This window comes from Pleurodeles waltl, chromosome 2_2 (genome assembly GCF_031143425.1).
Source record: "Pleurodeles waltl isolate 20211129_DDA chromosome 2_2, aPleWal1.hap1.20221129, whole genome shotgun sequence".
Taxonomy (NCBI): Eukaryota; Metazoa; Chordata; class Amphibia; order Caudata; family Salamandridae; genus Pleurodeles; species Pleurodeles waltl.
Window position 1 is genome coordinate 49,440,515 of NC_090439.1, and position 288,358 is coordinate 49,728,872.

Below are 288,358 nucleotides of genomic sequence, written 5' to 3' on the forward strand. Positions count from 1 at the left end.
GTTCCCCCAAGTCTCTCGATAAAAATGATACCTCACTTGTGTGGGTAGGCCTAGCGCCCATGACAGGAAACGCCCCAAAACACAACATGGACACATCCCATTTTTTCACAGAAAACAGAGGTGTTTTTTGCAAAGTGCCTAATTGTAGATTTTGGCCTCTAGCTCAGCCGGCACCTAAGGAAACCTACCAAACCTGTGCATTTTTTAAAACTAGAGACCTTGGGGAATCCAAGATGGGGTGACTTGTGGGGCTCTGACCATGTTCTGTTACCCAGAATCCTTTGCAAACCTCACAATTTGGCTAAAAAAACACATACTCCTCACATTTCGGTGACAGAAAGTTCTGGAATCTGAGAGGAGGCACGAATTTCCTTCCACCCAGCGTTCCCCCATGTCTCCCGATACAAATTTTACCTCACTTGTGTGGGTAGGCCTAGCGGCCGCGACACATAATGGCCCAAAACACAACGTGGACACATCACATTTTTTCATAGAAAACAGTGCCTACCTGTGGATTTTGGCCTCTAGCTCAGTCGGCACCAAGGGAAACCTACCAAGCCTGTGCATTTTTGAAAACTAGAGACATAGGGGAATCCAAGATGGGGTGACTTGTGGGGCTCTGACCAGGTTCTGTTGCCCAGAATCCTTTGCAAACTTCAAAATTTGGCTAAAAAGCACATTTTACTCACATTATGGTGACAGAAAGTTCTGGAATCTGAGAGGAGCCACAAATTTCCTTCCACCCAGCGTTCCCCCAAGTCTCCTGATAAAAATGGTACCTCACTTGTGTGGGTAGGCCTAGCGCCCGCAACAGGAAATGGCCCAAAACACAACGTGGACATATCACATTTTTTCATAGAAAACAGTGCCTACCTGTGGATTTTGGCCTATAGCTCAGCCGGCACCTAGGGAAACCTACCAAACCTGTGCATTTTTGAAAACTAGAGACCTTGGGGAATCCAAGATGGGGTGACTAGTGGGGCTCTGACCATGTTCTGTTTCCCAGAATCCTTTGTAAACCTCAAAATTTTCTAAAAAAAAACATGTTCCTCACATTTCGGTGACAGAAAGTTCTGGAATCTGAGAGGAGGCACGAATTTCCTTCCACGCAGCATTCCCCCAAGTCTCTCGATAAAAATGATACCTCACTTGTGTGGGTAGGCCTAGCGCCCGTGACAGGAAACGCCCCAAAACACAACATGGACACATCCTAATTTTTCATAGAAAACAGAGGTGTTTTTTGCAAAGTGCCTACCTGTAGATTTTGGCCTCTAGCTCAGCCGGCACCTAGGGAAACCTACCAAACCTGTGCATTTTTTAAAACTAGAGACACTGGGGAATCCAAGATGGGGTGACTTGTGGGGCTCTGACCATGTTCTGTTACCCAGAATCCTTTGCAAACCTCAAAATTTGGCTAAAAAAACACATGCTCCTCACATTTCGGTGACAGAAAGTTCTGGAATCTGAGAGGAGGCACGAATTTCCTTCCACCCAGCGTTCCCCCATGTCTCCCGATGAAAATTATACCTCACTTGTGTGGGTAGGCCTAGCGGCCGCAACACAATATGCCAGAAAACACTACGTGGACACATCCCATTTTTGGACAGAAAACTGAGCTGTTTTCTGCAAAGTGCCTACCTGTAGATTTTGGCCTCTAGCTCAGCCGGCACCTAGGGAAACCTACCAAACCTGTGCATTTTTTAAAACTAGAGACACTGGGGAATCCAAGATGGGGTGACTTGTGGGGCTCTGACCATGTTCTGTTACCCAGAATCCTTTGCAAACCTCAAAATTTGTCTAAAAAAACACATGCCCCTCACATTTCGGTGACAGAAAGTTCTGGAATCTGAGAGGAGGCACAAATTTCCTTCCACCCAGCGTTCCCCCATGTCTCCCGATAAAAATGGTACCTCACTTGTGTGGGTAGGCCTAGCGGCCGCGTCAGAGTATACCCCAAAGCACAATGTGGACACATCCCATTTTTGGACAGAAAACTGAGCTGTTTTCTGCAAAGTGCCTACCTGTAGATTTTGACCTCTAGCTCAGCCGGCACCTAGGGAAACCTATCAAACCTGTGCATTTTTGAAAACTAGAGACCTAGGGGAATCCAAGATGGGGTGACTTGTGGGGCTCTGACCAGGTTCTGTTACCCAGAATCCTTTGCAAACCTCAAACTTTGGCTAAAAAAAAAAATGTTCCTCAAATTTTGGTGACAGAAAGTCCTGGAATCAGAGAGGAGCCACGAATTTCCTTCCACCCAGCGTTCCCCCAAATCTCTCGATAAAAATGGCACCTCACTTGTGTGGGTAGGCCTAGCGCCCGCAACAGGAAATGGACCAAAACACAACGTGGACACATCACATTTTTTCATAGAAAACAGTGCCTACCTGTGGATTTTGGCCTCTAGCTCAGCCGGCACCTAGGGAAACCTACCAAACCTGTGCATTTTTGAAAACTAGGGACCTTGGGGAATCCAAGATGGGGTGACTAGTGGGGCTCTGACCATGTTCTGTTTCCCAGAATCCTTTGCAAACCTCAAAATTTGGCTAAAAAAACACATGTTCCTCACATTTCGGTGACAGAAAGTTCTGGAATCTGAGAGGAGGCACGAATTTCATTCCACCCAGCGTTCCCCCATGTCTCCCGATAAAAATGATACCTCACTTGTGTGGGTAGGCCTAGTGGCCGCGACAGGATATGCCCCAAAACACAACGTGGACACATCCCATTTTAGGACAGAAAACTGAGCTGTTTTCTGCAAAGTGCCTACCTGTAGATTTTGGCCTCTAGCTCAGCCGGCACTTAGGGAAGCCTACCGAACCTGTGCATTGTTGAAAACTAGAGACCTAGGGGAATCCAAGATGGGGTGACTTGTGGGGCTCTGACCAGGTTCTGCTACCCAGAATCCTTTGCAAACCTCAAACTTTGGCTAAAAAAACACATTTTCCTCAAATTTTGGTGACAGAAAGTCGTGGAATCAGAGAGGAGCCACGAATTTCCTTCCACCCAGCGTTCCCCCAAGTCTCTCGATAAAAATTATACCTCACTTGTGTGGGTAGGCCTAGCGCCCGTGACAGGAAACGCCCCAAAACACAACATGGACACATCCTAATTTTTCACAGAAAACAGAGGTGTTTTTTGCAAAGTGCCTACCTGTAGATTTTGGCTTCTAGCTCAGCCGGCACCTAGGGAAACCTACCAAACCTGTGCATTTTTTAAAACTAGAGACCTTGGGGAATCCAAGATGGGGTGACTTGTGGGGCTCTGACCAGGTTATGTTACCCAGAATCCTTTGCAAACCTCAACCTTTGGTTAAAAAAAGAAATTTTCCTCAAATTTTGGTGACAGAAAGTCCTGGAATCAGAGAGGAGCCACGAATTTCCTTCCACCCAGCGTTCCCCCAAGTCTCTCGATAAAAATGATAACTCACTTGTGTGGGTACGCCTAGCGCCCGTGATAGGAAACGCCCCAAAACACAACATGGACACATCCCATTTTTTCACAGAAAACAGAGGTGTTTTATGCAAAGTGCCTAATTGTAGATTTTGGCCTCTAGCTCAGCCGGCACCTAAAGAAACCTACCAAACCTGTGCATTTTTTTAAACTAGAGACCTTGGTGAATCCAAGATGGGGTGACTTGTGGGGCTCTGACCATGTTCTGTTACCCAGAATCCTTTGCAAACCTCAAAATCTGGCTAAAAAAACACATGCTCCTCACATTTCGGTGACAGAAAGTTCTGGAATCGGAGAGGAGGCATGAATTTCCTTCCACCCAGCGTTCCCCCAAGTCTCCCGATAAAAATGGTACCTCACTTGTGTGGGTAGGCCTAGCGTCCGCAAAAGGAAATGGCCCAAAACAAAACGTGGACACTTCCTAATTTTTCAAAGAAAGCAGAGGTGTTTTTTGCAAAGTGCCTACCTGTAGATTTTGGCCTCTAGCTCAGCCGGCACCTAGGGAAACCTACCAAACCTGTGCATTTTTTAAAACTAGAGACCTTGGAGAATCCAAGATGGGGTGACTTGTGGGTCTCTGACCATGTTCTGTTACCCAGAATCCTTTGCAAACCTCAAAATTTGGCTAAAAAAACACATGCTCCTCACATTTCGGTGACAGAAAGTTCTGGAATCTGAGAGGTGGCATCAATTTCCTTCCACCCAGCGTTCCCCCAAGTCTCCCGATAAAAATGGTACCTCACTTGTGTGGGTAGGCCTAGCGTCCGCAAAAGGAAATGGCCCAAAACACAACGTGGACACATCCTAATTTTTCACAGAAAACAGAGGTGTTTTTTGCAAAGTGCCTACCTGTAGATTTTGGCCTCTAGCTCAGCCGGCACCTAGGGAAACCTACCAAACCTGTGCATTTTTTAAAACTAGAGACACTGGGGAATCCAAGATGGGGTGACTTGTGGGGCTCTGACCATGTTCTGTTACCCAGAATCCTTTGCAATCCTCAAAATCTGGCTAAAAAAACACATGCTCCTCACATTGCAGTGACAGAAAGTTCTGGAATCTGAGAGGAGGCATGAATTTCCTTCCACCCAGCGTTCCCCCAAGTCTCCCGATAAAAATGGTACCTCACTTGTGTGGGTAGGCCTAGCGTCCGCAAAAGGAAATGGCCCAAAACACAACGTGGACACATCCTAATTTTTCACAGAAAACAGAGGTGTTTTTTGCAAAGTGCCTACCTGTAGATTTTGGCCTCAAGCTCAGCCGGCACCTAGGGAAACCTACCAAACCTGTGCATTTTTTAAAACTAGAGACACTGGGGAATCCAAGATGGGGTGACTTGTGGGGCTCTGACCATGTTCTGTTACCCAGAATCCTTTGCAAACCTCAAAATTTGGCTAAAAAAACACATGCTCCTCACATTTCGGTGACAGAAAGTTCTGGAATCTGAGAGGAGGCACGAATTTCCTTCCACCCAGCGTTCCCCCATGTCTCCCGATGAAAATTATACCTCACTTGTGTGGGTAGGCCTAGCGGCCGCAACACAATATACCAGAAAACACTACGTGGACACATCCCATTTTTGGACAGAAAACTGAGCTGTTTTCTGCAAAGTGCCTACCTGTAGATTTTGGCCTCTAGCTCAGCCGGCACCTAGGGAAACCTACCAAACCTGTGCATTTTTGAAAACTAGAGACCTAGGGGAATCCAAGATGGGGTGACTTGTGGGGCTCTGACCAGACTCTGTTACCCAGAATCCTTTGCAAACCTCAAACTTTGGCTAAAAAAACACATTTTCCTCACATTATGATGACAGAAAGTTCTGGAATCTGAGAGGAGCCACAAATTTCCTTCCACCCAGCATTCCCCCAAGTCTCCCGATAAAAATGGTACCTCACTTGTGTGGGTAGGCCTAGCGCCCGCAAAAGGAAATGGCCCAAAACACAACGTGGACACATCACATTTTTTCATAGAAAACAGTGCCTACCTGTGGATTTTGGCCCCTAGCTCAGCCGGCACCTAGGGAAACCTACCAAACCTGTGCATTTTTGAAAACTAGAGACCTTGGGGAATCCAAGATGGGGTGACTAGTGGGGCTCTGGCCATGTTCTGTCACCCAGAATCCTTTGCAAACCTCAAAATTTGGCTAAAAAAACACATGTTCCTCACATTTCGGTGACAGAAAGTTCTGGAATCTGAGAGGAGGCACGAATTTCCTTCCACCCAACGTTCCCCCATGTCTCCCGATAAAAATGATACCTCACTTGTGTGGGTAGGCCTAGCGGCCGCGACAGAATATACCCCAAAACACAACGTGGACACATCCCATTTTTGGACAGAAAACTGAGCTGTTTTCTGCAAAGTGCCTACCTGTAGATTTTGGCCTCTAGCTCAGCCGGCACCTAGGGAAACCTACCAAACCTGTGCATTTTTGAAAACTAGAGATCTAGGGGAATCCAAGATGGGGTGACTTGTGGGGCTCTGACCAGGTTTTGTTACCCAGAATCCTTTGCAAACCTCAACCTTTGGCTAAAAAAACAAATTTTCCTCAAATTTTGGTGACAGAAAGTCCTGGAATCAGAGAGGAGCCACGAATTTCCTTCCACCCAGCGTTCCCCCAAGTCTCTCGATATAAATGATAACTCACTTGTGTGGGTAGGCCTAGCGCCCGTGATAGGAAACGCCCCAAAACACAACATGGACACATCCCATTTTTTCACAGAAAACAGAGGTGTTTTTTGCAAAGTGCCTACCTGTAGATTTTGGCCTCTAGCTCAGCCGCCACCTAAGGAAACCTACCAAACCTGTGCATTTTTTAAAACTAGAGACCTAGGTGAAGCCAAGATGGGGTGACTAGTGGGGCTCTGACCAGGTTCTGTTACCCAGAATCCTTTGCAAACCTCAAAATTTGGCTAAAAAAACACATGCTCCTCACATTTCGGTGACAGAAAGTTCTGGAATCTGAGAGGTGGCATCAATTTCCTTCCACCCAGCGTTCCCCCAAGTCTCCCGATAAAAATGGTACCTCACTTGTGTGGGTAGGCCTAGCGGCCACGACAAAGTATGCCCCAAAACAAAACGTGGACACATCCCATTTTTGGACAGAAAACTGAGCTGTTTTCTGCAAAGTGCCTACCTGTAGATTTTGACCTCTAGATCATCCGGCACCTAGGGAAACCTACCAAACCTGTGCATTTTTTAAAACTAGAGACCAAGGTGAAGCCAAGATGGGGTGACTTGTGGGGCTCTGACCAGGTTCTGCTACCAAGAATCCTTTGCAAACCTCAAACTTTGGCTAAAAAAACACATTTTCCTCATATTTTGGTGACAGAAAGTCCTGGAATCAGAGAGGAGCCACGAATTTCCTTCCACCCAGCATTCCCCCAAGTCTCTCGATATAAATGATAACTCACTTGTGTGGGTAGGCCTAGCGCCCGTGATAGGAAACGCCCCAAAACACAACATGGACACATCCCATTTTTTCACAGAAAGCAGAGGTGTTTTTTGCAAAGTGCCTACCTGTAGATTTTGGCCTCTAGCTCAGCCGGCACCTAAGGAAACCTACCAAACCTGTGCATTTTTTAAAACTAGAGACCTAGGTGAAGCCAAGATGGGGTGACTAGTGGGGCTCTGACCATGTTCTGTTACCCAGAATCCTTTGCAAACCTCCAAATTTGGCTAAAAAAACACATGCTCCTCACATTTCGGTGACAGAAAGTTCTGGAATCTGAGAGGTGGCATCAATTTCCTTCCACCCAGCGTTCCCCCAAGTCTCCCGATAAAAATGGTACCTCACTTGTGTGGGTAGGCCTAGCGTCCGCAAAAGGAAATGGCCCAAAACACAACGTGGACACTTCCTAATTTTTCAAAGAAAGCAGAGGTGTTTTTTGCAAAGTGCCTACCTGTAGATTTTGGCCTCTAGCTCAGCCGGCACCTAGGGAAACCTACCAAACCTGTGCATTTTTTAAAACTAGAGACCTTGGAGAATCCAAGATGGGGTGACTTGTGGGGCTCTGACCATGTTCTGTTACCCAGAATCCTTTGCAAACCTCAAAATTTGGCTAAAAAAACACATGCTCCTCACATTTCGGTGACAGAAAGTGCTGGAATCTGAGAGGAGGCACGAATTTCCTTCCACCCAGCGTTCCCCCATGTCTCCCGATAAAAATGATACCTCACTTGTGTGGGTAGGCCTAGCGGCCGCGACAGAGTATGCCCCACAACAAAACGTGGACACATCCCATTTTTGGACAGAAAACTGAGCTGTTTTCTGCAAAGTGCCTACCTGTAGATTTTGACCTCTAGCTCAGCCGGCACCTAGGGAAACCTACCAAACCTGTACATTTTTGAAAACTAGAGACCTAGGTGAAGCCAAGATGGGGTGACTTGTGGGGCTCTGACCAGGTTCTGTTACCCAGAATCCTTTGCAAATCTCAAACTTTGCTAAAAAAACACATTTTCCTCAAATTTTGGTGACAGAAAGTCCTGGAATCAGAGAGGAGCCACGAATTTCCTTCCACCCAGCGTTCCCCCAAGTCTCTCGATAAAAATGATACCTCACTTGTGTGGGTAGGCCTAGCGCCCATGACAGGAAACGCCCCAAAACACAACATGGACACATCCCATTTTTTCACAGAAAACAGAGGTGTTTTTTGCAAAGTGCCTAATTGTAGATTTTGGCCTCTAGCTCAGCCGGCACCTAAGGAAACCTACCAAACCTGTGCATTTTTTAAAACTAGAGACCTTGGGGAATCCAAGATGGGGTGACTTGTGGGGCTCTGACCATGTTCTGTTACCCAGAATCCTTTGCAAACCTCACAATTTGGCTAAAAAAACACATACTCCTCACATTTCGGTGACAGAAAGTTCTGGAATCTGAGAGGAGGCACGAATTTCCTTCCACCCAGCGTTCCCCCATGTCTCCCGATACAAATTTTACCTCACTTGTGTGGGTAGGCCTAGCGGCCGCGACACATAATGGCCCAAAACACAACGTGGACACATCACATTTTTTCATAGAAAACAGTGCCTACCTGTGGATTTTGGCCTCTAGCTCAGTCGGCACCAAGGGAAACCTACCAAGCCTGTGCATTTTTGAAAACTAGAGACATAGGGGAATCCAAGATGGGGTGACTTGTGGGGCTCTGACCAGGTTCTGTTGCCCAGAATCCTTTGCAAACTTCAAAATTTGGCTAAAAAGCACATTTTACTCACATTATGGTGACAGAAAGTTCTGGAATCTGAGAGGAGCCACAAATTTCCTTCCACCCAGCGTTCCCCCAAGTCTCCTGATAAAAATGGTACCTCACTTGTGTGGGTAGGCCTAGCGCCCGCAACAGGAAATGGCCCAAAACACAACGTGGACATATCACATTTTTTCATAGAAAACAGTGCCTACCTGTGGATTTTGGCCTATAGCTCAGCCGGCACCTAGGGAAACCTACCAAACCTGTGCATTTTTGAAAACTAGAGACCTTGGGGAATCCAAGATGGGGTGACTAGTGGGGCTCTGACCATGTTCTGTTTCCCAGAATCCTTTGTAAACCTCAAAATTTTCTAAAAAAAAACATGTTCCTCACATTTCGGTGACAGAAAGTTCTGGAATCTGAGAGGAGGCACGAATTTCCTTCCACGCAGCATTCCCCCAAGTCTCTCGATAAAAATGATACCTCACTTGTGTGGGTAGGCCTAGCGCCCGTGACAGGAAACGCCCCAAAACACAACATGGACACATCCTAATTTTTCATAGAAAACAGAGGTGTTTTTTGCAAAGTGCCTACCTGTAGATTTTGGCCTCTAGCTCAGCCGGCACCTAGGGAAACCTACCAAACCTGTGCATTTTTTAAAACTAGAGACACTGGGGAATCCAAGATGGGGTGACTTGTGGGGCTCTGACCATGTTCTGTTACCCAGAATCCTTTGCAAACCTCAAAATTTGGCTAAAAAAACACATGCTCCTCACATTTCGGTGACAGAAAGTTCTGGAATCTGAGAGGAGGCACGAATTTCCTTCCACCCAGCGTTCCCCCATGTCTCCCGATGAAAATTATACCTCACTTGTGTGGGTAGGCCTAGCGGCCGCAACACAGTATGCCAGAAAACACTACGTGGACACATCCCATTTTTGGACAGAAAACTGAGCTGTTTTCTGCAAAGTGCCTACCTGTAGATTTTGGCCTCTAGCTCAGCCGGCACCTAGGGAAACCTACCAAACCTGTGCATTTTTTAAAACTAGAGACACTGGGGAATCCAAGATGGGGTGACTTGTGGGGCTCTGACCATGTTCTGTTACCCAGAATCCTTTGCAAACCTCAAAATTTGTCTAAAAAAACACATGCCCCTCACATTTCGGTGACAGAAAGTTCTGGAATCTGAGAGGAGGCACAAATTTCCTTCCACCCAGCGTTCCCCCATGTCTCCCGATAAAAATGGTACCTCACTTGTGTGGGTAGGCCTAGCGGCCGCGTCAGAGTATACCCCAAAGCACAATGTGGACACATCCCATTTTTGGACAGAAAACTGAGCTGTTTTCTGCAAAGTGCCTACCTGTAGATTTTGACCTCTAGCTCAGCCGGCACCTAGGGAAACCTATCAAACCTGTGCATTTTTGAAAACTAGAGACCTAGGGGAATCCAAGATGGGGTGACTTGTGGGGCTCTGACCAGGTTCTGTTACCCAGAATCCTTTGCAAACCTCAAACTTTGGCTAAAAAAAAAAATGTTCCTCAAATTTTGGTGACAGAAAGTCCTGGAATCAGAGAGGAGCCACGAATTTCCTTCCACCCAGCGTTCCCCCAAGTCTCTCGATAAAAATGGCACCTCACTTGTGTGGGTAGGCCTAGCGCCCGCAACAGGAAATGGACCAAAACACAACGTGGACACATCACATTTTTTCATAGAAAACAGTGCCTACCTGTGGATTTTGGCCTCTAGCTCAGCCGGCACCTAGGGAAACCTACCAAACCTGTGCATTTTTGAAAACTAGGGACCTTGGGGAATCCAAGATGGGGTGACTAGTGGGGCTTTGACCATGTTCTGTTTCCCAGAATCCTTTGCAAACCTCAAAATTTGGCTAAAAAAACACATGTTCCTCACATTTCGGTGACAGAAAGTTCTGGAATCTGAGAGGAGGCACGAATTTCATTCCACCCAGCGTTCCCCCATGTCTCCCGATAAAAATGATACCTCACTTGTGTGGGTAGGCCTAGTGGCCGCGACAGGATATGCCCCAAAACACAACGTGGACACATCCCATTTTAGGACAGAAAACTGAGCTGTTTTCTGCAAAGTGCCTACCTGTAGATTTTGGCCTCTAGCTCAGCCGGCACTTAGGGAAGCCTACCGAACCTGTGCATTGTTGAAAACTAGAGACCTAGGGGAATCCAAGATGGGGTGACTTGTGGGGCTCTGACCAGGTTCTGCTACCCAGAATCCTTTGCAAACCTCAAACTTTGGCTAAAAAAACACATTTTCCTCAAATTTTGGTGACAGAAAGTCGTGGAATCAGAGAGGAGCCACGAATTTCCTTCCACCCAGCGTTCCCCCAAGTCTCTCGATAAAAATTATACCTCACTTGTGTGGGTAGGCCTAGCGCCCGTGACAGGAAACGCCCCAAAACACAACATGGACACATCCTAATTTTTCACAGAAAACAGAGGTGTTTTTTGCAAAGTGCCTACCTGTAGATTTTGGCTTCTAGCTCAGCCGGCACCTAGGGAAACCTACCAAACCTGTGCATTTTTTAAAACTAGAGACCTTGGGGAATCCAAGATGGGGTGACTTGTGGGGCTCTGACCAGGTTATGTTACCCAGAATCCTTTGCAAACCTCAACCTTTGGTTAAAAAAAGAAATTTTCCTCAAATTTTGGTGACAGAAAGTCCTGGAATCAGAGAGGAGCCACGAATTTCCTTCCACCCAGCGTTCCCCCAAGTCTCTCGATAAAAATGATAACTCACTTGTGTGGGTACGCCTAGCGCCCGTGATAGGAAACGCCCCAAAACACAACATGGACACATCCCATTTTTTCACAGAAAACAGAGGTGTTTTATGCAAAGTGCCTAATTGTAGATTTTGGCCTCTAGCTCAGCCGGCACCTAAAGAAACCTACCAAACCTGTGCATTTTTTTAAACTAGAGACCATGGTGAATCCAAGATGGGGTGACTTGTGGGGCTCTGACCATGTTCTGTTACCCAGAATCCTTTGCAAACCTCAAAATCTGGCTAAAAAAACACATGCTCCTCACATTTCGGTGACAGAAAGTTCTGGAATCGGAGAGGAGGCATGAATTTCCTTCCACCCAGCGTTCCCCCAAGTCTCCCGATAAAAATGGTACCTCACTTGTGTGGGTAGGCCTAGCGTCCGCAAAAGGAAATGGCCCAAAACAAAACGTGGACACTTCCTAATTTTTCAAAGAAAGCAGAGGTGTTTTTTGCAAAGTGCCTACCTGTAGATTTTGGCCTCTAGCTCAGCCGGCACCTAGGGAAACCTACCAAACCTGTGCATTTTTTAAAACTAGAGACCTTGGAGAATCCAAGATGGGGTGACTTGTGGGTCTCTGACCATGTTCTGTTACCCAGAATCCTTTGCAAACCTCAAAATTTGGCTAAAAAAACACATGCTCCTCACATTTCGGTGACAGAAAGTTCTGGAATCTGAGAGGTGGCATCAATTTCCTTCCACCCAGCGTTCCCCCAAGTCTCCCGATAAAAATGGTACCTCACTTGTGTGGGTAGGCCTAGCGTCCGCAAAAGGAAATGGCCCAAAACACAACGTGGACACATCCTAATTTTTCACAGAAAACAGAGGTGTTTTTTGCAAAGTGCCTACCTGTAGATTTTGGCCTCTAGCTCAGCCGGCACCTAGGGAAACCTACCAAACCTGTGCATTTTTTAAAACTAGAGACACTGGGGAATCCAAGATGGGGTGACTTGTGGGGCTCTGACCATGTTCTGTTACCCAGAATCCTTTGCAATCCTCAAAATCTGGCTAAAAAAACACATGCTCCTCACATTGCAGTGACAGAAAGTTCTGGAATCTGAGAGGAGGCATGAATTTCCTTCCACCCAGCGTTCCCCCAAGTCTCCCGATAAAAATGGTACCTCACTTGTGTGGGTAGGCCTAGCGTCCGCAAAAGGAAATGGCCCAAAACACAACGTGGACACATCCTAATTTTTCACAGAAAACAGAGGTGTTTTTTGCAAAGTGCCTACCTGTAGATTTTGGCCTCAAGCTCAGCCGGCACCTAGGGAAACCTACCAAACCTGTGCATTTTTTAAAACTAGAGACACTGGGGAATCCAAGATGGGGTGACTTGTGGGGCTCTGACCATGTTCTGTTACCCAGAATCCTTTGCAAACCTCAAAATTTGGCTAAAAAAACACATGCTCCTCACATTTCGGTGACAGAAAGTTCTGGAATCTGAGAGGAGGCACGAATTTCCTTCCACCCAGCGTTCCCCCATGTCTCCCGATGAAAATTATACCTCACTTGTGTGGGTAGGCCTAGCGGCCGCAACACAATATACCAGAAAACACTACGTGGACACATCCCATTTTTGGACAGAAAACTGAGCTGTTTTCTGCAAAGTGCCTACCTGTAGATTTTGGCCTCTAGCTCAGCCGGCACCTAGGGAAACCTACCAAACCTGTGCATTTTTGAAAACTAGAGACCTAGGGGAATCCAAGATGGGGTGACTTGTGGGGCTCTGACCAGACTCTGTTACCCAGAATCCTTTGCAAACCTCAAACTTTGGCTAAAAAAACACATTTTCCTCACATTATGATGACAGAAAGTTCTGGAATCTGAGAGGAGCCACAAATTTCCTTCCACCCAGCATTCCCCCAAGTCTCCCGATAAAAATGGTACCTCACTTGTGTGGGTAGGCCTAGCGCCCGCAAAAGGAAATGGCCCAAAACACAACGTGGACACATCACATTTTTTCATAGAAAACAGTGCCTACCTGTGGATTTTGGCCCCTAGCTCAGCCGGCACCTAGGGAAACCTACCAAACCTGTGCATTTTTGAAAACTAGAGACCTTGGGGAATCCAAGATGGGGTGACTAGTGGGGCTCTGGCCATGTTCTGTCACCCAGAATCCTTTGCAAACCTCAAAATTTGGCTAAAAAAACACATGTTCCTCACATTTCGGTGACAGAAAGTTCTGGAATCTGAGAGGAGGCACGAATTTCCTTCCACCCAACGTTCCCCCATGTCTCCCGATAAAAATGATACCTCACTTGTGTGGGTAGGCCTAGCGGCCGCGACAGAGTATACCCCAAAACACAACGTGGACACATCCCATTTTTGGACAGAAAACTGAGCTGTTTTCTGCAAAGTGCCTACCTGTAGATTTTGGCCTCTAGCTCAGCCGGCACCTAGGGAAACCTACCAAACCTGTGCATTTTTGAAAACTAGAGATCTAGGGGAATCCAAGATGGGGTGACTTGTGGGGCTCTGACCAGGTTTTGTTACCCAGAATCCTTTGCAAACCTCAACCTTTGGCTAAAAAAACAAATTTTCCTCAAATTTTGGTGACAGAAAGTCCTGGAATCAGAGAGGAGCCACGAATTTCCTTCCACCCAGCGTTCCCCCAAGTCTCTCGATATAAATGATAACTCACTTGTGTGGGTAGGCCTAGCGCCCGTGATAGGAAACGCCCCAAAACACAACATGGACACATCCCATTTTTTCACAGAAAACAGAGGTGTTTTTTGCAAAGTGCCTACCTGTAGATTTTGGCCTCTAGCTCAGCCGCCACCTAAGGAAACCTACCAAACCTGTGCATTTTTTAAAACTAGAGACCTAGGTGAAGCCAAGATGGGGTGACTAGTGGGGCTCTGACCAGGTTCTGTTACCCAGAATCCTTTGCAAACCTCAAAATTTGGCTAAAAAAACACATGCTCCTCACATTTCGGTGACAGAAAGTTCTGGAATCTGAGAGGTGGCATCAATTTCCTTCCACCCAGCGTTCCCCCAAGTCTCCCGATAAAAATGGTACCTCACTTGTGTGGGTAGGCCTAGCGGCCACGACAAAGTATGCCCCAAAACAAAACGTGGACACATCCCATTTTTGGACAGAAAACTGAGCTGTTTTCTGCAAAGTGCCTACCTGTAGATTTTGACCTCTAGATCATCCGGCACCTAGGGAAACCTACCAAACCTGTGCATTTTTTAAAACTAGAGACCAAGGTGAAGCCAAGATGGGGTGACTTGTGGGGCTCTGACCAGGTTCTGCTACCAAGAATCCTTTGCAAACCTCAAACTTTGGCTAAAAAAACACATTTTCCTCATATTTTGGTGACAGAAAGTCCTGGAATCAGAGAGGAGCCACGAATTTCCTTCCACCCAGCATTCCCCCAAGTCTCTCGATATAAATGATAACTCACTTGTGTGGGTAGGCCTAGCGCCCGTGATAGGAAACGCCCCAAAACACAACATGGACACATCCCATTTTTTCACAGAAAGCAGAGGTGTTTTTTGCAAAGTGCCTACCTGTAGATTTTGGCCTCTAGCTCAGCCGGCACCTAAGGAAACCTACCAAACCTGTGCATTTTTTAAAACTAGAGACCTAGGTGAAGCCAAGATGGGGTGACTAGTGGGGCTCTGACCATGTTCTGTTACCCAGAATCCTTTGCAAACCTCCAAATTTGGCTAAAAAAACACATGCTCCTCACATTTCGGTGACAGAAAGTTCTGGAATCTGAGAGGTGGCATCAATTTCCTTCCACCCAGCGTTCCCCCAAGTCTCCCGATAAAAATGGTACCTCACTTGTGTGGGTAGGCCTAGCGTCCGCAAAAGGAAATGGCCCAAAACACAACGTGGACACTTCCTAATTTTTCAAAGAAAGCAGAGGTGTTTTTTGCAAAGTGCCTACCTGTAGATTTTGGCCTCTAGCTCAGCCGGCACCTAGGGAAACCTACCAAACCTGTGCATTTTTTAAAACTAGAGACCTTGGAGAATCCAAGATGGGGTGACTTGTGGGTCTCTGACCATGTTCTGTTACCCAGAATCCTTTGCAAACCTCAAAATTTGGCTAAAAAAACACATGCTCCTCACATTTCGGTGACAGAAAGTTCTGGAATCTGAGAGGTGGCATCAATTTCCTTCCACCCAGCGTTCCCCCAAGTCTCCCGATAAAAATGGTACCTCACTTGTGTGGGTAGGCCTAGCGTCCGCAAAAGGAAATGGCCCAAAACACAACGTGGACACATACTAATTTTTCACAGAAAACAGAGGTGTTTTTTGCAAAGTGCCTACCTGTAGATTTTGGCCTCTAGCTCAGCCGGCACCTAGGGAAACCTACCAAACCTGTGCATTTTTTAAAACTAGAGACACTGGGGAATCCAAGATGGGGTGACTTGTGGGGCTCTGACCATGTTCTGTTACCCAGAATCCTTTGCAATCCTCAAAATCTGGCTAAAAAAACACATGCTCCTCACATTGCAGTGACAGAAAGTTCTGGAATCTGAGAGGAGGCATGAATTTCCTTCCACCCAGCGTTCCCCCAAGTCTCCCGATAAAAATGGTACCTCACTTGTGTGGGTAGGCCTAGCGTCCGCAAAAGGAAATGGCCCAAAACACAACGTGGACACATCCTAATTTTTCACAGAAAACAGAGGTGTTTTTTGCAAAGTGCCTACCTGTAGATTTTGGCCTCTAGCTCAGCCGGCACCTAGGGAAACCTACCAAACCTGTGCATTTTTTAAAACTAGAGACTCTGGGGAATCCAAGATGGGGTGACTTGTGGGGCTCTGACCATGTTCTGTTACCCAGAATCCTTTGCAAACCTCAAAATTTGGCTAAAAAAACACATGCTCCTCACATTTCGGTGACAGAAAGTTCTGGAATCTGAGAGGAGGCACGAATTTCCTTCCACCCAGCGTTCCCCCATGTCTCCCGATGAAAATTATACCTCACTTGTGTGGGTAGGCCTAGCGGCCGCAACACAATATACCAGAAAACACTACGTGGACACATCCCATTTTTGGACAGAAAACTGAGCTGTTTTCTGCAAAGTGCCTACCTGTAGATTTTGGCCTCTAGCTCAGCCGGCACCTAGGGAAACCTACCAAACCTGTGCATTTTTGAAAACTAGAGACCTAGGGGAATCCAAGATGGGGTGACTTGTGGGGCTCTGACCAGACTCTGTTACCCAGAATCCTTTGCAAACCTCAAACTTTGGCTAAAAAAACACATTTTCCTCACATTATGATGACAGAAAGTTCTGGAATCTGAGAGGAGCCACAAATTTCCTTCCACCCAGCATTCCCCCAAGTCTCCCGATAAAAATGGTACCTCACTTGTGTGGGTAGGCCTAGCGCCCGCAAAAGGAAATGGCCCAAAACACAACGTGGACACATCACATTTTTTCATAGAAAACAGTGCCTACCTGTGGATTTTGGCCCCTAGCTCAGCCGGCACCTAGGGAAACCTACCAAACCTGTGCATTTTTGAAAACTAGAGACCTTGGGGAATCCAAGATGGGGTGACTAGTGGGGCTCTGGCCATGTTCTGTCACCCAGAATCCTTTGCAAACCTCAAAATTTGGCTAAAAAAACACATGTTCCTCACATTTCGGTGACAGAAAGTTCTGGAATCTGAGAGGAGGCACGAATTTCCTTCCACCCAGCGTTCCCCCATGTCTCCCGATAAAAATGATACCTCACTTGTGTGGGTAGGCCTAGCGGCCGCGACAGAATATACCCCAAAACACAACGTGGACACATCCCATTTTTGGACAGAAAACTGAGCTGTTTTCTGCAAAGTGCCTACCTGTAGATTTTGGCCTCTAGCTCAGCCGGCACCTAGGGAAACCTACCAAACCTGTGCATTTTTGAAAACTAGAGACCTAGGGGAATCCAAGATGGGGTGACTTGTGGGGCTCTGACCAGGTTTTGTTACCCAGAATCCTTTGCAAACCTCAACCTTTGGCTAAAAAAACAAATTTTCCTCAAATTTTGGTGACAGAAAGTCCTGGAATCAGAGAGGAGCCACGAATTTCCTTCCACCCAGCGTTCCCCCAAGTCTCTCGATATAAATGATAACTCACTTGTGTGGGTAGGCCTAGCGCCCGTGATAGGAAACGCCCCAAAACACAACATGGACACATCCCATTTTTTCACAGAAAACAGAGGTGTTTTTTGCAAAGTGCCTACCTGTAGATTTTGGCCTCTAGCTCAGCCGCCACCTAAGGAAACCTACCAAACCTGTGCATTTTTTAAAACTAGAGACCTAGGTGAAGCCAAGATGGGGTGACTAGTGGGGCTCTGACCAGGTTCTGTTACCCAGAATCCTTTGCAAACCTCAAAATTTGGCTAAAAAAACACATGCTCCTCACATTTCGGTGACAGAAAGTTCTGGAATCTGAGAGGTGGCATCAATTTCCTTCCACCCAGCGTTCCCCCAAGTCTCCCGATAAAAATGGTACCTCACTTGTGTGGGTAGGCCTAGCGGCCACGACAAAGTATGCCCCAAAACAAAACGTGGACACATCCCATTTTTGGACAGAAAACTGAGCTGTTTTCTGCAAAGTGCCTACCTGTAGATTTTGACCTCTAGATCATCCGGCACCTAGGGAAACCTACCAAACCTGTGCATTTTTTAAAACTAGAGACCAAGGTGAAGCCAAGATGGGGTGACTTGTGGGGCTCTGACCAGGTTCTGCTACCAAGAATCCTTTGCAAACCTCAAACTTTGGCTAAAAAAACACATTTTCCTCATATTTTGGTGACAGAAAGTCCTGGAATCAGAGAGGAGCCACGAATTTCCTTCCACCCAGCGTTCCCCCAAGTCTCTCGATATAAATGATAACTCACTTGTGTGGGTAGGCCTAGCGCCCGTGATAGGAAACGCCCCAAAACACAACATGGACACATCCCATTTTTTCACAGAAAGCAGAGGTGTTTTTTGCAAAGTGCCTACCTGTAGATTTTGGCCTCTAGCTCAGCCGGCACCTAAGGAAACCTACCAAACCTGTGCATTTTTTAAAACTAGAGACCTAGGTGAAGCCAAGATGGGGTGACTAGTGGGGCTCTGACCATGTTCTGTTACCCAGAATCCTTTGCAAACCTCCAAATTTGGCTAAAAAAACACATGCTCCTCACATTTCGGTGACAGAAAGTTCTGGAATCTGAGAGGAGGCACGAATTTCCTTCCACCCAGCGTTCCCCCATGTCTCCCGATAAAAATGATACCTCACTTGTGTGGGTAGGCCTAGCGGCCGCGACAGGATGTGTCCCAAAACACAACGTGGATACATCCCATTTTTGGACAGAAAACTGAGCTGTTTTCTGTAAAGTGCCTACCTGTAGATTTTGACCTCTAGCTCAGCCGGCACCTAGGGAAACCTACCAAACCTGTGCATTTTTTAAAACTAGAGACCTAGGGGAATCCAAGATGGGGTGACTTGTGGGGCTCTGACCAGGTTCTGTTACCCAGAATCCTTTGCAAACCTCAACCTTTGGCTAAAAAAAAAAATGTTCCTCAAATTTTGGTGACAGAAAGTCCTGGAATCAGAGAGGAGCCACGAATTTCCTTCCACCCAGCGTTCCCACAAGTCTCTCGATAAAAATGATAACTCACTTGTGTGGGTAGGCCTAGCGCCCGTGATAGGAAACGCCCCAAAACACAACATCGACACATCCCATTTTTTCACAGAAAACAGGTGTTTTTTGCAAAGTGCCTACCTGTAGATTTTGGCCTCTAGCTCAGCTGGCACCAAGGGAAACCTACCAAACCTGTGCATTTTTTTAAACTAGAGAGCTTGGTGAATCCAAGATGGGGTGACTTGTGGGGCTCTGACCATGTTCTGTTACCCAGAATCCTTTGCAAACCTCAAAATCTGGCTAAAAAAACACATGCTCCTCACATTTCGGTGACAGAAAGTTCTGGAATCTGAGAGGAGGCATGAATTTCCTTCCACCCAGCGTTCCCCCAAGTCTCCCGATAAAAATGGTACCTCACTTGTGTGGGTAGGCCTAGCGCCCGCAAAAGGAAATGGCCCAAAACACAACGTGGACACATCACATTTTTTCATAGAAAACAGTGCCTACCTGTGGATTTTGGCCCCTAGCTCAGCCGGCACCTAGGGAAACCTACCAAACCTGTGCATTTTTGAAAACTAGAGACCTTGGGGAATCCAAGATGGGGTGACTAGTGGGGCTCTGGCCATGTTCTGTCACCCAGAATCCTTTGCAAACCTCAAAATTTGGCTAAAAAAACACATGTTCCTCACATTTCGGTGACAGAAAGTTCTGGAATCTGAGAGGAGGCACGAATTTCCTTCCACCCAGCGTTCCCCCATGTCTCCCGATAAAAATGATACCTCACTTGTGTGGGTAGGCCTAGCGGCCGCGACAGAATATACCCCAAAACACAACGTGGACACATCCCATTTTTGGACAGAAAACTGAGCTGTTTTCTGCAAAGTGCCTACCTGTAGATTTTGGCCTCTAGCTCAGCCGGCACCTAGGGAAACCTACCAAACCTGTGCATTTTTGAAAACTAGAGACCTAGGGGAATCCAAGATGGGGTGACTTGTGGGGCTCTGACCAGGTTTTGTTACCCAGAATCCTTTGCAAACCTCAACCTTTGGCTAAAAAAACAAATTTTCCTCAAATTTTGGTGACAGAAAGTCCTGGAATCAGAGAGGAGCCACGAATTTCCTTCCACCCAGCGTTCCCCCAAGTCTCTCGATATAAATGATAACTCACTTGTGTGGGTAGGCCTAGCGCCCGTGATAGGAAACGCCCCAAAACACAACATGGACACATCCCATTTTTTCACAGAAAACAGAGGTGTTTTTTGCAAAGTGCCTACCTGTAGATTTTGGCCTCTAGCTCAGCCGCCACCTAAGGAAACCTACCAAACCTGTGCATTTTTTAAAACTAGAGACCTAGGTGAAGCCAAGATGGGGTGACTAGTGGGGCTCTGACCAGGTTCTGTTACCCAGAATCCTTTGCAAACCTCAAAATTTGGCTAAAAAAACACATGCTCCTCACATTTCGGTGACAGAAAGTTCTGGAATCTGAGAGGTGGCATCAATTTCCTTCCACCCAGCGTTCCCCCAAGTCTCCCGATAAAAATGGTACCTCACTTGTGTGGGTAGGCCTAGCGGCCACGACAAAGTATGCCCCAAAACAAAACGTGGACACATCCCATTTTTGGACAGAAAACTGAGCTGTTTTCTGCAAAGTGCCTACCTGTAGATTTTGACCTCTAGATCATCCGGCACCTAGGGAAACCTACCAAACCTGTGCATTTTTTAAAACTAGAGACCAAGGTGAAGCCAAGATGGGGTGACTTGTGGGGCTCTGACCAGGTTCTGCTACCAAGAATCCTTTGCAAACCTCAAACTTTGGCTAAAAAAACACATTTTCCTCATATTTTGGTGACAGAAAGTCCTGGAATCAGAGAGGAGCCACGAATTTCCTTCCACCCAGCGTTCCCCCAAGTCTCTCGATATAAATGATAACTCACTTGTGTGGGTAGGCCTAGCGCCCGTGATAGGAAACGCCCCAAAACACAACATGGACACATCCCATTTTTTCACAGAAAGCAGAGGTGTTTTTTGCAAAGTGCCTACCTGTAGATTTTGGCCTCTAGCTCAGCCGGCACCTAAGGAAACCTACCAAACCTGTGCATTTTTTAAAACTAGAGACCTAGGTGAAGCCAAGATGGGGTGACTAGTGGGGCTCTGACCATGTTCTGTTACCCAGAATCCTTTGCAAACCTCCAAATTTGGCTAAAAAAACACATGCTCCTCACATTTCGGTGACAGAAAGTTCTGGAATCTGAGAGGAGGCACGAATTTCCTTCCACCCAGCGTTCCCCCATGTCTCCCGATAAAAATGATACCTCACTTGTGTGGGTAGGCCTAGCGGCCGCGACAGGATGTGTCCCAAAACACAACGTGGATACATCCCATTTTTGGACAGAAAACTGAGCTGTTTTCTGTAAAGTGCCTACCTGTAGATTTTGACCTCTAGCTCAGCCGGCACCTAGGGAAACCTACCAAACCTGTGCATTTTTTAAAACTAGAGACCTAGGGGAATCCAAGATGGGGTGACTTGTGGGGCTCTGACCAGGTTCTGTTACCCAGAATCCTTTGCAAACCTCAACCTTTGGCTAAAAAAAAAAATGTTCCTCAAATTTTGGTGACAGAAAGTCCTGGAATCAGAGAGGAGCCACGAATTTCCTTCCACCCAGCGTTCCCACAAGTCTCTCGATAAAAATGATAACTCACTTGTGTGGGTAGGCCTAGCGCCCGTGATAGGAAACGCCCCAAAACACAACATCGACACATCCCATTTTTTCACAGAAAACAGGTGTTTTTTGCAAAGTGCCTACCTGTAGATTTTGGCCTCTAGCTCAGCTGGCACCAAGGGAAACCTACCAAACCTGTGCATTTTTTTAAACTAGAGAGCTTGGTGAATCCAAGATGGGGTGACTTGTGGGGCTCTGACCATGTTCTGTTACCCAGAATCCTTTGCAAACCTCAAAATCTGGCTAAAAAAACACATGCTCCTCACATTTCGGTGACAGAAAGTTCTGGAATCTGAGAGGAGGCATGAATTTCCTTCCACCCAGCGTTCCCCCAAGTCTCCCGATAAAAATGGTACCTCACTTGTGTGGGTAGGCCTAGCGTCCGCAAAAGGAAATGGCCCAAAACACAACGTGGACACATCCTAATTTTTCACAGAAAACAGAGGTGTTTTTTGCAAAGTGCCTACCTGTAGATTTTGGCCTCTAGCTCAGCCGGCACCTATGCAAACCTACCAAACCTGTGCATTTTTTAAAACTAGAGACCTTGGGGAATCCAAGATGGGGTGACTTGTGGGGCTCTGACCATGTTCTGTTACCCAGAATCCTTTGCAAACCTCAAAATTTGGCTAAAAAAACACATGCTCCTCACATTTCGGTGACAGAAAGTTCTGGAATCTGAGAGGAGGCACGAATTTCCTTCCACCCAGCGTTCCCCCATGTCTCCCAATGAAAATTATACCTCACTTGTGTGGGTAGGCCTAGCGGCCGCAACACATTATACCAGAAAACACTACGTGGACACATCCCATTTTTTGACAGAAAACTGAGCTGTTTTCTGCAAAGTGCCTACCTGTAGATTTTGGCCTCTAGCTCAGCCGGCACCTAGGGAAACCTACCAAACCTGTGCATTTTTGAAAACTAGAGACCTAGGGGAATCCAAGATGGGGTGACTTGTGGGGCTCTGACCAGATTCTGTTACCCAGAATCCTTTGCAAACCTCAAACTTTAGCTAAAAAAATACATTTTCCTCACATTATGGTGACAGAAAGTTCTGGAATCTGAGAGGAGCCACAAATTTCCTTCCACCCAGCGTTCCCCCAAGTCTCCCGATAAAAATGGTACCTCACTTGTGTGGGTAGACCTAGCGCCCGCAAAAGGAAATGGCCCAAAACACAACGTGGACACCTCACATTTTTTCATAGAAAACAGTGCCTACCTGTGGATTTTGGCCTCTAGCTCAGCCGGCACCTAGGGAAACCTACCAAACCTGTGCATTTTTTAAAACTAGAGACCAAGGGGAATCCAAGATGGGGTGACTTGTGGGGCTCTGACCAGATTCTGTTACCCAGAATCCTTTGCAAACCTCAAACTTTGGCTAAAAAAACACATTTTCCTCAAATTTTGGTGACAGAAAGTCCTGGAATCAGAGAGGAGCCACAAATTTCCTTCCACCCAGCGTTCCCCCAAGTCTCTCGATAAAAATGATACCTCACTTGTGTGGGTAGGCCTAGCGCCCGTGACAGGAAACGCACCAAAACACAACATGGACACATCCTAATTTTTCACAGAAACAGAGGTGTTTTTTGCAAAGTGCCTACCTGTAGATTTTGGCCTCTAGCTCAGCAGGCACCTAGGGAAACCTACCAAACCTGTGCATTTTTTTAAACTAGTGACCTTGGGGAATCCAAGATGGGGTGACTTGTGGGGCTCTGACCATGTTCTGTTACCCAGAATCCTTTGCAAACCTCAAAATTTGGCTAAGAAAACACATGCTCCTCACATTTCGGTGACAGAACGTTCTGGAATCTGAGAGGAGGCACGAATTTCCTTCCACCCAGCGTTCCCCCATGTCTCCCGATAAAAATGATATCTCACTTGTGTGGGTAGGCCTAGCGGCCGCGACACTATCTGTCCCGAAACACAAAGTGGACACATCCCATTTTTGGACAGAAAACTGAGCTGTTTTCTGCAAAAGGCCTACCTGTAGATTTTGACCTCTAGCTCAGCCGGCACCTAGGGAAACCTACCAAACCTGTGCATTTTTTAAAACTAGAGACCTAGGGGAATCCAAGATGGGGTGACTTGTGGGGCTCTGACCAGGTTCTGTTACCCAGAATCCTTTGCAAACCACAAACTTTGCCTAAAAAAACACATTTTCCTCAAATTTTGGTGACATAAATGCCAGGAATCAGAGAGGCGCCACGAATTTCCTTCCACCCAGCGTTCCCCCAAGTCTCTCGATAAAAATGTTAACTCACTTGTGTGGGTAGGCCTAGCGCCCGTGATAGGAACCGCCCCAAAACACAACATCGACACATCCCATTTTTTCACAGAAAACAGAGGTGTTTTTTGCAAAATGCCTACCTGTAGATTTTGGCCTCTAGCTCAGCCGGCACAAAGGGAAACCTACCAAACCTGTGCATTTTTTTAAACTAGAGACCTTGGTGAATCCAAGATGGGGTGACTTGTGGGGCTCTGACCATGTTCTGTTACCCAGAATCCTTTGCAATCCTCAAAATCTGGCTAAAAAAACACATGCTCCTCACATTTCGGTGACAGAAAGTTCTGGAATCTGAGAGGAGGCATAAATTTCCTTCCACCCAGCGTTCCCCCAAGTCTCCCGATAAAAATGGTACCTCACTTGTGTGGGTAGGCCTAGCGTCCGCAAAAAGAAATGTCCCAAAACACAACGTGGACACATCCTAATTTTTCACAGAAAACAGAGGTGTTTTTTGCAAAGTGCCTACCTGTAGATTTTGGCCTCTAGCTCAGCCGGCACCTAGGGAAACCTACCAAATCTGTGCATTTTTTAAAACTAGAGACACTGGGGAATCCAAGATGGGGTGACTTGTGGGGCTCTGACCATGTTCTGTTACCCAGAATCCTTTGCAAACCTCAAAATTTGGCTAAAAAAACACATGCTCCTCACATTTCGGTGACAGAAAGTTCTGGAATCTGAGAGGAGGCACGAATTTCCTTCCACCCAGCGTTCCCCCATGTCTCCCGATGAAAATTATACCTCACTTGTGTGGGTAGGCCTAGCGGCCGCGACAGAGTATACCAGAAAACACTACGTGGACACATCCCATTTTTGGACAGAAAACTGAGCTGTTTTCTGCAAAGTGCCTACCTGTAGATTTTGGCCTCTAGCTCAGCCGGCACCTAGGGAAACCTACCAAACCTGTGCATTTTTGAAAACTAGAGACCTAGGGGAATCCAAGATGGGGTGACTTGTGGGGCTCTGACCAGACTCTGTTACCCAGAATCCTTTGCAAACCTCAAACTTTGGCTAAAAAAACACATTTTCCTCACATTATGATGACAGAAAGTTCTGGAATCTGAGAGGAGCCACAAATTTCCTTCCACCCAGCATTCCCCCAAGTCTCCCGATAAAAATGGTACCTCACTTGTGTGGGTAGGCCTAGCGCCCGCAAAAGGAAATGGCCCAAAACACAACGTGGACACATCACATTTTTTCATAGAAAACAGTGCCTACCTGTGGATTTTGGCCTCTAGCTCAGCCGGCACCTAGGGAAACCTACCAAACCTGTGCATTTTTGAAAACTAGAGACCTTGGGGAATCCAAGATGGGGTGACTAGTGGGGCTCTGGCCATGTTCTGTCACCCAGAATCCTTTGCAAACCTCAAAATTTGGCTAAAAAAACACATGTTCCTCACATTTCGGTAACAGAAAGTTCTGGAATCTGAGAGGAGGCACGAATTTCCTTCCACCCAGCGTTCCCCCATGTCTCCCGATAAAAATGATACCTCACTTGTGTGGGTAGGCCTAGCGGCCGCGACAGAATATACCCCAAAACACAACGTGGACACATCCCATTTTTGGACAGAAAACTGAGCTGTTTTCTGCAAAGTGCCTACCTGTAGATTTTGGCCTTTAGCTCAGCCGGCACCTAGGGAAACCTACCAAACCTGTGCATTTTTGAAAACTAGAGACCTAGGGGAATCCAAGATGGGGTGACTTGTGGGGCTCTGACCAGGTTTTGTTACCCAGAATCCTTTGCAAACCTCAACCTTTGGCTAAAAAAACAAATTTTCCTCAAATTTTGGTGACAGAAAGTCCTGGAATCAGAGAGGAGCCACGAATTTCCTTCCACCCAGCGTTCCCCCAAGTCTCTCGATATAAATGATAACTCACTTGTGTGGGTAGGCCTAGCGCCCGTGATAGGAAACGCCCCAAAACACAACATGGACACATCCCATTTTTTCACAGAAAACAGAGGTGTTTTTTGCAAAGTGCCTACCTGTAGATTTTGGCCTCTAGCTCAGCCGGCACCTAAGGAAACCTACCAAACCTGTGCATTTTTTAAAACTAGAGACCTAGGTGAAGCCAAGATGGGGTGACTAGTGGGGCTCTGACCAGGTTCTGTTACCCAGAATCCTTTGCAAACCTCAAAATTTGGCTACAAAAACACATGCTCCTCACATTTCGGTGACAGAAAGTTCTGGAATCTGAGAGGTGGCATCAATTTCCTTCCACCCAGCGTTCCCCCAAGTCTCCCGATAAAAATGGTACCTCACTTGTGTGGGTAGGCCTAGCGGCCACGACAAACTATACCCCAAAACAAAACGTGGACACATCCCATTTTTGGACAGAAAACTGAGCTGTTTTCTGCAAAGTGCCTACCTGTAGATTTTGACCTCTAGATCATCCGGCACCTAGGGAAACCTACCAAACCTGTGCATTTTTTAAAACTAGAGACCAAGGTGAAGCCAAGATGGGGTGACTTGTGGGGCTCTGACCAGGTTCTGCTACCAAGAATCCTTTGCAAACCTCAAACTTTGGCTAAAAAAACACATTTTCCTCATATTTTGGTGACAGAAAGTCCTGGAATCAGAGAGGAGCCACGAATTTCCTTCCACCCAGCGTTCCCCCAAGTCTCTCGATATAAATGATAACTCACTTGTGTGGGTAGGCCTAGCGCCCGTGATAGGAAACGCCCCAAAACACAACATGGACACATCCCATTTTTTCACAGAAAGCAGAGGTGTTTTTTGCAAAGTGCCTACCTGTAGATTTTGGCCTCTAGCTCAGCCGGCACCTAAGGAAACCTACCAAACCTGTGCATTTTTTAAAACTAGAGACCTAGGTGAAGCCAAGATGGGTTGACTAGTGGGGCTCTGACCATGTTCTGTTACCCAGAATCCTTTGCAAACCTCCAAATTTGGCTAAAAAAACACATGCTCCTCACATTTCGGTGACAGAAAGTTCTGGAATCTGAGAGGAGGCACAAATTTCCTTCCACCCAGCGTTCCCCCATGTCTCCCGATAAAAATGATACCTCACTTGTGTGGGTAGGCCTAGCGGCCGCGACAGGATGTGTCCCAAAACACAACGTGGATACATCCCATTTTTGGACAGAAAACTGAGCTGTTTTCTGTAAAGTGCCTACCTGTAGATGTTGACCTCTAGCTCAGCCGGCACCTAGGGAAACCTACCAAACCTGTGCATTTTTTAAAACTAGAGACCTAGGGGAATCCAAGATGGGGTGACTTGTGGGGCTCTGACCAGGTTCTGTTACCCAGAATCCTTTGCAAACCTCAACCTTTGGCTAAAAAAAAAAATGTTCCTCAAATTTTGGTGACAGAAAGTCCTGGAATCAGAGAGGAGCCACGAATTTCCTTCCACCCAGCGTTCCCACAAGTCTCTCGATAAAAATGATAACTCACTTGTGTGGGTAGGCCTAGCGCCCGTGATAGGAAACGCCCCAAAACACAACATCGACACATCCCATTTTTTCACAGAAAACAGGTGTTTTTTGCAAAGTCCCTACCTGTAGATTTTGGCCTCTAGCTCAGCTGGCACCAAGGGAAACCTACCAAACCTGTGCATTTTTTTAAACTAGAGAGCTTGGTGAATCCAAGATGGGGTGACTTGTGGGGCTCTGACCATGTTCTGTTACCCAGAATCCTTTGCAAACCTCAAAATCTGGCTAAAAAAACACATGTTCCTCACATTTCGGTGACAGAAAGTTCTGGAATCTGAGAGGAGGCATGAATTTCCTTCCACCCAGCGTTCCCCCAAGTCTCCCGATAAAAATGGTACCTCACTTGTGTGGGTAGGCCTAGCGTCCGCAAAAGGAAATGGCCCAAAACACAACGTGGACACATCCTAATTTTTCACAGAAAACAGAGGTGTTTTTTGCAAAGTGCCTACCTGTAGATTTTGGCCTCTAGCTCAGCCGGCACCTATGCAAACCTACCAAACCTGTGCATTTTTTAAAACTAGAGACCTTGGGGAATCCAAGATGGGGTGACTTGTGGGGCTCTGACCATGTTCTGTTACCCAGAATCCTTTGCAAACCTCAAAATGTGGCTAAAAAAACACATGCTCCTCACATTTCGGTGACAGAAAGTTCTGGAATCTGAGAGGAGGCACGAATTTCCTTCCACCCAGCGTTCCCCCATGTCTCCCAATGAAAATTATACCTCACTTGTGTGGGTAGGCCTAGCGGCCGCAACACATTATACCAGAAAACACTACGTGGACACATCCCATTTTTTGACAGAAAACTGAGCTGTTTTCTGCAAAGTGCCTACCTGTAGATTTTGGCCTCTAGCTCAGCCGGCACCAAGGAAACCTACCAAACCTGTGCATTTTTGAAAACTAGAGACCTAGGGGAATCCAAGATGGGGTGACTTGTGGGGCTCTGACCAGATTCTGTTACCCAGAATCCTTTGCAAACCTCAAACTTTAGCTAAAAAAATACATTTTCCTCACATTATGGTGACAGAAAGTTCTGGAATCTGAGAGGAGCCACAAATTTCCTTCCACCCAGCGTTCCCCCAAGTCTCCCGATAAAAATGGTACCTCACTTGTGTGGGTAGGCCTAGCGCCCGCAAAAGGAAATGGCCCAAAACACAACGTGGACACCTCACATTTTTTCATAGAAAACAGTGCCTACCTGTGGATTTTGGCCTCTAGCTCAGCCGGCACCTAGGGAAACCTACCAAACCTGTGCATTTTTTAAAACTAGAGACCAAGGGGAATCCAAGATGGGGTGACTTGTGGGGCTCTGACCAGATTCTGTTACCCAGAATCCTTTGCAAACCTCAAACTTTGGCTAAAAAAACACATTTTCCTCATATTTTGGTGACAGAAAGTCCTGGAATCAGAGAGGAGCCACGAATTTCCTTCCACCCAGCGTTCCCCCAAGTCTCTCGATAAAAATGATACCTCACTTGTGTGGGTAGGCCTAGCGCCCGTGACAGGAAACGCCCCAAAACACAACATGGACACATCCCATTTTTTCACAGAAACAGAGGTGTTTTTTGCAAAGTGCCTACCTGTAGATTTTGGCGTCTAGCTCAGCAGGCACCTAGGGAAACCTACCAAACCTGTGCATTTTTTTAAACTAGAGACCTTGGGGAATCCAAGATGGGGTGACTTGTGGGGCTCTGACCATGTTCTGTTACCCAGAATCCTTTGCAAACCTCAAAATTTGGCTAAGAAAACACATGCTCCTCACATTTCGGTGACAGAACGTTCTGGAATCTGAGAGGAGGCACGAATTTCCTTCCACCCAGCGTTCCCCCATGTCTCCCGATAAAAATGATATCTCACTTGTGTGGGTAGGCCTAGCGGCCGCGACACTATGTATCCCAAAACACTAAGTGGACACATCCCATTTTTGGACAGAAAACTGAGCTGTTTTCTGCAAAAGGCCTACCTGTAGATTTTGACCTCTAGCTCAGCCGGCACCTAGGGAAACCTACCAAACCTGTGCATTTTTTAAAACTAGAGATCTAGGGGAATCCAAGATGGGGTGACTTGTGGGGCTCTGACCAGGTTCTGTTACCCAGAATCCTTTGCAAACCACAAACTTTGCCTAAAAAAACACATTTTCCTCAAATTTTGGTGACATAAATGCCAGGAATCAGAGAGGCGCCACGAATTTCCTTCCACCCAGCGTTCCCCCAAGTCTCTCGATAAAAATGTTAACTCACTTGTGTGGGTAGGCCTAGCGCCCGTGATAGGAACCGCCCCAAAACACAACATCGACACATCCCATTTTTTCACAGAAAACAGGTGTTTTTTGCAAAGTGCCTACCTGTAGATTTTGGCCTCTAGCTCAGCTGGCACCAAGGGAAACCTACCAAACCTGTGCATTTTTTTAAACTAGAGAGCTTGGTGAATCCAAGATGGGGTGACTTGTGGGGCTCTGACCATGTTCTGTTACCCAGAATCCTTTGCAAACCTCAAAATCTGGCTAAAAAAACACATGCTCCTCACATTTCGGTGACAGAAAGTTCTGGAATCTGAGAGGAGGCATGAATTTCCTTCCACCCAGCGTTCCCCCAAGTCTCCCGATAAAAATGGTACCTCACTTGTGTGGGTAGGCCTAGCGTCCGCAAAAGGAAATGGCCCAAAACACAACGTGGACACATCCTAATTTTTCACAGAAAACAGAGGTGTTTTTTGCAAAGTGCCTACCTGTAGATTTTGGCCTCTAGCTCAGCCGGCACCTATGCAAACCTACCAAACCTGTGCATTTTTTAAAACTAGAGACCTTGGGGAATCCAAGATGGGGTGACTTGTGGGGCTCTGACCATGTTCTGTTACCCAGAATCCTTTGCAAACCTCAAAATTTGGCTAAAAAAACACATGCTCCTCACATTTCGGTGACAGAAAGTTCTGGAATCTGAGAAGAGGCACGAATTTCCTTCCACCCAGCGTTCCCCCATGTCTCCCAATGAAAATTATACCTCACTTGTGTGGGTAGGCCTAGCGGCCGCAACACATTATACCAGAAAACACTACGTGGACACATCCCATTTTTTGACAGAAAACTGAGCTGTTTTCTGCAAAGTGCCTACCTGTAGATTTTGGCCTCTAGCTCAGCCGGCACCTAGGGAAACCTACCAAACCTGTGCATTTTTGAAAACTAGAGACCTAGGGGAATCCAAGATGGGGTGACTTGTGGGGCTCTGACCAGATTCTGTTACCCAGAATCCTTTGCAAACCTCAAACTTTAGCTAAAAAAATACATTTTCCTCACATTATGGTGACAGAAAGTTCTGGAATCTGAGAGGAGTCACAAATTTCCTTCCACCCAGCGTTCCCCCAAGTCTCCCGATAAAAATGGTACCTCACTTGTGTGGGTAGGCCTAGCGCCCGCAAAAGGAAATGGCCCAAAACACAACGTGGACACCTCACATTTTTTCATAGAAAACAGTGCCTACCTGTGGATTTTGGCCTCTAGCTCAGTGGGCACCTAGGGAAACCTACCAAACCTGTGCATTTTTTAAAACTAGAGACCAAGGGGAATCCAAGATGGGGTGACTTGTGGGGCTCTGACCAGATTCTGTTACCCAGAATCCTTTGCAAACCTCAAACTTTGGCTAAAAAAACACATTTTCCTCAAATTTTGGTGACAGAAAGTCCTGGAATCAGAGAGGAGCCACAAATTTCCTTCCACCCAGCGTTCCCCCAAGTCTCTCGATAAAAATGATACCTCACTTGTGTGGGTAGGCCTAGCGCCCGTGACAGGAAACGCCCCAAAACACAACATGGACACATCCTAATTTTTCACAGAAACAGAGGTGTTTTTTGCAAAGTGCCTACCTGTAGATTTTGGCCTCTACCTCAGCAGGCACCTAGGGAAACCTACCAAACCTGTGCATTTTTGTAAACTAGAGACCTTGGGGAATCCAAGATGGGGTGACTTGTGGGGCTCTGACCATGTTCTGTTACCCAGAATCCTTTGCAAACCTCAAAATTTGGTTAAAAAAACACATGCTCCTCACATTTCGGTGACAGAACGTTCTGGAATCTGAGAGGAGGCACGAATTTCCTTCCACCCAGCGTTCCCCCATGTCTCCCGATAAAAATGATATCTCACTTGTGTGGGTAGGCCTAGCGGCCGCGACACTATGTGTCCCAAAACACAAAGTGGACACATCCCATTTTTGGACAGAAAACTGAGCTGTTTTCTGCAAAAGGCCTACCTGTGGATTTTGACCTCTAGCTCAGCCGGCACCTAGGGAAACCTACCAAACCTGTGCATTTTTTAAAACTAGAGACCTAGGGGAATCCAAGATGGGGTGACTTGTGGGGCTCTGACCAGGTTCTGTTACCCAGAATCCTTTGCAAACCACAAACTTTGCCTAAAAAAACACATTTTCCTCAAATTTTGGTGACATAAATGCCAGGAATCAGAGAGGCGCCACGAATTTCCTTCCACCCAGCGTTCCCCCAAGTCTCTCGATAAAAATGTTAACTCACTTGTGTGGGTAGGCCTAGCGCCCGTGATAGGAACCGCCCCAAAACACAACATCGACACATCCCATTTTTTCACAGAAAACAGAGGTGTTTTTTGCAAAATGGCTACCTGTAGATTTTGGCCTCTAGCTCAGCCGGCACAAAGGGAAACCTACCAAACCTGTGCATTTTTTTAAACTAGAGACCTTGGTGAATCCAAGATGGGGTGACTTGTGGGGCTCTGACCATGTTCTGTTACCCAGAATCCTTTGCAATCCTCAAAATCTGGCTAAAAAAACACATGCTCCTCACATTTCGGTGACAGAAAGTTCTGGAATCTGAGAGGAGGCATAAATTTCCTTCCACCCAGCGTTCCCCCAAGTCTCCCGATAAAAATGGTACCTCACTTGTGTGGGTAGGTCTAGCGTCCGCAAAAAGAAATGTCCCAAAACACAACGTGGACACATCCTAATTTTTCACAGAAAACAGAGGTGTTTTTTGCAAAGTGCCTACCTGTAGATTTTGGCCTCTAGCTCAGCCGGCACCTAGGGAAACCTACCAAACCTGTGCATTTTTTAAAACTAGAGACACTGGGGAATCCAAGATGGGGTGACTTGTGGGGCTCTGACCATGTTCTGTAACCCAGAATCCTTTGCAAACCTCAAAATTTGGCTAAAAAAACACATGCTCCTCACATTTCGGTGACAGAAAGTTCTGGAATCTGAGAGGAGGCACGAATTTCCTTCCACCCAGCGTTCCCCCATGTCTCCCGATGAAAATTATACCTCACTTGTGTGGGTAGGCCTAGCGGCCGCGACAGACTATACCAGAAAACACTACGTGGACACATCCCATTTTTGGACAGAAAACTGAGCTGTTTTCTGCAAAGTGCCTACCTGTAGATTTTGGCCTCTAGCTCAGCCGGCACCTAGGGAAACCTACCAATCCTGTGCATTTTTTAAAACTAGAGACCTAGGGGAATCCAAGATGGGGTGACTTGTGGGGCTCTGACCAGACTCTGTTACCCAGAATCCTTTGCAAACCTCAAACTTTGGCTAAAAAAACACATTTTCCTCACATTATGATGAAAGAAAGTTCTGGAATCTGAGAGGAGCCACAAATTTCCTTCCACCCAGCATTCCCCCAAGTCTCCCGATAAAAATGGTACCTCACTTGTGTGGGTAGGCCTAGCGCCCGCAAAAGGAAATGGCCCAAAACACAACGTGGACACATCACATTTTTTCATAGAAAACAGTGCCTACCTGTGGATTTTGGCCTCTAGCTCAGCCGGCACCTAGGGAAACCTACCAAACCTGTGCATTTTTGAAAACTAGAGACCTTGGGGAATCCAAGATGGGGTGACTAGTGGGGCTCTGGCCATGTTCTGTCACCCAGAATCTTTTGCAAACCTCAAAATTTGGCTAAAAAAACACATGTTCCTCACATTTCGGTGACAGAAAGTTCTGGAATCTGAGAGGAGGCACGAATTTCCTTCCACCCAGCGTTCCCCCATGTCTCCCGATAAAAATGATACCTCACTTGTGTGGGTAGGCCTAGCGGCCGCGACAGTATGTGCCCCAAAACACAACGTGGACACATCCCATTTTTGGACAGAACTCTGAGCTGTTTTCTGCAAAGTGCCTACCTGTAGATTTTGGCCTCTAGCACAGCCGGCACCTAGGGAAACCTACCAAGCCTGTGCATTTTTGAAAACTAAAGACCTATGGGAATCCAAGATTTGGTGACTTGTGGGGCTCTGACCAGGTTCTGTTACCCAGAATCCTTTGCAAACCTCAAACTTTGGCTAAAAAAACACATTTTCCTCAAATTTTGGTGACAGAAAGTCCTGGAATCAGAGAGTAGCCACGAATTTCCTTCCATCCAGCGTTTTCCCAAGTCTCTCGATAAAAATGATAACTCACTTGTGTAGGTAGGCCTAGCGCCCGTGATAGGAAACGCCCCAAAACACAACATGGACACATCCCATTTTTTCACAGAAAACAGAGGTGTTTTTTGCAAAGTGCCTACCTGTAGATTTTGGACTCTTGCTCAGCCGGCACCTAAGGAAACCTACCAAACCTGTGCATTTTTTAAAACTAGAGACCTAGGTGAAGCCAAGATGGGGTGACTTCTGGGGCTCTGACCAGGTTCTGTTACCCAGAATCCTTTGCAAACCTCAAACTTTGGCTAAAAAAAACACATGTTCCTCACATTTCGGTGACAGAAAGTTCTGGAATCTGAGAGGAGGCATGAATTTCCTTCCACCTAGCGTTCCCCCAAGTCTCCCGATAAAAATGGTACCTCACTTGTGTGGGTAGGCCTAGCGTCCGCAAAAGGAAATGGCCCAAAACACAACGTGGACACATCCCAATTTTTCACAGAAAACAGAGGTGTTTTTTTCAAAGTGCCTACCTGTAGATTTTGGCCTCTAGCTCAGCCGGCACCTAGGGAAACCTACCAAACCTGTGCATTTTTTAAAACTAGAGACCTTGGTGAATCCAAGATCGGGTGACTTGTGGGGCTCTGACCATGTTCTGTTACCCAGAATCCTTTGCAAACCTCAAAATTTGGCTAAAAAAACACATGTTCCTCACATTTCGGTGACAGAAAGTTCTGGAATCTGAGAGGAGGCAAGAATTTCCTTCCACCCAGCGTTCCCCCATGTCTCCCGATGAAAATTATACCTCACTTGTGTGGGTAGGCCTAGCGGCCGCGACAGAGTATACCAGAAAGCACTACGTGGACACATCCCATTTTTGGACAGAAAACTGAGCTGTTTTCTGCAAAGTGCCTACCTGTAGATTTTGGCCTCTAGCTCAGCCGGCACCTAGGGAAACCTACCAAACCTGTGCATTTTTGAAAACTAGAGACCTAGGGGAATCCAAGATGGGGTGACTTGTGGGGCTCTGACCAGACTCTGTTACCCAGAATGCTTTGCAAACCTCAAACTTTGGCTAAAAAAACACATTTTACTCACATTATGGTGACAGAAAGTTCTGGAATCTGAGAGGAGCCACAAATTTCCTTCCACCCAGCATTCCCCCAAGTCTCCCGATAAAAATGGTACCTCACTTGTGTGGGTAGGCCTAGCGCCCGCAAAAGGAAATGGCCCAAAACACAACATGGACACATCACATTTTTTCATAGAAAACAGTGCCTACCTGTGGATTTTGGCCTCTAGCTCAGCCGGCACCTAGGGAAACCTACCAAACCTGTGCATTTTTGAAAACTAGAGACCTTGGGGAATCGAAGATGGGGTGACTAGTGGGGCTCTGGCCATCTTCTGTCACCCAGAATCCTTTGCAAACCTCAAAATTTGGCTAAAAAAACACATGTTCCTCACATTTCGGTGACAGAAAGTTCTGGAATCTGAGAGGAGGCACGAATTTCCTTCCACCCAGCATTCCCCCATGTCTCCCGATAAAAATGATACCTCACTTGTGTGGGGAGGCCTAGCGGCCGCGACAGGATGTGCCCCAAAACACTACGTGGACACATCCCATTTTTGGACAGAAAACTGAGCTGTTTTCTGCAAAGTGCCTACCTGTAGATTTTGGCCTCTAGCACAGCCGGCACCTAGGGAAACCTACCAAACCTGTGCATTTTTGAAAACTAGAGACCTAGGGGAATCCAAGATGGGGTGACTTGTGGGGCTCTGACCATGTTCTGTTACCCAGAATCCTTTGCAAACCTCAAACTTTGGCTAAAAAAACAAATTTTCCTCAAATTTTGGTGACAGAAAGTCCTGGAATCAGAGAGTAGCCACAAATTTCATTCCACCCAGCGTTCCCCCAAGTCTCTCGATAAAAATGATAACTCACTTGTGTGGGTAGGCCTAGCGCCCATGATAGGAAACGCCCCAAAACACAACATGGACACATCCCATTTTTTCACAGAAAACAGAAGTGTTTTTTACAAAGTGCCTACCTGTAGATTTTGGACTCTAGCTCAGCCGGCACCTAAGGAAACCTACCAAACCTGTGCATTTTTTAAAACTAGAGACCTAGGTGAAGCCAAGATGGGGTGACTTGTGGGGCTCTGACCAGGTTCTGTTACCCAGAATCCTTTGCAAACCTCAAACTTTGGCTAAAAAAACACATGCTCCTCACATTTCGGTGACAGAAAGTTCTGGAATCTGAGAGGAGGCATGAATTTCCTTCCACCTAGCCTTCCCCCAAGTCTCCCGATAAAAATGGTACCTCACTTGTGTCGGTAGGCCTAGTGTCCGCAAAATGAAATGGCCCAAAACACAACATGGACACATCCTAATTTTTCACAGAAAACAGAGTTGTTTTTTGCAAAGTGCCTACCTGTAGATTTTGGCCTCTAGCTCAGCCGGCACCTAGGGAAACCTACCAAACCTGTGCATTTTTTAAAACTAGAGACCTTGGGGAATCCAAGATGGGGTGACTTGTGGGGCTCTGACCATGTTCTATTACCCAGAATCCTTTGCAAACCTCAAAATTTGGCTAAAAAAACACATGCTCCTCACATTTCGGTGACAGAAAGTTCTGGAATCTGAGAGGAGGCACGAATTTCCTTCCACCCAGCGTTCTCCCATGTCTCCCGATGAAAATTATACCTCACTTGTGTGGGTAGGCCTAGCGGCCGCGACAGAATATTCCAGAAAACACAACGTGGACACATCCCATTTTTGGACAGAAAACTAAGCTGTTTTCTGCAAAGTGCCTACCTGTAGATTTTGGCCTCTAGCTCAGCCGGCACCTAGGGAAACCTACCAAACCTGTGCATTTTTGAAAACTAGAGACCTAGGGGAATCCAAGATGGGGTGACTTGTGGGGCTCTGACCAGGTTCTGTTACCGAGAATCCTTTGCAAACTTTTGGCTACAAAACACATTTTCCTCAATTTATGGTGACAGAAAGTTCTGGAATCTGAGAGGAGCCACAAATTTCCTTCCACCCAGCGTTCCCCCAAGTCTCCCGATAAAAATGGTACCTCACTTGTGTGGGTAGGCCTAGCGCCCGCAACATGAAATGGCCCAAAACACCCAGAATCCTTTGTAAACCTCAAAATTTGGCTAAAAAAACACATGTTCCTCAAATTTCGGTGACAGAAAGTTCTGGAATCTGAGAGGAGGCACGAATTTCCTTCCACTCAGCGTTCCCCCATGTCTCCCGATAAAAATGATACCTCACTTGTGTGGGTAGGCCTAGCGCCCGCAACAGGAAATGGCCCAAAACACAACGTGGACACATCACATTTTTTCATAGAAAACAGTGCCTACCTGTGGATTTTGGCCTCTAGCTCAGCCGGCACCTAGGGAAACCTACCAAACCTGTGCATTGTTGAAAACTAGAGACCTTGGGGAATCCAAGATGGGGTGACTTGTGGGTCTCTGACCAGATTCTGTTACCCAGAATCCTTTGCAAACTTCAAAATTTGGCTAAAAAACACATTTTACTCACATTATGGTGACAGAAAGTTCTGGAATCTGAGAGGAGCCACAAATTTCCTTCCACCCATCGTTCCCCCAAGTCTCCCGATAAAAATGGTACCTCACTTGTGTGGGTAGGCCTAGCGCCCGCAACAGGAAATGGCCCAAAACACAACGTAGACACATCAAATTTTTTCATAGAAAACAGTGACTACCTGTGGATTTTGGCCTCTAGCTCAGCCGGCACCTAGGGAAACCTACCAAACCTGTGCATTTTTGAAAACTAGAGACCTTGGGGAATCCAAAATGGGGTGACTAGTGGGGCTCTGACCATGTTCTGTTACCCAGAATCCTTTGCAAACCTCAACATTTGGCTAAAAAAACACATGTTCCTCACATTTCGGTGACAGAAAGTTCTGGAATCTGAGAGGTGGCACGAATTTCCTTCCACCCAGCGTTCCCCCATATCTCCCAATAAAAATGATACCTCACTTGTGTGGGTAGGCCTAGCGGCCGTGACAGAATATGCCCCAAAACAAAACGTGGACACATCCCATTTCTGGACAGAAAACTGAGCTGTTTTCTGCAAAGTGCCTACCTGTAGATTTTGACCTTTAGCTCATCCGGCACCAAGGGAAACCTACCAAACCTGTGCATTTTTTTAAAACTAGAGACCAAGGTGAAGCCAAGATGGGGTGACTTGTGGGGCTCTGACCAGGTTCTGTTACCCAGAATCCTTTGCAAACCTCAAACTTTGGCTAAAAAAACACATTTTCCTCAAATTTTGGTGACAGAAAGTCCTGGAACCAGAGAGGAGCCACGAATTTCCTTCCACCCAGCGTTACCCCAAGTCTCTCGATAAAAATGATACCTCACTTGTGTGGGTAGGCCTAGCGCCCGTCACAGGAAACTCCCCAAAACACAACATGAACACATCCCATTTTTTCAGAGAAAACAGAGGTGTTTTTTGCAAAGTGCCTACCTGTAGATTTTGGCCGCTAGCTCAGCCGGCACCTAGGGAAACCTACCAAACCTGTGCATTTTTTAAAACTAGAGACCTTGGGGAATCCAAGATGGGGTGACTTGTGGGGCTCTGACCATGTTCTGTTACCCAGAATCCTTTGCAAACCTCAAAATTTGGTTAAATAAACACATGCTGTTCATATTTCGGTGACAGAAAGTTTTGGAATCTGAGAGGAGGCACGAATTTCCTTCCACCCAGCGTTCCCCCATGTCTCCCGATAAAAATTATCCCTCACTTGTGTGGGTAGGCCTAGCGGCCGCGACAGGTAGTACCCCAAAACACAACGTGGACACATCACATTTTTTCATAGAAAACAGTTCCTACCTGTGGATTTTGGCCTCTAGCTCAGCCGGCACCTAGGGAAACCTACCAAACCTGTGCATTTTTGAAAACTAGAGACCTTGGGGAATCCAAATTGGGGTGACTAGTGGCGCTCTAACCATGTTCTGTTACCCAGAATCCTTTGCAAACCTCAAAATATGGCTAAAAAAACACATGTTCCTCACATTTCGGTGACAGAAAGTTCTGGAATCTGAGAGGTGGCACGAATTTCCTTCCACCCAGCGTTCCCCCATGTCTCCCAATAAAAATTATACCTCACTTGTGTGGGTAGGCCTAGCGGCCGCAACACAATTTACCCCAAAACAAAACGTGGAGACATCCCATTTTTGGACAGAAAACTGAGCTGTTTTCTGCAAAGTGCCTACCTGTAGATTTTGACCTCTAGCTCATCCGGCACCTAGGGAAACCTACCAAGCCTGTGCATTTTTTAAAACTAGAGACCAAGGTGAAGCCAAGATGGGGTGACTTGTGGGGCTCTGACCAGGTTCTGTTACCCAGAATCCTTTGCAAACCTCAAACTTTGGCTAAAAAAACAAATTTTCCTCAAATTTTGGTGACAGAAAGTCCTGGAACCAGAGAGGAGCCATGAATTTCCTTAAACCCAGCGTTACCCCAAGTCTCTCGATAAAAATGATACCTCACTTGTGTGGGTAGGCCTAGCGCCCGTGACAGGAAACGCCCCAAAACACAACATGGACACATCCCATTTTTTCAGAGAAAACAGAGGTGTTTTTTGCAAAGTGCCTACCTGTAGATTTTGGCCTCTAGCTCAGCCGGCACCTAGGGAAACCTACCAAATCTGTGCATTTTTTAAAACTAGAGACCTTGGGGAATCCAAGATGGGGTGACTTGTGGGGCTCTGACCATGTTCTGTTACCCAGAATCCTTTGCAAACCTCAACATTTGGCTAAAAAAACACATGCTGCTCATATTTCGGTGACAGAAAGTTCTGGAATCTGAGAGGAGGCACGAATTTCCTTCCACCCAGCGTTCCCCCATGTCTCCCGATAACAATTATACCTCACTTGTGTGGGTAGGCCTAGCGGCCGCAACAGGTAGTGGCCCAAAACACAACGTGGACACATCACATTTTTTCATAGAAAACAGTGCCTACCTGTGGATTTTGGCCTCTAGCTCAGCCGGCACCTAGGGAAACCTACCAAACCTGTGCATTTTTGAAAACTAGAGACATAGGGGAATCCAAGATGGGGTGACTTGTGGGGCTCTGACCAGGTTCTGTTACCCAGAATCCTTTGCAAACTTCAGAATTTGGCTACAAAACACATTTTCCTCACATTATGGTGACAGAAAGTTCTGGAATCTGAGAGGAGCCACAAATTTCCTTCCACCCAGCTTTCCCCCAAGTCTCCCGATACAAATGGTACCTCACTTGTGTGGGAAGGCCTAGCGCCCGCAACATGAAATGGCCCAAAACACAACGTGAACACATCACATTTTTTCATAGAAAACAGTGCCTACCTGTGGATTTTGGCCTCTAGCTCAGCCGGCACCTAGGGAAACCTACCAAACCTGTGCATTTTTTAAAACTAGAGACCTTGGAGAATCCAAAATGGGACGACTAGTGGGGCTCTGACCATGTTCTGTTACCCAGAATCCTTTGCAAACCTCAAAATTTGGCTAAAAAAACACATGTTCCTCACATTTCGGTGAAAGAAAGTTCTGGAATCTGAGAGGTGGCACGAATTTCCTTCCACCCAGCGTTCCCCCATGTCTCCCAATAAAAATGATACCTCACTTGTGTGGGTAGGCCTAGCGGCCGCGACAGAGTGTACCCCAAAACAAAACGTGGACACATCCCATTTTTGGACAGAAAACTGAGCTGTTTTCAGCAAAGTGCCTACCTGTAGATTTTGACCTCTAGCTCAGCCGGCACCTAGGGAAACCTACCAAACCTGTGCATTTTTTAAACTAGAGACCTAGGGGAATCCAAGATGGGGTGACTTGTGGGGCTCTGACCAGGTTCTGTTACCCAGAATCCTTTGCAAACCTCAACCTTTGGCTAAAAAAACAAATTTTCCTCAAATTTTGGTGACAGAATGTCCTGGAATCAGAGAGGAGCCACGAATTTCCTTCCACCCAGCGTTCCCCCAAGTCTCTCGATAAAAATGATAACTCACTTGTGTGGGTAGGCCTAGCCCCCGTGATAGGAAACGCCCCAAAACACAACATGGACACCATCCCATTTTTTCACAGAAAACAGAGGTGTTTTTTGCAAAGTGCCTACCTGTAGATTTTGGCCTCTAGCTCAGCCGGCACCTAAGGAAACCTAGCAAACCTGTGCATTTTTTTAAACTAGAGACCTTGGTGAATCCAAGATGAGGTGACTTGTGGGGCTCTGACCATGTTCTGTTACCCAGAATCCTTTGCAAACCTCAAAATCTGGCTAAAAAAACACATGCTCCTCACATTTCGGTGACAGAAAGTTCTGGAATCTGAGAGGAGGCATGAATTTCCTTCCACCCAGCGTTCCCCCAAGTCTCCCGATAAAAATGGTACGTCACTTGTGTGGGTAGGCCTAGCGTCCGCAATAGGAAATGGCCCAAAACACAACGTGGACACATCCTAATTTTTCACAGAAAACAGAGGTGTTTTTTGCAAAGTGCCTACCTGTAGATTTTGGCCTCTAGCTCAGCCGGCACCGAGGGAAACCTACCAAACCTGTGCATTTTTTAAAACTAGAGACCTTGGGGAATCCAAGATGGGGTGACTTGTGGGGCTCTGACCATGTTCTGTTACCCAGAATCCTTTGCAAACCTCAAAATTTGGCTAAAAAAACACATGCTCCTCACATTTCGGTGACAGAAAGTTCTGGAATCTAAGAGGAGGCACGAATTTCCTTCCACCCAGCGTTCCCCCATGTCTCCCGATGAAAATTATACCTCACTTGTGTGGGTAGGCCTAGCGGCCGCGACAAAATATACCAGAAAACACAACGTGGACACATCCCATTTTTGGACAGAAAACTGAGCTGTTTTCTGCAAAGTGCCTAAATGTAGATTTTGGCCTCTAGCTCAGCCGGCACCTAGGGAAACCTACCAAACCTGTGCATTTTTGAAAACTAGAGACATAGGGGAATCCAAGATGGGGTGACTTGTGGGGCTCTGACCAGGTTCTGTTACCCAGAATCCTTAGCAAACTTCAAAATTTGGCTACAAAACACATTTTCCTCACATTATGGTGATAGAAAGTTCTGGAATTGAGAGGAGCCACAAATTTCCTTCCACCCAGCGTTCCCCCAAGTCTCCCAATAAAAATGGTACCTCACTTGTGTGGGTAGGCCTAGTGCCCGCAACATGAAATAGCCCAAAACACAACGTGGACACATCACATTTTTTCATAGAAAACAGTGCCTACCTGTGGATTTTGGCCTCTAGCTCAGCCGGCACCTAGGGAAACCTACCAAACCTGTGTATTTTTTCAAACTAGAGACCTTGGGGAATCCAAAATGGGGTGACTAGTGGGGCTCTGACCATGTTCTGTTACCCAGAATCCTTTGCAAACCTCAAAATTTGGCTAAAAAAACACACGTTCCTCACATTTCGGTGACAGAAAGTTCTGGAATCTGAGAGGTGGCACGAATTTCCTTCCACCTAGCGTTCCCCCATGTCTTCCAATAAAAATGATACCTCACTTGTGTGGGTGGGCCTAGCGGCCGCGACAGGTAGTGCCCCAAAACACAACGTGGACACATCACATTTTTTCATAGAAAACAGTGCCTACCTGTGGATTTTGGCCTCTAGCTCAGCCGGCACCTAGGGAAACCTACCAAACCTGTGCATTTTTGAAAACTAGAGACCTTGGGGAATCGAAGATGGGGTGACTATTGGGGCTCTGGCCATCTTCTGTCACCCAGAATCCTTTGCAAACCTCAAAATGTGGCTAAAAAAACACATGTTCCTCACATTTCGGTGACAGAAAGTTCTGGAATCTGAGAGGAGGCACGAATTTCCTTCCACCCAGCGTTCCCCCATGTCTCCCGATGAAAATTATACCTCACTTGTGTGGGTAGGCCTAGCGGCCGCGACAGGATAATCCAGAAAACACAACGTGGACACATCCCATTTTTGGACAGAAAACTGAGCTGTTTTCTGCAAAGTGCCTACCTGTAGATTTTGGCCTCTAGCTCAGCCGGCACCTAGGGAAACCTACCAAACCTGTGCATTTTTGAAAACTAGAGACCTAGGGGAATCCAAGATGGGGTGACTTGTGGGGCTCTGACCAGGTTCTGTTACCCAGAATCCTTTGCAAACTTTTGGCTACAAAACACATTTTCCTCAATTTATGGTGACAGAAAGTTCTGGAATCTGAGAGGAGCCACAAATTTCCTTCCACCCAGCGTTCCCCCAAGTCTCCCGATAAAAATGGTACCTCACTTGTGTGGGTAGGCCTAGCGCCCGCAACATGAAATGGCCCAAAACACCAAGAATCCTTTGTAAACCTCAAAATTTGGCTAAAAAAACACATGTTCCTCAAATTTCGGTGACAGAAAGTTCTGGAATCTGAGAGGAGGCACGAATTTCCTTCCACTCAGCGTTCCCCCATGTCTCCCGATAAAAATGATACCTCACTTGAGTGGGTAGGCCTAGCGCCCGCAACAGGAAATGGCCCAAAACACAACGTGGACACATCACATTTTTTCATAGAAAACAGTGCCTACCTGTGGATTTTGGCCTCTAGCTCAGCCGGCACCTAGGGAAACCTACCAAACCTGTGCATTGTTGAAAACTAGAGACCTTGGGGAATCCAAGATGGGGTGACTTGTGGGTCTCTGACCAGGTTCTGTTACCCAGAATCCTTTGCAAACTTCAAAATTTGGCTAAAAAACACATTTTCCTCACATTATGGTGACAGAAAGTTCTGGAATCTGAGAGGAGCCACAAATTTCCTTCCACCCAGCGTTCCCCCAAGTCTCCCGATAAAAATGGTACCTCACTTGTGTGGGTAGGCCTAGCGCCCGCAACAGGAAATGGCCCAAAACACAACGTAGACACATCACATTTTTTCATAGAAAACAGTGACTACCTGTGGATTTTGGCCTCTAGCTCAGCCGGCACCTAGGGAAACCTACCAAACCTGTGCATTTTTGAAAACTAGAGACCTTGGGGAATCCAAAATGGGGTGACTAGTGGGGCTCTGACCATGTTCTGTTACCCAGAATCCTTTGCAAACCTCAACATTTGGCTAAAAAAACACATGTTCCTCACATTTCGGTGACAGAAAGTTCTGGAATCTGAGAGGTGGCACGAATTTCCTTCCACCCAGCGTTCCCCCATGTCTCCCAATAAAAATGATACCTCACTTGTGTGGGTAGGCCTAGCGGCCGCGACAGAATATGCCCCAAAACAAAACGTGGACACATCCCATTTCTGGACAGAAAACTGAGCTGTTTTCTGCAAAGTGCCTACCTGTAGATTTTGACCTCTAGCTCATCCGGCACCAAGGGAAACCTACCAAACCTGTGCATTTTTTTAAAACTAGAGACCAAGGTGAAGCCAAGATGGGGTGACTTGTGGGGCTCTGACCAGGTTCTGTTACCCAGAATCCTTTGCAAACCTCAAACTTTGGCTAAAAAAACACATTTTCCTCAAATTTTGGTGACAGAAAGTCCTGGAACCAGAGAGGAGCCACGAATTTCCTTCCACCCAGCGTTACCCCAAGTCTCTCGATAAAAATGATACCTCACTTGTGTGGGTAGGCCTAGCGCCCGTCACAGGAAACTCCCCAAAACACAACATGAACACATCCCATTTTTTCAGAGAAAACAGAGGTGCTTTTTGCAAAGTGCCTACCTGTAGATTTTGGCCTCTAGCTCAGCCGGCACCAAGGAAACCTTCCAAACCTGTGCATTTTTAAAAACTAGAGACCTTGGGGAATCCAAGATGGGGTGACTTGTGGGGCTCTGACCATGTTCTGTTACCCAGAATCCTTTGCAAACCTCAAAATTTGGTTAAAAAAACACATGCTGCTCATATTTCGGTGACAGAAAGTTCTGGAATCTGAGAGGAGGCACGAATTTCCTTCCACCCAGCGTTCCCCCATGTCTCCCGATAAAAATTATCCCTCACTTGTGTGGGTAGGCCTAGCGGCCGCGACAGGTAGTACCCCAAAACACAACGTGGACACATCACATTTTTTCATAGAAAACAGTGCCTACCTGTGGATTTTGGCCTCTAGCTCAGCCGGCACCTAGGGAAACCTACCAAACCTGTGCATTTTTTAAACTAGAGACCTTGGGGAATCCAAATTGGGGTGACTAGTGGGGCTCTAACCATGTTCTGTTACCCAGAATCCTTTGCAAACCTCAAAATTTGGCTAAAAAAACACATGTTCCTCACATTTCGGTGACAGAAAGTTCTGGAATCTGAGACGTGGCACGAATTTCCTTCCACCCAGCGTTCCCCCATGTCTCCCAATAAAAATTATACCTCACTTGTGTGGGTAGGCCTAGCGGCCGCGACACAGTATGCCCCAAAACAAAACGTGGAGACATCCCATTTTTGGACAGAAAACTGAGCTGTTTTCTGCAAAGTGCCTACCTGTAGATTTTGACCTCTAGCTCATCCGGCACCTAGGGAAACCTACCAAGCCTGTGCATTTTTTAAAACTAGAGACCAAGGTGAAGCCAAGATGGGGTGACTTGTGGGGCTCTGACCATGTTCTGTTACCCAGAATCCTTTGCAAACCTCAAACTTTGGCTAAAAAAACAAATTTTCCTCAAATTTTGGTGACAGAAAGTCCTTGAACCAGAGAGGAGCCACGAATTTCCTTCCACCCAGCGTTACCCCAAGTCTCTCGATAAAAATTATACCTCACTTGTGTGGGTAGGCCTAGCGCCCGTGACAGGAAACGCCCCAAAACACAACATGGACACATCCCATTTTTTCAGAGAAAACAGAGGTGTTTTTTGCAAAGTGCCTACCTGTAGATTTTGGCCTCTAGCTCAGCCGGCACCTAGGGAAACCTACCAAATCTGTGCATTTTTTAAAACTAGAGACCTTGGGGAATCCAAGATGGGGTGACTTGTGGGGCTCTGACCATGTTCTGTTACCCAGAATCCTTTGCAAACCTCAACATTTGGCTAAAAAAACACATGCTGCTCATATTTCGGTGACAGAAAGTTCTGGAATCTGAGAGGAGGCACGAATTTCCTTCCACCCAGCGTTCCCCCATGTCTCCCGATAACAATTATACCTCACTTGTGTGGGTAGGCCTAGCGGCTGCAACAGGTAGTAGCCCAAAACACAACGTGGACACATCACATTTTTTCATAGAAAACAGTGCCTACCTGTGGATTTTGGCCTCTAGCTCAGCCGGCACCTAGGGAAACCTACCAAACCTGTGAATTTTTGAAAACTAGAGACATAGGGGAATCCAAGATGGGGTGACTTGTGGGGCTCTGACCAGGTTCTGTTACCCAGAATCCTTTGCAAACTTCAAAATTTGGCTACAAAACACATTTTCCTCACATTATGGTGACAGAAAGTTCTGGAATCTGAGAGGAACCACAAATTTCCTTCCACCCAGCGTTCCCCCAAGTCTCCCGATAAAAATGGTACCTCACTTGTGTGGGTAGGCCTAGCGCCCGCAACATGAAATGGCCCAAAACACAACGTGAACACATCACATTTTTTCATAGAAAACAGTGCCTACCTGTGGATTTTGGCCTCTAGCTCAGCCGGCACCTAGGGAAACCTACCAAACCTGTGCATTTTTGAAAACTAGAGACCTTGGAGAATCCAAAATGGGGTGACTAGTGGGGCTCTGACCATGTTCTGTTACCCAGAATCCTTTGCAAACCTCAAAATTTGGCTAAAAAAACACATGTTCCTCACATTTCGGTGAAAGAAAGTTCTGGAATCTGAGAGGTGGCACGAATTTCCTTCCACCCAGCGTTCCCCCATGTCTCCCAATAAAAATGATACCTCACTTGTGTGGGTAGGCCTAGCGGCCGCGACAGAGTATACCCCAAAACAAAACGTGGACACATCCCATTTTTGGACAGAAAACTGAGCTGTTTTCTGCAAAGTGCCTACCTGTAGATTTTGACCTCTAGCTCATCCGGCACCTAGGGAAACCTACCAAACCTGTGCATTTTTTAAAACTAGAGACCAAGGTGAAGCCAAGATGGGGTGACCTGTGGGGCTCTGACCAGGTTCTGCTACCCAGAATCCTTTGCAAACCTCAAACTTTGGCTAAAAAAACACATTTTCCTCAAATTTTGGTGACAGAAAGTCCTGGAACCAGAGAGGAGCCACGAATTTCCTTCCACCCAGCGTTCCCCCAAGTCTCTCGATAAAAATGATACCTCACTTGTGTGGGTAGGCCTAGCGCCCGTGACAGGAAACGCCCCAAAACACAACATGGACACATCCTAATTTTTCACAGAAAACAGAGGTGTTTTTTGCAAAGTGCCTACCTGTAGATTTTGGCCTCTAGCTCAGCCGGCACCTAGGGAAACCTACCAAACCTGTGCATTTTTTAAAACTAGAGACCTTGGGGAATCCAAGATGGGGTGACTTGTTGGGCTCTGACCATGTTCTGTTACCCAGAATCCTTTGCAAACCTCAAAATTTGGCTAAAAAAACACATGCTCCTCACATTTCGGTGACAGAAAGTTCTGGAATCTGAGAGGAGGCACGAATTTCCCTCCACCCAGCGTTCCCCCATGTCTCCCGATAAAAATGATACCTCACTTGTGTGGGTAGGCCTAGCGGCCACGACAAAGTATGCCCCAAAACAAAACGTGGACACATCCCATTTTTGGACAGAAAACTGAGCTGTTTTCTGCAAAGTGCCTACCTGCAGATTTTGACCTCTAGCTCATCCGGCACCAAGGGAAACCTACCAAACCTGTGCATTTTTTAAAACTAGAGACCAAGGTGAAGCCAAGATGGGGTGACTTGTGGGGCTCTGACCAGGTTCTGCTACCCAGAATCCTTTGCAAACCTCAAACTTTGGCTAAAAAAACACATTTTCCTCAAATTTAGGTGACAGAAAGTCCTGGAATCAGAGAGGAGCCACGAATTTCCTTCCACCCAGCGTTCCCCCAAGTCTCTCGATAATAATGATACCTCACTTGTGTGGGTAGGCCTAGCGCCCGTGACAGGAACCGTCCCAAAACACAACATGGACACATCCTAATTTTTCACAGAAAACAGAGGTGTTTTTTGCAAAGTGCCTACCTGTAGATTTTGGCCTCTAGCTCAGCCGGCACCTAGGGAAACCTACCAAACCTGTGCATTTTTTAAAACTAGAGACCTTGGGGAATCCAAGATGGGGTGACTTGTTGGGCTCTGACCATGTTCTGTTACCCAGAATCCTTTGCAAACCTCAAAATTTGGGTAAAAAAACACATGCTCCTCACATTTCGGTGACAGAAAGTTCTGGAATCTGAGAGGAGGCACGAATTTCCTTCCACCCAGCGTTCACCCATGTCTCCCGATAAAAATGATACCTCACTTGTGTGGGTAGGCCTAGCGGCAGCGACAATATATGCCCCAAAACAAAACGTGGACACATCCCATTTTTGGACAGAAAACTGAGCTGTTTTCAGCAAAGTGCCTACCTGTAGATTTTGACCTCTAGCTCAGCCGGCACCTAGGGAAACCTACCAAACCTGTGCATTTTTTAAAACTAGAGACCTAGGGGAATCCAAGATGGGGTGACTTGTGGGGCTCTGACCAGTTTCTGTTACCCAGAATCCTTTGCAAACCTCAAACTTTGGCTAAAAAAACTAATTTTCCTCAAATTTTGGTGACAGAAAGTCCTGGAATCAGAGAGGAGCCACGAATTTCCTTCCACCCAGCGTTCCCCCATGTTTCCCAATGAAAATTATACCTCACTTGTGTGGGTAGGCCTAGCAGCCGCGACAGAATATGCCCCAAAACAAAACGTGGACACATCCCATTTTTGAACAGAAAACTGATCTGTTTTCTGCAAAGTGCCTACCTGTAGATTTTGACCTCTAGCTCATCCGGCACCTAGGGAAACCTACCAAACCTGTGCATTTTTTAAAACTAGAGACCAAGGTGAAGCCAAGATGGGGTGACTTGTGGGGCTCTGACCAGGTTCTGTTACCCAGAATCCTTTGCAAACCTCAAACTTTGGCTAAAAAAACAAATTTTCCTCAAATTTTGGTGACAGAAAGTCCTGGAACCAGAGAGGAGCCACGAATTTCCTTCCACCCAGCGTTACCCCAAGTCTCTCGATAAAAATGATACCTCACTTGTGTGGGTAGGCCTAGCGCCCGTGACAGGAAACGCCCCAAAACACAACATGGACACATCCCATTTTTTCAGAGAAAACAGAGGTGTTTTTTGCAAAGTGCCTACCTGTAGAGTTTGGCCTCTAGCTCAGCCGGCACCTAGGGAAACCTACCAAATCTGTGCATTTTTTAAAACTAGAGACCTTGGGGAATCCAAGATAGGGTGACTTGTGGGGCTCTGACCATGTTCTGTTACCCAGAATCCTTTGCAAACCTCAAAATTTGGCTAAAAAAACTCATGCTGCTCATATTTCGGTGACAGAAAGTTCTGGAATCTAAGAGGAGGCACGAATTTCCTTCCACCCAGCGTTCCCCCATGTCTCCCGATAAAAATGATACCTCACTTGTGTGGGAAGGCCTAGCGGCCGCGACAGATAGTAGCCCAAAACACAACGTGTACACATCACATTTTTTCATAGAAAACAGTGCCTACCTGTGGATTTTGGCCTCTAGCTCAGCCGGCACCTAGGGAAACCTACCAAACCTGTGCATTTTTGAAAACTAGAGACATAGGGGAATCCAAGATGGGGTGACTTGTGGGGCTCTGACCAGGTTCTGTTACTCAGAATCCTTTGCAAACTTCAAAATTTGGATACAAAACACATTTTCCTCACATTATGGTGACAGAAAGTTCTGGAATCTGAGAGGAGCCACAAATTTCCTTCCACCCAGCGTTCCCCCAAGTCTCCCGATAAAAATGGTACCTCACTTGTGTGGGTAGGCCTAGCGCCCGCAACATGAATTGGCCCAAAACACATCGTGAACACATCACATTTTTTCATAGAAAACAGTGCCTACCTGTGGATTTTGGCCTCTAGCTCAGCCGGCACCTAGGGAAACCTACCAAACCTGTTCATTTTTTAAAACTAGAGACCTTGGGGAATCCAAAATGGTGTGACTAGTGGGGCTCTGACCATGTTCTGTTACCCAGAATCCTTTGCAAACCTCAAAATTTGGCTAAAAAAACACATGTTCCTCACATTTCGGTGACAGAAAGTTCTGGAATCTGAGAGGTGGCACGAATTTCCTTCCACCCAGCGTTCCCCCATGTCTCCCAATAAAAATGATACCTCACTTGTGTGGGAAGGCCTAGCGGCCGCGACAGAATATGCCCCAAAACAAAACGTGGACACATCCCATTTTTGGACAGAAAACTGAGCTGTTTTCTGCAAAGTGCCTACCTGTAGATTTTGACCTCTAGCTAATCCGGCACCTAGGGAAACCTACCAAAGCTGTGCATTTTTTAAAACTAGAGACCAAGGTGAAGCCAAGATGGGGTGACTTGTGGGGCTCTGACCAGGTTCTGCTACCCAGAATCCTTTGCAAACCTCAAACTTTGGCTAAAAAAACACATTTTCATCAAATTTTGGTGTCAGAAAGTCCTGGAACCAGAGAGGAGCCACAAATTTCCTTCCACCCAGCATTACCCCAAGTCTCTCGATAAAAATGATACCTCACTTGTGTGGGTAGGCCTAGCGCCCGTGACAGGTAACGCCCCAAAACACAACATGGACACATCCCATTTTTTCAGAGAAAACAGAGGTGTTTTTTGCAAAGTGCCTACCTGTAGAGTTTGGCCTCTAGCTCAGCCGGCACCTAGGGAAACCTACCAAACCTGTGCATTTTTTTAAACTAGAGACCAAGGTGAAGCCAAGATGGGGTGACTTGTGGGGCTCTGACGAGGTTCTGCTACCCAGAATCCTTTGCAAACCTCAAACTTTGGCTTATAAAACACATTTTCCTCAAAATTTGGTGACAGAAAGTCCTGGAATCAGAGAGGAGCCACGAATTTCCTTCCACCCAGCGTTCCCCCAAGTCTCTCGATAATAATGATACCTCACTTGTGTGGGTAGGCCTAGCGCCCGTGACAGGAAACGCCCCAAAACACAACATGGACACATCCTAATTTTTCACAGAAAACAGAGGTGTTTTTTGCAAAGTGCCTACCTGTAGATTTTGGCCTCTAGCTCAGCCGGCACCTAGGGAAACCTACCAAACCTGTGCATTTTTTAAAACTAGAGACCTTGGGGAATCCAAGATGGGGTGACTTGTTGGGCTCTGACCATGTTCTGTTACCCAGAATCCTTTGCAAACCTCAAAATTTGGCTAAAAAAACACATGCTTCTCACATTTCGGTGACAGAAAGTTCTGGAATCTGAGAGGAGGCACGAATTTCCTTCCACCCAGCGTTCACCCATGTCTCCCGATAAAAATGATACCTCACTTGTGTGGGTAGGCCTAGCGGCCGCGACAATATATTCCCCAAAACAAAACGTGGACACATCCCATTTTTGGACAGAAAACTGAGCTGTTTTCTGCAAAGTGCCTACCTGTAGATTTTGACCTCTAGCTCAGCCGGCACCTAGGGAAACCTACCAAACCTGTGCATTTTTTAAAACTAGAGACCTAGGGGAATCCAAGATGGGGTGGCTTGTGGAGCTCTGACCAGGTTCTGTTACCCAGAATCCTTTGCAAACCTCAACCTTTGGCTAAAAAAACAAATTTTCCTCACATTATGGTGACAGAAAGTTCTGGAATCTGAGAGGAGGCACGAATTTCCTTCCACCCAGCGTTCCCCCATGTCTCCCGATGAAAATTATACCTCACTTGTGTGGGTAGGCCTAGCGGCCGCGACAGGATATACCAGAAAACACTACGTGGACACATCCCATTTTTGGACAGAAAACTGAGCTGTTTTCTGCAAAGTGCCTACCTGTAGATTTTGGCCTCTAGCTCAGCCGGCACCTAGGGAAACCTACCAAACCTGTGCATTTTTGAAAACTAGAGACCTAGGGGAATCCAAGATGGGGTGACTTGTGGGGCTCTGACCAGATTCTGTTACCCAGAATCCTTTGCAAACCTCAAACTTTGGCTAAAAAAACACATTTTCCTCACATTATGGTGACAGAAAGTTCTGGAATCTGAGAGGAGCCACAAATTTCCTTCCACCCAGCGTTCCCCCAAGTCTTCCGATAAAAATGGTACCTCACTTGTGTGGGTAGGCCTAGCGCCCGCAAAAGGAAATGGCCCAAAACACAACGTGGATACATCACATTTTTTCATAGAAAACAGTGCCTACCTGTGGATTTTGGCCTCTAGCTCAGCCTGCACCTAGGGAAACCTACCAAACCTGTGCATTTTTGAAAATTAGAGACCTTGGGTAATCCAAGATGGGGTGACTAGTGGGGCTCTGGCCATGTTCTGTTACCCAGAATCCTTTGCAAACCTCAAACTTTGGCTAAAAAACACATTTTCCTCACATTATGCTGACAGAAAGTTCTGGAATCTGAGAGGAGCCACAAATGTCCTTCCACCCAGCGTTCCCCCAAGTCTTCCGATAAAAATGGTACCTCACTTGTGTGGGTAGGCCTAGCGCCCGCAAAAGGAAATGGCCCAAAACACAACGTGGACACATCACATTTTTTCATAGAAAACAGTGCCTACCTGTGGATTTTGGCCTCTAGCTCAGCCGGCACCTAGGGAAACCTACCAAACCTGTGCATTTTTGAAAACTAGAGACATAGGGGAATCCAAGATGGGGTGACTTGTGGGGCTCTGACCAGGTTCTGTTACCCAGAATCCTTTGCAAACTTCAAAATTTGGATACAAAACACATTTTCCTCACATTATGGTGACAGAAAGTTCTGGAATCTGAGAGGAGCCACAAATTTCCTTCCACCCAGCGTTCCCCCAAGTCTCCCGATAAAAATGGTACCTCACTTGTGTGGGTAGGCCTAGCGCCCGCAACATGAAATGGCCCAAAACACATCGTGAACACATCACATTTTTTCATAGAAAACAGTGCCTACCTGTGGATTTTGGCCTCTAGCTCAGCCGGCACCTAGGGAAACCTACCAAACCTGTGCATTTTTGAAAACTAGAGACCTTGGGGAATCCAAAATGGAGTGACTAGTGGGGCTCTGATCATGTTCTGTTACCCAGAATCCTTTGCAAACCTCAAAATTTGGCTAAAGAAACACATGTTCCTCACATTTCGGTGACAGAAAGTTCTGGAATCTGAGAGGTGGCACGAATTTCCTTCCACCCAGCGTTCCCCCATGTCTCCCAATAAAAATGATACCTCACTTGTGTGGGAAGGCCTAGCGGCCGCGACAGAATATACCCCAAAACAAAACGTGGACACATCCCATTTTTGGACAGAAAACTGAGCTGTTTTCTGCAAAGTGCCTACCTGTAGATTTTGACCTCTAGCTCATCCGGCACCTAGGGAAAACCTACCAAAGCTGTGCATTTTTTAAAACTAGAGACCAAGGTGAAGCCAAGATGGGGTGACTTGTGGGGCTCTGACCAGGTTCTGCTACCCAGAATCCTTTGCAAACCTCAAACTTTGGCTAAAAAAACAAATTTTCCTCAAATTTTGGTGTCAGAAAGTCCTGGAACCAGAGAGGAGCCACGAATTTCCTTCCACCCAGCATTACCCCAAGTCTCTCGATAAAAATGATACCTCACTTGTGTGGGTAGGCCTAGCGCCCGTGACAGGAAACGCCCCAAAACACAACATGGACACATCCCATTTTTTCAGAGAAAACAGAGGTGTTTTTTGCAAAGTGCCTACCTGTAGAGTTTGGCTTCTAGCTCAGCCGGCACCTAGGGAAACCTACCAAATCTGTGCATTTTTTAAAACTAGAGACCTTGGGGAATCCAAGATAGGGTGACTTGTGGGGCTCTGACCATGTTCTGTTACCCAGAATCCTTTGCAAACCTCAAAATTTGGCTAAAAAAACACATGCTGCTCATATTTCGGTGATAGAAAGTTCTGGAATCTGAGAGGAGGCACGAATTTCCTTCCACCCAGCGTTCCCCCATGTCTCCCGATAAAAATTATACCTCACTTGTGTGGGTAGGCCTAGCGGCCGCGACAGGTAGTGGCCCAAAACACAACGTGGACACATCACATTTTTTCATAGAAAACAGTGCCTACCTGTGGATTTTGGCCTCTAGCTCAGCCGGCACCTAGGGAAACCTACCAAACCTGTGCATTTTTGAAAACTAGAGACATAGGGGAATCCAAGATGGGGTGACTTGTGGGGCTCTGACCAGGTTCTGTTACCCAGAATCCTTTGCAAACTTCAAAATTTGGATACAAAACACATTTTCCTCACATTATGGTGACAGAAAGTTCTGGAATCTGAGAGGAGCCACAAATTTCCTTCCACCCAGCGTTCCCCCAAGTCTCCCGATAAAAATGGTACCTCACTTGTGTGGGTAGGCCTAGCGCCCGCAACATGAAATGGCCCAAAACACATCGTGAACACATCACATTTTTTCATAGAAAACAGTGCCTACCTGTGGATTTTGGCCTCTAGCTCAGCCGGCACCTAGGGAAACCTACCAAACCTGTGCATTTTTGAAAACTAGAGACCTTGGGGAATCCAAAATGGGGTGACTAGTGGGGCTCTGACCATGTTCTGTTACCCAGAATCCTTTGCAAACCTCAAAATTTGGCTAAAAAAACACATGTTCCTCACATTTCGGTGACAGAAAGTTCTGGAATCTGAGAGGTGGCATGAATTTCCTTCCACCCAGCGTTCCCCCATGTCTCCCAATAAAAATGATACCTCACTTGTGTGGGAAGGCCTAGCCGCCAGCGACAGAATATGCCCCAAAACAAAACGTGGACACATCCCATTTTTGGACAGAAAACTGAGCTGTTTTCTGCAAAGTGCCTATCTGTAGATTTTGACCTCTAGCTCATCCGGCACCTAGGGAAACCTACCAGACCTGTGCATTTTTTTAAACTAGAGACCAAGGTGAAGCCAAGATGGGGTGACTTGTGGGGCTCTGACGAGGTTCTGCTACCCAGAATCCTTTGCAAACCTCAAACTTTGGCTAAAAAAACACAATTTCCTCAAAATTTGGTGACAGAAAGTCCTGGAATCAGAGAGGAGCCACGAATTTCCTTCCACCCAGCGTTCCCCAAAGTCTCTCGATAAAAATGATACCTCACTTGTGTGGGTAGGCCTAGCGCCCGTGACAGGAAACGCCCCAAAACACAACATGGACACATCCTAATTTTTGACAGAAAACAGAGGTGTTTTTTGCAAAGTGCCTACCTGTAGATTTTGGCCTCTAGCTCAGCCGGCACCTAGGGAAACCTACCAAACCTGTGCATTTTTTAAAACTAGAGACCTTGGGGAATCCAAGATGGGGTGACTTGTTGGGCTCTGACCATGTTCTGTTACCCAGAATCCTTTGCAAACCTCAAAATTTGGCTAAAAAAACACATGCTCCTCCCATTTCGGTGACAGAAAGTTCTGGAATCTGAGAGGAGGCACGAATTTCCTTCCACCCAGCGTTCACCCATGTCTCCCGATAAAAATGATACCTCACTTGTGTGGGTAGGCCTAGCGGCCGCGACAATATATGCCCCAAAACAAAACGTGGACACATCCCATTTTTGGACAGAAAACTGAGCTGTTTTCTGCAAAGTGCGTACCTGTAGATTTTGACCTCTAGCTCAGCCGGCACCTAGGGAAACCTACCAAACCTGTGCATTTTTTAAAACTAGACACCTAGGGGAATCCAAGATGGGGTGGCTTTTGGAGCTCTGACCAGGTTCTGTTACCCAGAATCCTTTGCAAACCTCAACCTTTGGCTAAAAAAACAAATTTTCCTCAAATTTTGGTGACAGAAAGTCCTGGAATCAGAGAGGAGCTACGAATTTCCTTCCACCCAGCGTTCCCCCAAGTCTCTCGATAAAAATGATAACTCACTTGTGTGGGTAGGCCTAGCGCCCGTGATAGGAAACGCCCCAAAACACAACATGGACACATCCCATTTTTTCACAGAAAACAGAGGTGTTTTTTGCAAAGTGCCTACCTGTAGATTTTGGCCTCTAACTCAGCCGGCACCTAAGGAAACCTACCAAACCTGTGCATTTTTTTAAACTAGAGACCTTGGTGAATCCAAGATGGGGTGACTTGTGGGGCTCTGACCATGTTCTGTTACACAGAATCCTTTGCAAACCTCAAAATCTGGCTAAAAAAACACATGCTCCTCACATTTCGGTGACAGAAACTTCTGGAATCTGAGAGGAGGCATGAATTTCCTTCCACCCAGCGTTCCCCCAAGTCTCCCGATAAAAATGGTACCTCACTTGTGTGGGTAGGCCTAGCGTCCGCAATAGGAAATGGCCCAAAACACAACGTGGACACATCCTAATTTTTCACAGAAAACAGAGATGTTTTTTGCAAAGGGCCTACCTGTAGATTTTGGCCTCTAGCTCAGCCGGCACCCAGGGAAACCTACCAAACCTGTGCATTTTTTAAAACTAGAGACCAAGGTGAAGCCAAGATGGGGTGACTTGCGGGGCTCTGACCAGGTTCTGTTACCCAGAATCCTTTGCAAACCTCAAACTTTGGCTAAAAAAACAAATTTTCCTCAAATTTTGGTGACAGAAAGTCCTGGAACCAGAGAGGAGCCACGAACTTCCTTCCACCCAGCGTTACCCCAAGTCTCTCGATAAAAATGATACCTCACTTGTGTGGGTAGGCCTAGCGCCCGTGACAGGAAACGCCCCAAAACACAACATGGACACATCCCATTTTTTCAGAGAAAACAGAGGTGTTTTTTGCAAAGTGCCTACCTGTAGATTTTGGCCTCTAGCTCAGCCGGCACCTAGGGAAACCTACCAAATCTGTGCATTTTTTTAAACTAGAGACCTTGGGGAATCCAAGATAGGGTGATTTGTGGGGCTCTGACCATGTTCTGTTACCCAGAATCCTTTGCAAACCTCAAAATTTGGCTAAAAAAACACATGCTGCTCATATTTCGGTGACAGAAAGTTCTGGAATCTGAGAGGAGGCACGAATTTCCTTCCACCCAGCGTTCCCCCATGTCTCCCGATAAAAATTATACCTCACTTGTGTGGGTAGGCCTAGCGGCCGCAACAGATAATAGCCCAAAACACAACGTGGACACATCACATTTTTTCATAGAAAACAGTGCCTACCTGTGGATTTTGGCCTCTAGCTCAGCCGGCACCTAGGGAAACCTACCAAACCCGTGCATTTTTGAAAACTAGAGACCTTGGGGAATCCAAAATGGGGTGACTAGTGGGGCTCTGACCATGTTCTGTTACCCAGAATCCTTTGCAAACCTCAAAATTTGGCTAAAAAAACACATGTTCCTCACATTTCGGTGACAGAAAGTTCTGGAATCTGAGAGGTGGCACGAATTTCCTTCCACCCAGCGTTCCCCCATGTCTCCCAATAAAAATGATACCTCACTTGTGTGGGAAGGCCTAGCCGCCGCAACAGAATATGCCCCAAAACAAAACGTGAACACATCCCATTTTTGGACAGAAAACTGAGCTTTTTTCTGCAAAGTGCCTACCTGTAGATTTTGACCTCTAGCTCATCCGGCACCTAGGGAAACCTACCAAACCTATGCATTTTTTAAAACTAGAGACCAAGGTGAAGCGAAGATGGGGTGACTTGTGGGGCTCTGACGAGGTTCTGCTACCCAGAATCCTTTGCAAACCTCAAACTTTGGCTAAAAAAACACATTTTCCTCAAAATTTGGTGACAGAAAGTCCTGGAATCAGAGAGGAGCCACGAATTTCCTTCCACCCAGCGTTCCCCCAAGTCTCTCGATAAAAATGATACCTCACTTGTGTGGGTAGGCCTAGCGCCCAGGACAGGAAACGCCCCAAAACACAACATGGACACATCCTAATTTTTCACAGAAAACAGAGGTGTTTTTTGCAAAGTGCCTACCTGTAGATTTTGGCCTCTAGCTCAGCCGGCACCTAGGGAAACCTACCAAACCTGTGCATTTTTTAAAACTAGAGACCTTGGGGAATCCAAGATGGGGTGACTTGTTGGCCTCTGACCATGTTCTGTTACCCAGAATCCTTTGCAAACCTCAAAATTTGGCTAAAAAAACACATGCTCCTCACATTTCGGTGACAGAAAGTTCTGGAATCTGAGAGGAGGCACGAATTTCCTTCCACCCAGCGTTCACCCATGTCTCCCGATAAAAATGATACCTCACTTGTGTGGGTAGGCCTAGCGGCCGCGACAATATATGCCCTAAAACAAAACGTGGACACATCCCATTTTTGGACAGAAAACTGAGCTGTTTTCTGCAAAGTGCCTACCTGTAGATTTTGACCTCTAGCTCCGCCTGCACCTAGGGAAACCTACCAAACCTGTGCATTTTCGAAAACTAGAGACTTAGGGGAATCCAAGATGGGGTGACTTGTTGGGCTCTGACCAGGTTCTGTTACCCAGAATCCTTTGCAAACTTCAAAATTTGGCTACAAAACACATTTTCCTCACATTATGGTGACAGAAAGTTCTGGAATCTGAGAGGAGCCACAAATTTCCTTCCACCCAGCGTTCCCCCAAGTCTCCCAATAAAAATGGTACCTCACTTGTGTGGGTAGGCCTAGCGCTCGCAAAAGGAAATGGCCCAAAACACAACGTGGATACATCACATTTTTTCATAGAAAACAGTGCCTACCTGTGGATTTAGGCCTCTAGCTCAGCCGGCACCTAGGGAAACCTACCAAACCTGTGCATTTTTGAAAACTAGAGACCTTGGGTAATCCAAGATGGGGTGACTAGTGGGGCTCTGGCCATGTTCTGTCACCCAGAATCCTTTGCAAACCTCAAAATTTGGCTAAAAAAACACATGTTCCTCACATTTCGGTGACAGAAAGTTCTGGAATCTGAGAGGAGGCACGAATTTCCTTCCACCCAGCGTTTCCCCATGTCTCCCGATAAAAATGATACCTCACTTGTGTGGGTAGGCCTAGCGGCCGCGACAGGATATGCCGCAAAACACAACGTGGACACATCCTATTTTTGGACAGAAAACAGAGGTGTTTTTTGCAAAGTGCCTACCTGTAGATTTTGGCCTCTAGCTCAGCCGGCACCTAGGGAAACCTACCAAACCTGTGCATTTTTGAAAACTAGAGACCTTGGGTAATCCAAGATGGGGTGACTAGTGGGGCTCTGGCCATTTTCTGTCACCCAGAATCCTTTGCAAACCTCAAAATTTGGCTTAAAAAACACATGTTCCTCACATTTCGGTGACAGAAAGTTCTGGAATCTGAGAGGAGGCACGAATTTCCTTCCACCCAGCGTTCCCCCATGTCTCCCGATAAAAATGATACCTCACTTGTGTGGGTAGGCCTAGCGGCCGCGACAGGATATGCCGCAAAACACAACGTGGACACATCCTATTTTGGACAGAAAACTGAGCTGTTTTCTGCAAAGTGCCTACCTGTAGATTTTGGCCTCTAGCTCAGCCGGCACCTAGGGAAACCTACCAAACCTGTGCATTTTTTAAAACTAGAGACCTAGGGGAATCCAAGATGGGGTGACTTGTGGGGCTCTGACCAGATTCTGTTACCCAGAATCCTTTGCAAACCTCAAACTTTGGCTAAAAAAACACATTTTCCTCACATTATGGTGACAGAAAGTTCTGGAATCTGAGAGGAGCCACAAATTTCCTTCCACCCAGCGTTCCCCCAAGTCTTCCGATAAAAATGGTACCTCACTTGTGTGGGTAGGCCTAGCGCCCGCAAAAGGAAATGGCCCAAAACACAACGTGGACACATCACATTTTTAAATAGAAAACAGTGCCTACCTGTGAATTTTGGCCTCTAGCTCAGCCGGCACCTAGGGAAACCTACCAAACCTGTGCATTTTTGAAAACTAGAGACCTTGGGTAATCCAAGATGGTGTGACTAGTGGGGCTCTGGCCATTTTCTGTCACCCAGAATCCTTTGCAAACCTCAAAATTTGGCAAAAAAAACACATGCTCCTCACATTTCGGTGACAGAAAGTTCTGGAATCTGAGAGGAGGCGCGAATTTCCTTCCACCCAGCGTTCCCCCATGTCTCCCGATAAAAATGATACCTCACTTGTGTGGGTAGGCCTAGCGGCCGCGACAGGATATGCCGCAAAACACAACGTGGACACATCCTATTTTTGGACAGAAAACTGAGCTGTTTTCTGCAAAGTGCCTACCTGTAGATTTTGGCCTCTAGCTCAGCCGGCACCTAGGGAAACCTACCAAACCTGTGCATTTTTGAAAACTAGAGACCTAGGGGAATCCAAGATGGGGTGACTTGTGGGGCTCTGACCAGGTTCTGTTACCCAGAATCCTTTGCAAACCTCAAACTTTGGCTAAAATAACTAATTTTCCTCAAATTTTGGTGACAGAAAGTCCTGGAATCAGAGAGGAGCCACGAATTTCCTTCCACCCAGCGTTCCCCCATGTCTCCCAATGAAAATTATACCTCACTTGTGTGGGTAGGCCTAGCAGCCGCGACAGAATATGCCCCAAAACAAAACGTGGACACATCCCATTTTTGAACAGAAAACTGACCTGTTTTCTGCAAAGTGCCTACCTGTAGATTTTGACCTCTAGCTCATCCGGCACCTAGGGAAACCTACCAAACCTGTGCATTTTTTAAAACTAGAGACCAAGGTGAAGCCACGATGGGGTGACTTGTGGGGCTCTGACCAGGTTCTGTTACCCAGAATCCTTTGCAAACCTCAAACTTTGGCTAAAAAAACAAATTTTCCTCAAATTTTGGTGACAGAAAGTCCTGGAACCAGAGAGGAGCCACGAATTTCCTTCCACCCAGCGTTACCCCAAGTCTCTCGATAAAAATGATACCTCACTTGTGTGGGTAGGCCTAGCGCCCGTGACAGGAAACGCCCCAAAACACAACATGGACACATCCCATTTTTTCAGAGAAAACAGAGGTGTTTTTTGCAAAGTGCCTACCTGTAGAGTTTGGCCTCTAGTTCAGCCGGCACCTAGGGAAACCTACCAAATCTGTGCATTTTTTAAAACTAGAGACCTTGGGGAATCCAAGATAGGGTGACTTGTGGGGCTCTGACCATGTTCTGTTACCCAGAATCCTTTGCAAACCTCAAAATTTGGCTAAAAAAACTCATGCTGCTCATATTTCGGTGACAGAAAGTTCTGGAATCTGAGAGGAGGCACGAATTTCCTTCCACCCAGCGTTCCCCCATGTCTCCCGATAAAAATTATACCTCACTTGTGTGGGTAGGCCTAGCGGCCGCGACAGGTACTAGCCCAAAACACAACGTGGACACATCACATTTTTTCATAGAAAACAGTGCCTACCTGTGGATTTTGGCCTCTAGCTCAGCCGGCACCTAGGGAAACCTACCAAACCTGTGCATTTTTGAAAACTAGAGACATAGGGGAATCCAAGATGGGGTGACTTGTGGGGCTCTGACCAGGTTCTGTTACCCAGAATCCTTTGCAAACTTCAAAATTTGGATACAAAACACATTTTCCTCACATTATGGTGACAGAAAGTTCTGGAATCTGAGAGGAGCCACAAATTTCCTTCCACCCAGCGTTCCCCCAAGTCTCCCGATAAAAATGGTACCTCACTTGTGTGGGTAGGCCTAGCGCCCGCAACATGAAATGGCCCAAAACACATCGTGAACACATCACATTTTTTCATAGAAAACAGTGCCTACCTGTGGATTTTGGCCTCTAGCTCAGCCGGCACCTAGGGAAACCTACCAAACCTGTGCATTTTTGAAAACTAGAGACCTTGGGGAATCCAAAATGGAGTGACTAGTGGGGCTCTGATCATGTTCTGTTACCCAGAATCCTTTGCAAACCTCAAAATTTGGCTAAAGAAACACATGTTCCTCACATTTCGGTGACAGAAAGTTCTGGAATCTGAGAGGTGGCACGAATTTCCTTCCACCCAGCGTTCCCCCATGTCTCCCAATAAAAATGATACCTCACTTGTGTGGGAAGGCCTAGCGGCCGCGACAGAATATGCCCCAAAACAAAACGTGGACACATCCCATTTTTGGACAGAAAACTGAGCTGTTTTCTGCAAAGTGCCTACCTGTAGATTTTGACCTCTAGCTCATCCGGCACCTAGGGACAACCTACCAAAGCTGTGCATTTTTTAAAACTAGAGACCAAGGTGAAGCCAAGATGGGGTGACTTGTGGGGCTCTGACCAGGTTCTGCTACCCAGAATCCTTTGCAAACCTCAAACTTTGGCTAAAAAAACAAATTTTCCTCAAATTTTGGTGTCAGAAAGTCCTGGAACCAGAGAGGAGCCACGAATTTCCTTCCACCCAGCATTACCCCAAGTCTCTCGATAAAAATGATACCTCACTTGTGTGGGTAGGCCTAGCGCCCGTGACAGGAAACGCCCCAAAACACAACATGGACACATCCCATTTTTTCAGAGAAAACAGAGGTGTTTTTTGCAAAGTGCCTACCTGTAGAGTTTGGCTTCTAGCTCAGCCGGCACCTAGGGAAACCTACCAAATCTGTGCATTTTTTAAAACTAGAGACCTTGGGGAATCCAAGATAGGGTGACTTGTGGGGCTCTGACCATGTTCTGTTACCCAGAATCCTTTGCAAACCTCAAAATTTGGCTAAAAAAACACATGCTGCTCATATTTCGGTGATAGAAAGTTCTGGAATCTGAGAGGAGGCACGAATTTCCTTCCACCCAGCGTTCCCCCATGTCTCCCGATAAAAATTATACCTCACTTGTGTGGGTAGGCCTAGCGGCCGCGACAGGTAGTGGCCCAAAACACAACGTGGACACATCACATTTTTTCATAGAAAACAGTGCCTACCTGTGGATTTTGGCCTCTAGCTCAGCCGGCACCTAGGGAAACCTACCAAACCTGTGCATTTTTGAAAACTAGAGACATAGGGGAATCCAAGATGGGGTGACTTGTGGGGCTCTGACCAGGTTCTGTTACCCAGAATCCTTTGCAAACTTCAAAATTTGGATACAAAACACATTTTCCTCACATTATGGTGACAGAAAGTTCTGGAATCTGAGAGGAGCCACAAATTTCCTTCCACCCAGCGTTCCCCCAAGTCTCCCGATAAAAATGGTACCTCACTTGTGTGGGTAGGCCTAGCGCCCGCAACATGAAATGGCCCAAAACACATCGTGAACACATCACATTTTTTCATAGAAAACAGTGCCTACCTGTGGATTTTGGCCTCTAGCTCAGCCGGCACCTAGGGAAACCTACCAAACCTGTGCATTTTTTAAAACTAGAGACCTTGGGGAATCCAAAATGGGGTGACTAGTGGGGCTCTGACCATGTTCTGTTACCCAGAATCCTTTGCAAACCTCAAAATTTGGCTAAAAAAACACATGTTCCTCACATTTCGGTGACAGAAAGTTCTGGAATCTGTGAGGTGGCATGAATTTCCTTCCACCCAGCGTTCCCCCATGTCTCCCAATAAAAATGATACCTCACTTGTGTGGGAAGGCCTAGCCGCCAGCGACAGAATATGCCCCAAAACAAAACGTGGACACATCCCATTTTTGGACAGAAAACTGAGCTGTTTTCTGCAAAGTGCCTACCTGTAGATTTTGACCTCTAGCTCATCCGGCACCTAGGGAAACCTACCAGACCTGTGCATTTTTTTAAACTAGAGACCAAGGTGAAGCCAAGATGGGGTGACTTGTGGGGCTCTGACGAGGTTCTGCTACCCAGAATCCTTTGCAAACCTCAAACTTTGGCTAAAAAAACACAATTTCCTCAAAATTTGGTGACAGAAAGTCCTGGAATCAGAGAGGAGCCACGAATTTCCTTCCACCCAGCGTTCCCCAAAGTCTCTCGATAAAAATGATACCTCACTTGTGTGGGTAGGCCTAGCGCCCGTGACAGGAAACGCCCCAAAACACAACATGGACACATCCTAATTTTTGACAGAAAACAGAGGTGTTTTTTGCAAAGTGCCTACCTGTAGATTTTGGCCTCTAGCTCAGCCGGCACCTAGGGAAACCTACCAAACCTGTGCATTTTTTAAAACTAGAGACCTTGGGGAATCCAAGATGGGGTGACTTGTTGGGCTCTGACCATGTTCTGTTACCCAGAATCCTTTGCAAACCTCAAAATTTGGCTAAAAAAACACATGCTCCTCCCATTTCGGTGACAGAAAGTTCTGGAATCTGAGAGGAGGCACGAATTTCCTTCCACCCAGCGTTCACCCATGTCTCCCGATAAAAATGATACCTCACTTGTGTGGGTAGGCCTAGCGGCCGCGACAATATATGCCCCAAAACAAAACGTGGACACATCCCATTTTTGGACAGAAAACTGAGCTGTTTTCTGCAAAGTGCGTACCTGTAGATTTTGACCTCTAGCTCAGCCGGCACCTAGGGAAACCTACCAAACCTGTGCATTTTTTAAAACTAGACACCTAGGGGAATCCAAGATGGGGTGGCTTTTGGAGCTCTGACCAGGTTCTGTTACCCAGAATCCTTTGCAAACCTCAACCTTTGGCTAAAAAAACAAATTTTCCTCAAATTTTGGTGACAGAAAGTCCTGGAATCAGAGAGGAGCTACGAATTTCCTTCCACCCAGCGTTCCCCCAAGTCTCTCGATAAAAATGATAACTCACTTGTGTGGGTAGGCCTAGCGCCCGTGATAGGAAACGCCCCAAAACACAACATGGACACATCCCATTTTTTCACAGAAAACAGAGGTGTTTTTTGCAAAGTGCCTACCTGTAGATTTTGGCCTCTAACTCAGCCGGCACCTAAGGAAACCTACCAAACCTGTGCATTTTTTTAAACTAGAGACCTTGGTGAATCCAAGATGGGGTGACTTGTGGGGCTCTGACCATGTTCTGTTACACAGAATCCTTTGCAAACCTCAAAATCTGGCTAAAAAAACACATGCTCCTCACATTTCGGTGACAGAAACTTCTGGAATCTGAGAGGAGGCATGAATTTCCTTCCACCCAGCGTTCCCCCAAGTCTCCCGATAAAAATGGTACCTCACTTGTGTGGGTAGGCCTAGCGTCCGCAATAGGAAATGGCCCAAAACACAACGTGGACACATCCTAATTTTTCACAGAAAACAGAGATGTTTTTTGCAAAGGGCCTACCTGTAGATTTTGGCCTCTAGCTCAGCCGGCACCCAGGGAAACCTACCAAACCTGTGCATTTTTTAAAACTAGAGACCTTGGGGAATCCAAGGTGGGGTGACTTGTGGGGCTCTGACCATGTTCTGTTACCCAGAATCCTTTGCAAACCTCAAAATTTGGCTAAAAAAACACATGCTCCTCACATTTCGGTGACAGAAAGTTCTGGAATCTGAGAGGAGGCACGAATTTCCTTCCACCCAGCGTTCCCCCAAGTCTCCCGATGAAAATTATACCTCACTTGTGTGGGTAGGCCTAGTGGCCGCGACAGAATATACCAGAAAACACTACGTGGACACATCCCATTTTTGGACAGAAAACTGAGCTGTTTTCTGCAAAGTGCCTACCTGTACATTTTGGCCTCTAGCTCAGCCGGCACCTAGGGAAATCTACCAAACCTGTGCATTTTTGAAAACTAGAGACCTAGGGGAATCCAAGATGGGGTGACTTGTGGGGCTCTGACCAGATTCTGTTACCCAGAATCCTTTGCAAACCTCAAACTTTGGCTAAAAAAACACATTTTCCTCACATTATGGTGACAGAAAGTTCTGGAATCTGAGAGGAGCCACAAATTTCCTTCCACCCAGCGTTCCCCCAAGTCTTCCGATAAAAATGGTACCTCACTTGTGTGGGTAGGCCTAGCGCCCGCAAAAGGAAATGGCCCAAAACACAACGTGGATACATCACATTTTTTCATAGAAAACAGTGCCTACCTGTGGATTTTGGCCTCTAGCTCAGCCTGCACCTAGGGAAACCTACCAAACCTGTGCATTTTTGAAAACTAGAGACCTTGGGTAATCCAAGATGGGGTGACTAGTGGGGCTCTGGCCATGTTCTGTCACCCAGAATCCTTTGCAAATCTCAAAATTTGGCTAAAAAAACACATGTTCCTCACATTTCGGTGACAGAAAGTTCTGGAATCTGAGAGGAGGCACGAATTTCCTTCCACCCAGCGTTCCCCCATGTCTCCCGATAAAAATGATACCTCACTTGTGTGGGTAGGCCTAGCGGCCGCGACAGGATATGCCGCAAAACACAACGTGGACACATCCTATTTTTGGACAGAAAACTGAGCTGCTTTCGGCAAACCTGTAGATTTTTGCCTCTAGCTCAGCCGGCACCTAGGGAAACCTACCAAACCTGTGCATTTTTGAAAACTAGAGACCTAGGGGAATCCAAGATGGGGTGACTTGTGGGGCTCTGACCAGGTTCTGTTACCCAGAATCCTTTGCAAACCTCAAACTTTGGCTAAAAAAACAAATTTTCCTCAAATTTTGGTGACAGAAAGTCCTGGAATCAGAGAGGAGCCACGAATTTCCTTCCACCCAGCGTTCCCCCATGTCTCCCAATAAAAATGATACCTCACTTGTGTGGGTAGGCCTAGCGGCCGTGACAGAATATACCCCAAAACAAAACGTGGACACATCCCATTTTTGAACAGAAAACTGAGCTGCTTTCTGCAAAGTGCCTACCTGTAGATTTTGACCTCTAGCTCATCCGGCACCTAGGGAAACCTACCAAACCTGTGCATTTTTTAAAACTAGAAACCAAGGTGAAGCCAAGATGGGGTGACTTGTGGGGCTCTGACCAGGTTCTGTTACCCAGAATCCTTTGCAAACCTCAAACTTTGGCTAAAAAAACAAATTTTCCTCAAATTTTGGTGACAGAAAGTCCTGGAACTAGAGAGGAGCCACGAATTTCCTTCCACCCAGCGTTACCCCAAGTCTCTCGATAAAAATGATACCTCACTTGTGTGGGTAGGCCTAGCGCCCGTGACAGGAAACGCCCCAAAACACAACATGGACACATCCCATTTTTTCAGAGAAAACAGAGGTGTTTTTTGCAAAGTGCCTACCTGTAGATTTTGGCCTCTAGCTCAGCCGGCACCTAGGGAAACCTACCAAATCTGTGCATTTTTTAAAACTAGAGACCTTGGGGAATCCAAGATAGGGTGACTTGTGGGGCTCTGACCATGTTCTGTTACCCAGAATCCTTTGCAAACCTCAACATTTGGCTAAAAAAACACATGCTGCTCATATTTCGGTGACAGAAAGTTCTGGAATCTGAGAGGAGGCACGAATTTCCTTCCACCCAGCGTTCCCCCATGTCTCCCGATAAAAATTATACCTCACTTGTGTGGGTAGGCCTAGCGGCCGCGACAGGTGGTAGCCCAAAACACAACGTGGACACATCACATTTTTTCATAGAAAACAGTGCCTACCTGTGGATTTTGGCCTCTAGCTCAGCCGGCACCTAGGGAAACCTACCAAACCTGTGCATTTTTTAAAACTAGAGACCTAGGGGAATCCAAGATGGGGTGACTTGTGGGGCTCTGACCAGGTTCTGTTACCCAGAATCCTTTGCAAACTTCAAAATTTGGCTACAAAACACATTTTCCTCACATTATGGTGACAGAAAGTACTGGAATCTGAGAGGAGCCACAAATTTCCTTCCACCCAGCGTTCCCCCAAGTCTCCCGATAAAAATGGTACCTCACTTGTGTGGGTAGGCCTAGCGCCCGCAAAAGGAAATGGCCCAAAACACAACTTGGATACATCACATTTTTTCATAGAAAACAGTGCCTACCTGTGGATTTTGGCCTCTAGCTCAGCCGGCACCTAGGGAAACCTACCAAACCTGTGCATTTTTGAAAACTAGAGACCTTGGGTAATCCAAGATGGGGTGACTAGTGGGGCTCTGGCCATGTTCTCTCACCCAGAATCCTTTGCAAACCTCAAAATTTGGCTAAAAAAACACATGTTCCTCACATTTCGGTGACAGAAAGTTCTGGAATCTGAGAGGAGGCACGAATTTCCTTCCACCCAGCGTTCCCCCATGTCTCCCGATAAAAATGATACCTCACTTGTGTGGGTAGGCCTAGCGGCCGTGACAGGATATGCCGTAAAACACAACGTGGACACATCCTATTTTTGGACAGAAAACTGAGCTGTTTTCTGCAAAGTGCCTACCTGTAGATTTTGGCCTCTAGCTCAGCCGGCACCTAGGGAAACCTACCAAACCTGTGCATTTCTGATAACTAGAGACCTAGGGGAATCCAAGATGGGGTGACTTGTGGGGCTCTGACCAGGTTCTGTTACCCAGAATCCTTTGCAAACCTCAAACTTTGGCTAAAAAAACAAATTTTCCTCAAATTTTGGTGACAGAAAGTCCTGGAATCAGAGAGGAGCCACGAATTTCCTTCCACCCAGCGTTCCCCCATGTCTCCCAATAAAAATTATACCTCACTTGTGTGGGTAGGCCTAGCGGCCGTGACAGAATATGCCCCAAAACAAAACGTGGACACATCCCATTTTTGAACAGAAAACTGAGCTGTTTTCTGCAAAGTGCCTACCTGTACATTTTGACCTCTAGCTCATCCGGCACCTAGGGAAACCTACCAAACCTGTGCATTTTTTAAAACTAGAGACCAAGGTGAAGCCAAGATGGGGTGACTTGCGGGGCTCTGACCAGGTTCTGTTACCCAGAATCCTTTGCAAACCTCAAACTTTGGCTAAAAAAACAAATTTTCCTCAAATTTTGGTGACAGAAAGTCCTGGAACCAGAGAGGAGCCACGAACTTCCTTCCACCCAGCGTTACCCCAAGTCTCTCGATAAAAATGATACCTCACTTGTGTGGGTAGGCCTAGCGCCCGTGACAGGAAACGCCCCAAAACACAACATGGACACATCCCATTTTTTCAGAGAAAACAGAGGTGTTTTTTGCAAAGTGCCTACCTGTAGATTTTGGCCTCTAGCTCAGCCGGCACCTAGGGAAACCTACCAAATCTGTGCATTTTTTTAAACTAGAGACCTTGGGGAATCCAAGATAGGGTGATTTGTGGGGCTCTGACCATGTTCTGTTACCCAGAATCCTTTGCAAACCTCAAAATTTGGCTAAAAAAACACATGCTGCTCATATTTCGGTGACAGAAAGTTCTGGAATCTGAGAGGAGGCACGAATTTCCTTCCACCCAGCGTTCCCCCATGTCTCCCGATAAAAATTATACCTCACTTGTGTGGGTAGGCCTAGCGGCCGCAACAGATAATAGCCCAAAACACAACGTGGACACATCACATTTTTTCATAGAAAACAGTGCCTACCTGTGGATTTTGGCCTCTAGCTCAGCCGGCACCTAGGGAAACCTACCAAACCCGTGCATTTTTGAAAACTAGAGACCTTGGGGAATCCAAAATGGGGTGACTAGTGGGGCTCTGACCATGTTCTGTTACCCAGAATCCTTTGCAAACCTCAAAATTTGGCTAAAAAAACACATGTTCCTCACATTTCGGTGACAGAAAGTTCTGGAATCTGAGAGGTGGCACGAATTTCCTTCCACCCAGCGTTCCCCCATGTCTCCCAATAAAAATGATACCTCACTTGTGTGGGAAGGCCTAGCCGCCGCAACAGAATATGCCCCAAAACAAAACGTGAACACATCCCATTTTTGGACAGAAAACTGAGCTTTTTTCTGCAAAGTGCCTACCTGTAGATTTTGACCTCTAGCTCATCCGGCACCTAGGGAAACCTACCAAACCTATGCATTTTTTAAAACTAGAGACCAAGGTGAAGCGAAGATGGGGTGACTTGTGGGGCTCTGACGAGGTTCTGCTACCCAGAATCCTTTGCAAACCTCAAACTTTGGCTAAAAAAACACATTTTCCTCAAAATTTGGTGACAGAAAGTCCTGGAATCAGAGAGGAGCCACGAATTTCCTTCCACCCAGCGTTCCCCCAAGTCTCTCGATAAAAATGATACCTCACTTGTGTGGGTAGGCCTAGCGCCCAGGACAGGAAACGCCCCAAAACACAACATGGACACATCCTAATTTTTCACAGAAAACAGAGGTGTTTTTTGCAAAGTGCCTACCTGTAGATTTTGGCCTCTAGCTCAGCCGGCACCTAGGGAAACCTACCAAACCTGTGCATTTTTTAAAACTAGAGACCTTGGGGAATCCAAGATGGGGTGACTTGTTGGCCTCTGACCATGTTCTGTTACCCAGAATCCTTTGCAAACCTCAAAATTTGGCTAAAAAAACACATGCTCCTCACATTTCGGTGACAGAAAGTTCTGGAATCTGAGAGGAGGCACGAATTTCCTTCCACCCAGCGTTCACCCATGTCTCCCGATAAAAATGATACCTCACTTGTGTGGGTAGGCCTAGCGGCCGCGACAATATATGCCCTAAAACAAAACGTGGACACATCCCATTTTTGGACAGAAAACTGAGCTGTTTTCTGCAAAGTGCCTACCTGTAGATTTTGACCTCTAGCTCCGCCTGCACCTAGGGAAACCTACCAAACCTGTGCATTTTCGAAAACTAGAGACTTAGGGGAATCCAAGATGGGGTGACTTGTTGGGCTCTGACCAGGTTCTGTTACCCAGAATCCTTTGCAAACTTCAAAATTTGGCTACAAAACACATTTTCCTCACATTATGGTGACAGAAAGTTCTGGAATCTGAGAGGAGCCACAAATTTCCTTCCACCCAGCGTTCCCCCAAGTCTCCCAATAAAAATGGTACCTCACTTGTGTGGGTAGGCCTAGCGCTCGCAAAAGGAAATGGCCCAAAACACAACGTGGATACATCACATTTTTTCATAGAAAACAGTGCCTACCTGTGGATTTAGGCCTCTAGCTCAGCCGGCACCTAGGGAAACCTACCAAACCTGTGCATTTTTGAAAACTAGAGACCTTGGGTAATCCAAGATGGGGTGACTAGTGGGGCTCTGGCCATGTTCTGTCACCCAGAATCCTTTGCAAACCTCAAAATTTGGCTAAAAAAACACATGTTCCTCACATTTCGGTGACAGAAAGTTCTGGAATCTGAGAGGAGGCACGAATTTCCTTCCACCCAGCGTTTCCCCATGTCTCCCGATAAAAATGATACCTCACTTGTGTGGGTAGGCCTAGCGGCCGCGACAGGATATGCCGCAAAACACAACGTGGACACATCCTATTTTTGGACAGAAAACAGAGGTGTTTTTTGCAAAGTGCCTACCTGTAGATTTTGGCCTCTAGCTCAGCCGGCACCTAGGGAAACCTACCAAACCTGTGCATTTTTGAAAACTAGAGACCTTGGGTAATCCAAGATGGGGTGACTAGTGGGGCTCTGGCCATTTTCTGTCACCCAGAATCCTTTGCAAACCTCAAAATTTGGCTTAAAAAACACATGTTCCTCACATTTCGGTGACAGAAAGTTCTGGAATCTGAGAGGAGGCACGAATTTCCTTCCACCCAGCGTTCCCCCATGTCTCCCGATAAAAATGATACCTCACTTGTGTGGGTAGGCCTAGCGGCCGCGACAGGATATGCCGCAAAACACAACGTGGACACATCCTATTTTGGACAGAAAACTGAGCTGTTTTCTGCAAAGTGCCTACCTGTAGATTTTGGCCTCTAGCTCAGCCGGCACCTAGGGAAACCTACCAAACCTGTGCATTTTTGAAAACTAGAGACCTAGGGGAATCCAAGATGGGGTGACTTGTGGGGCTCTGACCAGATTCTGTTACCCAGAATCCTTTGCAAACCTCAAACTTTGGCTAAAAAAACACATTTTCCTCACATTATGGTGACAGAAAGTTCTGGAATCTGAGAGGAGCCACAAATTTCCTTCCACCCAGCGTTCCCCCAAGTCTTCCGATAAAAATGGTACCTCACTTGTGTGGGTAGGCCTAGCGCCCGCAAAAGGAAATGGCCCAAAACACAACGTGGACACATCACATTTTTAAATAGAAAACAGTGCCTACCTGTGGATTTTGGCCTCTAGCTCAGCCGGCACCTAGGGAAACCTACCAAACCTGTGCATTTTTGAAAACTAGAGACCTTGGGTAATCCAAGATGGTGTGACTAGTGGGGCTCTGGCCATTTTCTGTCACCCAGAATCCTTTGCAAACCTCAAAATTTGGCAAAAAAAACACATGCTCCTCACATTTCGGTGACAGAAAGTTCTGGAATCTGAGAGGAGGCGCGAATTTCCTTCCACCCAGCGTTCCCCCATGTCTCCCGATAAAAATGATACCTCACTTGTGTGGGTAGGCCTAGCGGCCGCGACAGGATATGCCGCAAAACACAACGTGGACACATCCTATTTTTGGACAGAAAACTGAGCTGTTTTCTGCCAAGTGCCTACCTGTAGATTTTGGCCTCTAGCTCAGCCGGCACCTAGGGAAACCTACCAAACCTGTGCATTTTTGAAAACTAGAGACCTAGGGGAATCCAAGATGGGGTGACTTGTGGGGCTCTGACCAGGTTCTGTTACCCAGAATCCTTTGCAAACCTCAAACTTTGGCTAAAAAAACAAATTTTCCTCAAATTTTGGTGACAGAAAGTCCTGGAATCAGAGAGGAGCCACGAATTTCCTTCCACCCAGCGTTCCCCCATGTCTCCCAATGAAAATTATACCTCACTTGTGTGGGTAGGCCTAGCAGCCGCGACAGAATATGCCCCAAAACAAAACGTGGACACATCCCATTTTTGAACAGAAAACTGATCTGTTTTCTGCAAAGTGCCTACCTGTAGATTTTGACCTCTAGCTCATCCGGCACCTAGGGAAACCTACCAAACCTGTGCATTTTTTAAAACTAGAGACCAAGGTGAAGCCAAGATGGGGTGACTTGTGGGGCTCTGACCAGGTTCTGTTACCCAGAATCCTTTGCAAACCTCAAACTTTGGCTAAAAAAACAAATTTTCCTCAAATTTTGGTGACAGAAAGTCCTGGAACCAGAGAGGAGCCACGAATTTCCTTCCACCCAGCGTTACCCCAAGTCTCTCGATAAAAATGATACCTCACTTGTGTGGGTAGGCCTAGCGCCCGTGACAGGAAACGCCCCAAAACACAACATGGACACATCCCATTTTTTCAGAGAAAACAGAGGTGTTTTTTGCAAAGTGCCTACCTGTAGAGTTTGGCCTCTAGCTCAGCCGGCACCTAGGGAAACCTACCAAATCTGTGCATTTTTTAAAACTAGAGACCTTGGGGAATCCAAGATAGGGTGACTTGTGGGGCTCTGACCATGTTCTGTTACCCAGAATCCTTTGCAAACCTCAAAATTTGGCTAAAAAAACTCATGCTGCTCATATTTCGGTGACAGAAAGTTCTGGAATCTGAGAAGAGGCACGAATTTCCTTCCACCCAGCGTTCCCCCATGTCTCCCGATAAAAATTATACCTCACTTGTGTGGGTAGACCTAGCGGCCGCGACAGATACTGGCCCAAAACACAACGTGGACACATCACATTTTTTCATAGAAAACAGTGCCTACCTGTGGATTTTGGCCTCTAGCTCAGCCGGCACCTAGGGAAACCTACCAAACCTGTGCTTTTTTGAAAACTAGAGACATAGGGGAATCCAAGATGGGGTGACTTGTGGGGCTCTGACCAGGTTCTGTTACCCAGAATCCTTTGCAAACTTCAAAATTTGGCTACAAAACACATTTTCCTCACATTATGGTGACAGAAAGTTCTGGAATCTGAGAGGAGCCACAAATTTCCTTCCACCCAGCGTTCCCCCAAGTCTCCCGATAAAAATGGTACCTCACTTGTGTGGGTAGGCCTAGCGCCCGCAACATGAAATGGCCCAAAACACATCGTGTACACATCACATTTTTTCATAGAAAACAGTACCTACCTGTGGATTTTGGCCTCTAGCTCAGCCGGCACCTAGGGAAACCTACCAAACCTGTGCATTTTTTAAAACTAGACACCTTGGTGAATCCAAAATGGGGTGACTAGTGGGGCTCTGACCATGTTCTGTTACCCAGAATCCTTTGCAAACCTCAAAATTTGGCTAAAAAAACACATGTTCCTCACATTTCGGTGACAGAAAGTTCTGGAATCTGAGAGGTGGCACGAATTTCCTTCCACCCAGCGTTCCCCCATGTCTCCCAATAAAAATGATACCTCACTTGTGTGGGAAGGCCTAGCCGCCAGCGACAGAATATGCCCCAAAACAAAACGTGGACACATCCCATTTTTGGACAGAAAACTGAGCTGTTTTCTGCAAAGTGCCTACCTGTAGATTTTGACCTCTAGCTCATCCGGCACCTAGGGAAACCTACCAAACCTGTGCATTTTTTTAAACTAGAGACCAAGGTGAAGCCAAGATGGGGTGACTTGTGGGGCTCTGACGAGGTTCTGCTACCCAGAATCCTTTGCAAACCTCAAACTTTGGCTAAAAAAACACAATTTCCTCAAAATTTGGTGACAGAAAGTCCTGGAATCAGAGGGGAGCCACGAATTTCCTTCCACCCAGCGTTCCCCCAAGTCTCTCGATAAAAATGATACCTCACTTGTGTGGGTAGGCCTAGCGCCCGTGACAGGAAACGCCCCAAAACACAACATGGACACATCCTAATTTTTCACAGAAAACAGAGGTGTTTTTTGCAAAGTGCCTACCTGTAGATTTTGGCCTCTAGCTCAGCCGGCACCTAGGGAAACCTACCAAACCTGTGCATTTTTTAAAACTAGAGACCTTGGGGAATCCAAGATGGGGTGACTTGTTGGGCTCTGACCATGTTCTGTTACCCAGAATCCTTTGCAAACCTCAAAATTTGGCTAAAAAAACACATGCTCCTCACATTTCGGTGACAGAAAGTTCTGGAATCTGAGAGGAGGCACGAATTTCCTTCCACCCAGCGTTCACCCATGTCTCCCGATAAAAATGATACCTCACTTGTGTGGGTAGGCCTAGCGGCCGCGACAATATATGCCCCAAAACAAAACGTGGACACATCCCATTTTTGGACAGAAAACTGAACTGTTTTCTGCAAAGTGCCTACCTGTAGATTTTGACCTCTAGCTCAGCCGGCAACTAGGGAAACCTACCAAACCTGTGAATTTTTTAAAACTAGAGACCTAGGGGAATCCAAGATGGGGTGGCTTGTGGAGCTCTGACCAGGTTCTGTTACCCAGAATCCTTTGCAAACCTCAACCTTTGGCTAAAAAAACAAATTTTCCTCAAATTTTGGTGACAGAAAGTCCTGGAATCTGAGAGGAGCCACGAATTTCCTTCCACCCAGCGTTCCCCCAAGTCTCTCGATAAAAATGATAACTCACTTGTGTGGGTAGGCCTAGCGCCCGTGATAGGAAACGCCCCAAAACACAACATGGACACATCCCATTTTTTCACAGAAAACAGAGGTGTTTTTTGCAAAGTGCCTACCTGTAGATTTTGGCCTCTAGCTCAGCCGGCACCTAAGGAAACCTACCAAACCTGTGCATTTTTTTAAACTAGAGACCTTGGTGAATCCAAGATGGGGTGACTTGTGGGGCTCTGACCATGTTCTGTTACACAGAATCCTTTGCAAACCTCAAAATCTGGCTAAAAAAACACATGCTCCTCACATTTCGGTGACAGAAACTTCTGGAATCTGAGAGGAGGCATGAATTTCCTTCCACCCAGCGTTCCCCCAAGTCTCCCGATAAAAATGGTACCTCACTTGTGTGGGTAGGCCTAGCGTCCGCAATAGGAAATGGCCCAAAACACAACGTGGACACATCCTAATTTTTCACAGAAAACAGAGGTGTTTTTTGCAAAGTGCCTACCTGTAGATTTTGGCCTCTAGCTCAGCCGGCACCTAGGGAAACCTACCAAACCTGTGCATTTTTTAAAACTAGAGACCTTGGGTAATCCAAGATGGGGTGACTAGTGGGGCTCTGGCCATGTTCTGTCACCCAGAATCCTTTGCAAACCTCAAAATTTGGCTAAAAAAACACATGTTCCTCACATTTCGGTGACAGAAAGTTCTGGAATCTGAGAGGAGGCACGAATTTCCTTCCACCCAGCGTTCCCCCATGTCTCCCGATAAAAATGATACCTCACTTGTGTGGGTAGGCCTAGCGGCCGCGACAGGCTATGCCGCAAAACACAACGTGGACACATCCTATTTTTGGACAGAAAACTGAGCTGCTTTCTGCAAAGGGCCTACCTGTAGATTTTGGCCTCTAGCTCAGCCGGCACCTAGGGAAACCTACCAAACCTGTGCATTTTTTAAAACTAGAGACCTAGGGGAATCCAAGATGGGGTGACTTGTGGGGCTCTGACCAGGTTCTGTTACCCAGAATCCTTTGCAAACCTCAAACTTTGGCTAAAAAAACAAATTTTCCTCAAATTTTGGTGACAGAAAGTCCTGGAATCAGAGAGGAGCTACGAATTTCCTTCCACCCAGCGTTCCCCCAAGTCTCCCAATAAAAATTATACCTCACTTGTGTGGGTAGGCCTAGCGGCCGTGACAGAATATACCCCAAAACAAAACGTGGACACATCCCATTTTTGAACAGAAAACTGAGCTGCTTTCTGCAAAGTGCCTACCTGTAAATTTTGACCTCTAGCTCATCCGGCACCTAGGGAAACCTACCAAACCTGTGCATTTTTTAAACTAGAGACCAAGGTGAAGCCAAGATGGGGTGACTTGTGGGGCTCTGACCAGGTTCTGTTACCCAGAATCCTTTGCAAACCTCAAACTTTGGATAAAAAAACAAGTTTTCCTCAAATTTTGGTGACAGAAAGTCCTGGAACCAGAGAGAAGCCACGAATTTCCTTCCACCCAGTGTTACCCCAACTCTCTCGATAAAAATGATACCTCACTTGTGTGGGTAGGCCTAGCGCCCGTGACAGGAAACGCCCCAAAACACAACATGGACACATCCCATTTTTTCAGAGAAAACAGAGGTGTTTTTTGCAAAGTGCCTACCTGAGGATTTTGGCCTCTAGCTCAGCCGGCACCTAGGGAAACCTACCAAATCTGTGCATTTTTTAAAACTAGAGACCTTGGGGAATCCAAGATAGGGAGACTTGTGGGGCTCTGACCATGTTCTGTTACCCAGAATCCTTTGCAAACCTCAACATTTGGCTAAAAAAACACATGCTGCTCATATTTCGGTGACAGAAAGTTCTGGAATCTGAGAGGAGGCACGAATTTCCTTCCGCCCAGCGTTCCCCCATGTCTCCCGATAAAAATTATACCTCACTTGTGTGGGTAGGCCTAGCGGCCGCGACACGTAGTAGCCCAAAACACAACGTGGACACATCACATTTTTTCATAGAAAACAGTGCCTACCTGTGGATTTTGGCCTCTAGCTCAGCCGGCACCTAGGGAAACCTACCAAACCTGTGCATTTTTTAAAACTAGAGACCTAGGGGAATCCAAGATGGGGTGACTTGTGGGGCTCTGACCAGGTTCTGTTACCCAGAATCCTTTGCAAACCTCAAAATTTGGCTACAAAACACATTTTCCTCACAATATGGTGACAGAAAGTTCTGGAATCTGAGAGGAGCCACAAATTTCCTTCCACCCAGCGTTCCCCCAAGTCTGCCGATAAAAATGGTACCTCACTTGTGTGGGTAGGCCTAGCGCCCGCAAAAGGAAATGGCCCAAAACACAACTTGGATACATCACATTTTTTCATAGAAAACAGTGCCTACCTGTGGATTTTGGCCTCTAGCTCAGCCGGCACCTAGGGAAACCTACCAAACCTGTGCATTTTTGAAAACTAGAGACCTTGGGTAATCCAAGATGGGGTGACTAGTGGGGCTCTGGCCATGTTCTCTCACCCAGAATCCTTTGCAAACCTCAAAATTTGGCTAAAAAAACACATGTTCCTCACATTTCGGTGACAGAAAGTTCTGGAATCTGAGAGGAGGCACGAATTTCCTTCCACCCAGCGTTCCCCCATGTCTCCCGATAAAAATGATACCTCACTTGTGTGGGTAGGCCTAGCGGCCGTGACAGGATATGCCGTAAAACACAACGTGGACACATCCTATTTTTGGACAGAAAACTGAGCTGTTTTCTGCAAAGTGCCTACCTGTAGATTTTGGCCTCTAGCTCAGCCGGCACCTAGGGAAACCTACCAAACCTGTGCATTTCTGAAAACTAGAGACCTAGGGGAATCCAAGATGGGGTGACTTGTGGGGCTCTGACCAGGTTCTGTTACCCAGAATCCTTTGCAAACCTCAAACTTTGGCTAAAAAAACAAATTTTCCTCAAATTTTGGTGACAGAAAGTCCTGGAATCAGAGAGGAGCCACGAATTTCCTTCCACCCAGCGTTCCCCCATGTCTCCCAATAAAAATTATACCTCACTTGTGTGGGTAGGCCTAGCGGCCGTGACAGAATATTCCCCAAAACAAAACGTGGACACATCCCATTTTTGAACAGAAAACTGAGCTGTTTTCTGCAAAGTGCCTACCTGTACATTTTGACCTCTAGCTCATCCGGCACCTAGGGAAACCTACCAAACCTGTGCATTTTTTAAAACTAGAGACCAAGGTGAAGCCAAGATGGGGTGACTTGTGGGGCTCTGACCAGATTCTGTTACCCAGAATCCTTTGCAAACCTCAAACTTTGGCTAAAAAAACAAATTTTCCTCAAATTTTGGTGACAGAAAGTCCTGGAACCAGAGAGGAGCCACGAATTTCCTTCCACCCAGCGTTACCCCAAGTCTCTCGATAAAAATGATACCTCACTTGTGTGGGTAGGCCTAGCGCCCGTGACAGGAAACGCCCCAAAACACAACATGGACACATCCCATTTTTTCAGAGAAAACAGAGGTGTTTTTTGCAAAGTGCCTACCTGTAGATTTTGGCCTCTAGCTCAGCCGGCACCTAGGGAAACCTACCAAATCTGTGCATTTTTTTAAACTAGAGACCTTGGGGAATCCAAGATAGGGTGATTTGTGGGGCTCTGACCATGTTCTGTTACCCAGAATCCTTTGCAAACCTCAAAATTTGGCTAAAAAAACACATGCTGCTCATATTTCGGTGACAGAAAGTTCTGGAATCTGAGAGGAGGCACGAATTTCCTTCCACCCAGCGTTCCCCCATGTCTCCCGATAAAAATTATACCTCACTTGTGTGGGTAGGCCTAGCGGCCGCGACAAATAATGGCCCAAAACACAACGTGGACACATCACATTTTTTCATAGAAAACAGTGCCTACCTGTGGATTTTGGCCTCTAGCTCAGCCGGCACCTAGGGAAACCTACGAAACCTGTGCATTTTTGAAAACTAGAGACCTTGGGGAATCCAAAATGGGGTGACTAGTGGGGCTCTGACCATGTTCTGTTACCCAGAATCCTTTGCAAACCTCAAAAGTTGGCTAAAAAAACACATGTTCCTCACATTTCGGTGACAGAAAGTTCTGGAATCTGAGAGGTGGCACGAATTTCCTTCCACCCAGCGTTCCCCCATGTCTCCCAATAAAAATGATACCTCACTTGTGTGGGAAGGCCTAGCCGCCGCAACAGAATATGCCCCAAAACAAAACGTGGACACATCCCATTTTTGGACAGAAAACTGAGCTTTTTTCTGCAAAGTGCCTACCTGTAGATTTTGACCTCTAGCTCATCCGGCACCTAGGGAAACCTACCAAACCTATGCATTTTTTAAAACTAGAGACCAAGGTGAAGCCAAGATGGGGTGACTTGTGGGGCTCTGACGAGGTTCTGCTACCCAGAATCCTTTGCAAACCTCAAACTTTGGCTAAATAAACACATTTTCCTCAAAATTTGGTGACAGAAAGTCCTGGAATCAGAGAGGAGCCACGAATTTCCTTCCACCCAGCGTTCCCCCAAGTCTCTCGATAAAAATGATACCTCACTTGTGTGGGTAGGCCTAGCGCCCAGGACAGGAAACGCCCCAAAACACAACATGGACACATCCTAATTTTTCACAGAAAACAGAGGTGTTTTTTGCAAAGTGCCTACCTGTAGATTTTGGCCTCTAGCTCAGCCGGCACCTAGGGAAACCTACCAAACCTGTGCATTTTTTAAAACTAGAGACCTTGGGGAATCCAAGATGGGGTGACTTGTTGGCCTCTGACCATGTTCTGTTACCCAGAATCCTTTGCAAACCTCAAAATTTGGCTAAAAAAACACATGCTCCTCACATTTCGGTGACAGAAAGTTCTGGAATCTGAGAGGAGGCACGAATTTCCTTCCACCCAGCGTTCACCCATGTCTCCCGATAAAAATGATACCTCACTTGTGTGGGTAGGCCTAGCGGCCGCGACAATATATGCCCCAAAACAAAATGTGGACACATCCCATTTTTGGACAGAAAACTGAGCTGTTTTCTGCAAAGTGCCTACCTGTAGATTTTGACCTCTAGCTCAGCCGGCACCTAGGGAAACCTACCAAACCTGTGCATTTTTTAAAACTAGAGACCTAGGGGAATCCAAGATGGGGTGACTTGTGGGGCTCTGACCAGGTTCTGTTACCCAGAATCCTTTGCAAACTTCAAAATTTGGCTACAAAACACATTTTCCTCACATTATGGTGACAGAAAGTTCTGGAATCTGAGAGGAGCCACAAATTTCCTTCCACCCAGCGTTCCCCCAAGTCTCCCGATAAAAATTGTACCTCACTTGTGTGGGTAGGCCTAGCGCCCGCAAAAGGAAATGGCCCAAAACACAACGTGGATACATCACATTTTTTCATAGAAAACAGTGCCTACCTGTGGATTTTGGCCTCTAGCTCAGCCGGCACCTAGGGAAACCTACCAAACCTGTGCATTTTTGAAAACTAGAGACCTTGGGTAATCCAAGATGGGGTGACTAGTGGGGCTCTGGCCATGTTCTGTCACCCAGAATCCTTTGCAAACCTCAAAATTTGGCTAAAAAAACACATGTTCCTCACATTTCGGTGACAGAAAGTTCTGGAATCTGAGAGGAGGCACGAATTTCCTTCCACCCAGCGTTTCCCCATGTCTCCCGATAAAAATGATACCTCACTTGTGTGGGTAGGCCTAGCGGCCGCGACAGGATATGCCGCAAAACACAACGTGGACACATCCTATTTTTGGACAGAAAACAGAGGTGTTTTTTGCAAAGTGCCTACCTGTAGATTTTGGCCTCTAGCTCAGCCGGCACCTAGGGAAACCTACCAAACCTGTGCATTTTTGAAAACTAGAGACCTTGGGTAATCCAAGATGGGGTGACTAGTGGGGCTCTGGCCATTTTCTGTCACCCAGAATCCTTTGCAAACCTCAAAATTTGGCTAAAAAAACACATGTTCCTCACATTTCGGTGACAGAAAGTTCTGGAATCTGAGAGGAGGCACGAATTTCCTTCCACCCAGCGTTCCCCCATGTCTCCCGATAAAAATGATACCTCACTTGTGTGGGTAGGCCTAGCGGCCGCGACAGGGTATGCCGCAAAACACAACGTGGACACAACCTATTTTGGACAGAAAACTGAGCTGTTTTCTGCAAAGTGCCTACCTGTAGATTTTGGCCTCTAGCTCAGCCGGCACCTAGGGAAACCTACCAAACCTGTGCATTTTTTAAAACTAGAGACCTAGGGGAATCCAAGATGGGGTGACTTGTGGGGCTCTGACCAGATTCTGTTACCCAGAATCCTTTGCAAACCTCAAACTTTGGCTAAAAAAACACATTTTCCTCACATTATGGTGACAGAAAGTTCTGGAATCTGAGAGGAGCCACAAATTTCCTTCCACCCAGCGTTCCCCCAAGTCTTCCGATAAAAATGGTACCTCACTTGTGTGGGTAGGCCTAGCGCCCGCAAAAGGAAATGGCCCAAAACACAACGTGGACACATCACATTTTTTCATAGAAAACAGTGCCTACCTGTGGATTTTGGCCTCTAGCTTAGCCGGCACCTAGGGAAACCTACCAAACCTGTGCATTTTTGAAAACTAGAGACCTTGGGTAATCCAAGATGGTGTGACTAGTGGGGCTCTGGCCATTTTCTGTCACCCAGAATCCTTTGCAAACCTCAAAATTTGGCAAAAAAAAAACATGCTCCTCACATTTCGGTGACAGAAAGTTCTGGAATCTGAGAGGAGGCACGAATTTCCTTCCACCCAGCGTTCCCCCATGTCTCCCGATAAAAATGATACCTCACTTGTGTGGGTAGGCCTAGCGGCCGCGACACAATATGCCGCAAAACACAACGTGGACACATCCTATTTTTGGACAGAAAACTGAGCTGTTTTCTGCCAAGTGCCTACCTGTAGATTTTGGCCTCTAGCTCAGCCGGCACCTAGGGAAACCTACCAAACCTGTGCATTTTTGAAAACTAGAGACCTAGGGGAATCCAAGATGGGGTGACTTGTGGGGCTCTGACCAGGTTCTGTTACCCAGAATCCTTTGCAAACCTCAAACTTTGGCTAAAAAAACAAATTTTCCTCAAATTTTGGTGACAGAAAGTCCTGGAATCAGAGAGGAGCCACGAATTTCCTTCCACCCAGCGTTCCCCCATGTCTCCCAATGAAAATTATACCTCACTTGTGTGGGTAGGCCTAGCAGCCGCGACAGAATATGCCCCAAAACAAAACGTGGACACATCCCATTTTTGAACAGAAAACTGATCTGTTTTCTGCAAAGTGCCTACCTGTAGATTTTGACCTCTAGCTCAGCCGGCACCTAGGGAAACCTACCAAACCTGTGAATTTTTTAAAACTAGAGACCTAGGGGAATCCAAGATGGGGTGACTTGTGGGGCTCTGACGAGGTTCTGCTACCCAGAATCCTTTGCAAACCTCAAACTTTGGCTAAAAAAACACAATTTCCTCAAAATTTGGTGACAGAAAGTCCTGGAATCAGAGAGGAGCCACGAATTTCCTTCCACCCAGCGTTCCCCCAAGTCTCTCGATAAAAATGATACCTCACTTGTGTGGGTAGGCCTTGCGCCCGTGACAGGAAACGCCCCAAAACACAACATGGACACATCCTAATTTTTCACAGAAAACAGAGGTGTTTTTTGCAAACTGCCTACCTGTAGATTTTGGCCTCTAGCTCAGCCGGCACCTAGGGAAACCTACCAAACCTGTGCATTTTTTAAAACTAGAGACCTTGGGGAATCCAAGATGGGGTGACTTGTTGGGCTCTGACCATGTTCTGTTACCCAGAATCCTTTGCAAACCTCAAAATTTGGCTAAAAAAACACATGCTCCTCACATTTCGGTGACAGAAAGTTCTGGAATCTGAGAGGAGGCACGAATTTCCTTCCACCCAGCGTTCACCCATGTCTCCCGATAAAAATGATACCTCACTTGTGTGGGTAGGCCTAGCGGCCGCGACAATATATGCCCCAAAACAAAACGTGGACACATCCCATTTTTGGACAGAAAACTGAACTGTTTTCTGCAAAGTGCCTACCTGTAGATTTTGACCTCTAGCTCAGCCGGCACCTAGGGAAACCTACCAAACCTGTGAATTTTTTAAAACTAGAGACCTAGGGGAATCCAAGATGGGGTGGCTTGTGGAGCTCTGACCAGGTTCTGTTACCCAGAATCCTTTGCAAACCTCAACCTTTGGCTAAAAAAACAAATTTTCCTCAAATTTTGGTGACAGAAAGTCCTGGAATCAGAGAGGAGCCACGAATTTCCTTCCACCCAGGCTTCCCCCAAGTCTCTCGATAAAAATGATAACTCACTTGTGTGGGTAGGCCTAGCGCCCGTGATAGGAAACGCCCCAAAACACAACATGGACACATCCCATTTTTTCACAGAAAACAGAGGTGTTTTTTGCAAAGTGCCTACCTGTAGATTTTGGCCTCTAGCTCAGCCGGCACCTAAGGAAACCTACCAAACCTGTGCATTTTTTTAAACTAGAGACCTTGGTGAATCCAAGATGGGGTGACTTGTGGGGCTCTGACCATGTTCTGTTACACAGAATCCTTTGCAAACCTCAAAATCTGGCTAAAAAAACACATGCTCCTCACATTTCGGTGACAGAAACTTCTGGAATCTGAGAGGAGGCATGAATTTCCTTCCACCCAGCGTTCCCCCAAGTCTCCCGATAAAAATGGTACCTCACTTGTGTTGGTAGGCCTAGCGTCCGCAATAGGAAATGGCCCAAAACACAACGTGGACACATCCTAATTTTTCACAGAAAACAGAGGTGTTTTTTGCAAAGTGCCTACCTGTAGATTTTGGCCTCTAGCTCAGCCGGCTCCTAGGGAAACCTACCAAACCTGTGCATTTTTTAAAACTAGAGACCTTGGGGAATCCAAGATGGGGTGACTTGTGGGGCTCTGACCATGTTCTGTTACCCAGAATCCTTTGCAAACCTCAAAATTTGGCTAAAAAAACACATGCTCCTCACATTTCGGTGACAGAAAGTTCTGGAATCTGAGAGGAGGCACGAATTTCCTTCCACCCAGCGTTCCCCCAAGTCTCCCGATGAAAATTATACCTCACTTGTGTGGGTAGGCCTAGCGGCAGCGACAGAGTATACCAGAAAACACTACGTGGACACATCCCATTTTTGGACAGAAAACTGAGCTGTTTTCTGAAAAGTGCCTACCTGTAGATTTTGGCCTCTAGCTCAGCCGGCACCTAGGGAAACCTACCAAACCTGTGCATTTTTGAAAACTAGAGACCTAGGGGAATCCAAGATGGGGTGACTTGTGGGGCTCTGACCAGATTCTGTTACCCAGAATCCTTTGCAAACCTCAAACTTTGGCTAAAAAAACACATTTTCCTCACATTATGGTGACAGAAAGTTCTGGAATCTGAGAGGAGCCGCAAATTTCCTTCCACCCAGCGTTCCCCCAAGTCTTCCGATAAAAATGGTACCTCACTTGTGTGGGTTGGACTAGCGCCCGCAAAAGGAAATGGCCCAAAACACAACGTGGATACATCACATTTTTTCATAGAAAACAGTGCCTACCTGTGGATTTTGGCCTCTAGCTCAGCCTGCAGTTAGGGAAACCTACCAAACCTGTGCATTTTTGAAAACTAGAGACCTTGGGTAATCCAAGATGGGGTGACTAGTGGGGCTCTGGCCATGTTCTGTCACCCAGAATCCTTTGCAAACCTCAAAATTTGGCTAAAAAAACACATGTTCCTCACATTTCGGTGACAGAAAGTTCTGGAATCTGAGAGGAGGCACGAATTTCCTTCCACCCAGCGTTTCCCCATGTCTCCCGATAAAAATGATACCTCACTTGTGTGGGTAGGCCTAGCGGCCGCGACAGGATATGCCGCAAAACACAACGTGGACACATCCTATTTTTGGACAGAAAACTGAGCTGCTTTCTGCAAAGGGCCTACCTGTAGATTTTGGCCTCTAGCTCAGCCGGCACCTAGGGAAACCTACCAAACCTGTGCATTTTTGAAAACTAGAGACCTAGGGGAATCCAAGATGGGGTGACTTGTGGGGCTCTGACCAGGTTCTGTTACCCAGAATCCTTTGCAAACCTCAAACTTTGGCTAAAAAAACAAATTTTCCTCAAATTTTGGTGACAGAAAGTCCTGGAATCAGAGAGGAGCTACGAATTTCCTTCCACCCAGCGTTCCCCCAAGTCTCCCAATAAAAATTATACCTCACTTGTGTGGGTAGGCCTAGCGGCCGTGACAGAATATACCCCAAAACAAAACGTGGACACATCCCATTTTTTAACAGAAAACTGAGCTGCTTTCTCCAAAGTGCCTACCTGTAGATTTTGACCTCTAGCTCATCCGGCACCTAGGGAAACCTACCAAACCTGTGCATTTTTTAAAACTAGAGACCAAGGTGAAGCCAAGATGGGGTGACTTGTGGGGCTCTGACCAGGTTCTGTTACCCAGAATCCTTTGCAAACCTCAAACTTTGGCTAAAAAAACAAATTTTCCTCAAATTTTGGTGACAGAAAGTCCTGGAACCAGAGAGGAGCCACGAATTTCCTTCCACCCAGCGTTACCCCAACTCTCTCGATAAAAATGATACCTCACTTGTGTGGGTAGGCCTAGCGCCCGTGACAGGAAACGCCCCAAAACACAACATGGACACATCCCATTTTTTCAGAGAAAACAGAGGTGTTTTTTGCAAAGTGCCTACCTGTAGATTTTGGCCTCTAGCTCAGCCGGCACCTAGGGAAACCTACCAAATCTGTGCATTTTTTTAAACTAGAGACCTTGGGGAATCCAAGATAGGGTGATTTGTGGGGCTCTGACCATGTTCTGTTACCCAGAATCCTTTGCAAACCTCAAAATTTGGCTAAAAAAACACATGCTGCTCATATTTCGGTGACAGAAAGTTCTGGAATCTGAGAGGAGGCACGAATTTCCTTCCACCCAGCGTTCCCCCATGTCTCCCGATAAAAATTATACCTCACTTGTGTGGGTAGGCCTAGCGGCCGCGACAAATAATGGCCCAAAACACAACGTGGACACATCACATTTTTTCATAGAAAACAGTGCCTACCTGTGGATTTTGGCCTCTAGCTCAGCCGGCACCTAGGGAAACCTACGAAACCTGTGCATTTTTGAAAACTAGAGACCTTGGGGAATCCAAAATGGGGTGACTAGTGGGGCTCTGACCATGTTCTGTTACCCAGAATCCTTTGCAAACCTCAAAAGTTGGCTAAAAAAACACATGTTCCTCACATTTCGGTGACAGAAAGTTCTGGAATCTGAGAGGTGGCACGAATTTCCTTCCACCCAGCGTTCCCCCATGTCTCCCAATAAAAATGATACCTCACTTGTGTGGGAAGGCCTAGCCGCCGCAACAGAATATGCCCCAAAACAAAACGTGGACACATCCCATTTTTGGACAGAAAACTGAGCTTTTTTCTGCAAAGTGCCTACCTGTAGATTTTGACCTCTAGCTCATCCGGCACCTAGGGAAACCTACCAAACCTATGCATTTTTTAAAACTAGAGACCAAGGTGAAGCCAAGATGGGGTGACTTGTGGGGCTCTGACGAGGTTCTGCTACCCAGAATCCTTTGCAAACCTCAAACTTTGGCTAAATAAACACATTTTCCTCAAAATTTGGTGACAGAAAGTCCTGGAATCAGAGAGGAGCCACGAATTTCCTTCCACCCAGCGTTCCCCCAAGTCTCTCGATAAAAATGATACCTCACTTGTGTGGGTAGGCCTAGCGCCCAGGACAGGAAACGCCCCAAAACACAACATGGACACATCCTAATTTTTCACAGAAAACAGAGGTGTTTTTTGCAAAGTGCCTACCTGTAGATTTTGGCCTCTAGCTCAGCCGGCACCTAGGGAAACCTACCAAACCTGTGCATTTTTTAAAACTAGAGACCTTGGGGAATCCAAGATGGGGTGACTTGTTGGCCTCTGACCATGTTCTGTTACCCAGAATCCTTTGCAAACCTCAAAATTTGGCTAAAAAAACACATGCTCCTCACATTTCGGTGACAGAAAGTTCTGGAATCTGAGAGGAGGCACGAATTTCCTTCCACCCAGCGTTCACCCATGTCTCCCGATAAAAATGATACCTCACTTGTGTGGGTAGGCCTAGCGGCCGCGACAATATATGCCCCAAAACAAAATGTGGACACATCCCATTTTTGGACAGAAAACTGAGCTGTTTTCTGCAAAGTGCCTACCTGTAGATTTTGACCTCTAGCTCAGCCGGCACCTAGGGAAACCTACCAAACCTGTGCATTTTTTAAAACTAGAGACCTAGGGGAATCCAAGATGGGGTGACTTGTGGGGCTCTGACCAGGTTCTGTTACCCAGAATCCTTTGCAAACTTCAAAATTTGGCTACAAAACACATTTTCCTCACATTATGGTGACAGAAAGTTCTGGAATCTGAGAGGAGCCACAAATTTCCTTCCACCCAGCGTTCCCCCAAGTCTCCCGATAAAAATTGTACCTCACTTGTGTGGGTAGGCCTAGCGCCCGCAAAAGGAAATGGCCCAAAACACAACGTGGATACATCACATTTTTTCATAGAAAACAGTGCCTACCTGTGGATTTTGGCCTCTAGCTCAGCCGGCACCTAGGGAAACCTACCAAACCTGTGCATTTTTGAAAACTAGAGACCTTGGGTAATCCAAGATGGGGTGACTAGTGGGGCTCTGGCCATGTTCTGTCACCCAGAATCCTTTGCAAACCTCAAAATTTGGCTAAAAAAACACATGTTCCTCACATTTCGGTGACAGAAAGTTCTGGAATCTGAGAGGAGGCACGAATTTCCTTCCACCCAGCGTTTCCCCATGTCTCCCGATAAAAATGATACCTCACTTGTGTGGGTAGGCCTAGCGGCCGCGACAGGATATGCCGCAAAACACAACGTGGACACATCCTATTTTTGGACAGAAAACAGAGGTGTTTTTTGCAAAGTGCCTACCTGTAGATTTTGGCCTCTAGCTCAGCCGGCACCTAGGGAAACCTACCAAACCTGTGCATTTCTGAAAACTAGAGACCTAGGGGAATCCAAGATGGGGTGACTTGTGGGGCTCTGACCAGGTTCTGTTACCCAGAATCCTTTGCAAACCTCAAACTTTGGCTAAAAAAACAAATTTTCCTCAAATTTTGGTGACAGAAAGTCCTGGAATCAGAGAGGAGCCACGAATTTCCTTCCACCCAGCGTTCCCCCATGTCTCCCAATAAAAATTATACCTCACTTGTGTGGGTAGGCCTAGCGGCCGTGACAGAATATTCCCCAAAACAAAACGTGGACACATCCCATTTTTGAACAGAAAACTGAGCTGTTTTCTGCAAAGTGCCTACCTGTACATTTTGACCTCTAGCTCATCCGGCACCTAGGGAAACCTACCAAACCTGTGCATTTTTTAAAACTAGAGACCAAGGTGAAGCCAAGATGGGGTGACTTGTGGGGCTCTGACCAGATTCTGTTACCCAGAATCCTTTGCAAACCTCAAACTTTGGCTAAAAAAACAAATTTTCCTCAAATTTTGGTGACAGAAAGTCCTGGAACCAGAGAGGAGCCACGAATTTCCTTCCACCCAGCGTTACCCCAAGTCTCTCGATAAAAAGATACCTCACTTGTGTGGGTAGGCCTAGCGCCCGTGACAGGAAACGCCCCAAAACACAACATGGACACATCCCATTTTTTCAGAGAAAACAGAGGTGTTTTTTGCAAAGTGCCTACCTGTAGATTTTGGCCTCTAGCTCAGCCGGCACCTAGGGAAACCTACCAAATCTGTGCATTTTTTTAAACTAGAGACCTTGGGGAATCCAAGATAGGGTGATTTGTGGGGCTCTGACCATGTTCTGTTACCCAGAATCCTTTGCAAACCTCAAAATTTGGCTAAAAAAACACATGCTGCTCATATTTCGGTGACAGAAAGTTCTGGAATCTGAGAGGAGGCACGAATTTCCTTCCACCCAGCGTTCCCCCATGTCTCCCGATAAAAATTATACCTCACTTGTGTGGGTAGGCCTAGCGGCCGCGACAAATAATGGCCCAAAACACAACGTGGACACATCACATTTTTTCATAGAAAACAGTGCCTACCTGTGGATTTTGGCCTCTAGCTCAGCCGGCACCTAGGGAAACCTACGAAACCTGTGCATTTTTGAAAACTAGAGACCTTGGGGAATCCAAAATGGGGTGACTAGTGGGGCTCTGACCATGTTCTGTTACCCAGAATCCTTTGCAAACCTCAAAAGTTGGCTAAAAAAACACATGTTCCTCACATTTCGGTGACAGAAAGTTCTGGAATCTGAGAGGTGGCACGAATTTCCTTCCACCCAGCGTTCCCCCATGTCTCCCAATAAAAATGATACCTCACTTGTGTGGGAAGGCCTAGCCGCCGCAACAGAATATGCCCCAAAACAAAACGTGGACACATCCCATTTTTGGACAGAAAACTGAGCTTTTTTCTGCAAAGTGCCTACCTGTAGATTTTGACCTCTAGCTCATCCGGCACCTAGGGAAACCTACCAAACCTATGCATTTTTTAAAACTAGAGACCAAGGTGAAGCCAAGATGGGGTGACTTGTGGGGCTCTGACGAGGTTCTGCTACCCAGAATCCTTTGCAAACCTCAAACTTTGGCTAAATAAACACATTTTCCTCAAAATTTGGTGACAGAAAGTCCTGGAATCAGAGAGGAGCCACGAATTTCCTTCCACCCAGCGTTCCCCCAAGTCTCTCGATAAAAATGATACCTCACTTGTGTGGGTAGGCCTAGCGCCCAGGACAGGAAACGCCCCAAAACACAACATGGACACATCCTAATTTTTCACAGAAAACAGAGGTGTTTTTTGCAAAGTGCCTACCTGTAGATTTTGGCCTCTAGCTCAGCCGGCACCTAGGGAAACCTACCAAACCTGTGCATTTTTTAAAACTAGAGACCTTGGGGAATCCAAGATGGGGTGACTTGTTGGCCTCTGACCATGTTCTGTTACCCAGAATCCTTTGCAAACCTCAAAATTTGGCTAAAAAAACACATGCTCCTCACATTTCGGTGACAGAAAGTTCTGGAATCTGAGAGGAGGCACGAATTTCCTTCCACCCAGCGTTCACCCATGTCTCCCGATAAAAATGATACCTCACTTGTGTGGGTAGGCCTAGCGGCCGCGACAATATATGCCCCAAAACAAAATGTGGACACATCCCATTTTTGGACAGAAAACTGAGCTGTTTTCTGCAAAGTGCCTACCTGTAGATTTTGACCTCTAGCTCAGCCGGCACCTAGGGAAACCTACCAAACCTGTGCATTTTTTAAAACTAGAGACCTAGGGGAATCCAAGATGGGGTGACTTGTGGGGCTCTGACCAGGTTCTGTTACCCAGAATCCTTTGCAAACTTCAAAATTTGGCTACAAAACACATTTTCCTCACATTATGGTGACAGAAAGTTCTGGAATCTGAGAGGAGCCACAAATTTCCTTCCACCCAGCGTTCCCCCAAGTCTCCCGATAAAAATTGTACCTCACTTGTGTGGGTAGGCCTAGCGCCCGCAAAAGGAAATGGCCCAAAACACAACGTGGATACATCACATTTTTTCATAGAAAACAGTGCCTACCTGTGGATTTTGGCCTCTAGCTCAGCCGGCACCTAGGGAAACCTACCAAACCTGTGCATTTTTGAAAACTAGAGACCTTGGGTAATCCAAGATGGGGTGACTAGTGGGGCTCTGGCCATGTTCTGTCACCCAGAATCCTTTGCAAACCTCAAAATTTGGCTAAAAAAACACATGTTCCTCACATTTCGGTGACAGAAAGTTCTGGAATCTGAGAGGAGGCACGAATTTCCTTCCACCCAGCGTTTCCCCATGTCTCCCGATAAAAATGATACCTCACTTGTGTGGGTAGGCCTAGCGGCCGCGACAGGATATGCCGCAAAACACAACGTGGACACATCCTATTTTTGGACAGAAAACAGAGGTGTTTTTTGCAAAGTGCCTACCTGTAGATTTTGGCCTCTAGCTCAGCCGGCACCTAGGGAAACCTACCAAACCTGTGCATTTTTGAAAACTAGAGACCTTGGGTAATCCAAGATGGGGTGACTAGTGGGGCTCTGGCCATTTTCTGTCACCCAGAATCCTTTGCAAACCTCAAAATTTGGCTAAAAAAACACATGTTCCTCACATTTCGGTGACAGAAAGTTCTGGAATCTGAGAGGAGCCACGAATTTCCTTCCACCCAGCGTTACCCCAACTCTCTCGATAAAAATGATACCTCACTTGTGTGGGTAGGCCTAGCGCCCGTGACAGGAAACGCCCCAAAACACAACATGGACACATCCCATTTTTTCAGAGAAAACAGAGGTGTTTTTTGCAAAGTGCCTACCTGTAGATTTTGGCCTCTAGCTCAGCCGGCACCTAGGGAAACCTACCAAATCTGTGCATTTTTTAAAACTAGAGACCTTGGGGAATCCAAGATAGGGAGACTTGTGGGGCTCTGACCATGTTCTGTTACCCAGAATCCTTTGCAAACCTCAACATTTGGCTAAAAAAACACATGCTGCTCATATTTCGGTGACAGAAAGTTCTGGAATCTGAGAGGAGGCACGAATTTCCTTCCACCCAGCGTTCCCCCATGTCTCCCGATAAAAATTATACCTCACTTGTGTGGGTAGGCCTAGCGGCCGCGACAGGTAGTAGCCCAAAACACAACGTGGACACATCACATTTTTTCATAGAAAACAGTGCCTACCTGTGGATTTTGGCCTCTAGCTCAGCCGGCACCTAGGGAAACCTACCAAACCTGTGCATTTTTTAAAACTAGAGACCTAGGGGAATCCAAGATGGGGTGACTTGTGGGGCTCTGACCAGGTTCTGTTACCCAGAATCCTTTGCAAACTTCAAAATTTGGCTACAAAACACATTTTCCTCACATTATGGTGACAGAAAGTTCTGGAATCTGAGAGGAGCCACAAATTTCCTTCCACCCAGCGTTCCCCCAAGTCTCCCGATAAAAATGGTACCTCACTTGTGTGGGTAGGCCTAGCGCCCGCAAAAGGAAATGGCCCAAAACACAACTTGGATACATCACATTTTTTCATAGAAAACAGTGCCTACCTGTGGATTTTGGCCTCTAGCTCAGCCGGCACCTAGGGAAACCTACCAAACCTGTGCATTTTTGAAAACTAGAGACCTTGGGTAATCCAAGATGGGGTGACTAGTGGGGCTCTGGCCATGTTCTCTCACCCAGAATCCTTTGCAAACCTCAAAATTTGGCTAAAAAAACACATGTTCCTCACATTTCGGTGACAGAAAGTTCTGGAATCTGAGAGGAGGCACGAATTTCCTTCCACCCAGCGTTCCCCCATGTCTCCCTATAAAAATGATACCTCACTTGTGTGGGTAGGCCTAGCGGCCGCGACAGGATATGCCGTAAAACACAACGTGGACACATCCTATTTTTGGACAGAAAACTGAGCTGTTTTCTGCAAAGTGCCTACTTGTAGATTTTGGCCTCTAGCTCAGCCGTCACCTAGGGAAACCTACCAAACCTGTGCATTTCTGAAAACTAGAGACCTAGGGGAATCCAAGATGGGATGACTTGTGGGGCTCTGACCAGGTTCTGTTACCCAGAATCCTTTGCAAACCTCAAATTTTGCTAAAAAAACAAATTTTCCTCAAATTTTGGTGACAGAAAGTCCTGGAATCAGAGAGGAGCCACGAATTTCCTTCCACCCAGCGTTCCCCCATGTCTCCCAATAAAAATTATACCTCACTTGTGTGGGTAGGCCTAGCGGCCGTGACAGAATATGCCCCAAAACAAAACGTGGACACATCCCATTTTTGAACAGAAAACTGAGCTGTTTTCTGCAAAGTGCCTACCTGTACATTTTGACCTCTAGCTCATCCGGCACCTAGGGAAACCTACCGAACCTGTGCATTTTTTAAAACTAGAGACCAAGGTGAAGCCAAGATGGGTGACTTGTGGGGCTCTGACCAGGTTCTGTTACCCAGAATCCTTTGCAAACCTCAAACTTTGGCTAAAAAAACAAATTTTCTTCAAATTTTGGTGACAGAAAGTCCTGGAACCAGAGAGGAGCCACGAATTTCCTTCCACCCAGCGTTACCCCAAGTCTCTCGATAAAAATGATACCTCACTTGTGTGGGTAGGCCTAGCGCCCATGACAGGAAACGCCCCAAAACACAACATGGACACATCCCATTTTTTCAGAGAAAACAGAGGTGTTTTTTGCAAAGTGCCTACCTGTAGATTTTGGCCTCTAGCTCAGCCGGCACCTAGGGAAACCTACCAAATCTGTGCATTTTTTTAAACTAGAGACCTTGGGGAATCCAAGATAGGGTGATTTGTGGGGCTCTGACCATGTTCTGTTACCCAGAATCCTTTGCAAACCTCAAAATTTGGCTAAAAAAACACATGCTGCTCATATTTCGGTGACAGAAAGTTCTGGAATCTGAGAGGAGGCACGAATTTTCTTCCACCCAGCGTTCCCCCATGTCTCCCGATAAAAATTATACCTCACTTGTGTGGGTAGGCCTAGCGGCCGCGACAGATAATGGCCCAAAACACAACGTGGACACATCACATTTTTTCATAGAAAACAGTGCCTACCTGTGGATTTTGGCCTCTAGCTCAGCCGGCACCTAGGGAAACCTACGAAACCTGTGCATTTTTGAAAACTAGAGACCTTGGGGAATCCAAAATGGGGTGACTAGTGGGGCTCTGACCATGTTCTGTTACCCAGAATCCTTTGCAAACCTCAAAATTTGGCTAAAAAAACACATGTTCCTCACATTTCGGTGACAGAAAGTTCTGGAATCTGAGAGGTGGCACGAATTTCCTTCCACCCAGCGTTTCCCCATGTCTCCCAATAAAAATGATACCTCACTTGTGTGGGAAGGCCTAGCCGCCGCAACAGAATATGCCCCAAAACAAAACGTGGACACATCCCATTTTTGGACAGAAAACTGAGCTTTTTTCTGCAAAGTGCCTACCTGTAGATTTTGACCTCTAGCTCATCCGGCACCTAGGGAAACCTACCAAACCTCTGCATTTTTTAAAACTAGAGACCAAGGTGAAGCCAAGATGGGGTGACTTGTGGGGCTCTGACGAGGTTCTGCTACCCAGAATCCTTTGCAAACCTCAAACTTTGGCTAAAAAAACACATTTTCCTCAAAATTTGGTGACAGAAAGTCCTGGAATCAGAGAGGAGCCACGAATTTCCTTCCACCCAGCGTTCCCCCAAGTCTCTCGATAAAAATGATACCTCACTTGTGTGGGTAGGCCTAGCGCCCAGGACAGGAAACGCCCCAAAACACAACATGGACACATCCTAATTTTTCACAGAAAACAGGGGTGTTTTTTGCAAAGTGCCTACCTGTAGATTTTGGCCTCTAGCTCAGCCGGCACCTAGGGAAACCTACCAAACCTGTGCATTTTTTAAAACTAGAGACCTTGGGGAATCCAAGATGGGGTGACTTGTTGGGCTCTGACCATGTTCTGTTACCCAGAATCCTTTGCAAACCTCAAAATTTGGCTAAAAAAACACATGCTCCTCACATTTCGGTGACAGAAAGTTCTGGAATCTGAGAGGAGGCACGAATTTCCTTCCACCCAGCGTTCACCCATGTCTCCCGATAAAAATGATACCTCACTTGTGTGGGTAGGCCTAGCGGCCGCGACAATATATGCCCCAAAACAAAACGTGGACACATCCCATTTTTGGACAGAAAACTGAGCTGTTTTCTGCAAAGTGCCTACCTGTAGATTTTGACCTCTATCTCAGCCGGCACCTAGGGAAACCTACCAAACCTGTGCATTTTTGAAAACTAGAGACCTAGGGGAATCCAAGATGGGGTGACTTGTGGGGCTCTGACCAGGTTCTGTTACCCAGAATCCTTTGCAAACTTCAAAATTTGGCTACAAAACACATTTTCCTCACATTATGGTGACAGAAAGTTCTGGAATCTGAGAGGAGCCACAAATTTCCTTCCACCCAGCGTTCCCCCAAGTCTCCCGATAAAAATGGTACCTCACTTGTGTGGGTAGGCCTAGCGCCCGCAAAAGGAAATGGCCCAAAACACAACGTGGATACATCACATTTTTTCATAGAAAACAGTGCCTACCTGTGGATTTTGGCCTCTAGCTCAGCCGGCACCTAGGGAAACCTACCAAACCTGTGCATTTTTGAAAACTAGAGACCTTGGGTAATCCAAGATGGGGTGACTAGTGGGGCTCTGGCCATGTTCTGTCACCCAGAATCTTTTGCAAACCTCAAAATTTGGCTAAAAAAACACATGTTCCTCACATTTCGGTGACAGAAAGTTCTGGAATCTGAGAGGAGGCACGAATTTCCTTCCACCCAGCGTTCCCAAATGTCTCCCAATAAAAATGATACCTCACTTGTGTGGGAAGGCCTAGCCGCCAGCGACAGAATATGCCCCAACACAAAACGTGGACACATCCCATTTTTGAACAGAAAACTGAGCTGCTTTCTGCAAAGTGCCTACCTGTAGATTTTTACCTCTAGCTCATCCGGCACCTAGGGAAACCTACCAAACCTGTGCATTTTTGAAAACTAGAGACCTTGGGTAATCCAAGATGGGGTGACTAGTGGGGCTCTGGCCATGTTCTGTCACCCAGAATCCTTTGCAAACCTCAAAATTTGGCTAAAAAAACACATGTTCCTCACATTTCGGTGACAGAAAGTTCTGGAATCTGAGAGGAGGCACGAATTTCCTTCCACCCAGCGTTCCCCCAAGTCTCCCAATAAAAATTATACCTCACTTGTGTGGGTAGGCCTAGCGGCCGTGACAGAATATACCCCAAAACAAAACGTGGACACATCCCATTTTTGAACAGAAAACTGAGCTGCTTTCTGCAAAGTGCCTACCTGTAGATTTTGACCTCTAGCTCATCCGGCACCTAGGGAAACCTACCAAACCTGTGCATTTTTTAAAACTAGAGACCAAGGTGAAGCCAAGATGGGGTGACTTGTGGGGCTCTGACCAGGTTCTGTTACCCAGAATCCTTTGCAAACCTCAAACTTTGGCTAAAAAAACAAATTTTCCTCAAATTTTGGTGACAGAAAGTCCTGGAACCAGAGAGGAGCCACGAATTTCCTTCCACCCAGCGTTACCCCAAGTCTCTCGATAAAAATGATACCTCACTTGTGTGGGTAGGCCTAGCGCCCGTGACAGGAAACGCCCCAAAACACAACATGGACACATCCCATTTTTTCAGAGAAAACAGAGGTGTTTTTTGCAAAGTGCCTACCTGTAGATTTTGGCCTCTAGCTCAGCCGGCACCTAGGGAAACCTACCAAATCTGTGCATTTTTTAAAACTAGAGACCTTGGGGAATCCAAGATAGGGTGACTTGTGGGGCTCTGACCATGTTCTGTTACCCAGAATCCTTTGCAAACCTCAACATTTTGCTAAAAAAACACATGCTGCTCATATTTCGGTGACAGAAAGTTCTGGAATCTGAGAGGAGGCACGAATTTCCTTCCACCCAGCGTTCCCCCATGTCTCCTGATAAAAATTATACCTCACTTGTGTGGGTAGGCCTAGCGGCCGCGACAGGTAGTAGCCCAAAACACAACGTGGACACATCACATTTTTTCATAGAAAACAGTGCCTACCTTTGGATTTTGGCCTCTAGCTCAGCCGGCACCTAGGGAAACCTACCAAACCTGTGCATTTTTTAAAACTAGAGACCTAGGGGAATCCAAGATGGGGTGACTTGTGGGGCTCTGACCAGGTTCTGTTACCCAGAATCCTTTGCAAACTTCAAAATTTGGCTACAAAACACATTTTCCTCACATTATGGTGACAGAAAGTTCTGGAATCTGAGAGGAGCCACAAATTTCCTTCCACCCAGCGTTCCCCCAAGTCTCCCGATAAAAATGGTACCTCACTTGTGTGGGTAGGCCTAGCGCCCGCAAAAGGAAATGGCCCAAAACACAACTTGGATACATCACATTTTTTCATAGAAAACAGTGCCTACCTGTGGATTTTGGCCTCTAGCTCAGCCGGCACCTAGGGAAACCTACCAAACCTGTGCATTTTTGAAAACTAGAGACCTTGGGTAATCCAAGATGGGGTGACTAGTGGGGCTCTGGCCATGTTCTCTCACCCAGAATCCTTTGCAAACCTCAAAATTTGGCTAAAAAAACACATGTTCCTCACATTTCGGTGACAGAAAGTTCTGGAATCTGAGAGGAGGCACGAATTTCCTTCCACCCAGCGTTCCCCCATGTCTCCCGATAAAAATGATACCTCACTTGTGTGGGTAGGCCTAGCGGCCGTGACAGGATATGCCTTAAAACACAACGTGGACACATCCTATTTTTGGACAGAAAACTGAGCTGTTTTCTGCAAAGTGCCTACCTGTAGATTTTGGCCTCTAGCTCAGCCGGCACCTAGGGAAACCTACCAAACCTGTGCATTTCTGAAAACTAGAGACCTAGGGGAATCCAAGATGGGGTGACTTGTGGGGCTCTGACCAGGTTCTGTTACCCAGAATCCTTTGCAAACCTCAAACTTTGGCTAAAAAAACAAATTTTCCTCAAATTTTGGTGACAGAAAGTCCTGGAATCAGAGAGGAGCCACGAATTTCCTTCCACCCAGCATTCCCCCATGTCTCCCAATAAAAATTATACCTCACTTGTGTGGGTAGGCCTAGCGGCCGTGACAGAATATTCCCCAAAACAAAACGTGGACACATCCCATTTTTGAACAGAAAACTGAGCTGTTTTCTGCAAAGTGCCTACCTGTACATTTTGACCTCTAGCTCATCCGGCACCTAGGGAAACCTACCAAACCTGTGCATTTTTTTAAACTAGAGACCAAGGTGAAGCCAAGATGGGGTGACTTGTGGGGCTCTGACCAGATTCTGTTACCCAGAATCCTTTGCAAACCTCAAACTTTGGCTAAAAAAACAAATTTTCCTCAAATTTTGGTGACAGAAAGTCCTGGAACCAGAGAGGAGCCACGAATTTCCTTCCACCCAGCGTTACCCCAAGTCTCTCGATAAAAATGATACCTCACTTGTGTGGGTAGGCCTAGCGCCCGTGACAGGAAACGCCCCAAAACACAACATGGACACATCCCATTTTTTCAGAGAAAACAGAGGTGTTTTTTGCAAAGTGCCTACCTGTAGATTTTGGCCTCTAGCTCAGCCGGCACCTAGGGAAACCTACCAAATCTGTGCATTTTTTTAAACTAGAGACCTTGGGGAATCCAAGATAGGGTGATTTGTGGGGCTCTGACCATGTTCTGTTACCCAGAATCCTTTGCAAACCTCAAAATTTGGCTAAAAAAACACATGCTGCTCATATTTCGGTGACAGAAAGTTCTGGAATCTGAGAGGAGGCACGAATTTCCTTCCACCCAGCGTTCCCCCATGTCTCCCGATAAAAATTATACCTCACTTGTGTGGGTAGGCCTAGCGGCCGCGACAGATAATGGCCCAAAACACAACGTGGACACATCACATTTTTTCATACAAAACAGTGCCTACCTGTGGATTTTGGCCTCTAGCTCAGCCGGCACCTAGGGAAACCTACGAAACCTGTGCATTTTTGAAAACTAGAGACCTTGGGGAATCCAAAATGGGGTGACTAGTGGGGCTCTGACCATGTTCTGTTACCCAGAATCCTTTGCAAACCTCAAAATTTGGCTAAAAAAACACATGTTCCTCACATTTCGGTGACAGAAAGTTCTGGAATCTGAGAGGTGGCACGAATTTCCTTCCACCCAGCGTTCCCCCATGTCTCCCAATAAAAATGATACCTCACTTGTGTGGGAAGGCCTAGCCGCCGCAACAGAATATGCCCCAAAACAAAACGTGGACACATCCCATTTTTGGACAGAAAACTGAGCTTTTTTCTGCAAAGTGCCTACCTGTAGATTTTGACCTCTAGCTCATCCGGCACCTAGGGAAACCTACCAAACCTATGCATTTTTTAAAACTAGAGACCAAGGTGAAGCCAAGATGGGGTGACTTGTGGGGCTCTGACGAGGTTCTGCTACCCAGAATCCTTTGCAAATCTCAAACTTTGGCTAAAAAAACACATTTTCCTCAAAATTTGGTGACAGAAAGTCCTGGAATCAGAGAGGAGCCACGAATTTCCTTCCACCCAGCGTTCCCCCAAGTCTCTCGATAAAAATGATACCTCACTTGTGTGGGTAGGCCTAGCGCCCAGGACAGGAAACGCCCCAAAACACAACATGGACACATCCTAATTTTTCACAGAAAACAGAGGTGTTTTTTGCAAAGTGCCTACCTGTAGATTTTGGCCTCTAGCTCAGCCGGCACCTAGGGAAACCTACCAAACCTGTGCATTTTTTAAAACTAGAGACCTTGGGGAATCCAAGATGGGGTGACTTGTTGGGCTCTGACCATGTTCTGTTACCCAGAATCCTTTGCAAACCTCAAAATTTGGCTAAAAAAACACATGCTCCTCACATTTCGGTGACAGAAAGTTCTGGAATCAGAGAGGAGGCACGAATTTCCTTCCACCCAGCGTTCACCCATGTCTCCCGATAAAAATGATACCTCACTTGTGTGGGTAGGCCTAGCGGCCGCGACAATATATGCCCCAAAACAAAACGTGGACACATCCCATTTTTGGACAGAAAACTGAGCTGTTTTCTGCAAAATGCCTACCTGTAGATTTTGACCTCTAGCTCAGCCGGCACCTAGGGAAACCTACCAAACCTGTGCATTTTTGAAAACTAGAGACCTAGGGGAATCCAAGATGGGGTGACTTGTGGGGCTCTGACCAGGTTCTGTTACCCAGAATCCTTTGCAAACCTCAAAATTTGGCTAAAAAAACACATGCTCCTCACATTTCGGTGACAGAAAGTTCTGGAATCTGAGAGGAGGCACGAATTTTCTTCCACCCAGCGTTCACCCATGTCTCCCGATAAAAATGATACTTCACTTGTGTGGGTAGGCCTAGCGGCCGCGACAATATATGCCCCAAAACAAAACGTGGACACATCCCATTTTTGGACAGAAAACTGAGCTGTTTTCTGCAAAGTGCCTACCTGTAGATTTTGACCTCTAGCTCAGCCGGCACCTAGGGAAACCTACCAAACCTGTGCATTTTTGAAAACTAGAGACCTAGGGGAATCCAAGATGGGGTGACTTGTGGGGCTCTGACCAGGTTCTGTTACCCAGAATCCTTTGCAAACTTCAAAATTTGGCTACAAAACACATTTTCCTCACATTATGGTGACAGAAAGTTCTGGAATCTGAGAGGAGCCACAAATTTCCTTCCACCCAGCGTTCCCCCAAGTCTCCCGATAAAAATGGTACCTCACTTGTGTGGGTAGGCCTAGCGCCCGCAAAAGGAAATGGCCGAAAACACAACGTGGATACATCACATTTTTTCATAGAAAACAGTGCCTACCTGTGGATTTTGGCCTCTAGCTCAGCCGGCACCTAGGGAAACCTACCAAACCTGTGCATTTTTGAAAACTAGAGACCTTGGGTAATCCAAGATGGGGTGACTACTGGGGCTCTGGCCATGTTCTGTCACCCAGAATCCTTTGCAAACCTCAAAATTTGGCTAAAAAAACACATGTTCCTCACATTTCGGTGACAGAAAGTTCTGGAATCTGAGAGGAGGCACGAATTTCCTTCCACCCAGCGTTCCCCCATGTCTCCCGATAAAAATGATACCTCACTTGTGTGGGAAGGCCTAGCCGCCGCAACAGAATATGCCCCAAAACAAAACGTGGACACATCCCATTTTTGGACAGAAAACTGAGCTTTTTTCTGCAAAGTGCCTACCTGTAGATTTTGACCTCTAGCTCATCCGGCACCTAGGGAAACCTACCAAACCTATGCATTTTTTAAAACTAGAGACCAAGGTGAAGCCAAGATGGGGTGACTTGTGGGGCTCTGACGAGGTTCTGCTACCCAGAATCCTTTGCAAACCTCAAACTTTGGCTAAAAAAACACATTTTCCTCAAAATTTGGTGACAGAAAGTCCTGGAATCAGAGAGGAGCCACGAATTTCCTTCCACCCAGCGTTCCCCCAAGTCTCTCGATAAAAATGATACCTCACTTGTGTGGGTAGGCCTAGCGCCCAGGACAGGAAACGCCCCAAAACACAACATGGACACATCCTAATTTTTCACAGAAAACAGAGGTGTTTTTTGCAAAGTGCCTACCTGTAGATTTTGGCCTCTAGCTCAGCCGGCACCTAGGGAAACCTACCAAACCTGTGCATTTTTTAAAACTAGAGACCTTGGGGAATCCAAGATGGGGTGACTTGTTGGGCTCTGACCATGTTCTGTTACCCAGAATCCTTTGCAAACCTCAAAATTTGGCTAAAAAAACACATGCTCCTCACATTTCGGTGACAGAAAGTTCTGGAATCTGAGAGGAGGCACGAATTTCCTTCCACCCAGCGTTCACCCATGTCTCCCGATAAAAATGATACCTCACTTGTGTGGGTAGGCCTAGCGGCCGCGACAAAATATGCCCCAAAACAAAACGTGGACACATCCCATTTTTGGACAGAAAACTGAGCTGTTTTCTGCAAAGTGCCTACCTGTAGATTTTGACCTCTAGCTCAGCCGGCACCTAGGGAAACCTACCAAACCTGTGCATTTTTGAAAACTAGAGACCTAGGGGAATCCAAGATGGGGTGACTTGTGGGGCTCTGACCAGGTTCTGTTACCCAGAATCCTTTGCAAACTTCAAAATTTGGCTACAAAACACATTTTCCTCACATTATGGTGACAGAAAGTTCTGGAATCTGAGAGGAGCCACAAATTTCCTTCCACCCAGCGTTCCCCCAAGTCTCCCGATAAAAATGGTACCTCACTTGTGTGGGTAGGCCTAGCGCCCGCAAAAGGAAATGGCCCAAAACACAACGTGGATACATCACATTTTTTCATAGAAAACAGTGCCTACCTGTGGATTTTGGCCTCTAGCTCAGCCGGCACCTAGGGAAACCTACCAAACCTGTGCATTTTTGAAAACTAGAGACCTTGGGTAATCCAAGATGGGGTGACTAGTGGGGCTCTGGCCATGTTCTGTCACCCAGAATCTTTTGCAAACCTCAAAATTTGGCTAAAAAAACACATGTTCCTCACATTTCGGTGACAGAAAGTTCTGGAATCTGAGAGGAGGCACGAATTTCCTTCCACCCAGCGTTCCCCCATGTCTCCCAATAAAAATGATACCTCACTTGTGTGGGAAGGCCTAGCCGCCAGCGACAGAATATGCCCCAAAACAAAACGTGGACACATCCCATTTTTTAACAGAAAACTGAGCTGCTTTCTGCAAAGTGCCTACCTGTAGATTTTGACCTCTAGCTCATCCGGCACCTAGGGAAACCTACCAAACCTGTGCATTTTTTAAAACTAGAGACCTTGGGTAATCCAAGATGGGGTGACTAGTGGGGCTCTGGCCATGTTCTGTCACCCAGAATCCTTTGCAAACCTCAAAATTTGGCTAAAAAAACACATGTTCCTCACATTTCGGTGACAGAAAGTTCTGGAATCTGAGAGGAGGCACGAATTTCCTTCCACCCAGCGTTCCCCCAAGTCTCCCAATAAAAATTATACCTCACTTGTGTGGGTAGGCCTAGCGGCCGTGACAGAATATACCCCAAAACAAAACGTGGACACATCCCATTTTTGAACAGAAAACTGAGCTGCTTTCTGCAAAGTGCCTACCTGTAGATTTTGACCTCTAGCTCATCCGGCACCTAGGGAAACCTACCAAACCTGTGCATTTTTTAAAACTAGAGACCAAGGTGAAGCCAAGATGGGGTGACTTGTGGGGCTCTGACCAGGTTCTGTTACCCAGAATCCTTTGCAAACCTCAAACTTTGGCTAAAAAAACAAATTTTCCTCAAATTTTGGTGACAGAAAGTCCTGGAACCAGAGAGGAGCCACGAATTTCCTTCCACCCAGCGTTACCCCAAGTCTCTCGATAAAAATGATACCTCACTTGTGTGGGTAGGCCTAGCGCCCGTGACAGGAAACGCCCCAAAACACAACATGGACACATCCCATTTTTTCAGAGAAAACAGAGGTGTTTTTTACAAAGTGCCTACCTGTAGATTTTGGCCTCTAGCTCAGCCGGCACCTAGGGAAACCTACCAAATCTGTGCATTTTTTAAAACTAGAGACCTTGGGGAATCCAAGATAGGGTGACTTGTGAGGCTCTGACCATGTTCTGTTACCCAGAATCCTTTGCAAACCTCAACATTTGGCTAAAAAAACACATGCTGCTCATATTTCGGTGACAGAAAGTTCTGGAATCTGAGAGGAGGCACGAATTTCCTTCCACCCAGCGTTCCCCCATGTCTCCTGATAAAAATTATACCTCACTTGTGTGGGTAGGCCTAGCGGCCGCGACAGGTACTAGCCCAAAACACAACGTGGACACATCACATTTTTTCATAGAAAACAGTGCCTACCTGTGGATTTTGGCCTCTAGCTCAGCCGGCACCTAGGGAAACCTACCAAACCTGTGCATTTTTTAAAACTAGAGACCTAGGGGAATCCAAGATGGGGTGACTTGTGGGGCTCTGACCAGGTTCTGTTACCCAGAATCCTTTGCAAACTTCAAAATTTGGCTACAAAACACATTTTCCTCACATTATGGTGACAGAAAGTTCTGGAATCTGAGAGGAGCCACAAATTTCCTTCCACCCAGCGTTCCCCCAAGTCTCCCGATAAAAATGGTACCTCACTTGTGTGGGTATGCCTAGCGCCCGCAAAAGGAAATGGCCCAAAACACAACTTGGATACATCACATTTTTTCATAGAAAACAGTGCCTACCTGTGGATTTTGGCCTCTAGCTCAGCCGGCACCTAGGGAAACCTACCAAACCTGTGCATTTTTGAAAACTAGAGACCTTGGGTAATCCAAGATGGGGTGACTAGTGGGGCTCTGGCCATGTTCTCTCACCCAGAATCCTTTGCAAACCTCAAAATTTGGCTAAAAAAACACATGTTCCTCACATTTCGGTGACAGAAAGTTCTGGAATCTGAGAGGAGGCACGAATTTCCTTCCACCCAGCGTTCCCCCATGTCTCCCGATAAAAATGATACCTCACTTGTGTGGGTAGGCCTAGCGGCCGTGACAGGATATGCCGTAAAACACAACGTGGACACATCCTATTTTTGGACAGAAAACTGAGCTGTTTTCTGCAAAGTGCCTACCTGTAGATTTTGGCCTCTAGCTCAGCCGGCACCTAGGGAAACCTACCAAACCTGTGCATTTCTGAAAACTAGAGACCTAGGGGAATCCAAGATGGGGTGACTTGTGGGGCTCTGACCAGGTTCTGTTACCCAGAATCCTTTGCAAACCTCAAACTTTGGCTAAAAAAACAAATTTTCCTCAAATTTTGGTGACAGAAAGTCCTGGAATCAGAGAGGAGCCACGAATTTCCTTCCACCCAGCGTTCCCCCATGTCTCCCAATAAAAATTATACCTCACTTGTGTGGGTAGGCCTAGCGGCCGTGACAGAATATTCCCCAAAACAAAACGTGGACACATCCCATTTTTGAACAGAAAACTGAGCTGTTTTCTGCAAAGTGCCTACCTGTACATTTTGACCTCTAGCTCATCCGGCACCTAGGGAAACCTACCAAACCTGTGCATTTTTTAAAACTAGAGACCAAGGTGAAGCCAAGATGGGGTGACTTGTGGGGCTCTGACCAGATTCTGTTACCCAGAATCCTTTGCAAACCTCAAACTTTGGCTAAAAAAACAAATTTTCCTCAAATTTTGGTGACAGAAAGTCCTGGAACCAGAGAGGAGCCACGAATTTCCTTCCACCCAGCGTTACCCCAAGTCTCTCGATAAAAATGATACCTCACTTGTGTGGGTAGGCCTAGCGCCCGTGACAGGAAACGCCCCAAAACACAACATGGACACATCCCATTTTTTCAGAGAAAACAGAGGTGTTTTTTGCAAAGTGCCTACCTGTAGATTTTGGCCTCTAGCTCAGCCGGCACCTAGGGAAACCTACCAAATCTGTGCATTTTTTAAACTAGAGACCTTGGGGAATCCAAGATAGGGTGATTTGTGGGGCTCTGACCATGTTCTGTTACCCAGAATCCTTTGCAAACCTCAAAATTTGGCTAAAAAAACACATGCTGCTCATATTTCGGTGACAGAAAGTTCTGGAATCTGAGAGGAGGCACGAATTTCCTTCCACCCAGCGTTCCCCCATGTCTCCCGATAAAAATTATACCTCACTTGTGTGGGTAGGCCTAGCGGCCGCGACAGATAATGGCCCAAAACACAACGTGGACACATCACATTTTTTCATAGAAAACAGTGCCTACCTGTGGATTTTGGCCTCTAGCTCAGCCGGCACCTAGGGAAACCTATGAAACCTGTGCATTTTTGAAAACTAGAGACCTTGGGGAATCCAAAATGGGGTGACTAGTGGGGCTCTGACCATGTTCTGTTACCCAGAATCCTTTGCAAACCTCAAAATTTGGCTAAAAAAACACATGTTCCTCACATTTCGGTGACAGAAAGTTCTGAATCTGAGAGGTGGCACGAATTTCCTTCCACCCAGCGTTCCCCCATGTCTCCCAATAAAAATGATACCTCACTTGTGTGGGAAGGCCTAGCCGCCGCAACAGAATATGCCCCAAAACAAAACGTGGACACATCCCATTTTTGGACAGAAAACTGAGCTTTTTTCTGCAAAGTGCCTACCTGTAGATTTTGACCTCTAGCTCATCCGGCACCTAGGGAAACCTACCAAACCTATGCATTTTTTAAAACTAGAGACCAAGGTGAAGCCAAGATGGGGTGACTTGTGGGGCTCTGATGAGGTTCTGCTACCCAGAATCCTTTGCAAACCTCAAACTTTGGCTAAAAAAACACATTTTCCTCAAAATTTGGTGACAGAAAGTCCTGGAATCAGAGAGGAGCCACGAATTTCCTTCCACCCAGCGTTCCCCCAAGTCTCTCGATAAAAATGATACCTCACTTGTGTGGGTAGGCCTAGCGCCCAGGACAGGAAACGCCCCAAAACACAACATGGACACATCCTAATTTTTCACAGAAAACAGAGGTGTTTTTTGCAAAGTGCCTACCTGTAGATTTTGGCCTCTAGCTCAGCCGGCACCTAGGGAAACCTACCAAACCTGTGCATTTTTTAAAACTAGAGACCTTGGGGAATCCAAGATGGGGTGACTTGTTGGGCTCTGACCATGTTCTGTTACCCAGAATCCTTTGCAAACCTCAAAATTTGGCTAAAAAAACACATGCTCCTCACATTTCGGTGACAGAAAGTTCTGGAATCTGAGAGGAGGCACGAATTTCCTTCCACCCAGCGTTCACCCATGTCTCCCGATAAAAATGATACCTCACTTGTGTGGGTAGGCCTAGCGGCCGCGACAATATATGCCCCAAAACAAAACGTGGACACATCCCATTTTTGGACAGAAAACTGAGCTGTTTTCTGCAAAGTGCCTACCTGTAGATTTTGACCTCTAGCTCAGCCGGCACCTAGGGAAACCTACCAAACCTGTGCATTTTTGAAAACTAGAGACCTAGGGGAATCCAAGATGGGGTGACTTGTGGGGCTCTGACAAGGTTCTGTTACCCAGAATCCTTTGCAAACTTCAAAATTTGGCTACAAAACACATTTTCCTCACATTATGGTGACAGAAAGTTCTGGAATCTGAGAGGAGCCACAAATTTCCTTCCACCCAGCGTTCCCCCAAGTCTCCCGATAAAAATGGTACCTCACTTGTGTGGGTAGGCCTAGCGCCCGCAAAAGGAAATGGCCGAAAACACAACGTGGATACATCACATTTTTTCATAGAAAACAGTGCCTACCTGTGGATTTTGGCCTCTAGCTCAGCCGGCACCTAGGGAAACCTACCAAACCTGTGCATTTTTGAAAACTAGAGACCTTGGGTAATCCAAGATGGGGTGACTAGTGGGGCTCTGGCCATGTTCTGTCACCCAGAATCCTTTGCAAACCTCAAAATTTGGCTAAAAAAACACATGTTCCTCACATTTCGGTGACAGAAAGTTCTGGAATCTGAGAGGAGGCACGAATTTCCTTCCACCCAGCGTTCCCCCATGTCTCCCGATAAAAATGATACCTCACTTGTGTGGGTAGGCCTAGCGGCCGCGACAGAATATGCCGCAAAACACAACGTGGACACATCCTATTTTTGGACAGAAAACTGAGCTGTTTTCTGCAAAGTGCGTACCTGTAGATTTTGGCCTCTAGCTCAGCCGGCACCTAGGGAAACCTATCTAACCTGTGCATTTCTGAAAACTAGAGACCTAGGGGAATCCAAGATGGGGTGACTTGTGGGGCTCTGACCAGGTTCTGTTACCCAGAATCCTTTGCAAACCTCAAACTTTGGCTAAAAAAACAAATTTTCCTCAAATTTTGGTGACAGAAAGTCCTGGAATCAGAGAGGAGCCACGAATTTCCTTCCACCCAGCGTTCCCCCATGTCTCCCAATAAAAATTATACCTCACTTGTGTGGGTAGGCCTAGCGGCCGTGACAGAATATGCCCCAAAACAAAACGTGGACACATCCCATTTTTGAACAGAAAACTGAGCTGTTTTCTGCAAAGTGCCTACCTGTACATTTTGACCTCTAGCTCATCCGGCACCTAGGGAAACCTACCAAACCTGTGCATTTTTTAAAACTAGAGACCAAGGTGAAGCCAAGATGGGGTGACTTGTGGGGCTCTGACCAGGTTCTGTTACCCAGAATCCTTTGCAAACCTCAAACTTTGGCTAAAAAAACAAATTTTCCTCAAATTTTGGTGACAGAAAGTCCTGGAACCAGAGAGGAGCCACGAATTTCCTTCCACCCAGCGTTACCCCAAGTCTCTCGATAAAAATAATACCTCACTTGTGTGGGTAGGCCTAGCGCCCGTGACAGGAAACGCCCCAAAACACAACATGGACACATCCCATTTTTTCAGAGAAAACAGAGGTGTTTTTTGCAAAGTGCCTACCTGTAGATTTTGGCCTCTAGCTCAGCCGGCACCTACGGAAACCTACCAAATCTGTGCATTTTTTTAAACTAGAGACCTTGGGGAATCCAAGATAGGGTGATTTGTGGGGCTCTGACCATGTTCTGTTACCCAGAATCCTTTGCAAACCTCAAAATTTGGCTAAAAAAACACATGCTGCTCATATTTCGGTGACAGAAAGTTCTGGAATCTGAGAGGAGGCACGAATTTCCTTCCACCCAGCGTTCCCCCATGTCTCCCGATAAAAATTATACCTCACTTGTGTGGGTAGGCCTAGCGGCCGCGAAGGGTAATGGCCCAAAACACAACGTAGACACATCACATTTTTTCATAGAAAACAGTGCCTACCTGTGGATTTTGGCCTCTAGCTCAGCCGGCACCTAGGGAAACCTACCAAACCTGTGCATTTTTGAAAACTAGAGACCTTGGGGAATCCAAAATGGGGTGACTAGTGGGGCTCTGACCATGTTCTGTTACCCAGAATCCTTTGCAAACCTCAAAATTTGGCTAAAAAAACACGTTCCTCACATTTCGGTGACAGAAAGTTCTGGAATCTGAGAGGTGGCACGAATTTCCTTCCACCAGGCGTTCCCCCATGTCTCCCAATAAAAATGATACCTCACTTGTGTGGGAAGGCCTAGCCGCCGCAACAGAATATGCCACAAAACAAAACGTGGACACATCCCATTTTTGGACAGAAAACTGAGCTGTTTTCTGCAAAGTGCCTACCTGTAGATTTTGACCTCTAGCTCATCCGGCACCTAGGGAAACCTACCAAACCTATGCATTTTTTAAAACTAGAGACCAAGGTGAAGCCAAGATGGGGTGACTTGTGGGGCTCTGACGAGGTTCTGCTACCCAGAATCCTTTGCAAACCTCAAACTTTGGCTAAAAAAACACATTTTCCTCAAAATTTGGTGACAGAAAGTCCTGGAATCAGAGAGGAGCCACGAATTTCCTTCCACCCAGCGTTCCCCCAAGTCTCTCGATAAAAATGATACCTCACTTGTGTGGGTAGGCCTAGCGCCCAGGACAGGAAACGCCCCAAAACACAACATGGACACATCCTAATTTTTCACAGAAAACAGAGGTGTTTTTTGCAAAGTGCCTACCTGTAGATTTTGGCCTCTAGCTCAGCCGGCACCTAGGGAAACCCACCAAACCTGTGCATTTTTTTAAACTAGAGACCTAGGGGAATCCAAGATGGGGTGACTTGTTGGGCTCTGACCATGTTCTGTTACCCAGAATCCTTTGCAAACCTCAAAATTTGGCTAAAAAAACACATGCTCCTCACATTTCGGTGACAGAAAGTTCTGGAATCTGAGAGGAGGCACGAATTTCCTTCCACCCAGCGTTCACCCATGTCTCCTGATAAGAATGATACCTCACTTGTGTGGGTAGGCCTAGCGGCCGCGACAATATATGCCCCAAAACAAAACGTGGACACATCCCATTTTTGGACAGAAAACTGAGCTGTTTTCTGCAAAGTGCCTACCTGTAGATTTTGACCTCTAGCTCAGCCGGCACCTAGGGAAACCTACCAAACCTGTGCATTTTTTAAAACTAGAGACCAGGGGAATCCAAGATGGGGTGACTTGTGGGGCTCTGACCAGGTTCTGTTACCCAGAATCCTTTGCAAACCTCAACCTTTGGCTAAAAAAACAAATTTTCCTCAAATTTTGGTGACAGAAAGTCCTGGAATCAGAGAGGAGCCACGAATTTCCTTCCACCCAGCATTCCCCCAAGTCTCTCGATAAAAATGATAACTCACTTGTGTGGGTAGGCCTAGCGCCCGTGATAGGAAACGCCCCAAAACACAACATGGACACATCCCATTTTTTCACAGAAAACCGAGGTGGTTTTTGCAAAGTGCCTACCTGTAGATTTTGGCCTCTAGCTCAGCCGGCACCTAAGGAAACCTACCAAACCTGTGCATTTTTTTAAACTAGAGACCTTGGTGAATCCAAGATGGGGTGACTTGTGGGGTTCTGACCATGTTCTGTTACCCAGAATCCTTAGCAAACCTCAAAATTTGGCTAAAAAAACACGTTCCTCACATTTCGGTGACAGAAAGTTCTGGAATCTGAGAGGTGGCACGAATTTCCTTCCACCAGGCGTTCCCCCATGTCTCCCAATAAAAATGATACCTCACTTGTGTGGGAAGGCCTAGCCGCCGCAACAGAATATGCCACAAAACAAAACGTGGACACATCCCATTTTTGGACAGAAAACTGAGCTGTTTTCTGCAAAGTGCCTACCTGTAGATTTTGACCTCTAGCTCATCCGGCACCTAGGGAAACCTACCAAACCTATGCATTTTTTAAAACTAGAGACCAAGGTGAAGCCAAGATGGGGTGACTTGTGGGGCTCTGACGAGGTTCTGCTACCCAGAATCCTTTGCAAACCTCAAACTTTGGCTAAAAAAACACATTTTCCTCAAAATTTGGTGACAGAAAGTCCTGGAATCAGAGAGGAGCCACGAATTTCCTTCCACCCAGCGTTCCCCCAAGTCTCTCGATAAAAATGATACCTCACTTGTGTGGGTAGGCCTAGCGCCCAGGACAGGAAACGCCCCAAAACACAACATGGACACATCCTAATTTTTCACAGAAAACAGAGGTGTTTTTTGCAAAGTGCCTACCTGTAGATTTTGGCCTCTAGCTCAGCCGGCACCTAGGGAAACCCACCAAACCTGTGCATTTTTTTAAACTAGAGACCTAGGGGAATCCAAGATGGGGTGACTTGTTGGGCTCTGACCATGTTCTGTTACCCAGAATCCTTTGCAAACCTCAAAATTTGGCTAAAAAAACACATGCTCCTCACATTTCGGTGACAGAAAGTTCTGGAATCTGAGAGGAGGCACGAATTTCCTTCCACCCAGCGTTCACCCATGTCTCCTGATAAGAATGATACCTCACTTGTGTGGGTAGGCCTAGCGGCCGCGACAATATATGCCCCAAAACAAAACGTGGACACATCCCATTTTTGGACAGAAAACTGAGCTGTTTTCTGCAAAGTGCCTACCTGTAGATTTTGACCTCTAGCTCAGCCGGCACCTAGGGAAACCTACCAAACCTGTGCATTTTTTAAAACTAGAGACCAGGGGAATCCAAGATGGGGTGACTTGTGGGGCTCTGACCAGGTTCTGTTACCCAGAATCCTTTGCAAACCTCAACCTTTGGCTAAAAAAACAAATTTTCCTCAAATTTTGGTGACAGAAAGTCCTGGAATCAGAGAGGAGCCACGAATTTCCTTCCACCCAGCATTCCCCCAAGTCTCTCGATAAAAATGATAACTCACTTGTGTGGGTAGGCCTAGCGCCCGTGATAGGAAACGCCCCAAAACACAACATGGACACATCCCATTTTTTCACAGAAAACCGAGGTGGTTTTTGCAAAGTGCCTACCTGTAGATTTTGGCCTCTAGCTCAGCCGGCACCTAAGGAAACCTACCAAACCTGTGCATTTTTTTAAACTAGAGACCTTGGTGAATCCAAGATGGGGTGACTTGTGGGGTTCTGACCATGTTCTGTTACCCAGAATCCTTAGCAAACCTCAAAATCTGGCTAAAAAAACACATGCTCCTCACATTTCAGTGAAAGAAAGTTCTGGAATCTGAGAGGAGGCATGAATTTCCTTCCACCCAGCGTTCCCCCAAGTCTCCCGATAAAAATGGTACCTCACTTGTGTGGGTAGGCCTAGCGTCCGCAATAGGAAATGGCCCAAAACACAACGTGGACACATCCTAATTTTTCACAGAAAACAGAGGTGTTTTTTGCAAAGTGCCTACCTGTAGATTTTGGCCTCTAGCTCAGCCGGCACCTAGGGAAACCTACCAAACCTGTGCATTTTTTAAAACTAGAGACCTTGGGGAATCCAAGATGGGGTGACTTGTGGGGCTGTGACCATGTTCTGTTACCCAGAATCCTTTGCAAACCTCAAAATTTGGCTAAAAAAACACATGCTCCTCACATTTCGGTGACAGAAAGTTCTGGAATCTGAGAGGAGGCACGAATTTCCTTCCACCCAGCGTTCCCCCATGTCTCCCGATGAAAATTATACCTCACTTGTGTGGGTAGGCCTAGCGGCCGCGACAGTATATACCAGAAAACACTACGTGGACACATCCCATTTTTGGACAGAAAACTGAGCTGTTTTCTGCAAAGTGCCTACCTGTAGATTTTGACCTCTAGCTCAGCCGGCACCTAGGGAAACCTACCAAACCTGTGCATTTTTTAAAACTAGAGACCAGGGGAATCCAAGATGGGGTGACTTGTGGGGCTCTGACCAGGTTCTGTTACCCAGAATCCTTTGCAAACCTCAACCTTTGGCTAAAAAAACAAATTTTCCTCAAATTTTGGTGACAGAAAGTCCTGGAATCAGAGAGTAGCCACGAATTTCCTTCCACCCAGCGTTCCCCCAAGTCTCTCGATAAAAATGATAACTCACTTGTGTGGGTAGGCCTAGCACCCGTGATAGGAAACGCCCCAAAACACAACATGGACACATCCCATTTTTTCACAGAAAACAGAGGTGGTTTTTGCAAAGTGCCTACCTGTAGATTTTGGCCTCTAGCTCAGCCGGCACCTAAGGAAACCTACCAAACCTGTGCATTTTTTTAAACTAGAGACCTTGGTGAATCCAAGATGGGGTGACTTGTGGGGTTCTGACCATGTTCTGTTACCCAGAATCCTTAGCAAACCTCAAAATCTGGCTAAAAAAACACATGCTCCTCACATTTCAGTGAAAGAAAGTTCTGGAATCTGAGAGGAGGCATGAATTTCCTTCCACCCAGCGTTCCCCCAAGTCTCCCGATAAAAATGGTACCTCACTTGTGTGGGTAGGCCTAGCGTCCGCAATAGGAAATGGCCCAAAACACAACGTGGACACATCCTAATTTTTCACAGAAAACAGAGGTGTTTTTTGCAAAGTGCCTACCTGTAGATTTTGGCCTCTAGCTCAGCCGGCACCTAGGGAAACCTACCAAACCTGTGCATTTTTTAAAACTAGAGACCTTGGGGAATCCAAGATGGGGTGACTTGTGGGGCTCTGACCATGTTCTGTTACCCAGAATCCTTTGCAAACCTCAAAATTTGGCTAAAAAAACACATGCTCCTCACATTTCGGTGACAGAAAGTTCTGGAATCTGAGAGGAGGCACGAATTTCCTTCCACCCAGCGTTCCCCCATGTCTCCCGATGAAAATTATACCTCACTTGTGTGGGTAGGCCTAGCGGCCGCGACAGTATATACCAGAAAACACTACGTGGACACATCCCATTTTTGGACAGAAAACTGAGCTGTTTTCTGCAAAGTGCCTACCTGTAGATTTTGGCCTCTAGCTCAGCCGGCACCTAGGGAAACCTACCGAACCTGTGCATTTTTGAAAACTAGAGACCTAGGGGAATCCAAGATGGGGTGACTTGTGGGGCTCTGACCAGATTCTGTTATCCAGAATCCTTTGCAAACCTCAAACTTTGGCTAAAAAAACAAATTTTCCTCACATTTTGGTGACAGAAAGTCCTGGAATCAGAGAGGAGCCACGAATTTCCTTCCACCCAGCGTTCCCCCATGTCTCCCAATAAAAATTATACCTCACTTGTGTGGGTAGGCCTAGCGGCCGCGACAGAATATGCCCCAAAACAAAACGTGGACACATCCCATTTTTGAACAGAAAACTGAGCTGTTTTCTGCAAAGTGCCTACCTGTAGATTTTGACCTCTAGCTCATCCGGCACCTAGGGAAACCTACCAAACCTGTGCATTTTTTAAAACTAGAGACCAAGGTGAAGCCAAGATGGGGTGACTTGTGGGGCTCTGACCAGGTTCTGTTACCCAGAATCCTTTGCAAACCTCAAACTTTGGCTAAAAAAACACATTTTCCTCAAATTTTGGTGACAGAAAGTCCTGGAACCAGAGAGGAGGCACGAATTTCCTTCCACCCAGCGTTACCCCAAGTCTCTCGATAAAAATGATACCTCACTTGTGTGGGTAGGCCTAGAGCCCGTGACAGGAAACGCCCCAAAACACAACATGGACACATCCCATTTTTTCAGAGAAAACAGAGGTGTTTTTTGCAAAGTGCCTACCTGTAGATTTTGGCCTCTAGCTCAGCCGGCACCTAGGGAAACCTACCAAATCTGTGCATTTTTTAAAACTAGAGACCTTGGGGAATCCAAGATGGGGTGACTTGTGGGACTCTGACCATGTTCTGTTACCCAGAATCCTTTGCAAACCTCAAAATTTGGCTAAAAAAACACATGCTGCTCATATTTCGGTGACAGAAAGTTCTGGAATCTGAGAGGAGGCACGAATTTCCTTCCACCCAGCGTTCCCCCATGTCTCCCGATAAAAATTATACCTCACTTGTGTGGGTAGGCCTAGCGGCCGCGACAGGTATTGGCCCAAAACACAACGTGGACACATCACATTTTTTCATAGAAAACAGTGCCTACCTGTGGATTTTGGCCTCTAGCTCAGCCGGCACCTAGGGAAAGCTACCAAACCTGTGCATTTTTGAAAACTAGAGACATAGGGGAATCCAAGATGGGGTGACTTGTGGGGCTCTGACCAGGTTCTGTTACCCAGAATCCTTTGCAAACTTCAAAATTTGGCTACAAAACACATTTTCCTCACATTATGGTGACAGAAAGTTCTGGAATCTGAGAGGAGCCACAAATTTCCTTCCACCCAGCGTTCCCCCAAGTCTCCCGATAAAAATGGTACCTCACTTGTGTGGGTAGGCCTAGCGCCCGCAACATGAAATGGCCCAAAACACATCGTGAACACATCACATTTTTTCATAGAAAACAGTGCCTACCTGTGGATTTTGGCCTCTAGCTCAGCCGGAACCTAGGGAAACCTACCAAACCTGTGCATTTTTGAAAACTAGAGACCTTGGGGAATCCGAAATGGGGTGACTAGTGGGGCTCTGACCATGTTCTGTTACCCAAAATCCTTTGCAAACCTCAAAATTTGGCTAAAAAAACACATGTTCCTCACATTTCGGTGACAGAAAGTTCTGGAATCTGAGAGGTGGCACGAATTTCCTTCCACCCAGCGTTCCCCGATGTCTCCCAATAAAAATGATACCTCACTTGTGTGGGTAGGCCTAGCGGCCGCGACAGAATATGCCCCAAAACAAAACGTGGACACATCCCATTTTTGAACAGAAAACTGAGCTGTTTTCTGCAAAGTGCCTACCTGTAGATTTTGACCTCTAGCTCATCCGGCACCTAGGGAAACCTACCAAACCTGTGCATTTTTTAAAACTAGAGACCAAGGTGAAGCCAAGATGGGGTGACTTGTGGGGCTCTGACCAGGTTCTGTTACCCAGAATCCTTTGCAAACCTCAAACTTTGGCTAAAAAAACACATTTTCCTCAAATTTTGGTGACAGAAAGTCCTGGAACCAGAGAGGAGGCACGAATTTCCTTCCACCCAGCGTTACCCCAAGTCTCTCGATAAAAATGATACCTCACTTGTGTGGGTAGGCCTAGAGCCCGTGACAGGAAACGCCCCAAAACACAACATGGACACATCCCATTTTTTCAGAGAAAACAGAGGTGTTTTTTGCAAAGTGCCTACCTGTAGATTTTGGCCTCTAGCTCAGCCGGCACCTAGGGAAACCTACCAAATCTGTGCATTTTTTAAAACTAGAGACCTTGGGGAATCCAAGATGGGGTGACTTGTGGGACTCTGACCATGTTCTGTTACCCAGAATCCTTTGCAAACCTCAAAATTTGGCTAAAAAAACACATGCTGCTCATATTTCGGTGACAGAAAGTTCTGGAATCTGAGAGGAGGCACGAATTTCCTTCCACCCAGCGTTCCCCCATGTCTCCCGATAAAAATTATACCTCACTTGTGTGGGTAGGCCTAGCGGCCGCGACAGGTATTGGCCCAAAACACAACGTGGACACATCACATTTTTTCATAGAAAACAGTGCCTACCTGTGGATTTTGGCCTCTAGCTCAGCCGGCACCTAGGGAAAGCTACCAAACCTGTGCATTTTTGAAAACTAGAGACATAGGGGAATCCAAGATGGGGTGACTTGTGGGGCTCTGACCAGGTTCTGTTACCCAGAATCCTTTGCAAACTTCAAAATTTGGCTACAAAACACATTTTCCTCACATTATGGTGACAGAAAGTTCTGGAATCTGAGAGGAGCCACAAATTTCCTTCCACCCAGCGTTCCCCCAAGTCTCCCGATAAAAATGGTACCTCACTTGTGTGGGTAGGCCTAGCGCCCGCAACATGAAATGGCCCAAAACACATCGTGAACACATCACATTTTTTCATAGAAAACAGTGCCTACCTGTGGATTTTGGCCTCTAGCTCAGCCGGAACCTAGGGAAACCTACCAAACCTGTGCATTTTTGAAAACTAGAGACCTTGGGGAATCCGAAATGGGGTGACTAGTGGGGCTCTGACCATGTTCTGTTACCCAAAATCCTTTGCAAACCTCAAAATTTGGCTAAAAAAACACATGTTCCTCACATTTCGGTGACAGAAAGTTCTGGAATCTGAGAGGTGGCACGAATTTCCTTCCACCCAGCGTTCCCCCATGTCTCCCAATAAAAATGATACCTCACTTGTGTGGGTAGGCCTAGCGGCCGCGACAGAATATGCCCCAAAACAAAACGTGGACACATCCTATTTTTGGACAGAAAACTGAGCTGTTTTCTGCAAAGTGCCTACCTGTAGATTTTTACCTCTAGCTTATCCGGCACCTAGGGAAACCTACCAAACCTGTGCATTTTTTAAAACTAGAGACCAAGGTGAAGCCAAGATGGGGTGACTTGTGGGGCTCTGACGAGGTTCTGCTACCCAGAATCCTTTGCAAACCTCAAACTTTGGCTAAAAAAACACATTTTCCTCAAAATTTGGTGACAGAAAGTCCTGGAATGAGAGAGAAGCCACGAATTTCCTTCCACCCAGCGTTCCCCCAAGTCTCTCGATAAAAATGATAGCTCACTTGTGTGGGTAGGCCTAGCGCCCGTGACAGGAAACGCCCCAAAACACAACATGGACACATCCCATTTTTTCAGAGAAAACAGAGGTGTTTTTTGCAAAATGCCTACCTGTAGATTTTGGCCTCTAGCTCAGCCGGCACCTAGGGAAACCTACCAAATCTGTGCATTTTTTAAAACTAGAGACCTTGGGGAATCCAAGATGGGGTGACTTGTTGGGCTCTGACCATGTTCTGTTACCCAGAATCCTTTGCAAACCTCAAAATTTGGCTAAAAAAACACATGCTCCTCACATTTCGGTGACAGAAAGTTCTGGAAACTGAGAGGAGGCACGAATTTCCTTCCACCCAGCGTTCACCCAAGTCTCTCGATAAAAATGATACCTCACTTGTGTGGGTAGGCCTAGCGCCCGTGACAGGAAACGCCCCAAAACACAACATGGACACATCCCATTTTTTCAGAGAAAACAGAGGTGTTTTTTGCAAAGTGCCTACCTGTAGATTTTGGCCTCTAGCTCAGCCGGCACCTAGGGAAACCTACCAAACCTGTGCATTTTATTAAACTAGAGACCTTGGGGAATCCAAGATGGGGTGATTTGTGGGGTTCTGACCATGTTCTGTTACCCAGAATCCTTTGCAAACCTCAAAATTTGGCTAAAAAAACACATGCTGCTCATATTTCGGTGACAGAAAGTTCTGGAATCTGAGAGGAGGCACGAATTTCCTTCCACCCAGCGTTCTCTCATGTCTCCCGATAAAAATTATACCTCACTTGTGTGGGTAGGCCTAGCGGCCGTGACAGGTAGTGGCCCAAAACACAACGTGGACACATCACATTTTTTCATAGAAAACAGTGCCTACCTGTGGATTTTGGCCTCTAGCTCAGCCGGCACCTAGGGAAACCTACCAAACCTGTTCATTTTTGAAAACTAGAGACCTTGGGGAATCCAAGATGGGGTGACTAGTGGGGCTCTGACCATGTTCTGTTACCTAGAATCCTTTGCAAACCTCAAAATTTGGCTAAAAAAACACATGTTCCTCACATTTCGGTGACAGAAAGTTCTGGAATCTGAGAGGTGGCACGAATTTCCTTCCACCCAGCGTTCCCCCATGTCTCTAAATAAAAATGATACCTCACTTGTGTGGGTAGGCCTAGCGGCCGCGACATAATATGCCCCAAAACAAAACGTGGACACATCCCATTTTTGGACAGAAAACTGAGCTGTTTGCTGCAAAGTGCCTACCTGTAGATTTTGACCTCTAGCTCATCCGGCACCTAGGGAAACCTACCAAACCTGTTCATTTTTTAAAACTAGAGACCAAGGTGAAGCCAAGATGGGGTGACTTGTGGGGCTATGACCAGGTTCTGTTACCCAGAATCCTTTGCAAACCTCAAACTTTGGCTAACAAAACACATTTTCCTCAAATTATGGTGACAGAAAGTCCTGGAACCAGAGAGGAGCCACGAATTTCCTTCCACCCAGTGTTACCCCAAGTCTCACGATAAAAATGATACCTCACTTGTGTGGGTAGGCCTAGCGCCCGTGACAGGAAACGCCCCAAAACACAACATGGACACATCCCATTTTTTCAGAGAAAACAGAGGTGTTTTTTGCAAAGTGCCTACCTGTAGATTTTGGCCTCTAGCTCAGCCGGCACCTAGTGAAACCTACCAAACCTGTGCATTTTTTAAAACTAGAGACCTTGGGGAATCCAAGATGGGGTGACTTGTGGGCTTCTGACCATGATCTGTTACCCAGAATCCTTTGCAAACCTCAAAATTTGGCTAAAAAAACACATGCTGCTCATATTTCGGTGACAGAAAGTTCTGGAATCTGAGAGGAGGCACGAATTTCCTTCCACCCAGCGTTCCCTCATGTCTCCCGATAAAAATTATACCTCACTTGTGTGGGTAGGCCTATCAGCCGCGACAGGTAGTGGCCCAAAACACAACGTGGACACATCACATTTTTTCATAGAAAACAGTGCCTACCTGTGGATTTTGGCCTCTAGCTCAGCCGGCACCTAGGGAAACCTACCAAACCTGTGCATTTTTGAAAACTAGAGACCTTGGGGAATCCAAGATGTGGTGACTAGTGGGGCTCTGGCCATGTTCTGTCACCTAGAATCCTTTGCATACCTCAAAATGTGGCTAAAAAAACACATGTTCCTCACATTTCGGTGACAGAAAGTTCTGGAATCTGAGAGGAGGCACGAATTTCCTTGCACTCAGCGTTCCCCCATGTCTCCCGATAAAAATGATACCTCACTTGTGTGGGTAGGCCTAGTGTCCGTGACAGGATATGCCCCAAAACACAACGTGGACACATCCCATTTTTGGACAGAAAACTGAGCTGTTTTCGGCAAAGTGCCTACCTATAGATTTTGGCCTCTAGCTCAGCCGGCACCTAGGGAAACCTACCGAACCTGTGCATTTTTGAAAACTAGAGACCTAGGGGAATCCAAGATGGGGTCACTTGTGGGGCTCTGACCAGGTTCTGTTACCCAGAATCCTTTGCAAACTTCAAAATTAGGCTAAAAAACACATTTTCCTCACATTATGGTGACAGAAAGTTCTGGAATCTGAGAGGCGCCACAAATTTCCTTCCACCCAGCGTTCCCCCAAGTCTCCCGATAAAAATGGTACCTCACGTGTGTGGGTAGGCCTAGCGCCCGCAACAGGAAATGGCCCAAAACACAACGTGGACACATCACATTTTTTCATAGAAAACAGTGCCTACCTGTGGATTTTGGCCTCTAGCTCAGCCGGCACCTAGGGAAACCTACCAAACCTGTGCATTTTTAAAAACTAGAGACCTTGGGGAATCCAAAATTGGGTGACTACTGGGGCTCTGACCATGTTCTGTTACCCAGAATCCTTTGCAAACCTCAAAATCTGGCTAAAAAACCCACATGTTCCTCACATTTCGGTGACAGAAAGTTCTGGAATCTGAGAGGTGGCACTAATTTCCTTCCACCCAGCCTTCCCCCATGTCTCCCAATAAAAATGATACCTCACTTGAGTGGGTAGGCCTAGCGACCGCGACACAATATACCCCAAAACAAAACGTGGACACATCCCATTTTTGGACAGAAAACTGAGCTGTTTTCTGCAAAGTGCCTACCTGTAGATTTTGACCTCTAGCTCATCCGGCACCTAGGGAAACCTACCAAACCTGTGCATTTTTTAAAACTAGAGACCAAGGTGAAGCCAAGATGGGGTGACTTGTGGGGCTCTGACCAGGTTCTGTTACCCAGAATCCTTTGCAAACCTCAAACTTTGGCTAAAAAAACACATTTTCCTCAAATTTTGGTGACAGAAAGTCCTGGAACCAGAGAGGAGCCACGAATTTCCTTCCACCCAGCGTTACCCCAAGTCTCTCGATAAAAATGATACCTCACTTGTGTGGGTAGGCCTAGCGCCCGTGACAGGAAACGCCCCAAAACACAAAATGGACACATCCCATTTTTTCAGAGAAAACAGAGGTGTTTTTTGCAAAGTGCCTACCTGTAGATTTTGGCCTCTAGCTCAGCCGGCACCTAGGGAAACCTACCAAACCTGTGCATTTTTTAAAACTAGAGACCTTGGGGAATCCAAGATGGGGTGACTTGTGGGGCTCTGACCATGTTCTGTTACCCAGAATCCTTTGCAAACCTCAAAATTTGGCTAAAAAAACACATGCTGCTCATATTTCGGTGACAGAAAGTTCTGGAATCTGAGAGGAGGCACGAATTTCCTTCCACCCAGCGTTCCCTCATGTCTCCCGATAAAAATTATACCTCACTTGTGTGGGTAGGCCTAGCGGCCGCGACACGTAATAGCCCAAAACACAACTTTGACACATCACATTTTTTCATAGAAAACAGTGCCTACCTGTGGATTTTGGCCTCTAGCTCAGCCGGCACCTAGGGAAACCGACCAAACCTGTGCATTTTTTAAAACTAGAGACCAAGGTGAAGCCAAGATGGGGTGACTTGTGGGGCTCTGACGAGGTTCTGCTACCCAGAATCCTTTGCAAACCTCAAACTTTGGCTAAAAAAACACATTTTCCTCAAAATTTGGTGACAGAAAGTCCTGGAATCAGAGAGGAGCCACGAATTTCCTTCCAGCCAGCGTTCCCCCAAGTCTCTCAATAAAAATGATACCTCACTTGTGTGGGTAGGCCTAGCGCCTGTGACAGGAAACGCCCCAAAACACAACATGGACACATCCCATTTTTTCAGAGAAAACAGAGATGTTTTTTGCAAATTGCCTACCTGTAGATTTTGGCCTCAAGCTCAGCCGGCACCTAGGGAAACCTACCAAACCTGTGCATTTTTTAAAACTAGAGACCTTGGGGAATCCAAGATGGGGTGACTTGTGGGGTTCTGACCATGTTCTGTTACCCAGAATCCTTTGCAAACCTCAAAATGTGGCTAAAAAAACACATGCTGCTCATATTTCGGTGACAGAAAGTTCTAGAATCTGAGAAGAGGCACGAATTTCCTTCCACCCAGCGTTCCCTCATGTCTCCCGATAAAAATTATACCTCACTTGTGTGGTTAGGCCTAGCGGCCGCGACAGGTAGTGGCCCAAAACACAACGTGGACACATCACATTTTTTCATAAAACAGTGCCTACCTGTGGATTTTGGCCTCTAGCTTAGCCGGCACCTAGGGAAACCTACCAAACCTGTGCATTTTTGAAAACTAGAGACCTTGGGGAATCCAAGATGGGGTGACTAGTGGGGCTCTGACCATGTTCTGTTACCCAGAATCCTTTGCAAACCTCAAAATTTGGCTAAAAAAACACATATTCCTCACATTTCGGTGACAGAAAGTTCTGGAATCTGAGAGGTGGCACGAATTTCCTTCCACCCAGCGTTCCCCCATGTCTCCCAATAAAAATGATACCTCACTTGTGTGGGTAGGCCTAGCGGCCGCGACAGAATATGCCCCAAAACAAAACGTGGACACATCCCATTTTTGGACAGAAAACTGAGCTGTTTGCTGCAAAGTGCCTACCTGTAGATTTTGACCTCTAGCTCATCCGGCACCTAGGGAAACCTACCAAACCTGTTCATTTTTTAAAACTAGAGACCAAGGTGAAGGCAAGATGGGGTGACTTGTGGGGCTATGACCAGGTTCTGTTACCCAGAATCCTTTGCAAACCTCAAACTTTGGCTAACAAAACACATTTTCCTCAAATTTTGGTGACAGAAAGTCCTGGAACCAGAGACGAGCCACAAATTTCCTTCCACCCAGCGTTACCCCAAGTCTCTCGATAAAAATGATACCTCACTTTTGTGGGTAGGCCTAGCGCCCGTGACAGGAAACGCCCCAAAACACAACATGGACACATACCATTTTTTCAGAGAAAACAGAGGTGTTTTTTGCAAAGTGCCTACCTGTAGATTTTGGCCTCTAGCTCAGCCGGCACCTAAGGAAACCTACCAAACCTGTGCATTTTTTAAAACTAGAGACCTTGGGGAATCCAAGATGGGGTGACTTGTGGGGTTCTGACCATGTTCTGTTACCCAGAATCCTTTGCAAACCTCAAAATTTGGCTAAAAAAACACATGCTGCTCATATTTCGGTGACAGAAAGTTCTGGAATCTAAGAGGAGGCACGAATTTCCTTCCACCCAGCGTTCCCTCATGTCTCCCGATAAAAATGATACCTCACTTGTGTGGGTAGGCCTAGCGGCCGCGACAGGTGGTGACCCAAAACACAACGTGGACACATCACATTTTTTCATAGAAAACAGTGCCTACCTGTGGATTTTGGCCTCTAGCTCAGCCGGCACCTAGGGAAACCTACCAAACCTGTGCATTTTTGAAAAATAGAGACCTTGGGGAATCCAAGATGGGGTGACTAGTGGGGCTCTGGCCATGTTCTGTCACCCAGAATCCTTTGCATACCTCAAAATTTGGCTAAAAAAAACACATGTTCCTCACATTTCGGTGACAGAAAGTTCTGGAATCTGAGAGGAGGCACGAATTTCCTTCCACTCAGCGTTCCCCCATGTCTCCCGATAAAAATGATACCTCACTTGTGTGGGTAGGCCTAGTGTCCGTGACAGGATATGCCCCAAAACACAACGTGGACACATCCCATTTTTGGACAGAAAACTGAGCTGTTTTCTGCAAAGTGCCTACCTGTAGATTTTGGCCTCTAATTCAGCCGGCACCTAGGGAAACCTACCGAACCTGTGCATTTTTTAAAACTAGAGACCTAGGGGAATCCAAGATGGGGTGACTTGTGGGGCTCTGACCAGGTTCTGTTACCCAGAATCCATTGCAAACTTCAAAATTAGGCTAAAAAACACATTTTCCTCACATTATGGTGACAGAAAGTTCTGGAATCTGAGAGGAGCCACAAATTTCCTTCCACCCAGCGTTCCCCCAAATCTCCCGATAAAAATGGAACCTCACGTGTGTGGGTAGGCCTAGCGCCCGCAACAGGAAATGGCCCAAAACACAACGTGGACACATCACATTTTTTCATAGAAAACAGTGCCTACCTGTGGATTTTGGCCTCTAGCTCAGCCGGCACCTAGGGAAACCTACCAAACCTGTGCATTTTTAAAAACTAGAGACCTTGGGGAATCCAAAATTGGGTGACTACTGGGGCTCTGACCATGTTCTGTTACCCAGAATCCTTTGCAAACCTCAAAATTTGGCTAAAAAAACACATGTTCCTCACATTTCGGTGACAGAAAGTTCTGGAATCTGAGAGGTGGCACGAATTTCCTTCCACCCAGCGTTCCCCCATGTCTCCCAATAAAAATGATACCTCACTTGAGTGGGTAGGCCTAGCGACCGCGACACAATATACCCCAAAACAAAACGTGGACACATCCCATTTTTGGACAGAAAACTGGGCTGTTTTCTGCAAAGTGCCTACCTGTAGATTTTGACCACTAGCTCATCCGGCACCTAGGGAAACGTACCAAACCTGTGCATTTTTTAAAACTAGAGACCAAGGTGAAGCCAAGATGGGGTGACTTGTGGGGCTCTGACCAGGTTCTGTTACCCAGAATCTTTTGCAAACCTCAAACTTTGGCTAAAAAAACACATTTTCCTCAAATTTTGGTGACAGAAAGTCCTGGAACCAGAGAGGAGCCACGAATTTCCTTCCACCCAGCGTTACCCCAAGTCTCTCGATAAAAATGATACCTCACTTGTGTGGGTAGGCCTAGCGCCCGTGACAGGAAACGCCCCAAAACACAAAATGGACACATCCCATTTTTTCAGAGAAAACAGAGGTGTTTTTTGCAAAGTGCCTACCTGTAGATTTTGGCCTCTAGCTCAGCCGGCACCTAGGGAAACCTACCAAACCTGTGCATTTTTTAAAACTAGAGACCTTGGGGAATCCAAGATGGTGTGACTTGTGGGGCTCTGACCATGTTCTGTTACCCAGAATCCTTTGCAAACCTCAAAATTTGGCTAAAAAAACACATGCTGCTCATATTTCGGTGACAGAAAGTTCTGGAATCTGAGAGGAGGCACGAATTTCCTTCCAGCCAGCGTTCCCTCATGTCTCCCGATAAAAATTATACCTCACTTGTGTGGGTAGGCCAAGCGGCCGCGACAGGTAGTGGCCCAAAACACAACGTGGACACATCACATTTTTTCATAGAAAACAGTGCCTACCTGTGGATTTTGGCCTCTAGCTCAGCCGGCACCTAGGGAAACCTACCAAACCTGTGCATTTTTGAAAACTAGAGACCTTGGGGAAACCAAGATGGGTTGACTAGTGGGGCTCTGGCCATGTTCTGTCACCCAGAATCCTTTGCATACCTCAAAATTTGGCTAAAAAAACACATGTTCCTCACATTTCGGTGACAGAAAGTTCTGGAATCTGAGAGGAGGCACGAATTTCCTTCCACTCAGCGTTCCCCCATGTCTCCCGATAAAAATGATACCTCACTTGTGTGGGTAGGCCTAGTGTCCGTGACAGGATATGCCCCAAAACACAACGTGGACACATCCCATTTTTGGACAGAAAACTGAGCTGTTTTCTGCAAAGTGCCTACCTGTAGATTTTGGCCTCTAGCTCAGCCGCCACCTAGGGAAACCTACCGAACCTGTGCATTTTTGAAAACTAGAGACCTTGGGGAATCCAAGATGGGGTGACTTGTGGGGCTCTGACCATGTTCTGTTACCCAGAATCCTTTGCAAACTTCAAAATTAGGCTAAAAAACACATTTTCCTCACATTATGGTGACAGAAAGTTCTGGAATCTGCGAGGAGCCACAAATTTCCTTCCACCCAGCGTTCCCCCAAGTCTCCTGATAAAAATGGTACCTCACGTGTGTGGGTAGGCCTAGCGCCCGCAACAGAAAATGGCCCAAAACACAACGTGGACACATCACATTTTTTCATAGAAAACAGTGCCTACCTGTGGATTTTGGCCTCTAGCTCAGCCGGCACCCAGGGAAACCTACCAAACCTGTGCATTTTTAAAAACTAGAGACCTTGGGGAATCCAAAATTGGGTGACTACTGGGGCTCTGACCATGTTCTGTTACCCAGAATCCTTTGCAAACCTCAAAATTTGGCTAAAAAAACACATGTTCCTCACATTTCGGTGACAGAAAGTTCTGGAATCTGAGAGGTGGCACGAATTTCCTTCCACCCAGCGTTCCCCCATGTCTCCCAATAAAAATGATACCTCACTTGTGTGGGTAGGCCTAGCGACCGCGACACAATATACCCCAAAACAAAACGTGGAAACATCCCATTTTTGGACAGAAAACTGAGCTGTTTTCTGCAAAGTGCCTACCTGTAGATTTTGACCTCTAGCTCATCCGGCACCTAGGGAAACCTACCAAACTTGGGCATTTTTTAAAACTAGAGACCAAGGTGAAGCCAAGATGGGGTGACTTGTGGGGCTCTGACCAGGTTCTGTAACCCAGAATCCTTTGCAAACCTCAAACTTTGGCTAAAAAAACACATTTTCCTCAAATTTTGGTGACAGAAAGTCCTGGAACCAGAGAGGAGCCACGAATTTCCTTCCACCCAGCGTTACCCCAAGTCTCTCGATAAAAATGATACCTCACTTGTGTGGGTAGGCCTAGCGCCCGTGACAGGAAACGCCCCAAAACACAAAATGGACACATCCCATTTTTTCAGAGAAAACAGAGGTGTTTTTTGCAAAGTGCCTACCTGTAGATTTGGGCCTCTAGCTCAGCCGGCACCTAGGGAAACCTACCAAACCTGTGCATTTTTTAAAACTAGAGACCTTGGGGAATCCAAGATGGGGTGACTTGTGGGGCTCTGCCATGTTCTGTTACCCAGAATCCTTTGCAAACCTCAAAATTTGGCTAAAAAAACACATGCTGCTCATATTTCGGTGACAGAAAGTTCTGGAATCTGAGAGGAGGCATGAATTTCCTTCCACACCGCGTTCCCCCATGTCTCCCGATAAAAATTATACCTCACTTCTGTGGGTAGGCCTAGCAGCCGCGACACATAATGACCCAAAACACAACGTGGACACATCAATTTTTTTCATAGAAAACAGTGCCTACCTGTGGATTTTGGCCTCTAGCTCAACCGGCACCTAGGGAAACCTACCAAACCTGTGCATTTTTGAAAACTAGAGACATAGGGGAATCCAAGATGGGGTGACTTGTGGGGCTCTGACCAGGTTCTGTTACCCAGAATCCTTTGCAAACTTCAAAATTTGGCTAAAAAACACATTTTCCTCACATTATGGTTACAAAAAGTCCTGGAATCTGAGAGGAGCCACAAATTTCCTGCCACCCAGCGTTCCGCCAAGTCTCCCGATAAAAATGGTACCTCACTTGTGTGGGTAGGCCTATCGCCCGCAACAGGAAATGGCCCAAAACACAACGTGGACACATCACATTTTTTCATAGAAAACAGTGCCTACCTGTGGATTTTGGCCTCTAGCTCAGCCGGCACCTAGGGAAACCTACCAAACCTGTGCATTTTTTAAACCTAGAGACCTTAGGGAATCCAAAATTGGGTGACTACTGGGGCTCTGACCATGTTCTGTTACCCAGAATCCTTTGCAAACCTCAAAATTTGGCTAAAAAAACACGTTCCTCAAATTTCGGTGACAGAAAGTTCTGGAATCTGAGAGGTGGCACGAATTTCCTTCCACCCAGCGTTCCCCCATGTCTCCCAATAAAAATGATACCTCACTTATGTGGGTAGGCCTAGCGGCCGCGACACAATATACCCCAAAACAAAACGTGGACACATCCCATTTTTGGACAGAAAACTGAGCTGTTTTCTGCAAAGTGCCTACCTGTAGACTTTGACCTCTAGCTCATCCGGCACCTAGGGAAACCTACCAAAACTGTGCATTTTTTAACACTAGAGACCAAGGTGAAGCCAAGATGGGGTGACTTGTGGGGCTCTGACCAGGTTCTGTTACCCAGAATCCTTTGCAAACCTCAAACTTTGACTAAAAAAACACATGCTGCTCATATTTCGGTGACAGAAAGTTCTGGAATCTGAGAGGAGGCACGAATTTCCTTCCACCCAGTGTTCCCCCATGTCTCCCGATAAAAATTATACCTCACTTCTGTGGGTAGGCCTAGTGGCCGCGACAGATAGTGCCTCAAAACACAATGTGGACACATCACATTTTTTCATAGAAAACAGTGCCTACCTGTGGATTTTGGCCTCTAGCTCAGCCGGCACCTAGGGAAACCTACCAAACCTGTGCATTCTTGAAAACTAGAGACATAGGGGAATCCAAGATGGGGTGACTTGTGGGGCTCTGACCAGGTTCTGTTACCCCGAATCCTTTGCAAACTTCAAAATTTGGCTAAAAAACACATTTTCCTCACATTATGGTGACAAAAAGTTCTGGAATCTGAGAGGAGGCACGAATTTCCTTCCACCCAGCGTTCCTCCAAGTCTCCCGATAAGAATGGTACCTCACTTTTGTGGGTAGGCCTAGCGCCCGCATCAGGAAATGGCCCAAAACACAACGTGGACACATCAAATTTTTTCATAGAAAACAGTGCCTACCTGTGGATTTTGGCCTCTAACTCAGCCGGCACCTAGGGAAACCTACCAAACCTGTGCTTTTTTTAAAACTAGAGTCCTAGGGGAATCCAAGATGGGGTGACTTGTGGGGCTCTGACCAGGTTCTGTTACCAAGAATCCTTTGCAAACCTCAAACTTTGGCTAAAAAAACACATTTTCCTCAAATTTTGGTGACAGAAAGTCCTGGAATCAGAGAGGAGCCACGAATTTCCTTCCACCCAGCATTCCCCCAAGTCTCTTGATAAAAATGATACCTCACTTGTGTGGGTAGGCCTAGCGCCCGTGACAGGAAACGCCCAAAACACAACATGGACACATCCCATTTTTTCACAGAAAAAAGAGGTGTTTTTTGCAAAGTGCCTACCTGTAGATTTTGGCCTCTAGCTCAGCCGGCACCTAGGGAAACCTACCAAACCTGTGCATTTTTCAAAACTAGAGACCTTGGGGAATCCAAGATGGGGTGACTTGTGGGGGTCTGACCATGTTCTGTTACCCAGAATCCTTTGCAAACCTCAAAATTTGGCTAAAAAAACACATGCTCCTGACATTTCGGTGACAGAAAGTTCTGGAATCTGAGAGGAGGCACGAATTTCCTTCCACCCAGCGTTCCCCCAAGTCTCCCGATAAAAATGATACCTCACTTGTGTGTGTAGGCCTAGCGGCCTTAACAGAATACGCCCCAAAACACAACGTGGACACATCAAATTTTTTCATAGAAAACTGTGCCTACCTGTGGATTTTGGCCTCTAGCTCAGCCGGCACCTAGGGAAACCTACCAAACCTGTGCATTTTTTAAAACTAGAGACCTAGGGGAATCCAAGATGGGGTGACTTGTGGGGCTCTGACCATGTTCTGTTACCCAGAATCCTTTGCAAACCTCAAACTTTGGCTAAAAAAACACATTTTCCTCAAATTTTGGTGACAGAAAGTCCTGGAATCTGAGAGGAGCCACGAACTTCCTTCCACCCAGCATTCTCCCAAGTCTCTCGATAAAAATGATACCTCACTTGTGTGGGTAGGCCTAGCGCCCGTGACAGGAAACGCCCAAAACACAACATGGACACATCCCATTTTTGCACAGAAAACAGAGGTGTTTTTTGCAAAGTGCCTACCTGTAGATTTTGGCCTCTAGCTCAGCCGGCACCTAGAGAAACCTACCAAACCTGTGCATTTTTCAAAACTAGAGACCTTGGGGAATCCAAGATGGGGTGACTTGTGGGGGTCTGACCATGTTCTGTTACCCAGAATCCTTTGCCGACCTCAAAATTTGGCTAAAAAAACACATGCTCCTCACATTTCGGTGACAGAAAGTTCTGGAATCTGAGAGGAGGCACGAATTTCCTTCCACCCAGCGTTACCCCAAGTCTCTCGATAAAAATGATACCTCACTTGTGTGGGTAGGCCTAGCGCCCGTGACAAGAAACGCCCCAAAACACAACATGGACACATCCTATTTTTTCACAGAAAACAGAGGTGTTTTTTGCAAAGTGCCTACCTGTAGATTTTGGCCTCTAGCTCAGCCGGCACCTAGGGAAACCTACCAAACCTGTGCATTTTTTAAAACTAGAGCTCTTGGGGAATCCAAGATCGGGTGACTTGTGGGGCTCTGACCATGTTCTGTTACCCAGAATCCTTTGAAAACCTCAAAATTTGGCTAAAAAAACACATGCACCTCATATTTCGGTGACAGAAAGTTCTGGAATCTGAGAGGAGGCACGAATTTCCTTCCACCCAGCGTTCCCTCATGTCTCCCGATGAGAATTATACCTCACTTGTGTGGGTAGGCCTAGCGGCAGCGACAGCGTATGCCAGAAAACACAACGTGGACACATCCCATTTTTGGACAGAAAACTGAGCTGTTTTCTGCAAAGTGCCTACCTGTAGATTTTGGCCTCTAGCTCAGCCAGCACCTAGGGAAACCTACCAAACCTGTGAATTTTTGAAAGCTAGAGACCTAGTGGAATCGAAGATGGGGTGACTTGTGGGGCTCTGACCAGGTTCTGTTACCCAGAATCCTTTGCAAACTTCAAAATTTGGCTAAAAAACACATTTTCCTCACATTATGGTGAAAGAAAGTTCTGGAATCTGAGAGGAGCCACAAATTTCCTTCCACCCAGCGTTCCCCCAAGTCTCCCGATAAAAATGGTACCTCACTTGTGTGGTTAGGCCTAGTGCCAGCAACAGGAAATGGCCCAAAACACAACTTGGACACATCACATTTTTTCATAGAAAACAGTGCCTACCTGTGGATTTTGGCCTCTAGCTCAGCCGGCACCTAGGGAAACCTACCAAACCTTTGCATTTTTCAAAACTAGAGACCTTGGGGAATCCAAGATGGGGTGACTTGTGGGGGTCTGACCACGTTCTGTTACCCAGAATCCTTTGCAAACCTCAAAATATGGCTAAAAAAACACATGCTCCTCACATTTCGGTGACAGAAAGTTCTGGAATCTGAGAGGAGGCACGAATTTCCTTCCACCCAGCATTCCCCCATGTCTCGCGATAAAAATTATACCTCACTTTTGTGGGTAGGCCTAGCGGCCGCAACAGGGCACACCCCAAAACACAACGTGGACACATCAAATTTTTTCATAGAAAACAGTGCCTACCTGTGGATTTTGGCCTCTAGCTCAGCCGGCACCTAGGGAAACCTACCAAACCTGTGCATTTTTGAAGACTAGAGACCTTGGGGAATCCAAGATAGGGTGACTAGTGGGGCTCTGACCATGATCTGTTACCCAGAATCCTTTGCAAACCTCAAAATTTGGCTAAAAAAACACATGTTCCTCACATTTCGGTGACAGAAAGTTCTGGAATCTGAGAGGTGGCACGAATTTCCTTCCACCCAGCGTTCCCCCATGTCTCCCAATAAAAATGATACCTCACTTGTGTGGGTAGGCCTAGCGGCCGCGACAGAATATGCCCCAAAACAAAACGTGGACACATCCCATTTTTTGACAGAAAACAGAGGTGTTTTTTGCAAAGTGCCTACCTGTACATTTTGGCCCCTAGCTCAGCCGGCACCTAGGGAAACCTACCAAACCTGTGCATTTTTGAAAGCTAGAGACCTAGTGGAATCGAAGATAGGGTGACTTGTGGGGCTCTGACCAGGTTCTGTTACCCAGAATCCTTTGCAAACTTCAAAATTTGGCTAAAAAAACAAATTTTCCTCACATTATGGTGAAAGAAAGTTCTGGAATCTGAGAGGAGGCACGAATTTCCTTCTACCCAGCGTTCCCCCATGTCTCCCGATGAAAATTATACCTCACTTGTGTGGTTAGGCCTAGCGCCAGCAACAGGAAATAGCCCAAAACACAACGTGGACACATCACATTTTTTCATGGAAAACAGTGCCTACCTGTGGATTTTGGCCTCTAGCTCAGCCGGCACCTAGGGAAACCTACCAATCCTGTGCATTTTTGAAAACTAGAGACCTAGGGGAATCCAAGATGGGGTGACTTGTGGGGCGCTGACCAGGTTCTGTTACCCAGAATCCTTTGCAAACTTCAAAATGTGGCTAAAGAAACACGTTTCCTCAAATTTCGGTGACAGAAATTTCTGGAATCTGAGAGGAGCCACAAATTTCCTTCCACCCAGCGTTCCCCCAAGTCTCCCGGTAAAAATGATATCTCACTTGTGTGGGTGGGCCAGGTGCCTGCAACAGAATAAGGCCCAAAACTTGTAGAGATAGAGGGGATAGCACAGCGAGTTTATAAGGACACTGGGGGTCATTCTGAACCCGGCGGGCGGCGGTTGCCGCCCGCCTGGAGGGAACCGCCATTTGGCCACCCCGCGGTCAAAAGACCGCTGGGGCCATTCCAACTTTCCCGCTGAGCCGGCGGGCGCTACCTAAGGTAGCACCCACCGGCCCAGCGGGAAAGGGGCCTGCAACACTGAAGCCGGCTCCGAATGGAGCCGGTGGTGTTGAAGGTTTGCGACGGGTGCAGTTGCACCCGTCGCGCTTTTCACTGTCTGCTAGGCAGACAGTGAAAAGCATGCTGGGGCCCTGTTAGGGGGCCCCTGCACTGCCCATGCCATTGGCATGGGCAGTGCAGGGGCCCCCAGGACACCCGTTCCCGCCATCCTGTTCCTGGCGGTAAAGACCACCAGAAACAGGGTTGCGGGAAGGGGGTCAGAATCCCCATGGCGGCGCTGCTTGCAGCGCCGCCATGGCGGATTTGGGCAACCGGGGGAAATCTGGCGGGAAACCGCCGGACCCGGTTTTCTGACCGCGGCTTTCCCGCCGCGGTCAGAATGGCCCAGGAAGCACCGCCAGCCTGTTGCCAGTGCTTCCGTCATCCGCGACCCTGGCGGTTTTGTACCGCCAGGGTCGGAATGACCCCTATAGTCTTTTATACATCTTTAGACTGACTCTGCTTTGGGGACCCACATAAGTGAGGTGTCATTTTACTTGGGAGACTGAGGGGAACACTGGGGAGCAGGAATTTTGTGCTGGAGCGGTGATCCTACGAAGAAAAGTCAGGAAAATATGCTTTTTTATGCAAATTTTGAGGTTTACAGAGAAGTCTGGGTAAGAAAATGTTGGGGGATCCACGCAAGCCACACCTCCCTGGACTCCTTGGGGTGTCTAGTTTTAAAAAATGTCTGGGTTTGGTAGGTTTCCCTAGATGAAGGCCGCACCCAGGACCAAAAACATAGGTGCCCCCTCCCCCCCAAACACAGGTAGTTTTGTAATATATCATTTTGATGTGTCCAAATACGTCCGTGATGTGCCAAACACTAAAATTGTGAAAAGAAACACTCATAGGTTATGTGAAAAAGACCCCTCACCCACCAACCAAGTTGGTGGCATGCTTCATCATCGGGGTCCCACCTGAGGCACCTAGCGTGTCACAGGTGTGCTGCCACGCCTGATTACAGCAGAGCAGGTTTTGTCATTTTTACCACACATACTGGTTGGATTTGGCACGAGGGTGAGTGATGGTTCAGTGGATCAAATGTTATTAACAAGAGAGTTCACAAAAATGAAATGCACTGTTAATAACTGAAAGGCAAAAAACTGAACCAATGACTCACAGCTCGTGAGCTGTAAAGCCGCGACAAGGCACCAACCGCTTTACAGTCCATTCACACAACTTTCATACATGACACGCACAAGACCATTAACACCGCCAGCCACAGGCCCAGCACATTACAACACTCACATCGACAGACAGCGCTACTCAAGGGCCCATCACTTACATACGCCCACATGCCTGATACAACAATCACACAAGCTGATGGGAGTGTGTGGACTGGTGTTTGGCTGGCAGTGTGTTGCAGTAGCCAACAGCAAGTCAATATGTACACTCTCAGCCAAGCCCCACTCCACACACAATGGCATCATTTTTTTAAATTTTTAAACAGAGGAAACCCTAACTAAGTAGAAAGAATTACAAAACTACAAACACAAAAGCTCTAACTAAGTACATGACAGAAATGATAACCATGAAACTGAACACATGAAAATACAAAACAGACATGAGTTTACACTCATGGTTGTTCCCAGAAATTCTTCTGGGTGTGGTAATTCTTAAAACAACCACCCACACACAGCCCAGGCTTTGAAGGACAATCTGGGCAGTACATTCGAGTCTCCCTCCGGATACCTCTTCGAAAACACACTCTACATTTCTTAGCTGGAAAGTATTTTTTGGGTGTGGGAGGAATGTGCTCAGCAAAGTGGCGATCTTTCAATCTAGCCACATCCTCCACCACTGCTTCTCTAGGAACTCTGGCCTGTTCCACCACAATAAGGCTCCCTATCACTGACTCCTGAAATTTCACAAATGTCATCTTTGACTCTGGAGACCTATCCCTAAACACAATAAAAGCATTGAAGGTTGCTAAGTGGAAGAGGTGAATTGCTAACTTCTTATACCAAACTTAAGACTTACGAATAGCAGTATAAGGTTCCAATCTCTGATCAACTCTATCTACACCTCCCATGTGCTTATTATAATCTAAAATGCACACAGGTTTGCGCACTTCAGCAACCTGGTCCCAAACAGTCACGGGGGAAGTACTCTCATCATGGATGGTACTTAGCATGTAAACATCACTCTTGCCTGAAAATTTCAAAGCTAGCAGCTCATCATTCCGCAAGGCACAGCACTGTCCCCTCTCAAGTTTTTTACAAACAAGCTCCCTTGGATAGCCTTTCCGGTTACAACAAATTGTGCCACAAGCAACAGTGTCCACTTTAAACAATTCCTTGAACAACTGCACTCCAGTGTAGAAGTTATCTACATACAAATGGTGACCTTTGTTGAACAGTCGTCTACCAAGATCCCACACAATTTTCTCAGTAACTCCAAAAGTGGGAGGACAACCAGGGGGGTCAATATTGGAATCCCTACCAGTGTAGACACGGAAACTATACACATATCCTGTACTACTTTCAGACAGCATATACAATTTACTTCCATATCGTGCCCTTTTGCTAGGAATGTACTGCCTAAAAACCAAACGACCCTTGAAGAGGACCAAAGACTTGTCCACACTTATCTCTTTGCCTGCAACATAGACCTCCGAAAACGGATCTACAAAAGGATCAAGGACAGGCCTAATCCTAAAAAGACGGTCAGAATCTGGGTGATCTCGTGGCAAGGCTAATGCATTGTCAACAAAATGCAGGATCCTAAGAAGAAGCAAATACCGATTACGACTCATGGTCGCAGGAAATATAGCTGTTGCCATCAAGGGACTAGTAGACCAATAAGAAGCCAGTGACGGCTTCCTTATCAACCCCATCAAAAAAGTCAAACCCAAAACCTTTTTTATCTCCTCCAAATTTGTGGGAATCCATTGGCAGCTCTAGAGTGTGGCCTAAGTCTAGCAGCGTTGTCCCTCAAATGCTGCTCCACATACAAATTAGTCTGCTCAACAATCTCTTCCAAAAACACCTCATCCATGAATAACTCAAAGAAATTGATAGGCAAAAAGTTCTCTGTATTGGCGTTACACCCCGAGAGACCAGTAAAGGCAGGCAACTCTGGCTGCTCCATGTTTGGGGCAACCCAGACATCAGGTCTTATAACGGGAAACCTTTCAGCCCCAGTTTGCTGCACTAATGGCACATCAATGTCCTCCTCTAAAACAGGCCCTTCATCTGCACTGAGTGTGGCTTCATCATCAGTAGATTCCCCTCCAACAGAAACATCACTGCCAGAATCTCTCGCTTCCTCCTCTGCCTCAGATGCAGAGTCCGTCTCATAATCATGATCAGACAATGACTCAAAAAGCATACCAACCACCTGCTGAGCGGTCATCCTGCGGCTAGCCATGATCTTTCCTACTAAAATTAACTGGACAAATTCACCACCAACAACCAGCACTGTGTAAGACAAGTAACAAAGTGTAGGTTTGTTAGTAAGAGTTATAAACTCAAAAACTATACCGCTCACTTGCCTGAAAAAGCTTGATTCACCAGCAACTAATCTGCACAGACACAGCAATCACCAATGATATCCCACTAAAAAGAAAGAAAGGCAAATTAGAAATAAGACAAAACAAATATCATTGTGCACACATTTAAGGACAATTTCACACACAATCCTGCATTTAGTACACCCCCTACAAATATGTCATTCATGCATGGCAACAATACTCCTTTGGAGTAAATTGTTTTTAGTTACCTAAAACATGCAACGGTGCAAACTGCAGGTCAACCACCGCCAAAACCGCAAGGAGCCACAGCAAATAAAGCAAAAGCTTTGAACTAGAACAAAAAGGAGGAAAACATATTTTATCACAAATGCAAATACTTCATCAGTTGACAAACACCCCACCATCAAACATTTAGAAATTGTTGCCTAAGTGGATTCTGCCATAGGGGCAGATGGGCCTACTAAAAAAATAGGCCTATCTGCCCCAAGGAAGGCAGAAAATACCTTCAGTAGTGTGTCCCCATGGGGAGCGACCCTTGCCCAAGGGGACAGCCCCCAAACAAAAAAAACAAAAAAACACACACAACACTATCCCTGGTGCCTAAGTGGCTTCTGCCCCCCTTGGGCAGATGGGCCTAAAAATAATAGGCCGATCTGTCCCCAAGGGGTTCAGAAATGGCCTTGGTACATGTGCCCCCAAAGGGGGGGGTGACCCTTGCCCAAGGGCCCCCCCATCCACTAACACACACACACACACACTATCCCTGGTGTCTAAGTGGCTTCTGCCCCCCTTGGGGGGCAGATGGGCCTAAATAAATAGGCCCATCTGCCCCCAGGGGGGGCAGTAATGGCCAGCAGGTCAATGCCCCCCTTGGGGGGGCACCCCGTGCCCAAGGGGACGCCCCCCCCCACAAAAATAAACTAATTGTAAAAAATCTCTGGCATTCTAGTGGTTTCTGCCCCCCTTGGGGGCAGATCAGCCTAAAAATAATAGGCTGATCTGTCTCCAAGGGGTGCAGAAATGGCCTCGGTACATGTGCCCCCAAAGTGGGGGGCGACCCTTGCCCAAGGCCCCCATCCCATCCACTAACACACACACACACACACACTATCCCTGGTGTCTAAGTGGCTTCTGCCCCCCTTGGGGGCAGATGGGCCTAAAAAAATAGGCCCATCTGCCCCCGGGGGGCCAGAAATGGCCAACAAGTCAATGACCCCCTTGGGGGGGCGCCCAGTGCCCAAGGGGACGCCCCCCCACAAAAATAAACAAATAAAAAAAAATCCCTGGCATTCTAGTGGTTTCTGCCCCCCTTGGGGGCAGATCGACCTAAAAATAATAGGCCGATCTGTCTCCAAGGGGTGCAGAAATGTCCTCGGTACATGTGCCCCCAAAGTGGGGGATGACCCTTGCCCAAGGCCCCCCCCATCCACTAACACACACACACACAACACTATCCCTGGTGCCTAAGTGGCTTCTGCCCCCCTTGGGGCAGATGGGCCTAAAAATAATAGGCCGATCTGTCCCCAAGGGGTTCAGAAATGGCCTTGGTACATGTGCCCCCAAAGGGGGGGGGTGACCCTTGCCCAAGGCCCCCCCCCCATCCACTAACACACACACACACACACTATCCCTGGTGTCTAAGTGGCTTCTGTCCCCCTTGGGGGGCAAATGGGCCTAAATAAATAGGCCCATCTGCCCCCAGGTGGGGCAGAAATGGCCAACAGGTCAATGCCCCGCTTGGGGGGGCACCCCGTGCCCAAGGGGACGCCCCCCCCACAAAAATAAACTAATTTAAAAAAATCCCTGGCGTTCTAGTGGTTTCTGCCCCCCTTGGGGGCAGATCAGCCTAAAAATAATAGGCTGATCTGTCTCCAAGGGGTGCAGTAATGGCCTTGGTACATGTGCCCCCAAAGTGGGGGGCGACCCTTGCCCAAGGCCCCCCCATCCACTAACACACACACACACTATCCCTGGTGTCTAAGTGGCTTCTGCCCCCCTTGGGGGCAGATGGGCCTAAAAAAATAGGCCCATCTGCCCCCAAGGGGGGCAGAAATGGCCAACAGGTCAATGCCCCCCTTGGGGGGCGCCCCGTGCCCAAGGGGATGCCCCCCCACAAAAATAAACAAATAAAAAAAAATCCCTGGCGTTCTAGTGGTTTCTGCCCCCCTTGGGGTCAGATCAACCTAAAAATAATAGGCCGATCTGTCTCCAAAGGGTGCAGAAATGGCCTCGGTACATGTGCCCCAAAGTGGGGGGCGCTTGCCCAATGGCCCCCCCTCCCCATCCAGTAACACACACACACACACTATCCCTGGTGTCTAAGTGGCTTCTTCCCCCCTTGGGGGCAGATGGGCCTAAAAAATAGACCCGTCTGCCCCCAAGGGGGCAGAAATGGCCAACAGGTCAATGTCCCCTTTGAAGGAGCGCCCCGTGACCAAGGGGACGCCCCCCACAAAAATAAACAAATAACAAAAAATCCCAGGCGTTCTAGTGGTTTCTGCCCCCCTTGAGGCAAATCAGCCTAAAAATAATAGGCTGATCTGCCCCCAAGGGGCAGAAATGGCCAACAGGTCAATGCCCCCCTTGGGGGGTGCCCCGTGCCCAAGGGGATGCCCCCCCACAAAAATAAACAAATAAAAAAAAATCCCTGGCGTTCTAGTGGTTTCTGCCCCCCTTGGGGTCAGATCAACCTAAAAATAATAGGCCGATCTGTCTCCAAAGGGTGCAGAAATGGCCTCGGTACATGTGCCCCAACGTGGGGGGCGCTTGCCCAAGGGCCCCCCCTCCCCATCCAGTAACACACACACTATCCCTGGTGTCTAAGTGGCTTCTGCCCCCCTTGGGGGCAGATGGGCCTAAAAAAATAGGCCCATCTGCCCCGGGGGGGCAGAAATGGCCAACAAGTCAATGACCCCCTTGGGGGGGCGCCCAGTGCCCAAGGGGACGCCCCCCCACAAAAATAAACAAATTTAAAAAAATCCCTGGCGTTCTAGTGGTTTCTGCCCCCCTTGGGGGCAGATCGACCTAAAAATAATAGGCCGATCTGTCTCCAAGGGGTGCAGAAATGTCCTCGGTACATGTGCCCCCAAAGTGGGGGACGACCCTTGCCCAAGGCCCCCCCCATCCACTAACACACACACACACAACACTATCCCTGGTGCCTAAGTGGCTTCTGCCCCCCTTGGGGCAGATGGGCCTAAAAATAATAGGCCGATCTGTCCCCAAGGGGTTCAGAAATGGCCTTGGTACATGTGCCCCCAAAGGGGGGATGACCCTTGCCCAAGGCCCCCCCCATCCACTAACACACACACACACACACACTATCCCTGGTGTCTAAGTGGCTTCTGCCCCCCTTTGGGGGCAGATGGGCCTAAATAAATAGGCCCATCTGCCCCCAGGGGGGGCAGAAATGGCCAACAGGTCAATGCCCCCCTTGGGGGGCACCCCGTGCCCAAGGGGACGCCCCCCCCCCCACAAAAATAAACTAATTTTAAAAAATCCCTGGCGTTCTAGTGGTTTCTGCCCCCCTTGGGGGCAGATCAGCCTAAAAATAATAGGCTGATCTGTCTCCAAGGGGTGCAGAAATGGCCTCGGTACATGTGCCCCCAAAGTGGGGGGCGACCCTTGCCCAAGGCGCCCCCCATCCACTAACACACACACACACACACACTATCCCTGGTGTCTAAGTGGCTTCTGCCCCCCTTGGCGGCAGATGGGCCTAAAAAAATAGGCCCATCTGCCCCCAAGGGGGGCAGAAATGGCCAACAGGTCAATGCCCCCCTTAGGGGGCGCCCCGTGCCCAAGGGGATGCCCCCCCACAAAAATAAACAAATAAAAAACAATCCCTGGCGTTCTAGTGGTTTCTGCCCCCCTTGGGGTCAGATCAACCTAAAAATAATAGGCCGATCTGTCTCCAAAGGGTGCAGAAATGGCCTCGGTACATGTGCCCCAAAGTGGGGGGCGCTTGCCCAAGGGCCCCCCCTCCCCATCCAGTAACACACACACACACACACTATCCCTGGTGTCTAAGTGGCTTCTTCCCCCCTTGGGGGCAGATGGGCCTAAAAAATAGACCTAAAATAGACCCGTCTGCCCCCAAGGGGGCAGAAATGGCCAACAGGTCAATGTCCCCTTTGGGGGAGCACCCCGTGACCAAGGGGACGCCCCCCCCACAAAAATAAACAAATAACAAAAAATCCCAGGCGTTCTAGTGGTTTCTGCCCCCCTTGGGGCAAATCAGCCTAAAAATAATAGGCTGATCTGCCCCCAAGGGGCAGAAATGGCCAACAGGTCAATGCCCCCTTTGAGGGAGAGCGCCCTGTGACCAAGGGGACGCCCCCCCACAAAAATAAACAAATAACAAAAAATCCCTGGCGTTCTGGTGGTTTCTGCCCGCCAAGGGGGGCAGAAATGGCCCTAAAAGACATGCCCCCCAAAGGGGAGCGACCCTTGCCCAAGGGGCCGCCCCCCATCCACTATACACACAATCCCTGGTGCCTAAGTGGCTTCTGCCCCCCTTGGGGGAAGATGGACCTAAACAGTTCTATGCCCCCTTGTGGGGGGCGCCCCTTGCCCAAGGGGGAACCCCCCTCACATAAATAAACAAATAAAACAACATCCCTGGCGTTCCAGTGGTTTCTGCCCCCCTTGGGGGCAGATCCGCCTAAATTAGTAGGCCAATCTGCCCCAAAGGGGAGGCAGAAATGGCCGTAATTAGTTGCCCCCAAAAGGGGAGTGACCCTTGCCCAAGGGGCCGCTCCCCGACAGCACAATCACCGTAATAAAGAAAACAAAAAAATCCCTGGCATCTAGTGGGCATTCCTGCTGCCCGATCGCAATGCGATCGGGCAGCAGGAATGCTCAAAGAGACACCGGGGGAAAGGAAAACCCTTTCCTTTCCCCCGGTGCCTCTTTCTGCAAAGCCCCCCACCCACTGGGAAGAGAATCTTACCTCCTCCAACGTCGCCGCACAGGAAGCAAATGTCTTCCTGTGCGACGAGAACCCGATAATGAAGTCAGCGTGCGACCGCGCGCTGATGTCATTATGGGGGGGTCAGGGTGGAAGGGAAAGGGCTTCCCCTTCCATCCCTGCCTTTGGGGGGTGGGGGGAAGCACAGAGAGGGAGCGAGAGCGCTCCCTCTGGGCTGTGTGCCGAGGACGTAGTGGTTACATCCTCGGCACAGCAGCACTGTGCCGAAGGACGTAACCACTGCGTCCTCGGCACAGAAGGGGTTAATAGCAGTGAGCCTGAGTCTGGGAAGGCCCTCAGTGTAGGGCTGGTTGTCTGGAATGCACAGATGCTCTAATGGGCTACCCAGAATTTTCACAAGGCAGATAAGTATGAATAAGGTGAGGAGATCGAAGTGGAAGAACACGGCTCGCCTGTTCATGATACCAGACACCTCAGTGATATCTGCACAGAACATGAAAGCCATATGAGGCTTGTCAACAGCCAACAACAATGCTCTCCCACTAGGGGACAGGACTGGACTTGAACAACTATGGAAAATCCTGTGTTACTGAGAACTGGAGGAGAGAAAGCGGAATACTCCAATGCATTGTGAGAATCTTCCATAGCGGTGGTGCCTGCAGAGATGATTGCTGCCCGAAGCCCAGAGATGTAGAAACTATACAGCTATGATACTATCCAGCCTACCACCCAAAACGACACCGCAGACAGCAAACTTCTCATCATCAGCTGCTGAGAGGAATAAGAGGTTTTAATTCTGAGGATCAGTTTCTGCCAGGGGAGCAGCTGAGAGCCAGCTTATAAAGTCTAAGTATTAAATGACCATAACAATTAAAATCATTTGTTATTTGTCATAAGCACACAGGTACTCTGGCACACAGAGAGTTGAAAGCCTTCAAGGAATATTCAATAATAAAGTAATTTTTCAACCTCTTCTTCATATCGGCAAAGCTGGAAGATTTTGCTACATCAGGAGTCCATTTCTTCTGCTACCAAGCTCCAGCCACCTTCAGTAATTTAAAACTCCAATGCTTGCTGTGACAAACGTTGCAAAATTCAGAAGCACCTTTAAGTGACTCAGTGAGGGTCATATTTAATAAATATTCTTGAAATGCAATGCAGCAAGCCACCTTGCTGCAATGCGTGACTAGAATATGGGGATACTTTTCCTCATCAAAAATGACAGTTGCCACACCCCGGAAGTGATGTCACTTCCGTTACTAGGATTTCCGGTCCCCTGAGAGTCCACCCCAGAACTGACGTAGGTGTGGGTGGGTCAGGTGGGTTGTGACATCATGTGTTAGTCATGTGCCAGGGGTCTACCAAGTGATCAGGGTTATGTGTCAACCCTCAGTGAATCAGAGCCACCTTGTAGAGCAAGGTGTCTGTGATGTGCTGTAGAGGAGTATGCCCTTTTTGAAAAGTAGAATGCATATAAGGAGCCTCCTGAGCAGCCTATGCCAAACCCGGTGCCCCATCCGGAAAGCGATTGCTCGGTCATTACGAGATATACAAGCCACTCATCAAAAAGGCGACTTTCACAGGTGGACTGACCACTATCGATAGATTGTGGATACCAACACTGTTGGTATTGAGTGAGAACATGCAGCTGAACTCCCCTAAAGACAGTGGTTCAGATGTTAAAGGTTTGCAAGAGGACCTCTGCCATCGGCTTAAAAAGCACAGCCTCGAGGTTTTATTGCAGCTGATTTTCTTCAATAAGGCTGATGGCAGCGACATCTCGAGCGGCGAATCTAATGTTGGAAACAACTTCATCGACACAGAAGATAATGAAGAATCCATAGCACCTCCTAACTCACAGGTCTATGAAGATATGGGGTTTCAGGAAGAAACTGCTCCTGAGGCTGCACGGATGGACCTATCCAACTCTCAAGATTTCAGAGCCGTCACCACTGAGTGCCACAAGGTTAGTAAAAAAAAAAAAACTTTATAGACACAATGCATATGTGACAATATTTTACTTTTAACTAATAGTTTGTCTTTCTTTCTTTTTGTTTGATCTGCATGAGAGCAACAGTAGAGTGGCCATTGTCAAAGGTTAACAAAGTAAATGTTTACTGCTTATGCTGTTCAAAACAGTCTGAAAGTTCTAGAAGCCAAAATAAAGAGGCGCGTATGAAATGTATTTGTACCTATATTGGCACAGATTTTGAAAAGGAAACTCAGGGCGTCCTCTACGATGCCATTTGACCTGTTAAAAGTTTTGCTGCGATTGTTGTGAACACCTGTGTTAAACGTGACCATTATAACCTTTGTTACAGGCATAAAATTATTGATCCGCAGCAGGAAGCTCACAAATGTCTATACAAGTTGTATACATCAAGAACAATCCACCATATATGTAGCAGGCTGGACCCATATAAGGTATATAGGTTATTATGGGTGGTGTATGGGCTGTCCGACGAAAAGAAATATGTCTACACCAATATGATTAAGGTCTCGTCAACAGCCTTCAAAGAGATCTGATATGCGAGTGAGCCATATTCAAAACTCGAGGGTATGCAAGGGATGTGTATGTATTTTGATAGAAGGATGATGGAAAAGGTCATAGAAGGACGTATGTGTGATATTTTTTATAAAAATAGAAGAATCAGCTCTTTAGCCCCACAAAGACTGTTTAAAAAAATTCTGAGTCTGAGGCTAGCGTTGTCATCACTGTGGTATTTAACTTTACATACGCACTCACTTCGAGGATGAGCATCAGAATGTCTCAGCACAAGATGCCTATGAGTTACAACCAGGATACATATGTATTGCCAGAATGGTTTATGTTCTGCTTAAAGAAAGAATAGCTGAAATACACCTTATAACTGTGTTATCTGAAGCTTTCTGAACCATCCATAGCGATTCTGTGCAACAGTCCTGAGAGTATCATAATATGGGGAATGAACACGTGGCTACCTACAGTGAGTGAATACTGGAGCACATGCAAAGGTGGTACCCTGGAGTTAAGACTGACACGGATGACTGGGTTACGCAGCGCATAGGAGCTTCTGACTGAAAATAAAGGTTTTTTGTTGTCCGGCCTAGAACTGTCTGAACCTTTGAAAGCTGTCAGCATCCTGAGGGTACAAACTTATAGGAGGGGTGAGCAGGAAGTTGTGTCCTGAGCCTTTGAGTGTATATCTGTAAAAATACCAAAGCTTGTGATGCTGAAGGCAATTAGTGGCCAGGCCCCTAGTAATGTATGTAGCATTTGTCATACTATGTATATATAGTGAAAGGATAGCAAACAGCCCAACAATGACAATAAGATGTGTACCATCAAACTGTAAAGTATGTCATATATATGTTTTGCTAACATTCTTTATGTTTAATTAAATGTCCTACACGAAACAAGTGTTTTTCATTGCTTGGGTTGTAGCGGCTGATAACATGTCAGTGGATGGGTTAAGGAAGCTTTATTACGATACAAGAGGGGTTAGTAGCTTTAGAAGTGCGCATCTGAAACACTGTTTAGAAGGGCTCTAGTTAAAAATGAGCCAGTAAACAGAGCGCTGGTGAAGATCTGGTTATATGGGGTAGAGGCGTATTCACTCCACAAACCAGCCAGGTAGCATTTTAAGAGGAGACCTATCACCATTAATGCACAAACATTATCAATGGCAGGCAGACATAATCAGTCTTCAAGATTCAGCAAAACATAATAATGGTGCTTGATATATAATAACGCTCATCAGTGGGGATGCAGAACCATATAAACTTGTCATACTGTCCCTTAGCTTGTTTGTAAAGATAGTGATAGTGTCACCAAATGTCAGATTGGCTCACGACAATGCTTTATTACTATTGAACACTAAGGGGGTCATTCTAACCCTGGCGGTCGGTGATAAAGCGGCGGCCAACCCGCCAACAGGCAGGCGGTCCAAAAAATGGAATTCTGACCCTGGCGGGAACCGCCAACACAGCCCGCCACATTAACACTCCGACCGCCACGGCGGGACTGACAAACAGCGCGGCGGTCACCGCCAACAGGCAGGCGGCAGACAATGTACTGCCCACCCTATCACAACTCACCAATCCGCCACCTTTTCTGGGGCGGGAGCCCCGCCGATAAAACCACGGCGGAAACAGACTACGAACGGGAAAACGCTCACCTAGACACACTCCACGAGGAAGGAGGACAGCATGGAGCCCGAATTACACATCCTACCGGCTATTGTCTACCTGCTCATCTACCAGGAGTACGAACACCGGCGCAGACGACAACGGTGAGTACTGCACCTACGACACAGGGGAGGGGGGAGGAGGAAAGCTTACGGGCACACACATACGCGATACACCCACCCCCCCAACCCACCCCCCCAATACCTACACACCAATGCAGAGCAACAAGTCAGAGTGACACCCCCAAACCCCCCGGAAGAATGCAAAGACATAATTTAAATGAAGTTTAAAATTTATGTATAAAATAGGTTCATTTAAGTCATGGTAAATATGCCATATGAAATATACAAAAGTAATAATGAACATAGTGCAAAGTATAAACATAGTCAACAAGTCCTGCACAGTCCGTTCAATATCCATAGTCCGTGGGCCAATGTGTACAAACACATGGGCCAAGCCCACACAGGAGACTGGAAACCATTGGAGAGAACACTGCTGGGGCATCAGATGAGAAAACAACAGGCACCTCAGGGGGAAGGGAAAGGGGGGCACCTCAGCCACAGGAGTCCACGACGCCAGATCCACGAGGGGCCTCCATGCCCACTGTACCATCCTGGGGAGTGCAAAGCCACAGTCCATCAGATGGATAACCGACTCCACTGGTATTGGAGGAGGCATGGTGCCCAGAGTGCTTCGTGAACACCTGCTCGACACAGAACCGGCACTGTCAATGGACCAGCGGTGCTTGAGACGGCGGTGCCCAGCGGAGCGGTGCTTGAGATGAAGGGCCCAGCGGAGCGGTGCTTGACAGGAATGGCCCAGAGGAGCGGTGCTTGACAGGAAGGGCCCAGCGGAGCGGTGCTTGACAGGAAGGGCCCAGCAGAGCGGAGCTTGAGACGGCGGTGCCCAGCGGAGCGGTGCTTGAGAGGAAGGGCCCAGCGGAGCGTGGCTTGAGATGAAGGCCTCAGCAGAGCGGTGCTTGAGATGAAGGCCCCAGCGGAGCGGTGCTTGAGATGAAGGGCCCAGCGGAGCGGTGCTTGACAGGAAGGGCCCAGCGGAGCGGTGCTTGAGATGAAGGCCCCAGCGGAGCGGTGCTTGACAGGAAGGGCCCAGCGGAGCGGTGCTTGACAGGAAGGGCCCAGCGGAGCGGTGCTTGAGACGGCGGTGCCCAGCGGAGCGGTGCTTGAGAGGAAGGGCCCAGCGGAGCGGTGCTTGAGATGAACGCCCCAGCGGAGCGGTGCTTGAGATGAAGGCCCCAGCGGAGCGGTGCTTGAGATGAAGGGCCCAGCGGAGCGGTGCTTGACAGGAAGGGCCCAGCGGAGCGGTGCTTGAGATGAAGGCCCCAACGGAGCGGTGCTTGACAGGAAGGGCCCAGCGGAGCAGTGCTTGACAGGAAGGGCCCAGCGGAGCGGTGCTTGAGACGGCGGTGCCCAGCGGAGCGGTGCTTCAGAGGAAGGGCCCAGCGGAGCGGTGCTTGAGATGAATGCCCCAGCGGAGCGGTGCTTGAGATGAAGGCCCCAGCGGAGCGGTGCTTGAGATGAAGGGCCCAGCGGAGCGGTGCTTGACAGGAAGGGCCCAGCGGAGCGGTGCTTGAGATGAAGGCCCCAGCGTAGCGGTGCTTGAGATGAAGGCCCCAGCGGAGCGGTGCTTGACAGGAAGGGCCCAGCGGAGCGGTGCTTGAGACTGCGGTGCCCAGCGGAGCGGTGCTTGAGAGGAAGGGCCCAGCGGAGCGGTGCTTGACAGGAAGGGCCCAGCGGAGCGGTGCTTGAGACGGCGGTGCCCAGCGGAGCGGTGCTTGAGAGGAAGGGCCCAGCGGAGCGGTGCTTGAGATGAAGGCCCCAGCGGAGCGGTGCTTGAGATGAAGGGCCCAGCGGAGCGGTGCTTGAGAGGAAGGGCCCAGCGGAGCGGTGCTTGAGATGAAGGCCCCAGCGGAGCGGTGCTTGAGATGAAGGGCCCAGCGGAGCGGTGCTTGACAGGAAGGGCCCAGCGGAGCGGTGCTTGACAGGAAGGGCCCAGCGGAGCGGTGCTTGAGATGAAGGCCGCAGCGGAGCGGTGCTTGAGATGAAGGGCCCAGCGGAGCGGTGCTTGAGATGAAGGCCCCAGCGGAGCGGTGCTTGAGAGGAAGGGCCCAGCGGAGCGGTGCTTGAGATGAAGGCCCCAGCGGAGCGGTGCTTGAGACGGCGGTGCCCTGTTCAGCGGTGCTCTTCACGGTGGGGCCCTGTTCAGCGGGGCCTGTCTTGGCGGGGCCCTCTTCAGCTGTGCTCTTCACGGCGGGGCCCTGTTCAGCGGTGCCTGTCTTGGCGGGGCCCTCTTCCGCTGTGCTCCTCACGGCGGGGCCCTGTTCAGCGGTGCCTGTCTTTGCGGGGCCCTGTTCAGCGGTGCTCCTCACGGCGGGTCCCTGTTCAGCGGTGCTCCTCACGGCGGGGCCCTGTTCAGTGGTGCCTGTCTTGGCGGGGCCCTCTTCAGCGTTGCTCTTCACGGTGGGGCCCTGTTCAGCGGTGCTCTTCACGGCGGGGCCCTGTTCAGCGTGCCTGTCTTGGCGGGGCCCTGTTCAGCGGTGCTCCTCACGACAGGGCCCTGTTCAGCGGTGCTCCTCACGGCGGGGCCCTGTTCAGCGGTGCCTGTCTTGGCGGGGCCCTGTTCAGCGGTGCCTGTCTTGGCGGGGCCCTGTTCAGCCGTGCTCTTCACGGCGGGGCCCTCTTCTGCGTTGCTCTTCACGGCGGGGCCCTGTTCAGCGGTGCCTGTCTTGGCGGTGCCCTCTTCAGCGGTGCTTGTCCTGTCTTTCAAGGGAGCCAGACCTGGCAAAGACTCCCCGCTTAGTCGCCCTCTGACCTTGCGGTAGCGGGGCCCTCCTGTGATGGAGTCTTGTGCCCGTGGGTGTCGTCCATCACACCCGGTATGGGGCTGGTGGGGCCCTCCTGGTGCGCTCGGCTGCTGCATGTCTTTTCCGCCCTGCTGCCCTTGCCCTCCTTCGCTGCAGCTCTCGGGCCCTTGCCTCCCTTAGTTGATGTGGCAAGTGACGTGGCAAGGCCACTCTCCGTGGTGGCAGCCGTCTCAGGCTTTTCGCGCCGGCCCTTAGGTTTTCTTGTCCTCTTCCCAGGGGGTGGGCTGGCTGTCCCCTTGCTGCTGGGCGATGTTCCTTCCCTAGGAGCTGGTGGACTCCAATAGCCCTGCACTATGGTGATACTAGATGCAGGGCTGGTGGTGGCTGAGGTGCTCTTTGGACTCTTACCAGATGGAGGGGGTGGGTCAGGTGATGCAAAGAGGTTAATTTTGGAGAGGAAAAGTTTTTTAGGAGCAATGGGAACGGTAGGTGCAGTGGGTATGGGAGTGGAGAAAGAGGATGTGGTTGTAGGAGAGTCAAGTGTGCTGTCTTTGGGTGCAGGTGCTTGAGGTGGATGGCTGTTGGGTGGGTGGCTGCCTGCGTTTGTGTGGTTTGGAAGAGGGGTGACAGACACAGTGGGAGAGGATACAGGGGACGTGTAAATGGCAGTGGGGGTGGCGACTGCACGTGTGCTGACTGTAATGGAGGGTGTGCTGGTGATGGAAGTACTGGCTGATGGTGGTGTGCATGCAGGTGTGAGTGGAGACGTCACAGGGAGGGAGGAGGGAGACGAGGAGGAGGGGGACACAGAGGTGGTAGTGACTGTTGGCATGTCTGCATCTGGATGTTGTTTGTGTGAATGCTTGTGGGATCTGTGGTGCTTATGTCTGGATGAACTTGCCTTGGGTGTTGAGGTGTGTGCAGGCTGGTCTGATGGTGTGGATGGGATAGGCTGAGGAACAGGAGACTGGGACTGGGTGGAGGGAGTTAGAAGAGGGAGGCTGGAAACAGGGACAATGGCTGCCGTCAGTGCTGAGGCCAGAGCGTTGAACGATTGCTGATGGGCAGCCTGAACCGAATGAATGCTCTCCAGGTATGCATTGCTCAGATGCACCTCCCTTTCCACCCCCTGGATGGCATTCAAAAGGGTAGACTGCCCAACAAAGAGCGTCCGGAGGAGGTCAATGACCTCCTCACTGAGGCAGCAGGGGTAACTGGGGCAGGGCCTGAGGTGCCTGGGGCGAAGGAGATGCCCGCCTTGGTGTGCGAGCGGGCACGGGGCGAACGCTGGGGGGCTGCTTGGAGGGCGGAGCTGGTGCGCTTGGTGGCGGCTGTACCTGTAGTTGCGGTGGGCACGGATGTTGCGCCACCGCAAGGGAGCTCCCTTCCGAGGACGTGTCGGTGTCGCTGACGTCTCCACGGGTCCCCGTTGTGGAGCTCCCCTCACCCTCCGTCTCACTGCTGAACTCGGAGTCCGTTGCATGGCCCTCGGGGCCATGTGAGATGCAGCTCCCTCGTGCGCCGATGCCACTTCTCCTCCGCCTGATGATGCTAATGCACACGTGCACAGGAAGAAAAAGAAAATGGGTGGGGGGGAAAAATGAAGACAGGTTGAGTGCATGCATTGGCAACACCGTTGGCGGAGAGGACAGACACAGAAGCCCCCTGAACTACGCTGCGCAATCGGGGTACAGTACTCAGTTCTTGTGACTAGGCCTACAGGTATATGGATGACAAATGCACACATGGGTGATGCAGGACCATGGATAGCTGTACTTGGCACCCTTCAGAGGTGGGGGGCGGGGGCACAGGGACATGGCTAACGGAGGGGACTAGCCTACAGAAAGCGCCCTGGCCTTGAGTTACCCACAGCCCTCCTCCCCCACCCAGACACCTCCACTGCGTGCAAAGATAGCAGAATGTGCTGATACTCACCCCCTTGTGTCTGCTGTGATGTCCTCACGCGCCCATCCAAATCGGGGTAGGCCACCGCCAGGATCCGGGACATCAGGTGGGTCAATTGGTGGCTGGCCCCCCTCCTACGTTGGGAGGCCATCCCCAGCAGAGACTCGGCGGTCTTCCTGGTCCCGCGGCGGATGTCCTCCCACCTCTTTCGGCAGTGGGTGCCCCGTCTGTTGTGGACCCCCAGGGCCCAGACGTCCTTGGCGATGGCACGCCAAATGTCGACCTTCTGATGGGCGCTGACCTATTTGACATGTACAGGGTGGGATAGGAAATATCATCACTTTTCTGCATGGTAGATGTGAGTGGCCCCCCCTCCCCAACCTTGCCATGTGGCACATGTTCCCATCTGTCGTGCGTTGCACTCCTCATTCGCTCCCCTCCCCACCATCTTACATACACCCCACTCAACACAGGCATAGCCCATTCAGCGTGCACCCTGTGTACTATCCTGTTGGTCTGGAGGACCGTAGAGTAGCGCATACTGGGGGAGGACCCCATCAAAAAGTTTCTCCAATTCTTCGGAAGTGACGGCAGGGGCCCTTTCCCCAGTCGCACCAGCCATTGTATCTCCCAGACCGAGGTCACAGCAGCACTTGCAGTATAGGTTCTCTCCTGTGGATGATCAGGTCTCGAGTGATTAATCAGATAGAAAATCGCAGTCACGCACGCGGCGGTGCGTACCGCAGCGGGGCGTACCGCGACCGCCGGCGCACATCGTCATTGGCTCCTGAGACCCATAGGGTTCAATGTTAACCAATGCTGCTTTGCGCCGCGCTCTTCGACCGCCTACCGCCACGGTGTGACACGCCAGCGCAGTGACCTCACAACCCACTGTCACACTTCACAGGTCAGGCAGCCGCCATTTCAAGGGCCCACATGGCATGATTTCTACTGTGTCACACAGGCCTAGGCCTTGCATTGCCACTCATACAAGCCGTTCCATGCATAGCGATTTGTGTACTGTGCAAGCTGTGTGAACGAACCTGTGGGTTGGTTGACTCTGTGCTCCAAGTTGTCCTTCCTAGGCACCGTCCGCTGGGACTTGCGAGGAGAAGGATGAATCCTCGCGTGTACCGACCGCTGGTGGACCTGTCGACAATGGAAGAACGACATATCATACTTACATACCGGCTTGACAGAGCAACTATACATGAACTATGTGCCCAGCTGGAGCCAGACCTGATGTCCCCCATCCGCCAACCCACAGGGATTCCCCTTCTGGTGCAGGTTCTGTCAGTACTCCATTTTTTGGCAAGTGGGTCGTTTCAGACAACAGTGGCCATATCATCTGGGATGTCTCAGCCTATGTTTTCAAAGTTTTTGTCCAGAGTGTTGTCTGCCCTGATGAAATACATGCGGAGCTACATTATTTTCCCTGAGGTGGGCGAATTGGCTACAGTGAAGGGTGATTTCTATGCCCTTGGATATATCCCCAACATCATTGGGGCCATTGATGGGACCCATGTGGCTTTGGTTCCCCCCAAAGACAGTGAGCAGGTGTACCGAAACAGAAAAAGTTATCATTCGATGAATGTCCAGGTGGTCTGTTTGGCTGACCAGTACATCTCCCATGTAAATGCCAAGTTCCCTGGGTCAGTGCATGACGCGTATGTCATGCGAAATAGCAGCATCCCTTATGTGATGGAACAGCTACAGAGATACCGTGCGTGGCTAATTGGTGACTCTGGTTACCCCAACCTGTCGTGGCTACTGACCCCAGTGAGGAATCCCAGGACAAGGGCAGAGGAACGCTACAATGAGGCCCATGGGCGAACCAGGAGGATCATAGAAAGGACCTTCGGGGTCCTGAAGGCCAGGTTTAGGTGCCTGCATATGACAGGGGGATCCCTAATGTACTCACCAAAGAAGGTGTGCCAGATCATCGTGGCCTGCTGTATGCTTCACAATCTTGCATTGCGACGCCAGGTGCCTTTTCTGCAGGAGGATGGTCCAGATGGTGGTGTTGTTGCAGCTGTGGAGCCTGTGGAGAGTGAAGAAGAGGAAGACGACAGGGACGACATGGACAACAGGGATACAGTCATACAACAATACTTTCAGTAGCACACAGGTAAGAAACAGCCACCCCAATTTACATTTACTTGAGGCCTCATGCGTCTCCACTGTCTGTGTTTCCCCCCAGTTCCTGTTAACTGATTTGTGACTTTCCCTTCCCTTTTCAGAACTGTATGACCCACTGCCTGACTTCAGCTTTGTTTGCCCATGGACTAAAGCTTATTGAAATTGGTATGTTGTCATCACAAAGTAACTGGACAATATTGAACTGTTATGCGTAATACATTTGTTAAGAATACAAGCAGACTCCTGTTTATTTAAGTGGAATAAGTGATTTATTTAAAGTGCTAGATATAGGTAAATGATTGGGAAGCGGGGATGGGTGGGGGTGGAGTAATGTCCATGGCAGAGTCCAGTTCTCAGTCGCACAGGTGCATTGTCCATATGCCTGTGGAAGGATGGAGCAGAGGCAGTTCAAGGTTGGACAGGGTGACAATGTGGGACAGTGGGATGACATCAGGGGGTATCTTAGGCTGGCGGGGGTCTTGCAATCCTACTCTGTCTTCTTGTGAGATCTCAGGGTCCGCTTGCGGGGTGGTTCTTCTTCTGCAGGAGGTGGGGTTCTGGGGGCCTGTCGTTGTGTGGGGGCCTCCTGTCCACTGGCGCCGGTGGAGGTGGTAGGCTGTTCCTGGCCTGGGCTAGTGACAGGGGCCCTTTGGGGTGCCACATGGTCCCGCAATGTGGTGACGATCTGGGTAAGGGCCAGGACGATGGTCCCCATTGCGGAACCGATGTTCCTCAGTTCCTCCCTGAACCCCATGTACCGTTCCTCCTGCAGTTCCTGGATCTCCTGGAACCGGGCCAGTACCGTCGCCATCGTCTCCTGGGAGCTGTGGTATGCTCCCATGATGGTGGAGAGGGCCTCTTGGAGAGTCGGTTCCCCGGGCCTGTCCCACCCCTGTCGCACAGCAGCCTTCCCAGTTCCCCTGCGTTCCTGGGTTTTCGGCGGTTTGGCAGTTGCGGGTCAGAATGACCGTGGCGGTTTGCCGCGGCGGTGTTATGGCGGTCTTCTGACCGGCGGTAAGCGCCTTTTACCGCCGAGGTCAGAATGACCCCCTAAGTATGCCATTCAAAGAGTAGCTCTGAAGATATTTAGCATTCCAGGAGGTACCCGATTAACCCAACAGAAAGATTTATTTCTGAGGTAGCTACTAAAATTTATTATCATAGGTTTTGTGGTCAGTACAGCTTTTAGAGGCCTGTATACCTCAAATCCTTTTCATTTTCAAGCACTAAGACATCAACTACGCGGCACTGGTCCACGAGGGGGCTGTGATTCCTGCAAAGCCATACACAATGAGTTTTGGAACAGCTAATTTTATCAGGGAATATATCGGGGTGGTGTGGATAACCGGGAAAAATCTGAGGCCCTCAGGAGTCGTTGTAACAAGAGAAGAATATGGGGCTGGCTACATACTGTTTACTTTCGATCTGACGTCTGACATGGGAGATGGCAACAACTATAGCCTGATCAAAAACAGTAACTTAAAAGCTAAAATATTTTGTAGTCAACCCTTGGCTACCAATGTGAACATGATTATTCAACAGTGTCATTCAGGTCAACCACACCCGCCAGATTTTCTTTGACTAGCTTTTAAATATTGTAAAATATACATTGTTCGGATACACCAGTTCATAAGCTATCATAAATACGCTAAGAAATACTTTTTAGGTGTTTTTCCAATCTTCAGACTCCCAAGGAAATAGGGGTAGATAGACTGTGAATGCTTGTTTTTAACACAGATCCGCATTATAAGAGTGGAACCCACTGGGTGGCCCTGTTTTTGGATGTCAACAAGGTTACAGTGTTTGACAGTTCAGCAGCGTTCCCTGAACATAGCATCTATACAAAACCTGTAATCAAGTATATAAAAAAAGCTGCTGCTATAACAAGATGTGGGTACAGGATTCTCTACCCATCACATGTGGGCATTGAATATATTTTACTAGTAATATGTCTGAGGGTATGATGTTTACAAACTTTCTAAATCTATATTCGAGGGATCTAGTAAACAACAACTGTATTGGTGTGAAATATGTAAAACAAAATGCCAGGTCTTCATCAAGCTCTGTTAAAACAGAATAACGTGTTTGTCAAAAGTGTAAGGCTGTGTAATGCATATGTGCGTGTAACAATGAATGTCTACAATAAAATAATTTAAACTTGAAATCAGATTATACATTTTCATTCTGCTAACAAGACACACTTTTTTTTAAAAGCTTTTAAAAGATGACAGAGGTCTGTTGAAAACATTGAAAAAGTGTTTATAACAAATATTTTTAGGTCAAGCATTAAGCCGCCAAACATACTAAAGAAAATAAATGAAGAAAAAATCAATCAATACATTATCTGATGTAAAATTATACACACGATGTAACACATAGGATGAAAAGTCAGAAGAGGTGTCACGTATTTAACCATGTGTTCTTTTAGGGCAATGTCTTTTTTCTTAGGTTCCAAAGGCAGAGTCAAGGTGTTCCATGGGGGGTATAGTCAGGGAATAAATGGGGTCACTGGCATTCCAGGATTGGGTTTAAAAACAACAGGTGCTGGAGTACTTGGGGGCTGTAAGTCGGATCTTTCAAACGTTCAAGCAGACGCCTATGTTCAGCATTAGCAACAATCATAGAAGGAATGTTGAGTTCTGCAGCAGCCTGTAGGAACTGGTCCCAGCCTCTAGGCATTTTCTGAAGTGATAATGTTTTGGGGTGTGTGAGAGACCTTTGATTAGGATGTACATGTGGTACCCTACAACTGACTGGCCTTTGTAGAGCTTGTTTTTGTCAGAATACCATTGTTTGTAATATTGTAAAAAGTTTTGAAGAGCTCTGGAGTAAAGATCTGTTTTGCTGTGAGGTTTTGAATCAGTATGGTTCAAAATGTCTTTAATCTCAGCATCTAGACATAGCGTTTCGTTTTTCCGTATATCGCAGGTGTATCCCGTAGATGGGCCTAACTATTCCAGCTGCTGGCCTGGTACCAAGTGCATATTTTGGTTGTAATCCATCAGTTCCGTTCTAGGCAGCCTGGAATTAAAGGTATCACTATGCCCAGTAGTAAACCTATATAACAAACCAATTGCTTTAGCAGTTTCTTCTTAGAAATGAGGGAAACCTATTTATTAGTAAGCTTTTTGACAAGGTGATGCTTCTTCTTCAACACGCAAAACTGGGTCTCTAATATAGGGACATTTGTTTTTAGGGTGTTTAGGGTGATTTCTGAAATGGCAGCCAGTAAGTCGCTTTGAGTAGCTGTGACTAGCATTTTTAGGAGGCCTAATTATGGCAGACATGCGCAGACATGGTCAACACCTTCTACTATAATGTTTAGAGTGTAAATGTTACAAAAGTCTTTTAATGCTTCTTTTTATAGACTCTGGGTCTGGTTTTAGGTGGGTGAGTTACAGAGAGATCTGGTGGTAAAATATCAGCACATTGGTGGTCATTATGACATTGGTAGTGTATCGAACTGGCGGTGATACCTCCAACAGCCTGGTGGTATTTACCGCCAAATTATGACCATGAAGGTGAGACCTTCCATATACAGCCAAAGTACCACACCAACCGCCAGGCCATTAACACCACCGACCACGGCGATAGCCACCAAAGCCAGCTAGAAGTCAAGGTAGCGCCCACCATATTATGACATAGCAAACCACCAGGATTTCCGGGACAATAGCAAAGCCATCAAAACCTTGCGGAAACACATCACAGAAAATGAAAGACTCACCTTCAGGGACACAGAAGTCTCTGCGGCTGCCATGGAACCGGAACTCCAAGTCTTCCCGATGCTCTACCACGCCATGGCCGCCCTGGATTACCAACGCCAATGAAGACAATGACGGTGAGTACAGCCGACTGGCACACAAGGGAGGGGCGGAGGAAATGAAGAATGTGACGCACAACACACATCATACACACACATAACCAGCTGCAGAGTAAATCGACTGTTACCTGCAGAGGAAACACAGACAGGAGAACACCATTAAACATACAATCCAGCCTGCCACACATATAGCCCACAAAAACCATTTCCTTTCATCAGGCACACATCAACTGGAGCCCTGCATGTACACTACCACCAGCCATAACCCCCACCCAAGAGACACACTGCCAGCACACGCACATCTCCATGCAGCCTTGTCGCATGCAATGTCCCCATGGTGTACTCACCTGTTGGTCTGGAGGCCCATACAGCTGTCCATACAGGGGTAGGACCCCATCCACCAGGCGCTCCAACTCCTCCGAAGTGAAGGCAGGGGCCCTTTCCCCTGTCACACCGGCCATGGCAGGTTCCAGCCACAGGTCACAGCATCACACGCAGTGGAAGTGTTGTCCTGTGCAAAGTCAAGAATCAAGTGACGTTTTCGTCAGAAAATGGTGGTCACGTCCGCAGCAGTGTACATTGTTACCGCCGCCGGTGATCCTCATTGGATACTGTACTCCATAGAGTCCCATTTTTGCCAATGAGGAATTACACAGTGGTGCAAGACCGCCTTCCGCCATGACGCCCAACGCCGGCAGAGTTAAAACCCTTCCACCTGTCCCTACATACAGTGCAGGAGTTCGCTATGTTATCGTGCTGGTACACTATCTTAAATTGAAAACTGTGTCATTGCTGTCAATTGTACATACATTGCCATTTACATAGTCCAGTTATATACATGATCCATGAACACTGAACTAGTTGTTCCATTGTTCAGTTAGTCATTCCCTTCTCATTCTATTGTCCCTTAGGTACCTACCAATGTGGAGGAGAAGGAGGAGGAGGCAAGCCCCCATATACAGACCCCTGGAGGACAGGAACATAATACTCACCTTTAGACTGGACAGGGCCACAATCACAGAGCTGTGTGCTCAATTGGAGCCTGATCTGATATCTGATATCCGTCATCCCCTGGGATTCCTCCACTTGTGCAGGTCCTATCAGTCCTCCATTTCCTGGGAACTGGCTCTTTCCAAGTGACAGTGCGCTTGGCTGCAGGAATGTCACAGCCAATGTCCTCAATAGTGCTGGCAAGGATTTTCTCTGCCTTTTTCAAACACATGTGCAGCTTCATCTCTTTCCCCTAAGTGGAAGATTTGGCCACAGTGAAGGCTGGATTCTGTGCAGTGGGACAGACATATTCCAAATATTATTGGGGTCATTGATGGAACACACAGAGCATTTGTCCTCCTCTCCCCCTGGGCCAATGAACAGGTGTTCAGGAATAAGAATAGTTTCCAGTCACTCAAGGTCCAAATGGTGTGCCTGGATGACCATTACATCTCCCTCATCTCTGTGAAGTATCCTGTGTCGGTGCATGACGCCATCGTCTAGAGGAATAGCCGCATCCCACATGTAATAGCACAACTATAGAGGCACTGGGTGTGGCTTATAGGTGATCCTGAGTCCCCACTAATGCATGTCAGTGTATGCCTTCATGAGTCATCCCCCATGCAATTGAGCAAGGCAAAGGTTTGTGCCTAACTTCTTGCAGGTGACTCTGGCTACCCAAACCTGTCCTGGCTCTTGACTTCTGTAAGTAATCCGGGGACAGGGGCTGAGACTAGGTATAATGATGCTCATGGGCATACCAGGAGAATTATTGAAAGGACCTTTGGTCTCCTGAAGGCCAGGTTCAGATGCCTCCATCTGACAGGTGAATCCCTCGGCTACTCCCCTGAAAGGTCTGCCAGATAGTTGTTGTATGCTGAATTTTGCACAACCTGTCCATCAGACGACCTATGCCCTATCTGAAGGAGGAGGAGGGTGAAAATGCTCCTGTGGCAGCAGTGGAAACTTAGGGCAGTGAGGATGAGTAGAAATGAGGATGAAGATGTGGACAACAGGACATCAGTTATACGGCAGTTCTTCCAATGACACACAGGTCAAACAGTGAAACTGACCATTCCTCTAATAAATTATTTTTCTGTGTAGCTGTAGCACGATGGCAGTCACTTCCTTAGTATCCCAAATGACTGTCAACGATGTTTGCAGATGTTGGTGTGGTTACAACTGTGTCATGATGTGATTGCCACAAACTGCTACAGGCCATTTTTTGGATGGAATCACAAAGTTCTGGACAATTGCACAGGATAATATAATTCAAAACATTATACATTTCTGTCAGATAAAGCACTATTACTCAAGTTGTTTCAAGGGTGTTTAGTGAAGTGAACATTTTGAAGGAATAGTGCAATGGAATTGGGTAATGGTAGAGGAAAGTCCAGTGTAGCGGTCCAGTCTGTTTGTAGCACAGGTCCAATTTCCGAGGGGGCAAAGGAAGGGGACTAATGGCAGTTCAAAGTGGACAAGATGACAGAGTGGCACACAAGTGGGGCATTCAAGAGTGTCTCATTTTCTGGTGGTGGTCTTGGCAAGAGTCTCTGGTGCCTGTCTGGTTCACAGGGAACGTTTCTGGGGTGGTTCACCTTCTGCAGGGGGAGGGGTGTTGGTGGCCTGTGGGTCCTGAGGCAGGGCCTCCTGTCCCCTAGCTGCAGCAGATGTGGAGGGCTGTTCAGTTTACTGGCTAGTGGAAGGGGCCTGCTAGTGTGCTGTGTAGTCCCTTATGATGTTACCCATATCACCCATTGTAGGAAGGTAGCCTCTTTCTAGCCTTGTTACCCCCACTTTTGGCCTGTTTGTGAGTATATGTCAGGGTGTTTTTACTGTCTCACTGGGATCCTGCTAGCCAGGGCCCATTACTCATAGTGAAAACCCTATGTTGCCAGTGTGTTTGATATGTGTCACTGGGATCCTGCTAGCCAGGACCCCAGTGCTCATATGTTTGTGGCCTGTATGGGTTCCCTGTGTTATGCCTAACTGTATCACTGAGGCTCTGCTAACCAGAACCTCAGTGTTTATGCTCTCTCTGCTTTTAAAATTGTCACTGAAGGCTAGTGACTAATTTTACCAATTCTCATTGGCACACTGGAACACCCTTATAATTCCCTTGTATATGGTACCTAGGTACCCAGGGTATTGGGGTTCCAGGAGATCCCTATGGGCTGCAGCATTTCTTTTGCCACCCATGGGGAGCTCAGACAATTCTTACACAGGACTGCCACTGCAGCCTGAGTGAAATAACATCCACGTTATTTTACAGCCATTTTACACTGCACTTAAGTAACTTATAAGTCACCTATATGTCTAACCCTCACTTGGTGAAGGTTAGGTGCAAGGTTACTTAGGCCCGTATTTATACTTTTTTTGCGCCGCATTTGCGTCGTTTTTTGACCCAAAAACGGCGCAAACTTGCAAAATACCATTGTATTTTGTAGGTTTGCGCCGTTTTGCGTCAAAAATCGGCGCAAATGCGGCACTAAAAAGTATAAATACGGGCCTTAGTGTGTGGGCACCCTGGCACTAGCCAAGGTGCCCACACATTGTTCAGGGCAAATTCCCCGGACTTTAGGAGTGCGGGGACACAATTACACGCATGCACTACATATAGGTTAATACCTATATGTAGCGTCAGCATGGTAACTCCGAACATGGCCATGTAACATGTCTAGGATCATGGAATTGTCCTCCCAATACCATTCTGGTATTGGGGGGACGATTCCATCCATCCCCGGGTCTCCAGCACAGAGCCCGTGTACTGCCAAACTAACTTTCCGGGGTCTCCACTGCAGCTACTGCTGCTGCCAACCCCTCAGACAGGTTTCTGCCCCCCTGGGGCCTGGGCAGCCTGGTCCCAGGAAGGCAGAACAAATAATTTTCTCTGAGAGAGGGTGTTACACCCCTCCCTTTGGAAATAGGTGTGAAGGGCTGGGGAGAAGTAGCCTCCCCCAGCCTCTAGAAATGCTTTGATAGGCACAGATGGTGCCTTCTCTGCATAAGCCAGTCTACACCAGTTCAGGGATCCCCCAGCCCTGCTCAGTCGTGAATCTGGACAAAGGAAAGGGGAGTGACCACCCCCCTGACCAGCACCTCCCAGGGGAGGTGCCCAGAGCTCCTCCAGTGTGTCCCAGACCTCTGCCATCTTGGATACAGAGGTGTTGGGGCACAATGGACAGCTCTGAGTGGCCAGTGTCAGCAGGTGACGTCAGAGACCCCTCCTGATAGGTGCTTACCTTTCTCAGTAGACAATCCTCCTCTGAGGGCTATTTAGGGTCACTCCTCTGGGCTATTCCTCTGATAACGAATGCAAGAGCTCACCAGAGTTCCTCTGCATCTCCCTCTTTGACTTCTGCCAAGGATCGACCGCTGACTGCTCCAGGACGCCTGCAAAACTGCAACAAAGTAGCAAGATGACTACCAGCAACATTGTAGTGCCTCATCCTGCTGGCTTTCTTGACTGTTTTCTGGTGGTGCATGCTCTGAGGGCTGTCTGCCTTCACCCTGCACTGGAAGCCAAGAAGAAATCTTCAGTGGGTCGACGGAATCTTCCCCCTGCCAACGCAGGCACCAAACTTCTGCATCACTGGTCCACTGGGTCCCCTCCCATCCTGACGAGCAAGGTCCCTGGAAGACAGGACCTGGGTCCAAGTGTCTCCCATAGTCCAGTGGCCCTTCTGTCCAAATTTGGTGGAGGTAAGTCCTTGCCTCCCCACACCAGACAGCAAACCTGTGTACTGCGTGATTTGCAGCTGCTCCGGCTTCTGTGCACTTTTCCAGGATTTCCTTTGTGCACAGCCTAGCCTTGGTCCCCAGCACTCCACCCTGTATTGCCCAACTTGCTGAGTTGGACGCCGACATCGTGGGACCCTCTTTTGTGACTCTGAGTTGACTGCTGTCCTCAGATCTTCTAAGTGCCTTTTCCAGTACTTCTGCAGGTGCTGCCTGCTTCTGCAGTAGCTCTCTGAGTTTCTGAGCGCCCCTCTGTCTCCTCCTCCAAGGGGCTGACATCCTGGTCCTTCCTGGTCCCCAGCAGCACCCAAAATCCTCAACTGCAACTCTTGAAGATAGCAAGGCTTGTTTGTGGTATTTATGTGTGGAAACACTTCTGCATCCTCCAGCACGCCGTGGGACATCTTCTGACCAAAAGAGAAGTTCCTGGCACCTTCCGTTGTTGCAAAATCTTTGGCGTCTTCCACCCAGAGGCAGCCCTTTTTCACCTTCATCCGGGGTTTAGTGGGCTCCTGCCCCCCTGGACACTTTCATGACTCTTGGACTTGGTCCCCTTCTTTTACAGGCCCTCAGGTCCAGGAATCCATCTTCAGTGCTTTGATAGCAGTTGTGTTTTTTTGCAGAATCCCCTATCACAACTATACTGTCTTTCTGGGGTAGTAGGGTAACTTTACTCATACTTTTCAGGGTCTTGGGGTGGGGTATTTTCGACACCCTTACTGTTTTCTCACAGTCCCAGTGACCCTTTACAACCTCCCATAGGCCTGGGGTCCATTCGTGATTCACATTCCACTTTTGGAGTACATGGTTTGTGTTGCCGTTAGGCCGCTGTCTACCTATTGCATCCTATTGTGATTCTACATTGTTTGCACTAGTTTTCTTACTGTTACTTATCTGTTTTGGGTTTGTGTACATATCATTTGTGTACATTACTTACCTCCTAAGTGAGGGTATCCTCTGAGATACTTTTGGCATATTGTCACCAAAATAAACACCTTTATTTTTAGTAACTCTGAGTATTGTGTTTTCTTATGATATTGTGCTATATGATATAAGTGGTATGGTAAGAGCTTTGCATGTCTCCTAGTTCAGCCTAAGCTGCTTTGCTATAGCTACCTCTAATAGCCTAAGCTGCTAGAAACACCTCTATTCTACTAATAAGGGATAACTGGACCTGGCACAAGGTGTAAGTACCACAAGGTACCCACTATAAGCCAGGCCCCCTGCTATGGAGACCATGGTGGTGTTGAGGGCCTGCAATTCTTTCCTGATCTCCTGGTGGTGTTCCTCCTGCAGCCGCTGGTTCTCCTGCATGATGTCTATCACCTGACTCATCTTGTCCTGGGATTGTTAGTAAGCTCTCAGGACGTTAGTGAGTGCCTCCTGGACAATCGGTTCCCTGGGCCTGTTCTCCCCCTTGTACACAGCTGTCCTCAGTGTGTCCCTAACCCCCTGTGCCTGTGTCCCCTGAACGGTGTGCCCACTGTCACTGACCACAGGACCCTGATTGTCTTGGTTGTGATGTGTGGACTGGGGTCCCTGTACAGGTGGGCACACTGCTGATTGAAGTGTCCTGGGGCCAGAGGTGTGGAGATGTTGGGTAGCTACTGTGGTGTTGGATACTGAGGGGGGAAGCTCTGTGGTGGTCTGGGTGTGGGCTGGTGTATCTGACTGACCAGTGGTCCCTGATGGGCCAGGGAGTTCATCCAGATCCAGAAGTCAGGAGTTGCTGTCATCAGTGGGGGCATCTTCTGGTGGGGGCCTGGATAGCTGTGACACCTCCTCACCACTGAGATTGGCGGGGGCACCTTTGGGTCTGTAAGTGCTATATTATGCTATGTGTGTGACATTTTCTGCATCCCTAGCTTCCACTATATTGTTGCTGTTGTTCTACCACCTTTGTTTGTGCATGGTGATGTATTGTGGGGTTGTTAGTTCTTCATGCTGTCCATTCATTGGTGGTGGGTGTACATGCAGGGCTGGGAGGGTTGTGCATGCAGTGGGTATGGCATGCAGGGCTTGACATTCAGGTTAATTAATTGTGATGGTGCACTGTGTGGGATGGAGTTTCCTCAGGATGCAGTATTGCCAAGACTTGCTCCTCCCATGCTGTCAGCTGTGGGGGAGGAGGTGGGGGCCACCACCAGTTTTCTGGAGAGTGAACTGGTGCCTTGCTGCTATGGAACTTACCTTCCACCTTTTCCTGGTGTCATCCCATGTTCGTGGTTGCTGTGCCACGGTGTTCACCCGCTCCACGATTCTCTACCATAGCTCCATCTTCCTGGCAATGGAGATTTACTGTACCTGTGCACCAAACAGCTGTGGCTACACCTTGACTATTTCCTCCACCATGACCTGCATCTGCTCACAAGTGAAACAGGGGTGCCTTTGTGAGGACAAGGGTGTTGTGTGGTGTGTGTTGTGCAATGGGTGTTGAGTTATGTGGCGGGTTGCGTGACAGAAGAATGCGTGTTTGTGGTGTGTGTGTGTAGTTGTGTTTATGATTTGCGTGGCTATATCTTGTTTTTTTTGTGTTAACAAAGGGTTATGGGTAATGTGGGTTTGTGTTTTATAGTGTTGTTGGTGGGTTGGTGTGGTGTTCGTATCAGTGTCTGGTGTGTGTTTTTGGTATTGGCCAATGTTGTTTTGTTTTGTATTTGGATGGCCATTCTGACCGCTCTGGTGTATACTGCCAATGGTTTTCCACCGTTGAATGTCGTGGGTATATAATGTAGAGGGCATTTGTTTGTTGGCGTAACAGTATGGGTTTTCGTACCGACAGTTTAAAACTAACCTTTGGTCCGGCGGATATGTGTGAGTGGCAGTATTCTGTTGGTGTGGTGTGTGTTTGTCATAATATGGCGAATGGATGTTCACCTCCGCGACATTATGTTGGCAGCGGTCACTGCGCAGTAAGCGGGATTTACCGCAAATGTAATAATGAGGGCCATAGTCTGTAGTCTTCTTGAGTATTGGATTTTAAGTCTACCAGTAGGTAGCCATGAGGCTTAATGGTAGCGCGTTGAAGGCTTCTAAATAAAACTGGGTGTTTTCGGGCTATATCTGCTTAACAATGATAGATATTTGCTGTTTGTCACAATGGTTTTTAAATAAATCAAGGTATGAGGTGTTGAGAGCTATAGAGAGACTGCTCCTATCCCTGTGAAAAAAGTTCTGCACAATTAGTGTATGCTTAGATTGTGGTGGTGTGAATATTGGGTAAAAGCTCTTTCCATTTCAGGGTAATCCCCACCCTTGCACAGAAGATAATCCACAATCACCATGTTTACAAAGTGTGTGGGTAACAATGTGTTGTTGTGAAGATTACTAGGTGTGCCTTCTGTAAATTTGATATGGGGGTACCTTGGGGATAGTACAGTATGAAGATCTTGCCAGCATGAATAAAGCCCTACAATATTGTTTGCGGTATGAGATAAAACCCCGGGCGCATTTTCTAACAGCTTCTTCATAAAATGACTTTTACTGCAATTTGAAGGGCCTGCTAAAAAGCAGGAGAACGTATGTTGCATCCTGGTGCCCATAGTCACAGGGATTCAAGACTCTAATTTAACTTTAATAACAGAATGGTAGGAATTGTAGTCCTCAGTCAGGGCCCTTTTATCAAACACTACACATAAAGTTTTATGCAGTGGTTGATTTGTAATTTCCCAGAGTTTTTTGGCCTGTACTATGGAAGCCTGTTGTACAATTGTTTTATTATTTTCATGACTGCTCGATATAGCGTATTCGTTCACCAGATCCTTTAGACTGTTGATTTAGATCTTGATGGTATTGGTAACATTTAAGGTGATGCCTTTGAATTTTATTCACATTACTTTGATGTTTTGTAAGAATAGGTTTTGGGTTCTGATAAGGTGAACTCCACTATTTACTCACCCTTTTGTAGTTTGCTGATCAAATCTTCTAGATAATCATGTTAGTGAAGGGTCTCCATCCCCTACTTTACACACAAAAATAACAAAGTTGGTATTATGATACAAACACCTGTCCTGAAGTTTATCCAACACCCTGTAAAGCTCTAAACATGCATGAGCCATTGTGAACCAGGCTATGAAGATGTTTATATTGTTACAGGTTGTGGGGTACTCTTTTGCGTATTTCAAACACAGTGCTGCTGTCTCATCATTATTAAACTCACACTGGACACATCATAACAAGGGGCAAAAAGATACTTAACCCCTGAGGATCTGTTATGATTGCGTTTACCAATTTTGTATGCTGTGCAAATTTTCCCCATAGTAAGTTTAGGCAGAGCTTAGCTAACTGCCGTCTGGCTGGGTTGACCTCGATGAACTCAGGTCTCAATCTCATACCCTCATGAGCATAGTAATCATCAATGTCCATTTGCTTAGAAGTCTCAGTAATACACCATTCGGGAAACCCTAAAGCCTCCTAATTGTATCTCATAAATAAGTTGATAAAGTAAGAATAGAGGCAGGTTGTCCCCCTTTCAAAGTGCCACCGTTAATTACAGCATAAACGTCTGAATAATAAGGCCCCAAGCGGTATTCATCACCCTGTAAGGCATGCTGAATAAAGATGTTTTCCTTGTCAGAGATGTATATGAGCCATAGTAGAGAGGGGGGTGAATAACACTTTGGTTTGCCGTTATATAGGTCTGGTGGTACTAGAGCTATGCTCTTGTGTTTTAAAAACATGCCTTTGTAAATTGACATACACATGGAAGCCAGTGTAATATTTTGGAAAGAGTCTATGTATTCTATGGACTTTGTCATTTTGGGTGTGTTGGGCTTCAAAACCTTCACCTGTTTAGTCAACTCCACCACTAGGTCTCTGAAGAAATTACAGGCTTTTTGTAAGATCATTATATCAGCTTGACTGTAAGATTTCAACTTGGTTTGAAAATGAAAATTATTTTCACGGTTTTCACCATACCATTATAGAAACCTCTCTGTCTCAGCAGGCATCATATACTCAACACCATAGCTGTCGGGGAAAGGCTTGGATCCCTCATAATTCTGATTCGCCCAGGTGCTGAAAAATCTGGGGAAATAACCTTCACACCTGTGAAAACTGAAGGATTTTGACAATTTGCTAAATTTCATGGGGAGAAAATTCAGGGTATCGATGAACCTTATCTGTAAAGGCAAAGCAGTTAACAGAATCAGTTTGGAGCCCTGTGTGATAAGTTCTACAGGCATCTTTTCACAAATCATGTTTTAGCACATAAATAATGAGTCACACATTTTTGAGTTATGAGCCATCATAGTATACCCTTTGAATTTTGGCTGAATGAAAGTGCTGAGGAAATCTTTCACGCACAAGTTACCTTCAAACTCCCAATTGTCAACAGAAGTTAGATGATGAGCATAAATATAGTTAGGTTGGTGTACACCTGACTCTTGTGTACACTCTATATCATACACTATGGGGCATATTTAAGAGCCCCTAGCACCAGTTGAGCCTCACTTTTTGTGATGCTCCAGTGGTGCTAAGCACTGCTCTATATTTAAAAGGAGGTGTGAGGCCAGTTTTTTGGGGCGTTACACCTCCGTGTAAATATAGGCCCCTCTCACGCAGCTTTCTGCATCAGAGGGGCATGTAATGGGTGTTGCTGTGGGTGGTGCTCTATAACACCCATTGCTTTTGAAGCAGCCCCAGATTTACAAAGTTGTCATAAACATGAGGCAGCGCCAAAAACTAACACCACCCCAGGGGTGGCGTTAGTATGGCAAAATGAGGAGGAATGCTTTAATTAGTCATCTTTGTTTGCTTTTATCAGGTGTGCTGCATTTTGCAAAACACATAAAAGAAGCAAAATTCCATTAACAATTTTTTACGTCCAGGAAGGGACACCTTTCTGCACATAAACAATCAATCAAAATGATGCTTTGGTACTAATATGTGTGCTGTATTTTGCAGCACACATAGAATTGCCAAATCACCACCTTCCTGCACATAAACAATCTATCCCCTCAATGCAGACACCATTGCACTATGGTTCAAGGAAGCCTGCATTGGCGCTAGGCAGCCTACTTTAGTGCCAGTTCCCCTAAATACGGCGCACCCCGGTGTTCCAAAAGTGGCGCAGCATGGTACTGCTATTTTTGGCGCAGCACCTCGCTGCGCCACCTTAGCATGAATCTGGGCCTATGTATCCTTCCATTTTGGTCTGTGGCTGCCCTTGAAGTATGTAACACTTGTGTTCTGTCTTTGCATGGAAAGACACCCTAACCTAGGACATTTCATCCCTTTGCATATATGTTCATATGGTACGCATCCCCTATAGTCTGTTTTGAACTGGCAACAAACAAACCTGTTGTGTATGCTCAAGCAGTTTTGCGAGCGACAAAACAGATTACATGTGCGACAACGCACCTTCTCCTCAGCAACCATGATGCAACTGTCCTTCTGGTACATTTTACAGTGCATTTCACAATGGTGAGTTGACTGAGTCTTTTAGGTACAGTCACAATGGGGGCACACGTACTTGGGTTCAAGATGACATAAACGTGATTTTCATGATGGAGAACATAAACGCTCCCTGGTTGTGAAGTACTTCCAAGAGCTGTTGTTGTAAAGAACTTTTACCGTAACAGCAAAATAGTTCTCAAAAAGCCCCATGACACCTAATCCTTTAATCCTGTTGTAGTGTATTTCAAATGCTGCATGGGCTTCAGCTGCTCTAGACATAATATGAGCATTGGGGGTGGTGTGATCCATAAGTAACCAAGCTATGCTAGCCACCACACATGTGTTGGATGTTCTGTTGTTAAAGTTGAGCAACCAACGCTGTTTCTTGGCAATTATTTTACTGTACAAGATACTCTTTAAAGGTCTGAAAACACCCCCCTTGCAACCCCTCACTACAAGTGTGATGGCTCTGAAGGTCCCTATGCTACCATTTCAGCCTTACTCTGTTAAAGGTTAGAGAGGTTTTCTAGAAATTCTACAGTGTCAAACACATCGCTGGGCATTCAACGTGTGAACAAGGGACTGTCAATACCTTGTCCCTCGTAGCGTAGTTGGAAGAAATCATTAGGACCCACATCATGTAACAACCATTCTATGAGCAATTGTATGGCTTATTGCATAGCTAAAACCCCCTGAATGGAGGAGTTTATATGCTCTAGGTTAACTAATCTGAATTCTTTGTAATGCTCTGTAGCGCTAATCTCCTCTTCAGTACCACTGTACCTTTTAACACTCTCTAAAAACATAGGTCCTAAATTCTCAGCTTGAGGATCAGTGTTGGACAGTGTGTTCTAATGGGGGAAACATCCCGAACAATGAGTCGTGAACCACAACTTCCTTGTTTTAGGGCCTTAACCACGCATGTGTGAACCACGTACATGCATGGTTAAGGCACAGAAGAAGGGAGTCGACACGATCAAGGAGGAGGTAAGTTGGGCTGGGACTGGGGCTGTTTTTTGGGGGTGGGGTGGGGCGGCTCGGGGTGAGTAAGGTTTAGGGGCGGGGGTGAGGGTTTAGGTTTTAGGGGTGGGGTGGGGTTTTTGGGTGCTTTAGGTTTTAGGGGCGGGGTGGAGAGTTGGGGTATTTTTAGTTTTTGGTGGTGGGGTGAGGGCTCGGGGGAATTAGGGTTTAGGGGTGGAGGAGGGGGTGTTCAGGGTTTAGGTTTTAGGGGTGGGGTGGGGGGGTTGGGGTGCTTTGGGTTTTAGGGGAGGGGGCTCGGGTTGTGGTAATTTTGGGGTTGGGGGATTGGGGTGGTAGTGGGGGTGGGGGGGTCGCGGTAATTTCTAGGGGTGGGAGGCCAGGGGGGATGTATGCTGGAACCATGCATGCTGATCACTAATGCCTTTACCAGGAATGCCTTTACAACGAAATATCGTTGTTAAGGCAGTCATGGTAAAGGGATTAGTGATAACAATGAGGTCGTTGTTCCGACCTCATTGTTCAGGCATGGGTGGTTGAAGCACTCGTTGTTTCAACATATAACCCTCTCAGGGGAATCATTAAGGGATGGTTGACTAAGGTCTGCGCAGAGGTATTTTTAAGCCTCCTTTAATTTACTTGTAAAACGCCTATGCTGCCTAGAGCTATTAGCCCACTTTTGTTTCATACAGACCCAGCTGTTTTTAGGCAGCACCCCTCAAGACTACTCAAAAAGTCTCTGCTGTATTTGTCAGCTAGGTCCTTGCACCATCACCTACTACAACCACAGCAGTGGGGCCTTCACTTTGCTCGTGGTATATCAATCTCTGAACTTTACCCCATGAGAACCTAAAACACCATTTGTTTGTGATCTTCTCTCCTAAATGTATGTTTTGAGGCCTAGCAGGGGTTGTTTTATATGTCGCTGTCACTGTTATTGGGGTTGTTATTCCACGTTTGAGGTTTTCTAGCAGGCATTTGTTTTTGAGCACGCGTAAGAACAGTATGGTTTTAGTGAGTACATCTTGGACCTTCTTTTTTTCATTTTGACCTCTGGACACCATTATTAATAAATGCAGATCCTGCACTTTTTAGGGAGCGCTACAAGCCTAGTCATGCTGGTGAATTATCTCCATCTGGGTATCCCTGGAGGATTTGGTTTTCACCCCTCCTTCCCCAGTTTTAAGGTTTTGGAATCCAGTCTGGATTTTAGCTTTCCAAAAGCCTGCTGCATGTCTTTCATATATGTCTCTAGTACAGGGTTATGGTCCAAAACATAATATTTTGGTGCATTATTTAAGGCATTAGTGAAGGGGTGGATATTAACACGAGACGTCCCTACTACATTTACCGGGTTAACATCAATAGTCCCATTTTGAAGGGTAGTACCAGGCTAGTTTAAATACCCTGGTGCTCCCGAGGACTGTTCCTCTCTAGATGGTGTTTTAAAACTCTGATTTTGAAACCTGCTCCCTCCTACACTACTGTCAGGGTATGTTGAGGCTTGGGATGGTATGTTTATACTTGATGGTGGGATAGTAGAATGTTATGCTGCCTGTGGTCTAATTCAGGACATCATATATGGGGAACTTAAATGGTGGTTGTAAAAGCTTAGGGTTGCAGAGGTATAGGAAGTGCTGGGGCTAGAAACAGGTGATTGCTGAACAGAGGATTGTTTGTCCCTCTGTGTCTACACTGGAAGGCCCATTGTTCGTGGTGTCTGCTGTTGTTCCAGAACTCTCTATCACCCCACCAGTGCCCTTAGAAGCCCTATGCATCCAGAATAAGGATCCTCTAAGGGGTGATTATTTTCAAACCTTGTGTCCAGAAGACTATGCAGAGTAGTTATCGATGTTTTTTGTGACCGGCCTTTGGGAAGCACATCAGATGTTAAACATTTAGAGCTTGGCGGATTACGGGGACCTGCCTGAGGCTTAGCTGTTTTTTTAACTGATAGATCTAAAGGAACTGTTTGTATCTCAGGGACCGTTTGCTTCCTCTTCCGATTCTTTAGGGAAAGATGATTTATTTTAGGGGTTTTGCACTGTTTGAGATCCTCTTTTGTGCTTTTACAGGGCAGCTGCCGATGTGTGTCTGCAGTTGTAAGTGTGTCACGGCTGGTGTGTCCAAGCCCTTGCTCAACCTGAGTTCCTGTAGAAGTGTTCGGTGTACTGGTTATAGGCTTTATGTGTAAAGGGGAGTGGGGGTCAAGGTCTATACCTGGTCTATGACTTTTATTTGCAGAGCCAGCTCGTGGTTTGTCCTGACACACAGCGTTGATCTTGTCAGATGCTGATGGCTTTGTGTTTTGAAGGGCCCCAGTGATACTCTTTAGAGGCGTTGAAGGCCACTTATGCCTGTGTTGGACTCCTCTTGAGATCTTTTGTGATGGTTGTATGATGTAAAGATAAAAAACATATTAAGAATTGCTATAAACACTATATCCTAGAGGTGCAAGCTGAGTGAGAGAAGTTCGTTAGGATTCATTTGACTCTACATTTTGTAAAACACCCCCCTAATGTGATCCTTTGTGAGGTCCCTTTCTTTATAAGAGGTCCTTCTTTAAACAATGTAGACCTCCTTTTTTGGACCAGTATTTTAGAGCCCTGTTCTGCCTTTTGCGGCAATGGCATGTGGTCCCTGTATGCCCCCATTGTGTCTGTAAAAAAGAAAAAACAGACTAAGGCCCTCTTTATGACATTGGCGGTAAATCCCACTTACCGCCATGCTGACTGCCGCCAACATACCGCTGCCGTGGCAGATATCCGTTCACCATATTATGACACACACACACAAATTTGTCACTATTCAGCCACAGGCACAAGTCCGCCACACCAAAGGTCAATGATAAACTGGTGGTATTAAAACCCACACCATCACGCTAACAGAACAATGCCCACCACATTATGACACACGAATCACCGCGGCGGGCATTCAATGGCGGTAAACCATTGGCAGTACATACTGCTGCGCTCAAAATACACACACACATACAAAACAACACCACATTGGATAATTCAAACAAGACAGACCTGGCACCTATACACACACCACACCCACACTCAAACCATAATAAAACACACAGCAACATTACCCACAACCCTTTACAAATACAAACCATTGCCAACAGACTGGCATCATCACTACAGACAAGACCAGACCCACACACCACCATCACCTATACACCACCCATGCACCTTACATCACACATCCCAATACATCACCCTACACACCCACACCACGCGCACAACACCCATGGCACCACAGCGACACCCCAGATTCTCTGAGAATGAGCTAAGGGTCATGGTGGAGGAAATCATCCGTGTAGAGCCACAGCTATTTGGAGCACAGGTGCAGCAGATATCCATTGCTAGGAAGATGGACCTATGGCGAACGATCATGGACAGGGTCAACCCCGTGGGACAGCACCCAAGAACAAGGGGTGACATCAGGAAGAGGTGGAACGACCTATGGGGAAGGTACGTTCCAGTGCAGGATGACACCAACTAGCTGTACAGAGGACTGGCGGTGGACCCCTACCTCCTCCCCCACAACTAACAACATCGGAGGAGCAAGTCTTGGATCCTGGTTGTGAGAAAGTAGCCTCTTTCTAGCCTTGTTACCCCCACTTTTGGCCTGTTTGTGAGTGTATTTCAGGGTGTTTTCACTGTCTCACTGGGATCCTGCTAGCCAGGGCCCAGTGCTCATAGTGAAAACCCTATGTTTTCAGTATGTTTGTTATGTGTCACTGGGACCCTGCTAGTCAGGACCCCAGTGCTCATAAGTTTGTGACCTATAGGTATGTGTTCCCTGTGTGATGCCTAACTGTCTCACTAAGGCTCTGCTAACCAGAACCTCAGTGGTTATGCTCTCTCTTTACAAATTGTCACTAACAGGCTAGTGACCAATTTCACCAATTTACATTGGCATACTGGAACACCCTTATAATTCCCTAGTATATGGTACTGAGGTACCCAGGGTATTGGGGTTCCAGGAGATCCCTATGGGCTGTAACATTTCTTTTGCCACCCATAGGGAGCTCTGACAATTCTTACACAGGCCTGCCACTGCAGCCTGAGTGAAATAACGTCCACGTTATTTCACAGCCATTTACCACTGCACTTAAGTAACTTATAAGTCACCTATATGTCTAACCTTTACCTGGTAAAGGTTGGGTGCTAAGTTACTTAGTGTGTGGGCACCCTGGCACTAGCCAAGGTGCCCCCACATGGTTCAGGGCCAATTCCCCGGACTTTGTGAGTGCAGGGACACCATTACACGCGTGCACTACATATAGGTCACTACCCATGTGTAGCTTCACAATGGTAACTCCGAATATGGCCAAGTAACATGTCTAAGATCATGGAATTGCCCCCTCTATGCCATCCTGGCATTGTTGGCACAATCCCATGATCCCACGGGTCTGTAGCACAGACCCGGGTACTGCTAAACTGCCTTTTCAGGGGTTTCACTGCAGCTGCTGCCAACCCCTCAGACAGGTTGCTGCCCTCCTGGGGTCCAGCCAGGCTTGGCCCAGGAAGGCAGAACAAAGGACTTCCTCAGAGAGAGTGTGTTACACCCTCTCCCTTTGGAATAAGGAGTTAAGGCAGGGGAGGAGAAGCCTCCCCCAGCCTCTGGAAATGCTTTCATGGGCACAGATGGTGCCCATTTCTGCATAAGCCAGTCTACACCAGTTCAGGGACCCCTCAGCCCTGCTCTGGTGTGAAACTGGACAAAGGAAAGGGAAGTGACCACTCCCCTGACCTGCACCTCCCCTGGGAGGTGCCCAGAGCTCTTCCAGTGTGCTCCAGACCTCTGCCATCTTGGAAACAGAGGTGTTGCTGGCACACTGGACTGCTCTGAGTGGCCAGGGCCAGCAGGTGACGTCAGAGACTCCTTCTGATAGGCTCCTTCAGGTGTTGCTAGCCTATCTTCCCTCCTAAGCAGCTAAACCCTCTTTTCTGGCTATTTAGGGTCTCTGCTTTGGGGATTTCCTTAGATAATGAATGCAAGAGCTCATCAGAGTTCCTCTGCATCTCTCTCTTCACCTTCTGCCAAGGAATCGACTGCTGAACGTGCTGGAAGCCTGCAAAACTGCAACAAAGTAGCGAAGACGACTACTGCAACTCTGTAACGCTGATCCTACCGCCTTCTCGACTGCCTTCCTGGTGGTGCATGCTGTGGGGGTAGTCTGCCTCCTCTCTGCACTAGAAGCTTTGAAGAAATCTCCCGTAGGTCGACGGAATCGTCCCCCTGCAACTGCAGGCACCAAATAACTGCATCACCGGTCCCCTGGGTCTCCTCTCAGCACGACGAGCGAGGTCCCTTGAATCCAGCAACACTGTCCAAGTGACTCCCACAGTCCAGTGACTCTTCAGTCCAAGTTTGGTGGAGGTAAGTCCTTGCCTCCCCACGCCAGACTGCATTGCTGCGAACCGCGACTTTTGCAGCTACTCCAGTCTCTGTGCACTTCCGGCGGAAATCCTTTGTGCACAGCCAAGCCTGGTTCCACGGCACTCTAACCTGCATTGCACGACCTCCTGAGTTGTCCTCCGGCGGCGTGGGACTCCTTTGTGCAACTTCGGGTGAGCACCATTTCACTCCTCTTTCATAGTGCCTGTCCTGGCACTTCTGCGGGTGCTGCCTGCTTCTGAGAGGGCTCCTTTTCTTGCTAGGTGCCCCTTCTGTCCCCTGACGCAATTGGCGACATCCTGGTCCCTCCTGGACCACAGCAGCATCCAAAAACCCTAACTGCACAACTTGCAGCTAGCAAGGCTTGTTTGCAATCTTTCTCCAGGAAAACACTTCTGTACGACTTTCCACGGCGTGGGACATCCATCCTCCAAAGGGGAAGTTTCTAGCCCTTGTCATTCCTGCAGAATCCTCAGCTTCTACTGTCCAGTAGCAGCTTCTTTGCACCTACAGCTGGCATTTCCTGGGCATCTGCCCACTCTCGACTTGGTCGTGACTTTTGGACTTTGTCCCCTTATTCCACAGGTACCCTCATCTGGAAATCCATCGTTGTTGCTTTGCTGGTTTTGGTCGTTCCTGCAGAATTCCCCTATAACGACTTCTGTGCTCTTTGGGGAAATTTAGTGCACTTTGCACTCACTTTTCAGGGTCTTGGGGTGGGCTATTTTTCTAACCCTCACTGTTTTCTTACAGTCCCAGCGACCCTCTACAAGGTCACATAGGTTTGGGGTCCATTTGTGGTTCGCATTCCACTTTTGGAGTATATGGTTTGCGTTGCCCCTATCCCTATGTGTCCCCATTGCATCCTATTGTAACTATACATTGTTTGCACTGTTTTCTAATACAATACTGCATATTTTTGGTATTGTGTACATATATCTTGTGTATATTTGCTATCCTCATACTGAGGGTACTCACTGAGATACTTTTGGCATATTGTCATAAAAATAAAGTACCTTTATTTTTAGTATATCTGTGTATTGTGGTTTCTTATGATATTGTGTATATGACACTAGTGGTACTGTAGGAGCTTCACTCGTCTCCTAGTTCAGCCTAAGCTTCTCTGCTAAGCTACCATTATCTATCAGTCTAAGCTGATAGACACCCTATACACTAATAAGGGATACCTGGGCCTGGTGCAAGGTGTAAGTACCCCTTGGTACTCACTACAAGCCAGTCCAGCCTCCTACATTGGTTGTGCAGCGGTGGTATAAGTACTTTGTAACTACTTACCACTTTTGTCATTGTACTTTTCATAAGAGAAAAATATACAAAACAAGTTCAGTATATGTACACCTAACCAAAAAGTTTTGCATTTCTTTTCTCACTTCTTTTCGAAAGTGCTGAAAAGTACCTCTAAACTTTCTAAAAAGTTCTTTAAAAGTTTTTAAAGTTTTTTTCTGTCTTTCCAAAAGTTCTGAAAAACTTTTTCTCACTTTTTCTATCACTTAAACACTTTCTAAAATGTCTGGCACAGGCCAAACTGTTGATCTGTCCAAACTTGCTTATGATCACCTTAGCTGGAAAGGAGCAAGGAGTCTCTGCATAGAAAGAGGTTTAAGTGTAAGGAAGAATCCCTCTAGAGAACTGTTGGTTAACATGCTTGTTGAACAAGATAAAGCCAGAGGTGGCACCTCTGGTGAAAAATTAGCTGATGGTTCCCACTCTGATTCTGGGGAACCCCTAGCAAAAGATGTGGGAGGGAAGATTTCCAGCCTGCCCCCTAGCAAGCCACCTAGCATAGCTGGTACTGATGTAGGGTCACACCATACTGATAGTGTTGTCTCACATCACAGTAAGAGTATCCCTTCTCATCATAGTAGAAGTGCTGTTTCTGTTAGCCAAGCTGTTAGGGTGCCATCTGTTAGGGACAGGTCTCCTTCTGTTCATTCTCACCATCATTCTGTTTCAAGGAATGACCCACCCACCCACGCTGATGACAGAGTGTTAGAAAGGGAGCTCAATAGGTTGAGAGTGGAACAAACCAAACTGAAGCTCAAGAAGCAACAGCTGGATTTGGATAGACAGTCCTTAGAAGTGGAAAGAGAAAGAAAGAAATTGGGTTTAGAAACCCATGGTGGCAGCAGCAGTATTCCCCATAGTCATCCTGCAAAAGAGCATGATTCTAGGAATCTGCACAAGATAGTTCCCCCTTATAAGGAGGGGGATGACATTAATAAGTGGTTTGCTGCACTTGAGAGGGCCTGTGTTGTACAGGATGTCCCTCAAAGGCAGTGGGCTGCTATCCTATGGCTATCATTTAGTGGAAAGGGTAGGGATAGGCTCCTTACAGTGAAAGAAAGTGATGCCAATAATTTAGCAGGTCTTAAGAATGCACTCCTAGATGGTTATGGCTTAACCACTGAACAGTACAGGATGAAGTTCAGAGAAACCAAAAAGGAGTCTTCACAAGACTGGGTAGACTTTGTTGACCATTCAGTGAAGGCCTTGGAGGGGTGGTTACATGGCAGTAAAGTGACTGACTATGAAAGCCTATATAACATAATCCTGAGAGAGCATATACTTACTAATTGTGTGTCTGATTAGTTGCACCAGTATCTAGTGGACTCAGATCTGACCTCTCCCCAAGAATTGGGAAAGAAGGCAGACAAATGGGTCAGAACAAGAGTGAACAGAAAAGTTCATACAGGTGGTGACAAGGATGGCAAGAAGAAAGATGGTGAAAAATCTCAAAATAAGCATGGGCATAAGGGTAAAACCAAAGATCCCACTTCAAATCTTAAACACTCTTCAGAGGGTGGGGATAAAACAAATTCTTCCTCTTCTTCTCAACCTGCACACATTAAAAAGCCTTGGTGCTTTGTGTGTAAAAACAGAGGCCATAGGCCAGGGAATAAGTCCTGTCCAGGTAAAACCCCTGAGCCTACCACCACTAATACATCAAGCTCTAGTGCCCCTAGCAGTAGTGGTACTAGTGGTGGGACGGCTGGCAACAGTCAAGTTAAGGGTGTAGTTGGGTTCACTTATGGGTCCATAATAGAAACTGGGGTAGTCAGTCCCAAGACAGTTTCTGTCACACCTAGTGGCATTGGCCTTGCCACACTGGCTGTTTGTCCCCTTACAATGGATAAGTACAGGCAGACAGTTTCAATAAATGGTGTTGAGGCCCAGGCCTACAGGGACACAGGTGCCAGTATCACTTTGGTGACTGAAAACCTAGTGGCTCCTGAACAACACATCATTGGACAACAGTATAAAATTATTGATGTCCATAACTCCACTAAGTTTCTTCCCTTAGCTATAATTCAGTTTAGTTGGGGTGGAGTTACTGGCCCTAAGCAGGTGGTGGTATCACCTAGCTTACCTGTAGACTGTCTCTTAGGTAATGACCTAGAGGCCTCAGGTTGGGCTGATGTAGAGTTTTATGCCCATGCAGCCATGCTGGGCATCCCAGAGGAATTGTTCCCTCTCATTTCTACTGAAATGAAAAAGCAAAGGAGGGAAGGCCTGAAAACTCAGGATCCCTCTCCAACAACAGGTAAAAAGGGTATCACAGAATCCCTTAACCACCCTGCCAATCAGGATATCATTCCTGTGGTAGGAGAAACCTCTCCTGGGGTGGCACCTGTTCCAAGGGAATCATCAGCTGGCAAAGCTGTACTCCCTGAGGTAGAAGTACCTCTCTGTGGGATAACTAACATTGGTGACAAAAAGAGCACCATTTTAGTTAACATGGAGCACCCCTCCAACCCTCCCAGAGAAACTTTAGTGCAAAAACCCTGCACTGCCTCACAACACTTAGGACAGCATCCCTGCCCTAGTGTGGAGCTCATAGGACAACATCCCTGCCCTGCTCCAACTCAAAATAAACAGCATCCCTGTTCTCTCTTTCAGCCATATGGACAAAGTTTTTGCCCAGCTATGGCTTTTCTCAGACAGCATCCCTGTCTGGCATTTCCATCACTACAAATAGGTTCAGTGGACAATTCCCACTGCTCTAAACTAAAACTTACTGATAGAAACTCTGAAAATTCATCTTCACATTGTTGCTTAGCTAAAAAACTTCAAACAGGGTGGTTTACATCCCCACAGGGAAGTAACCATATAGTGGATGATAAAGGGAGTAACCAGTCTACTGCAGAGCTACTCTCTACTTATCACCACTTAGACAATAAAGTCTCAACTGGCCAAGGTTAGCCTTATTGTCCTTCGTTTGGGGGGGGATTGTGTGAGAAAGTAGCCTCTTTCTAGCCTTGTTACCCCCACTTTTGGCCTGTTTGTGAGTGTATGTCAGGGTGTTTTCACTGTCTCACTGGGATCCTGCTAGCCAGGGCCCAGTGCTCATAGTGAAAACCCTATGTTTTCAGTATGTTTGTTATGTGTCACTGGGACCCTGCTAGTCCGGACCCAAGTGCTCATAAGTTTGTGACCTATAGGTATGTGTTCCCTGTGTGATGCCTAACTGTCTCACTGAGGCTCTGCTAACCAGAACCTCAGTGGTTATGCTCTCTCTTTACAAATTGTCACTAACAGGCTAGTGACCAATTTCACCAATTTACATTGGCATACTGGAACACCCTTATAATTCCCTATTATATGGTACTGAGGTACCCAGGGTATTGGGGTTCCAGGAGATCCCTATGGGCTGCAGCATTTCTTTTGCCACCCATAGGGAGCTCTGACAATTCTTACACAGGCCTGCCACTGCAGCCTGAGTGAAATAACGTCCACGTTATTTCACAGCCATTTACCACTGCACTTAAGTAACTTATAAGTCACCTTTATGTCTAACCTTTACCTGGTAAAGGTTGGGTGCTAAGTTACTTAGTGTGTGGGCACCCTGGCACTAGCCAAGGTGCCCCCACATGGTTCAGGGCCAATTCCCCGGACTTTGTAAGTGCGGGGACACCATTACACGCGTACACTACATATAGGTCACTACCTATGTGTAGCTTCACAATGGTAACTCCGAATATGGCCATGTGACATGTCTAAGATCATGGAATTGCCCCCTCTATGCCATCCTGGCATTGTTGGCACAATCCCATGATCCCACGGGTCTGTAGCACAGACCCGGGTACTGCCAAACTGCCTTTTCAGGGGTTTCACTGCAGCTGCTTCTGCTGCCAACCCCTCAGACAGGTTTCTGCCCTCGTGGGGTCCAGCCAGGCTTGGCCCAGGAAGGCAGAACAAAGGACTTCCTCAGAGAGAGGGTGTTACACCCTCTCCCTTTGGAATAAGGTGTTGAGGCAGGGGAGGAGTAGCCTCCCCCAGCCTCTGGAAATGCTTTCATGGGCACAGATGGTGCCCATTTCTGCATAAGCCAGTCTACGCTGGTTCAGGGACCCCTCAGCCCTGCTCTGGCGCGAAACTGGACAAAGGAAAGGGGAGTGACCACTCCCCTGACCTGCACCTCCCCTGGGAGGTGCCCAGAGCTCCTCCAGTGTGCTCCAGACCTCTGCCATCTTGGAAAAAGAGGTGCTGCTGGCACACTGGACTGCTCTGAGTGGCCAGGGCCAGCAGGTGATGTCAGAGACTCCTTCTGATAGGCTCCTTCAGGTGTTGCTAGCCTATCTTCCCTCCTAAGTAGCCAAACCCTCTTTTCTGGCTATTTAGGGTCTCTGCTTTGGGGATTTCCTTAGATAACGAATGCAAGAGCTCATCAGAGTTCCTCTGCATCTCTCTCTTCACCTTCTGCCAAGGAATCGACTGCTGACCGCGCTGGAAGCCTGCAAAACTGCAACAAAGTAGCGAAGACGACTACTGCAACTCTGTAACGCTGATCCTACCGCCTTCTCGACTGCTTTCCTGGTGGTGCATGCTGTGGGGGTAGTCTGCCTCCTCTCTGCACTACAAGCTCTGAAGAAATCTCCTGTGGGTCGACGGAATCGTCCCCCTGCAACCGCAGGCACCAAAAAACTGCATCACCGGTCCCCTGGGTCTCCTCTCAGCACGACGAGCGAGGTCCCTTGAATCCAGCAACACTGTCCAAGTGACTCCCACAGTCCAGTGACTCTTCAGTCCAAGTTTGGTGGAGGTAAGTCCTTGCTTCCCTACGTCAGACTGCATTGCTGGGAACCGCGACTTTTGCAGCTACTCCGGCCTCTGTGCACTTCTGGCAGAAATCCTTTGTGTACAGCCAAGCCTGGGTCCATGGCACTCTAACCTGCATTGCACGACCTCCTGAGTTGTCCTCCGGCGGCGTGGGACTCCTTTGTGCAACTTCAGGTGAGCACCATTTCACTCCTCTTTGTAGTGCCTGTTCCGGCATTTCTACGGGTGCTGCCTGCTTCTGAGAGAGCTCCTTGTGTTGCTGGGCACCCCCTCTGTTCCCTGACACAATTGGCGACATCCTGGTCCCTCCTGGGCCACAGCAGCATCCAAAAACCTTAACCACACAACTTGCAGCTAGCAAGGCTTGTTTGCAGTCTTTCTCCAGGGAAACACTTTTGCACAACTCTCCACGGCGTGGGACATCCATCCTCCAAAGGGGAAGTTTCTAGCCCTTGTCGTTCCTGCAGAATCCTCAGCTTCTACTTTCCAGCAGCAGCTTCTTTGCACCCACAGCTGGCATTTCCTGGGCATCTGCCCACTCTCGACTTGGTCGTGACTTTTGGACTTGGTCCCCTTGTTCCACAGGTACCCTCGTCTGGAAATCCATCGTTGTTGCATTGCTGGTTTTGGTCTTTCCTGCAGAATTCCCCTATCACGACTTCTGTGCTCTTTGGGGAACTTTAGTGCACTTTGCACTCACTTTTCAGGGTCTTGGGGTGGGCTATTTTTCTAACCCTCACTGTTTTCTTACAGTCCCAGCGACCCTCTACAAGGTCACATAGGTTTGGGGTCCATTCATGGTTCGCATTCCACTTTTGGAGTATATGGTTTGTGTTGCCCCTATCCCTATGTGTCCCCATTGCATCCTATTGTAACTATACATTGTTTGCACTGTTTTCTAATACTATACTGCATATTTTTGGTATTGTGTACATATATCTTGTGTATATTTGCTATCCTCATACTGAGGGTACTCACTGAGATACTTTTGGCATATTGTCATAAAAATAAAGTACCTTTATTTTTAGTATATCTGTGTATTGTGTTTTCTTATGATATTGTGTATATGACACTAGTGGTACTGTAGGAGCTTCACTCGTCTCCTAGTTCAGCCTAAGCTGCTCTGCTAAGCTACCATTATCTATCAACCTAAGCTGCTAGACACCCTATACACTAATAAGGGATACGTGGGCCTGGTGCAAGGTGTAAGTACCCCTTGGTACTCACTACAAGCCAGTCCAGCCTCCTACACTGGTCATGCATCCTGAGGGCCTGGCAGGAGGACTGGTCTCTGGTACATCAACTCTCTATTTGTATCATCCACCTACCTGCATGCCATCACATACCCTCACCCTTACTCCCATCACATCACCACATCCCACACTCCCCACCATCTCATCTCACTCATCCCAATTCGAAACCCTGCATGCCATACCAATGCATAGACACCATTCACAGACCTGCATGGACACCTATCACTAAGGCATGCACACTATAGCGAATCAGCTAGCCCACCACATACCAACTCACACAAGTGAAAGCTGCTAGGGCAAATACAACCAAAGAGGGCAAGCCACCCATGCACCATATGTCACACATAGAAACAATAACACTGCATTGATATCACCACAGATATCACAGCCAATGTCAGCGGAGTAGAGGTGCCAGCAACATTCAGTCCCCCCACAGAAAGGGCCCACAGTGATGACAGCAACTCTGGTTGCCTGGATCTGGATGACTAACCTGGCCCATCAGGGACCTCTGGACAGTTGGTTACCCAGCCACAGTCACACACCACCTCTGAACCTCCCCCTCAGCAAACACCACCACAGCACCCACCCAGTGTACCCATACCTCTGTCCCCAGGACACATCAATCAGTAGTGTGTCCACCACTACAGGGACCCCAGGGCACCCCTCACACCCAAGACAATCAGGGACCTGGGGTCAGTGGCAGTGGGCACATGTTTCAGGGGACAGAGGCATAGGACAACAGGGAAATTGGGAGGAGTGCTGTGCGCCTGGGGAGGACAAGCCCAGGGAACTGACTCTCCAGGAGGCACTCACTGAGATCCTGGGAGCATTGCAACATTTCCAGGATAAGCTCGGCCAGATCCTGGACAATGTGCAGGAGAACAGGCAGCTGCAGGAGGAACAGTACTAGGGGAGCAGGGAGGACTTGCAGGCCATCAACACCACCCTGGTCTCCATAGCAGGGATGCTGGCAGATATGGCCAACATTATGAGGGAGGCAGTCTTACAACAGCGGGCACCTGCAACTAGCCAGACTACTGAACTACCCTCCACCTCCGCTGCTAGTGGACAAGAAGCCCTGCCACAGGACCAGCAGGCCACCATACCCCTTCCCCTGCAGAACAAGGACCACCCCGCAAACATTCCCTGCGATCCAGGCAGAAGCCAGAGACTATTGCCAAAACCCAGCCAGGAAATAAGACTCTCCTGATTGTCACCCTTGTGTCCCACTCTGTCACCCTGTCCGCCTTGAACTGCGGTTGCTCCCCTTCCAATGTCCCCTTGTACAATGCACCTGTGCTACAAATAGACTGGAACAATACCCTGGAATTTCCTCCATCATCACCCCAGCCCAATGCACTTTTCCTAATAGCACTTCAATAAACATACTTTGAAAAAATACAAGTATTGATTATGTCAAATGATTTAAATATGTATTATTTTAACAAGGTTCAAACATTGCACATAGGAATGACTTGAAGTTGGCTGCAGTGACAACACCAGGAGTGATAGTTGGGCACCAAGATCTGCAAAAAGAGTGGCCAAAGGGTACAGTGAGTGGGCATAGAAGAGGGAAATCACAGCCTGCCAGTGACAATGTGAAACAAACAAATGACAATGAAATGTGAAGTTACACTGTCTGACCTGTGTGTTATTGGAAGTATTGTGCAATCACTGCAGTTCTGTTATCCTCATCCTCTGCCTCCTCATCCTCACTGTCCAAAGGGTCCACTGCTGCCACACAGCCATCTCCAGCCTCCTCCTCCTGCAGAAAAGGCACATGGCGTCTCAAGGCAAGGTTATGTAACATGTAGCATGCCACAATTATCTGCCCTTGTCCTGGGACTCCTCACAAGGGTCAGTGGCCATGATAGGTTGGGGTAACCTGAGTCACCTCCAAATACTGAGGGACAACATTTACCCACACACTATCCCATATGGCCCACACCATACCCATACACCAACATTTACTGGGTGGCAACCAGGGCTCACCTATTAGCCACACTCTGTGCCTCTGCAGTTGGGCCATCACATTTTGGATGCTGCTATTCCTCAAGATAAAGGCATTATGCACAGACCCAAGATACTTAACATTGACGTGGGAGATATACTGGTCCGACTGGCACACCATCCGGACATTCATTGAGTGAAAACTCTTTGGATTTCTGAACACCTGTTCATTTTGCAGTGGGGAAACAATTGTAATATGTGTGCCATCAAATGCCCCAATGATGTTGGGGATATGTCCCATTGTATAGAAGTCAGCCTCCACTGTGGCCAAATCATCCACCTGGGGGAAAACAATGTAGCTGCATATGTGTTCAATCAGGACATCCAGCACTCTTGTCAGCACTATTAAGAACATTGGGTGTGACATTCCTGCTGCCAAGCCCACTGTCACTTGGAAAGAACCAGTTGCCTAAAATTAGAGCATAGATAGGACTTGCAAAAGAGGGGAGATCCCAGTGGGGTGACAGATAGCAGACATCAGGTCAGGCTCCAATTGGGCACACAGCTCTGTGATTGTGGCCCTGTCAAGTCTATAGGTGAGGATAATGTGCCTGTCCTCCATTGTTGCCAAGTCCACCAGTGGTCTGTACACAGGGGTAAGTCTCCATCTCCTATTCATCCGCAGTGGTAGCAATCTATGGGGCAAAAGAACGAGGAGCCAGTCACAAATTGTACATTGTAGATACAACAGTACAACGCATGAAGTTAATTTGAAATGTATAAGTTGCATCTGTCCTGTATGTACAATTGTGAACTGTGACACAGTTATAATACAGGGCCTGCCCCCAACAAAAAATGGCGTCCGCCTGTTCTGTGTGGAGGGACAGGTGGAAGTGAGGTAATTCAGTTGACATCATGTGCCATTGCGGGAGGAGATTGGACCCGCCGTGCAACGATTCATTGGATAATATTGGGCCCTATGGCATACAGTGGCTAATGGTGATGTACGCCAGTGGTGACGGTATGCACCACTGCGGACATCACTGCCATTTTCTAATTGTTCACTCACTTGCTCCCTGACCTTCGACAGGAGAGAACCTACACTGCATGTGCTGCTGTGACCTGTGTCTGGAACCTTCCATGGTGCGTGTGACTGGGTAAAGGTCCCCTGCCTTCACCTCAGTGGAATTGAAGAGACTGATGGATGGAGTCCTATCCCAGTACCGACTGCTGTATGGGCCTCCAGCCCAACAGGTGAGTACACTGTGAGCATGATGCATGGGGCATGAATGCATGGAGTGGTGTATGTGAAGGCCTCATGTGGGGGGGTTGGTGTATGTCCCCTGGGCAGCGTGCTGCTTGTGTGCTGGTCCAGGTCTGTAAAAATAGGGATGGGAAGGGGTATGGTGGTCCATGAGTGTAACAGGCAGGACGGTCTGACTAATACCTTTCCCTGTGTGTATTTCCTCTGCCGGTCAGCGCCCATAAAAAAAAAGAGATATGCCGTGCCATCGCCAAGGACGTGTGGACCCTGTGGGTCTACAGCAGGTGGAGCACCCACTGCCAGAAATGGTGGGAGGACCTGAGACTCTAGGCACAAAAATTGGCAGAGGCCCAGCTGGGGATGACCTCCCAATTAGGAAGGGGTGCCCGTCGCACCTTGAGCCCCCTGATGGCCTGTATACTGGTAGGGGCCTATCCGGAGCTGGATGGGCGCTTGAGGGCATCACAGCAGCCACAAGGGGGTGAGTAGAGTGCCCATCATTACTACTTACACCTGGTGGGGTGGTATCCGGGTGGGGGATGTTTGTCTGTGGGTACCCCTAGGCCAGGCCTGACATTGCAGAGTAGGACCCATGTAGGCTAGGTTTCTGAGGTGATAGTCCTCCTACCTAGCTTGTAGGCATCTACTACTGGGTAGGGCTGTGTGCGTCCCAGGTATGCTGCAGTTGGCGGTGTGTGTCCCTCCCCATGCCTTGGTGACTAGCATTGCTTCTGGTAGTTCTTTGCATTGTGCATAGACCTATTCCCTGTGTGTGAGGGTGCTACGTACGCCAACAGTGGTGTTGGTGCAGCCATTGACCAAGTGTATCCTTTGTCTCCCCCCTCCTTTTTGTTCTGTCATCCTGTCCTTATGTGCATTAGCATCATCTGGCAGAGGAGCAGAGGCACCGGCGATGGAGGGAGGTGCATCCCACAGGACCAAGGAGGCAGAGTCCACCGACGGTGAGGGCACCAGTGGTACGGAGAGTGAGGGGAGCACCACAGCAGGGACTAGAGGGGACAGTTTGGACCCAGATACCTCCTGCGATGGAAGCTCCCAGGTGGTGGCAGACACCTCTGTGCCCACCCCAGCTACAGGTACATCCGCCACCCCCATACCTGCAACACCCTCCCATCAGCCCCTTATTGAGTTGCCTGTGCCTGCTCACCCAGGAGGGTGGGCATCTCCTTCGCCCCAGACACCTCAGGCCGTGCCCAAGTTAGCTCTGCTGCCATGAGTGAGGAGGCTATTGACCTCCTGAGATCCATCTCTATTGGGCAGTCTACCATTGTGAATGCCATCCAGGGGCTGGTAGCGCAAATGCAACAGACTAATGCATTTCTGGAGGGCATTCACACTGGCTTGGCGGCCCACAGAGATCAATGAAGGCTCTGGCCTCCTCTTTGATGGCAGCCATTGTCCCTGATTCCACCCTCCCCTGTCCAACTTCTGCTACCCAATCCTATTCCCCTCAACCCCAACCTATCCCAAGCACATAGGCCGACGAGCATGCACACACGACAACACACAAGAGTGGTACAAGCAAACACAAGCACCACACATCGTCCCACAGGCTCTCACACAAACACCATCCAGATACAGACATACCAACATCCACTGCCTCCACTGTGTCCCCATCCTCCTCCTCCTCCACCTCCCTCCCAGTTGCATCTACACTCACATCTGCATGCACTACATCCACATCTACTACCTCCATCGCCAGCACACCCATCAGAACACACACCTCACTGGCAGACACCTCCACAACAGCCATGCACACGTCCCCTGTGTCCTCTCCCACTGTGTCTGTCCCCCTCCTCCCAAGGTACACAAACACAAGCACTCAGACACCCAACAGCCATCCACCTCACAACAGTGTCCCTTCCATGCACCTGCACCCAAACACAGCAGAAAGACACCTCCCCCAACCACTCCCTCTTCCTCCACTCCCATACCTTCTCCCTCTCGCCACCCCAATGTCCCTAAGCAGCTTCAACTCTCCACCATTGACCTCTTCTCTACCCCTCCCCCCATCCTTCACTTCTGGCCAGGGTGGCTTAAACCCAGGCAAGCACCTCAGCCACCCAGTCCACAGGCCCAGTAGTGTCCACACCCATTAGTGGTGGGAAAGGAACCAGGGCACCAGGCTACCTCACTGAAAGGGTGCCTGCCCCAAGTGCTGCCAAGAAGGGCAAGGAGCCATCCCCAGCTGCTGCCAGGAACGGCAAGGGGCACGCACCAGCAGGCAGGAACGACAAGGGGCCTGATGCTGAGACTCAGTCGGAGCCCCCACCACTAACCATGGTTGTGTAGCCATCTGAGACTGCAGGGGTTGGGAAGGAGCTTCCCCCCACAACCACCAGCAGCAGCAGCACCTCCACTGCCAGCAGTAGTAGGCCGTACGAGGCTTTCAGGGGATGGGCAGGAGCTTCCCCCCACAACCAGCAGCAGCAGCACCAGCACCACCAGCAGTTGGCAGCTGCCTGAGGCTACAGTGGAAGGGCAGGAGCTTCCCCCTACAACCACCGCCAGCAGCAGCAGCACCACCACCAGCAGTGGGCAGCCGTACGAGATTGCACGTGATGCGAAGGAGCTTCATCCTACAACCACCACCAGCAGCAGCACCGCCAGAAGTGGGCAGCCGTCCGAGGCTGCAGTGGATGGGCAGGAGCTTCCCCCACAACCACCACTAGCAGCAAAACTGCCAACACTGAAAAGCCATCACCGTGGGCGGACATTTTGTAGACTTGCTTCCATCGGCTGTTGTGCAGCCTGCCCCCTGCAAATCATGTGGGAATGACACCCACTTGAAAGACTGTGACATTGCACTCTGCAAGATCTGCATCACAGGGCACGTTGCCCCCTCCAGAACCAGTGGGTATGGCACCCACTCACCCCATCCTCCCAGGAAGAAGATCACAGGGCACAATGCTCCCTCCAATACCAGTGGGTAAGGCACCCACTCACCCCATCCTCTCCAGGATGAAGGGTCACAGGGGACGATGCCCTCTCCAGAAACAGTGGGTATGGCACCCACTCACCCCATCCTCCCCAGGATGAAGATCAGAGGGCACGATGCTCCCTCCAGAACCAGTGGGGAAGCCACACACTCACCCTATCCTCCCCAAGATGAAGATCGTAGGGCACGATGCCCCCTCAAGAGCAAGTGGGAAAGTCACCCACTTGAGGGACTGTGGCCTTGCACTCCCCAGGACCAAGCACTGGGCATGTGGCCCCCTTCAGAGCATGTGGGCAAGTCACCCATTTGAACGACTGTGGCCTTGCACTCCCCAGGACAGTGCACAGGGCATGTTGCCCCCTCAACAGCATGTGGGCAAGTCACCCACTTGAGAGACTGTGGCCTTGCACTCCCTAGGACCAAGCAGTGGGCAAGTCACCAACTTGAGAAACTGTGGCCTTGCACTCACCAGGATCAGGTACGTGGCATGTGGTCCCCTCCAGAACAAGTGGGCAAGTCACCTACTTGAGAGACTGTGGTCTTGCACTCCCCAGGACAGAGCAATGGGCATGTGGCCCCCTCCAGGACCAGTGGTGTTGTTCCATCTGCCAGCTGGGGTGCCCCTCTTTCCCCGTCCCCCTGAGGTGCCTGCCTATTTTCAAAATGATGCCCCTGCAGTGTTCTCTCTGTGTTGTGATAGGAGACAAGGGGGGCCTTGGACTTTGTCGTGTGGCCCTGTGGCCCACACACATTGAGGACTGGGCAGTGTCTCTTGAATTGTACATATGTATATATTTTTAGATTGGATGTATGTATTTTTACTGTATTTATATTATTACGCTCACTTTCATCTATTTGTGTTCTCCTTGCATTATTCCTCAGGGGTACGGGGTCAACATGTTTTCTTACTGCATCTTATTGTGTGTATAGTGTTGGGGGTAGGGGTGTGTGCTGTGCGTGTGTGTGTCACTCTCTTTTTCCTCCACCCCTCCCCTGTGTGCTAGGCAGCTGTACTCACGGTGGTTGTCTTCGCCATCATTGGTGTTTGTGGTGGAGCAGAACGTAAAAGATCATCGGAAATATTTGCAGCTCGGGCTCCATGGCGGCGTGGTTCTTCCCTTTGTCTCCAATGGTGAGTCCTTTCCTGCCAGGCTTTTGATGTCATTGGTACCCCCCGGAAAAGTTGGTGGATTGGGCTGTCATAATACGGTGGGTGGAACATTGTCTTCCGTCTGGCTGTAGGCAGCTACCGCCGTGGTAGCTGTTGTTTCCGCCCTGGCAGTCGGTGTGGTAAAGTGGCTGTCTACCTGAGCTCTTTCCGTCATGGTCATAATTTAGAGGAAATTACCACCAGCCTGTTGGCGGTATTACCACCACTTTATTACCAACCTCCAGGGTTGTAATGAGGGCTTAAATGTCACATTTACAATATAATACAAGGGCTCATTTTATTTATGTGTAAAAGTTGTATCCTGCTGTACTATGGACATTGGCCCTTATTACAACCCTGGCGGTCGGTGAAGAAGTGGAGGTATTACCGCAAACAGGCCGGCAGTAAAAAAAATGAAATTACAAGCATGACGGTTACCGCCATGCCAAACCGCCTCTTCTACACTCCGACCGCTGGGCTGGAGACTTCGGTATCCAGCCTCGCGGCCGTCACTTGCCCACCTGCGGAATTTTGTGGGGTTTGTACCACCACGAAGTCCATGGCAGTAGGCACTATCAGTGCCAGGGATAAGACAATATTGTTGAGGGAGGAAGTTGACATGGTTCTTTGAACTATAAAGATCTAGATAGCTGTACCTAGCTGAAAGACAGCCATTTCCTCTCAGGACACTGTTAGCTCTTGGGGATCCTATGCACAAAAGAGACAGAATTTACTTTAGACCGTACCTCATTTTGTGCCACATTTTATAATCACCCAGTAGCCACTCATTTTAAAGTAGGTACTAACCAATAGTAGTATACTGCTATAATCCATAACACAAAATCATGGAAAAATGTTAACACTCCCAGGAGATTGCACATTTAAGTAAACCCGATGAAATGTAGACCTAAAGGTCTTTGATTACTATGGTGTATTTACACTATTTATTTCTGAACTATAATCATGTCTTTGCATCATAGTTAAACATATGAACACCCAACCCTCATAAAGGCCCTCATTTCAACCTCAGTGGTCTTTTTCACAGACCGCTGAGGTTCTGCCGGGCCGAAGAATGCCAGTGTTGGCTGTCTTCCGCAAACCATATTATGACTGCTGGCGACCCTCCACCCTTTTTTGGAGGGAAAGCCGCCAGCAGCCATACTGGCAGTCGGCGGTGTAGTGGAGGCTGCTCCACTGTCACCACCACGTCATCAGAACACCTCCCACTGAATTACATCTTACGGTGTTCTGGTGACGGGGTGCTGGTGTCGGAGCAGCCCCCATGGATCTCGTTCCCTCCCGGACGATCATCGAAACGGGTAAGGTGATCGTCCGTTAGGGAAGGAGGTGGGGGGTGTTGTGTGGTGTGTGCGTGCATGGGTATGTTGGTGTGAGTGTGTAGAGAGGGTGTGTGAGTGTGTGTATGTATGTGGGAGGTGTAATGTGTGTAGGGGAAATGTTACATTTATGTATGTATGTATGTGTGTATGTATGTGCGCGTGTATGTGTATGAGTGGTGTGCGCGTCTGTGAAGGGGTTGTGGGGGGTATGTTTGGAGGGTTTATGGGGATCAGGGGTGGGGAGGCAGTCCTACTACCTTTGGGGAATAGTAGAGGGGCCGTGGGTGTTGGGGTGGACTCAGGGGAGGTGGAGGGGGAGACCCCAATCAGTGCCAGGGAACAAATTCCGTGGCGGTTAAAATCCCCCTGAAATCCAGGGCGGTATGTGGGGTCCTGATACCGCCGGCGGACTAATGACGGACGCCGGCCTGGAGACCATTGTCTCCAGCCTGGCAGTCGTTACCGCCGTGGCTGACGGTGCTATACATTGGCGGTTTGCCATATGCCAAACCGCCAATGTCATAATGGGGCGGTAATGACCGCCAGCCTGTTTGCGGTCATACCGCCATTATTGCACTGTCCACCAGGGTCGTAATGAGAGTCTTTTCCATCATCTGTTTTAAATTGAGATCCAATCTAGACCCTGCTCAATACTTACTTTCTGCTGAAGACATTTACTGCACGCTGAACACATACATATTATGAAAAGAAATATATAAAATATATAAAAGGAGGTAAAAACAGTCACTCAAATAATTAGGGCCCTCATTACAACCCTGGCAGTCGGTGTTGAAGTGGCAGTAATACTGCAACAGGCCGGTGGTAAAAAAAATGGGATCACAACCACGACGGAAACCCCCAACACAGACAGCCACTTTAACACTACGACTGCCATGGCAGTAGCAAAAAACACTGCAGCGGTAACCATCAACAGCTGGGAGGAAGGCAATGTACCCCCACCCCATCACAAACCACCCGCCCGCCAGCTTTTCTGGGGCAGTAGCACTCCATCAAAAGCACGTCGGAAACAGGACTTGGAAGGGAAACCACTCACCTCTTGACACTCAACAAAGAACCAGGATGCCATGGAGCCCAAGCTACAGGTCCTGCCCATGCTGTTCTACCTCCTCATCTACCAGGAATACGAAAGGCGGAGGCGACAACCACAATGAGTGCTGCACCTAGCACATAGGAGGGGGGAGGAAAATGAGAGTGACACACACACGCAACATGCAGCACCCCCATCCTTAACCTCACCCACTACACCATACATACAAACACATGCATCAACATTACATTTACATCCCATAACCCCCTGGAAGTACTCAAAAGAAATTGAGTTAAATCATTGATATTCTAGAAATAGGCAGATATACGTAACAATTTGAGAAACAGTATTTACAAAAATATACAATATGTACAGGAGGCGTACATTGCCCATGCAAAATGTCTGTGGGCCGCTGGGCCAAAAATTCATAGGCCAGGCCCACACTTGACTCCTGCCTCAATACAGGGAGAACACTGCAGGGGCATCAGGTAGTAAGCACACAGGCACCTCAGAGGGACAGGAAAGGTGGGGGGGGCTCCTCAACCAGAAGATGGAAGAATGGCACTGCTCCTCGAGGGGGCTCCATGCCCACAGCAATGTCCTGGGGAGTGGAAAGCCACAGTCTCTCAAGTCACTCTAGTGGGTGGTTTGCCCACTGCTTGGTCCTGGGGCGTGCAAAGCCACAGTCTCTCAAGTGTCTCTAGTGTGTGGTTTGCCCACTGCTTGGTCCTGAGGAGTGCAAAGCCAGTCTCTCAAGTGTCTCCATTGGGTGGTTTTCCCACTGCTTGGTCCTGGGGAGTGCAAAGCCACAGTCTCTCTAGTGGATGCCTTCTCCACTGGTCTGGAGGGGACCTTGTGCCCAGTTTGTTTCATCCTGCCAAGGACTGGATGAATGGATGCCTTTCTCCACTGGTTCTAGAGGGGGCCTTGTGCCCAGTGTGCTTCATCCTGGCAAGGAGGGGCTGAGTGGATGGCTTCTCCACTGGTTCTGGAGGTGGCCTTGTGCCCAGTGTGCTTCATCCTGCCAAGGATTGGGTGAGTGGATGCCTTTCTCCACTGGTTCTGGAGGGGCCCTTGTGCCCAGTGTGCTTCATCCTGCCAAGGACTGGGTGAGTGGATGCCTTTCTTCACTGGTTCTGGAGGGGACCTTGTGCCCAGTGTGCTTCATCCTGCCTAGGATTGGGTGAGTGGATGCATATCTCCACTGGTTCTGGAGGGGGCCTTGTTCCCAGTGTGCTTCATACTGCCAAGGATTGGGTGAGTGGATGCCTTTTTTCACTGGTTCTGGAGGGGGTTTGGTGCCCAGTGATGTAACACTTGGGGTGTGGCAGTTCACAGTCCCTCACCTGGGTGTCTAAGGCACGAGATTTGCACAGACCAGGTTGCATTATAGTCCATGGAGGCAGGGCTAGACTCCTTTCGGCGGCGGCTATGGCTGCAAAATGGTGGTAGTGCCGGTGCTGGTGGGGGTGCTGCCAGTGGTGGAGGGAGGCACCAGCCCTTCTCCTGCAGCCTCGGATGGCTGGCCACTGGGGCTGCTGCTGCTGGTAGTGGTCCTACTGTCAGCGATGCAGGTGGCAGTGCTTGCAGCGGAGCCTGTGGTGGTGCTGGTGGCGGTGCATATGGCACTGCTGGCTGTGGTGCAGGTGTCGGTGTTGCCAGTGGTGGAGGGTGGCTCCAGCCCTTCTCCAGCAGCCTCTGACGGCTGTCCACTGGGGCTGCTGCTGCTGACAGTCGTGGTGCAAGCGGCTGTGCAGGTGGTGGTGCTTGCGGCGGGGCTGCTGGCGGTGCTGGCTGCAGTGCAGGTGGCAGGGCTGGCGGTTGTGCTGGTAGCCACCAGGCACTCACCTGCGGCCTCCGACGGATGAAGTGCCTTGCCTGGTGTCTTCTGCCCCTTCCTCACCTTGGCAGAAGGTGTTGTGACCTTGGCTCTGGCAGCCGGAGTTTTGGAGGACGCCTTGCTGGGTAGTTTGTGCTCCTTGCCCTTTCTGCATGCTGGCCCCTTCTTCACCTTGGCAGGTGGCGGAATGCTTTTGTCCTTTGCAGGGGTTGGTGGTACAGTGGCTGGGCTAACGGGTGCCCCCTTTGAGCCTCTGTGAGTTGCAGGTACCACAGCGGACGGCGACTTGGTGGTTGAGGTGCTGGCCTAGGTTCTGGACACCTAGGCCGGAGGGGAAGGATGGGGGGAGGGGTAGGGAAGAGGTGAATGTTTGCCAGGAAAAGCTTCTTAGACACACTGGCACGGTAAGAGGGAGAGAGTTTGGAAGTGGAGGAAGTGGTTGTAGGAGGTGTCTGTCTGCTGAGTTTGGGTACAGGTGCATGGGCTGGATGCTGTTGTGAGGTGGATGGCCGTTGGGTGGGCGGGTGCTTGCTTTGGTGTACTTTGGGAAGAGGGATCACTGACACACTGGGAGAGGACACAGGGGATGTGTGCATGTTTGTGGGGGTGGTGACTGCTCGTGAGGGGTGTGTTGTGATGGGCGTGCTGGTGATGGAGGTAGTGGATGAGGATGTAGTGCATGCAAGTGTGAGTGGAGACACTACTGGGAGGGAGGTGAACGAAGAGGAGGAGGAGGACACAGTGGAGGCAGTGGATGTTGGATTCTGCATGGGGATGTTGCTTGTGTGACTGCCTGTGAGATGAATTGTGGTGCTTGTGTTTGCCGGAGCAACTTTTGTGTGTTGATTTGGGTGAATGCTGGTCTGAAGGTGTGCTTGGGGTAGGCTGGGGTTGAGGGGATTGGGACTGGGTAGAGGAAGTTGGAAGGGGGAGGATAGAGACAGGGACAATGGCTGCCAACATTGTGGAGGCCAGAGCCTGAAATGCTCTCTGTTGTGCCGCCACACCAGAGTGAATGCCCTCCAGGTATGCATTTGTTTGTTGCAAATGCCTTTCAACACCCTGGATGGCATTCAGTATGGTTGACTGCCCAACAGTGAGGGATCTAAGGAGGTCAATAACCTCCTCACTGAGGGCAGCTGGGCTGACTGGGCCTGAGGTGCCGGGGCGAAGGAGATGCCCACCCTCCTGGATGAGCGGCATGGGAAACACGCGGAGGGGCTGCTGAGATGGCAGTGCTGGTGGGAGGGTGGCAGCTGTACCTGTTTTTGGGGTGGGCACAGAACAGTCCGCCAGGGAGCTTCCATCAGAGGAGGAGTCGCTATCTGTGTCTACCCTCCTGTCCCCGTCATGGTTCTCCCCTCGCCCTCCGTCCCACTGGTGCCCTCACCGTCGGTGGATTCGGCCTCCAGGCCCATGTGGGATGCAGCTCCCTCTGTCGCCGGTGCCTCTGCTCCTCCACCAGATGATGCTAATGCACACAAGGACAGGGTGACAAAACAAAAAGGGGGAGGACACACTTGGTCAATGCCAGCAACAACACTACCATTGGCGTACACAACACACATGGAGCAGCCATATGCACTAGGCCATGCACTGCCAGCTACAGAGATAGTCAGCAGCCTAACACCATGAGCTTCACACCTGAAACCCAGAGGACTCTCCCCAGTAGTAAATGCCCAACTACACCATTGGGGTAGGAGTGCTTCAGAGCCTGCCCAACAAGGGACCTACCCTGCCATCTTCGCCCTAGCCTAGGGGCACCCATAGCCCACATCCCCCACCCATGTAACTCTTAAAGCGCGCAAAGTCTGGATTCAGAATCTGTACTCACCCCCTTGTGGTTGATGTGATGCCCTCAAGCGCCCATCAACTCAACTCCAGATATGGCCCCGCCAGGATGCAGAACATCAGGGGGGTCATGGTGCGACGGGCACCCCTTCCTCGTTGGGTGACCAGCCCCAGCTGAGCCTCCGCCGTCTTCTTTGCCCATCAGCGCAGGTCCTCCCACCTTTTGCGGCAGTGGGTGCTCTGCCTGTCAAAGACCCCCAGGGTCTGCACTTCCTTGGTGATGGCACGCCAAATACCCTTTTTCTAATGGGCGCTGACCTGCAGGAAAAAGACAGCATAAAAGGGAATTAGTTAACCATCCGGACCGTGACACTTATGGCCCACCATATCCCTCTCATCCACTGACGAACATACATTGACCACCATACAGGCAGCTCTCTGGCCAGGACGCCTCAGCCCCCCCTACATGTGGCTTACACAGACATCACTCCATACATTCATGGCCCACACATCATGCTCACAGTGTACTCACGTTTGTCTGGAGGACCGTAGAGTAACGTGTACTGGGGTAGGACCCCATCCACCAGTCTCTCCAACTCCTCCACAGTGAAGGCAGGGACCCTTTCCCCAGACACATGAGCCATTGCTGCTTCCACACACAGGTCACAGCAGCACTTGCAGGGTAGGTACTCTCCTGTTGAGGGTCAGGTAGCAAGTGAATGAATAGATAGAAAATGGCAGTCACTTCTGCGGCAGTGCGTACCGTCACCGCAGGCGTACATCGCCATTGGCTCCTGGAACCCATAGGGCCCAATGATAACCAATGCGAAGTTTGTGCAGTGGTCGTCGACTGCCTACCGCAATGGTGCACAACGCCAGCGGAATTACCTCATTTCCAATTGTCCCTCCTCACAGGTCAGGCAGCCGCCATTTCAGGGGGGCACAGACCATGGCACCGAACTGCGATTGTCGGATTCACATACAGATTCTGTAAAGGAAGAAAATCATCATTAGTGCAATAGATGTGTGAATATGACCCTCTGCTCACCGTTTTCTTCCATAGGCTTCAACTGCTGAGGCTGAATAGGAGATGGCGGCATCCTCTGGTGTACGGACCTCTGGTGGACCTTGCAACAATGGAGGACCTACAGACTTGATTGTACCACAATCCAAGAACTGAACTGTGTGCCCAATTAGAGCCAGACCTGGTGTCAGCTATCCACCAGCCCACAGGTATCCCCCCTCTAGTGCACGTCCTGTCAGTGTCCCATTTCCTGGCAAGTGGTTGCTTCCAAACAACAGTGGCCATGGCATCAGGAATGTCTCAGCCAATGTTCTCCAACGTATTGACCAGAGTATTGTCTGCCCTGCTCAAACACATGCGCAGCTACATCAAATTCCCCCAGGTGGAGAATTTGGCCACAGTGAAAGCTGACTTTTATGCCCTGGGACATATCCCCAACATCATTGGTGCCAATAATGGTACACATGTGGCATTTGTCACCCCCCCAGGAGAAATGAACAAGTGTTCAGTAATAGAAAAAGCTATCAATCTATGAATGTGCAGATGGTGTGATTTGCGGACCAGTACATCTCCCATGTGAATGCCAAATACCTGGCTCTGTGCATGACACCTTTATCTTGAGGAATAGCAGCATCCCATATGCGATGGGCCAACTCCAGAGGCACCGGGTGTGGCTAATAGGTGAGCCCAAGGTCCCCACACAGTATAACTTGGTGTCTGGGCATGGGGTTGTCCCTAAGGGTTAGAAGGTGTCTAATAGTTCTCCCTCAATATTTGCAGGTGACTCTGAAGGCCAGGTTCCGGTGCCTCCATCTGGCGGGTGGATCCCTGTACTAATCACCCAAGAAGGTGTGCCAGCTCATCGTTGCATGTTGCACAACCGGGCCTTGAGACTCCAGGTGCCTTTTCTGCAGGAGGATGAGCCTGGAGATGGTCTTGTGGCAGCGGTGGAGCCTGTGGACAGTGACGAAGAGGAGGCACAGGAAGAAGATGTTGACAACAGAAGCAACATAATACAACAGTACTTCCAGTGACACACAGGTAAGACACTGTAACTTAATTTAACTTATCAGTTATCTGTTGGACATTGTACATGGCAGCCTGATTTCCCTTGTCTATGGCCACTTACCGTACCCTTTGGCATCTCTATTTTCAGATCTCTGTGGCCCATTCTGGCTCCTGCTATGCGTACTGCTGCCCATCAAAGGTCATTTCAACGTATAATTGACTGTACATTTGACTTGCAATGCTTTGATTATGTTGAACTAATACATACTGTATTTGAATCATTTGACAGGCTCCAGATTTGTAATTGTTCCAAGGGTGTTTATTTACGTGTTCATAAGTATAGGGGGATATGCAATGGGCTGGGCTGATGGTGGAGGGAAGTCCAGGGAAGAGTCCAGTCTTTTGGTATCACAGGTGCATTATCTAATGTGGCATAGGAAGGGGAGCAATGGCAGTTCAAGTTGGACAGGGTGACGGAGTGGGACAGAAGGGTGACAATCAGGAGAGTTCTATTTCCTGGCGGGGGTCTTGGCAATGTTCTCTGGCTTCTGCCTGGATTGCAGGGACCGTTTGCGGGGTGGTTCTCCTTCTGCAGAGGGTGGGGTGCTGGTGACCTGTTGTTCCTGTGGCGGGGCCTCCTGTCCACTAGCGCCGGTGGAGGTGGAAGGCCGTTCATTGGTTTGGCTAGTGTCAGGGGCCCGTTGGTGTGCCACTGCCTCCCTCATAGTGTTGGCTATGTCACCCAGCACCCCTGCAATGGTGACCAGGATGGTGTAGATGAGTTTGAGGTCCTCCCTGATCCCCAGGTACTCTCCCTCCTGCTGCCGCTGGGTCTCCTGCAACTTGGCCAGCATCTGTCCCATCATCTCCTGGGAATGGTGGTATGCTCCCAGGATGTTGGTGAGTGCCTCCTTCAGAGTGGGATCCCTGGGCCTGTCCTCTCCCCCTGTAGCACAGCAGTCCTTCCCAACTTCCCTGTTGTCTTGTGCCCCTGTCCCCTGAACCGTGTGCCCATTGACACTGACCCCAGGTCCCTGATCGTCCTGGGTTTGTGGGGTTGCCTGCGGTCCCTGTAGTGGTAGACATACTGCTTTTGATGTGTTCTGGGGACAGTGACATGGGCACCCTGGGTGGGTGCTGTGCTGGGTTTTCCTGAGGAGGGAGGCTCTGTGGTGGTTTGGGGCTGGGGCAGGGGAACCAACTGTCCATAGGTCCCTGATTGGCCAGGTTGGTGAACCTGATCCAGGCATGCACATCTGCTGTCGTCACTGGGGGCCTCTTCTGGGGGGGGGCTGAATGTAGCTGGCACCTCCTCTCTAGAGACGGTAAGTAGGGGTCTTGTGGGGATGCAAATGCAGTGTTAGTTTATCTGTGTGTGCCATCTTGTGCATGGGTCTGTTTCCCTGTATGGTTGTGATTTCCCTGTCAGCTTTGCCTTGTGTGCTGGGTGAGTTTCTCTACTGGGCATGCTGTGGTGATGGGTGTTCATGCAGGTCTGTGATGGGGGTCCATACATTGGTGTTACATGCAGGGCTTGGTATTGGGGTGGGTGTGTTGTCACAGTGGGGTATGTGTGTGGTGGTGGAGTGATGGGTGAGGGTAGGGGTAGGAGTTTATGATGGCATGCAGGTAGGGTGGGGGATATAGTAGTAAAAATGTTACTTACCAGAGTCCAGTCCTCCGGCTACTCCTGCAAGGCTGTCACGATGCATGATCGCCAAGACTTGCTCCTCCCATGTTGTTAGTTGTGGGGGAGCAGGTGTGAGTCCACCGCCAGTGCTCTGTGTGGCTACCTAGTGTCTTGCAACCACGGACCACACCTTCCCCCGTAAGGTCATTCCACCTCTTCCTGATGTCATCCCCAGTTCTCAGGTGCTGTTCCGTGGCGTTGACCCTGTCCACGATCCTCTGCCATAGCTCCATCTTCCTTGCAATGGACGTCTGCTGCATCTTTGATCCGAATAGCTGTGGCTCTACCCGGATGATTTCATCCACCATGACCCTTAGTTCCTCCTCTGAAAACCTGGGGTCTCTTTGGGGTGCCATGGATGTGGTGTGAGTGATATGTGTGAGGATGTGTGGGGTGATGTGTGGGGTGATGTGTAGTGGTGTGTGGTGTGACGTGCGTGGATGGTGTATGGGTGACGGTGTTCTGTGGCTCAGATTGAGTGGGTGCTCCTGGCTTGTGTCTCTCTCTGTTGGCAATTTTTTTTTAATTGAAAGGGTTGTGAGTAATGTGGGTGTGTGTTTTATAGTGTTGTGGGTGTGTGGGTGTGGTGTGTGTATGTGTGTCAGGTGTGTGTCATTCCACCTCTTACTGATGTCATCCCCAGTTCTTGGGTGCTGTCCCACGGCGTTGACCTTGTCCACGATCCTCCGCCATAGCTCCATCTGCCTTGCAATGGACGTCTGCTGCATCTTTGATCCGAATAGCTGTGGCTCTACCCGGATGATTTCATCCACCATGACCCTTAGCTCCTCCTCTGAAAACCTGTGGTGTCTTTGGGGTGCCATGGATGTGGTGTGAGTGATATGTGTGAGGATGTGTGGGGTGATGTGTGGGGTGATGTATTGTGGTGTGTGGTGTGAGGTGCGTAGATGGTGTATGGGTGATGGTGTTCTGTGGCTCAGATTGAGTGGGTGCTCCCGGCTTGTGTCTCTCTGTTGGCAATCTTTTTTTTCATTGAAAGGGTTGTGGGTAATGTGGGTGTGTGTTTTATAGTGTTGTGGGTGTGTGGGTGTGGTGTGTGTATGTGTGTCAGGTGTGTGTATTTTGAATTGTCCAATGTGGTGTAGTTTTGTTAGTGTGTGTGTATTTTGAGCGCATCGGTGTGTTCCACCAATGGTTTACCACGGTTGAAAGACTGCGGCGATGACTTGTGGGTCCTGATACTGTGGGCGTATTCCTGTTGGCGTAACGGTGTGGGTATTGCTATCGCCATTTTATCACTGACCTTTGGTCTGGCGGACTTTTGTGTGTGTCTGTATAGTGGCAGATTTCTCTGTGTGGATCACAATACCCATAGAGGATTACCGCCGCGGTCATGGTATGTTGGCGGCCGTCAGCACGGCAGTAGGCGGCATTTACTGCCACGGTTGTAATGCGGGCCTAAGTGTCGAATCCTGACACCCCTAATGAATGTATTCATTTTCTTAAATAGTCTGATACATGTGATTTGAGGCAGATGTACTGAGAAGGATGGCGGATTTCACCAACACTTTGTACATATACAAATAAGAAAAAAAGGAATTTAAGCAAACTCTCAATATACTAGTTGTTAAGTACCCCCAACAATTCACACACCTTTACACTACTCCAGTCCACCTCGCAGGCCAACCGCGTCACCCTGCTAAGTGTTATGTTTATAGAATCAAAATAATGCAGTTTCAACTCATCTTCCAACATTAATGCAATGCCTGTAATTACCATGTAAAAGAACAGTGCCCTCAAATTGTAAAATCCTGTAGTTCGCATTTCTCAAGTACCAAGCACTTGGTGGTGCTGTAGCGCAACGTAAGGTATAGGGTTCTCAATGTATTGTCATATTTATATGGTTCTATCATCTTGATAGCATGATTTTACTTCTGACAAATTGGCACTCATAATCATTAGAAGCTCACACATAAATAAAGTATTTGAGAAAAAAATAAAAACATATATATATATGTATATATTACATATGGCAATATAAAAAGTTTACAGTTGTATCTATAGCACACATACCCACACACTACTGTGTGGAGGCGGAGCTTAACTTAATCCCCAGCCTTGAGGGCTTGAGGAATAGGCCTAAGTTCCAGCCTTGTGCTCTAAATACTGCCCTGCAAAGCCCTGAGGCCCCCTTTGAATGATCATCCATATAAGGATCGGGCAGGGTTGAGACCCTGCCCTCCATTAATGATATGTTTTTGGGTGAGCATTGGGCAGGGTCCCAAACTGCTCATGGCTCGGGACCCTGCCTACCATCACAGACATGCAGCTTAGGATCGGGTGTGGATCCAAGCAGCGTGCTGCCCAGGTCCCCACGTCACATTACAGACACAAGGGTGAGGATTGGGTGGGAACCTGAGCAGTGCCCTACTCGGGTCCCCCCGTCTGGTATCCAGACATTATATGAAGGATCGGGTAGGGTTCCAAGCCACATGCGGTTCGGGACCCAACCCTGCCATTAAAGAGGCACAGGTTAGGATCGGGCAGGTAGCCTCCCCAAGCCATTGGTATGCTTTGAAGTGCACATTTGGTTCCATCCATGCATAAACCAGTCTATGCTGTTCAGGGACACCCGGTCCCTGATCTGGTGTGACTATGGAAATGGGAGTGACCACTCCCCTGCCCATCACCACGCCAGAGGTGGTGCCCAGAGCTCCTCCAGAGGGTCCCCGGGTTCTGCCATCTTGAAGCCAAGGTGGGCAGGGGCCTCTGGGAGCATCTGAGTGGCCAGATTAGGCAGATGATGTCAGAGCCCCCTCCTGATATGGTGGTCACCTGACTAGGTGACCAATCCCCCATTCAGGGCTATTTAGGGTATCTCTTTTGGGTGGGTCCTCAGATTCGATGTGCAAGATTCTAGCAGGACCCCTCTGCAACCTCCACTTCAACTTCTAACCACAGGAACTGTGACTTGACGCTCCAGGAACCGATAATCTGCTTCCATGAAGATGACTCTGCTTGCAACATTGTTTCCATGGCTCCTTCCAGCTTCTGCAACATTTTCCCAGCTGTGCATCCTCTGAGGGAGGCAAGTCTTCAGTCTGCATGAGAAGGAAGACAGAATATTCCTTGGAGTGAAGGAGTCACATCCCTGCATCCAAAGGTATCAACTGCAACGATGTCCAGCTGCGTGGATCTCCTCTCATTCTGAGCTGCATGTATCCTGCATCACAGGTAGTGGTCCAGAGTAGTGCTTCTGGACCTCTCTGCTAGCTGTCCATCTTTGGTGTAGCTAAGCCCTTGCCTTCCCACACAGGACAGCACCCCCATGCACCATGTCTCTTCCAGCTACCAGGGATTATTGGCATCTCCTTCAAATGATCTCTCAGGCTCCATGTAGCCCCATCCCCCAGCACTCCTTCCCGTGACACACAGCCCTCTATTTGCTTCTCCTGTGGCGTGGGACCCCTCTTCAGGTGTGCAGCATGGGCTCGTCTGTGACTCCTGGTTCCTCTTCTAGGGAGTCTCCTGTGTGGGCAGCATTTTCTTATGTGGACTCTCTGCTTTGCTGAGGGTCCCCCTAGGACTCCCTCATGGGCGGAGTCCTCCTGGACCTTGCTGGTCTCCAGCAGTTCCACTTTTGCTTCACATTCAATTTAGTATATGGTTTGGGCTACCACTAGGGTCACTATTGTCTATTGCTATTTGCACTGTTTTCTATTGATATTTATGCCTTTTTCTGATTTCTGATTACTAGTGTACATATCTAGTGTGTTACTTACCTCCTATTGGAGAGTTCCCTCTCTATTACAGTGTAATTGTGTCACTACAATAAAGTACCATTATTTCAGTAAAACTGAGTATTTCTTTCATGTGCTGTGTGATTACAGTGGTATTGCATGAGCTTTGCTTGTCTCCTAGATAAGCCTTCACTTCACATTCATAGCTACCTTTAGAGCCTGACTTCCAGATACTGCCTACACTACACTAATAGGGGATACCTGTACCTGGTATAAGGTGTAAGTACCTTAGGTACCTACCACACACCAGGCCAGCTTCCTACACCTACAAGGAACCTCTATGCTCAAGTATTAATCCAATTTTTCTCTGTGTACAGTAGCTTTCTATATATCCAGAAGGTTCTGTCTGATGTTTAGAAAACATGTAAATGTGGTGACAGCAGGTATCAATTAAATGGTTAATAAGACTCTCCATATTAAAACCACATTCAAGCACAGCTCTTTGAAATTTGACCTTATAAGAAAGATTGCTGTCATCTCGCCTACAATCGAAAGGAAGTAAGGCATGCACTGATTAGGGTATTAGAACCATCATTATGATGATGAAAGACGTATTTCACAGGCAACCATGAAATATTTCCAGTGTTTCACAGACTGCAGTACGTTGCCTGTGAAATATAGATTTCATCAATCAATCAATAATTCAATCAAGTATTTGTAGAGTGCGACTAATCAACCGTGAGGGTCTCAAGGTGCTGGCGGGTAGTAGGAGATCAGTTGAAGAGTCAGGTTTTGAGTTTCTTTTTGAATTGAGGTAGTGAGAATGATTGCCTGATGTGTAGCAGAAGAGCGTTCCAGGTCTTTGCGTTGAGGTAAGAGGACGATCTTCCACCAGCTGAGTTCTTGCGTATCCTTGGGGTCATGGTGAGGGCCAGTTGGGCGAGGCAGAGGTGGCTGGAGGGCGTGTGGAAAGTTGAATGGTGGTTGAGGTATGCTGCTCCGATTTTGTGGAGGGCCTTGAATGCGTGTGTGAAGAAGTTGAAGTTTATTTTTTTGTTGATTGGGAGCCAGTGAAGGTTTTTTAGGTAACTGGAAATGTGGCTAGGATGAGTCTGGCCAAGGCATTCTGGATTCTCTCCAGCCTTTTTTGGAGTGCTTGGGTGGTGCCAGCATAGAGTACGTTGCCATAGTCTAATTTACTGGTGACGAGCACCTGGGTAACTGCTCTCCTGGATTCAATCAGGATTCATTTGAAGATCTTTCGGATAAGGCATAGTGTGTGGAAGCATGAGGATGCAAAGGCATTGACTTGGCAGTTCATTGGGAGTTGAGCTTCAGACAGCTGTCCTTCATCCACGCAGCTACTGCTCTCATTCTGTTGTGAAAGTTGCTTTTTGCAGTTGTAGGCTTGTCGGTGAGGGAGTGGATCAGTTGGTTGTATTCAGCATAGAAGACAATGTTGTCAGTGGTTTCTGAAGATGTTAGAGAGCTGAGCGTTATAGATGTTGAAGATGGTGGAGCCCAGGGAGGAGCCCTGAGGAACTCCACAGCTGATCTCTGTCGGTTGTGAAGTGAACGGCGGGATCCTAACTCTCTCAGTTTGGCTGATGAGGAAGGAGAACATCCATTCTAAGGCTTTGCTGTAGGTGCCGGTGTCATGCAGTCTGGTGCAGAGGGTGTTGCGGGAGACGGTGTTGAAGGCGTCGGAGAGGTCCAGTAGAAAGAGGGATACAGTTTTGCCTCATTCAAGGAGAGTGCAGATGTCATTCATTTCTGTGAAAAGTGCGGTCTCTGTGCTCTGGTTGCTTCTGAAGCTGGATTGAAAGGGGTCCAATATGTGGGTGAGTTTGATGAACTCGGTGAGTTGGGCATTGATGGATTTCTTGATTACTTTTGCCGGGAAGGGGAGCAATAAGATGGGTCTGCAGTTCTTGAGGTCCATTGGGAAGGCAGAGGGTTCGATCAGCAGTGAGTTGATTTCCGCTTGCTTTCAGTTTTCCGGGGAGGTGGAAGACTCAATGGAGCAGTTGATGGTGCAACATAGTTCCGGGACAATGATGGTGCTGGCTTAGTTGAAGATTTGGTTGGGGAATGGGTCTGAAGGGGCTCCAGATTGGGTGGCTATCATTAAGTTCCGGGTGTCGTCCTTGGAGAGGGTGGTCCAGCTGTAAAGTATTGTCTGGGAGCTGGGTCGTATGGGTGCCATGGTTCAGGGTGGGGTGTGTAGGAAAGTACCATCTTGCCTGGCATGTCACCCCCATTTTTACATGTATGTAAGTTTGTTTTTGCTAGCCAGGACCCCAGTGCTCAAGTGGCCTGAATGTGTGTACCTGTGTAGTGACTAACTGTGTCACTGAGGCTCTGCTAACCAGAATGTCAGTGCTTATGCTTTTGCTGCCTTTAAAATTGTCACTATAGGCTAGTGACCAATTTTACCAATTCTAATTGGCACACTGGAATACCTTATAATTCCCTAGTATATGGTACCTAGGTGCCCAGGGTATTGGGGTACCAGGAGATCCCTATGGGCTGTAGCATTTCTTTTGCCAACCATAGGGATCTCAAACAAGCCTTACACAGGCCTTCCACTGCATCCTGAGTGAAATAACGCACACGTTATTTCACAGCCATTTTCAATGCACTTCAGTAACTTATAAGTCACCTATATGTCTAACCTTCACTTGCTGAAGGTTAGGTGCAAAGTTGCTAAGTGTGAGGTCACCCTTGCACTAGCAAAGGTGCCCCCACATAGTTCAGGGCCATTTCTAAGGACTATGTGAGTGAGGGGACACCATTACACGTGTGCACTACATATAGGTCAATACCTATATGTAGCTTCACAATGGTAACTCCGAGTATGGCCATGTAACATGTCAAAGATCATGGAATTGTCCCCCCGTGCCAAATCTGGTATTGGCATGCCAATTCCATGCATCCCCGGGGCTCCACTATGGACCCCGGGTACTGCCAAACCAGCTCTCTGGGGTTTTCTCTGCAGCTACCGCTGGTGCCACCCCACAGACAGGGTTCTGCCCTCCTGGGGTCTGGGCAGCCCAGTCCCAGGAAGGCAGAACAAAGAATTTCCTCTGAGAGATGGTGTTACACCCTCTCCCCTCTGAAATAGGTCTTGAAGGCTGTGGAGTGGTAGCCTCTCCCAGGCTCTGGAAATGCTTTGAAGGGCAGAGATGGTGCCTTCTGTGCATAAACCAGTCTACATCAGTTCAGGGAACCCCCAGTCCCTGCTCTGGTGCAAAACTGGACAAAGGAAAGGGGAGTGACCACTCCCCTGTCCATCACCACCCAAGGGAGGTGCCCAGACCTCTGCCAGCTTGAAGCCAGAGGGCACTCTGGAGGCCTGTGAGTGGCCAGTGCCAGCAGGTGATGTCAGAGACCCCTCCTGATAGGTGCTTACCTGACTAGGTGGCCAATCCTCCAATGAGGGCTATTTAGGGTCTCTCCCGTGGCCTTTTCCTCAGATAACGACTTGCAAGAATTCACCAGAGTTCCTCTGTACCTCTCTCTTTGACTTTTGCCAAGGAACGACAGCTGACTGCTCCAGGACACCTGCAAAACTGCAACAAAGTAGCAAGAAGACTACCAGCAACACTGTAGGGCCTAATCCTGCCGGCTTTCTCTACTGTTTCCTGGTGGTGCATGCTTTGGGTGCTGCCTGCCTTCATCCTGCACTGGAAGCCACAAAGAAATGCCCGGTGGGTTGACAGAATCTTCACCCTGCTCCAACTTCAGCGTCACCGGTACTCTGGGACCCCTCTCATCCTGACGAGCGTGGACCCTAGAATACAGGTGGTGGAGCCAAGTGACCCAGACTGTCCAGTGGTCCAACTGTCCAAATTTGGAGGAGTTAAGTCCTTGCCTCCCCTCTCCAGACAGTAATCCTGTGCACCGCAAGAACTGCAGCTACTCAGGTGTCTGTGCACATTTCCAAGTAATGCTTCATGCACCACCAAGCCCAGGTCCTCAGCACTCTGTCCTGCAGTACTCAGATCCCTGAGTTCATCTCCGGTTTCGTGGGACCCTCTTTTGCAGTGTTGAGACGACCACTGTGATCAGGCTTCTTTAACATGTGTTCAAGTGCTTCTGTGGGTGCTACCTTCTTGTGCATGGGCTCTCTTTGTTGCTGAGGGGCCCCTCTGTCGCCTCTCCCAAATGGTGACATCCTGGTCCTTCTTGGTCCCGGGCAGCACTCTTTTTCTTCAACCATGACTCTTGAAGCTAGCAAGGTTTGTTTGCTGTCTTTTGCCAAAGAAACAACTCTGCATCCTCCAGCACTCCGTGGGACATCTTCTGCACAAAGGAGAAGTTCCTAGCACCTTTTGTTGTTGCAGAATCTTCAGCTTCTTCTATCTGGATGCAGCCATTTTTCACCTTCATCCGGGGTTTAGTGGGCTCCTGCCCCCACGGACACTTTCACGAATCTTGAACTTGGTCCCCTGCCTTTGCAGGTCCTCATGTCCAGGAATCAATCTTCAATGCTTTGCAGGCTGTTGTGGTCTTTGCAAAATCGTCTATCACGACTTTAGTGTGTTTCTGGGGAAATAGTAGTACTTTACTCTTACTTTCCAAGGTCTTGGGGTGGGGTATCTTGGACACCCTTAGTGCTATAAGTGGTACAGTAGGAGCTTTGCATGTCTCCTAGTTCAGCCTAAGATGCTCTGCTATTGCTACCTCTATCAGCCTAAGCTGCTGGAACACTATTAATCTACTAATAAGGGATAATTGGACCTGGCACAAGGTGTAAGTATTATCAGGTACCCACTATAAGCCAGGCCAGCCTCCCACACAGTGGGAGAGTCCTGGGTGGCGAAACTGCCATAGATTTCTAAATTCTTGTAGGGGAAGAAAGTGTCAAGCTTGTTGCAGAGTTTGTGGGAGGTGGGAATTTCGGTGGAGTCCTCACTGGATTTGGTGAATTCTTTGATCATGGTGAAGAGTTCTTTGCTGTTGTGTGCGTGGGTGCTAATGCGTTCTTGGATGGCCATTTTCTTAGTGGTTCTGATGAAGTGGTGGTGTGTTGTGACAGTGGTTTTGAAGGTTGCAGGATCTGCTGGGGTCTTTCTGCTCTTCCATCTTTTCTTGAGTCATCTGCAGGTGCATTTGGACTCTTGGAGGGTGGGTGAGAACCAACTAGCTTTCTTCTGGGACTGCTTGTCAGAGGGTTTCTTGAGGGGTCAGAGGGTTAGTGCAGTCAGAGATCCATTTGTGAAGGTTGCGTGCTGATGCGTTGGTATCTGTGATGACAGGCAGTGGTGATTGGCTGAGGGCGGTGACAAGCTGGTCATCGGAGACTTTTTCCAGCTTCTTCCAGGTGGTGGTGGGAGAAGAGGTGTTTGGTGGGTTTGGTGGAGAAGTGGACGCAGTGGTGATCCGTCCAGTGAAGTTTAGGGGTGTGGGTGGCGTGGGTGTTGTTAATAGCAGCAAAAATGGGGTCGAGCGTGTGTCCTGCTGAGTGGGTTGGTAAGATGGCCAGTTGTTTGAGGCCTAAGGTGGCGTGGTTCTCCAGAGTGGAGGATGTGTTGTGATCATTGTGGTTTCCCAGGTGGACATTGAGGTTGTATCATCATAATGATATCCCACAAATCACTCTAAAAAGCTTTAACATTGTCAGGAGCTAAAGATTATGGGGGTCATTCCGACCCCGGCGGGCGGCGGGCACCGCCCGCCGGGCGGAGACCGCCAGAACCGCGGCGGTCATTCTGACTTTCCCGCTGGGCGGGCGGGCGACTGCCAAAAGGCCGCCCGCCCGCCCAGCGGGAAAGCCCCAGCAACGATGAAGCCGGCTCCGAATGGAGCCAGCGGAGTTGCTGGTGTGCGACGGGTGCAGTGGCACCCGTCGCGATTTTCAGTGTCTGCTAGGCAGATACTGAAAATCATTATGGGGCCCTGCACTGCATGGGCAGTGGAGGGGCCCCCAGGGGCCCAACGACACCCGTTCCCGCCATCCTGTTCCTGCCGGTTTTTACCGCCAGGACCAGGATGGCGGGAAGGGGGTCGGAATCCCCATGGCGGTGATGTGAGCAGCGCCGCCATGGAGGATTCTTTGGGGCAGGGGTAAACCGGCAGGAAACCGCCGGTTGCCCTTTTCTGACCGCGGCTTTACCGCCGCGGTCAGAATTGCCCATGGAGCACTGCCAGCCTGTTGGCGGTGCTTCCGCGGCACTCTGCCCTGGCGGTTTTCAACCGCCAGGGTCAGAATGACCGCCTATGTGTCATGGAGAACCAAATTATGTGGCAAGGTTATTTAAACTATACAGAAAAGTGCAAATTATATTGCACTCTCTGTGACACTCTTGAGCAGTATCTATTTCTTCCTGTGAGATAGATTTGGTGAAATCTGTAATTTTGGCAAACTATGTGGCAAATGCAGTAAGTCCTTAACTTGCAGTAAATACTGTAGACACAGAATTCTGAAAATTCACTGACCACAATAATGCCCATTGCTTCATCAAAAGATTATTTGTGAAAGTAAACACAACCTAACCATTCTAATTGTAATCACTACCTATTGTTAGCTACTTTGGAAGTAAACAACTTTTTTCAAGCAAATGAGTAAAAAATAAACATGTTATATGAAAAATACCTAACTGTTATGATATGTAATATGGCCCTATAATACCATCTTGGGGTTCTATTGACACTTTTAACTGACGGTCACCAGTAGGTAGTTCTAGTTAACCTAGTTTCCTTAGGAAACATAGTAAAAGCATTTTTTGTTTTGCCAACAACTAGTGTGCTAGTCGGTTCAGCTGCAGTCTTGAAAGGTTTGGGGTAATCTGTCAAGCAAGGGCCAAGCAAAAGGGGGGTCCCAAAACACATTTTACCCCTGCATTTTTCCACAGGGTCTTTAGACACGACTACTGCCCCAACAGCTGAACTTAGCTGATCAGTAGCAGACTAGACTACGGCAACGCACTCTACACCGGAATCAATAGGAAACTCACCCGCAAGCTACAAAACATCCAGAACGCCACCGCCAGACTGATCCTTGACCTTCCTCAACACTGCCACATCTTACAACACCTGCGTACACTGCACTGGCTTCCCATAGAAAAAAGAGTCACCTTCAAGATCCTCACCCACGCACACAAAGCCCTCCACCGGACCAGCATACCTGAACCAGCAACTCAACCTCCACGTGCCCCACAGGGCCCTACTCTTTGCACAGCTCTCTCTCGCAGAAGTACCCCACAAAAGGTAAACCAGAAAAGGAGGACACTCCTTTTCCTACATTGAGCCACCGTCTGGAACATCCTTCCTCTCCACATCTGACAAACCACCTCCCTCCTCAGCTTCACGAAGGTACTGAAGACATGGCTTTTCTAATAACCACCTCACCAGTATACGCTACTCCTTCCCACCCCTCACACCCCCCAGTGCCTTGAGACCCTAAAGGGTGAGTAGTTGTGCTTTACAAGCACTGATTAATTGATTGATTGATTGATTGATTGTCAGGAAGCTGGATCTTGGTGCATAGATCATATATTTTGTTATTTGGGGTAAATCTGTTCAGTAGTTTTTGAGTTATTAAAGGGAAAAGAAATAAAGATATCTGAGTCAGCCCTAGGCACAGATCTTATGGTGAGATCTGATTGGGTGTCAGCATTCAATCAGGAAGTGCTGGCAGCCATCTTGGAACCAATGTACATGATAGCACCCCATTGAAATACATTGTAGTGAACTGAAGGTTTTGAGGGTCACAAAAAGGAGAACATATAAAGGGTGATAGCATATTTTAGTTGCAATATAAATCATTTGTTCATGGTACCATACTCATTTTTGGACTTGTGATGTGTTCTAAGGTGATATTACCCTGGGAAAATGCCTTCTGCTGGGATTTCATGAATCCTGTTAAGGGACAACTGTTTTCTTGTGATTTTTCCCTTAGAAGTAATGGAAGGTGCTCCAAAAGCTAAAACTAGAGCATATTTTCTGTAAATTCACTCTATCTTTCTCAGCCATATGAGAATGAAGTCTTACATTCTCAGTAAAACATGTACTTCCAATAGGAGTAGTCTGTCAGTTGATTCCCTTGTGCTATACAGCAGCATCCCAGAGTGTTCTAAAGAATAACTAGAGCACTAACAGGTTACGTACGCACAACTGAAGCCATATTGATTGAATCGTACTGGTAACATTAAAAAAGAATAATTTAGAAATTAACAAAATGAGACAGATCATTTTGTTATAGGAACAACGTTTAGTGCAGTAGAAAGAAAAAATTAGAACATGTTTTGAGTGAGTTCTTACGTCTCCTCCTCTTCTATTTCAATACAACATTCTGACATGCAGACTGAAACATGCAGTTTGAACACCAGCAGCAGACTGCCAGTTAACTCCCTGGTGATCATAAGCATTAAAAGAGCATTCTAATGAGCAACTAGAATGCTAACATTCTGAATTTATGCCAAACGTGTGGCACATCTGAACTCTATCTGGATGGAATCAATGTGAAAAAAATTGAAGCATTTTCTACGGAGAATTCATTCAGGACTGGAGGCCCAGATTATGCTTTCTCCTTCCTTACTTCTCAAAAACAGCAGCCAATGAAAACTTTATAAAAATGAAACACAATGCTTAATTTTCCAGGAATCAAACCACCACCACCCACAGCCCACCAATCATGCTCCTATATGTCCCATAAAGCAGTAAGGCAACATCTTGACTCCCTCTTTCTTTGCTACTCTGCAGTCAAGATAATGGCTTTACTGATTTGGAAATATATTTCACTGTTCTTTGATTTATGCTTTGTGGTTAAGAGTTTCACTTGGTGGCTACTATTATTGCTTTCTCACGTATTTTGTTTCAGCTTGATGAGCTTTTCTTCCTTTTTTTATCTACTCACTACTGATTCCCCTGGAATGTGTTGCACCTTGTTTGTGTCCAGTGTAGTTTTTCAGTTTTATGTCAGTGCGTATCGCATTAGGTGGCCCCGCCTGAAGTTGCAAATGTGAGTTATAGCTCAATTGTGCTTCCCACTGCCAAACCATTAGTGACAATGTCATTCCTTTTAATCTTTTACTCCTTTATTTAGGTGTGCGTTTGCCTGGTTTTCTCTCCCTGCATTCATTCCCGGGCCGTGTTAAGTGGCTCTGCTAGAGTCCGAGGAACACACTGTATGGCCTAATTGAGCTAAGCATGTTTTTCCTCTTTCTCTGTCCATTGCCACACTCCCTACACATCCTGAGGCTATGCACAGATGTACCTTCATCCGCTTGGAGCAAATTCAACATCGGCACCTACCCGGGTCTCAATAACATGGGCCAAAAAAATTAGCAAGTGCCAATTTTTTCCTTTTATCCTTGTTGGAAAATCTTTATAGGAATTCTGCTGACCTTTTGAAACCTTTGGCACCTAGATTGCATTGAGCTTCTGGGTTGCAATAAGCTTTGGGAACTGAGGACTTACCTCCTCTCGGAACTTCATTTGCTTCCCTCATGGAAGTGTTTTCAGATTTCTTTTTCTGTGCCTTCCACCATGTCAGACCATGAGTAGATGGAACCTGATTATGAGGCATATGGCACTGGAGATGAAGATGATGGATATTACATCAACGGTGGCCTCCTGGAGATACTGTTCAATCTGTGCAACTCTGTGTGGGCAAGGCACTTTCTAAGCCACTTTAGCCCATTACTAAGTGCTTAGAAGATTTTTCTGGAAGCGGTTCTGAATCTACCCCTCCCTGTCTAACCTCGGGGTCATCCCAAACCCCTCCTCTATTTACTCAAGACTCTCCCTTGCCCCATTCATAGTCTCTTGCCAAACTCTCCCAAAGTATCCTTGAGGAACATACCTGTAGCTCCATGTCTCCCCAGACATGTGCTCAGGATGTTCCCCAGACTCAGACTCAAACATCAGGACTTCTCTCTCTTTTGACTTGAGCAGACTGTCTAAAGCCAAATGCAAGAGGGAAGCCAGTCCCCTTCCTGGTATTTCCTTCTCTTCCTCTGCTCACACACCATTTGACTTTGATCATGATGACATTGTTCACCCCAAATCCCCCTCTCCTGCAGTGGCTGATTGATTGCAAGCTCACATGTAAGAAAGCTTTGACAAAGAGGTCCTCAAGTAACTGCATGCTAAGTGTCTGATGATGCTTCTATATACTTGAAACAACTTTTATCCAAATCGACTATGCTATTATGTCTTGTTTCATGCAAGAGAGTTTCTGATACACGTTCCAAGACTTAGCAGATAGGTTATTCTCTCCTGATGGTGATTCTTTCATTATATCTAAAAGGACAAAAACGATGTCTAGTTAGGTAGAGTATACAGCTTTTCCTCATATTCAAAAACTTTGTGTGGTTAAATGTTAAAAAAAATTATGAAGAACGCCCTCTGGGTCATCGAACAGATCTTTTTGGTCAACTGCTGTTGTCTGTTTAGAACCCTTTTAAACCAGTGTCAGCCACAACTTTAGCTTGATGGGTGAGATAGATCATAACAGAACCTGGCTTCGATATTTCTATGTATGGAGCTCATTCCACTTGAGGGGCAATGGCTTTTAAAGCTTTTGTTTTAGGTTCCAGTTTGGAAGATTTTCCTCAAGCGGCTGATTGGTCACCTGATTCAATGTTGAAACAATTTTGTTACAAACCTATTGTTCATGCTTCTTCTGTTGTTGTTAATCAGGAGGCCAGGATTATCCCACCCCTTTTGGGTGTCGTCAAATGTTCTTGTACAAGGCATCTATTTAATGCTTCATTGGTGTTTGAATTTATTTTTTGGTAATGTTCTGTGTTTTACCCACCCTGGAATGCTAGAACTGTTTCAAACAATGTTTTTTCATTTCAAGATCAAATCAAAAAATCAGGGTGATGGGTTTGCACCAAGCATATTTATATTTCACAGTTGTGCAGGTGTTTTTCTAGCTGCAGAATCCTGACAGCAGTGTTAAACATTGTACTATACCAGTGACTTGTGGATGAATGATAGCAGTATACACCTGATGTGTGTTGGCTAATTGTTTTCACCTCCATATCACACTATAAAATACACCCTATTACAGACAATGATCCTTTGCCATTCCATTGCAGCACAACATTGTGAAGCAGAAAGTTTGTCAGTGTAGTCAGATATTTGTTTTGATGTCTCGTTCTCTTGTCCCCTTTCTCCTCTCATTTATTTTCTTGTGAGTTAAAAAATATATTTCAATATTTGTGTGATAGTGACAGGAAGAAGAAATCCTCTTTTTGTAGAAAGAGAATTGTCAGTCATGGTGGATGAAAGAGTGGAGCTGCTATTGTTTGGAGCCCAAGTCCAAAACACAACCATAGCTCAGAAGAGGCAATTATGGTCCAGAATAGTTGACAGAGTTAATACTCTAGCAAACAACCTGTGCACACAGAGGAAAATTAGGAAGAGGTGGAATGATCTGTGGGGGAGAGTTCATTCCTTGCCTTGCAAGTGTCACCTGGAGGCTCAGAGGACTGATCATGGTTCTCCCAGTCCCCCTCATAACTATATCCCTGGGATGAGAAGGTCCTGCAGAGCCTACATCCTGAAGGCTAGCCAGGAACACTTGGTGGAGTGGAGACTGGTAAGTTATACTTTTGAATGTGTCTCTAAACATAATTGTATGTTTTGCTTCTGATTTAGCTATTGCTAAAGTGTTTGGCACCTCTGTTAAAAATATAAATAACAATTTAAAATTATCAAATTAATTTTTACCTTCATATTTGTGTCATTGTTGTAGTGTTTCTTGGTTTACTGCTGTTCAATATGTGTTGTCAATATATATGTTTTTCTCCATGGATTATTTGTTATTTTTGTTTGTTTGAATGTATTTTGTTGTAATTAGGAAAACAGGTCCCAATCTGCATTGAATGTCGCAGGAATGTATGGTGCTTGCAAGTAGTGATTTTTCACATAATAACATATTTCACATATGTTTTTCATATTGTAAATGTCTCTTCATATTAATTGCATATTTGTTTACTAAATATGTTCAGTTTACAATTTTACAAGTGTTGTTAATGATTATCTGACTACAACTACCATGGTGCCTTGTTGTTGTATTTAGAAAATAATACTGCAATGTGACGTTGGTCATTCTCTCTTTTCTTTCATGTATGCAGACATGTTAAAGTGTTCTGTATATATCAATCTGCACTCAATCTACACTTTATGTTATGTATTATAATATAATTATTTTGTTAACTTTTGTATATTGTCACTTTCCTGTTTTTTCATTGAATTGATGTTATTTGTTTCCCAATTTTAAGTGTGTTGACTTAAAGATTTTCAGATATGTTATGTTGTATGTGGAATATAAATTGTATAGATCATAAATGTTCTTTGCAATGTTTACAAGATGCCTAATGCTATTTATCTGTTCGAGTTGTATAATCATGTTAATTGTAGCCTGCTAGGCCTTGGAATGGTTTGGTTCAAATTTCTCCTCTCTACTGTGTTGTGTTGAATGTTTGGAATATTTTATGTACAGTTTCTAAATAATATTTTTCTTTTCAGGACATCTCTTTACCTGCTTTTTTGAAGTGTTTATGTATGTAATTTAAAATTGTGGAAATTATCATAAAAGCACTGAAAGGTCTAATCAGTCTATTAATTAACATTTTCTTTCTAGGCTGCTTTATTTGTAACTTTAAAGCTGTGTGATGTATAATCCAGGCTTTTACAATTTGGATATTTTGTAATTCTTCTTAGGCACAACACCCAGAGTACATGGATAACCATCTGCCACTGAGAATACCTCTACTCCAGACCAAGAACAAGCCTTCAGTGAGGACTCCACTCATGCAAGTCCAGATGATGATTAGCTGCCTCGTCCATCTGGTGTACTTGGGTAGACAGCTCCAGTGAATCTCACTTGGCCTACACCTACACCTCCAAACCCAGTTGTTACCACACCTCAGCCGTAAGACACCTCCACTTCCTATATCCAACGGAACATCACCCCATCTTGTGCTCCCCAGTCCTGGCTGCTGTTGACCACCCAACACCACCACCACCTCCAGTTCAGCCATGACCCAATGGGATGGGATACAATTGGTTGATGGCAGCAAGAAGTGGGGTTCTGGTCCAGGAGAGGGAATCTATCAACCAAATCTTGGGATCCCTCCATCAGTCCCAAGAGATGATGGGACTGGTCATTACAGAGCTCCAGGACATGAAGCAGGTGCAGAAGAAGCACAATGTACAGATGGAGAATCTAAACTCTATCTCTATTTTGGGTTCCCTGACTGGGATGCTGTATGCATTTTTAATCACATGTGCAGGGCTTTTCCAGCTACATCTTCCCTTTTCTGTGGTCCAAAACAATTAGGTAAACTACATCTGCCTCATCCACAGTAAGAAAGGTCCTACTAAAAGTGGAAACACCTGCACCCATCTCAGTCCCTAAAAGTGTTGATCCATCAGCCACCCTCAGGAGAGAACGTTCATCTGGACCACCAGGAGATGATGGCAAGACCTCCACCACCACCAGCAAGAGTCACAGAACCTCGTGTTCCATTCACTCAGTGGACTATATTCTGGACATATTTACCTTTTTGATGCCAGTAGTGTTCTTTGCTTTGGATTTCTAACAATTTCTGGGTCTACAATAATAGTTCAAATCACCATGATTGACTTTATAATTTTTTCTTTGAGTTGTTATTTTCATCCTCTTTCAGTTTAATTGGGTCTGTTGAAGAAAAGAAAAACCAAAAAAAGCCAAAGACTGGTGTTGCATTTCTTTTATCAATGTGTTTTTTTAAACTTCCATTATACATTTTAAAATGTAAATAATTAGAATGTGTGCCATTGTAAAATAAATTCCACGTAGGTAATGTTTCTCACATTTTTTAAAATGATAAAAAAGAACAAACAACAAATCAACAACTAGTATTTTCAAAATTTTAATAAATAATTGTTTGTCATTAAAACCCATGCTTAACCCAAATACTCTGTGATATTTTTATATTTACTGTTCCAGAGTGTGCCACCACGAAACAATGGGATATAATTCAAAACATTAGCTTCAACAGGAAAACTATTATTGACTTATGTACTTATGTAATTAGCTGGAGCCAGTCCTTCTAGTTCACATCAAAAACATCAACAGTCAATATCACACCATAACTATGTTTTTTGGCCACAAAATCATTCCAATACAGTGTAGCAGTATCTGGTAGAATGTCACAACCAACGTGTAGCGGTACGCTACAGGAAGTTCTTTCTTCAGTGATGACACACATCAGTAGCTTCATACACTTTACACAAAATGAGGATTTTGCCAATGCGAAGGGACATTAGTATTCTTTGGGTTAACTAACACACTTGGTGGCAACAAGCAACAGAAATCAAGTCTAATGCAATCTCAACAAATTCAATACAATCTCTGTGCAACCTGTCTTAGTATAATATATGTACACCCAAAGTGTGTGTGTGTCCTTCACAGGATCAACCCATGTTCCCTTTGTACTTTGCATCAGCAGCATACAACTACAAGCGTCACAACTTTGAAATGTCCAAACGAAGATAACATGTTGAAGGAACCTATAACAGAATTAAACCAAAAGATTCTTTAAATGTGATTAAACAAACACATTGCAAATAAATAATGTTGAACAATCAAAGAAAAACAACTTAAATGAACACAGTATTCAAAGTGTCAACAGTTTGATCAATATCAATGGAATTTCGTAAACTTTCCCTCTCTAAAAAATTTCTAGCACAGACTTTCAGCCTCATTAGATTACAAGTTAGTTTAACATTTAATGTAATTATATGCAAAGATATACTTACATCCATATGAGACAATTTTCAAATCCTTCCTCTTCACAGCTATCATCTTCATTTGGCATTTCAACATCCTTACCGGGTGGCTAATTATGGTCTCCATCCTCTGCAATGTATGGGATGTTCCGTTGCATGGCTATGTTGAGCAACTTGCAGCATACAATGGTTATTTTGCACACCTTATCGGGTGATTAGAAGAGGGCTCTACCAGTCTTATCCAGACATCTAAATCGTTTTTTTAGGAGCCCAAAGGTGTGCTTCACTGGCTTCTGTGTTCTTTCATGGGCCTCATAGAAGCAAACTTCCCCTGGTGCTGTTGGACTCTCAAGCGGTGCTAACATCCATGGTCGATGAGGATAAGCTAAGTCTAATATATGAATACAAAATTTAAATGAGTCAAAACATATAACCTCATTGTAGATCCTTAAACTAGAAATTATCTATTGATAGCTTGTACTTACCAAGAAGCCAGGCCCTTTCAGGTCCAAGTTTTGACATATGCAGGGGTATGCGGCTGTTCTGTAGCACAAAGCAATCATCTTGATTCTGGGAAACAGACACATACGCTTTAGATGTACAAATCAGGTAAGCAGACATCTTGCACATTGATTGAATGGAAGTTCTATTGATTGTGGTAGACCTGTTTTCTGTCGTGTGGTGGCACTAAGGCAACATGTGTGCCATCAGTTGCTCTAACCACACGTGGTAGGTGACCCAAAGCATAAAATTCTCCCTTCACACTTGCAAAATCCTCATTTCATGTAAACAGTATGAAGCTGTTGATGTGTCTCATCATTGAAAAAAAACGAAAGTTGTTGTGATATTCCACCAGATACTGCTACAATGTTCTGGAATGATCTTGTGGCCACAAACCATAGTACTTCCATGATTTTTGCTATTAATTTTATTTATGTGGGTTTCCTATTGAGAGGCAGAAGGTTGTGCTCTAGCTGATGACATGCATCAATAATAGTTTACCTATTCAATCTGATTTTTTTCCTCCATGGTGGTAAGGTCTGTAAATGGTGGACACACTTGAGGCAGTCATCTTCTACCTCTCGGTGGATTCATATCTGTGTATCAATAAAATAGACATTTTCTTTACCTTTGCAAACATTTCTTTGATATTTAGCACAAATCTCATGTAGTACTTAAAATCTATTTGGTTTCTTAACATATCTGTACACAACATTTATGAGAGATTTTCAAATTTGAAATAACATTTTGACATGTCTATTATTTTTTCAAGAAATATGTAAATAATACATTTGAAATATATTGCACACATTTTTTTATTCTGTCAACAGAAGTATAAACAAAACCACACAACTACTACATTTAACCACAGAAACACACTACACAATACCGTTTTTTCTTTTTTTGAAATGAATAACATTAGCATTTTTCTATATGCAAACAAACTAGCCACCATTTTGAGTGGTGGTGTTGCACTTAATATTCACAATTATACTATTTTGCAATCTGAAATGATGGTTGTCTGACCTCAACATGAGGACATTTACAATCAGACAGCCATGGGAAGAATTTGACTGTGTTGTGGGTGTAAAAAGCCACACGTACACACACATAGGCTAATGTGTGTGTGTGAGACAGCAACGTACGAAAGCCCATTGATGTGTCTGACTCCGTTGATGATCATGTACATTGTGTAAATGAATGCAATGTTTATAAAAAAGCTCACTTGCCTCCTAGCACTGCAGCCAACAACACCTTAACAACTGTTGCTGCTGTTTATGACCCCTGGAAGCCACAATGCCAGGGGGCAGGTGACACAGCCCCTATGAAGTCCTGTCCTTGTACATCCAGCTGTATGGCTCACCAGATGAACAGGTACATGTTTAAGATGAAAATGCAATTCTGACCAATTTGTTTTTTTATGTAAACACAAGCTAGAATGTCCCTTTTAGTTCCTGAGTAAAGTGTAGTGATTGAAGTGAAGTTTCAGTTCTTTTTAAAATGTATTTGAAAAATTATGGTGTATATTTTGAAACACAATATAATTAGAAAAACATACAACTTTAGTATGTGTTGTGTGTTTGACGCCCTCTGGTGTGCAGTAATCTCTGTGCATGTGTGTATATAAAATTTCATATGAAACCTAGAAACTTAAGAGTGTGTTAATTGAGAATTATTTTTTCATTTACAATACAAATTAACATATGTATATATTTTTTTACATATCATATAATAATTAATTTTACTAAATCCATTATTCCACAAATCACTCAGCCTAGGTTAGCTGTCTCCAACCAGCCAATTATGAGCTACCAGTGGCTCCTAGACTCCTTCAGAGTAGCCCACGCCTTGAGTTAAATAAGCACAAGGCCAAATGTACCTTTTCAAGTTCATGGAAGGCTATGTTCAACTTACACTATTATCATCAGGCTCCAGATAGCAAGGACTGGTAATGAGCAGTTCTCTGTCAGGTTTAGGGACCAGGTTGGTGCTGGGTCACAGAGGTGAACAACTGAAGCCCTGAGATATTTAGGGGCATATTTATACTTTTTGACGCAAAACTGCGCTGATGCAGTTTTGCATCAAAAAGTTTAACACCAGCTAACACCATTTCTTTGTGCCACCCAGTGACGGAAACCACGAGTTAGAGTCATTTTCTTTTCGCTCTAACCATTGCGCCACGTCGTAAAGAAAAATTATTTTAATGAGGCGAAAATGACTTTAATCTGGTTTAAGACGTTGCAAACCGGATACTCGCCATTTTTCCCCACAATAGCGCCAAAAAGCAGCGCAAACACAGTAAAATGTGCAAAGGAGCCCCAGAATTGATCCCAGAAGCCATGAGAGACCCCAGGAAGACTCCAACCAACCAGGAACCAGCCAGGGCGACCCAGACAAGACCCAGGAGAGGGAGAAGAAGAAAAGGAAGTGTTGGGTCAGTGCAGAGGAGCAGGAAATACTGGTGAAAGAGGTGAACACCAGCATTAACTTTTTGTCACCTCAAAATTGCCAATTGGTAGGAGAGAGGCAATTTGGCAACAAATTGTGGACAAGATAAACAGTGTGGCAGAAGTACAGAGAACACTCACTGAGTGCAAGAAACATTGGCATGACTGCAAGGGCAGGACCAAGGAAAAGATGGCAAGGAACAAGAAGGCAGCACTGCAGTCTGGAGATGGTAGTCCAGCACAGGCCCTGGACCACCTGGAGGAGATGGTGGCAGCCGTCATCCCAGAGGAGATCGTCATGGGGATTCAAGGACAGGATAGCGCAGACTACCAGGAAACCACACAGGGTACATTGCATGGGGGCCAAAAATGCCTAAATGTTAACTGTAAACGGGGGGCATACCTACTACACAAGGCATGTCAACCATGAAAATCAGGTAGTGGAAAGGGCAAAGGGGCACAGCACGGGTGCATGGGCTGTGCAGGGGAAACCAGGGGCACAGCACAACACTACACCAACAACCTTTGCATGGGTATACTCTGCCATGCCAAGGATGTTGGAAAGGCAAAGCAAGTCCAGGAGGGTAGGGTACAACGTAAAACTGGCCTGCTGTCACACGACAGCTGGTATTGTCGCTACATGAACTAGGGCTCAATTTCCAGTCTCAGGCCATAGCCGCAAGTGGTATTTACCATTGACAACAGTTGCCACTACCACCTGTGCTGTGTGTGCAGGTCAAGTAGCTAATGGCAGTTAAGTGCCCAGGGATCAAATACACCCAAAATAGAGGGTTCCGGATGACGACGTTATCAATTCCCTGTAATTCCTAACAAAGTGGAAATCCTGTCAAATGCTCATGTCTATAGGCACTATAAACATCAGGTATTGTTACTTACATTATGAAGTACACAGCAGTAATGTCATACCCATGCTGCACATTTCACGGTCTACCCCGTGCCTGTGTTACAATAGCTGCAATGCTACCTTGCAACATCCCAACTGTCATACTGCTAAGACAACAGCATTGAGGGGGAGGACATATGTTTCTAGCCAGTTAGACACACCCACACCGTCATAAGAGGAAATGGAACACTGCCAGGGCCATCACTGTAATCCAATACAGCACACATTCCCCAACATCAACATTACACACTACCAATGCTGATACCTGTATCGTGCCATGCCAATGCTATACATAGTATGTGCTAGGTCTCAGCAACATATAGGTGTATCTGAAATATCAGAGACTGGGTCAGTTCCATATTATTTGGTGTGGTACAAGTAACATCAGAACACCCACAGCCATTGCAAGGCCTCACCATGCTAATGGAAGTAGACAGAGGGTTGAGTAGGACAAGAAGGTGGCAACATACAATTTGGACAGAACCTACACCTAGAGGATGTGAGGCAACAATTCCCAAAACTGCCCACACTACATGTGACATGCAGGTAGGGCATAGGCCTGGGGGAATGCTAATAATAATGACAGGAACAATGAACAGAAACCAAGATTACAATGTTCCACTAATAGGAAGTCAGTAACGTCACATTACAACTGCCACAACACAGACACACTAATTGTACAATATCTCATTGCAGAGGACGATGGCTGTCCTGGGGATATGCCTGTCCTGGACTTCCCTGATGACATGGATGACGAGCTGACAACCATTAGCCAGCAGAACCTCCAAGATGTCCTTGGAACCCTCCAGATACCACTTTCTGTCGCAAGGAGGAGTTCAGATACAGCAACCATCACAGAGGATCCATCCACCACCCCAATAGTACGACCTGCCAGCTCCAACCCAGCTGAGGACTCTGAGGACACTGGTACTACCTTTGAGAGGACAGTAGGGGGAGTACACCGGGAGCTGGCCAAGGAGGTCCTGGTAGGGGTGCAAAATATGGTAGCCAGTCTTGAGGGGATGCGCACGTGCATGATGTCATCTGCAGAACAGGCAACAGCCATGCAATCCCTCCTGCAAGGACTACAACAATGTGTAAGGGAATTCACCACAGCAGTTAGGGAGTTGCCACAACACCTGGCATCCCAAACCTTTCACTGCATACACAAATGCAATCATGACCCCCTCAGGGCCGACCTGCCTGCCTACCACAGTGATGTAGCTGATACACTCAAGAACCAGTAGCTCCTCCTTGCTGCAGTAATGCCCTCAATAGCCCCACAGTTGGCAGCTACCAGGAATTCTGACTCCACGTCTTCAAACACTGAAGTGTGTGTTGCCCCTTCAAACCCACCACCACCAAGGGCAGAGGAGATGACACACACATCAGAAGATGAAGACGTGGAACAGATCACTTTTACCCGTAGGAGTAGCACCAGTCCATGCCAAATGGGCACTGATATCCTAGGTCCTGTGCTTGTTAACATGCAAGTCTTGCTACAGTTGGTCACATGCACTGTTCTCCAGCAGACTGTTTACCTTGACACTATGCTCTGTAATTGTCTCTCCATACCTCATTGGCAATTCATGTTCCTCTGCACTGTATGACACTTTACTCCAGCATGTACATTGACATGTCCCATTGCACTTGTGTTGCATCACAATAGAAGGCATCACACTAATGGACTCACAATCCTGGACTATGTAAATATTGCACCACAGCACTTTAAAATAAATAGCACTTACATAACCACTTTGTCTCTGTGCAATGTGACACATCAACTGTGTAGGAGATTAGTGATATATGTCACATGTCAATGGCCATAGAATCAAAAATACAACAGTGTAGAAAGAATGTGGGCTGATAACTATGCACTGGGGTCTGGATTTTATCATCATCTGTGGTTCCTTAGGCTTATTTCTAAAGTGAAATGAAAACCAACAGCATAATGCTGTGTAGGACAGTAAAAGTCAGTTTCAAGGTATGTATAAGCTGAAACTCAATGTGACCCACATTCCCTTCAAGACAATCTTTATGTAAGTGACATCTGACTATAAACTTCCATCACCCAAACACACTATCCAGCAGGAATGGATGTGTACGAGTATATGGACAAATATGTAACCTTGGAGTACAATGTAAGAAACGATAGGTGTGATTTGTGTGTACAATACTACATAAGATTATAACATCACTCAGCTTATCAGGGTTCACATGAACATCAGGCTGTAGGCAGACCCACAGTGCGCAAGATTCCAATTCAGGACTCAAACGATGACAGATTTAAAAACACATCCAACCTTCACAACACATTGGGAACCATAGTAATGGTGGGTGCAATAGATGGCAGATGCATAGAGAAGTAGCTTTGGTTTAGCTGCCAATGTGACATCTCATTTGGAATTGGGAATAACCATGTCAATAATGGGATTCTGATGCAGGATGGAACACAAATGCAAATACTAAATTGACACTGTACACCCATGCCAAGGCCCTGATCCGCAAGCATATGACACATACTGTAAAGGAGTACCTAAAACTTTATTTCACAGTAATAAAGGAAACTTAAACTGGGGAAAACACCTTAACTAACCTAACCTATCTTAACTACACATTACCCACAACTGACCCTAACTACCCGAACTTAAACTTACTTATCACATTTAACTAAACACTTTAAACATCAACCCTGTCACCCCCCTTATATGACAGGACACATGTAGGACAACAAATACCAACCTAAACACATACTAACTTATCCTAAACAAATATATATATATTTGGTATTTTTATATATACACATAAACCCAAACATCATCCTCCACCCACCCTCCCACCCACAAAAAAAAACATGTACTAATATAACCCCCTCCACCCTGAACCTACTTATACTAACTAAACTAACAGCCTATTCTAACCTAACACTAAGCCCCCTAAACCCACTAAAGATAAGAACCAGGAAAGAGGAGGGAGGGAGGTGGAAGGAATCATGAGTGAGGATCTAAAAGTCACAAATTGGCCATCTGCAGGATCTTCTTAATACCCTGCAGTCTGCTTCTATTGTGGGACACCTCCTACTGCAGCCTGTCCATCCTGCACAACATCCGTTGCATGTCACGTCTCAGTATCGGAAATTCAACATTGTCTATCAGAGCAGCTGGGGTTGCTTGTGTTCCACTTGTTGATGCTACTGTTGGTGCCGGTGCCGTGGTTGGAGGGGGAGGTGCAGGAGGTGCTGCTTGTGGGCCTGGAACAGATGAGGTTGAGGGACCGGCTACAATGGCTGTCATCCTTTGAGCAACTGTATTCTGAGCTGTAGTGGTGGTTGTGGCTGTTGTGGGCAAGGCTGGCCCCCCTTGGGCAAATGCCCTCCAGACCCCTGTGGCTGTCTCATGGCGATAACAGTGTGCCATATTGTGGAACCCAGCCTCCACATCTAGTATGTGGTGGTAACGCATTGCCCACCTCTGGAATTCCCTGATCTCATGGGCATTCATGTTGGCAGCTGTCATAATAGAGAAAGTCAAACATTAGTGACATCATTGTGTGATACATCTACAGATGATATTCTAACACTTCCTCAAAAATAGCACAAACAGTCCAAATCACAGTACAGATCATAGAATGTCCTTGATGAATGACATGGCAATGCAGCCTACACATCTACTATCTAACAGCACAGCAATGCACAACAAGGTGTGTACATAATTAAATGAACTGTGCATCATTATACTGCTATTAGTCACATAACAAATGCTGCAAGCACTCCACATGTGTCAGGCCAACTAATGACTATCTTCTGGATGACAATCAAAGCCCACAAGACCTGTGATTTGTAAATGGAATTGCCTGGACAGTATGCAGTTGCTCATCATGAGGGGGCATCGTAGGTTGGAACAAATGATTGTTTGCATTACATGTCTGTCTTCTACACTGGGATCCTCACACCTAGGTACACATATTTCCTAACCCTAACCCTGTGCTTTGGGGGGATGGACATGCAACACATACTTTCACACATCAAGGACAGCCAGGAAGCTTTGGACAGCTGTCCATGGGTTTAGTCAGTCCACCACAGGTAAGAAGGGCTGCCAACTAGGATTGACTCAAACATAGGACAATCGTATCCACATTTATGTTTCTAATTGTGGACAATTGTCAACATCATTCTATCTCACTGATACTGTCATAGTTTGGACTCTTGCTCTGAGAAAGACTACTGGTTTAAGGATAACAGTACTTTTGTTTGTAGGCGACTGAGTCTTTCCTACAACAAGTTGCAACTGTTGTCCCAACCTTACCGGCTCACTAGCATCACCTCACCACAAACACAATAGTAAAAGGTGATTTATGGAAGTCGCTTACGCATGGACTCAAAGTAAGATATCTCAGGGTATGTCGTGGTTGAACGGAGATTACCCTTTTCTCACAGATATATTATGTCTCATACAAACACAGGCAATGACACAGATGCAGTAAAGTTATAATAGCTTTTTATTTAACATAACTGCAATTTGCGATAAGTTGCATGGACTGAAATGATTAGGATAATGAATATAGCAAGTAACAGTATTGTGAAGAAGAGAGTCATTGTTATGAAGACCCCCACCATTTTGCAATATATGAAAGAAATATATATATGTATATATAAGATGGAATATGCCCTAATACCCTAATGGGAATAGGCCTAACCTCCTACCTAAAGGAGAGCTGGGTTTGCTAAACCTAATCTGCCAAAGCCGTGTCCATGAGAGGAGCCCTCAACCCTCGTTACCTTGGAATGAGGTCTCTATCTCAGACTCCGTAGGGACACGAAGACTGGGTCAGCGTCAAGACGACTGCAGCATCGGTATCAGCGATGGTGGTGATGCCCTCTGGTCGGAATCCCTCTGATTATCTGTCTAAAGTGTGATGTATTTATACAGATCTACAAGGTCCCCTGACGTAGGTGTATTCCAAAACAATAGATAACAGGCATGCTTGGGACGGCAATTAATATCAACAATCCCTAGAAAGTATAGAGAGGGAAAATCCCTAAGTGTGAACACCTACTGTTTGTTAGTCTTTGGTGCTTGATCTTGACGCCTTGGCACGGTGACACTGATAATGTAACTCATAACAAGTGGCCTAACTATCAACAATGCAGCCATCTTAGAAGAAATAAATAATTAAATGGGCTAAGAGAGAGCAAGCTAAGTAGGTTAAAAGTCACTAGGTGACGGGGGCACGAGTCTACAAGCCAACGGCTAAGCTAACTCCTGCTATCCCATTAAAACGAACTAGGATTCACTACACCCTCCCCATTGCCGTAACAGGTATGATGAAGGTACAGGAACCCAAATGCTAAAAAGCTGCTTCTGAACTAAAAGCTAAAGGCAAAAACAAGCTAATAATAATTTAAAAATCGCTGTGCGTGAAAACACGTTAAAACAAACCTGTCTAAAAATACATACAGAGATGCTAATATCAACCATGACAAGTACAGAAAACGTCTATAATAATTGCATAATTTGGAATCTGGAATGGCAAGTAAATTCAGCAAATTATGGGCCTGATTCTGACCCTGGCGGCCGGTGACCGCCAGGGTCACCGGCCACGGGAGCACCGCCGACAGACCGGCGGTGCTCCGAAGGGCATTCTGACCGCGGCGGTTCAGCCGCTGTCAGAAAGGGTAAACCGGCGGTCACCCGCCGGTTTACCGCTGCCCTTCTGAATCCTCCATGGCGGGGGAGCGCGCTCCGCCGCCATGGGGATTCAGACACCCCCTACCGCCATCCTGTTCATGGCGGGAAACCCGCCATGAACAGGATGGCGGTAGGGGGTGCCGCGGGGCCCCTGGGGGCCCCTGCAGTGCCCATGCCAATGGCATGGGCACTGCAGGGGCCCCCGTAAGAGGGCCCCGCAAAGTATTTCAGTGTCTGCTATGCAGACACTGAAATACCCGACGGGTGCCACTGCACCCGTCGCACCTTCCCACTACGCCGGCTCAATTCTGAGCCGGCGTCCTCGTGGGAAGGTTGATTTGCCCTGGGCTGGCGGGCGGCCTTTTGGCGGCCGCCCGCCAGCCCAGGGCAAATCTCAGAATCACCGCAGCGGTCTTTCGACCGCGGTGCGGTGTTCTGACGGGGTTACTTTGGCGGGCGGCCTCCGCCGCCCGCCAAAGTAAGAATGACCCCCTATGTGTTATACGCATGATCTTGAAGAATGTCATCGAAGTCACCAGTCAAGGACCTCAAAAATGAGTCAGCATCGTCCGAAGTGAAGTCTAATGCTGGGCGGACAAACGGATCCACAGAGCAGAAGTGAGCCATATTCCCCGGTGCATCAATACTTGCTGCAGTGTCTTCATCCATGTTAGATCTTATAACAGAAGGCTCATAGGTGGTCTCACGGAGCAACCTCAGTCTCAAGGGGCATGACCGTGTATAAACCCTCATCGGGGACATCAGCAGTTCGTGGTCCACAGGAGATGTCGGTGCAACAGCAAGACAGACCATAGGCAGATGCTCAAAGAGACACCATATGCAGCGGAAGACCGGTTGTACACACCAGAGAAGTGGCCGGAATGATAACGACCAGTCAAGCTCCAGTTCCACCAGCAAAGGTGTACCGAAGATCCGAACCATGCGCTCACGGCACAGTGGAGTTGGCAGGAGCGGCTCCATTGCTCTGCACTGCTGTGAAGAAACAACCACCGCGAATCAGAAGAAATAGCAGTAGTAGTCCGCCAATTAAAGCCAAAGCAATTGGAAAGCCACCAAACACACTTGAAAAGAGAGAATGGATGGCTGATGGGATGACTCCGAAGACAGTCTGGAAGATGGACACAAAACCAGACCCGATAGCCTCAAAGAAATGCACAATCCCAGTGGTGCTTGAAGCATTGAATATTCTGGATACCAGCTCTCCAAAGTGTTTGGGGAAATCGGTATTTAAAAGGGATTGTATCTCGGCTGATGATCTAGCAATCTGGAGAGCATACGTCTCTTTTGGGGATGTCAATGCGACCTGTTTCTGAAATAATAGCGCCTTTAGTCTACTCAACTTGTCATAGTTCACATTAATAGTATATATGTGGGGCCACATGTCAGATACTTTTATCTCTCGTGTGGGGGGAAACAAAACATGTCCACAACACGTAACGACCTTCGTGACCGAGATTGCGTAGGCAATTCCAGGTAGCAAGCCGCAACAGCTTTGATCGTTCAGTACCACATAACTGCCATTGGAAAGTACATGAAATACTGGACAAATCAAGGGGACGGGAGTATCCTTCAGAAAACAGGCCAAATTTGTGACCCCCGCATTGCAAAGACCGTGAAGAGACACCTGTTTGCATATCATAGAATGACGAACAGCAGTCTCACATTCACTTCCACTAAGAAAGACCTCCTGCTCACCGTTCAGACATCTATAGTCAAAGGCCAACTCCCACTCTTCCTTAAAAAAGCTATCTCCTAGCTGCTCATATCGTCCCACTGCAAGATGTTTCAGGCAGCTCTAGAAACGAAACGTTGAAATCGGTAAATTAATAATGCCGTGCAAGAGCTAGATATTTGAAGGACTCTCTGCTACTGTGAAGGGCAACTTATCTAACTTTTCTACTTGAAGCAGGGTGAAACTAGCCTCCCTTTTAGCCATTGTCTCTTGTTCCCTGGAAAAATTTAAAGCAGTGAACAGCTCACACTCATCAATGTACCTCCATGGAATATGGCCACTTTTCAGCGTCTGTAATGTCCAACCCAGCTGCATGATGGAACAGAGCTGTGTTTACCCATGATATAACCGGGACAAGTCTGTCTGAGTGATATCAATAGCAGACGACACTTTATTCGATAGTGAATAAATCCTGTTGGACAGCGCGTTCATGCCATTGTCGACAACAGCTAATGTTTTTTCCAAATTCTCTTTATATAGTTGCCTTAAATGTGCAGCAGCCTCAATCTGGGAAAGTTTCCAAATTTCATTGTACATAGCATATAAAAAACGTTTCGAGTGCTGTTTTCTAGGACCTAACAGGAAATCCTGTAAGTCTATACTGTCAGAAAGAGTGTTCAGGTGTTTTTTAGCCGCTGCTAATGTGTTAGTCTGCACCTATTGCTGGCACAGCTTACCCACACTGTATGTTGTAATTATACCTGTATGTTGACCTGATAGAAAGCGAGGTTCAGGCCTGTTAATTGAAAAAAACCCTGAAGAGTTTAAGAAACGCTTTTGACACTCATCAGTGTCGGAGGGCCATACCAACCACCCGCCTGGACGGGAAAGTGAAGAATTATAGGTACCAGCCTAAACTATTGCACCTAGCCTGTCTTCTGAGACATTAAGAAAGTGTTGCCAATCTCTAAATTTTGTCAGAGTAGGGATACTGGGCGTGTTCAGGTCTTTAATTTTTGCTAACCCCAGACAGGATTTATGCTCAATAGTGTCATTTAAGAAAATCATTTGCACAGGAATCAGGCATGCCTGAAACAAAGCCTCCTTACCCTGTATCTGCCAATCTTGTGTTCCCCATACACTTTTCAAATCAATAGTATTTTTCCAATATTCGTAACCCTCAAGCGAGAGCCGGGAAACAAAGGGATCTGAGTAAATCAGTTTTGCATCTGTTAGCAAAAGTTTTCTAATTTGTGCTGGAGTTATTTTAAAATAATACGACTCTGCTTTTTTTGTGTCATGCCCGGAAAAGTATGTAAATTTATCACTATAGTACTTTCGACTCCCCACCTGTGGTGTCGAACAGTGTTCCCACTGTGTATAGTTCAAGAGAAGCCTATATCTAGCTGCACGGTGTAGGTAGTGATGTCCCCAATTGTTGTAGCAGAACATTTCCCCATAATTCAATGTATAATCATATACATCATCACTTCCAAAAACGGAATAGTCCTTCATTTCAGCTAGCATGGAATCAACTGTTTGGACATCCCAATCATCAGAGACAACATTAGGTGTAATAACATCAGACATTGAAATTTGGAACACATATGGTATCTGAATAATCTCTGTAGGCCCGTATATATCGAATGGAACTTTGTCCCACACAATCCCATCAGTAATTGGTATAGCTGTAATATTTACAGGGGAGAAATCTCGTCAGACCTTATGTGAAGAATGATGTGGTGTTAAAATTTCATCAACAGGCTCCACAGAGGAGCGATCAGGAATATAGTGACCATTAATCAGCAAAAAGAAAACAGTCACAAAACCATAAAAATAATGCAATAAATGTCAAACAGAACCATAGATAGTTCCATGGGTAGATCAAATAGTTCTTTTTAAGCCATCGATACAGCTTACTACTTTTTGTAAGTTCGTCAGACACAGTTGAGGATGAATCCGAAGAAAAATCATCAATGTCAATGAAATAGCCAGAGGAAGTCTCTGCAAACACAGGACCCGCTGAATTCTGATCCACCGCTCGTGGAGGTTCTTGATAGACAACATCATTAGTCGTGGAAGTGTTTGTGTAAAATACAGCCACATCTTGAAGCGGGGTGGTCACCGAAGATGTGACTGGAACCAACAAAGTTCATTTTCCGCCCTCCCCATGGTCGAGGAAGTGTCTGGAACAGCAGTAGACATTGTGGCATAGTCAGTAACAGTGATATTCATCCTACTATGTAGATGGATATCCTGTTGGGTAGTGAGAGGGGATCGGGAACCACCCAAGGGACCTCCTGGTCTACTGTGGAGAATCGGCCACATGGTGTAATTTGATGTCATCAATGGAGATGAAACTATTCAATTTATAACCAGACAGTGGTGGTAGGATGACAGTCCTAGTGCTTTTTATTCCCAAGACTGGTATAGGTGCTCTGTATGATGGACCGAACTCCTTTTTCACAGCGACCTTCTCACGAACCAGATCCCCAACGTTAGGAATCCAGCCAGTCGAAGTTTTCGCCAATTCCCTTATTCCTAAGGTGGCAGCACTTGCAGATGATTTATCATCACAAAATTGTTGAAGCTCCTGTAAAACAGTGAGACGTTCTTTTATGTCAAAAGGCGTTTCTGCTGCCACCTTACCAGGGGCATCAAGATCGGGGACATACATAGTTATCCCAAAGAGAACCTCATATGGAGACTTCCCCCCAAGGACCGTCTTGGCAGATTATTCAGAGCTCTCTGGACCCCATAGAGGTGATGTAACCAACTGCGGCCTGAACCTAATACTCTTTTAAGGACTGCTTTAGATCACGATTCCGCCTCTCCACGACCGAATTTCCCTCGGGATGGTATGGTGAGGAGTAATGGAGTTCAACACCCATCGTCCCCATGGTGTCCCTGAATGCTTTAGAGCCAACAGCAGAGCCCTGGTCCGAAAGGAATGCTGCAACCGCATATGTACCGATAAAAATCAGCAAATCTTTTATAACAGTCTGGGCGTCAGCCGACCGCTGTGGCCATACCCACAGGAATCTAGAACAAGAATCCACAGCCACTAGAATGTATTTGTATGCACCATCAGGCTGTAAAGGACCACAATGGTCCAGGTACACACACTGAAGTGGCTTGTCTGACACTAAAATGGATGTCTGTGGAGGGCGTTTGATATTAGAGCCCTTAATCTGCTGGCAAATGTCACAGCAAAGGACATACTGCTTAGTTCGTCTGCATAGACCAGGCCACCAGTATTGTTGCTGTAGAATTGTTATCGTGGCCTGTATACCAGCATGTGCAGAAGCAACACCCTCATGAGCGGCTGTAATCAGCTCTAATCTCTGGTCTTCATTGGGGATCACTCGATCCCCAACCCCAGGAATTGTTGTATAAGCAACATTCTGTGCACTGATATGGTAAGTATAGTTTGTAGGGTATGCTTTCGGAAGGGTCTTGCCTGCAGCCGAAGCTTTAACAGCAATCAATATCTCATTATCCAACTTAGTCCGAGAACGAGTCACTGCAGCCACAGAAGCCGTAGCTACTGATGCTTTGGCTGCTTCATCAGCCAATGTATTGCCAGCAACGTGTATTCCTACACGTTGGTGTCCTAATGTATGAACTACATGGACACATGGTAGCTTATCTTTAAGATCAGCCACCTTTCCCCACAACATTTTATGTTTAAGGGTGTTCCCTTTAGAATCCCTAAACCCGTTCAATCTCCAATGATTGAGATATTCATTGTATGACTGGATGCAGTAATATGAATCACAGACTATCAAAGTCTGGCTTCCTTCCTCAGTATGTTCGAGCACTAGAGGAAGAGCCTTAAGCTCAGCCAACTGGGCTGTGCAGTCCCCTAAGGTCTGCGTGTAGGTATTGTGAGGGTGGAAAATTCCATCTTCCATCACCCCGCACACCGGCTGCACAAGCTGCCGAGTATTGATGTTTAGTACCTACAGCCGGTTGTGCTGATCCGTCAGTATAAATGATAGTATTATAACTGTCTAGTGGCAAGATATGCAGAGGAGCGGGGTACTTCTGTTCATACTGGAGAAATTCCTGTGTCTGAAGTCTTGGATCGAATACATAATCGACATCAGTGGCGGTCAGAGATGTTGCCCATTGAATCCAGCGAGGATGTAATGCCTTAGCGTTTGGAACGCTCGCTTTAGTGACAGCCTCTAAGGCCGGCACCGGGGAGACACAATAATGCGTTTCCCCTGGGCAAGTGGCCTCTCTTTTATGACGCCCATTTGAACTGCTGTCAGAATCTTTTCTGTAGGTGCAAAACGTTTTTCAACATTTGAATATAGATGTGATTTATATGCTATCGGCACTGTGTCATCCTCATTGAAGGTGACATAAGTAAATCCAAGGGCACCAGCAATTATTCTGATGACCAAATTTGTTTTATTGTCACGTGTGTGTAAGTGTTTCACTTCTAGCATGTCCCGTTGCATATCTCTAAGGATGTGTGTGTGTTCAATGGTCCATCGCCTGGTAGAAAAATTGGTCTGAATTAGGTCATAAAGCGGCTTGATGCGTTCTCCATAATCTGGAATGTATGTTCTGCCAAAATTGAAGAAACCCAGTAATGACTGTAATTTCTTAAGTGTTTTCGGAGGCTGTAGTTGAGCACACTTTTCTAGGAAGTGCGGGCCAGGCTCTTCCCCTCGTGCGATAGCTCGTATCCCAGGAACAAAACACTAAGAAAGGCTATCTTGCTTTTCTTAAAATTAAATTTATAACCAAGGTCTGCAAATCCCAAAATTATCCGATCGACCCTCGCAAGATGAATGTCGAGGGCGTCATCAGTGAGATATTTATCATCCACATAGGACAATGCATCTGAATCAAGCTTGTGCAAAATTGATGTTACACGGGCTGAAAACAGGCCTGGGCTATCTTTATAGCCCTGTGGTAAACAACAAAAGCGTTTCTGGGAGCCAAATGAAAATGCACTTAGGTCCCTACTTTCATGCGCTAAATTCTGGCAGAAAAATCCATTAGATATATCAAATGTAGTTTTATATTTTTTACGCACTATATTGTTTATCAGTGCTGTACTGTGTGAATTTTGTATAGCATATGTGCTTGTATGACTATTTAAGTGTCTATAATCAACCACTATTCTATATGAATGATCTGGCTTTGCAACAGGGAATAGTGGATTATTCATTGCCGATGTACAGGGCTCAATTACTTCCTGGTACTCAAGTTGTGATAGTATCTCCTTCACTGGAGCTTTCGCCTTATGTTTAACAGGGTATTGAGGCTGTGGTTGGGGTGTAGACCTAACGGGAATAACATGACAAGGGGACTCCTTGTCCCAACCGACATGATTGCGATATAGCGCAGGTGCCTGCACTAAAGCCCATTCAGCAGCATAGGCTTCTTTCGCTGCTTCTGGAACAAGATCGGAGAAAGAAGGCAAAATGACATTTTCCCCATGAGGGAGCTTGCGGACGTGTTCAGGTGGCCAGTCTCTCTCGGCCAATAGGATATCACTAGTAAGTTCATCCCAAAATATTACACTAATAGTGCGTTTCACGTCTCCCTCTATCTGAATCGTCAAATCATAAACCCTATCGGGGGGGAGAACGCGGCCATCCGCTGTCTCAACAGCGATGTAATCGCTAGTTGCTGTTGCATCCAGATGATCTTTCAGACTCTGGCGACATATTGTGACCTCTGCCGCGCTGTCCAACAGAGTCACGGCCCACTTCTTGTTCCTCAACAGTGTTCTCAATATTACGGGCATTTTTAACTGTCAGTGCTGCCACCTTCCTCTTTTTAAATTGTGGCTTTTACTGAGGAGTCTTTTCTTCTTTTTTAATGGTAGACTGTGGTGAGTCTTTCTTCTCTTTCACGTATTCCGGACGTCGATCTTGACAGCCCCCTCTCTCGCTACGTTTATCCTGTGCGTCCTGAAAGGAATGAGAGGGACGTGAATCATTATATCTGTCTGGAGGTCTAATGTGCTCCCTATTTCTGAGATTATACCTCCTTTCGGAGTACTCCGGATGTGGAGAATCAGCTCTCTTATTTCTTTGAAATCTTTTTGTTTGTCCCAGCGCTTTTTAGAGCCCTCTTGTGCCTGCTTCATACCCTCCTTATGGGTGGTACTTGGTAACTCCAACTTTTTAGGTTTGGCTCCCAAACTATGTCGTCCTATACTAGTATAGGTATCGGAAATAATTTTCGGTAGCTGTCTCTCTTGTTCCTGGTTTGGAGTTTCTCGGAGGCGCTGGTGAATTGCCAGTGCTATCGCTTCCCCTTTAATATTACTCAGTATGATTGAGGATACGGCGTCAAAGTTACGCATAAAGTTAATCCCCAGATCCAGGGCCGGTGCAGCCCCATGTTCATTTTGTATTTGTTTTAACACTTCCGGTAAATTGGCAAGTGTCGGGGTACCATGTGTGGTAGTATACACAGCAGCGAAGACTGTACCCCATGTGGCACAGTCATCCACCGAGGTAACCATCCCAAACAGCAAGCATATAGTGAGCAAATTATGTTTTTCCTGTGGTCCCGTATGGGGAAACACAGCTTCCAGCTGATTAGTTTTCTGGGCTATCCAGAACGGTATTTTCTCCCGCTTCGTGGGCACTTTACCCATAATAGTATGCGCTGTTTGTGGATTAAATCCAGTAGCCAATTGATAACCCCCAGCTACTGGCAGTGCTGGACGCGCTGGTGTTGTGTTCAAAGTTCGCATTACGAACTGAACCAATCGTCTGTATAATGCCACTAATTCATTATACAAAACTCGGAAATCTGCTATCGGCATATTCTGTATGCCTATGTGAGGTGTATATGTGGCAAACATAGGCCATGTAGGTCCCTCATTACTTAAAGGACCTAGTCTCACTCTTCGTAGTACATGTGGTAGGGCGCCTTCAAACCAGTTCTGATGCTCTTGATATGTTAGTGAAATTTCATGATACTGGTATGCTACGTACCATACAGGTACGTTCGCAATTTCATATGTGTGAAATGTGTGCGTTCTTTGGTCAGTCTCAGGAAAGGAGACCCAACAGTAAAACGTTTCTGTTTGGTATGCTTCAGTTGCTTCTATTATCAGAGTAACATCCCCGCCCTCTTCTGTAAGGCCGTGCGCTAATAAATGTTGTTTAAGTGCATGTCTAGCATTCGCAGGAATGTCTATGGTATTAGCCATAGTTGTTTAGAGAAACGGAACACCAAAAATAAGGGAAGTTTTATGAGTTCGAGCTCGAACAACCTACAGCTTAATTAGGTGTTACCTGTTCAGCTGAGGAGGATCCTCCCAAAGACCACGGACGTCTCCGTATAACTGTACTTAGGGTACCTGTTGTCTGTGAGACAGTGATAGTCAGGGTATCCGTAAATTAGTGCCTAAACACCATCGTTGGTGGCGCCATGCCTTAGTTTGGACTCTTACTCTGAGCAAGACTGCTGGTTTAAAGATAACAGTACTTTTGTTTGTAGGCGACTGAGTCTTTCCTACAACAAGTCGCAACTGTTGTCCTAACCTTACCGGCTCACTAGCAGCACCTCACCACAAACACAATAGTAAAAGGTGATTTATGGCAGTCGCTTATGCATGGACTCAAAGTAAGATATCTCAGGGTATGTCGTGGTTGAACGGAGATTCCCCTTTTCTCACAGATATATTATGTCTCATACAAACACAGGCAATGACACAGATGCAGTAAAGTTATAATAGCTTTTTATTTAACATAACTGCAATTTGCGATAAGTTGCATGGACTGCAATGATTAGGATAATGAATATAGCAAGTAACAGTATTGTGAAGAAGAGAGTCATTGTTATGAAGACCCCCACCATTTTGCAATATATGAAAGAAATATATATATGTATATATAAGATGGAATATGCCCTAATGAGAATAGGCCTAACCTCCTACCTAAAGGAGAGCTGGGTTTGCTAAACCTAATCTGCCAAAGCCGTGTCCATGAGAGGAGCCCCCAACCCTCGTTACCTTGGAATGAGGTCTCTATCTCAGACTCCGTAGGGACACGAAGACTGGGTCAGCATCAAGACGACTGCAGCATTAGTATCAGCGATGGTGGCGATGACCTCTGGTCGGAATCCCTCTGATTATCTGTCTAAAGTGTGATGTATTTATACAGATCTACAAGGTCCCCTGACGTAGGTGTATTCCAAAACAATAGATAACAGGCATGCTTGGGACGGCAATTAATATCAACAATCCCTCGAAAGTATAGAGAGGGAAAATCCCTAAGTCTGAACACCTACTGTTTGTTTGTCTTTGGTGCTTGATCTTGACCCCTTGGCACAGTGGCACTGATAATGTAACTCATAACAAGTGGCCTAACTATAAACAAGGCAGCCATCTTAGAAGAAATAAATAATTAAATGGGATAAGACAGAGCAAGCTAAGTAGGTTAAAAGTCACTAGGTGACAGGGGCACGAGTCTACAAGCCAACGGCTAAGCTAACTCCTGCTATCCCATTAAAACGAACTAGGATTCACTACAATACCTTTCCAAAAACAAGCACATTGATGCAAGCATGCATCTGGCCTTGACCTGCATGCATGCCTATGACATTTCACTCAAGTGCCACATAAACAGAGCACAACATGTGGAGCTAGATGCTGCTAGGAAGTCAAACATACAGTCCTACATGTTCATTACTTAACAGGGAAGCTCAAGTCTGTGGGTAAGACTTCGGCATCACTGGTCTGTGTGAATCAGGGTATGACTTGCTGACTAAATCATGAAACTGGCCACCTCCAAATTAATCATTGGCATGCATGTAGCCAAAAATCACCATGTTCACCTGCCCATGCCTATAGCGCAGCACTCAACTCTCAATATATGACTCTCCGCTACAGAATGTCCAACTCACACAACAGCTGCAAACACAACACAGGACAAACATATCAACACTTAATCAAGCCACTTCACTAATTGTATATGGGGCGGGTCCACCTGTAAAACATGGAAGGGTGAAATGTGCTCAATGTCTGCTCCCTGTACAAAATTTGGATCAACAAATTACTGTGTCTGACATTTGATATGATAGAGCAGCACATCAGGCATATAGATACCCCAACAGACATACTACTGCAAACATGCATTGACACTGTCATTCCAGTGAGTGATAGACACACATATGCACACATGCACTGGCCCTAACAATCATGTGGTGCCAAACATGATTACTCAATTTTGTGTTGAATTATTTCTAGAGGGTACTCCATTTTATCATTTATTATTATGAGAGACATGAAATGCCACATTCCTGGTGCACTGCAATACCAGTGACTCAGGTATTGTGGCTTGCGCATCAAGGGACAATGAGTTACTGTGTGATGCCTATGCGGGTTGAGTTTTGTTCAGGAATTATTGTGCTTTCAATGGTCCATTATATGTGTGCCTGTGTTGTATGTAGATTACATAAGCCACATTGGCAGTGTACCCAGATCCGTATATTCCCCCATGACACCATGATGGCAGGGATCCTGTGTGTTACTTGATGACAATGTTACGCTAAACATGGATTGGCCATTTATCTAAATCAAAACAACAACAAAATGTATGCTGACAGTGTCTGATTTGATCATCCGTGATAGAATGCATGGGCACAGGTGAAGTCATTGCACCTGAAATGTGTTTCTCTGGGCCCTTTGTACCTATATCAGGTACTGTAGATCACAGTTTGCCACATTCATTATCTTAGAATTGCCAAGTTGGGTGATCTGTGGTTATACAATCGAACTGACACTGTCCGATAATTGAAACATGGTTTAGAAATGTATTACTTCTGCAACCTTGATGAGGTAGGTCTCTATTTGTAACCACCTTGGAAAATGGGTTATTGGTAAGGGCAGGTAAGTACCTACACTTAGCAATAGGCCACCAACCTACACTTAGGTCCAGTTAGGTCTCAGTAAATTAAACCCAGCTCAACCCTTGGTAGCTTGGCAACGAGAGACAAGGCTTAACTTAGGAGACACAGGGGGTCATTCTGACCCTGGCGGTCCAAGACCGCCAGGGCCACGAATGACGGAAGCACGCCAACAGGCTGGCGGTGCTTCCAAGCCCATTCTGACTGCGGCGGTAAAGCCGCGGTCAGAAAACCGGGGCCGGGGGTTTCCCGCCGTTTTTGCCCCGGCTGGGCGAATCCGCCAGGGCAGCGCTGCCAGATTCTGACCCCCTTACCGCCAGCCTGTTTCTGGCGGTTTTCACCACCAGGAAGAGGCTGGCGGTAAGGGGTGTCCTGGGGCCCCCTAACAGGGCCCCATGAAGCTTTTCACTGTCTGCCTAGCAGACAGTGAAAAGCGCGACAGATGCAACTGCACCCGTCGCACTGCTGCAACACCGCCGGCTCCATTCGGAGCCGGCTCCTGTGTTGCGGCCCCATTCCAGCTGGGCCGGCCGGCGCTAACTTGGTTAGCGCCCGCCGGCCCAGCGGGAATGTCAGAATGGGGGAAGCGGTATTTTGGCTGCATGGCGGCCAAATGCCGGTTCCCGCCTGGCGGACGGCTACCGCCGCCTGCCAGGGTTAGAATCAGGCCCACAGAGTAAAGCATTCAAATATCACAAAACAGTAATTAAATAAAACACAGGAAACAGTGCAAAAATCAAAAATCAATTCATAAAAATTTATTATATTTTTGTCTTTAAAATGACACAAAAACAAATAAAATCGGATAAGGGGAACCGGAGATATGAATTTTTAAAGAATTATTGTTTTCTAGCACCTAGAAACAAAAAGCGCCAATCTGGTCACACCTCGAACGGGGCAAAGTCAAATTTTAAGGCCAACCGCAATGGAGCCCAGCTCGGCTACAGCCCGCGGGAGGCCTCGGTCAAAAGTTTACCTCAGAACCTAGTCGTTTTTCTGAAGATTTTCTTCAGCGGGACAAACCTGCCAGTCCAATCTGACCTCCTGGAACTCTTCTTTGCATACGCATCGCAGGAGCCCTCAGTGGAGATTTTACCTTCGGACTTAGTCGTTTTTTCGAGGTGAAAATCTTTCGACCAGGGCAAACCTGGAGCCCTCCTCGGATTCTCTGGCTGGGAGGTCCCGGTCAATTTCCTATGTTCGGACTTAGGGGGTTATTACAACTTTGGAGGAGGTGTTAATCCATCCCAAAAGTGACGGTAAAGTGACAGATATACCACCAGCCGTATTACGAGTTCCAAAGGATATAATGGACTCGTAATACGGCTGGTGGTATATCCGTCACTTTACCGTCACTTTCGGGACAGATTAACACCTCCTGCAAAGTTGTAATAACCCCCTTAGTCACTTTTTTGGAGATTTTCTTCACCTGGACGAACCTGCAAGTCAGGCCGGGTCGCAGTTGAGGAAAGCCGGCTAGAGTTGCTACAGCGGGTCGGTCCCTCTATGGAGCTTTTTTCCAAAAGTTCTCCAAATTTCTCCAAACTTCTGGATCTTTTCCCAGATGTTCTTTTAAGGTTCTTTTGGGGTCCACAGCTCACCCCAAGGTTCCAGAAGCTCTGAGTTGCTCCATGGGGGCGTGGACTACAACTCCCAGAATGCATCTGGTGCAAACTCCTTTTTGGCCACTGGACAGTGGTTAGCTGGTTGGTTTCTTCAGGAGTTGGTGCAGGGGACTCTGGTTAGCACGTTTTCACCTGTAGCTAACAGGGAGTCCCTCCTTGAACCAGTTGAAGTCCTTCTTATGGTAAAGCCCAAGTGTGCAGCTGGTGCAGTCCTTCAGAGTGCAGGCCAGGCCAGGTGCAGGCCAGGGGTCCAGCAGGGCAGTCCTTCTTCTCCTGTAGTTCTTCCTTGTTGGAATCTGATGGGGATCTGAGGTGTGGGTGCAGGTCTGCCAGTTTTTTACCTGCTCCTGTGTGAAAAACAGGGGGTCCTGGTTCTCCAATCAGGGGTAGGGTCCTTCCCCCTGTGATGACCACTTCCTGGGAAATGTGGCGAAAATCAGTCCCAGGGAGCAACATTTCTCAAAAATCCATATTGGCTGAAAGTGATTTTTGGAGGTTACATCTGGCTGAGCCCACCCACTGGTGTGGCTAAAAATCCTAAACACACTTGTCTCCTGCCCTTCCTAATCTAATCAAGGGGGCACCTAATTGTCTTGGTTTGCAGGATGGAGGGTGTTGCTGGGTTGCTCCAAATGCCATTATCTTCCTTTGAAGACCAGTTTGGCAGCCCTCCCCCTTCCTGCCTCACCATCTGCTGAGAGGAGATCTCCTCCCACAGGCACATCTCTTTGTGTGAAGCCAGGCCACTTCACACCTCATCAAGGCAGCATGGCCAGGCTGCCAGAGGCTGGCCAATCACAGCACAGCAGCAAATACACTGCAGGGCTGAAGTTGGCAACTTTTCAGGTAAAGTTTAAAACTCTTTACCTGAACAAGTTATATTAAATCCAACAGCTGGAAGTTGTGGGATTTATTATAACAAATAATTTGATACCAATCTCTTGGTATCTGTTACTTAAGGAGACTTTTAAAATTAAAATAAAGTCTCCCCATTCTAGCCTATGGAGGCCATTCACTACAATGAGGGATAAACAAATGTGGCTGTTTTACCTCACCAGGGCTCATAAAACTATTTTTACACGGTCCCTGCTTATAGTTACATGGCACCCAGCCCTAGGGGCACATAGGGCACGCCTTAGGGGTGACTTAAATGTAAAAATAAGATAGTTTAAGACTTTGGAACTACTTTTAATTCCAAAGTCGAATTTGCATGTAACTTTAATTTAAAAGCAGCCAGCAAGGCAGTCCTGCCTTTAAAATGACACGGGGCACCTCAGCCGTGCACCTATGGGGGCACTACCTATGCTGGGGTCCCTAAACCTCCATGCCCTACCATATACTAGGGACTTATAGGTAGGTTAACTTTGCCAACTATAATTAGCCTAATTTGCATATCCACCTTATACAGAGCAATGGCCCTGGGACTGGTGAGCAGTACCCAAGGCACATCCAAGAGTCAGTAACCACCAGTACCTGTCCAAACAGTTTGGGGGTGACCAGGGCAAAAAGGAGGATTTTCCTACACCTTCATAGTGAGAAGTTAACAATTGTACATACGCTGCACTAGATCAGCAGGGGTGTACCAAACGTAAGTTAGCAAACTATTTTGTCACTTTATATGTATGATGGAAGCAGTCAGTGGTCCCTTGCACAACATCATGCACATAAATAATTTGCGACCATGCATTCACAAAGTTCAGGGATCCCATGATGACCCATTAACTTTATAAAATTGTTTTGCTATAAAGTGACACAGATGGCAAATGCACCAGCAATTGTGCCCAAGGCAAAAATGTTGGGCCATGCTACTAAATTATAGGATTTCTACACCTACTCTGAAAAGCCACAAGCTGAACCTGTGTACTGCCACTGCAATCTGGTAGAATCCGTGAACAATTACGTTTGACCATGTGAAAGATTATCTGTCCAGACGTAAACATACAGAAACAATGAACTTAGGGCCATATGTTCTTTTTATGTGTAGCATTTGCTTCATTTGTTTACACTACAGCTATGGAAAGTAGCACAAAAAAAATAGATATTATCAAGTGTGCATTACATTGGCATCCATAATTAATTTAAATGCTACACAAACCAAGTTGAAATATCAGCCTAAGATATTACCAGAGGTTAGGCAGATCCTTGTACGTATGGCCATGAATACTGTGCAGACACGTATTAAAAATTTGAGGACTACTTTGGTTACTTTCATTAGTATGTGAAATACATAACATTCCTGGTACACTAACAGGCCCTAAGTAATACTTTTGTTTGTGGTGCATTACTGTCATCTATTGAAGTCAAAGCAGCACTAATTTACAAGATAAAGTTGTCTTGTGTAAGTTTGTGCAGCTTTTGCGTCAACAAATGACATTAATGCATAGCAAAATAGGATAAATCAGGGCCACTGTTAGTTCAATTTCCATTCCACATGTCTACAAACATTGCATGCAGCATGTCACAAAATCTGCTACTGTCACAACAGAGTACTTAAATGTACACATTAGTCTAATTTGTACCCACCCACAGGGCCACCAATCACCACACCCATGTGGTCCAGCAGCTCCTGCTCTCGGGCCACCAGGTCAGCCCAACGATGTTTCAGTTGGTGGTCGTTGCGCTAGCTGTTGAACAGTCTTTTTCGGTGGAACAGCACCTTTGCCCACCTGATAGTCCTAGCCTCCATGTGATACCTCTGTATCACCCTGCCACCAGCCTCCAACATCAGGGGGAGGAAGTGGCACACCAGCCACACAAAGGCCCCCAGCTCCTCCTCACCCATTCTCCCCAGATGTGACCTACCCAACATCTCCAAAAGATAGGTTAGGAAAGGATACAAAAGGGAAAAACAGGGAAAGAAGGTATGCAAAGGAAACTTAAACAACCCACAAACAGCCCAACAATACCCTGCCAATACCCACTAACACACTACCAACAGTACAAAGACAAATCTAATCTAAAAAAATTACAAAAACACACTCACACTGATTTACACAGACACTTACAAAAACAACATATGACAATGGCAATAGCACAAAGGAGACAAAAGCACAATATTCACAGATACAACCCTATACACAGCCACACAGTCTAGAAGAATCACAGACTGCAAAGTGAAAGTACACCCACTGTACAATTTCTGTAAATAGGATATCCTATTACATAACTTCCTGTTTCAAATGTGGTGCATTTTTATTATAATGCCTGAAATTTTATGACGCTTATGGGCTTTGCGTCAATATTTTGTGACACATATGTTTAGAAATTCCCCCGCATTCAAGGATCAATACATTTTTACTTGATAACTGATTTCATGGGGTGCAGTGTTGGAATTAACCGTAGGGACCAATCTATGTATTATGGGTGTGAGCGTCATTTTTTAATGCATATGCATCATATTTTGACACATATGCGTCTTTTTGATGCTTTTGCATCAAAAAATCTGTCTATAACTGTGTTTGTGTCATTTTTCTTTTTTTAACATACATGAAGGCTATAACTATACAAAGATAGGATTTTATGACCTGCTGTGTGTTCTAGTGTTTGGGCACATGTGGCAGACCACACTACTGCGGACTGTAATACTCATGTTTTTGTGCCAGATTAGCTCTCTTCACTGATGCAACAGTAACACAAACCTTTGGATTAAAATTGGTATTTCCTAGTTTGAGCAGGTGTTGCATCAATAGAGGATAGCAAGGCTATGTGTTTATGTCTGTGAATTGGCTATTTCAATTGTTGTTGTGCCACTGTGTGAACGTCACAAGAAGTGTTTTACATAATGTGCATGTATGAATGTGTTGTAATTGTGTATAACCATCAGATGCCAGTCATTGAGGTACATCAGTCATGATATGTGTTTGTTCCATCTGTTGCGTCTTATGCTGTGTGAACTTCCCTGACTTTGGAGACAAAACATCCCCCATGACAAACTATACACAGGATAGATAGAGGATGGTTGATAATGGCAATGTCAGAAATGTAAACCATCACATTTAATGAAATGTTGGATACCACTTTATGGTCACTTGTGTGTATACTACCCATGATTCAGGCATTTGAACATGCTAGGTAGGTACAGTGTTTGTGACACAGAGTCTCAAATCCAATCCTAAAGTTTTTTGGTACACCACAGTTTGAGTCAGGTACATGACATATGTTTCTCCCGTAGGTGTGGAGGACCAGCAGACCATGCTGCATGTGTTCATATATTTCCAGTGGTTCATTGCACAACGGTGTCCATTTCAAGTGTGTGGCCATGCATACCCTGCGTCAGTATTGGCCTCCATGTTGTCATACTTACGTGCAGGTCTAGTCATGAGTCTGTGGAGCCATTTCCTCAATTAACAGAGTATCCTTCAAAGCAGATTTGACCTAAAGCCAAAGATCAACTAATGATACACATGGTGATAGTCAAGCTATGGCACTGCAGAACTTTGATAAGGCTGACTATAGGGAAACCTTGGTTTGCTCAAATACTTTGTGGATGAGTAATAGGTAACAGGCAGCTTTTATCACAACATGTGTACACAGGGTGATCTTGAAAATTCCCACTGCAACAGGGAACATCCACGCCTCTGTGCTAATTAATCTCACAGCTAGTCACCATGCAAGCACCATCAAAAGGTGGCAGCAGAAGTAAATCTGTGTCTGGACCGTCAGGGTACAAACATGTTTTGTCCTCACATACACATTTGCAAGCCTTGTTTGTTGTGCTGGAGGCACCGTACCAAATCCATGCATACAGCCATAGCATACTGTTACTGTTTGGCAAAAATTAATACATGCAAAACCAGGCAGGGGATGGGGGCTGGATTAGGCCATTTGAATACAAGTCCCAGAACTGATTACGATGAGCAGATACTATACTATCTATTTGAAGATTCATTGTAGACCTACCAGACACAATACCCCATGAGGAAAGAGAGGGCATGGAAAGCAACTATGAGACAAATGTAGCCACAGGGAACCTCTATGGTTCACGCAAAGACCGGAACCAGTCTGGCTAACATGATGCAGGCTCTGTCAGGAACAAACATGAACAAGGGAAATACACAGTGAGCAGACTGACTGGGAAAAGCTGATACAACACTGTGGGAACTAAAAACAGTTTGTGCTGTGGTCTGTAACATTACACAATCCCCCAAGGCCACTGGTACACAAGTGATTTGTATGCCAATGCACAACATGGAAATTCTGAAAATGGCAATTTCTAAGCAGTTCCAGGCAACAGCAACGGCAGGGCAGGTTCAAATGGGTGGTCTGCATGGTAGTGTTCACAGGTGTGTGCAGCTTCAGTCTCTCACAAATCCTGGAATTGAGAATCAAGTTCAAAGGGCCAACCGGACCTTTCACATGGGAAGCAATGGACAGGTGATTACAGGTGTTACCTACTACCAGGCAGTGAAATATGTGACCTGAAGTACATGCAGACTGATGAACTATGGCATGCCTTACTGAAGTAGGAAGCACACAGGAGTCAGAATGGGAGTCTGGGTGTGTGTAGCTGAAGATTCTCACAGTACAGATAGTCCATTTACAGGGTCCCCTAGAGAAGGGTGAGGAGATACTTAAAACATGGCAGTGGCAGTAGTTATTACCTGGGATGGACTGCACAGGGCATGTCTTGTGAGCAATGCTTGTCATACCTGGGGCACTCGTGCTATTCTTTTTCAGCTTCGATGGACTTCTTGTCACACCTGCTCCTTGCAGAGATAGCTGATGTCACACCTTCTCCTGTCAAGGGTCTGGTCATACATTCCTGTTACCAATGCAATAGCACATCCACTGCCTCATGAATGAGACACTTCTTTTCCTTATGATTGATTGTGTCTTAGTTGTGTGTCATTTGCTGCTATGGAGCAAGTTGGCAACATGGATGTGTCTCATACCTGTGGTCCTCTGATATTGCCCTTCACATGTGAAATAGACAGGATATATGTCATTCACACTGTGTGTGATGTTGGCTGTACATTCATACCCATCACATGTGATGTGGCTTTTTCAGTATCCTAATCTGTATATCTGTATTTCTGCAATGCTCCATGAGGCTAAACTCTGATTATGATTCCTAGGGATCATGTGATGCATAAAATTTACCCAGTGCATGATTCAGTGTGGAAGTTAGGTGTTTATTGACATTTGATAACAAAGTGGTGATGGTGACTATAGCTAGAAGAAGTTTAGTACGATGTGTTGTCTGCGACGCAATCCTGCTGCAGTGTTTGGATGCTCCCCCTCATTTTCACTGACAGCATCCTCCTCTTCCTCCTCTTCAGGCATTTGTGGATCTGGTTTGTAGAGGGGAATGTTCATCTTTACACAAATGTTGTGCAGGATGGCACAGGTCATAATGATCTTGCAGACCATTTCAGGTGAATATAGGAGGCTGTCTCCGGTGATGTCCAGGCACCTGAATCTGGACTTCAGGATGCCAAAAGTCCTCTCAACTATGGTGCGTGTCCTACGATGTGCCTCATTATAGGCACACTCTGCTGCCGTGCTTGGGTTGGCAAATGGGGTCATGATCCATGGCTGGATCCCTTACCCTGATCAGCTGAAAGAGAAAATGAAGGTAAGTATTTGTTTTTTGGTTGCAAGTTGATTATCACTTTGCATGGCTGTTGTTATCTTGTGTCATATGTGACTCATCTGTGTTTGTGATATTGTGTGGGATCCTAGGGTTCTGTGATGTTTTTTCTGCATTGGGTTGTTTAACTATCAAAACTGGTGTTTGGCTGATTGACCTGATATCATTGGTATATTTAGAAACTTGCTGTTCAGTGTGTATCTCTCCATATGAAAGAAGTGTCTGTGTGCCTTCACTGGAGGTGACATAATACTTCCACACACGCAATCGTTTCCACTGTCGTGGTAACACGGTTGCACTATATGGGCTGTACATCCCATCCAATTAGACATATGTAATGCATGTGAAATGCAACAGTGTGGCTCTGTGATTTGGCTAGGTGACAATGTACAACACATCTCCATTAGTTGGCAGCAATGAAGTGTTCACAATTGGCAATGCACAATTATCCCATGTGTGACAATTTCTAGGCAAACCTATTTTTGTGCCCTCACCAAGTTGACTTAATGTGCAAACATGTACCTACGCTACTGAACTTGCTCCAGGTAAGCTGGCTAACTTGGTTGTGGGGGTGAAGGTTTTAGTGTCAGAAGGTCCATGTGCCTGTACACCTGTTATATATATGGGGAATGATCTCAATCGTATGTGTAGCAGTGTGCACTTTGCATTAGTGTCACATGTTTTCATAGTACAGTCCACTTCCTTATTGCTAGTGAGCAATGTCACCCCAGGAGTGATGTGAGATGTTGGTACTGCCTCAATGATTCCATGTCACCTTCATTAGAGTCAGCATCATCATGCTATGTGTCTCATGGTGTTTGACCTGCAGCAAAAAACTTTACACACCCCTTACACAAGACGTATTGCTTGGAAGGGTGTGAGATTGAGTGTTATTGATGTGATATTGGAAGATTTATCTTCCCAGTTGTACTGCCAGATTAGGCCATGTCATTGTCACTGTGTGGTTTTAAATTGGTCCTGTGTGGCTCTGGAGTGGCATCTCTTAGTATTTGCATCTGTCATTTGTCCATAGGTGTATATCCCATTTGGTCAGGATATCAAACATGACTAGCAGTGTCACAACCTCAGTGTCTTCCTGGCCACGTGTCAATGTAGTGGTATATGTGTTGTGTGTCCTACAGGGTTGCTGTGTGTAGATTCCTAGGTTTCTGTACTTTCCAACAATAAGTCATTGCCATATAGTCCATCCTGGAAGTGTTGATTGATCGTGCAGTGGCGGAAGATGAATGAATCATGTACACTCCCAGGATACTTTGCCAGGATGCTGGTGATCCACAATGGTCTGCACATTGATGGAGTGTGTATGCTACCTGTTGCGGTATAGATGCTCAGTTGCAGCAGGTGGCACAATCCGAACATGTGTGCATTCAATGGCACCACACAGGTGCAGGAAGCCATTGATTTGATAGAACCACTGTTTGGTCTCCTGTTGCTTCTGCTGTGTGTTGGGGAAGCTGATGTGGCGGGATGTGATGGAGATGATGTCATCAAGTACCTTGGGAAGGAATGCAGAGCATGAAGGCTGTGAGATCCCGGCAACCAGGGCACCAGTGGTTTGAAAAGAGCCACTTGTCAACATGTGCAGGACAGCTAACAGCTTGGACTCTGGTGGAATGGTGTGGGGTGTCTGCAAGCTGGGTTCCAACTGTGGCTCAGTGTGGCGTAGCAGCTGATGTATGGCTTGCCAGTTTAGGCTGTACCTCTGGATGATGTCATGTTCCCTGAGGCCCTGAAGGGTCGTACTGGTCCAGAATATCCTCTCCTGCCTTCTGTGTTGCCTTTGGGGTCCCTGTTGGTGTGGTGGAAGCTGCTGCTGTTGCTCCTGTGCTCTGCGTCTTTGTGCATGAAAAGCACCTCCATGTCTTCCTTTTTGTGCTCTGATGTTGCTTCTGTGAATTTCCTTAAGTACTGGTGTGTTTGCCCCATTTTAACGTCTGAACTGACCCAGGCGTTAAATTTTTGCGCAAATCGGGATTTGCGTCATTTTCCGTCTCCGCCTCCCATCCGTGTGCCATTTTTGCATGGCTGGATAAATATGGCGTACAGGTGTTTAAGTCATTTTTTAGACGGGAACGCCTACCTTGCATCTCATTGACGCAAGGCGGTTTCACGCATCCAGAAAATGACGCACACTGGGATGTTTTGACTTTAGACTGGTCTAGCATTAAAGTATAAATATGGTGTTATCTTTGGGCCGAATGTGCGTCAAAAAAAGTACGCAAATCCGGAGCAAACAGAGTATAAATATGGGCCTTAATTCTTAAATTAAAGTCCTTGTCAACTCACTATTGGAGCTGTGAACCAAATTATATTTCTGAATGCTTTCAAATGTCTATGAAGTTAACCCTTCATTTTAATATTTTCCCAAACAGCACGTCCCTTACTCCCAGTGGGCAGGGGACACTGTGCATAAGTATAAGACAAAAATACAGCCATTATGTGAAATCAGAGAAATTTAAAGCGCAGAAAAATGTTTCACATTATGAATTTTTCTGCAAGATATTTTTCTGCACTTTAAATTTCTCCCATTGGAAAAAAAAAATGACTGAATGTTTGTTTTAGACATGTCACAATGCCACATATGGGAAAAGGTATGTCCTGTGCAGCAAGTACATACAATACCGTCTCTCATTCACCGATATAAATATGTCCAATTAACACACGCACATGTTCTTACATCACCAAAGTCCACGCTCTCACTGACAACACATGGCAGCCCTTTCATAGTGCCCTTGTCATAGTTTATGGTTCAAACCTTAGTATCTGGCTCTATGGACATTAGGCTTAAAGTCAATGAAGCTGGGTATGGGGTGTCTAGTGACAATGCGCAAGTTGTTTAGCCTTGAGTAGCTCACAATGATTTTTACAGATCAGAAGTAGCTCTCACTACAGAAAATGTTGGCTGCCCCTGGCCTAGATGATGTAACCAGTCTGGATTAGCAAAATAAGGACATGATAAGGAAGAAGTGCACTCAACAGGTCACAACTCATTTTAAGAGTTGTAAGACAAAAAATAAGAAACAAACATGCTCTTCTAACTTTTTCCAAATGCTTGTGATTGTTTTCTCAATATTGTGTTACATCAATACAAACAAAAACTCAAAAAAATTATTTTTTACCTTTCATTTTTCATATCCATACCAGTCAAAGCCCATCAAAAGGCAACCATCTGGCAGCCACTGTGAAGAAGGTGCAGAACCTGGGTGTCTACAAGCGGTACAGCACCCATGGCTGAAAGAGACGGGAGGACCTCTGACGCTACACCAAACATTCAACGGAAGTCAAGCTCGCCAGCTCCTTGACCCCCCAGCAGCTCGCATATTTATGGTAGCCAATCCATAGCTTGCTGGGTAGTTGAGAGCCCAACAGCAGCATCAAGCGGGTTAGTACTTCTTGTTAAATAACTATTATTTGTTACAGCAACAAATGATTTCATCAACTTAAAGGTTGACACACGTCCAATGCACAAGAAGGGTTCTTAAAGGTGTACGTTTTATGCAAAGTGTGTAATGATTTTTTTCTTTTTTTTTAGCATGACACAACTATGGGGGTTATTCTAACTTTGGAGGAGTGTTAATCCGTCCCGAAAGTGACGGTAAAGTGACGGATATACCACCAGCCGTATTACGAGTTCCATAGGATATAATGGACTCGTAATACGGCTGGTGGTAAATCCGTCACTTTACCGTCACTTTTGGGACGGATTAACACCTCCTCCAAAGTTAGAATAACCCCCTATATTTCTAATCACTTCCAAAGTACTCTTTTGAGCAGGCACATGCCTGCTTATGAAAATAAGGTACATGAGGTTGTTTGAAGCTATAAGGGACAATTGTTCTAAAGAGGGCACAATTTATGAATGTGCCAGGTGTGGTGCTCAAACTCAACTCAAACTCAAACTCAAACTTGCGAAGGAGGTTAGGATGGCCTTATTACAGGTGACAAGGCATAAAATGCACTTATAATACCGTTTCAAACGTCACATTGGTGAATTGGTGTTATAGACAAACAATAGTGAGTATGTGAGCCAAAATCACTAGAAATATGGAACAAATTGCAACTTTGTTTGGTAAAAACATATTACAAATATGTTTTCACTAAAAAGTTAAATTCAGTTTATGATAAAAGGGACAGATTGGCATGATATCCTACTCCTTCACTAATGTGCATGTAAGCCAGTCTGTTTTTTTTTTTTTTTAAATGAATTTTGATAGGCATGCATTTTTTAAACAAAACAGACACGGGTGTGCACTCATTGGTGACCGAGTAACAAATACCCAAAAACAACAATTTCATGTCCTTTGGTATGTCCAGATAATACATCAAAGATGAACAAAAAGATTTAAGTAAAGAGAATTTTGCAGATGGACGAAGGACAATGTACAATTTATTTTCTGCTTGATATTGATTTTTGTGACATAATTTCACTATCTAAAACAATCAGAACCATTAAAAGGTGTTAAACAATTCCTGGTGAAAATTCAAAGTGGTTAAGAGAAGTGATCGAAAATGATTTGGGAATAATGATAGGAAATTACAAAACTGTGACCAAATGGGTTCTGAAAATGTTCCCTACATGCATGAGATACTGGTAAATTAAACCTTGGTCTGAAAGCCTTGAAGCAGGTGAAACAATAAAACTATTGTATATGTCTTTTCAACATCTTCAGGAGCAGGCAAAGGGTACATTGGTCATGAAGGAGGGGATGCTGTTGGCCAATGTGTGTCGAGTGGTGAGATACCGAACATCAATTGACACAGTGGCATGGAGGTTGAGGGGACTGGAACGGAGGCCACAAGCTCTTCATCATCTTTGAAGGCCTCGACAAGTGACCATTCCCTAGTGGTGGCGGACCCTACAGGAACTTACCATTTACATTCTTGTCAACCACCCAGAGACCAATCTGCACCTTCCCTCTTGCTGCCTTCCCAATGGGCCAAACGCAACCCACTAAAAGGGCTTGAGTCTACTTTGCCAAAGTCACCCAACCCCCTGCCCCTTTCCCCCGCTACGCCCAGTGAGGAGGCAATTGACCTCTTACACATAATCTCTGTATACCAGAGTGCAATTGTGAATGGCAGCCATGGCCATAGTTGACAAATTCAACACATGGTTCCATTTCTGGATGCCATTCATAGTTCAATGTATTGCATGCACAATCCCTATCTCTATCTCAAACACACACACTTCTTTACAGGCCCTACTCCAACAGGCACGAATAGCATACACACACACACACATAAACACACAGAAACACAATCACAAAAAGAAAGACAATTAAGGACCCAAACAACATACACACTCTACTGATACTACACCCAGAGGCCCCACTATCACAACCATTGTACGCACCACTACACCCACAAGTACCACAACTGCATCCACAACCAGCAGCACATCCACAACTGCCACCACACCCACAACTACCACCACACCCACAAGCACCACAACTACAACACCCACCTCAACGAACACACTCATACAAAAGCACACCTACACGCAAAACAACACCCACCGAACACACACACTCAACAAAACACATGCTATCTCACACACATCCAACCATAGACCAGACATACAGACAGACACAACTGTAGCTGAAAAACATACAGACACACACACCACAAACACACCACCTACCTCCACAGCACAGTCATCCAAACAAACACACTCACACAAAAGCACACACAACACCACCTAAACCCAAACATTTACACTCACCTGAATACCAAACACCTGCCAAAAAACACACACCCAAACATACACAACATATACCAGACTCACATGCAACTACAAAACACACAGACACACACGTCTACCACTACAGCTTCCTCTACCTTCCAAAATCATCCTCACCTCCTACCTGTACTCCTCCACCTGAATTAGGGCCTCATTATGACCCTGGCGGGCGGCGGAGGCCGCCCGCCAGGATGCCGCCCTCCAAAATACCGCGCAGCGGTCAAAAGACCGTGGCGGGTATTACAAGTTTTCCCCTGGGCTGGCGGGCGGTTGCTGAAAAACCGCCCGCCAGCCCAGGGGAAAACGACCTTCCCACGAGTATGCCGGCTCGTAATCGAGCCGGCGGAGTGGGAAGGTGCGACGGGTGCAGTGGCACCCGTCGCGTATTTCAGTGTCTGCAAGGCAGACACTGAAATACTTTGCGGGCCCTCTTATGGGGGCCCCTGCCGTGCCCATGCCATTGGCATGGGCACGGCAGGGGCCCCCAGGGGCCCCGCGACCCCCCCTACCGCCATCCTGTTCATGGCGGCTTTCCCGCCATGAACAGGATGGTGGTAGGGGGGGTCAGAATCCTCATGGCTGCGGAGCGCGCTCCGCAGCCATGGAGGATTCACACGAGCAGCGGAAAGTCAGCGGGAGACCGCTGACTTTCCGCTTCTGACCGCGGCTGAACCGCCGCGGTCAGAATGCTCGTTGGAGCACCGCCAGCCTGTTGGCGGTGCTCCCGTGGTCGGTGGCCCTGGCGGCCGGTGGCCGCCAGGGTCAGAATGACCCTCTTAGGTGGTCATTCTGACCTCAGCGGTAAAAGGCGCCTACCGCCGGTCAGAAATCCTCCATAATTCCGCCGCGGTCGCGGTAACCCGCCACGGTCATTCTGACCCGCAGCAGCCAAACCTCCGAAAATCCGACAGCCACAACAGACCGCCAGACCAGCGGTCGGCGGAAAAGTGGAGGTGACCAAACCTCCACCGTCACGCCAACAGAAATACGCCCATGCCATTACGACCCACGAATCCACGCGGCGGTCTTTCAAACGCGGTTTTCCATTGGCGGTACACACCGCCGCGGTCAGAATACACACAAACGAACAAAACTTAGCCACATTGGCCGATTTGAATTCCACACACCTGATACACATACACACACCACTCCCACACACACAATACAATATAAAACACACACCCACATCACTCACAAACCCCTACGACCAAAAATTCAGAAAGAAGCACTGAGAGACACAGCAGCGATCACAGAATACCATCACACAGAGGCACACTACACCATCACCCACACAATATCCACACACAAAACAACACACACCACCACACTCAACACACTTAACTACACATACTCCACCCCACACATCATACACACCACTCCATGGCACCCCAAAGACACCCCCGCTTCTCAGACGAAGAACTCAGGGTCATGGTGGAGGAAATCGTTCGGGTAGAGCCCCAGCTATTCGGCACACAGGTCCAATACACCAGCATTGCCCGGAGGACGGAGCTGTGGCAGAGGATTGTCGACAGGGTCAACGCTGTGGGACAGCACCCCAGAAATCGGGAAGACATCAGGAAGCGATGGAACGACCTACGGGGGAAGGTGCGTTCCATGGTATCCAGGCACAACATCGCCGTGCAGAAGACTGGCGGAGGACCCCCACCTCAACCCCCACAATTTACAACATGGGAGGAGGAAGTCTTGAACATCCTGCATCCTGACGGCCTCGCAGGAGTCGGCGGAGGAATGGATACTGGTAAGTTGAAGCTTCACTACTGCTTCCCCCCCACCTGCATGCCAAATCATACCCCAACCCTCACCCCCATCCTCGAACCCCACCCTCACCCCCACCCCCATCCTCACACCCACCCTCACCCCCACCACCATCCTCACCCCCACCACCATCCTCACCCCCACCCCCAGCACACCTATTCCCTGCCAATGTCTCACCATCACAACCCACACATCCCAAAACCTAGGCCTGCATGCGTCCACTAAGCATGGACACCCATCACCAAAGCATGCCCAATGCATATACACATCCCCCCCACAAGCCACCCTCACCAAAGCCCCCACACACGAATGCCAGCACTTGGGGACACGGGAACCCACAGATACACCCATATGCCACACATTGAAACTATAACCATACCTCTATACCCCTGCAGGACCCGACCGTCAACACACCGCCACGGAGGGCCCAGAATTCTCCACACCCCCCACCCAAGAGGCCGTCAGCGATGACAGCAGCTCTGTCGACCTGGACACCGATGACGAGCCTGGACCATCGGGGACCTCTGGACAGTCGGTTCCCCTCACACAGGCACAGGCCACTACAGACCCAAACCCCTCTGGGAACACCAGCACAGCTCCCACCCAGCGGGCCCATGCCTCTGTCTCCAGGGCGTGTCAATCTGCGGTGTGTCTACCACTACAGGGCACCCAGGATAACCCACCACCCCAACAACAACAGGGACCTGGGGGCAGTGGTAGTGGGCACACCGGCCAGGGGGCAGAGGCCCAGGGAAACAGGGCAACTCGGAGGGCAGCTGTGCGACAGGGGGGGACGGGCCCAGGGAACCCACTCTCCACGAGGCCCTCACCACCATCATGGGAGCATACAACCGCTCCCAGGAGACGATGGCGACGGTACTGGCCCGGTTCCAGGAGATCCAGGTACTGCAGGAGGAACACTATCGGGGGTACAGGGAGGACATCAGAGCCCTCACCTCCACCCTGGTTACCATGGTAGGGCTGCTGCAGGACCTCATCAACACCAGGACGGACACTCAACAACAACAAAGGGCCCCTGCCACTAGCCTGGACCAAGAACAGCCAACCACCTCCGCCGGCGCTAGTGGACAGGAGGCCCCCGCACAACAGCAGCCCACCAGAACCCCACCTCCTGCAGGAGAAGAACCACCCCGCAAGAGGGCCCTGAGATCTCGCAAGAAGACAGAGTAGGATGTCAAGACCCCCGCCAGCAAAGGATACCACCTGATGTCATCCCACTGTCCCACATTGTCACCCTGTCCATCCTTGAACTGCCCATGCTCCATCTCTCCACAGGCCTCTGGACAATGCACCTGTGTGACTGTTACTCTGGACTCTGCCATGGACATTCCTTCACCATAGCCCCCACCCACTTGAAACCACCCATCCCATTTTGAGCACTGAAATAAACACCCATTTAGCACAAAACTATCTGGAGTCTGGCTGTGATTTCAAAATATTGTAATTGACATGACAGTGCAAATATGTCCTTGTACATAGTGAAGTCAACAAACAGCTGCCACAAAGCTGTAGTCCATGGGGAAACGAAGCACAGGGCTCGTAGTGGGGACCCCAGATCTGAAATAGGGAGGGAAAAGCCACAACTCAGTCATCATACACTGGGGCAAATAGACAGGCAGCAGAGATGCAGGAGAGTAGTTCACATTTACTAAATTATGTTTGAATTGTTACCTGTGTCCTATTGGAAGTACTGTTCAATGATTCTGTCCCTGTTGTCTGTTTCAGCACCGTCGTCTTCCTCCTCGTCACTCTCCACAGGTTCCACAGCTGCCACTACACCACCGTCTCGACCATCCTCCTGCAGGAAAGGCACCTGGCGGCGCAAAGCCAGGTTGTGAAGCATGCAGCAGGCCACGATGATGTGACAAACCTTCTTAGGTGAGTACATTAGGGATCCACCTGTCATATGCAGGCACCTAAACCTGGCCTTTAGGAGGCCAAAGGTGCGTTCGATCACCCTCCTAGTACGCCCATGGGCCTCATTGTACCGTTCCTCTGCCCTGGTCCGGGGATTCCTTACTGGGGTCAGTAGCCACGACAGGTTGGGGTACCCAGAGTCCCCCAATAGCGATACACGGTGTCTCTCTAGCTGTTCCATCACGTAAGGGATGCTGCTATTCCTCAGGATGTAGGCGTCATGCACTGACCCAGGGAACTTGGCATTTACATGCGAGATGTACTGGTCAGCCAAACACACCACCTGGATGTTCATGGAATGGTAACTTTTTCTGTTCCTGTACACCTGCTCCCTGTCTCTTGGGGGAACCAAAGCCACATGGGTCCCATCAATGGCACCAATGACGTTGGGAATATGTCCAAGGGCGTAGAAATCACCCTTCACTGTAGCCAATTCGCCCACCTCAGGGAAAATGATGTAGCTCCTCACGTATTTCATCAGGGCAGACAACACTCTGGATAACACCTTCGAAAACATGGGCTGAGACATCCCAGAAGCAATTCCCACTGTTGTCTGAAATGACCCACTTGCCAAGAAATGGAGTACTGACAGGACCTGCACCAGAGGGGGAATCCCTGTGGGTTGGCGGATGGGGGACATCAGGTCGGGCTCCAGCTGGGCACACAGTTCATGTATAGTGGCACGGTCAAGCCGGTAGGTCAGGATAATGTGGCGTTCTTCCATTGTCGACAGGTCCACCAGCGGTCGGTACACGCGAGGATTCATCCGTCTCCTCGCCAAACCCAGTGGACGGTGCCTAGGAAGGACAACATGGAGCACACAGTCAAGCAACCCACAGGTACGTACTCACAGCTTGCACAGTAAACGATTCTCTATGCAGTGAATGGCATGTCTGAGTGGCTATGCAAGGCCTAGGCCTGTGTGACGCAGTTGAAATTGAGCCATGTGGACCCTCAAAATGGCGGCTGCCTGACCTGTGAAGTGTGACAATGGGATGTGAGGTCAATGCGCTGGCGTGGCACACAGCGGCGGTCGGCGGTCGAAGACCGCGGCGCGAAGCCGCATTGGTTAACATTGAAGCCTATGGGTTTCAGGAGCCAATGGCGAAGGGCGCCAGCCGTGGCGGTACGCACCGCCGCGGTACGCACCGCCGCGGGCGTGCCCGCCATTTTCTATCTACTTATCCACTTGCGACTTGAACTTTCACAGGAGAGGACCTATACTGCAAGTGTTGCTGTGACCTCGGTCTGGAAGGGACAATGGCTGCTGCGACTGGGGAAAGGGCCCCTGCCTTCACTGGAGAGGAGTTGGAGAAACTTGTGGATGGGGTCCTCCCCCAGTATGCGCTACTCTACGGTCCTCCAGACCAACAAGTGAGTTTAATTCAATATGGATTTGGGGCCACTGGCTGGCATGTTGGGCCTGGTGGGGGGCATGGCGGGGGGCCTGGTGGGGATGGGGGGCATGTTGGGCCTGGCGGGGGGCATGGCGGGGGGCCTGGCGGGGATGGGGGGCATGTTGGGCCTGGCAGGGGCATGGCGGGGGGCCTGGCGGGGATGGGGGGCATGTTGGGCCTGGCGGGGGGCCTGGTGGGGATGGGGGGCATGTTGGGCCTGGCGGGGGCATGGCGGGGGCCTGGCGGGGATGGGGAGCGTTGGGCCACTGGCAACGAAAATGCAGACACACTTGAACGTGGTATTTCTCCCTCCATGTACGTGTCACATAGGTCCGCGCCCATGAGAAGATCGGGATTTGGCGTGCCATCGCCAAGGAAGTCCGGACCCTGGGGGTCCACCATCGACGGGGCACCCACTGCCGCAAGAGGTGGGAGGACATCCGCCGCGGGACCAAGAAGACCGCCGAGTCTCTGCTGGGGATGGCCTCCCAACGTAGGCGGGGTGCCTGCCGTCAACTGACCCGCCTGATGTTCCGGATCCTGGCGGTGGCCTACCCTGATTTGGATGGGCGCGTGAGGGCAGCACAGCAGACACAAGGGGGTGAGTACAAGCATTATCTACTCTGTTGTCGCGCAGTGGAGGTGTCTGGGTGGGGGAGGAGGGCTGTGGGTCCCCCTATGCCAGGGCGATATCTGTAGGCTGGGCACCCCCGTAAGCCCCTGTGTCCCCAGTCACCACCCTCAGTAGTGTGTCAGTACAGCCATCCCTGGGCCGTGTCATCCATGGGTGCAGTTGTCAACTCTAGGCGTGTAGGGCATGTTCCACGGAATGCGTAGCGGACCCCAAGTGCGCAACTTAGTGCAGGGGGCATCTGTGTCTGTCATGTCCGCTAACTGTACCGGTGATCCATGTCCTCAAAATCTCTTTATTTCTCTCTCCCCCCCCCTTTTTGTTTGTCTTTCTGTGCTTGTGTGCATCAGCATCATCAGGCGGAGGAGAAGTGGCATCGGGGCAGGAGGGAGCTGCATCTCACATGGCCCAGGAGGGCCATGCCACAGAGTCTGACTGGACCAGTGAGACGGAGGGCGAGGGGAGCTCCACAACGGGGACGACTGGAGCCTGCAGCGACACGGACACGTCCTCGGAAGGGAGCTCCCTTGCGGGGGTGGCACCATCCGTGCCCCCCGCCATTACAGGTACAGCCGCCACCCACCGCACCATCTCCGCCCTCCCAGCAGCCCCTCAGCGTTCGCCCCGTGCCCGCTCTGCCAGGAAGCCGGGCATCTCCTTCGCCCCAGGTACCTCAGGCCCTGCCCCTGTTACCCCCGCTGCCCTCAGTGAGGAGGTCATTGACCTCCTCCGAACGCTCATTGTTGGGCAGACTACCCTTTTGAATGCCATCCAGGGGGTGGAGAGGGAGGTTCATCGCAGCAATGCGTACCTGGAGGGCATTCATTCGGGTCAGGCTGCCCATCAGCGATCGTTCCAGGCTCTGGCCTCAGCACTGACGGCAGCCATTGTCCCTGTCTCCTGCCTCCCTCTACTAACTCCCTCCTCCCAGTCTCCTGTTCCTCTGCCTGTCCCACCCACACCATCAGACCAGCCTGCACACACCTCAACACCCAAGAGCAGCTCATCCAAACACAAGCACCACAGATCACGCAGACATTCACACAAGCAACATTCCGATGCAGACATGCCAACAGTCACTTCCACCTCTGTGACCCCCACCTCCTCGTCTCCCTCCTCCCTCCCTGTGACGTCTACACTCACACCTTCATTCACCTCACCATCAGCCAGTGTTTCCATCACCAGCACACCCTCCAGTACAGTCCGCACACGTGCAGTCACCACCCCCACTGCCATTTACACGTCCCCTGTGTCCTCTCCCACTGTGTCTGTCACCCCCTCTTCCACACCACACAAACGCAGCCACCCACCCACCCAACAGCCATCCACCTCACGACAGCCTCCCGCTCCTGCACCTGCACCCAAAGACAGCAAACTTGTCTCGCCTACAACCACATCCTCTCCCTCCACTCCCATACCCACTGTACCTACCACTCTCCATTGTCCCAAGAAAATCTATCTCTCTACTGCTACCTTCTTTCCTGACCCTGAGCCCCCCCCTCCTTCTCGTCGGGGTAAAAAGAGCACCTTCAGCCACCACCAGCCCTGCAGCCCCCTTGACAAGGGTGCAGGGGTATTGGAGCCCACCAGCCCGCAGGTCTGGATCTTCGCCCAGCAGCAAGGGGACAGCCAGCCCACCCCCTGGGAAGAGGAGCAGAAGGCGGAAGGGCCGCCGCCGGAGCCCGGATTCGATATCCCCCCAGGACACTAGCCAGCCACCGTCAACAGCCACAGCTCCAAAGGGAGGAAAGGGCCACAGACTCCCGACTAAGGAGGGCAAGGGCAGCAAGGCGGAGAAGTCAGGCAGCAGGCCTGCTGCCCATGGAGGACCCGTCACAGCTGCCCAGGAGGAGCCCGCAACCCCCATAGCCGCTGCCCCGGGAGGAACCGGCACAGCTGCCCCGGGAGAGCCCACCACCCCCATAGCCGCTGCCCAGGGAGGACCCAGCCCAGCTGGCCAGGAGGGCCCCACAACCCACAGCCCAGGTGGGCATTGAAGGAGCACCATCCCCGCTGCCCAGGAGGGCACCACCAGGCAATGAGCAGTTGGCCATAGAATGTCCGCCGTCTCCAGCACCGCTCCGCTGGGGACCGCCGTCTCAAGAACCACTGAACTGGGCCCCGCTGTCTCCAGCACCGCTCCGCTGGGGACCGCCGTCTCAAGAACCGCTGAACTGGGCCCTTCAAGGCAAGAACCGCTGAACTGGGCCCTTCAAGGCAAGAACCGCTGAACTTGTCCCCGCCGTCTCCAGCAACGCTCCGCTGGGGACTGCCGTCTCAAGAACCGCTGAACTGGGCCCTTCAAGGCAAGAACCGCTGAACTGGGCCCTTCAAGGCAAGAACCGCTGAACTGGGCCCCGCCGTCTCCAGCACCGCTCCGCTGGGGACCGCCGTCTCAAGAACCGCTGAACTGGGCCCTTCAAGGCAAGAACCGCTGAACTGGGCCCTTCAAGGCAAGAACCGCTGGCCCTTTGGCAGACGTGGCAGGGCAGGATCTGTCTCGGGCAGGGCTGCAGGATGTCCTCTGGCCAACATGCCTCGTCCAGTGGCAGTGGAGTCTGTTATGGACTGTATGGACTGTGGCTTTGCACTCCCCAGGATGGCCCAGTGGGCAGGCCACCCACTGTATGGACTGTATGGACTGTGGCTTTGCTCTCCCCAGGATGGCCCAGTGGGCAGGCCACCCACTGTAAGGACTGTATGGACTGTGGCATTGCTCTCCCCAGGATGGCCCAGTGGGCAGGCCACCCACTGTATGGACTGTATGGACTGTGGCTTTGCTCTCCCCAGGATGGCCCAGTGGGCAGGCCACCCACTGTATGGACTGTATGGACTGTGGCTTTGTTCTCCCCAGTATGGCCCAGTGGGCAGGCCACCCACTGTATGGACTGTATGGACTGTGGCTTTGCTCTCCCCAGGATGGCCCAGTGGGCAGGCCACCCACTGTATGGACTGTATGGACTGTGGCTTTGCTCTCCCCAGGATGGGCCAGTGGTCATGGAGTCCCCTCGTGGATCTGGCGTCGTGTACTCAAGTGGCTGAGGTGCCCCCCCTTCCCTTCCCCCTGAGGTGCCTGTCCTTTTTTCTTTCTGATGCCCCTGCAGTGTTCTCTCCGTGGAGTTCTTGTCGTGGGACTGGGCCTTGCCCCTTTGCTCAGGACCCCTGTGGTCCACGGACAGTGGTTGGACTACATTTAGTAGTTGTATATATTTTGTACATAGTTTATTTATTTATTGGGATTACTGCTGTCCATATTTCAATATATCTGCCCGTTTAAGTTCTCTTCTTTTGGTCTTTGCATTATTTCGGAGGGGGGGGTTTGTGGGTTGTGACAGTGATCTGTGGGAATGCATTGATGTGTGTGTTGTAGTGGGTGTGGGTGGGTGGGTGTGTGCCGGTAATCTTTTCCCTCCCCTGTGTCGTTGGTGCAGTACTCACCGATGTCTTCCGCGCCGCCGGGCGTGCTCCTGGTACAGGAGCAGGTATAGGAGTGCAGGGATGACCTGCAACTCGGGTTCCATACTGCCGGAATCTCGCGTGGAGTATGTGGAGGTGAGCGTTTTCCCGTTCGTAGTCTGTTTCCGCCGTGTTTTTATCGGCGGTGCTCCCGCCCCGGAAAAGGTGGCGGATTGGTGGGTCGTGATAGGGTGGGCGGTACATTGTCTGCCGCCTGGCTGTTGGCGGGGACCGCCGCGCTGTTTGTTTGTTCCGCCGTGGCGGGCGGAGTGTTAATGCGGCGGGCTGTGTTGGCGGTTCCCGCCAGGGTCAGAATTGCATATTTTGGACCGCCGGCCTGTTGGCGGGTTGGCCGCCGCTTTATCACCGACCGCCAGGGTCAGAATGAGGGCCTTAGTGTCTTACCTATCCCTAACCCCAGTGAAACCAACCCCTTCCAAGAAGAATCCTTGAGAATTCCTGCTCTGTGCCCACTCCATGTCCCTTCTTGATGACGCAAGTCATGAAGTTCTGGGCAACAAACCCAAAGGCTGATGCTGTGCAACATGGTTGTCCATCATTTATGTTTGTTTTAGTAAAAAAAATGTGAGGCATATCTCATTTGTTAATAAACTTATTTTATGTTTAAGTTCATATTTACAAAGTTTGTTCTGACATTATTAATCATTTATAAATGATTGATTAGTAACAAGGATGATAATGAAATATGATATATATGAACTTACATACATTTATACATTTATAACATAAACACAAACACTTTTTAAAATAATATATTTGTACAGTGCAAATATTAGTGATACAAATTTGTAATGGACAAAGACGTTTTGGTGCAAGTATTCATCCTGATAATAAACACTTACACCAAAATTAAGCACATGTTAATACAAGTGTGTTTATTTTAAATTCATAGATGATCAAAATAGAGTGTGTTAAAATTTAATAATATACCGAAAATGTACTAGATAAGTGGAAATGTTACATGAATAAATATATAAGATGTTTTAAATTTTGAACTAACATTAATTTTACATTTATTGCAAACACAGATTTTGCCTTTTATAGTGTAATGCACATGCAAATGATTGGAGAGTTTATGAAAAATGATTAAACACAACTGTGGGGACACATTTAGAAATTAGGATTAATATTGCTTTTTGTGTAGGTGTCTATTAGCATGAAGGCAGTGTGCACCAAATTTGTAAATGAAATGAAATTATACAGGTGTGTTTCTTTAAATTTCTTAAACAATCACATTACACACATATGCATTGCACATTAGTGTAATATTGCTTGTAAGGGTGAATTAAAAATGCACAAGTCCAGATGTAATGTAAACAGACAATTCAAAAGGTAATAGGTAAGAAAAACATTTACTTTTGATTTTGGCACTGACTGGGTTGATTTGCTTTGGGGCCAATTTGAGGCAACAAAAGAAGAACTTGGATGATCAGGTTCATGACGGAAAGGGAAGTGAAAAAAGGTACTTTTCAACCTTATATCCCTTCCAATCTGCCAAGTGAAGTGTGGAGGCTTACCCGCTACAGTATCATTGGCGGGAAGGCACATCATGATTGGCATTGCGGAAAAAATGGCTGTACTCTGTGTAGGAAAGTACCATCTTCCTTGGCATGTTACCCCCATTTTTCACATGTATGTCAGTATGTTTTTGCCTATCTCACTGGGGTCCTGCTGGTCAGGACCCCAGTGCTCATAGTTTGTGGCTTAATGTGTATGCCTGTGTAGTGCCTAACTGTGCCACTGAGGCTTTGCTAACCAGAACCTCAGTGGTTATGCTCTCTCTGCTTTTAAATTTGTCACTGTAGGCCAGTGACTTCATTTACCAATTTCAGTTGGCATACTGGACCCCCCCTTATAAGTCCCTAGTCTATGGTACCTTGGTACATAGGGCATTGGGGTTCGAGGAGATCCATATGGGCCTCAGCATTTCCTTTGCCAACCATAGGAAGCTCAGAAAACCCTCACACAGGACTGCCACTGCAGCTTTCGTGAAATAGTGCACACCCTATTTCACAGCCATTTTCACTGCACTTAAGTAACTTATGTCACCTATATGTCTAATCTTCACTTGCTGAAGGTTAGGTGCAAAGTTACTAAGTGTGAGGGCACCCTTGTACTAGCAAAGGTGCCCCCTCATAGTTCAGGGCAATTTCCTGGGACTTTGTGAGTGTGGGGACGCCAATACACGCATGCACTTCATGTAGGTCAATACCTATATGTAGCTTCACAATGGTAACTCCGAATATGGCCTTGTAACATGTCTAAGATCATGGAATTGTCCCCCCATTCTAAATATGGTATTGGGGAGCCAATTCCATGCATCCTGAGGGCTCCACCATGGACCCCCAGTACTACCAAACCAGCTCTCTGAGGCTGGCACTGCAGCTACAGCTGCTGCCACCTCACAGCCAGGTTCTGCCCTCCTGGGGTCTGGGCAGCCCAGTCCCAGGAAGGCAAAACAAAGCATTTCCTCGGAGAGCAGGGTGTTACACCCTCTCCCTTTGGAAATAGGTGTTACAGGCTGGGAAGGGGTAGCCTCCCCCAGACTCTGGAAATGCTTTGGTGGGAAACTGGACAAAAGAGTGACCACTCCCCTGTCCATCACCAGCCCATTGGTGGTGCCCAGAGCTCCTCCTGTGTGTCCCAGAGTTCAGTCATCTTGTTTTGCAAGGTGTGGGGCACTCTGGAGGGCTCTGAGTGGCCAGTGCCAGCAGGTGACGTCAGAGACCCCTCCTCATAGGTCCATACCTGATAAGGTAGCCAATCCCCTTCTCAGGGCTATTTAGGGTCTCTCCGTGGGTTCTCTTCAGATTCTGCTTGCAAGTTTACATCTGGAATTCTCTGCAAAAATGTCAGACTCTTTTGACCTCGGATCAACCGCAGCCTGCTCCAAGAAACACTGTAACTGCAACAAAGTGTCAACAAGAGACACTTTTCTTAAGCAACCTCAGCTCCAAGTCAGCAACTGCAACAGTTTCCATGGTGTGCATGCTCTGGGGACTCCCTGTCTTCATCCTGCACCAGATGGACCGAAGCAATCTCCTGTGGAGTGATGGAATCCCTCCCCTGCTCCAAGCAGGCACCTTCCAAGGCAATGACCGGTACACTGGGACTCCTCTCACGGCAATGAGCATGCTCCTAAGGACACAAAGGTGGACATCATTTACATAGACTGTCCTGAGGTCCTGCTGACACAATTTGGAGGAGGTAAGACCTTGCCTTCCCTGAGAATAACAGTACCCCTATGTATTGAGCCTTCTTCATCTCCTGAGGCCTCTGTGCACTCTTTGCAAAATGCCTTCATGCACAGCCTGGCCCAGGTCCCCAGCACTCCACCGTGTGACGCTCAACTCACTGAGTTGTTTTTCGGAGTTCTGGGACTTTTTTTTGTTGTGCTGCTTCAAACATGTTTTCACCTTGTTTGAACGCAGATCCTGAAGCATCTGGGGGTGCTGGCTGGCATCCTCGGGGCTCTCTAAAGTACTGAGAACCCTCTCTTCCTCGTCACATGGAGTTGAGGCCTCTAAGTCCCTCCTAGGTCCATCCAGCACCATTTTGATGAAAAATAAATTTTTGCCATAGCCAAGGTTTGTAGGTGCCTTCCAACATGAATGCTCACTTGCAACAATCTTCACGCCGAGGGACATCTTTTGCATTGTGCAGGAACCCACTTGCATCTTCCTAGAGTGCATTTCTGCAGTCTTTGACTAACCATGGACTCTTCTTTTGCACCCTTTTCTGGGTTGGCAGGGGCTCCTGTCCTTCCTGGATCTTATTTAGACTTCTGGACTTGGTCCCCTTCCTTTGCAGGTCTTCAGGTCCAATAATCCAGCAGTTGTTCTTTGCCAACTTGGTTGGCTGCAGCCAAATCCCAAAAACGAGGTGTAGTGTGCCCAAAGGAAACTTGCAGTACTTTACTCCTGCTTTTCTGGGCTCTGGGTTGGGGTAATGTACTTACCTTTACTGTATTCATACTCTCCCAGTGATTCTGTACACACTACACTTGTCTAGGGAGGAATTTGTGATTCACATTCCACTTTTTTAGTATATGGTTGTTGTTTTCTCTAGGTCTATTTTCTCCCATTGCATTCTATAGGATCTCCTACTGTTTGCATTGTTCCATGACAATGTACTTGTCTAATTTTTGGTTCTAGGGTATACAGTATATTGTGTATAATACTTACCTCCAGAAGGAGTGTTGTCTCTAAGATATTTTTCGTACTGTGTCACCCAAATAAATACCTTTATTTTTGGTAACACTGAGTATTGTCTTTACTTGTGTGTAAGTGCTGTGGTATTGTATAAGCTTTGCATGTCTCTTAGTTCAGCCTAAGCTGCTCTGCTCTAGCTACCTCTATCAGCCTAAGCTGCTAGAACACTATTACATTCACTAAGAAGCGATAACTGGACCTGGTGTAAGGTGTAAATACCCAAGATACCCACTACAAACCAGGCCAGCCTCCTACACTCCGTCCGACAGCCACCTTTGCCTCTTGTTCCGTTGACGCAGGAGGAAAATTGTGATGGAGACAGATACTAAGGTGGAATTTTGTTTATTTACTCACCAGCATCTAATTAGATCAGGCAGACCATGTAGTAGGCGGACAGAGAAACTGACAGAAAATGACAGCGGGACCAGTTCTGCCAAAATCTAAAGCTGGCCCTTAATCTCCCAATGCCTAAAATCAAAATGAATGTGTCCTAGTGTAATGTAACTGATGTTCATGTAAAGCTTTTCAATACCTTTGGGTGAAGTATATACTATAAAAAACTCCAACAAAAAACAAATAAATAAAGGTGGTCATTACAACCCTGGCAGACGGTGTTAAAGCTGCGGTAATACCGCAAACAGGCCGGCGGAAAAAAAAGGGAATTATGACTGTGGCGGAAACCACCGACATAGACAGCCACTTTAACACTCCGACCGCCACGGCGGTACAGACAAGCAGCGCAGCGGTCACCGCCAACAGACAGGCAGAAGACAAAGTACCGCCCACAGTATTACAACACACCAATCCGCCACCTTTTCCGGGGCGGATTCATCGTGGATAAAAACATGGCGGAAACAGCTTTTGCAATGGGAAAACGCTCACCTGAACACACTCCACGAGAAAGGAGGCTACCATGGAGCCCGAACTCCAAATACTCCCTGCGCTTGTCTTCCTGCTCCTCTATGAACACCAGCAACAGTGGCGCCGAAGACAACGGTGAGTACTGCACCTATGACATAGGGGAGGGGAGAGGCAAAAGTCAGGGACACACACACGCAACACCCCCACCCTCAACCCAACCTTCGCACACTACAACACACACACCAATGCATTTCCAAACATCACAGGAACAACCCACAACCCCCCCGGAAGAATGCAAAGAAAAACCAAATTACTTGAACCATTGTAATGTATCCAAATACAGTAAGCTCATATATACAGAAATATATACACATTCAAAATATATACATCACAATTAGTAGTGCAGGTATGCAAATTTCAATGTCCGTGGACCACTGGGCCCACAATGCATGGGCGAGGCCCACACTAGATACCTGTCCACAAACGGAGAGAACACTGCAGGGGCATCAGATCGAAATACAACAGGCACCTCAGGGGGAAGGGAAGGGGGTCACCTCAGCCGGATGACAGCACCACGGCAGATCCACGACGGGGCTCCATGCCATTGATGTATCCTGGGGAGTGCAAAGCCACAGTCTCTCAAGTCTCCACAGTGGTTGGTTTGCCCACTGTACCATCCTGGGGAGTGTAAAGCCACAGTCTCTCAAGTCTCTACAGTGGTTGGTTTGCCCACTGTTCCATCCTGGGGAGTACAAAGCCACAGTCTCTCAAGTCTCTACAGTGGTTGCTTTGCCCACTGTACCATCCTGGGGATTGCAAAGCCACACTCTCTCAAGTCTCTACAGTGGTTGGTTTGCCCACTGTACCATCTTGGGGAGTGCAAAGCCACAGTCTCTCAAGTCTCTACAGTGGTTGGTTTGCCTACTGTACCATCCTGTGCAGTGCAAAGCCACAGTCTCTCAAGTCTCTACGTTGGTTGGTTTGCCCACTGTACCATCCTGGGGAGTGCAAAGCCACAGTCTCACAAGTCTCTACAGTGGTTGGTTTGGCCACTGTACCATCCTGGGGAGTGCAAAGCCACAGTCTCTCAAGTCTCTACAGTGGGTAGGTTGCCCACTGTTCAATCCTGGGGAGTGCAAAGCCACAGTCTCTCAAGTGGATAACAGTCTTCACTGGTTCTGGAGGGGGACTGGTGCCCAGAGTGCTTCATCCTGTGAAGGATTCAGGTAGTGGATGCAGTTCTCCACTGGTTCTGGGGGGGGACTGGTGCCCGGGGTGCTTCATCCTGTGAAGGATTCAGGTAGTGGATGCAGTTCTCCACGGGTTCTGGAGGGGGACTGGTGCCCAGAGTGCTTCATCCTGTGAAGGATTCAGGTATTGGATGCAGTTCTCCACTGGTTCTTGAGGGGGACTGGTGCCCAGAGTGCATCACGCTCCCCGTGACAGTCCCAGTTCTGTCACTGTCCCAGCTGCACATGGGCTAACGATGCTTGAGTTGGCGGTCTTTGCCCTGTTCAGCGGTGCTTGACTTTGCCATTTCCGACCTGTTCAGGGGTGCTTGACTTTGCTGTCTTTGCCCTGTTCAGCGGTTCTTTGCCATGGTGGTCATTGCCCTGTTCAGCGGTGCTTGACTTTGCTGTCTCTGACCTGTTCAGCGGTGCTTTGCCATGGCGGTCTTTGCCCTGTTCAGCGGTGCTTGACTTTGCAGTTTCCGACCTGTTCAGCGGTGCTTGCCATGGTGGTCTTTGCCCTGTTCAGCGGTGCTTTGCCATGGCGGTCTTTGCCCTGTTCAGCGGTGCTTGACTTTGCTGTCTCTGACCTGTTCAGCGGTGCTTTGCCATGGCGGTCTTTGCCCTGTTCAGCGGTGCTTGACTTTGCTGTCTCTGACCCGTTCAGCGGTGCTTTGCCATGGCGGTCTTTGCCCTGTTCAGCGGTGCTTGACTTTGCTGTCTCTGACCTGTTCAGCGGTGCTTTGCCATGGCGGTCTTTGCCCTGTTCAGCGGTGCTTGACTTTGCTGTCTCTGACCTGTGCAGAGGTGTGTGGCATGACAGTCCCTCAGTGCCCAGCGGGGCTGTGGCTGCCGGGGCCCTCCAGGGCACTGACGCTGGCCTCCTGACCAGTGACGATTGTGCTGCCCTCCTGGCCACTGACTCTGGCGGTGGTCTCCGGACCAGTGATGATTGTGCTTCCCTCCTGGGCACTGACTCTGGAGGTGGTCTCCTGACCAGTGACGATTGTGCTGCCCTCCTGGGCACTGACTCTGGCAGTGGTCTCCGGACCAGTGACGATTGTGCTGCCCTCCTGGGCACTGAATCTGGCGGTGGTCTCCAGACCAGTGACGATAGTGCTGGCGGTGGTGTCCTGGCCAGCGGGGAGGATGGCGGCCTTCTCCGCCGTGCTGCTCTTCCCAGACTTTGGAGACTTCTTCTGCCCCTTCACCACCGTGTGAGGAGTGACAGCTGACTCGGCACTCCCCCCTGGACCAAGAATCTTTACCCTCTCCCGTCGGGCACTGTTCAACTTCTGGTGCCTTACAGGGGGTGGACTGACAGTGCTTTGGCTCCGTGTCACACTGGCTGCCCTGGTGCCCGGTGCTCTACATATACCTCTAACACGCACCACTGGAACTGGACTTATTTTGGCTGAGGTGCTAGTACGGGACCTATGAATTGGAGGGGTGGGGTGGTGGGAAAGAGGTCAACGTTGCTCAGGAAAAGCTTCTGACGAACACTTGGATGGGTAGCTGGAGGGGGTCTGGGAGTGGAGGAAGAGGAGGTGGTTGTAGGAGGTGTAACTTTAGATGATTTGTGTGCAGGTGCATGTTCTGGAGGCTGTCGTGAGGTGGATGGATGTTGGGTGTGTGGGTGCCCGCGTTTGTGTACTTTGGGAGGGGGCATCACAGACAGACTGGGAGAGGACACAGGGGACGTGCAAATGGTAGTGGGGGTGGTGAGTGCAGGTGAGCGGGGTGTGGTGCTGGGTGTTCAGGTGCGAGTCCTAGTGGCTGTAGATGTAGTGCATGCAGGTGAGAGTGTAGACCACACTGGGAGGGAGGAGGGAGACCACGAGGAGGGGGACACAGTGGAGGCAGTGGATGTTGCTGTTTCTCTATGTGGGTGATGCTTGTGTGAGTGCCTGTGGGATGTGTGGTGCCTATGTTTGCCAGAGCCACTTTTGTGTGTTGAGGTGTGTGCGTGCTGGTCTGATGGTGTGCTTGCGATAGGCTGGAGTACAGGGGATTGGGTCTGGGGGGAGGAAGTTGGAGGGGGGAGGCTAGACACAGAGACAATGGCTGCCATCAGTGCTGAGGCCAGAGATTGCAGGGTTCGATGAAGGGCAGCCTGACCAGAATGAATGCCCTCCAGGAATGCATTACTGTGTTGCAACTCCCTTTCTACACCCTGGATGGCATTCACAATGGTAGACTGCCCAACAGTGAGTGACCTGAGGAGGTCAAAAGGCTTCCTCACTGAGGGCAGCAGGGGTGACAGGGGCAGGGGCTGAGGTGCCTGGGGTGAAGGTGATGCCCACCCTCCTGGGTGAGCAGGCACGGAGCGAAGGCTGAGGGGCTGCTGGGAGGGTGGTGCTGGTAGGGGAGGTGGCGGCCGTACCTGTTGAAGTGGGGGGCACAGATGGTGCCACCACCACAAGGGAGCTCTCATCGGAGGACGAGTCTGTGTCGCTGTCTGCTGATCCGGTGACCGACTTGAAGCTCCTCTCGCCCTCCGTCCCACTGGTGTATTCGGAGTCTGTGGTGTGGCCCTCCATGGCCATGTGGGATGCAGCTCCCTCGTGCTCCGGTGCCACTGTACCTCCGCCTGATGATGCTGATGCACAAAAGAACAGGGAGAGCACAAAAAGGGGGGGCAACAGAAGAAAGACAGGTTGAGTGCATGGCTTGCCACTACCGTTGGCGGACAATACAGACACAGCAGCCCCCTGCACTACGCCGTGCTCTTGGCCTCTACAGATGCAGTTCCTGGGATATGGCCTACATGGCTATGAGTGTCATCTGTCCACATAGATGACACAGGGGCATGTATACCTGTACTTGGCACTCTACAGAGGTAGAGTGGAGTGGCACATGGCCTGCATTACGGAGGGGCCTAGCCTACGGAACTCGCCCTGGCCTAGGGAAACCCACAGCCCTCCTCCCCCACCCAGACCCCTACAATGCGCGCAAAGTCATCAGAATGTGAGTGTACTCACCCCCTTGTGTCTGCTGTGATGCCCTCAAGTGCCCATCCAACTCATGGTAGGCCACCGCCAGGATCCGGAAAATCAGGGGGGTAATGGTGCGACGGGCTCCCCTCCCACATTGGGAGGCCATCCCCAGCTGAGCCTCCGCCATCTTCTTGCTCCAGCGGCGAATGTCCTCCCATCTTTTACGGCAGTGGGTGCTCCGTCTCTGGTGGACCCCCAGGGTCCGGACTTCCTTGGCGATGGCACGCCAAATATCCTTCTTCTGGTGGGCGCTGACCTACATTACATGTACAGAGGAAGAAGAGAAGTCATTAGCAACAGCACCGTCGAAGTGAGTGGCCCACATCCCTGCCCTTGCCATGTGGCTCATGCATTCACACTCCTTCACGCTCGCATATCTCTGCCCCCTTCCTACTTACATCCAGCCCTCTCCACCCAGGCATAGCCCATACAACTTGCACCCTATGTACTCACCTGTTGGTCTGGAGGACCGTAGAGTAGCGTGTACTGGGGGAGGACCCCGTCCACAAGCTTCTCCAACTTCTGTGCAGTGAAGGCAGGGGCCCTTTCCCCAGACGCACGTGCCATTGTCTCTTCCAGACCGAGGTCACAGCAGCACTTGCAGTGTAGGTCCTCTCCTGTCGAAGATCAGGTATCGAGTGATTGAACAGATAGAAAATGGCGGTCACGTCCGCGGTGGTGACGTCCGCGGCGGTGTGTATCATCACCGCCGGCGCACTTCGTCATTGGCTCCTGGGACCCATAGGGTTCAATGTTAACCCATGCAGCATTGCGCCGCGGTCTTCGACCGCCTACCGCGACGGTCTACAACGCCAGTGCAGTTACCTCACATCCAATTGTCCCAGTTTAGAGGTCAGGCAGCCGCTATTTCAGGGGCCCACATGGCTTCATACCTAGTCCTGGACTCAACACACTTAGGGCCAGATGTAGCAAACTGTTTGCGAGTCGCAAACGGTGAAAATCGCCGTTTGCGAGTCGCAAACGTGTGTTTGCTATGCAGAAATGCATTTTGCGAGTCGGAACTGACTCACAAAATGCATTTCCGACGCGCAAATAGGAAGGGGTGTTCCCTTCCTATTTGCGAGTCGCAGTGGTATGCAATTCCATTTGCGACCGCGTACGCGGTCGCAAATGGAGTCGCAGTTACCATCCACTTGAAGTGGATGGTAACCCACTCGCAAACTGGAAGGGGTCCCCATGGGACCCCTTCCCCTTTGTGAGTGGACCCAAAAATATTTTTTCAGGGCAGGCAGTGGTCCAAGGGACCACTACCTGCCCTGAAAAAATCCGAAACAAAGGTTTCGTTTTTTTTTTCTAAGTGCAGCTCGTTTTCCTTTAAGGAAAACGGGCTACACTTGGAAAAAAAAAAAATGGTTTATTTAAAAGCAGTCACGGACATGGAGGTCTGCTGTTCCCAGCAGGCCTCCATCCCCGTGAGTGCCCAGAGTCGCTATGGGGTCGCAAATTGCAACCCACCTCATTAATATTCATGAGGTTGGTCTTTGCAATCCCATAGCCACTCGCAGAAAGTGTCTGAGACACCTTTCTGCATATGGTTTTGCGACTCGGAAATTGCGAGTCGCTCGGAGTCGCAATTTCCGAGTCGCAAAACCTATTTTTGTTACATCTGGCCCTTACAGACAACTTTTTGGATTATGTTTTGTGTACTGTGTAGCTGTGGGTACATACCTCTGAGTTGCTTGACTCTGTGGTCGCTGTTGTCTTTCCTAGGCACTGTCAGCTGGGACATGTGAGGAGATGGCGGAATCCTCCGGTGTACCGACCACTGGTGGACCTGTTGACAATGGAGGAGCGACATTTAATCATCACTTACAGGTTTGACCTTGCCACAATCCAGGAACTCTGTACCCAGTTGGAGCCAGATCTGATATCATCAATCCGCCATCCCACAGGAATCCCCCCTCAAGTGCAGGTGCTGTCAGTAATCCATTTCCATGCAAGTGGGTAATTTCAAACAACAGTGTCCATGGCATCAGGGATGTCCCAGCCTATGTTTTCCAACGTGTTGTCTGGAGTGTTGTCTGCCCTGCTGAAACACGTGAGGAGCTACATTGTATTCCCTCAGGTGGAGGATTTGGTTACAGTTAAAGGTGACTTCTATGCCCTGGGACATATCCCTAACATCATAGGTGCCATTGATGGGACCCATGTGGCTTTGGTCCCACCCCACAGGAGTGAACAGGTGTACAGGAACCAAAAGAGGTATCATTCGATGAATGTACAGATGGTATGTTTGGCAGACCAGTACATCTCGCAGGTAAATGCTATGTCCCCTGGATCAGTGCATAACGCTTACATCCTGAGGAATAGCAGCATCCCGTATGTGATGGGTCAACTCCAGAGGCACTGTGTGTGGCTACTAGGTGACTCTGGTTACCCCAACCTGTCATGTCTATTGACCCCAGTGAGGAATCCCAGGACCAGGGCAGAGGAAGGCTACAATGAGGCCCATGGGCGGACTAGGAGGGTGATCGAACGCACCTTCGGCCTCCTGAAGACCAGGTTCAGGTGCCTGCATATGACAGGTGGTTCCCTATTCTACTCACCAAGGAAGGTGTGCCAGATCATCATCGCCTGCTCTATGCTTCACAATCTTGCTTTGCGACGCCAGGTGCCTTTTCTGCAGGAGGATGGGCCAGATGACGGTGTTGTGGCAGCTTTGGAGCCTGTGGACAGTGATGAGGAGGAAGCAGAGGAAGAAGACATTAATAACAGGGACTCTGTCATACAGCAATATTTCCAGTGACACACAGGTGAGAACACATTTTTTTACTATTACATTTACTTTCACACTTCTACCTCTATCCTGTCTGTCAATTTGAAGCAGTATTTGGTAACTGAGTTGTACATTTCCATTACGGTTTCACAGGTGTGGTTACCAACATGGGTCATCTGCTTGCATCCTTCATGGGCTTGTGATGTGTGACATAGGTATGTTGACATTACATTTTCGAACGGATTTTGTCATTGTCATTGCTAATACACATTTTCTAAATCACAGACTGATTCCAGATTGTTTTGTGGTTCAAGGGTGTTTATTGAAGTGCTAATTATTGGAGGGGGTGGCAAAATGGTGATGGGTGATGGTGGAGGAATGTCCATGGCAGAGTCCAGTCTATTAGTCTCACAGGTGCACTGCCCATATGGGCATAGGAAGTGGAGCTGGAACAGTTCCAGTCTGGACAGGGTCACAAGGTGAGACAGTGGGATAACAATCAGGATGGTCTCATTTCTTGGCGGGGTCTTGCCATCTTGCTCTGTCCTGTTCCTGGAACGCAGGGACCGCTTGCGGGTGGTTCTCCGTCTGCAGGGGGTGGGGTGCTGGTGAGGTGGTCCTGTGGCGGGCCGTCCTGTCCACTAGCGCCGGCGGAGGTGGTGGGCAGTTCATCGACCAGGCTAGTGTCAGGGGCCCCTTGGAGTGCCACAGTGTCCCTCATGGTCTTCTGTATATCCTTCAGCATCCCTACTATGGTTCCCAGGGCGGAGCTGATGGTTCTGAGTTCCTCCCTGTACCCCAACTACAGTTCGTCCTGCATGCGCTGGGTCTCCTGAAACTTTGCCAGGACCGTCGCCATCATCACCTGGGAGTGGTGGTATGCTCCCATGATGGAGGAGAGGGCCTCGTGGAGAGTGGGTTCCCTTGGCCTGTCCGCCCCCTGTTGCACAGCAGCCCTCCCGGTTCCCCTGTGTTCCTGTGCCTCTGTCCCCTGGACCGTGTGCCCACTACCACTGCCTCCAGGTCCCTGTTGTTGTTGGGGTGGTGAGTTATCCTGGGTTCCCTGTAGTGGTGGCCAAACAGCTGATTGACGTGTCCTGGGAACGGAGGTATGGGCTCGCTGGGTGGGTGCTGTACTGGTGTTACCAGAGGGTGGAAGGTCAGTGTTGGGCTGTGCCTGTGCGAGGGGAACCGACTGTCCCGAGGCCCACGATGGTCCGGGCTGGTCATCTTGATCCAGTTGGCCAGAGCTGCTGTCATCACTGTGGGCCTCTTCTGGGGGTGGGGTAGAGATATCTGGACCCTCCTGTCTGGTGACGTTAGGTAGTGGTCCTGCAGGGGTATAAAAGCATGATTATTGCATGTGTGTGTGTCATGGTATGCAATGGGTGGGTGAGCGTGTACCCCAGTGCTAGCTTTCCTGTGTGGGGGCTTGTGTGATTATGGTTAGGGGTTGTTATGGGTATGTGCAGTGGGCATGCTTTAGTGAGGGCTGTCCATGCTTTGTTGTGTCATGCAGGGCTTGGTGTTGGGATGGGTGTTTGTGTTATTGGTACATTAGTGAGGAGTTGGAGTGATAGGGAAGGGGGTGAGGGTGGGGGTGTGTGATAGCATGCAGGTAGGGTGGGGGATATGATAGAGTTAAGATTTGACTTACCAGTGTCCATTCCTCCACCGACTCCTCCAAGGCCCTCTGGATGCATAATGGTCAAGACTTGCACCTCCCATGTTGTTAGTTGTGGGGGAGGAGGTGGGGGTCCGCCGCCAGTCCGCTGAATCGTGATGTTGTGCCTGGAGACCACGGAACACACCTTCTCCCGTAGGTCGTTCCACCTCTTCGTGATGTCCTCCCGATTTCTTGGGTGCTGTCCCACTGCGTTGACCCTGTTGACGATTCTTCGCCATAGCTCCATCTTCCTAGCTATAGAGGTGTGCTGCACCTGTGATCCAAATAGCTGTGGCTCTACCCATACGATTTCCTCCACCATAACCCTGAGCTCCTCCTCCGAAAACCTGGGGTGTCTTTGGTGTGCCATGGGGTGGTGTAGGTGATGTGTGGGGTGGTGTATGTGTTGATGAGTGTGGTGATGTGTAGTGGTGTGTGGTGTTTTGTGCGTGGATGTTGTGTGGGTGATGGTGTTGTGTGCCTCTGTGTGGTGGGGTTGTCTATTGCTGTGCTCTCTCTCTGTCGTCTTCGTCTTTATTTTTTGGTCATAGGGGTTTGTGGGTGATGTGGGTGTGTGTTTTATATTGTAATTGGTGTGTGGGAGTGTTGTTTGTATGTGTTTCAGGTATGTGTATTTTGAATTGTCCAATGTGGCAGTGTTTTGGAGATGTGTGTGTATTTTGAGCGCGGCGGTGTGTACCGTCAATGGAATACCGCGTTTGAAAGACCGCCGCGTGGATTTGTGTGTCGTAATAGCATGGGCGTGTTTCTGTTGGCGTGACGGTGGAGGATTTGTTTTCGCCAGTTTATCACTGACCTTTGGTGTGGCGTACTTCTGTGGGTGTCTGAATTTCGGCGGATTCCGAGATGTGGGTCATAATAGCTGTGGCGGAATTCCGCAGCCACGGCGGTGTATTGTCAGTCTTCTGCACGGCGGTAAGCAGCTTTTACCGCCGATGTTGTAATGACCCCCAAAGTGTTTTGTGCACTTCTGTCATTGGGCTATGCTTGGGCTACATTTGGGTGACATTTGTGCTACAGTTGAGCTAATTTTTCCTCGTGCCCATTTTGAGAGACTTATTTGTTCTGAAGCTTCTTAATTTCCTCATTCACAGCAGTATCCTCAATAGAAATGCTTTCAGTTTTTAACTTTCAGTCCATAAAGATGCACCACACTTATGACATAAATTTAGAATGTTATCACTCAAGTTGCTGTTTAGAACACTGTAATAAACTGCTGATCACCAGGTAGTTAGCTGGCAGTCTGCTGTTGGTGTTGAAAGTGCATGTTTCAGTCTGCATGTCAGAGTGTGTAAATGAAATAGAAGAGGAAGATATTTGAGAACTCAAAACATGTCCTAGTTTTTTTTTTCGACCGCACTAACTATAATTTCTATCACAAAATTAACCCACTCATTGTGTTCCTTTCTAAATTAAATGTTTTAAGGTTCACAAGATTGGTTCAATCAAGATGGTTTCAGTTGTGCCACCCATTTGTCATAAGTAAAACTGCTAATGCTCTAATTGTTTCTTAGAACACTCTGGGACGCTGGAAGTACAAGTTTTACTGAGAATGTCAGACTTCATTCTCATATGGCTGAGAAAGATAGCGTGAATATACAGAAAATACGCTTGCATTTTAGCTTCTGGAGCACCTTCCATAACCTCTCTGGAAAATCAGAGGAAAACTGTTTTCTCTCAAACGTGATTCATAAAATCCCAGCAGAAGGCTTTTTCACAGTGCAAAGTCACCTTAGAACACACCACAATTCCGAAAATTAGTATGGTGGCATCAACAAATTATTTATTTTGTTACTAAAATATGTTATCACCCTTTATGCGTTCGCCTTTTAGTGACCTTAAAGACCTGCCATGCACTACAGTGCACTTCTAGAGACAGATAGTGTATATTCTTTAATGTACATTTTTGCCCAGCTTTTAAGCTTCAGTTCTCGATTTCAAAACTTTGGATCATTTAGAAAGTCCTATCATGTATATTGGTCCCAAAATGGCTGCCAGCACTTCCTGGTTGAAGTGCTGGCAGCTCAAAATATCTCACCGTGAGACCTGTGCTTAGGCTTCACCGAGAAATCTATATTTCCTTTCCCTTCAATAGCTCAAAAACTACTGAATGGATTTACAGCACATCTCAAAAAGGTCGCTTTTTGACCCAAAAACTACCTTCTTGCCAAATTTAGTGTAATTCTGTCCAGCTGTTCGGGCTTCAGCTGTGTTTAAAAATCCCTATGGAAATTGCATAGGGAAAAAAGCATTTTGGGGCAACCCCTTTTTTCTCAGGCCTCGCTGAACAAACCACCCCAAAACTTTCAACACAGCACCTGAACTTGCTGTCAATGGCAGTGCAGTGGCCCCCTGTGGTCCCAGCACTGGCTTTCTGACAGCCTTTCCATGGTGGGCTGGTGGAACTTGGAGTTGTGATTAGAACAGCAGCACTGAACTCATCATCGCTGTGGCTGACCATGAGCCTGACCACGGTCACCCCATTGGGAACCATGTTCTTGGCATATGACATCTCTCATGATATGTTCAATGAGATCATTGATCACATCACTGATGACATCTCAAATGACACTATAACTGGCCCGGAGCCAGCTCAGCACCTATGTCCCAGGGATTCATATATATTGACACTAAAAAAACAAAGGTTAAAGCAATAGTGTGGTGAATATTTCAGTGACAACATTAATATTTTGAATGGATAAACAAAGAAATTCACCACTTATAGTTAGCAGAGCCAACTACAACTTTATAACATGCGCTCCCACCATGCACTCCTTATAAGTTCACATATTACATCACTCATGACGTGTTCTATGACATCATTCATGGCATCACTAATAACCTCTAAAATGACATAATTTATGACATCACTAATGACGTCATCTAATGAGTGTGCTAGTTTGTTTTATATTTTACATAGTGGTGGGTAACGTCCACAATACTTCTTTATCTAATTTTGTGCTGCCTGTGTCCATTTAATGGGTATAATTATTTTCAAAATGCTTGTGCTGGTAATGTGTCATAGGTGTGTAGAGGTAATGAATATAGGTGGGCGGAATTAGCGGATTTTCACTTCACAGAATTCTGCAGGGTTATATCAGAACTCAGTGTAGTTCCGCAGAGTCCTGCAAAATCAGCATGAACAGCACCAAGTGGTGTGCCAGGGGGCACGGAATTCGCTGCAGCTTCAGTAGATTTTCTACTTGAACTACAGCTTTCTGACTGAATCTCTCTAGGGGATGCTAAATCACACGTGCCAACTTAATGTTGGTGAGTCAGACACTAGTAAAAACTCCACCATGTGGAGGTTGTCAGGATTGGATTGGAACACCACATCACAAGCCTAACTCAGAGTGGGCAAAATTTCACCCGCTCTGCAGGCAGCCCTCCCCTAGTAATGAATGTTTTCTAAATCTTTGTATTGAAGAGTAGCTCTGTGTGCTGATGACAGTTGATGACTTGTGTCCAGTATTTCCCATAAGTTTTTAGTTCTGCAGAAAGTGTTTCCAACAGAGCAAAGATTCTAGTAGCAGAAAAGTATTGCAAGCTGCATTTAGTTAATAGGCAGAATTGTCTTAGCATGCCAGTTTCTACATAACATAGACGACTGTGTGCAGCATGGACTAAGCTATGTAAATGTGCTTCTTTTGCTTCAGGAAATGGCCTACCTCTAAAGTTTTCTCCACAATAAGAATGCTGCAGGTAGTAGGATCTTTAGCACCCTGAAACTTTGCTTATTTTAGGTCGATAGTGTATTTTTTGGTAAGTGTTGCATGGAGTACACACTGTTCTTACTAGATACCTTTTAATACTCTGTGGCAAATTTCTCATGACAGTTTTACTGTCTGCAAACAGTACAGTGAAATCTTTCTCCATAGAGTAAAAACAGTTTTCACTACCCACTCATATCAACTTCACATCTCAATGTAGATTAGGTGACTGCCTGGGCAACGTCAACTCAGATCTATTATGTAGTTGAGTTGGACATTGCAAGTCTTGAAACAAACCACATTCTTGTGAATGCAACATAATTGTTTTTGCCTTTTAATTTGAAATGTAAACAACAAATAATGGCAAAGAATGATGCTACATGTGCAATACTAAACTTTGAAATTTTTTAAAGTTGCCTTTCACAGTAGCCAAAACACCATCAGCAGTATGGCTGATACAGGGGGTTATTCCACTTCCAATATCAACCTTTAAGTTCACATCATGCTTGAAACATTGTCCAGAACTCTGACATGAAGATTTAGGGGACAGTTTTATTCACGAAATGTGGGAATTACCTTCTGATTACCGATGTGTAAGTGGGGAAATAGAGGTTTTTCTTAGGTGAAATGAATGCAAAACATCTCTAAGCTACTCCATTACTTGTAAACAGGTGACATTCCACAGAGTTGGTAATACGTTTGTGGACAGTCTGGCATGTTACATGAAGGGAGTACCTGTTTTCTTGGTATGCTCTGTGTTTCAGCTTCTTTTGAATGGATGTTATTTGATGCTGAATGGTCACTGCTGCAGTGGAATGAGTGCAGTTGTGCCTTACATGGTTTCTGTTTCTCAAATAGTGACTTACTGTTATAACATACTCATTGATCCCACGCGTGAAATCAGGGGAAGTAGTCTGTGGCCTTTCATTCCTACCTTCAATGTTAATTTCAACAAGCTCAGCAGGCATGATTGTTCCAGAAAAACATGGCACTTACATCTGCCCATGAAACATTTGAGCTGCAGGTTGCTAAGTCGTCCCCTGAAATACATTCGCTGGTAACCACCAACTTTCCTCAACATTTTGGAGAACTTGTAAATCGCATCCTTAATTCTCCCAACACCCTGGGTGTTGTGCACTTTCTTAAAGTGGGTAGGTCAGGTTTTGTTAGCACGTTTCAGATGTTTTTTTAGTGTATTTGGAGGTATAACACATGTGTTATTCCTTATTGTTGGTATTTTGATTTTGTTTTGTTTTTTGCTGCTCTGAAATTAATGTCCCACCTCGAGGCCAAAAGGTGATGGAATTACTGCATGCCAAGCTGTATTGTGAATTCATGATGCAGTACTTTGATGTACCTTTACTGGAGGAACTAAATTAAAACTGGGTCCTGTCCTTTCAGACAGTATTATTTTTTGTATGCAGCCTGTGTTCTGCTGTCTTTGGTGCTCTATGGACATGGACCTGCTAATGTCCCTGTTGAGGGTTCATTTTCAGTGTTATCCTATGAGATTGTCATTGCTTCTATGAGCAATTGTACTATATGGATATGGATGCTGCAGCTCTATTGTTCCTTAATTCTGACTCTCCTGTTGCGGGCACTGTACAGGATGCAACTACATCGGTTACAGTTGAGGATATTAATCATGTTTGCTCCATTGACTTGTTCACTGAGGCCATTGTAGATCTGTTGTCTTTGGAAGTGGGATTCATAGTGGATTCCATTGACACTGACATTATGGATGACATCTTAAAACCACCACTAACTTTTAAATTTGGCCCTTGTCTTTAGTAAATTGCTTCAAACTAATTTATGTTTTTAATTGCCTCTTTTTTAATTAAGCTGCTTTGTTTGTTGCAGTGATCATTGTATTCCTTTTATTTCTTATTTGTTGACATGGGTTTTTAGAATCTCTCGTTTCACCACTGAGTGGAGGGTGCAGCGAGGCCCTCTTAGACCTAAGTTGGTTTCCTATTCTAGATTAATTTTATGTTTACTATTTTACATGTTTTAGCTGTGGTACTTTTTAGCAGGGACATTGTATACACTTTGCATGCATGATAGTATTCTAGGAATATATTGTATGAGTTGCTTGTTTTAGTTAACCTTTTCTCACCATATAATCAGTACATTCTGTATAAGGCTAGGAATACAGTGAACAATATTCTAGTGATTCGGAGGCAGCCTCTAACACCTAGATGTATTGTTGCATCAGAGCTGTGCCTCTAACACAGTATTGCTTTGATTATTATAAATGATGTACTGATCCGGAAGGGGCAAAGGTGCTCTCCAGTAGCAACAATCCTGGGATGAATGCTGTGTTCAACATGCAGCTCTGCTGGTGCTTATCTCCCAGCTTCCTAAAAGGAGTGCCATTAATGCTACAGGCTGGCTCTTGATGCTGTTCTACAGGTATGGCGCTAAGGCCAACCTCTTAGATTAGGCCAAGATAAAGGGTACACCCACTATGCTCTCAGTATTTGCTTAGGGTTATGTAGGAATATCTCAAAATCATTTACCATGGATGGATTATTCATTCACTTTATCATGTTCACAATGCTGGTTACTTTGCTTTGTTTCATCTGCCTAATTATCACAGCTCATTCTCTCAATGCAAGACCATGATTGTTTCAATAAATATATTAAAACGTATCTCATATATCTCTTGTGTTTTTGCATGGGCATACATTAGTAATACACCAAAAGGGTGAAAATTGTTTTCATGACTTCCTTTGAAGTCAGAGCATCATATTTAGGTTACCACAATCACCTTCCACCCCAGTAATGTTAAGGGTATAGGTAAGGCTCTGTGAGCTATCCAGGAATTGGGTAGACAGCTCCTGATGTAGTGGATAGACTTCGGGGGTCATTACGACCCTGGCGGTCAGCGGAGAAGCAGCAGTCTTACCGCCAACAGGCTGGTGGTAAAAGTTTTGCAATTATGACCATGGGGGTTACCGCCATGGTCATCCGCCACTTCTCCGTTCTGCCCGCCAGGGCGGAGACGACCGCTGGGCTGGAGACCTGGGTCTCCAGCCCGGCGGTCGTCACAATACCGCCGGCGGTATTATGACCCGGCTGACCGCCATGGATTTCATGGGGTTTGGAACCGCCATGAAATCCATGGCGGTAAGCTCTATGGGGGCTGCTCTGCCGCCACCACACCGTCAACAGAACACCGCCACGCCAAATCACAGGACGTGATTTGGTGGGCGGTGTTCTGTTGATGTGGCGGTGGAGGTGGAGCAACCTCCACTTCCCCGCCACCCGCCAGTATGGCTGCTGGCGGCTCTCCGTCCGAAAAACGGTCGGTCGGTCCCTCAGCGGTCTTCTGAAAAGACCGCTGAGGTCAAAATGACCCCCTAAGTCTCCCATGTACTGAAGTGCTTACGTCCTAATTCACAGTCCCATTATCTTAGTAGGAACAGTATAACAATAGGTACATTATAAAGAAAAGTGAATACCATATAAAACCAGCATATGCAGATGATGTGTAGTTAAAATATGCTCATCACAACAAACTCACCCCACTCGTGGGCACTGCAATTGCTATAAAAAATGTATGTTGCTTGTAAATAAATGTTTACTGTGAAAGACAAAATACAAGACCATTACATGCAAGTGCCTGTACCTTTTTGTTATTATTGAAATTTGACAGACTTACACGATTTGGGAAATCCCGAAGCATCAATCAATCAATCAAATAATTTTTTAAGCGCACTACTAACCCGTTAGGGTCTCAAGGCGCTTTGAGGGGAGGGTTGCTGGTTACTGCTCAAAAAGCCATATTTTAAGGTGCTTTCTGAAGGTTAGGAGGTCCTGGTTCTTGCAAAGGTTGGTGGGGAGTGAGTTCTAGGTCTTGGCAGCGAGGTGGGAGAAGGATCTGCCACCAGAAGTGGTGCGTTGGATGCGGAGGACTGTAGCGAGGGCGAGGTCGGCAGAGTGGAGCTGTTGAGTTGGTATGTGGAAGTTTACTCGTTCGTTGAGATAGGCTGGTCCAGTGTCATGGAGGGCTTTGTGAGCATGGACGAGGATTTTGAAAATTATCCTTTTGTTGATGGGCAGCCAGTGTATGGATGTGAGGTGGGTAGATATGTGTTTGTGGCAAGGGAGATTGAGGATGAGACGTGCGGCTGCGTTCTGAATTTGCTGGAGTTTTCTTTGGAGCTTGGCTGTGGTCCCTGCATAGAGAGCATTGCCATAGTCCAGTCTGCTGCTGATGAGGGCGTGGGTGATTATTCTTCTTGTTTCTAAAGGAATCCATTTGAAAGTCTTGCATAGCATGCAAAGGGTGTTGAAGCAGGAGGATGATATGGTGTTGATTTGCTGGGTCATGGAGAGAAATGAGTTTAGAACGATGCCAAGGTTGCGTGAGTGGGTGGCGGGTGTTGGGGGTGGTCTGAGGGTGGAGGGACACCAGGAGTCGTTCCATGCCATCTTGTTGGGGCGGAAGATGATGATTTATGTTTTGTTTGAGTTTAGTTTGAGGTGGCTTGCTGTCATCCATTTGGCAATGTCGAGGAGTCCTGCGTGCAGGTTTATCTTGGCAGTGGCTGGGTTCCTGGCGAGGGAGATGATGAGCTGGGTGTTGTCTGCATATGAGATGATGGTGATTCCGTGGGGGCGGAGGATGTTGGCGAGAGGGGCCATATAGATGTTGAAGAGGGTGGGGCTGAGGGAGGATCCTTTGGGGACCCCGCAGATGATCTTGGTGGCTGGAGACCGGAAACGAGGGCGGCGGACTCTTTGGCTTCTCTCGGCGAGGAAGGAGGCGAGCCAGTGCAGGGCCTTGTGTCGAATTCCGGGGTCAAAAAGGAGTGCGCGGAGGGTTTGGTGGCATACAGTGTTGAAAGCTGCAGAGAGGTCTAGGAGGATGAGGGCGACGGTCTCGCCCTTGTCCAATCCGGTCCTGATGTCATCTGTGCAGGCGATAAGGGCGGTCTCAGTGCTGTGGTTCTTGCGGATTCCAGACAGGGAGGCGTAGAGCATGTTGTTTTCTTCCAAGAAGTGAGACACTTGAGTGTTGACTATCTTCTCAGCGACCTTTGCAGGGAAGGGGAGAAGAGAAATGGGACGGTAGTTTGTGAGATCTTCCAGGTCTGCTTTGGGATTTTTTAGAAGAGTGTTGACTTTGGCGTGCTTCCAAACGTCTGGGCAGGTTGCGGTGTCGAAGGAACTGCTGATGACGGCACGGAGCTGGGGAGCGATGATTTGGCTGGCTTTGTTGAAAATGTGGTGGGGGCAAGGGTCTGTTGGGGATGCATCATACTCAAGAGATGGGGTGACCTCCTCTGTAATCACACACTAAAAACACTTTTAGAAAAAGGTAATGGGAAACATTGGCAAACAGCCATCATCTATAGTGGATAACCGAAATCCTAGTGATTCTAACATTATCCTATGCCATTATTTCTGAACTCAATTGGAGTGGTCTCCAAGTTGAGAATGCACAGTGATTATCATATCTCAGAGAAGTTACACCAGTATCTGGTGAACTCTAAGCTATCTAGACCCAGAGACTTGGGAGAGGCAGCGGAGGAGTGGTTGATAACCACATTTATTACCAAGTCACAGGGGGAAGACTCTAAGAAGGAAGGGTCAGGTCTGCAAAAGCCTAAGGAGGGAGGTGGTAAGCCCACCACAGATACTTCTCCTGTGCCCCAGAACCATTAAAAGGAGGAAATTAGATCCTGCTTCCTCTCGGACAAGCCGAGGTAAGTGGACCCAAGGTTAAAAAGGTTTTTGGATAGCAAGGCCTGCTTTGACTGTCAGTAGACAAGTCACTTCAGAGGTGATGCAGCCTGTCCCAGAAAATTGGTCTGCACTGGGCTGTCCAGTGTAGCCACAGAGGAGGACTCCTCAGATGATGAGGTCCTCATAGCATTGTACTGGGAAGGCAGGTCCAGATGGTAAGCTGGTGAATCCTTAGGATGGGAGTAGACACATGTGCCTATCATCCCATAGTAAGTGACAGGCTGGTATCCCCAGATATGTATGTGCCAGGAACAACCAGGGGAGTAAGGGTATCCCCAGGTGGGGTATCAACTAAACCTGTAGCCATAGTGCCCCTAGAGAGGGAGGGTACCCTTGACTAGTAGAAGGTGGTGGTCAGTGCTCACCTTCCCTTACATTGCATCCCGGGCAATGACTTCTAAGAAGCTGGTTCAGTTCCAGATGGGGTGGTCTCCCATGGAGTCCCCCAACCAAGATCCTCGGGAGCAAGTCCTACAATCAGGAGACAGAGATTCCCCAAGAAAAGGGAAAAAGAAGAGGAAGGGTAGGCCTCTCTTAAAGAGAGGTCCAGTGAGCCAAGAGCATTCTGACCCAGTAGGGGGGAAGCACAGAGTTCGCACTGGTAAGGTTTCGCCTGAACCCAAGAAAGTCCTGAATAGTCAGGCAGCTGCCCAGGTGCAGGGTATTGCCCCTGCACTGACAGAAAGGAGAGTGGAGGAAGGGTGTCTGCCACAGTATCTGGTAGCCGGACATTCTGAACAGCAAGAGAGGTGCCAGGTTACCACAGTTGCCCCTAAAGATCTTTGATCTTCTTCTGTGCTCTTCATCTGTATTCTTCATCTGTGTTCTTCTTTCTTCCCTGCACCCCGTCCTGCATGTTCTTTTCTTCTGTCTTCATCTGTGTTCTTCTTTCTTCCCTGCACCCCGACCTGCGTGTTCTTTCTTCTGTCTTCATCTGGGTTCTTCTTCGGTGTACTTCATCTGTGTTTCTTCCTTCTCTTCTGCACCGCGAGCTGCGTGTACTTTCTTCCTCTTCACCTTCTTCTTGGCTCTTCTCTCTTCTGTTCTTCTGCTCCTCGCTCCTCTTCTTCTTTACCTTCTTCTTGGCTCTTCTCTCTTCTGCTCCTCTTCTTCTTTACCTTCTTCTTGGCTCTTCTGTTCTTCTGCTCCTCGCTCCTCTTCTTCTTTACCTTCTTCTTGGCTCTTCTGTTCTTCTGCTCCTCGCGACTCTTCTTCTTTACCTTCTTCCTGGCTCTCTACTCGTCTGCTCCTCTGCTCCTGACTCTTCTCTCTGACCTTCCTCACTCCCCTCCACCTCTGTAACACCTCCTCCCCTATCTTCCTATCTTTCTTCCTAACTCCCCGCCAGTTCCTAACTCCCCTATCTTCCTATCTTTCTTCCTAACTCCCCACCACCTTTAACCCCCCTCCCATTTCTTTTCCCCCCTCTACCTGACCCCCCACCCTCCGCTTTCCCGCCGCCACCTCCTGCTCACCCCTGCCCCCCCTGCCCCCATTCGTTGCCCTACTCCCGCTCCCCGCCCCCAGCTGACCCCTCCTCCCCCCTCTTACCTCTTATGGCGGCCGCTGCGCGGCCGCGCCACAGGCGCGCCAAAGGCAAGCCCGTCTGCACCCGTCTGTGCCTGGACCGCGCCCAGCGCCACGACCCCTGGACCCCAGCACTCCCAAACCCCGCTGCACCGCTACGACCCCATCACCATCCACGCCCTCAACCCGGGGCGCTCCAGCACCTGCTTCCAAGCCAACCCAAAACGTACCCACGGACCCTTCGCATGTCACACCTGCAAACTCACCTTCCACCGCGAAACCACTACGCCCGCCAGCCCACGCGCCATCAACCACCTCAAATGCATCCTGATCAACGCATGATCCGTCCACAAGCACGCCGTTGAACTATGGGACCTCCTGGACTCTACCTCACCGGATGTCGCCTTCATCACTGGGACCTGGATGAACGCCTCCTTGGCCCCCGACATCGCCATAGCCATCCCCGACGGCTACAAGATTTCAAGGAGAGACAGCACCAACCAAGTAGGTGGAGGAATCTCCATCGTCTTCAAGGACTCCATCAATGTCACCACCTCCACCGAAGACACCCCCCTCGCCGCCGAACACCTGCACTTCCAGATCCACACCGACACCAGGACCACACTCAGAGGAACTCTCATCTACCGACCCCCTGGACCACACGCCCTCTTCAGCAACTCCATCACTGACTTCATCTCCCCGCACGCCCTTGCCTCGTCGGACTACATCCGCCTCGGTGACCTCAACTTCCACCTGGAACAGAACAACGACCCCAACACCATCGCCCTGCTCGACAACCTCGCCAACCTCGGCCTCAAGCAACTGGTGAGCACCCCCACCCACATCGCTGGACACATGCTAGACCCCATCTTCTCCGCCAGCAACCACGTATCCTTCAGCCACTCTTCCGCTATACACTGGACCGACCACAGATGTGTCCACTTCACCTTCCGACGCGAGACTCGCCACCTCCGCACGCAACCCATCCCACGTCGACAGTGGAACAAAATCCCAGAGGAACAGCTTCTCTCCATGCTCAACGACAACCAACCCACCTTCTCCTCCGACCCCAACGACGCAGCCCTCAGCCTCACGAATTGGATCACCAACTGCGCAGACAACCTCGCTCCCCTCAGACGCCTCCCAAGACAGACCAACACCAAAAAACCTCTCTGGTTCACTGACACCCTTAAGGAATCAAAGAAAACCTGCCGCACCCTCGAGAAAGCCTGGTGCAAGGACCACATCGCAGATAACATGACTGCCCTCAAGAACGCTACACGCGAACACCACCAACTGATCCGCGCCGCCAAAAGAAATTTCTTCACAGACAGACTGGACAAAAACAGCCACAACAGCAGAGAACTCTTCAGCATCGTCAAAGAGCTCTCCAACCCTAATGCCAACGCCAATGCCATCACGCCCTCACAAGACCATCTGCAACTCCCTCGCCACCTTCTTCCATCGTAAGATCACTGACCTACACGACAGCTTCGGACACCAGACCCAGCCAACCACCACAGAACCTACAACCCCAGCCATCACCCTCAACGCCTGGACTCACATCAACACGGAAGAGACCATAGCCACCATGAACTCCATCCACTCCGGTGCCCCCTTGGACCCCTGCCCACACTTCATTTTCAACAAAGCCGACGACATCATCGCCCCGCACCTCCAGACCATCATCAACAGCTCGTTTTTGTCTGCTACCTTCCCCGAGAGCTGGAAACACTCTGAAGTCAACGCCCTACTGAAAAAACCTACGGCGGACCCAAGCGACCTGAAGAACTTCCACCCCATCTCGCTCCTCCCATTCCCTGCCAAAGTCATAGAGAAGACCGTCAACAAGCAACTTACCAACTTCCTTGAAGACAACAGCCTACTCGACCCCTCTCAGTCCGGATTCCGTGCCAATCACAGCACAGAAACCACCCTCATCTCAATCACAGACGACATCAGAACCCTGATGGACAAAGGAGAAACAGTCGCCCTCATCCTCCTCGACCTCTCGGATGCCTTCGACACCGTCTGTCACCGCACCCTAATAACCCGCCTCCGCTCCACCGGTATCCAAGGACAGGCCCTGGACTGGATGACCTCCTTCCTCTCCAACCGCTCCCAAAGAGTCTACCTCCCACCTTTTCACTCAGACCCCACCGAGATCATCTGCGGCATCCCACAAGGCTCCTCGCTCAGCCCGACTCTCTTCAATGTCTACATGAGCTCCCTCGCCGACATCATACACAGCATCATCATCACCTCCTATGCCGACGACACTCAACTGATACTTTCCCTCACCAAGGACCCCACCAGCGCCAAGACCAACCTGCAAGATGGAATGAAAGACGTCGCAGATTGGATGAAACTCAGCCGTCTGAAACTGAACTCAGACAAAACGGAAGTCCTCATCCTCGGAAAAACCCCGACCGCCTGGGACAACTCCTGGTGGCCCACGCCCCTTGGCACCGCACTGACCCCCTCAGACCACGCACGCAACCTCGGTTTCATCTTGGAACCCACTTCTCACCATGACCAAACAAGTCAACCTCACCCTCCGCATGCTCCGAAAAATCTTCCGTTGGATCCCCGCCGACACCAGAAAGACCGTGACCCACGCCCTCGTCATGAGCCGCCTGGACTACGGCAACATCCTATACGCAGGAACCACCGCTAAACTCCAGAAACGTCTGCAACGAATTCAAAACGCCTCCACCCGCCTCATCCTCAACATACCCCGCAACAGCCACGTCTCCGCCCACCTGAGACACCTGCACTGGCTTCCGGTCCTCAAAAGGATCACCTTCCAACTCCTCACCCACGCACACAAAGCCCTCCACAACAAGGGACCCGAATACCTCAACCGCCGCCTCAGCTTCTACACACCCACCCCTCCTCTTCGCTCCGCCAACCTCGCTCTCGCCGCCGTCTCTCGCATCCGCCGCACCACGGCGGGTGGGAGGTCCTTCTCCTACCTGGCGGCCAAGACATGGAACTCCCTCCCCACCATCCTCAGGACCACCCAGGACCACTCCGCTTTCCGGAGACTACTCAAGACCTGGCTCTTCGAGCAGCAGTAACCCCTTCCCCCTAGCGCCTTGAGACCCGCACGGGTGAGTAGCGCGCTTTATAAATATTTATGATTTGATTTAAAGCATCTCACCTGCATGGCAGTGGAGAGGTTAGTGTGTGGTTCTGAGTGCTGACAGGTACCAGTAGCCTCTGCTGGGTGCTGGCCTTCATGGCAGAACTGCACTTGGCATGGGAGGCAGACCCCGTAGTCAAAAGCAAAGTAGGCCTCCTGACCCTGTTAGTTATGGTGGATTTCCTCAGGTGCTGGGTGACCTCTGTGGGTAATTTAGGTGTTTCCCCAGAAAAGTTAGGGATAGGGAAGGTGAACACCTCATTACCCAAACTAGAAGAGAGAGAGGAGGGAGACACCTCTAGAGGAAGGTTTTAGTTTAAAATGGGTCAATATACTCTTGAGATGGGTCAACTAATCAGAGAAAGTGACCCTGACAGGAGAATATAATGCAGAATAGGCCCTGCAAAAGGACAGCCAGTTTACTTCACTGTCTTCCTCACATGAAAATCCAGGAAAACTCTCCCAGAGGTGGACTAAGGGCCATATTTATACTTTTTGACGCGAAACTGCACTAACGCAGTTTTGCGTCAAAAAAATAAGCGCCGGCTAACGCCATTCTGAAGCGCCATGCGGGCGCCGTATTGAATCAATGACGTTAGCCGGCGGCGCTGCCTGGTGTGCGTGTAAAAAAACGACGTACACCAGGCAGTGCCGGCGTAGGGGGATATGGGGCTTGGGC